Below are 288358 nucleotides of genomic sequence, written 5' to 3' on the forward strand. Positions count from 1 at the left end.
AGCACTTTCTCAGATATCTTCTCTCCAGTTTTTATCTGAAGATATTTCCTTTTTCACCATAAGCCTGAATGTGCTCCAGAATGTCCCTTCACGGGTCTGTCCATGACAGAGTTTCCAAACTGCTTAATATAAGGAAAGTTTAATCTATGTGATATCAGTAAACATATCTATCACAAAGCAGTTTCACACAAAGCTTTCCAGGTTTTCTCTGAGGATATTTCCTTTTTCACCATAGTCCTGAAAGTGCTCCCGAATATTCCTTCATAGATTCATCCATGACAGAGTTTCCAAGCTGCATAATGTACAGAAAACTTTATCTATGTCAGATGAATACACATAACACAGAGCAGTTTCACAGAAAGCTTCTTTCCAGTTTTTGTCTGAGGCTATTTCCCTTTTCACATTGGCGTCAATATGCTCCCAGATATCCCTTGGTACCTTTTTCTCCAAAAGTGTTTCCCCGATGCTGTATGAGAAGAGAGATATAACACTGAGAGTGGAATGCGCACGTCACATTGCGGTTCCTCCAAAGCTTTTCTCCTGTTTCTATCTGAACATATTTCCTTTTTCACAGTAACCCTCAAAGAGATCCTGAATATCCCTTTGCATGCTAAATATAAACAGTATGAGAAAACTGTTCAATGGAAAGAGAAGCTTAACTGAGCGAGAGGATTTCACACAACACATTGTAGTTTCACAGAAAGCTTCCTTCTGGTTTTTATCTGAGGATATTTCTTTTTCCATATTCTAAAGAGTGTTCCCAACTGTCCTTCCTCAGATTCCACAGAAGCAGTGATTTCAAGGTGTTCAATCCAAAGAATGGTTTAATTCTATGAGTAGAATAAACAGATCACAAAGCAGTTGCTCAGAAAGCTTCTCTGTAGTTTTTATCTGAAGATATTTCCCTTTTCACCATAGGCCTGAATGTGCCCCCGAATGTTCCTTCACGGATCCGTCCATGACGGAGTTTCCAGGCTACGTAATGTAAAGAAGGCTTTATCTATGTGAGATGAATAAACATAGCAAAAAACACGTTCACAGAAAGCTTCTTCCAGTTTTTATCTAAAGATATTTCTTTTTTCACCATATTCCTGAATGTGCTCCTGAATATTCTTTCACGGATCCGTCCATGACGGAGTTTTCAAACTGTGTAATGTAAAGAAAGTTTTATCTATGTGAGATGAATAAACATATCTATCACGAAGCAGTTTCACAGAAAGCTTCTTTCCAGTTTTGGTCTGAGGATATTTCCTTTTTCACCATAGCCGTCCATATACTCCTGAATGTCCCTTGATTGCTTTTCTCCAAAGGGATTCCCCAATCCCCTATGAGAAGAAAGGTATAACTCTCTGAGTGGAATGCACACATCACAAAACAGCTCTGTGGAAAGCTTCTCTCCAGTTTCTATCTAAAGATATTCCCGTTTTCACCAAAAGCCTCAAAGTTATCCAGAATATCCCTTCGCAGACAAAAACAGTGTTATAATGCTGCTCAATGAAATCAGAAGCTGAACTGTGTGAGTGGAATTCACACCACACAGAGCAGTTTCATAGAAAGCTTCCTTCTGGATTTTATCTGAGGATATTTCTGATGCAGCATATTCTAAAGAGCGTTCCCGAATGTCCTTTCTCAGGTTCCACAGTGCAGTGACTTCAAACTGTTCTATCCATAGAATGATTTAACTCTATGAGATGAATGCACACATCACAATGAAGATGCTCAGAAAATTTCTCTACAGTTTTCAAGGAAGACATTTCCTTGCTCACCACAGGCCTCTGGGCGCCAATTAATATCGCTTCACAGATTCCTCAACACAGTTTTCAAACTAGACAATGTAGACTAAGCTTTAAATCTATGAAATGAATGCACATATCAGTGAGCAGATTCTTGGAACGTTTCTTTCTGGGTTTTATTTTAGGATGTTTTCCTTTTAGACATACTCTTCAATGTGCTCCAAAATATCACTCTTGCGGGTTTACAGGAACAGTGTTCAAACATTGCCTTATGAGAAAAGAGGTATAACTCCCTGAGTGGAATGCACACATCACAAAGCAGTTTCTCAGAAAGCTTCTCTCCAGTTATTATCTGAAGATATTTCCATTTTCAACATATACCTGAATGTGCTCCTGAAAGTCCCTTCGTGGATCCGTCCATGACAGAGTTTCCAAGCTGCAAAAAGTAAAGAAAGCTTTATCTATGTGAGATGAATAAACATAGCAAAAGGAAAATTCACGGAAAGCTTCTTTCCAGTGTTTATCCAAAGATATTTCCTTTTTCACCATAGTCCTGAATGTGCTCCCGAAAGTCTCTTCGCTGATCCATCCATGAAAGAGTTTCCAAGCTGTGTAATGTAAAGAAAGCTTTACTTATGTGAGATGAATAAACATATCACAAAGCAGTTTCACAGAAAGCCTCTTTCCAGTTTTTCTCTGAGGCTATTTCTCTTTTCACCAAAGGTGTCAATATGCTCTCAAATATCTCTTGGTCACTTTTTCTCAAAGAGGGTTTCCCCAATGCTGGATGAGAAGAGAGGTATAACACTGTGACTGGAATGCACACATCACAAAACAGTTTCTCAGAAAGCTCCTCTCCCATTTTTATCTGAAGGTATTTCCTTTTTCACCATAGACCTGAATCTGCTCTCAAAAGTCCCTTCGTGGATCCGTTCATGAAGGAGTTTCCAAACTGCATAATAAAAGGAAAGTTTTATCTATGTGAGATGAATAAACATAGCAAAAAGCAGATTCACAGAAAGCTTCTCTCCAGTTTTCATCTGAAGATGTTTCGTTTTTCCATACAGTACTGAAAGTGCTCCCCAATGTCCTTTCGCGGATTCGTCCATGACAGAGTTTCCAAACTGCATATTATAAAGAAAGCTTTATCTATGTGCAATCAATACACATATCTCAGAACAGTTTCACAGAAAGGGTTTCCTGATGCTGTTTGAGAAGAGAAGTATAACACCGTGAGTGGAATGCACAAGTCACAAAGCAGTTCCTCGGAAAGCTTCTCTCCAGTTTCTATCTGAACAAATTTCCATTTTCACCATAAGCTTCAAAGCGCTCCCAAATATCCCTTCGCATGTTAAACATAAACAGTGTTAGAAAACTGCTCAAGGAAAAGAGAAGCTTAACTGAGCATGAAGAATTCACACGACGCATAGCAATTTTACAGAAAGCTTCCTTTTGGTTTTTTCTGAGGATATTTCTTTCTCCATATTCCAAAGAACATTTCCAAATTTCCTTCCTCAGATTACACAGAAACAGTGAATTCAAACAGCTCAATCGAAAGAATGGTTTAACTCTCTGAGGTGAATACACACATCACAAAGCAGTTGCTCAGAATGCTTCTCTCCAGTTTTCATCAGAAGACATTTCCTTACTCAACACAGGCCTCCGGGAACCACTTAATAGCAATTCACAGATTCCTCTAAGACAAATTTCCAAACTGGGCAATGTAGAGTAAGCTTTACCTCTGTGAAATGAATCCACATATCAGAGAACAGTTTCTTGGAACACTTCTTTTTGGGTTTTATTTGAGGATATTTCACTTTTCCTCACAATCTTCAATGCGATCCGAAATATCACTTTTTCGGTTTTACAGGACCAGTGTTCAAACACTGCCTTATGATAAAAGAAGTATAACTTCCTGAGTGGAATGCACACATCACAAAGCAGTATCTCAGAAAGCTTCTCTCCATTTATTATCTGAAGATATTTTGTTTTTCACCATAGGCCTGAATGTGTTCCCGAATGTCCCTTAGCAGATACTTCCATGACTGACTATCCAAACTGCATAATATAAAGAAAGTTTTATCTATGTTATATGAATAAACATATCTATCACAAAGCAGTTTCACAGAAAGCTTCTTTCCAGTTTTTGTCTGAGGTTATTTCCTTTTTCACCATAGCTGTCCCTATATTCCCGAGTGTCCCGTGTTAGCTTTTTCTCCAAAAAGGATTCCCCAATCCTCTATGAGAAGAAAAGTATAATTCTGTGAGTGGAATGCACACGTCACAAAGCAGCTCGTCAAAAAGCTTCTCTCCAGTTTCTATATGAAGATATTTCAGTTTTCACCATGAGTCTCAAAGCGCTCCTGAATATCCCTTAGCAGATTAAACTAAAACAGTATTAAAATACTACTCAATTAAAAGAGAAGTTTAATTGTGTAAGTGGAATTAATACGACACTGAGCAGTTTCACAGAACGCTTCCTTCTGGTTTTTATCTGAGGTTATTTCATTCTCAGCCTATTCTTAAGTGCGTTCCCAAATGTCCTATATCAGGTTCCATAGAAACAGTGAATTCAAACTGCTCAATCCAAAGAATGGTTTAACTCTATGAGATGAATACACACATCAGAATGCAGTTGCTCAGAAAGCTTCTCTCCAGTTTTCAATGGAAGACGTTTCTTTGCTCACCAAAGGCCTCCGGGAACCACTTACTATCCCTTCACATATTCCTGAAAGACAGATTTTCAAAACTGGGCAATGTATAGCAAGCTTTAACTCTGTGAAACGAGTGCACATATCACAGAGCACTTTCTTGGAAGGCTTCTTTCTGGGTTTTATTTGATTATATTTCACTTTTCTACATAGTCTTCAAGGCGGTCCGAAATATGAATTTTTCAGTTTTACAGGAAGAGTGTTCAAACACTGCCTTATGAGAAAAGAGGTGTAACTCCCTGAGTGGAATGCACACATCACAAAGCAGTTTCTCAGAAAGCTTCTCTCCAGTTTTTATCTGAAAATATTTCCTTTTTCACCATAGGCCTGAATGTGATCCCAAATAACCCTTCACGGATCCGTCCATGACGGAGTTTGGAAGCTGTGTAATGTAAAGAAAGCTTTATCTATGTGCGATGAATAAACATAGCGAAAAGCAGATTCACAGAAAGTTCTTTCCAGTTTTTATCTGAATATTTCCTTTTTCACCATAGTCCTGAATGTGCTCCAGAATGTCCCTTAACGGATCTGTCCATGACAGAGATTCCAAGCTGCAAAATGGAAACAGAATTTTATCCATGTGAGATGAATACACATATCACAGCGCAGTTTCACAGAAAGCTTCATTCCAGTTTTTTTCTGAAGCTATTTGCCTTTTCACATTTAGCGTCAATATGCTCCCGAATATCACTTGGTACTTTTTTCTCCAAAAGGGTTTCCCCGATTCTGTATGATAAGAGAGATATAACACTGTATGTATAATGCATACATCACAAAGAAGTTCCTCGGAAATCTTCTCTCCAGTTTCTTTCTGATAATATTTCCTTTTTCACCATAAACCTCAAAGCACTCCCGAATATCCCTTCACACGCTGAACATAAACAGGGATAAAAAACTGCTCAAAGAAAAGAGAGGCTTAACTGAGCAAGAGGAATTAAGAGGGCACAGAGCAGTTTCACGGAAAGCTTCCTTCTGGTTTTTATCTGAGCATATTTCTTTCTCCATATTCTAAAGAGCGTTCACAAATGTCCTTCCTCAGATTCTGCAGAAGCACTGATTTCAAACTGCTCAATCCAAAGAATGGTTTAACTCTATGAGATGAATACACACATCACAAAGCAGTTGCTCAGAAAGCTTCTCTCCAGTTTTCATCAGAAGACGTTTCCTTGCTCACCACAGGCCTCCGGGCGCCACTTAATATCCCTCTGGAGATTTCTCAAAGACAGAGTTTCCAAACTGGACAACGTAGAATAAGCATTAATGCTGTGAAATGAATGCACATATCAGAGAGCAGTTTCTTGGAATGCTTCTTTCTGGGTTTTATTTGAGGATAGTTCACTTTTTGCCACAGTCTTCCATGCGCTCCAAAATATCCCTTTTTCGGTTTTCGGGGAACAGTGTTCAAACACTGCCTCATGAGAAAAGAGGTATAAATCTCTGAGTGGAATGTACACATCACAAAGCTGTTTCTCATAATGCTTCTCTCCAATTTTTTCCGAAGATATTTCCATTTTCACCGTAGTCCTGAATGTCCTCCCGAATGTCCCTTCGTGGATCCATCCATGACAGTGTTTCCAAGTTGCGTAATGTAAGTGGTGACTGGAGGTTTGAATATGCTCCCGAATATGCCTTGCAGACTAAGAAAAAATAGTGTTAGAATACTGCTCAATGAAAAGAGAAGCTTAACAGTGCGAGTGGAATTCACGTGACACAGAGCAGTTTCACAGGAAGCTTCCTTCTGGATTTTATCTGGGGGTATTTTGTTTTCAGCATATTCTAAAAAGTGTTGCCAAATGTCCTTCCTCAGTTTCCACAGAAACAGTGATTTCAAACTGCTCAATCCAAACAGTGGTTTAAGTCCAGGAGATGAGTACACAATCACAAAGCAGTTGCTCAGAAAGTTTCTCTCCAGTTTTCATAGGAAGACATTTCCTTGCTCACCACAAGCCTCCGTAGGCCACTTAATTATCCCTTCTCTGATTCCTCAAAGACAGAGTTTCCAAACTCGGCAACATTGAGAAAGCTTTAACTCTGTTAAACGAATGCACATATCAGAGAGCAGTTTCTTGGAACACTGCTTTCTGGCTTTTATTTGAGGATACTTCACTTTTCACCATACCCTTCAATGTGATCTGAAATGTCAGTTTTTTGGTTTTACATTAATGATGTTCAAACACCGCGTTATGAGAAAAGAGTTATAACTCCCTGAGTGAAATTAACGCATCACAAAACAATTTCTCGAAAAGCTTCTCTCCAGTTTTTATTTGAAGATATTTTCTTTTTCACCATACTCCTAAATGTGCTCCCTAATGTCCCTTCGTGGAACCATCCATGACAGACTCTCCAAGCTGTGTAATGTAAAGAAAGCTTTATTTATGTGAGATGTATACACATAGCACAGAGCAGTTTCACAGAAAGCTTCTTTGCAGTTTTTGTCTGTGACTATTTCCCTTTTCACCATAAGCGTCAATATGCACCCGGACATCCCTTGGTACCTTTTTCTCCAAAAGGGTTTCCCCGATGTTCTACGAGAAGAGAAGTATGACACTGTGAGTGGAATGCACATGTCACAAAGCAGTTGCTCGGAAAGCTTCTCTCCAGTTTCTATCTGAACATATTTCCTTTTGCACCGTAAGTCTCAAAGCATTCTCGAATATCCCTTCACACACTAAGCACAAATAGTATTAGAAAACTGCTCAATGAAAAGAGAAGCTTAATTGAGTGAGAGGAATTCACACGACACAGAGCAGTTTCACAGAAAGCTTCCTTCTGGTTTTTATCTGAGGATATTTCTTTCTGCATATTCTAAAGAGCATTCCCAAATGTCCTTCCTCCGATTACACAGAAGAACTGATTTCAAACAGCTCAATCCAAAGAATGGTTTAACTCTATGAGATGAATACCCACATCACAAAGCAGTTTCTCAGAAAGCTTCTCTCCGGTTTTTATCTGAAGATATTTTCTTTTTCACCATAGATCTGAATGTGCTTCCGAAGGTCCCTTCGCGGATCCGTCCATGACGGAGTTTCCAAAGTGCATAATATAAGAAAAGTTTTATCTATGTGAGATGAATACACATATATCAGAACAGTTTCACAGAAAGGGTTTCCCCGATGCTCTATGAGAAGAGAGGTATAACACTGTGAGTGCAATGTACACATCACAAAGCAGTTCTCGGAAAGCTTCTCTCCAGTTTCTATCGGAACATATTTCCTTTTTCACCATAAGCCTCAAACCGCTCCTGAATATCGAGTGGCATGTTAGACATAAACAGTGCTAGAGAACTGCTCAATGAAAAGAGAAGCTTAACTGAGGGAGAGGAATTCACAAGACACATAGCAGTATCACAGAAAGCTTCCTTCTGCTTTTTGTCTGAGAATATTTCTTTCCCCATGTTCTAAAGAGCGTTCCCAAATGTCCTTCTTCAGATTCCACAGAAACAGAGATTTCAACCTGCTTAACCGAAGGAATGGTTTACCTCTATGAGATGAATACACACATTACAAAGCAGTTGCTCAGAAAGCTTCTCTTTCGTTTTTCACCATTGGACTGAACGTGCTCCCAAAATATCCTTTCACGGATCCGTCCATGACCGTGATTCCAAGCTGCGTAATGTAAAGAAATTTTTTTCTATGTGAGATGAATACACATATTACAGAGCAGTTTCACAGAAAGATTCTTTACAGTTTTTTTCTGAGGCTGATTCCCTTTTCACCATAGGCATCAATATGCTCCTGAATATACCTTGGTACCTGTTTCTCCAAAAGAGTTTCCCCATGCTGTATGAGAAAGGAAGTATAACACTGTGATTGGAAAGCACACATCACTAACTTCTTCCTCGGAAAGCTTCTCTCCAGTTTCTATCTGAACATACTGCCTTTTTCACCAACAACCTCAATGCAATCTCAATAATTCCTTCGCATGCTAAACGTTAACAGTGTTAGAAAATTGCTCAATGAAAAGAGAAGTTTAACTGAGCGAGAAGAATTCACATGATGCATAGCAGTTTCACTGAAAGGTTCCTTCTGGTTTTTATCTGAGGGTATTTCTTTCTCCATATTCTAAAGAGCGTTCCCAAATGTCCTCTCTCAGGTTCCACAGAAACAGTGATTTCAAACTGCTTAATCTAAAGAATGATTTAACTCTATGAGATGAATACACAAATCACAAAGCAGTTACTCAGAAAGCTTCTCTCCAGTTTTCAACGGAAGACATTTCCTTGCTCACTGCCTGCCTCCAGGTGACACTTAATGTCCTTCACAGATTCCTCAAAGATAGAGTTTCCCAACTAGGCAATAGAGAGTAAGCTTTAATTCTGTGGAATGAATGCACATATCAGAGAGCACTTTCTTGGAACGCTTCTTTCTGGGTTTTATGTGAGGATATTTCACTTTTCCCCATAGTCATCAATGCTCTCTGAAATATCACTTTTTCAGTTACAGGAACATTGTTCAAACACTGCCTTATGAGAAAAGAGGTATAACTCTCTGATTGGAATGCACACATCACAAAGTCTTTCTCAGAAAGCTTCTCTCCGGTTCTTATCTGAAGATATTTCCTTTTTCACCATAGTCCAGAATGTCATCCCAAATGTACTTTCATGAATGCGTCCATGACGGAGTTTCTAACCTGCCTAATGGAAAGAAAGCTTTAACAATGTGAGATGAATAAACGTAGCAAAAAGCAGATTCACAGAAAATTTCTTTCCAGTTTTCATCTGAAGATCTTTCCTTTTTCACCATAGTCCTGAATGCGCTACAAAATGTCCTTTTGGGGATCCGTCCATGAAAGAATTTTCAAGCTGCGTAATGTATGGAAGGCTTTATCTATGTGAGATGAATAAACATATGTATCACAAAGAAGTTTCACAGAAAACTTCTTTCCAATTTTTGTCTGAGGATATTTCCTTTTTCAACATAGCCATCCATATACTCCCGAATGTCCCTTGGTAGCTTTTTCTCCAAAAGGGACTCCCCAGTCCTCTATGAGAAGAAAGGTATAATTCTGTGAGTGGAATGCACACGTCACAAAGCAGCTCCTCGGAAAGTTTCTCTCCAGTTTCTATCTGAACATATTTCCGTTTTCACCACAAGGCACAAAGCGCTCCCGAATATCCATTCACAGATTAAACACAGTGTTAGAATACTGCTCAATGAAAAGAGAAGCTTAACTGTGGGAGTGGAATTCACAAGACACAGAGCAGTTTCACAGAAAACTTCCTTCTTTATTTTAACTGAGGGTATTCGTTTTTAAGCATATTGTAAAGAGCGTTCCCAAATGTCCTTTCACAGGTTCCACAGAAACAGTGATATCAAACTACTCAATCCAAAGAATGATTTGACTCTATGAGATGAATAAACACATCACAAAGCAGTTAGTTAGAAAGGTTTTCTCCAGTTTTCATCGGAAGATATTTCCTTGCTCACCACAGGCCTCCAGGCACCACTTAATATCCCTTCACCGATTCCACCAAGACAGAGTTTCCAAACTAGGCAAAGTAGAGTAAGCTTTAACTCTGTGAAAGAAATGCACATATCAGAGACCAGTTTCTTGGAACGCTTCTTTCTCGGTTTTATTTGAGGATATTTCACTTTTCGCCATAGTCTTCAATGCGCTCTGAAATATCACATTTTCGGATTTACAGGAGCAGTGTTCAAACACTGCCTTATGAGAAAAGAGGTATAACTCCCTGAGTGAAATGCACACATCACAAAGCAGAGTCTCAGACAGTTTCTCTCCAGTTTTTATCTGAAGGGATTTCCTTTTTCACCATAGGCATGAAAGTGCTCCCGAATGTCCCTTTGCAGATCCGTCCATGATGGAGTTTCCAAGTTATGTAATGTAAAGAAAGTTTTATCTATGTGGGTTGAATAAACATATCTATCACAAAGCAGTTTCACAGAAACCTTCTTTCCAGTTTTTGTCTGAGGATATTTCCTTTTTCACCATAGCCGTCCATATACGCCCGAATGTCCCTTGGTAGCGTTTTCTCCAAAAAGGATTCCCCAATCCTCTATGAGAAGAAAGATATAACTCTGTGAGTGGAATGCACACATCACAAAGCGGCTCATCGGAAAGCTTCTCTCCAGTTTCTATGTGAAGATAATTTCGTTTTTACCATAAACCTCAAAGCACTCCTGAATCTCCCTTTGCAGACTAAACAAAAAGAGTGATACAATACTGCTCTGTCCATGAAAGAGTTTCCAAACTACGTAATTTTAAGAAAGCTTTATCGATGTGAGACAAATAAACATAGCACAGAGCAGTTTCACAGAAAGCTTCTTTCCATTTTTTGTCTGTGGCTATTTCCCTTTTTACCATAGGCATCAATATGCTCCTGAATATCCCTTGGTATCTCTTTCTCCAAAAGGGTTTCCCCGATGCTGTATTAGAAGAGAGGTATAACACTGTGAGTGGAATGCACACGTCACAAAGCAGGTTCTCAGAGAGCTTCTCTCCAGTTTCTTTCTGAACATATTTACTTTTCCACCGTAAGCCTCAAAGTGTTCCCGAATATCCCTTTGCACGCTAAACATAAGCAGTGTTAGAAAACTGTTCAATGAAAGAGAAGCTTAACCGAGTGAGAGAAATTCACACAAGACATAGCAGTTTCACAGAAAGCTTCCTTCTCGTTTTCATCTGAGGATATTTCTTTCTCCATATTCTAATGAGCGTTCCCAAACGTCCTTTCTCAGGTTCCACAGAAACAGTGATTTCAAACTGCTCAATAGAAAGAATGATTTAACTCTATGAGATGAATACACACATCACAAAGCAGTTGCTCAGAAAGCTTCTCTCCAATTTTCATCGGACTACATGCCACTGCTCAACAAGGGCCTCTGGGTGCCACAAAATATCCCTCAGCGGATTCCTCAAAGACAGAGATTCCGAACTGGGCAATGTAGAGAAAGCTTTAACTCTGTGAAATGAATGCACATGTCAAAGAGCAGTTTCTTGGAACGCATCTTTCTGGGTTTTATTGTGGAGAGTTCACTTTTCGTCATAGTCTTCAATGCGCTCCGAAATATAACGTTTTTGGTTTTACAGGAACAGTGTTCAAACACTGCATTATGAGAAAAGAGGTATACCTCCCTGAGTGGAATGCACACATCACAAAGTAGATTCACAGAAAGCTTCCTTCCCGTTTTTATCTGAAGACACTTCTTTTTTATGATAGTCCAGAATGTGCTACGAATGTCCCTTCGCGGATCTGTCTCTGACAGAGTTTCCAAGCTGCGTAATGTAAAGAAAGCTTTATCTATGTGAGATGAATACACATATCACAGAGCAGTTTCACAGAAAGCTTCTCTCCAGTTTTTGTCTGGGGCAATTTCCCTTTTCAACACAGGCGTCAATACGCTCCAGAATATACCTTCGTACATTTTCTACAAAACGATTTTCCCGATGCTGTATGAGAAAAGAGGTATAACACTGTGAGTGGAATGCAAACATCCAAAGCAGTTCCTCAGAAAGCTTCTCTCAAATTTCTATCTGAACATAATTCCTTTTTCACTGTAAACCTCAAAGTGCTCCTGAATATCCCTTCATAGGCTAATCATAACCAGTGTTAGAAAACTGTTCAATGAAAAGAGAAGCTTAAGTGAGTGAGAGGAATTCACACGACACATAGTAGTTTCACAGAACACTTCCTTCTCTTTTTTCTCTGAGGATATTTTTTTCTCCACATTCTAAAGAGCCTTCCAAAATGTAATTCCTCAGATTCCACAGAAACAGTGATTTTAAACTGCTCAATCCAAAGAATGGTTTAACTCTATGAGATGAATATACACATTACAAAGCACTTGCTCAGAAAGCTTCTTTCCAGTTTTCATTGGAAGGTATTTCGTTGCTCATCACAGGCCTCCAGGCACCACTTAATATCCCTTCGCAGATTCCTCAAAGACAGGATTTCCAAACTGCACAATGTAGAGTAAGCTTTAACTCTGTGAAATGAATGCACATATCAGAGAGTAGTTTCTTGGAACCCTTCTTTCTACGTTTTATTTGAGGATATTTCACTTTTTGCCATAGTCTTCAATGCGCTCTGAAATACAACTTTTTCGGTTTTACAGGAACAGTGTTCCAACACTGCCTTATGAGAAAAGAGGTATAACTGCCTCAGTGGAATGCACGCACCACAAAGCAGTTTCTCAGAAAGCTTCTTTCTGATTTTTATCTAAATATATTTCCTTTTTCACCATATTCCTGAATGTGCTCCCATATGTCCTTTCACGGATCCGTCCATGACGGAGTCTCCAGGCTGTATAATGTAAAGAAACCTTTATCTACGTGAATAAACATAGCTAAAAGCAGATTCACAGAAAGATTCTTTCCAGGTTTTATCTGAAGATATTTCCTTTTTCACCAAAGTCGCGAATCTACTCGTGAAAGTCCTTCCGCGGATCCGTCCATGAAAGAGTTTCCAAGCTGTGTAATGTAAAGAAAGCTTTCACTATGTGAGATGGATACAGATATCACAGAGCAGTTTCACAGAAAGCTTCTTTCGAGTTTTTGCCTGAGGTTTTTTACCTATTCACCATAGGCATCAATATGCTCCCTAATATCCTTTGGTACCTTTTCCTCCAAAAGGGATTCACCACTGCTGTATGAGAAGAGAGGTATAACATTCTGAGCAGAATGCACACGTCACAAAGCAGTTCCTTGGAAAGCTTCTCTCCAGTTTCGATCTGAACATATTTCTTTTTCACCGTAAGCCTCAAAGCGCTCCCGAATATCCCTTGGCATGCTAAACCTAAACAGTGTTAGAAAACTGCTCAATGAAAAGAGAAGCTTAATTGAGGTAGAGGAATTCACACGACACATAGCAATTTCACAGAAAGCTTCCTTCCGGTTTTTATCTGAAGATATTTCTTCCTCCATATTTTAAAGAGCGTTCCCAAACGTCGTTCCTCAGATTCCACAGAAACAGTGATTTCAAACTGCTCAATCCAAAGAATGATTTAACTCTATAACATGAAAACACACGTCACAAAGCAGTTGTTCAGAAAGCTTCTCTCCAGTTTTCAACAGAAGACATTTCCTTGCTCACCACAGGCCACTTAATATTCCTTCGTAGATTCCTCAAAGACAGAGTTTCCAAACTTGGCAATGTAGAAATAAGCTTTATCCCTGTGAAATGAATGCACATAACAGAGAGCAGTTTCTTGGAACATTTCTTTCTGGGTTTTATTGGAGGATATTTCACTTTCACCATAGTCTTCAATGCGCTCCGAAATATCACTTTTTCAGTTTTACAGGAACAGTGTTCAAATATTGCTTTGTGAGAAAAGAGGTATAACTCCCTGAGTGGAATGCACACATCACAAAGCAGTTTCTCAGAAAGCTTCTCTCCAGTTTTTTATCTGAAGATATTTCATTTTTCACAATAGGCCTGAATGTGCTTCTGAATATCCCTACATGGATCCATCCATGACAGTTTTTCCAAGCTGTGTAATGTAAAGAAAGCTTTATCTATGTGAGATGAATAAACATAGCAAAATGTAGATTCACAGAAAGCTTCTTTCCAGTTTTTATCGGAAGATATTTCCTTCTTCACCACAATCCTGAATTTGCTCCCAAATGTCCCTTCGCGGTTCCATCCGTAACAGAATTTCCAAGCTGCATAATGTAAAGAAAGCTTCATCTGTGTGAGATGAACACACATGTCACAGATCAGTTTCACAGAAAGCTTCTTTCTGGTTTTTTCTGAGGCTATTTCCTTTTTCACCATAGGCGTCCACATGCTCCTGAACATCCCTTGGTACCGTTTTCTCCAAAAGTGTTTCTCCGATGTTGTATGAGAAGAGAGGTATAACACTGTGAGTTGAATGCACTCATCACAAAGCAGTCCCTTGGTAAGCTTCTCCGAAGTTTCTATTTCAACATATTTCCTTTTTCACCATAAGACTCAAAGTGCTGCTGAATATCCCTTCGCTGGCTAAACATAAACAGTATTAGAAAACTGCCCCATGAAAAGAGAAACTTAACGGAGCAAGTGGAATTCACATGACACAGAGCAGTTTCACAGAAAGCTACTTTCTGGTTTTTATCTGAGGGTATTCCTTTTTCAGCGTATTCTAAAAGGGTACCCAAATGTCCTTTCTCAGGTTCCACAGAAACACTGATTTCAAACTGCTCAATCCAAGGAATGATTTAACTCTGTGAGACGAATACACACATCACAAAGCAGTTGCTCAGAAAGTTTCTCTCTGATTTTTATCTGAAAATATTTCCCTTTTCACCATAGGCCTGAATGTGCTCCCTAATGTCCCTTCACGGATCCATCCGTGACGGAGTTCAAAAACTACGTATTATAAAGAAAGTTTGATCTATGTGAGATTAATAAAAATAGCAAAAAGCAGACTCACAGAAAGCTTATTTCCAGTTTTTAATCTGAAGATATTTCCTTTTTCACCATATGCTCCCGAATATCCCTTCACGGAACCCTCCATGACAGATTTTCCAACCTGCATAATGTAAAGAGAGTTTTATCTATGTGAAATGAATACAAATATCACAGAACAGTTTCACAGAAAGGGTCTCCCTGATGCAGTATGAGAAGAGAGGTATAACACTGTGAGTGGAATGCACACGTCACAAAGCAGCTCCTCGGAAAGCTTCTCTCCCATTTCTATCTGAATATATTTCCTTTTTCTCCATAATCCTCAAAGCTCTCCCGAATATCCCTTCGTACACTAAGCACAAACAGTGCTAGAAAACTGCTTAATGAAAAGAGAAGCTTAACTGAGCGAGAGGAATTAACACGACACAGAGCAGTTTCACAGAAAGCTTCCTTGTGGTTTTTGTCTGAGGATATTTCTTTCTCCATATTCTAAAGAGCATTCCCAAATGTCCTTTCTCAGGTTCCACAGAAACAGTGATTGCAAACAGCTCAATCCAAATAATTATTCAACGGTATGAGATGAATACACACTTCAGAAAGCAGTTCCTCAGAAAACTTCTCTCCAGTTTTCAACAGAAGACATTTCATTGCTCACCCCAGGCCTCTGGGTGCCACTTAATATCCCTTTACATATTCCTCAAAGACAGAGTTTCCTAACTGGGCAATGTAGAGCAAACTGTAACTCTGTAAAATTAATGTACTTATCAGGAGAAGTTTCTTGGAACGCTTCTTTCTGGGTTTTATGTTAGGATAGTTTACTTCTCGCCATAGTCTTCATTGCGATCTGAAATATCACATTTTCAGTTTTATAGGAACAGTGTTCAAAGACTGCCTTATTAGAAAAAAGGTATAACTCCTTGAGTGAAATGCACACATCACAAAAGCAGTTTCTCAGAAAGTTTCTCTCCAGTTTTTATCTGAAGATATTTCCATTTTCTCCATAGTCCTGAATGTGCTCCCAAATATCCCTTCGTGAATGTGTCCCTGACAGATTTTCCAAGATGTGTAATGTAAAGAAAGGTTTATCTACGTGAGATGAATACACATAGCACAGAGCAGTTTCACAGAAAGCTTCTTTCCAGTTTTTTTGGAGGGTATTTCCCTTTTCACCATACTCGTCAATATGCTCCTGGATATCCCTTGGTACCTCTTTTCCAAAAGGGTTTCTCTGATGCTGTATGAGAAGAGAGGTATAACACTGTGAGTGGAATGCACACGTCACAAAGCAGTTCCTCGGAAAGCTTCCCTCCAGTTTCTATCTGAACATATATCCTTTTTCACTGTAAGCCTCAAATTGCTCCCGAATATCCCTTCTCATGCTAAACATAAACAGTGTTAGAAAACTGTTCAATGAAAATAGAAGCTTAACTGAGTGAGAAGAATTCACATGACACATAGTAGTTTCACAGAAAGCTTCCTTCTGATTTTTATCTGAGGACATTTCTTTCTGCATATTCAAAAGAGAGTTCCCAAATGTCCTTCCTCAGATTCCACAGAAGCAGTGATTCCAAACTGTTCATTCCAAAGAGTAGTTTAACTCTGAGATGAATACACACATCACAAAGCAGTTTCTCAGAAAACATCCCTCCAGTTTTTATCTGAAAATATTTCCATTTTCACCATAGTCCTGAATTTGCTCCCGAATGTCCATTCGCGGATCCATCCTTGACAGAGTTTCCAAGCTGCGTAATGTAAAGAAAGCTTTATCTATGTGAGATGAATACACATATCACAGAGCAGTTTCAAAGAAAGATTCTTTCCAGTTTTTGTCACAGGCTATTTCCCTTTTCACCATAGACGTCAAGATGTTCCCGGATATCTCTTGGTACCTTTTTCTCCAAAAGGGTTTGCCCGATGCTCTATGAGAAGAGAGGTATAGCACTGTGAGTGGAATGCACATGACACAAAGCAGTTCCTTGGAAATCTCTCCAGTTTCTATCTGAACATATTTAATTTCTCTCCATGAGCCTCAAATCGCTCCCGAATATCCCTTCGCACACTAAACATAAAGAGTGTTAGAAAATCGCTCAATTGCAAAAGAAGCTTAACTGAGTGAGAGGAATTCACACGACGCATAGTAGTTTCACAGAAAGCTTCCTTCTGATTTTTATCTGAGGATATTTCTTTCTCCATATTCAAAAGAGTGTTCCCAAATGTCCTTCCTCAGATTTCACAGAAGCAGTGATTTCAAACTGCTCAATCCAAAGAATAGTTTAAATCTGTGAGATGAATACACACATCACAAAGCAGTTGCTAAGAAAGCTTCTTTCCAGTTTTCAACGGATAACGTTTCCTTCCTCTCCACAGGCCTCTGGACGCTGCTTAATATCCTTTCGTAGATTCCTCAAAGACAGAGTTTCCAAACTGGTCAATGTAGAGTAAGTTTTATCTCTGTGAAATGAATACACATATCAGAGAGCAGTTTGTTGGAACGCTTCTTTCTGGGTTTTATTTGAGGATAGTTCACTTTTCACCATAGTCTTCACTGCGCTCTGAAATATCACTGATTCGATTTTACAGGAACAGTGCTCAAACACTGCCTTATGAGAAAAGAAATATAACTTCCTGAGTGGAATGCTCACATCACAAAGCAGTTTCTCAGAAAGCTTCCCTCCAGTTTTTATCTGAAGACATTTCCATTTTCATCATAGTCCTGAATTTGCTCCCGAATGTCCCTTCGCGGATACGTCCATGACAGAGTTTCCAAGCTGCATAATGTAAAGAACGCTTTATCTATGTGAGATGAATACATATATCACAAAGCAGTTTCACAGAAAGATTCTTTCCAGTTTTTGTCAGAGGCTATTTCCCTTTTCACCATAGACATCAAGATGCTCCCAGATATCCCTTCGTACTTTTTTCTCCTGAAGGGTTTGCCCGATTATGTATGAGAAGAGAGGTATAGCACTGTGAGTGGAATGCACATGACACAAAGCAGTTCCTGGGGAAGTTTCTCTCCAGTTTCTCTCTGAACATATTTAATTTCTCACTGTGAGCCTCAAAGCGCTCCTGAATATCGCTTTGCACACTAAACATAAACAGTGTTAGAAAACCGTGCAATTGCAAAAGAAGCTTAACTGAGTGAGAGGAATTCACACGACACATAGCAGTTTCACAGAAAGCTTCCTTCTGGTTTTTATCTGAGGATATTTCTTTCTCCATATTCTTAAGAGTGTTCCCAAATGTCCTTAATCAAATTCCTCAGAAACAGTGATTTCAAACTGCTCAATCCAAAGAATGCTTTAACTCTATGAGATGAATACACACATCACAAAGCAGGTGCTCAGAAAGCTTATCTCCAGTTTTCATCGGAAGACATTTCCTTGTTCATCGGAGGCCTCCAGGCACCACTTAATATCCCTTCTCAGATTCATCAAAGACAGAGTTTCCAAATTCGGCAATTTAGAGTAAACTTTAACACCAGATATTTCACTTTTCACCATAGTCCTCATTGCGCACCAAAATATCACTCTTTCGTTTTTACAGGAACAGTGTTCAAACACTGCCTTATGAGAAAAGATGTATAACACCCTGAGTAAAATGCACACATCACAAAGCAGTTTCTCAGAAAGCTTCTTTAAACCTTCTGTCTTAGGATATTTCCTTTTTTATCATTGCCGTCCATATACTCACGATTGTCCATTGGTCACTTTTTCTCCAAAAGGGATTTCACAATCCTTTATGAGACGAAAGGTATAACTCTATGAGTGGAATGCACATGTCACAAAACAGGTTCTCGGAAAGCTTCTCTCCAGTTTCTATCTGAAGATATTTCCGTTTTCACCATAAGCCTCAAAGCCCTCCAAATATCCCTTCGCAGACTAAACAGTGTTAGAATACTGCTCAATGAAAAGTGAAGCTGAACTGTACGAGTGGAATTCATGCGACACAGAGCCGTTTCACAGAAAGCTTCCTTCTGGTTTTTATCTGAGGGTATTTTTTTTGTAGCATATTCTAAAGAGCACTCCCAAATGTCCTTTCTCAAGTTAAACAGAAACAGTGATTTCAAACTGCTCAATCCAAAGAATGGTTTAACTCTATGAGATGAATACACACGTAACAAACCAGTTTCTCAGTAAGCATCTCTCCAGTTTTCAATGGAAGACATTTCCTTGCTCACCACAGGCCTCCGGGTGCCACTTAATATCCCTTCGCAGATACCTCAAAGACAGAGTTTCCAAACTGGGCAATGTAGAGTAAGCTTTACCTCTGTGAACTGAATGCACATATCAGAAAGCAGTTTATTGAAATGCTTCTTTATGGGTTTCATTTGACGAGAGTTCACTTTTTGAAACAGTCTTCAATGCACTCCGAAATATCGTATTTTTGGTTTTACAGGAACAGTGTTCAAACACTGCCTTATGAGAAAAGAGGTATAACACCCTGAGTGGAATGCACACATCACAAAGCAGTTCCTCAGAAAGCTTCTCTCCAGTTTTTATTTGAAGATATTTCCTTTTTCGCCAGAGTCCTGAGTGTGCTCCCGAATGTCCCACCGCAGATCCGTCCATGATAGAGTTTCCAAGATGCGTAATGTAAGAAAGCTTTATCTATGTGAAATCAATGAACTAGCAAAAAAAGATTCACAGAAAGTTTCTTTCTAGTTTTTATCTGAAGATATTTCCTTTTTCACCATAGTCCTGAATGTGCTCCCGAATGTCCCTTCATGGATCCATTCATGACGAAGTTTCCAAACTCCATAATATAAGGAAACTTTTATCTTTGTGACATGAATTCACATATCACAGAGCAGTTTCACAGAAAGCTTCTTTCCAGTTTTTGTCTGAGGCTATTTCCCTTTTCACCATAGTCCTGAATGTGCACTCAAATATCCCTTGGCACCATTTTCTCCAAAAGGATTTCCCTGATGCTGTATGAGAAGAAAGGTACAACACTGTGAGTGGAATGCACACATCACAAAGCAGTTCCTCGGAAAGCTTCTCTCCAGTTTTTATCTGAACATATTTCCTTTTCACTGCAAGCCTCAAAGCGCTCCCAAATATCCCTTCACACGCTAAATATGAACAGTGTTAGAAAACTGTTCAATGAAAAGAGAAGTTTAACTGAGTGAGAGAAATTCACACGACACATAGCAGTTTCACGCAAAGCTTCCATCTGGTTTTTATCTGAGGATATTTCTTTCTCCATATTCTAAAAAGCGTTCCAAATTGTCCTTCCTCAGGTTCCACAGAAGCAGTGATTTGAAACTGCTCAATCCAAAGTGTGGTTTAACTCTATGAGATGAATACACACATTACAAAGCAGTTGTTCAGAAAGTTTCTCTCCAGTTTTCCCCAGAAGACATTTCCTTGTTCACCACAGGCATCAAGGCGCCACTTCATATCCCTTCGCAGATTACTCAAACAGAAAGTATCTAAACTGGGCAACGTAAAGTAACTTTTATCTCTGTGAAATGAATACACATACCAGAGAGCAGTTTCTTGGAACGCTTCTTTCTGGGTTTTATTTGAGGATAGTTCACTTCTCGCCATAGTCTTCAATGCACACCAAAATATCACTTTTTTGGTTTTAGAGGAACCAGTGTTCAAACACTGCCCTATTAGAAAAGAAGTATAACTCCCTGAGTGAAATGCACACATCACCAAGCAGTTTATCAGAAACCTTCTCTTCAGTTTTTATCTGAAGAGATTTACTTTTTCACAAGAGGCCTGAGTGTGCTCCCGAAAGTCCCTTCGCGGATCCGTCCATGATAGAGTTTCTGAAAGGCATAATATTAAGAAAGTTTTCTCTATGTGAGATGAATAAACATATCTATCAAAAAGCTGTTTCACAGAATACTTCTTTCCTGTTTTTTTCTGGGGATATTTCCTTTTTCACCATAGCCGTCCATATACTCCCGAATGTCCCTTGGTAGCTTTATCTCCAAAAGGGATTCCTCGATCCCCTATGAGAAGTAATGTATAACTCTGTGAGTGGAATGCACACCTCACAAAGCAGCTCCTTGTAAAGCTTCTCCCCAGTTTCTATCTGAAGATATTTCCGTTTTCACCATAAGCCTCAAAGCTCTCCCGAATATCCCTTTGCAGACTAAACAAAAACAGTTTTAGAATACTGCTCAATGAAAAGAGAAGCTTAACTGTGCAACTGGAATTCACATGACACAGGGCATTTTCATAGAAAGATTCCTTCGGGTTTTTATCTGAGGGTATTTCTTTTCCAGCACATTCAAGGGAGTGTTCCCAAAAGTCCTTTCTCAGGTTCCACAGAAACAGTGATTTCAAACTGCTCAATCCAAAGAATGATTTAACTCTATGAGATGAATACACACATCACAAAACAGTTCTTCAGAAAGCTTCTCTCCAGTTTTCATCGGAAGACATTTCCTTGCTCAATACAGGCCTCCGGGCACCACTTAATACCCCTTTGTAAATCCCTCAAAGACAGAGTTTCCAAACTGGGCAAAGTAGTGTAAGCTTCAACTCTGTGAAATTAATGCCCATGTCAGAGAGCAGTTTCTTGAAACACTTCTTTTGGGATTTTATTTGAGGATATTTCACTTTTCGTCATAGTCTTCAATGTGCTCCAAAATATCACTTTTTCGGTTTTACAGGAACAGTGTTCAAACATTGTCTAATGAGAAAAGAGGTATAATTCCCTGAGTAGAATGCACACATCACAAAGCAGTTTCTCCGAAAGCTTCTCTCCAGTGTTTATTTGAAGATATTCCCTTTTTCACCATAGGCCTGAATGTGATCCCGAATATCCCTTCGTGGATTCGTCCATGATGGAATTTCCATCCTGCATAATGTAAAGAAAGCTTTATCTATGTGAGATGAATAAACATACCAAAAAGGAGATTCACAGAAAGCTTCTTTCCAGTTTTTATCTGAAGATATTTCCTTTTTCACCATAGGCGTCAATATGCCCCCGAATATCCCTGTGTACGATTTTCTCCCCCCAAATGCTGTTTGAGAAGAGAGGTATAACACTGTGAATGGAATGCACAAGTCACAAAGTAGATCCTCGTAAAGCTTCTCTCCAGTTTCTATAAGAAGATATTTCCTTTTTCACCATAAGCCTCAAAGTGCTCCCCAATATCCTTTCACATGTTAAACATAAATGGTGTTATAAAACTGCTCAATGAAAAGAGAAGCTTAGCTGAGTGAGAGAAATTCACACGACACATAGCAGTTTCACAGAAAGTGTCCTTCTTGTTTTTATCTGAGGACATTTGTTTCTCCATATTCTAAAGAGCGTTCCCAAATGTCCTTCCTCAGATTCCACAGATACAGTGATTTCAAACTGCTCAATCCAAAGAATGGTTTAACTCTATGAGATGAATACAGATATCTCAAAGCAGTTGCTCAGAAAGCTTCTCTCCAGTTTTCATCGGAAGTCATTTCCTTGCTCAACACAGGCCTCTGTGCGCCACTTAATATCCCTTCGCAGTTTTCTCAAAGACAGAGTTTCCAAACTGGGAAATATAGAGTAAACTTTAACTCTATGAAATGAAAGCACATATCAGAAAGCAGTTTCTTGGAATGCTTCTTTCTGGGTCTTATGTGAGGATATTTCACTTTTCGTCAAACTCTTCAATGCGCTCCAAAATATCACTTTTTCGGTTTTACAGGAACAGTGTTCAAACTCTGCCTTATGAGAAAAGAGGTATAAATCCATGAGTGGAACGCACACATCACAAAGCAGTTTCTCAGAAAGCTTCTCTCCAGTTTTTATCTGAAGAGATTTTATTTTTCACCATAGTCCTGAATGTGCTCCCGAATGTCCCTTTGCGGATCCTTCCATGACAGAATTTCCAAGCTGCGTAATGTAAATCAAGCTTTATCTTCATGAGATGAATAAACATAGCAAAAAGCAAATTCACAGAAAGCTTCTTTCCAGTTTTTATCTGAAGATATTTTCTTTTACACATGAATATACATATCAATCACATAGCAGTTTCACAGGAAGATTTTTTCCACTTTTTGTCTGAGGATATTTGCTTTGTCACCATAGTCGTCCAAATGGTGAATGTCCCTTGGTAGCTTTTTCTCGAGAAGTGATTCCCCAATCCTCTATGAGAAGAAAGGTATAACTCTGTGAGTAGAATGCACACGTCACAAAACAACTCCTCAGAATGCTTCTCTCTAGTTTCTATCTAAAGATATTTCTGTTTTCACAGTATGCCACAAAGCGCTCCCAAATATCCCTTCGCAGACTAAACAAAAACAGTTTAGAATACTTGTCAATGAAAAGGGAAGCTTAATTGTGCAAGTGGAATTCACACGACACAGAGCAGTTTCACAGAAAGCTTCCTTCTGGTTTTTATCTGATTGTATTCCTTGTTCAACATATTCTAAAGCGTGTTCCCCAATGTCCTTTCTCAGTTTCCACAGAAACAGTGATTTCAAACTGCTCAATCCAAAGAATGATTTAACTCTATGAGATGAATACACACATCACAAAGCAGTTGCTCAGAAAGCTTCTCTCCGGTTTTTATCTGAAGATATTTCCTATTTCACCAGCATCCTGAATGTGATCCTGAATGTCCCAAATGGATCTGTCCAGGACAGAGTTTCCAAGATGCATAATATAAAGAAAGCTTTATCTATGTGAGATGAATAAACATAGCAAAAAACAGATTAACAGAAAGCATCTTTAAAGTTTTCATCTGAAGATGTTTCCTTTTTCACCATAGTCCAGAATGTGCTCCTGAAGGTCCGTTCGCGGATCCATCTGTGACAGAGTTTCTAAGCTGTGTAATGTAAAGAAAGCTTTATCTATGTGAGTTGAATACACATAGCAGAGAGCAGTGACATTGAATACTTCTTTCCAGTTTTTGTCTGAGTCTATGTCCCTTTTCATCACAGGCATCAATACGTTCCTGGATATCCCTTGGTACCTTTTCCTCAAAAAGGGTTTCCCCGATGCTGTATGAGAAGAGATGGATAACACTGTGAGTGGAATACACAAGTCACAAAGTAGCTCCTCGGAAAGCTACTCACCAGTTTCTATCTGAACATATTTCCTTTTTCACCGTACACCTCAAAGCACTCCCCAATATCCCTTCACACGCCAAACATAAATGGTGTTATAAAACTGCTCAATGAAAAGAGAAGCTTAACTGAGTGACAGGCATTCACATGACACATAGCAGTTTCACAGAAAGCTTCCTTCTGGTTTTTATCTGATGATATTTCTTTCTCCATATTCTAAAGAGAGTTCCCAAATGTCCTTCCTCAGATTCCACAGAAACAGTTATTTCAAACTGCTCCAACAAAAGAATGGTTTAACTCTATGAGATGAATACACACATCTCAAAGCAGTTGCTCAGAAAAGTTCTCTTCAGTTTTCATCAGAAGACATTTCCTTACTCACCAAAGGCCTCTCAGCACCACTTAATATTGCTTCAGAGATTCCTCAAAGACAGAGTTTCCAAACTGGGCAATACAAGAAAAGAGGTATAAATCCCTGAGAGGAATGCACACATCACAAAGCAGTCTCTCAGAAAGCTTCTCGCCAGTTTTTATCTGAAGAGAATTTCTTTTTTACCATACTCCCAAATGTGCTCCCAAATGTCCCTTTGCGGATCCTTCAATGACAGAATTTCCAAGCTGTGTAATGTAAATCAAGCTTTATCTTCATGAGATGAATAAACATAGCAAAAAGCAGATTCACAGAAAGCTTCTCTCCAGTTTTTATCTGAAGATATTTCCTTTTTCACCACAGTCCTGAATGTGCTCCCGAATATCCCTTCACGGATCCCTCCATGACAGAGTTTCCAAGCTGCGTAATGTAAAGAAAGCTTAATCTATATGAGATGAATACACATATCACAGAACAGTTTCACAGAAAGGGTTTCCCCGATGCTGTCTGAGAAGGGAGTTATAACACTGTGAGTGCAATGCACATGTCACAAAGCAGTTCCTCAGAAAACTTCTCTCCAGTTTTTATCTAAACATATGTCCTTTTTCACCCTAAGCCTTAAAGTGCTCCCGAATATCCCTTCGCATGTTAACATCAACAATGTTAGAAAACTGCTCAACAAAAGAGAAGCTCAACTGAGCGAGAGGAATTCATATGACACATAGCAGTTTCACAGAAAGCTTCCTTCCGGTTTCTATCTTGGGATATTTCTTTCTCCATATTCTAAAGAGTGTTCCCAAATGTCCTTCCTCAGATACCACAGAAAGAGTGATTTCTAATTGTTCAATCCAAAGACTAATTTAACTCTGTGAGATGAATACCCACGTCACAAAGAAGTTGCTCCGATTGCTTCTCTCCAGTTTTCAATGGAAGACATTTAATTGCTTACCACAGTCCTCCGGGCATAACTTAATATTCCTTTGCAGATTTCTCAAAGACAGAGTTTCCAAACTGGGCAAGGTAGATTAAGCTTTAACTCTGTGAAATGAATGCACACATCAGAGAGCAGTTTCTTTAAACGCCTCCCTCTGGGTTTTATTTGAGGATATTTCACTTTTCGCCATAGACTTCAATGCTCCCAAAAAGCACTTTTTCAGTTTTACAGGAAGAGTGTTCACACACTGCCTTATGAGAAAAGAGGTATAATTCACTGAGTGGAATGCACACATCACAAAGCAGTTTCTCAGAAAGTTTCTCTCCAGTTTTTATCTGAAGATATTTCGTTTTTCACCATAGGCCTGAATGTGCTCCCGAATGTCCCTTTGCGGATTCGTCCATGACGGAGTGTCCAAAATGAATAATATAAAGAAAGTTCTATCTATATGAGATCAATAAACATATCTATCACAAAGCAGTTTCACAGAAAGCTTCTTTCCAGTTTTTGTTTGAGGATATTTAGTTTTTCACCATAGCCGTCCATATACTCCTGAATGTCCCTTGGTAGCTTTTTCTCCAAAAGGGAATCCCCAATCCTCTATGAGAAGAAAGGTATAACTCCGTGAATGAAATGCACACGTCACAAAGCAGCTCCTCGGAAAGCTTCTCTCCAGTTTCTCTCTGAAGATATTTCCGTTTTAACCACTAGCCTCAACGTACTCCCAAATATCCCTACACAGACTAAACAAACACACGTTGGAATACTGCTCAATGAAAAGAGAACCTGAACTGTGCGAGTGGAATTCACATGACATAGAGAAGTTTCACAGAAAGCTTCCTTCTGGTTTTTATCTGAGGGTATTTCTTTTTGAGCATATTCTCAGTGCATTCCCAAATGACCTTTCTCAGATTCTACAGAAACAGTGATTTCAGACTGCTCAATCCAAAGAATGTCTTAACACTATAAGGTGAATACACACATTGCAAAACAGTTGCTCAGAAAGATTCTCTCCAGTTTTCATCGGAAGACATTTCCTTGCTCACCACAGGCCTCTGGGCGCCACTTAATGTCCTTTCACAGATTCCTCAAAGACAGAGTTTCCAAGCTTGGCAATGTAGAAATAAGCTTTAACTCTGTGCAATGAATGCACATAACAGGTAGCAGTTTCTTGGAACATTTCTTTCTGGGTTTTATTTGAGGATATTTCACTTTTTGCCATAGTCTTCAAAGTGCTCTGAAATATCATTTTTTCGGTTTTACAGGAGCGCTGTTCAAACACTGCCTTATGAGAAAAGAGGTATATCTCCGTGAGTGGAATGCACACATCACAAAGTAGTTTCTCAGAAAGTTTCTCTCCAATTTTTATCTGAAGATATTTCCTTTTTCACCATAGTCCTGAATGTGCTTCCAAATGTCCTTACGTGGATCCATCCATGACAGTTTTTCCAAGCTGTGTAATGTAAAGAAAGCTTTATCTTCATGAGATGAATAAACATAGCAAAAAGCAGATTCACAGAAAGCTTCTTTACAGTTTATCGGAAGGTATTTCCTTTTTCATGACAGTCTTGAATGTGCTCCCAAATGTCCCTTCACGGATCCCTCCATGACAGAGTTTCCAAGCTGCGTAATGTAAGGAAAGCTTCATCTATGTGAGATGAACACACATGTCACAGATCAGTTTCACAGAAAGCTTCTTTCCCGTTTTTGTCTGAGGCTATTTCCCTTTTCACCATAGACATCAATATGCTCCCGAACATCCCTTGGTACCTTTTTCTCCAAAAGTGTTTCCCCAATGTGGTATGAGAAGAGAGGTATAACACTGTGAGTTGAATGCACATGTCACAAAGCACTTTCACGGAAAACTTTTCTCCAGTTTCTATTTCAATATATTTTCTTTTTCACCATAAGCCTCAAAGCACTCCCGAATATCCCTTCACATGCTAAACATAAACAGTGTTAGATAACTGCTCAATGAAAACAGAAGGTTAACTGAGTGAGAGGAATTCACAAGACACATAACAGTTTCACAGAAAGCTTCCTTCTGCTTTTTATCTGAGGATATTTCTTTCTCTGTATTCTAAAGAGCATTCCCAAATGTCCTGCCTCAGATTGCACAGAAATATTGATTTCAAATTGCTTAATCCAAAGAATGATTTAACTCTATGAGAGGAAGACACATGCCACAAAGCTGTTGTTCAGAAAGCTTCTCTCCAGTGTTCAACGGAAGACATTTCCTTGCTCACCACAGGCCTCCGGGCGCCACTTAATATACCTTCGCAGATTCCTCAAAGACAGTGTTTCTAAGCTGGGCAATGTAGAGTTAGCTTTAAATCTGTGAAATGAATGCATATATCAGAGAGAAGTTTCTTGGAATGCTTCTTTCTGGGTTTCATTTGAGGATAGTTCACTTTTTGCCGTAGTCTTCATTGCGCTCCGAAATATCACTTTTTTTTTTTTACAAAAAGAGTGTTCAAACACTGACTTATGAGAAAAGAGGTATAACTCCCTGAGTGGAATGCACACATCACAAAGCAGTTTCTCAGAAAGCTTCTCTCCAGTTTTATCTGAAGACATTTACTTTTTCACCATAGACCTGAATGTGACCCGAATGTCCCTTTGTGGATCCGTCCATGACGGAATTTACAGGCTGTATAATGTAAAGAAAGCTTTATCTATGTGAGATGAATACACATATCTCAGAGTAGTTTCACAGAAAGCTTCTTTCCAGTTTTTGTCTGAGGCTATTTTCCTTTTCAGCATATGCGTCAATATACTACCAAATATCCCTTGATACCTTTCTCTCCAAAAGGGTTTCCCTGATGCTGTATGACAAGAGAGGTATAACCAAAGCAGTTCCTCAGAAAGCTTCTCTCCAGTTTCTTTCTGAACATATTTCCTTTTTCACTGTAAGCCTCAAAGTGTTCCCGAATATCCCTTCACACGCTAAACATAAACAGTGTTAGAAAACTGCTCAATGAAAAGTGAAGCTTAACTGAGTGAGAGGAATTCACACGACACAAGCAGTTTCACAGAAAGCTTCCTTCTGATTTTTATCTGAGGATATTTCTTTCTCCATATTCTAAAGGGCGTTCCCAAATGTCCTTCCTAAGATTCCACAGAAAAAGTGATTTCAAACTGCTCAATAAAGAATGGTTTAACGCTATGAGATGAATACACTCATCACAAAGCAATTTCTCAGAAAGCTTCTCTCCAGTTTTTATCTGTAGATATTTAATTTTTCACCATAGGTCTGAAGGTGCTCCCGAATGTCCCTTCACGGATCCATCCAAGACGCAGTTTCCAAACTGCGTAATATAAGAAAAGCTTTATTTATGTGAGATGAATAAACATAGCAAAAACTAGATTCACAGAAAGCTTCTTTCCAGTTTTTATCTGAAGATATTTCCTTTTTCACCACAGTCCTGAATGTGCTCGCGAATATCACTTCACGGATCCGTCCATAACAGAGTTTCCAAGTTGTGTAATGTAAACAAAGTTTTATCTATGTGAGATGAATACACATATCAAAGAACAGTTTCACAGGAAGGGTTTCCCCAATGCTGTATTAGAAGAGAGGTATTACACTGTGAGTGGAATGCACACGTCGCAAAGCAGTTCCTCGAAAAGCTTCTCTCCAGTTTCTATCTGAACATATTCACTTTTTCACCGTAAGTCTCAAAGCGCTCCCGAATATCCCTTCGTATGCTAAATATAAACAGTGTTAGAAAACTGTTCAAGGAAAAGAGAAGCTTAACAGAGCGAGACGAATTCACAAGACACAGCAATTTCACAGAAAGCTTCTTTCTGGTTTTTATCTGAGGATATTTCTTTCTCCATATTCTCAAGAGCATTCCCAAGTGTACTTCCTCAGATACCACAGAAACAGTAGTTTCAAACTGCTTAATTCAAATAATGGTTTAACTCTGTGAGATAAGTACATGCATCACAAAGCAGTTGCTCAGGAAGCTTCTCTCCAGTTTTCATCAGAAGACATTTCCTTGCTCAATACAGGCCACCGGGTGCCACTACATATCTCTTCACAGATTCGTCAAAGACAAAGTTTCCAAACAAGGAAACACAGAGAAAGCTTTAACTCTGTGAAATGAATGCACATATCAGACAGCAGTTTCTTGGAAATCTTCTTTCTGGGTTTTATTTAAGGATCATAGTCCTCAACAAGCTCCAAAATATCACCTTTTTGATTTTGCAGGAACAGTGTTCAAACACTGCCTGATGAGAAAAGAGGTATAACTCCCTGAGTGGAATGCACACATCACAAAGCAGTTTCTCAGAAAGCTTCTCTCCTGTTTTTCTCTGTAGATATTTCCTTTTTCACCACTGGCCTGAATGTACTCCTGAATGTCCCTTCGCAGATCGATCCATGATAGAGTTTCCAAAATGCGTAATACAAAGAAAGATTTGTCTATGTGAGATGAAAGAATATATCTATCACAAAGCCATTTCAAAGAAATCTTCTTTCCAGTTTTTGTCTGAGGATATTTCCTTTTTCAACATTGCCGTCCACATACTCCCGAATGTCCCTTGGTAGCTTTTTCACCAAAAGGGATTACCCAATCCTCTATGAGAAGAAAGGTATAACTCTGTTAGTGGAATGCACATGTTCCAAAGCATTTCCTAGGGACCTTCTCTAAAGTTCTATCTGAACACATTTCATTTTTCATGGTAAGGCTCAAAGTGCTCCCGATGTCCCGTCACACGCTAAATACAAACAGTGTTAGAAAACTGCTCCATGAAAACAGAAGCTTAAGTGAGTGAAAGCAATTCACACGACTCATAGCAGTTTCACAGAAAGCTTTCTTCTGGTTTTTATCTGAGGATATTTCTTCCTCCATATTCTAAAAAGCATTCCCAAATGTCCTTCCTCAGATTCCTCAGAAACAGTGATTTCAATTTGTTGAATCCAAAGAATGATTTAATTCTATGAGATGAATACACACGTCATAAAGCAGTTGCTCAGAAAGCTTCTCTTCAGTTTTCAATGGAAGACATTTCCTTGCTCACCACAGGCCTCCAGGCACCACTTAATATCCCTTCGCAGATTCCTCAAAGACAGTTTCCAAACTGGGCAATGTAGAGTAAGTTTTAACTCTGTGAAATGAATCGATATATCAGAGAGTGTTTCTTGGAACGCTTCTTTCTGGGTTTTATGTGAAGATAGTCCTTTTTTTGCCGTAGTCCTCAAAGCACTCCGAAATATCACTTTTTCGGTTTTACAGGAACCGTGTTCAAACACTGCCTCATGGGAAAGGAGGTGTAACTCCCTCAGTGGAATGCACACATAACAAAGCAGTTTCTCAGAAAGCTTTTCTCCAGTTTTTATCTGAAGATATTTCCATTTTCGCCATAGTCCTGAATGTGCTCCTGAAGGTCCCTTCGCGAATCCGTCCATGACAAAGTTTCCAAGCTGTGTAATATAAAGAAAGCTTTATCTATGTGAGATGAATAAACATAGTGAAAAGCAGATTCACAGAAAGCTTCTTTCCAGTTTTCGTTTGAAGATGTTTCCTTTTTCACCATAGTCCTGACTGTGCTACAGAATGTCACTTCGCAGTTGCGTCCATGGCAGAGTTTCCAACATGTGTAATGTAAAAAAGCTTTATTTATGTAAAATGAATTCACATAGCACAGAGCAGTTTCATGGAAAGTTTCTTTCCAGTTTTTGTCTGAGGCTATTTGCCTTTTCACCATAGGCGTCAATATGCTCCCGGATATCCCTTGGTACCCTTTTCTTCAAAAGGTTTTCCCCGATGCTGTATGAGAAGAGAGGTGTAACACTGTGAGTGGAATGCACACATCACAAAGCAGTTCGTCAGAAAGCTTCTCTCCAGTTTCTATCTAAACATATTTCCTTTTTCACCGTAAGCCTCAAAGCTCTCCCGAATATCCCTTCGTACGCTAAACATAAACAGTGCTAGAAAACAGCTCAATGAAAAGAGAAGCTTAACTGAGCGAGAGGTTTTCACACGAAACATAGCAGTTTCACAGAAAGATTCTTTCTGGTTTTTATTTGAGAATATTTTTTTCTCCATATTCTAAAGAGCGTTCTCAAATGTCCTTCCTCAGATTCCACAGAAACAGTGATTCCAAACTGCTCAATCCAAGGAATGATTTAACTCTATGAGATGAATACACACATCACAAAGCTGTTGCTCAGAAAGCTTCTCTCCAATTTTCAGTGGAAGACATTTCCTTGCTCACCACAGGCTTCTGGGGTCCTCTTAATATCCCTTCGCAGATTCTTCAAAGACAGAGTTTCCAAACTGGGCAATGTGGAGTAAGCTTTACCTCTGTGAAATGAATGCACATATCAGAGAGCACTTTCTTGGAACGCTTCTTTCTGGGCTTTTTTTCAGGATAGTTCACTTTTCGCCTTAGTCTTCAATGCACTCCGAAATATAACTTTTTTGGTTTTAAAGGAACAGTGTTCAAACACTGCCTTATGAGAAAAGAAGTATTACTCCCTGAGTGGAATGCACACATCACAAAGCAGTTTCTCAGAAAGCTTCTCTCCAGTTCTTATCTGAAGATATTTCCATTTTCACCATAGTCCTGAATGTGCTCCTGAATGTCCCTTTGCGGATCCGTCCATGACAGAGTTTCCAAGCCTCATAATGTAAAGAAAGCTTTATCTATGTGAGATGAATACACATATCACAGAGCAGTTTCTCAGAAAGCTTCTTTACAGTTTTTATCTGTGTCTATTTCCATTTTCACCATAGCCGTCAATATGCCCCCGAATATCTCTTGGTACCTGTTTCTCCAAAAGGGATTCCCCAATCCTCTATGAGAATAAAGGTATAATTCTGTGAGTGGATTGCACACATCACAAAGCAACTCCTCGGAAAGCTTCTCTCCAGTTTCTATCTGAACATATTTCCTTTGTCACCATAAGCCTTAAAGTGCTCCCGAACATCCCTTCTCACGCTAAATATAAACAGTGTTAGAAAACTGCTCAACGAAAAGAGAACATTAAATGTGCGAGTGGAATTCACATGACACAGAGCAGTTTCACAGAAAGCCTCCTTCTGGTTTATATCTGAGTTTATTCCTTTTTTAGCATATTCTAAAACTAAAGAAGAGTTTGCTTTAACTCTGTGAAGTGAATGCACATATTAGAGAACAGTTTCTTGGAACGTTTGTTTGTGGGTTTTATTTGAGTGTATTTCACTTTTTGCCATAGTCTTCAATGCGCTCCGTAATATCACTTTTTCAGTTTTACAGGAGCAGTGTTCAAAAACTGCCTTATGAAAAACGTGGTATAACTCCCTGAGTGGAATGCACACATCACAAAGCAGTTTCTCAGAAAGCTTCTCTCCAGTTTTTATCTGAAAATATTTCCATTTTCAACATCAGCCTGAATGTGCTCCCAATTTTCCCTTCGCGGATCCATCCATGACAGAGTTTCCAAGCTGCATAATGTAAAGAAAGCTTCATCTATTTGAGATGAATAAACATAGCAAAAAGCAGATTCTCAGAAAGGTCCTTTCCAGTTTTTATCTGAAGATATTTCCTTTTTCACCATAGTCCTGAGTGTGCTCCCGAATGACCCCTCATGGATTCGTCCATGACAGAGATTCCAAGTTGTGTAGTGTAAGAAAGTTTTATCCATGTGAGATGAATAAACATATCTATCACAAAGCAGTTTCACAGAAAGCTTCTTTCCAGTTTCTGTCTGAGGATATTTCCTTTTTCACCATTGCTGTCCACATGCTTATGAATGTCCCTTGGAAGCTTTTTCTCGAAAAGGGATTCCCTGATCCTCTATGAGAAGAAAGGTACAATTCTGTGGTGGAATGCACATGTCACAAAGCAGCTCCTCGGGAAGCTTCTCTCCAGTTTCTATCTGAAGACATTTCCGTTTTCACCATCAGCCTCAAAGTGCTAATGAGTATCCCCTCGCAGAATAAACAAAAAAATAGTGTTAGAATACTGCTCAATGTAAAGGGAAGCTGAACTGTGCGAGTGGGATTCACACAACACAAAGCAATTTCACAGAAAGCTTCCTTCTGGTTTTTATCTGAGGATATTTCTTTCACAATATTCTATAGAGTGTTCCAAAATGTCCTTCCTGAAGGTCCACATAAACGGTGATTTCAAACTGCTCAATCCAAGGAATGATTTAACTCTATCAGATGAATACAAACATCACAAATCAGTTGTTCAAAAAGCTTCTCTCCAGTTTTCAACGGAAGACATTTCCTTGCTCACCACAGGTCTGAGGGCACACTTAATATCCCTTCGCAGATTCCTCAAAGACAAAGTTTCCATACTGGACTACGTAGAGTAAGCTTTAACTTTGTGAAATAAATGCACGTATCAGAGTGCAGTTTCTTGGAATGCTTCTTTCTGGGTTTTATTTGAGGATATTTCAATTTTGCATAGTCTTCAATGTGCTCCGAAATATCACTTTTTTGGTTTTATAGAAACAGTGTCCAAACACTGCCTTATCAGAAAAGAGGTACAACTCCCAGAGTGGAATGTACACATCACAAAGCAGTTTCTAAGAAAGCTTTTCTCTGGTTTTAATCTGAAGATATTTATATTTTCACCATAGTCCTGAATCTGCTCCCGAACATCCTTTAGCAGATCCATACATGGCAGAGATTTCAAGCAGCGTAATATAAAGGAAGCTTTATCTATGTGAGATAAATAAACATAGCAAAAAGCAGATTCACAGAAAGCATCTTTTCAGTTTTTATCTGAAGACGTTTCCTTTTTCATCATAGTCCTGAAACTGCTCCAGAATGTCACTTCCATATCCGTCCATGAACGAGTTTCCAAGCTGCGTAGTGTAAAGAAAGCTTTATCTATGTGAGATGAACACACATATCACAGAGTAGTTTCACGGAAAAATTCTTTCCAGTTGTTTTCTGAGGCTATTTCCCTTTTCAACACAGGCATCAATATGCCCTCGAATATGCCTTGGTACCTTTCTCTCCAAATGGGTTTCCCCGATGCTGTGTGAGAAGAGAGGTATAACCCTGTGAGTGGAATGCACACGTCACAAAGCAGTTCCTCAGAAATCTTTCCTCCAGTTTCTATCTGAACATATTTCCTTTTTCACCATAAGTCTCAAAGCGCTCCCAAATATCCCTTCAAACGCTACACATAAACAGTGTTAGAAAACTGCTCAGTGAAAGAGAAGCTTAACTGAGCAAGAGGAATTCACAAGACACATAGCAGTTTCACATAAAGTTTCCTTCTGGTTTTTATCTGTGGATATTTCTTTCTCCATATTCTAAAGAGCGTTCCCAAATGTCCTTCCTCAGATTCTACAGAAACAGTGATTTCAAACTGCTCACTCCAAAGAACAGTTTAACTCTATGAGATGAAGACACACGTCACAAAGCAGTTGCTCAGAAATCTCTCCAGTTTTCATTGGAAGACCTTTCGTTGCTCATGACAGGCCTCCGGGCGCCACTAAATATCCCTTCGCAGATTCCTCAAAGACAGAGTTTCCAACCTGTGCAATGTAGAGTAAGCTTTAACTCCGTGAAATGAATACATATATCAGAGAGCAGTTTCTTGGAACGCTTCCTACTGGGTTTTATCAGAGGATATTTCACTTTTCGCCATAATCTTCAATGCTTTTCAAAATAATCACTTTTTTGGTTTTACAGAAACAGTGTTCAAACACTGCCTTATGAGAAAAGAGGGATAATTCCCTGAGTGGAATGCACACATCACAAAGCAGTTTCTCAGAAAGCTTCTCTCCAGTTTTTATCTGAACATATTTCCTTTTTCACCATATGCCTGAATGCATTTTCGAATATCCCATCACAGATCCATCCATGACATAGTTTCCAAACTGCATAATATAAAGAAAGTTTATCTATGTGAGATGAATAAACATAGCAAAAATCAGATTCACTGAAAGCTTCTTTCCAGTTGTTATCTGAAGATATTTCCTTTTTCACCATAGTCCTGAATGTGCTCCCTAAGGTACCTTCGCAGATCTGTCCATGACAGAGTTTCCAAGCTGCGTAACGTAAAGAAAGATTTATCTAAGTGAGATGAATACACATATTACAGAGCAGTTTCCCAGAAATCTTCCTTTCCGTGTGTGTCTGAGGCTATTTCCCTTTTCACCATAGGTGTCAATATGCTCCCGACTATTGCTTGGTAGCTTCTTCTCCAAAGGGGATTGCCCAATCCTCTATGAGAAGAAAGGTATAACTCTGTGAGTGGAATTCACACGTCACAAAGCAACTCCTTGAAAGATGCTCTTCAGTTTCTATCTGAAGATATTTCCGTTTTCACCATAAGCCTCGAAGCACTTCTGAATATCTATTCGCAGACTAAACAAAAACAGTCTTACAATACTGCTCAATAAAAAGAGAGGCTAAACTGTATGACTGCAATTCAAACGACACAGAGCAGTTTCACAGAAAGCTTCCTTCTGGTTTTGATCTGAGGGTATTTCTTTTTCAGCATGTTCTAAAGATAGTTGCAAAATGTCCTTTCTCAGGTTCCACAGAAACAGTGATTTCAAACTGCTCAATCCAAAGAGTGGTTTAATTCTATGAGATGAATACAGACAACATAAAGCAGTTGCTCAGAAAGGTGCTCTCCAGTTTTCAACGGAGACATTTCCTTGCTCACCAGAGACCTCTGGGAGCCATTAATATCCCTTCGCAGATGCCTCAAAGACAGAGTTTCCAAACAGGGTACTGTAGAGTAAGTTTTAATTCAGTGAAGTGAATGCACATATAAGAGAGAAGTTTCTTGGAATGCTTCTTTCTGGGTTTTATTTGAGGATATTTCACTTTTCACCATCATTTTCAATGCGCTCTGAAATACCACTTTTTCGGTTTTACAGGAACAGTGTTCAAACACTGCCATATGAGAAAGGAGGTATGACTCCTTGAGTGGAATGCACACATCACAAAGCAGTTTCTCAGAATGCTTCTCTCCGGTTTCTATCTGAAGATATTTCCTTTTACACCATAGGCCTGAATGTGCCGACTAATGTCCCTTCACGAATCCGTCCATGATGGATTCCAAGCTGCGTAATGTAAAGAAAGCTTTATCTATGTGAGATGAATAAACATAGCAAAAAGCAGATTCACAGAAAGATTCTTTCCAATTTTTATCTGAAGATATTTCCCTTTTCACCATAGTCCTGAATGTGCTCCCGAATGTCTCTTTGCGGATCTCTCCATGACAGAGTTTCCAAGCTGTGTAATATAAAGAAAGCTTTATCTATGTGAGATGAATACACATAGCACAGAGCAGTTTCACAGAAATTTATTTCCAGTTTTTGCCTCTGGATATTTCCCTTTTCACCATAGCTTCTTTCCAGTTTTTGTCTGAGGATTTCTTTTACAACATATTGTAAAGAACATTCCAAAGTATCCTTTCTCAGGTTCCACAGAAACAGTGATTTCAAACTGGGCAATCCAAGGATGATTTAACTCTATGACATGAATACGCACATCACCAGATGCTCAGAAAGCTTCTCTCCAGTTTTCAACGGAAGACATTTCCTTGTTCACCACAGGTCTCCGGGCTCCTTATCTCCCTTTTCACTATAGACCTGAATGTGCTCCCGAATGTCCCTTCGCAGATCCGTCCATGATGGAGTTTGCAAACTGCATAATATAAAGAAAGTTTTATCTGTGTGAGATGAATAAATATATCTATCACAAAGCATTTTCACAGAAAGCTTCTTTCCAGTTTTTGTCTGACATATTTCCTTTTTCACCATAGCCGTTCTTACACTCCCATATGTCCCTTGGTAGTTTTTCTTCCCAAGGGATTTCCCAATATTCTATGAAAAGAGAGTTATAGCAATGTGAGTGGAATGCACACGTCACAAAGCATTTCCTCGGAAAGCTTCTCTCCAGTTTCTACCTGAAGACATTTCCGTTTTTACCATAAGCCTCAAAGCGCTCCCGAATATCCCTTCACAGACTAAACACAGTGTTAGAATACTGCTCAATGAAAGGAGAAGCTGAACTGTGGGAGTGGAATTCACACGACACTGAGCAGTTTCAGAGAAACTTTCTTTCTGTTTATTGTCTGAAGGTACTTTTTTATAGCATATCTAAAGAGCGTTCCCAAATGTCCTTTCTCAGTTTCCACAGAAACAGTGATTTCAAACTGCTCAATACAAAGAATGATTTAACTCTATATGATGAAAACACACAACACAAAGCAGTTGCTCAGAAAGCTTGTCTACAGTTTCCATCGGAATAGGATTCGTTGCTCACCACAGACCTCAGGGCATCACTTAATATCGCTTCGCAGATTTCTCAAAGACAGAGTGTCCAAACTGGGCAAAGTAGAGTAAGCTTTAAGTTTGTGAAATGAATGCACATAATGGAGAACAGTTTCTTGGAACGCTTCTTTCTGGGTTTTATTTGAAGATATTTCACTTTTCACCATAGCCTTCAAAGTGCTCAGAAATATTACGTTTTCGGTTTTACAGGAACTGTGTTCAAACACTGTCTTATGAGAAAAGAGGTATAACACCCTGAGTGGAATGCACACATCACAAAACAGTTTCTCAGAAAGCTTCTCTCCAGTTTTTATCTCAAGATATTTCTTTATCAGTATAGGCCTGAATGTGCTCTCAAATGTCCCTTCGCACATCCATCCATGACAGAGTTTTCAAACCGCATAATATAAAGAAAGTTTTATCTATGTTAGATGAAAAAACATATCTATCACAAAGCAGTTTCACAGAAAGTTTCTTTCCAGTTTTTATCTGACGATATTTCCTTTTTCACCATTGTCCTGAAAGTGCTCCTGAATGTCCCTTTTCGGATCCGTCCATGACAGAGTTTCCAAGCTGTGTAATGTAAAGAAAGCTTTATCTACGTGAGATGAATAAATATAGCAAAAAGCAGATTCACAGAAAGCTTCTTTTCAGTTTTTATCTGAAAATATTTTCTTTTTCACCATAGTCCTGAATGTGCTCCCGAATGTTCCTTCGCGGATTCCTCCAAGACAGAGTTTCCAAGCTGCGTAATGTAAAGAAAGCTTTATCTATGTGAAATGAATACACATATCACAGAGTAGTTTCACAGAAAGCTTCTTTCCATTTTTTGTCTGAGGCTATTTCCCTTTTCACAATAAGTGTCAATATGCTCCCGAGTATCCCTTGTACCTTTTTCACAAAAAGAGTTTCCCTGATGCTGTATGAGAAGAGAGGTATAACACTGTGAGTGGAATGCACAAGTCACAAAGCAGCTCCTCGGAAAGCATCTCTACAGTTTCTATCTCAACATATTTCATTTTACACCATAAGCCTCAAAGTGCTCCAGAATATCCCTTCACATGCTAAACATAAACAGAGTTAGAAAACTACTCAATGAAATAAGAAAGTAGACTGACTGAGAGGAATTCACAGGACACGTAGCAGTTTCACAGAAAGCTTCTTTCTGGTTTTTTTTTATTATTATTATAATTTAAGTTCTAGGGTACATGTGCATAACGTGCAGGTTTCTTACATATATATACTTGTGCCATGTTGGCGTGCTGCACCCATCAACTCGTCATTTACCACAAGTATAACTCCCAATGAAATCTCTCCCCCTCCCCTCTCCCCGTCATAGGCCCCGGTGTGTGATGTTCCCCTTCCCGAGTCCAACAGATCTCATTGTTCAGTTCCCACCTATGAGTGAGAACATGCGGTGTTTGGTTTTCTGTTCTTGCGATAGTTTGCTGAGAATGATGGGTTCCAGCTGCATCTATGCCCCTACAAAGGACACAAACTCATTTTTTTTTATGGCTGCATAGTATTCCATGGTGTATATGTGCCACATTTTCTTAATCCAGTCTGTCACTGATGGACATTTGGGTTGATTTCAAGTCTTTGCTATTGTGAATAGTGCCGCAATAAACATACGTGTGCATGTGTCTTTACAGCAGCATGATTTATAATCCTTTGGGTATATACCCAGTAATAGGATGGCTGGGTCATATGGTACTTCGAGTTCTAGATCCTTGAGGAATCGCCATACTGTTTTCCATAATGGTTGAACTAGTTTACAATCCCACCAACAGTGTAAAAGTGTTCCTATTTCTCCACATCCTCTCCAGCACCTGTTGTTTCCTGACTTTTAATGATTGCCATTCTAACTGGTGTGAGATGGTATCTCATTGTGGTTTTGATTTGCATTTCTCTGATGGCCAGTGATGATGAGCATTTTTTCATGTGTCTGTTGGCTGTATGAATGTCTTCTTTTGAGAAATGTCTGTTCATATCCTTTGCCCACTTTGTGATGGGGTTGTTTGTTTTTTTCTTGTAAATTTGTTTGAGTTCTTTGTAGGTTCTGGATATTAGCCCTTTGTCAGATGAGTAGATTGCAAAAATTTTCTCCCATTCTGTAGGTTGCCTGTTCACTCTGCTGGTAGTTTCTTTTGCTGTGCAGAAGCTCTTTAGTTTAATGAGATCCCATTTGTCAATTTTGGCTTTTGTTGCCGTTGCTTTTGGTGTTTTAGACATGAAGTCTTTGCCCATGCCTATGTCCTGAATGGTATTACCTAGATTTTCTTCTAGGGTTTTTATGGTATTAGGTCTAACATTTAAGTCTCTAATCCATCTTGAATTAATTTTTGTATAAGGAGTAAGGAAAGGATCCAGTTTCAGCTTTCTACTTATGGCTAGCCAATTTTCCCAGCACCATTTATTAAATAGGGAATCCTTTCCCCATTTCTTGTTTCTCTCAGGTTTGTCAAAGATCAGATAGCTGTAGATGTGTGGTATTATTTCTGAGGACTCTGTTCTGTTCCATTGGTCTATATCTCTGTTTTGGTACCAGTACCATGCTGTTTTGGTTACTGTAGCCTTGTAGTATTGTTTGAAGTCAGGTAGCGTGATGCCTCCAGCTTTGTTCTTTTGACTTAGGATTGTCTTGGAGATGCGGGCTCTTTATTTGTTCCATATGAACTTTAAAGCAGTTTTTTCCAATTCTGTGAAGAAACTCATTGGTAGCTTGATGGGGATGGCGTTGAATCTATAAATTACCTTGGGGAGTATGGCCATTTTCACGATATTGATTCTTCCTATCCATGAGCATGGTAGGTTCTTCCATTTGTTTGTGTCCTCTTTTATTTCACTGAGCAGTGGCTTGTAGTTCTCCTTGAAGAGGTCCTTTACATCCCTTGTAAGTTGGATTCCTAGGTATTTTATTCTCTTTGAAGCAATTGTGAATGGAAGTTCATTCCTGATTTGGCTCTCTGTTTGTCTGTTACTGGTGTATAAGAATGCTTGTGATTTTTGCACCTTAATTTTGTATCCTGAGACTTTGCTGAAGTTGCTTATCAGCTTAAGGAGAATTTGGCCTGAGACAATGGGGTTTTCTAAATATACAATCATGTCATCTGCAAACGGGGACAATTTGACTTCTTCTTTTCCTAACTGAATACCCTTGATTTCTTTCTCTTGCCTGATTGCCCTAGCCAGAACTTCCAACAATGTGTTGAATAGGAGTGGTGAGAGAGGGCATCCCTGTCTTGTGCCAGCTTTCAAAGGGAATTTTTCCAGTTTTTGCCCATTCAGTATGATATTGGCTGTGGGTTTGTCATAAATAGCTCTTATTATTTTGAGATACATTCCATCAACACCGAATTTATTGAGAGTTTTTAGCATGAAAGGCTGTTGAATTTTGTCAAAAGCCTTTTCTGCATCTATTGAGATAATCATGTGGTTTTTGTCTTGGTTCTGTTTATATGCTGGATTATGTTTATTGATTTGCGAATGTTGAACCAGCCTTGCATCCCAGGGATGAAGCCCACTTGATCATGGTGGATAAGCTTTTGGATGTGCTGCTGGATCCGGTTTGCCAGTATTTTATTGAGGATTTTTGCATCGATGTTCATCAGGGATATTGATCTAAAATTCTCTTTTTTTGTTGTGTCTCTGCCAGGCTTTGGTATCAGGATGATGTTGGCCTCATAAAATGAGTTAGGGAGGATTCCCTCTTTTTCTACTGTTTGGAATAGTTTCAGAAGGAATGGTACCAGCTCCTCCTTGGACCTCTGGTAGAATTCAGTTGTGAATTCATCAGGTCTTGGACTTTTTTTGGTTGGTAGGCTATTAATTATTGTCTCAATTTCAGAGCCTGCTATTGATCTATTCTGAATTCCACTTCTTCCTGGTTTAGTCTTGAGAGAGTGTAAGTGTTCTGGAAATTATCCATATCTTCTAGATTTTCTAGTTTATTTGCATAGAGGTGTTTATAGTATTCTCTGATGGTAGTTTGTATTTCTGTGGGGTCGGTGGTGATATCCCCTTTTTCATTTTCTGTTGCATCTATTTGATTCTTCTCTCTTTTCTTCCCTATTAGTCTTGCTAGTGGTCTCTCAATTGTGTTGATCCTTTCAAAAAACCAACTCCTGGATTCATTGATTTTTTGGAGGGTTTTTTGTGTCTCTATCTCCTTCAGTTCTGCTCTGATCTTAGTTATTTCTTGCCTTCTGCTAGCTTTCGAATGTGTTTGCTCTTGCTTCTCTAGTTCTTTTAATTGTGATGTTAGAGTGTCAATTTTAGATCTTTCCAGCTTTCTCTTGCGGGCATTTAGTGCTATAAGTTTCCCTCTACACACTGCTTTAAATGTGTCCCAGAGATTCTGGTATGTTGTATCTTTGTTCTCATTGGTTTCAAAGAACATCTTTATTTCTGCCTTCATTTCGTTATGTACCCAGTAGTCATTCAGGAGCATATTGTTCAGTTTCCATGTAGTTGAGCGGTTTTGATTGAGTTTCTTAATCCTGAGTTCTAGTTTGATTGCACTGTGGTCTGAGAGACAGTTTGTTAAATTTCTGTTCTTGTACATTTGCTGAGGAGTGTTTTACTTCCAATTATGTGGTCGATTTTGGAATAAGTGTGATGTGGTGCTGAGTAAAATGTATATTCTATTGATTTGTGGTGGAGAGTTCTGTAGATGTCTGTTAGGTCTGCTTGCTGCAGAGATGAGTTCAATTCCTGTATATCCTTGTTAACTTTCTGTCTCGTTGATCTCTCTAATGTTGACAGTGGGGTGTTGAAGTCTCCCATTATTATTGTATGGGAGTCTAAGTCTCTTTGTAAGTCTCTAAGGACTTGCTTTATGAATCTGGGTGCTCTTGTATTGGGTGCATATATATTTAGGATAGTTAGCTCTTCCTGTTGAATTGATCCCTTTACCATTATGTAATGGCCTTCTTTGTCTCTTTTGATCTTTGATGGTTTAAAGTCTGTTTTATCCGAGACTAGTATTGCACCCCTGCTTTTTTTGTTCTCCATTTTCTTGGTAGATCTTCCTCCATCCCTTTATTTTGAGCCTATGTATGTCTCTGCATGTGAGATGGGTCTCCTGAATACAGCAGACTGATGGGTCTTGACTCTATCCAGCTTGTCAGTCTGTGTCTTTTAATTGGAGCATTTAGTCCATTTACATTTAAGGTTAATAATGTTATGTGTGAACTTGATGCTGCCATTATGATACCAACTGGTTATTTTGCTCGTTAGTTGACGCAGTTTCTTCCTAGCCCTGATGGTCTTTACATTTTGGCATGTTTTTGCAATGACTGGTACCGCTTGTTCCTTTCCATGTTTAGCGCTTCCTTCTGGGTCTTTTGTAAGGCAGGCCTGGTGGTGACAAAATCTCTAAGCATTTACTTATCTGTAAAGGATTTTATTTCTCCCTCACTTATGAAACTTAGTTTGGATGGATATGAAATTCTAGGTTTAAAATTCTTTTCTTTAAGAATGTTGAATATTGGCCCCACTCTCTTCTGGCTTGGAGAGTTTCTGCCGAGAGATCTGCTGTTAGTCTGATGGGCTTCCCTTTGTGGGTAACCCGACCTTTCTCTCTGGCTGCCCTTAACATTTTTTCCTTCATTTCACCTTTGGAGAATCTGGCAATTATGTGTCTTGGAGTTGCTCTTCTCGAGGAGTATCTTTGTGGTGTTCTCTGTATTTCCTGAATTTGAATGTTGGCCTGCCCTACTAGGTTGGGGAACTTCTCCTGGATGATATCCTGAAGAGTGTTTTCCAACTTGGTTCCATTTTGGCCCTCACTTTCAGGCACCCCGATCAGACGTAGATTTGGTCTTTTTAAATAATCCCATACTTCTTGCAGGCTTTGTTCATTTCTTTTTCTTCTTTTTTCTTTAGATTGCTCTTCTCGCTTCATTTCATGTATTTGATCCTCAATGGTTGATACTCTTTCCTCCAGTTGATCGAGTGGGTTACTGAAGCTTGTGCATTTGTCACATGTTTCTCGTGTCATGGTTTTCATCTCTGTCAGTTCGTTTACGGCCTTCTCTGCATTAATTATTCCAGTTATCAATTCTTCCACTCTTTTTTCAAGATTTTTAGTTTCTTTGTGCTGGGTACGTAATTCCTCCTTTAGCTCTGAGAAGTTTGATGGACTGCAGCCTTCTTCTCTCATCTCGTCAAAGTCGTTCTCTGTCCAGCTTTGATCTGTTGCTGGCGATGAGCTGCGTTCCTTTGTAGGGGGCGATGTGCTCTTATTTTTTTAATTTCCAGCTTTTCTGCCCTGCTTTTTCCCCATCTTTGTAGTTTTATCTGCCTCTGGTCTTTGATGATGGTGACGTACTGTTGGGTTTTTGGTGTGGGTGTCCTTCCTGTTTGTTAGTTTTACTTCTAACAATCAGGACCCTCAGCTGTAGGTCTGTTGGAGATTGCTTGAGGTCCACTCCAGACCCTGTTTGCCTGGGTATCAGCAGCAGAGGCTGCAGAAGATAGAATATTTCTGAACAGCGAGTGTGCCTGTCTGATTCTTGCTTTGGAAGCTTCCTCTCAGGGGTGTACTCCAGCGTGTGAGGTGTGGGGTGTTGGTCTGCCCCTAGTGGTGGATGTCTCCCAGTTAGACTACTCAGGGGTCAGGGACCCACTTGAGCAGGCAGTCTGTCCATTCTCAGATCTCAACCTCCATGTTGGGAGATCCACTGCTCTCTTCAAAGCTGTCAGACAGAGTCGTTTGCGTCTGCAGAGGTTTCAGCTGCCTTTTTTTGTTGATGTTGTTGCTGTTGTTTAGCTGTGCCCTGTCCCCAGAGGTGGAGTCTACAGAGACAGGCAGGACTCTTTGAGCTGCTGTGAGCTCCACCCAGTTCGAGCTTCCCAGTGGCTATGTTTATCTACTTAAGCCTCAGCAATGGCAGGCGCCCCTTCCCCTGCCTCGCTGCTGCCTTGCTGGGAGATCACAGACTGTTGTGCTAGCAATGAGGAAGGTTCTGAGGTCGTGAGACCCTCCCGGCCATGTGTGGGATATAATGTCCTGGTGTGCCCGTTTTCTAAGATCCTTGGTAGAGCACAGTATTGGGGTGAGAGTTACCCGATTTTCCAGGTGTTGTGTGTCTCAGTTCCCCTGGCTAGGAAAAGCAATTCCCTTCCTCCTTGCACTTCCCAGGTGAGGCGTTGCCTCGCCCTGCTTCAGCTCTCACTGGTCGGGCTGCAGCAGCTGATCAGCACCAACTGTCCTGCACTCCCTAGTGATATGAACCCAGTACCTCAGTTGAAAATGCAGAAATCACCTGTCTTCTGTGTCGCTTGCGCTGGGATTTGGAGACTGGAGCTGTTCCTGTTCGGCCATCTTGCTCCGCCCAGTATTATTTGACTTCTCTTTCTGGATTTATCTGAGGATATTACTTTCTCCATATTCTAAAAAGTGTTCCCAAATGTACTTCCTCAGATTCCACAGAAACAGTCATTTCAAACTGCTCAATCCAAAGAATGATTTAACTCTATGAGATGAATACACACGTCACAAAGCAGTTGCTCAGAAAGCTTCTCTCCAGTTTTCAACGGAAGACGTTTTCTTGTTCAACACAGGCCTCCAGGCACGACTTAATATCCTTTCGCATATTCCTCAGAGACAGAGTTTCCCAAATGGACAATGTAGAATAAGCTTTAACTCTGTGAAATGAATGCAAGTATCACAGAGCAGTTTCTTGGAATGCGCTTTTCTGTGTTTTATTTGAGGACATTTCACTTTTTGCTATAGGGTCAATGCTCTGCAAAATATCACCTTTTCAGTTTTACAGGAACAAAGTTCATACCCTGCTTTATGAGAAAAGAGGTATAATTCACTGAGTGGAATGCACACGTCACAAAACAATTTCTCAGAAAGCTTCTCTCCAGTTTTTATCTGAAGATATTTCCTTTTTCACCACAGTCCTGAATGTGCTTCCGAATGTCCCTTCGCAGATCCATCCATGACAGAGTTTCCAAACTGCGTAATATAAAGAAAGTTTTACCTATGTGAGATGAATAAACATAGGAAAAAGCAGATTCACAGAAAGCTTCCTTCCATGTGTTATCTGAAGATTTTTCCTTTTTCACCATAGGCTTGATTGTGTTCCCGAATGTCCCTTAGCGGATCCATCCATGATGGAGTTTCCAAACTGCATAATATAAGGAAAGTTGTATCTATATGAGATGAGTGAACATATCTATCACAAAACAGCTTCACAGAAATCTTCTTTCCAGTTTCTGTCTGAGGATATTTCCTTTATCACCATATCCGTACATATGTTCCCAAATGTACCTTCGTACCTTTTTCTCCAAAAGTGATTCACCAATCCTCTATGTGAAGAAAGGTATAACTCTGTGAGTGGAATGCATACGTCACATGCAGCTCCACAGAAAGCTTCTCTCCAGTTTCTATCTGAAGATATTTCCGTTTTCACCATAAGCCTCAAAGTGCTCCCGAATATCCCTTTGCAGGCTAAACACAGTGTTAGATTACTGCTCAATGAAAAGAGAAGCTTAAGTGTGTGAGTGGAATTCACACAACACGGAGCAGTTTCACAGAAAACTTTTTCTGGTTTTTATTAGAGAATGTTTCTTTTTCAGCATATTCTAAGGAGCATTCCCAAATGTTCTGTCTTAGGTTTCACAGAAACAGTTATTTCAAACTGCTCAATACAAGAATGATTTAACTCTCTAAGATGAATACGCATGTCACAAAGCAGTTGCTCAGAGAGCTTCTCTCCAGTTTTCAACAGAAGACGTTTCCTTGCTCACCACAGGCCTATGGGTGGCACGAAATATCCCTTCACAAAATCCTCAAAGACAGGTTTTCCATACTGGTCAATGTGGAGTAAGCTTTAACTCTGCGAAATGAATGCACATATCAGAGAGCAGTTTCTTGGAATGCTTCTTTCCTGGTTTTATTTGAGGATATTTCACCTTTTGCCATAGTCTTCAATGCACTCCGAAATAGCACTTTTTGGGTTTTAAAGGAACAGTGCTCAAACACTGCCTATGAGAAAAGAGGTATAACTCCCTGAATGAAATGCACACATCACAAAGCAGTTTCTCAGAAAGATTCTCTCCAGTTTTTATCTGAAGATATTTCCATTTTCAATATAGTCCTGAATGTGCACCCGACAGTACCTTTGCGGATCCGTCCATGATGGAGTTTCCAAATTGTGTAATATAAACAGTTATATCTATGTGAGCTGAATAAACATATCTATCACAAAGCAGTTTCACAGAAAGCTTCTTTCCAGTTTTTGTCTGAGGATATTTCCTTTTTCACCATAGCCATCCTTATAGTCCTGAATGTTCCTTGGTAGCTTTTTCGCCAAAAGGGATTCCCCAATACTCTATGAGGAGAAAGGTATAACTCTGTGAGTGGAATGCACACGTCACAACGCATTTCCTCAGAAAGTTTCTCTCAGTTTCTATCTGAACATATTTCCTTTTTCACCATAAGCCTCAAAGCACTCCCGAATATCCCTTCGAACGTTAAACATAAACAGTGTTAGAAAACTGCTCCATGAAAAGAGAAGCTTAACTGAGGTATAGTAATTCACACGACACTGAGCAGTTTCACAGAAAGCTTCCTTCTGGTTTTTATCTGAGGATATTTCTTTCTCCATATTCTAAAAAGTGTTCCCAAATGTACTTCCTCAGATTCCACAGAAACAGTGATTTCAACTCGCTCAATCCAAAGAATGGTTTAACTCTATGAGATGAATATGCACATCACAAAGCAGTTGCTCAGAAAGCTTCTCTCCAGTTTTCATCGGAAGACATGTCATAGCTCACCACGCCTCCAGGTGCCAGTAAATATCCCTTCGCAGATACCTCAAAGACAGAGTTTCCAAACTGAGCAATATAGAGTAAGCTTTAACTGTGTGAAATGAATGCATATATCAGAGAACAGTTTTCTGGAACGCTTCTTTCTGGGTTTTATTTGAGGATAATTCACTTTTAGCCGTAGTCTTCAATGCACAGCAAAATACCACCTTTTCGGTTTTACAGGAACAGTGTTCAAACACCACCTTTTGAGAAAAGAGGTATAACTCTCTGAGTGGAATGCACACATCACAAAGCAGTTTCTCAGAAAGCTACTTTCCATTTATTGTCTGAGGATATTTCCTTTTTTAGCATAGCCGTCCATATACTCCGAATATACTCCCTTCGCAGATTCCTCAAAGACAGAGTTTCCAAACTGGGCAATGTAAAGTAAGCTTTAACTCTGTGAATTGAACAGACATATCAGAAAACAGTTTCTTGGAATGCATCTTTCTGGGTTTTTTTAGGGGATAGTTAACTTTTCACCACAGTCTTCAATGCGCTCCGAAATATCACATTTTCGGTTTTACAAGAACAATGTTCAAACACTGCCTTATATGAAAAGAGATATAACTCCCGGAGTGGAATGCACACATCACAAAACAGTTTCTCAGAAAGATTCTCTCCAATTTTTATCTGAAGATAGTTCCTTTTTCACCATAGTCCTGAATGTGTTCCTGAATGTCCCTTCACAGATCCGTCCATGACAGAGTTTCCAAGCTGTGCAATGTAAAGAAAGCTTTATCTATGTGAGATGAATAAACATAGCAAAAAACAGATTCCCAGAAAGCTTCTTTCCAGTGCTTATCAGAAGATATTTCCTTTAATACCACAGTCCGGAATGTGCTCCCTAATGTCCCTTTGCGGATCCGTCCATGACAGAGTTTCCAAGCTGCGTAATACAAAGAACACTTTACCTATGTGAGATGAATATACATATAACAGAGCAGTTTCACAGAAAGATTCTTTCCAATTTTTATCTAAGTCTATTTCCCTTTTCACCATAGGCGTCAATATGCTCCCTAATATACCTTGGTAAATTTCTCTCCAAAAGGGTTTCTCCGATGCTGTTTGAGAAGAGAGGTATAACACAGTGAGCGGAATGCACAAGTCACAAAGCATTTCCTCGGAAAGCTTCTCTCCAGTTTCTATATGAACATATTTCCTTTTTCACCGTAAACCTCAAAGCACTCCCCAGTATCCCTTCACACGCTAAACATAAACATTGTTAGAAAACTAGTCAATGAAAAGAGAAGCTTAACTGAGTGAGAGAAATTCACATGAAACATAGCAGTTTCACAGAAAGCTTCCTTCTGGTTTTTATTTGAGGATATTTCTTTCTTTGTATTCTAAAGAGCATTCCCAAATGTCCTTCCTCAGATTCCACAGAAACAGTGATTCCAAACTGCTCAATTCAAAGAATGGTTTAACTCTATGAGATGAATACACACATCCAAAGCAGTTGTTCAGAAAGCTTCTCTCCAGTTTTCATTGGAGGACCATTCCTTGCTCACCACAGGCCTCCGAACGCCACCTAATATCCCTTCGCAGATTCCTCAAAGACAGAGTTTCCAAACTGGGCAATGTAGAAATAAGCTTTAACTCTCTGAAATGAATGCACATACAGAGAGCAGCTTCCAGGAACGCGTCTTTTTGGGTTTCATTTGAGGATATTTCACTTTTCGCCATAGTCTTTAATACACTTCTTAATATCACTTTTTCGAATTTACAGGAACAGTGTACAAACACTGCCTCATGAGAAAAGAGGTATAACTCACTGAGTGGAATGCACACATCACAAAGCAGTTTCTCAGAAAGCTTCTCTCCAGTCTTTGTCTGAAGATATTTCCTTTTTCACCATACGCCTGAAGGTGCTCCTGAGAGTCCCTTCACGGATCCGTCCGTGACGGAGTTTCTAAGCTACGTAATGCAAAGAGAACTTTATCTATGTGAGATGAATAAACATAGCAAAAAGCAGATTCACAGAAAGCTTCTTTGCAGTTTTTATCTGAAAATATTTCCTTATTTACCATAATCCTGAATGTGCACCCGAATGTCCCTTCGCGGACCCGTCCATGACAGAGTTTCCAAGCTGCGTAATGTGAAGAAAGCTTTATCTATGAGGAATGAATACACATATCACAGAGCAGTTTCACCAAAAGCTTCCTTCCAGTTTTTGTCTGAGGCTATTTCCCTTTTCACAATAAGTGTCAACATGCTCCCGAGTATTCCTTGTACTCTTTAACTGAAAGGGTTTCCCCGATGCTGTATGAGAAGAGAGGTATAACACTGTGAGTGGAATGCACACGTCACAAAGCAGCTCCTCGGAAAGCTTCTCTCCAGTTTCTATCTCAACATATTTCCTTTTTCACTATAAGCATCATAGTGCTCTGGATTATCTGTTCGAACGCAAAACATAAACAGAGTTAGAAAACTGCTCAAAGAAATCAGAAGCTTTACTGACCGAGAGGAATTCACAGGACACATAGCAGTTTCATAGAAAGCTTCTTTCTGGTTTTTATCTGATGATACTACTTTCTCCATATTCTGAAGAGCGTTCCCAAATGTCCTTTCTCAGATTCCACAGAAACAGTCATTTCAAACTGCTCAATCCAAAGAATGATTTAACTCTATGAGATGAATACACACGTCACAAACCACTTGCTCAGAAACCTTCTCTCAAGTTTTCAACGGAATACATTTCCTTGCTCACCACAGGTCTTCGGGGGCGACTTAATATCCTATCGCATATTCCTCAAAGACAGAGTTTCCCAACTGGACAATGTAGAATAAGCTTTAACTCTGTGAAATGAATTCACGTATCACAGAGCAGTTTCTTGGAACGCTTCTTTCTGTGTTTTATTTGAGGACATTTCACTTTTCGATACAGTTTCAATGCGCTGCAAAATAACACTTTTTCGGTTTTACCAGAACAGTGTTCAAACACTGCCTTATGAGAAAAGAGGTATAACTCCCTGAGTGAAATGCACACATCACAAAGCAGTTTCTCAGAAAGCTTCTCTGAGGTTTTCTTTTTTTTTTTTTTTTTTTTCACTTTATTTATTTATTTATTTATTTTTAATTTATTTATTATTATTATACTTTAAGTTGTAGGGTACATGTGCATAACGTGCAGGTTTGTTACATATGTATACTTGTGCCATGTTGGTGTCCTTCACCCATCAACTCGTCATTTACATCAGGTATAACTCCCAATGCAATCGCTCCCCCCTCCCCCCTCCCCATGATAGGCCCCTGTGTGTGATGTTCCCCTTCCTGAGTCCAAATGATCTCATTCTTCAGTTCCCACCTATGAGTGAGAACATGCGGTGTTTGGTTTTCTGTTCTTGTGATAGTTTGCTAAGAATGATGGTTTCCAGCTGCATCCATGTCCCTACAAAGGACACAAACTCATCCTTTTTGATGGCTGCATAATATTCCATGGTGTATATGTGCCACATTTTCTTAATCCAATCTGTCACTGATGGACATTTGGGTTGATTCCAAGTCTTTGCTATTGTGAATAGTGCCGCAATAAACATACGTGTGCATGTGTCTTTATAGCAGCATAATTTATAATCCTTTGGGTATATACCCAGTAATGGGATGGCTGGGTCATATGGTACATCTAGTTCTAGATCCTTGAGGAATCGCCATACTGTTTTCCATAATGGTTGAACTAGTTTACAATCCCACCAACAGTGTAAAAGTGTTCCTATTTCTCCACATCCTCTCCAGCACTTGTTGTTTCCTGACTTTTTAATGATCGCCATTCTAACTGGTGTGAGATGGTATCTCATTGTGGTTTTGATTTGCATTTCTCTGATGGCCAGTGATGATGAGCATTTTTTCATGTGTCTGTTGGCTGTATGAATGTCTTCTTTTGAGAAATGTCTGTTCATATCCTTTGCCCACTTTGTGATGGGGTTGTTTGTTTTTTTCTTGTAAATTTGTTTGAGTTCTTTGTAGGTTCTGGATATTAGCCCTTTGTCAGATGAGTAGATTGCAAAAATTTTCTCCCATTCTGTAGGTTGCCTGTTCACTCTGCTGGTAGTTTCTTTTGCTGTGCAGAAGCTCTTTAGTTTAATGAGATCCCATTTGTCAATTTTGGCTTTTGTTGCCGTTGCTTTTGGTGTTTTAGACATGAAGTCTTTGCCCATGCCTATGTCCTGAATGGTACTACCTAGGTTTTCCTTTAGGATTTTTATGGTATTAGGTCTAACATTTAAGTCTCTAATCCATCTTGAATTAATTTTCGTATAAGGAGTAAGGAAAGGATCCAGTTTCAGCTTTCTACTTATGGCTAGCCAATTTTCCCAGCACCATTTATTAAATAGGGAATCCTTTCCCCATTTCTTGTTTCTCTCAGGTTTGTCAAAGATCAGATAGCTGTAGATGTGTGGTATTATTTCTGAGGACTCTGTTCTGTTCCATTGGTCTATATCTCTGTTTTGGTACCAGTACCATGCTGTTTTGGTTACTGCAGCCTTGTAGTATAGTTTGAAGTCAGGTAGCGTGATGCCTCCAGCTTTGTTCTTTTGACTTAGGATTGTCTTGGAGATGCGGGCTCTTTTTTGGTTCCATATGAACTTTAAAGCAGTTTTTTCCAATTCTGTGAAGAAACTCATTGGTGGCTTGATGGGGGTGGCAGTGAATCTATAAATTACCTTGGGCAGTATGGCCATTTTCACGATATTGATTCTTCCTATCCATGAGCATGGTAGGTTCTTCCATTTGTTTGTGTCCTCTTTTATTTCACTGAGCAGTGGTTTGTAGTTCTCCTTGAAGAGGTCCTTTACATCCCTTGTAAGTTGGATTCCTAGGTATTTTATTCTCTTTGAAGCAATTGTGAATGGAAGTTCATTCCTGATTTGGCTCTCTGTTTGTCTGTTACTGATGTAAAAGAATGCTTGTGATTTTTGCACATTAATTTTGTATCCTGAGACTTTGCTGAAGTTGCTTATCAGCTTAAGGAGATTTGGGGCTGAGACAATGGGGTTTTCTAAATAGACAATCATGTCATCTGCAAACAGGGACAATTTGACTTCTTCTTTTCCTAACTGAATACCCTTGATTTCTTTCTCTTGCCTAATTGCCCTAGCCAGAACTTCCAGCACTATGTTGAATAGGAGTGGTGAGAGAGGGCATCCCTGTCTTGTGCCAGTTTTCAAAGGGAATTTATCCAGTTTTTGCCCATTCAGTATGATATTGGCTGTGGGTTTGTCATAAATAGCTCTTATTATTTTGAGGTACCTTCCATCAATACCGAATTTATTGAGCGTTTTTAGCATGAAGGGCTGTTGAATTTTGTCAAAAGCCTTTTCTGCATCAATTGAGATAATCATGTGGTTCTTGTCTTTGGTTCTGTTTATATGCTGGATTATGTTTATTGATTTGCGAATGTTGAACCAGCCTTGCATCCCTGGGATGAAGCCCACTTGATCATGGTGGATAAGCTTTTGGATGTGTTGCTGAATCCGGTTTGCCAGTATTTTATTGAGGATTTTTGCATCGATGTTCATCAGGGATATTGATCTAAAATTCTCTTTTTTTGTTGTGTCTCTGCCAGGCTTTGGTATCAGGATGATGTTGGCCTCATAAAATGAGTTAGGGAGGATTCCCTCTTTTTCTATTGATTGGAATAGTTTCAGAAGGAATGGTACCAACCCCTCCTTGGACCTCTGGTAGAATTCAGCTGTGAATCCATCTGGTCCTGGACATTTTTTGGTTGGTAGGCTATTAATTATTGCCTCAATTTCAGAGCCTACTATTGGTCTATTCAGGGATTCAACTTCTTCCTGGTTTACTCTTGGAAGAGTGTAAGTGTCCAGGAAATTATCCATTTCTTCTAGATTTTCCAGTTTATTTGCGTAGAGGTGTTTATAGTACTCTCTGATGGTAGTTTGTTTTTCTGTGGGGTCGGTGGTGATATCCCCTTTATCATTTTTAATTGCGTCGATTTGATTCTTCTCTCTTTTCTTCTTTATTAGTCTTGCTAGTGGTCTGTCAATTTTGATGATCTTTTCAAAAAACCAACTCCTGGATTCATTGATTTTTTGGAGAGTTTTTTGTGTCTCTATCTCCTTCAGTTCTGCTCTGATCTTAGTTATTTCTTGCCTTCTGCTAGCTTTCGAATGTGTTTGCTCTTGCTTCTCTAGTTCTTTTAATTGCGATGTTAGAGTGTCCATTTTAGATCTTTCCTACTTTCTCTTGTGGGCATTTAGTGCTATAAATTTCCCTCTACACACTGCTTTAAATGTGTCCCAGAGATTCTGGTATGTTGTATCTTTGTTCTCATTGGTTTCAAAGAACATCTTTATTTCTGCCTTCATTTTGTTATGTACCCAGTAGTCATTCAGGAGCAGGCTGTTCCGTTTCCATGTAGTTGAGCGGTTTTGATTGAGTTTCTTAGTCCTGAGTTCTAGTTTGATTGCACTGTGGTCTGAGAGACAGTTTGTTATAATTTCTGTTCTTGTACATTTGCTGAGGAGTGCTTTACTTCCAATTACGTGGTCGATTTTGGAGTAAGTACGATGTGGTGCTGAGAAGAATGTATATTCTGTTGATTTGGGGTGGAGAGTTCTATAGATGTCTATTAGGTCTGCTTGCTGCAGAGATGAGTTCAATTCCTGGATATCCTTGTTAACTTTCTGTCTCGTTGATCTGTCTAATGTTGACAGTGGAGTGTTGAAGTCTCCCATTATTATTGTATGGGAGTCTAAGTCTCTTTGTTAGTCTCTGAGGACTTGCTTTATAAATCTGGGTGCTCCTGTATTGGGTGCATATATATTTAGGATAGTTAGCTCTTCCTGTTGAATTGATCCCTTTACCATTATGTAATGGCCTTCTTTGTCTCTTTTGATCTTTGATGGTTTAAAGTCTGTTTTATCAGAGACTAGTATTGCAACCCCCACTTTTTTTTGTTCTCCATTTGCTTGGTAAATCTTCCTCCATCCCTTTATTTTGAGCCTATGTATGTCTCTGCATGTGAGATGGGTCTCCTGAATACAGCAGACTGATGGGTCTTGACTCTTGATCCAGTTTGCCAGTCTGTGTCTTTTAATTGGAGCATTTAGTCCATTTACATTTAAGGTTAAGATTGTTATGTGTGAACTTGATCCTGCCATTATGATATTAACTGGTTATTTTGCTCGTTAGTTGATGCAGTTTCTTCCTAGCCTTGATGGTCTTTACATTTTGGCATGTTTTTGCAATGGCTGGTACCAGTTGTTCCTTTCCATGTTTAGTGCTTCCTTCAGGGTCTCTTGTAAGGCAGGCCTAGTGGTGACAAAATCTCTAAGCATTTGCTTATCTGTAAAGGATTTTATTTCTCCTTCACTTATGAAACTTAGTTTGGCTGGATATGAAATTCTGGGTTTAAAATTCTTTTCTTTAAGAATGTTGAATATTGGCCCCCACTCTCTTCTGGCTTGGAGAGTTTCTGCCGAGAGATCTGCTGTTTAGTCTGATGGGCTTCCCTTTGTGGGTAACCCGACCTTTCTCTCTGGCTGCCCTTAACATTTTTTCCTTCATTTCAACTTTGGTGAATCTGGCAATTATGTGTCTTGGAGTTGCTCTTCTCGAGGAGTATCTTTGTGGCATTCTCTGTATTTCCTGGATTTGAATGTTGGCCTGCCCTACTAGGTTGGGGAAGTTCTCCTGGATGATATCCTGAATAGTGTTTTCCAACTTGGTTCCATTTTCCCCTTCACTTTCAGGCACCCCAATCAGACGTAGATTTGGTCTTTTTACATAATCCCATACTTCTTGCAGGCTTTGTTCATTTCTTTTTCTTCTTTGTTCTTTTGGTTTCTCTTCTCGCTTCATTTCATTCATTTGATCCTCAATCGCAGATACTCTTTCTTCCACTTGATCGAGTGGGTTACTGAAGCTTGTGCATTTGTCACGTATTTCTCGTGTCATGGTTTTCATCTCTTTCATTTCGTTTATGACCTTCTCTGCATTAATTACTCTAGCCATCAATTCTTCCACTTTTTTTTCAAGATTTTTAGTTTCTTTGTGCTGGGTACGTAATTCCTCCTTTAGCTCTGAGAAATTTGATGGACTGAAGCCTTCTTCTCTCATCTCGTCAAAGTCATTCTCCGTCCAGCTTTGATCCGTTGCTGGCGATGAGCTGCGCTCCTTTGCCGGGGGAGATGCGCTCTTATTTTTTGAATTTCCAGCTTTTCTGCCCTGCTTTTTCCCCATCTTTGTGGTTTTATCTGCCTCTGGTCTTTGATGATGGTGATGTACTGATGGGGTTTTGGTGTAGGTGTCCTTCCTGTTTGATAGTTTTCCTTCTAACAGTCAGAACCCTCAGCTGTAGGTCTGTTGGAGATTGCTTGAGGTCCACTCCAGACCCTGTTTGCCTGGGTATCAGCAGCAGAGGCTGCAGAAGATAGAATATTTCTGAACAGCGAGTGTACCTGTCTGATTCTTGCTTTGGAGGCTTCCTCTCAGGGGTGTACTCCACCCTGTGAGGTGTGGGGTGTCAGACTGCCCCTAGTGGGGGATGTCTCCCAGTTAGGCTACTCAGGGGTCAGGGACCCACTTGAGCAGGGAGTCTGTCCCTTCTCAGATCTCATCCTCCGTGTTGGGAGATCCACTGCTCTCTTCAAAGCTGTCAGACAGAGTCGTTTGCGTCTGCAGAGGTTTCGGCTGTGTTTGTTATTGCCCTGTCCCCAGAGGTGGAGTCTACAGAGACAGGCAGGTTTCCTTGAGCTGCTGTGAGCTCCACTCAGTTCGAGCTTCCCAGCAGCTTTGTTTACCTACTTAAGCCTCAGCAATGGCGGGCACCCCTCCCCCAGCCTCGCTGCTGCCTTGCCGGTAGATCACAGACTGCTGTGCTAGCAATGAGGGAGGCTCCGTGGGTGTGGGACCCTCCCGGCCAGGTGTGGGATATGATCTCCTGGTGTGCCTGTTTTCTTAAAGCGCAGTATTGGGGTGGGAGTTACCCGATTTTCCAGGTGTTGTATGTCTCAGTTCCCCTGGCTAGGAAAAGGGATTCCCTTCCCCCTTGTGCTTCCCAGGTGAGGCAATGCCTCGCCCTGCTTCAGCTCTCGCTGGTCAGGCTGCAGCAGCTGACCAGCACCGATCGTCCGGCACTCCCCAGTGAGATGAACCCAGTACCTCAGTTGAAAATGCAGAAATCACCGGTCTCCTGTGTTGCTCGCGCTGGGAGTTGGAGACTGGAGCTGTTCCTATTCGGCCATCTTGCTCCGCCCCCGTTCTCTGAGGTTTTCACCTGAAGATATTTATTTTCCACCACAGTAATGAAGGTGTTTCCGAATGTCCCTTCATGGATCCGTCCATGATGGAGATCTCAAACTGCGTAATATAAAGAAAGTTTTATTTATGTGAGATGAATAAACAAATCTATCACAAAGCCGTTTTACAGAAAGCTTCTTTCCACTTTTTGTCCGAGGATATTTCCTTTTTCACCATAGCCGTCCATATACACCTTAATGTTCCTTGGTAGCTTTTTCTCCAAAAGGGGTTCCCTAATCCTCTATGAGAAGAAAGGTTTAACTCTGTGAGTGGAATGCACACGTCACAAAGCAGCTCCTTGGAAAGCTTCTCTCCAGTTTCTGTCTGAAGTTATTTCCGTTTTCACCATAAACTTCAAAGTGCTTCCGAATATTCCTTGGCAGACTAAACAAAAACAGTGATAGAATACTGTTCAATGAAAGGAGAAGCTTAATTGTGCGAGTGGAATTCACATGACACAGAGCAGTTTCACAGAAACCTTCCTTCTGGTTTTCATCTGAAGATATTTCCTTCTACATAATCTAAAGAGCATTTCAAAATGTCCTTCCCTAGATTTCACAGAAACAGTGATTTCAAACTGCTCAATCCAAAGAATGGTTTAACTCTATGAGATGAACACACACATCACAAAGCAGTTGCTCAGAAAGCTTCTCTCCAGTTTTCAACAGAAGACATTTCCTTCCTCATCACAAATCTCCGGGTGTCAATTAATATCCCTTCACAGATTCCTGAAAGACAGAGTTTCCAAACTGGGCAATCAAGACTAAGCTTTAACACTGTGAAATGAATGCACATATCAGAGAACAGTTTCTTGGGACCCTTCTTTCTTCGTTTTATTTGAGGATATTTCACTTTTTGCCATAGTCTTCAACGCACTCCGAAATATCACTTTTTCGGTTTCACAGGAACTGTGTTCAAACATTGCCTTATGAGAAAAGAGGTACAACTCCCTAAGTGGAATGCACACATCACAAAGTAGTTTCTCAGAAACCTTCTTTCTAGTTTTTATCTGAAGATATTTCCATTTTCACCATCGTTTTGAAGGTGCTCCCGAATGTCCCTTCGCGGATCCGTTCATGGCAGTGTTTACAAGCTGCATAATGTAAAGAAAGCTTTATCTATGTGAGATGAATAAAATAGCAAAAAGCAGATTCACAGAAAGCTCCTTTCCAGTTTTTATCTGAAGATATTTCCTTTTTCACCATAGTCCTAGTGTGCTCCCGAATGGCCTTTTGCGACACCGTCCATGACAGAGATCCCAAGCTGCGTAGTGTAAAGAAATTTTTATCCATGTGAGATGAATAAATATATCTATCACAAAACAGAGTCACAGGAAGCTTCTTTCCAGTTTTAGTATGAGGATATTTCCCTTTTCACTGTAGGCATCAATATGACCCCGAATATCCCTTGATAACTTTTTCTCCAAAAGAATTTCCCCAATACTGTATGAAAAGGGAGGTATAACAATGTGAGGGGAATGCACACGTCATGAAACAGATCCTCGGAAAGCTTCTCTCCAGTTTCCTTCTGAGCATATTTCCTTTTTCACCATAAGCCTCAAAGCGCTCCCGAATATCCCTTCGCATGCTGAACTTCAACAGTGATAGAAAACAGCTCAATGAAAAGAGAAGCTTAACTGAGCAAGAGGAATTCACACGACACAGAGCAGTTTCACAGAAAGCTTCCTTCTGCTTTTTATCTGAGGATTTTTATTTCTGCATATTCTAAAGAGCGTTCCCAAATGTCCTTCCTCAGATTCCACAGAAACACTGAATTCAAACTGCTCAATCCAAAGAATGGTTTAACTTTGTGAGATGAATACACACATCACAAAGCAGTTGCTCAGAAAGCTTTTCTCCAGTTTTCATCGGAAGACATTTCCTAGCTCACCACAGGCCTCCAGGCGCCAGTTAATATCCCTTTGCAGAATGCTCAAAGACAGAGTTTCCAAACTGGGCAACGTAGAGTAAGCTTTAACTCTGTGAAATTACTGCACATATCAGAAAGCAGTTTCTTGGAATGCTTCTTTCCGGGTTTTATTTGAGGATATTTCACTTTTCGCCAGAGTCTTTAATGCCCTCAGAAATATCACTTTTTCAGTTTTACGGGAACAGTGTTCAAACACTGTCTTATGAGAAAAGAAATATCCCTTCACACGTTAATATAAACAGTGTTAGCATACTGCACAATGAAAAGAGAAGCTAAACTGAGTGAGAGAAATTCACATGACACATAGCAGTTTCTAAGAAAGAGTGCTTCTTGTTTTTATCGGAGGATATTTCTTTCCCCATATTCTAAAGAGTGTTCCCAAATATCCTTCCTCAGATTCCACAGAAACAGTGATTTCAAACTGCTCAATCCAAACAATGGATTAACTCTATGAGATGAACACATACATCACAAAGCAGTTGCTCAGAAAGCTTCTCTCCAGTTTTCATCAAGACAGAGTTTCCAAAGTGAGCAAGATAGAGTAAGCCTTAACTCTGTGCAATGAATGCACATATCAGAGAGCAGTTTCTTGGAACAGTTCTTTCTGAATTTTATTTGAGGATATTTCACTTGTCGCCATAGTCTTCAATGCGCTCAGAATTATCACTTTTTCGGTTTTACAGGAAAAGTGTTCAAACATTGCCATACGAGAAAAGAGGTATAACATCCTAAGTGGAATGCACACATCACAAAGCAGTTTCTCAGAAAGTTTCTCTCCAGTTTATATCTGAAGATATTTCATTTTTCACCACAGTCCTGAATGTGCTGCCGAATGTCCATTCACGGATCCGTCCATGACAGAGTTTCCAAACTGCATAATATAAAGAAAGTTTTATCTATGTTAGATGAATAAACATATCTATCACAAAGCAGTTTCACAGAAAACTTCTTTCCAGTTTTTGTCTGAGGATATTTCCTTTTTCACCATAACCGTCCATATACTCCCGAATGCCTCTTGGTAGCTTTTCCTCCAAAAGGGATTCCCCAATCCTCTATGAGAAGAAAGGTATAACTCTGTGAGTGGAATGCACATGTCACAAAGCAGCTCCTCAGAAAGCTTCTCTCCAGTTTCTATCTGAACATATTTCCTTTTTCACTGTAAGCATCAACGTGCTCCCGAATATCCCTTCCCACTCCAAACATAAAGAGTGGGTATTCTTTGAGGATATTTCTCATTTCACCATAGTCTTCAAGGCACTCCAAAATATCACTTTTTCCATTTTACAGGAACAGTATTCAACCACTGCCTTATAAGAAAGAGGCATAACTCCCTGAATGGAATGCACACATCACAAAGCCGATTCTCAGAAAGCGTCTCTCCAGTTTTTATCTGAAGATGTTTCCCCATAGTCTTCAATGTGCTCTGAAATATCACTTTTTTGGTTTTACAGGAACAGTATTCAAACACTGCATCATGGGAAAAGAGGTATGACTCCCTGAAGATATTTCTTTTTTCACCATAGGCCTGAATGTGATTCTGAATATCCCTTCGTGGAACGATCCATGACAGAGTTTCCAAGCTGCGTAATGTAAAAAAAGCTTTATCTATGTGAGATGAATAAATACAGCAAAAAACAGATTCAGAGAAAGCTTCTTTCCAGTGTTTATCTGAACATATTTCCTTTTTCACCATAGTCCTGAATGTGCTCCCAAATGTCCCTTCGTGGATCCATCCATAACAGAGCTTCCAAGCTGCGTCATGTAAAGGAAGCTTTATCTCTGTGAGATGAATACACATATCACAGAGCAGTTTCACAGAAAGCTTCTTTAAACTTTTTATGTGAGTCTATTTCCCTTTTCACCATAGGCGTCAATTTTCTCCTGAATATCCCTTGGTACCTTTTTCACCAAAAGTGCTTCTCCGATGCCGTATGAGAATAGAGGTATAACAATGAGAATAGAATGCACATGTCACAACAATTCCTCGGAAAGCTTTTCTCCAGTTTCTATCTGATCATATTTCCTTTTTCTCCGTAAGCCTTACAGCGCTCCCGAATATCCCTTCGCATGCTAAACACAGTGTTAGAAAACTGCTCAATGAAAAGAGAAGCTTAATTGAGTGAGAGGAATTCACAGGGCACATAGCAGTTTCACAGAGAGCTTCGTTCTGGTGTTTATCTGAGGACATTTCATTCTCCATGTTCTAAAGACCATTCCCAAATGTCCTTCCTCAGATTGCACAGAAACAGTGATTTGAAACTGCTCAATCCAAAGAACAGTTTAACTCTATGAGATGAAGACACGTATCACAAAGCAGTTGCTCAGAAAGCTTCTCTCCAGTTTTCAAAGGAAGACATTTCTTTGCTCACCACAGGCCTCTGGGTGCCACTTAATATCCCTTCACAGATTCTTCAAAGATAGAGTTTCCAAACTGGAACACATAGAATAAGCTTTAACTCTGTGAAATGAATGCACAATCTGAGAGCAATATCTTTGGACCGCTTCTTTCTGGGTTTTATTGAGGATATTTCACTTTTTTTTTTTTTTTTTTTTTTTTTTTTTTGAGACGGAGTCTCGCTGTGTCTCCCAGGCTGGAGTGCAGTGGCGCGATCTCGGCTCACTGCAAGCTCCGCTTCCCGGGTTCACGCCATTCTCCCGCCTCAGCCTCCCAAGTAGCTGAGACTACAGGCGCCCGCCACCACGCCCGGCTAGTTTTTTGTATTTTTAGTAGAGACGGGGTTTCACCATGTTAGCCAGGATAGTCTCGATCTCCTGACCTCGTGATCCACCCGCCTCGGCCTCCCAAAGTGCTGGGATTACAGGCTTGAGCCACCGCGCCTGGCCATATTTCACTTTTCACCATAGTCTTCAATGCACTCCGAAATATCCCTTGTTCAGTTTTACAGGAACAGTGTTCAAACACTGCCTTATGAGAAAAGTGGTATAACTCCCTGAGTGGAATGCACACACCACAAAGCAGTTTCTCAGAAAGCTTCTGTCCAGTTTTTATGAGACGACATTTCCTTTTTCTCCATAGGCCTGAATGTGCTCCTGAATGTCCCTTCGCAGATACTTCCTTGACAGAGTTTGCAAGCTGCGTAATGTAAAGAAAGCTTTATCTATGTGAGATGAATACATATATCACAAAGTAGTTTCACAGAAAGCTTCTTTCCAGTTTTTGTCTGAGGCTATTTCCGTTTTCAAGATAGGTTTCAGTTTTTCCTGCATATCCCGTGGTACCTTTTTCTCCAAAAGCGTTTCCCCAATGCTGTATTAGAAGAGAGGTATAACAATGTGAGTGAAATGCACATGTCACAAAGCAGTTAGTTCCTCGGAAACCTTCTCTCCAGTTTCCATCCGAACATATATCCTTTTTCACCGTAAACCTCAAAGCAATCCCGAATATCCCTTCGCACACTAAACTTAAACAGTGTTAGAAAACTGCTCAATGAAAAGAGAAGCTTTACTGAGTGAGAGGAATTCACCAACACATAGCAGATTCACAGAAAGCTTCCTTCTGGTTTTTATCTGAGAATATTTCTTTCTGAATATTCTAAAGAGCACTCCAAAAGGTCCTTCCTCAGATTCCACAGAAACAGTGATTTCAAACTGCTCAATCCAAAAATGGTTTAACACTATGAGATAAATACACACATCACAAAGCAGTTGCTCAGAAAGCTTCTCTCCAGTTTTCATCGGAAGACATTTCCTTGCTCACCTCAGGACTGAGGGAGCCACTAAACATCCCTTCACAGATTCCTCAAAGACAGAGTTTCCAAATTGGGCAACATAGAGTAAGCTTTATCTCTGTGAAATGAATGCATATATCACAGAGCAGTTTCTTGGAACGCTTCTTTCTGGGTTTTATTTGAGGATATTTCACTTTTCTCCATAGTGCTCAATTTGCTCCAAAATATCACTTTTTCGATTTTACAGGAAGAGTGTTCAAACACTGCCTTATGAGGAAAGAGGTGGTGAGTAGAATGCACACATCACAAAGCAGTTTCTCAGAAAGCTTCTCTCCAGTTTTTATCTGAAGAGATTTCCTTTTTCACCATAGGCTTGAATGTGCTCTCAAATGTCACTTTACGGATCCGTCCATGATGGAATTTCCAAGCTGTGTATTGGAAAGAAATCTTTATATATTTGAGATGAATAAACATAGCAAAAAGCAAATTCACAGAAAGCTTCTTCACAGTTTTCATGTGAAGATGTTTCCTTTTTCACCATAGTCCTGAAGGTGATCCCGAATGTCCCTTCGCAGATCTATCCATGACAGAGTTTCCAAGCAGCGTAATGTAAAGAAAGCTTTATCTGTGTGAGATGAATACACATAGCACAGAGCAGTTTCACAGAAAGCTTCTTTGCCGTTGTTGTCTGAGGCTAATTCCCTTTTCACCATAGGCGTCAATATGCTCTCGGATATCCCTTGGTAGCTTTTTCTCCAAAAGGGTTTTCCCGATGATGTCTGAGAAGAGAGGTATAATACTGTGAGTGGAATGGACACGTCACAAAGCAGTTCCTCAGAAAGCTTCTCACCGGTTTCTATCTGAACATATATCCTTTTTCACCATAAGTCTCATGATCCTCCTGAATATACCTTCGCACGCTAAACATAAACAGTGTTAGAAAACTGCTCAATGAAAAGAGAAGCTTTACAGAGTGAGAGGAATTCACTCGACACATAGCAGATTCACAGAAAGCTTCCTTCTGGTTTTTATCTGAGGATATTTCTTCCTCCATATTCTAAAGAGCACTCCCAAAGGTCCTTCCTCAGATTCCACAGAAGGAGTGATTTCAAACTGCACAATCCAAAGTGTAGTTTAACTCTATGAGATGAATACACACATCACAAAGCAGTTGCTCAGAAAGCTTCTCTCCAGTTTTCATCGGAAGTCATTTCCTTGCTCAACACAGGCCTCTGGGCGCCACTTAGTATCCCTTCTCAGATTCCTCAGAGACACAGTTTCCAACAACGTAGAGTAAGCTTTAACTCTGTGAAATGAATGCACATATGAGAGACCAGTTTCATCGAGCGCTTCTTTCTGGGTTTTATTTGAGGATATTTCACTTTTCACCAGAGTATTCAATGCGCTCTGAAATATCACTTTTTCGATTTTACAGGAACAGTGTTCAAACACTGTCTTATGAGAAAAGAGGTATAACCGCCTGAGTGGAATGCACACATCAGAAAGCAGTTTCTAAGAAAGCTTCTCTGCAGTTTTTATGTGAAGACATTTCCATTTTCACCATAGTCCTCAATGTGCTCCTGAATGTCCCTTCATGGATCCATCCATGACAGAGTTTTCAAGATGTGTAATATAAGGAAAGCTGTATCAATGTGAGATGAATAAACGTAATGAGAAGCAGATTCACAGAAAGCTTCTTTCCAGTTTTCATCTGAAGATATTTCCTTTTTCACCATAGTCCTGAATGTGCTCCCAAATGTCCCTATGCGGATCCGTCCATGATAGAGTTTCCAAGCTGCGTAACGTAAAGAAAACTTTACCTATGTGAGATGAATACACATATCACAGAGAAGTTTCACAGAAAGCTTCTTTCCAGTTTTGGTCTGAGGATATTTCCTTTTTCATCATTGCCGTCTGTATACTCCCGAATGTCGCTTGGTAGCTTTTTCTCCAATAGGGATTCCGCAATCTTCTATGAGAAGAAAGGTATAACTCTGTGAGTAGAATGCACACGTCACAAAGCAGCTCCTAGGATATCTTCTCACAAGTTTAAATCTGAAGATATTTCCGTTGCCACCATAAGCCTCACAGTGCTCCTGAATATCCCTTGCAGACTAAACAAAAACTGTGTTATAATACTGCTCAACGAAAAGAGAAGTTGAACCGTAAGAGTGCAATTCACATGACACAGACTAGTTTCACAGAAAGCTTCTTTCCACTTTTTATCTGAGGATTTATTTTACAGCATATTCTAAAGAGTGTTCCAAAATGTCCTTTCTCAGGTTCCACAGAAACAGTGATTTCACACTGCTCAATCCAAAGAATGATTTAACACTATCATATGAATACACACATCACAAAGCAGTTTCTCAGAAAGCTTCTCTCCAGTTTTCAACGGAAGGCATTTCCTTGCTCACCACAGGACTCTGGGCACCACTTAATATCCCTTCGCAGATTACTCAAAGACAGAGTTTCCAAACTTGGCAAGGTAGAGTAAGCTTTAACTCTGTGAAGTGAATGCACAAATCAGAGAGTAGGTTCTTGGAACGCTTCTTTCTGGGTTTTCTTTGAGAATATTTCACTTTTCTCCACAGTCTTCAATGCTCTCTGAAATATCACTTTTTCAGTTTTACAGGAACAGTGTTCAAACATTGCCTTATGAGAAAAGAGGTATAACTTCCTGAGTGGAATGCACACATCACAGAGCAGTTTCTCAGAAAGCATCTCTACAGTTTTTATCTCAAGATATTTCCTTTTTCACCATAGGCCTGAATGTGATCCCACTTATCTCTTCGCGGATCCTGCCATGACGGAGTTTCCATGCAGCGTAAAGTAAAGAAAGCTTTATCTATGTCAGATGAATAAACATATCAAAAAGCAGATACACAGAATGCTTCTTTCCAGTTTTTATCTGAAGATATTTCCTTTTTCACCATACTCCTGAATGTGTTCCCAAATGTCCCTTCCTGGATCCGTCCATGACGGAGTTTCCAAGCTATGTAATGTAAAGAAAGCTTTATCTATGTGACATGAATAAACATATACAAGAACAGTTTCACAGAAAGCTTCTTTCCACTTTTTGTATGAGGCTATTTCAATTTTCACCATAGGCGTCAATATGCCCCCAAATATCCCTTGTTACCTTTTCTCCAAAAGGGTTTCCCCAATGCTGTATGAGAAAAGAGGTATAACACTGTGAGTGGAATGCACACGTCACAAAGCAGTTCCTCGGAAAGCTTCTCTCCAGTTTCTATCTGAACATATTTTCTATTTCACCATAAGCCTCAAAGTGTTCCCCAATATCTCTTCACAGGATAAACAAAAACAGTGTTAGAATACTGCTCAATGAAAAGAGAAGCTGAACTGTGCGAGTGGCATTCACACGACACAGAACAGTTTCACAGAATATTTCCTTCTGGTTTTTATCTGAGGGTATTTCTTTTTCAGCATATTCTAAAGCTCATTCCCAAATGCCTTTCTCAGGTTCCACAGAAAGAGTGCTTTCAAACTGCTCAATAAAAAGAATGATCAAACTCTATGAGATGAATACACACATCACAAAGCAGTTGCTCAGAGAGCTTCTCTCCAGTTTTTATCTGAAGATATTTCCTTTTTCACCATAGACCTGAAAGTGCTCCTGAATATCCCCTGGCGGATCCATCCATGATGGAGTTTCCAAGCTGGGCAATGCAAAGAAAGTTTTATCTATGTGAAATGAATAAACATAGCAAAAAACAGATTCACAGAAACCTTCTTTCCAGTGTTTATCTGAATGTATTTCCTTTTTCACCATAGTCCTGAATGTGCTCCCGAAAGTCCCTTCGCGGATTCGTACATGACAGAGTTTCCAAGCTGTGTAATATAAAGAATACTTTACCTATGTCAGATGAATACACATATCACACAGCAGTTTCACAGAAAGCGTCCTTCCGGGTTTTGTGTGAGTCTATTTCCCATTTCACCATAGGCGTCAATATGCTCCCGAATATCACTTGGTACCTTTTTCTCCAAAAGAGTTTCCCCGATGCTGTATGAGAAAAGAGGTATAACCTGTGAGTGGAATGCGCACGTCACAAAGCAGTTCCTCAGAAGGCTTCTCTCCAGTTTCCATCTGAACATATTTCCTTTTTCACCATAAGCCTCAAAGCACTCCCAAATATCCCTTCGCACGCTAAACATAAACAGTGTTAGAAACTGTCATTGAAAACAGAAGCTTAACTGAGTGAGAGGAATTCACACGACACATAGCAGTTTCACAGAATGCTTCCTTCTGGTTCTTATCTGAGGATAAGATTCTTTCTCCATATTCTAAAGAGCGTTCCCAAATGTCCTTTCTCAGATTCCACAGAACCAGTGATTTCAAACTGCTCAATCCAAAGAATGCATTAACTCTATGAGATGAATACACACATCACAAAGCTGTTTCTCAGAAAGCTTCTCTCCAGTTTTTATCTGAAGATATGTCCTTTTTCACCATAGGCCTGAATGTGGTTCTGAATGTCCCTTCGAGGATCCATCCATGACGGAGTTTTCAAACTGCATAATATAAGAAACGTTTTATCTATGGGAGATGAATAAACATAGCAAAAAGCAGATTAACAGAAAGCTTCTTTCCAGTTTTTATCTGAAGGTATTTCCTTTTTCACCATAGTCCTGAATGTGTTCCCGGATATCCCCTCACAAATCCGTCCATGGCAGAGTTTCCAAGTTGTCTAATGTAAAGAAAGAAATTTATCTATGTGAAATAAACACACATATCACAGAACAGTTTCACAGAAAGGGTTTCCCCGATGCTGTATGAGAAAAGAGGTATAACACTGTGAATGGAATGCACACGTCACAAAGCAGTTCCTCGGAAAGCATCTCTCCAGTTTCTCTCTGAAAATATTTCCTTTTTACGGTAAGCCTCAAAGCACTCCCGAATATCCCTTCGTACGCTGAACATAAACAGTGTTCGAAAACTCTCAATGAAAAGAGAAGCCAATCTAAGCACGAGGAATTCACAAGACACATAGCAGTCTCACAGACAGCTTCCTTCTGGTTTTTACCTGAAGATATTTCTCCCTCCATATTCTAAAGATGGTTCCCAAATGTACCTCCTCAGATTCCACAGAAGCAGTGATTTCAAACTGCTCGATCCCAATAATGGTTTAACTCTATGAGATAAATACACACATCACAAAGCAGTTGCTCATAAACCTTCTGTCCAGTTTTCATCGGAAGACCTTTCCTTGCTCACCACAGGCCTCCAGCGCCACTTAATATCCCTTCACAGAATCCTCAAAGACAGAGTTTCCAAACTCGGCAATGTTGTATAAGCATTAACGCTGTGAAATGAATGCACATATCCGAGAGCAGTTTCTTGCAACGCTTCTTCTTGGGTTTTATTTCAGGATATTTCACTTTTCGCCACAGTCTTCAATGCGCTCTGAAATATCACTTTTTCAGTTTTACAGGAACAGTGTTCAAACATTGTCTAATGAGAAAAGAGGTATAACATCCTGAGTGGAATGCACACACCACAGAGCAGTTTCTCAGAAAGCTTCTCTCCAGTTTTTATATGAAGATATTTCCTGTTTCACCAAAATCTTCAATGCCATCCCGAATATTCCTTTGCAGATCCGTCCATGATGGAGTTTCCAAGCTGCGTAATGTAAAGAAAGCTTTATCTATGTGAGATGAATAAACATAGCAAAAATCAGATTCACAGAAAGTTTCTTTCCAGTTTTTATCTGAAGATATTTCCTTTTTCCCCCATAGTCCTGAATGTGCTCCCGAATGTCTCTTCACGGATCTGTCCATGACAGAGTTTCCAAGCTGCGTAATGTAAAGAAAGCTTTATCTCTGTGAGATGAGTAGATATATCACAGAGCAGTTGCACAGAAAGCTTCTTTCCAGTTTTTGTCTGAGGCCATTTTCCTTTTCACCTTAGGCATCAATATGTCCCTGAATGTCCCTTGGTACCTTTTTCTCCAAGAGGATTTCCCTGATGCTGTATGATAAGAGAGGTATAAACCTGTGAGTGGAATGCACACGTCACAAAGCAGTTCATTGGAAAGTTTCTCTCCAGTTTCTATCTGAACATATTTCCTTTTTCAACGTAAGCCTCAAAGCCCTCCTGAATATCCCTCTCGCTCGAAACATAAACAGTGTTAGAAAATTGCTCAATGAAAAGAGAAGCTTAGCCGAGTGAGACGAATTCACATGACACATATGAAGCTTCACAGAAAGCTTCCTTCTCGTTTTTATCTGAGGATATTTCTTTCTACATATTCAAAAGAGCATTCCCAAATGTCCTTCCTCAGAATCCACAGAAGCAGTGATTTCAAACTGCACAATCCAAAGTGTAGTTTAACTCTATGAGATGAATACACACATCACAAAGCAGTTGCTCAGAAAACTTCTCTCCAGTTTTCAATGGAAGACGTTTCCTTCCTTACCACAAGCCACAGGACGCCACTTAATATTCCTTCACAGATTCCTCAAACGCAGAGTTTCCAAGCTGGGTAACGTAGAGTAATGTTTACTTCTGTGAAATGAATGCACATATCCCAGAGCAGTTTCTTGGAACGCTTCTTTCTCGGTTTTATTTGAGGATACTTCGCGTTTCGCCATAGTCTTCAACACGCTTCAAAATATCACTTTTTCTTTTTCACAGTTAGTGTACAAACACTGTCTTATGAGAAAAGAGGTATAAATACCTGAGTGGAATGCACACATCACAAAGCAGTTTCTCAGAAAACTTGTCTCCAATTTTTATCTGAAGATATTTCCTTTTTCACCATAGGCCTGAATGTACTACCGAATGTCCATTCGCGGATTCGTCCATGATTGATTTTCCAAACTGCGTAATATGAAGAAAGATTTTCTATGTGAGATCAATAAACGTAACTATCACAAAGCATTTTCACAGAAAGCTTCTATTCAGTTTTTGACTGAGGATATTTCCTTTTTCACCATAGTCGTTCATATACTCCCTAATGTCCCTTGGTAGTTTTTTCTCCAAAAACGATTCCCCAATCCTCTATGAGAAGAAAAGTATAACTCTGTGAGTGGAATGCACACGTCACAAACAGCTCCTCGGAAAACTTCTCTCCGGCATCCATCTGAAGATATTTTCGATTTTACCCTAAGCCTCAAAGCGCTCTCAAATATCCCTTCACACGCTAAATATAAACAGTGTTAGAAAACTGCTCAATGAAAAGAGAAGCTTAACTGAGTGAGAGGAATTCACGCAACACATAGCAGTTTCACAGAAAGCTTCCTTCTAGTTTTCATTTGAGGATATTTCTTTCTCTATGTTCTAAAGAGGGTTCCCAAATGTCCTTCCTCAGATTCCAACGAAAGAGTGATTTCAAACTGATCAATCCAAGGAATGGTTTAACTCTATGAGGTGAATACACACATCACAAAGCAGTTGCTCAGAAAGCTTCTGTCCAGTTTTTACGTCAAGATATTTAATTTTTCACAATAGGCCCGAAGGTGCTCCAGAATGTCACCTCGTGGATCCATCCATGCGAGCTTCCAGACTGTATATTGTAAAGAAAGTTTTATCTAAGTGAGATTAATAAACATATCTATTACAAAACAGTTTCACAAAAAGCTTCTTTCCAGTTTTTGTCTGAGGATATTTCCTTTTTCACCCTAGCCATCTATTACCTGCCGAATGTCCCTTGATAATTTTTTCTCCAAAATTGATTCCCCAATCCTCTATGAGAAGAAAGGTATAACTCTGGGAGTGGAATGCACATGTCACAAAGCAGCTTCTTGGATAACTTCTCCCCAGTTTCTATCTTCAATATTTCCGTTTTCACCATAAGCCTCATAGTGCTCCCAAATATCCTTTCTCAGACTAAGCAAAACAGTGTTAGAATACTACTCAACAAAAAGAGAATCTTAACTTTGCATTTGGAATTCACTTGACACAGAGCAGTTTCACAGAAAGCTTCCTTCAGGTTTCTATCTGAGGGTATTCCTTTTTCAGCATATTCTAAAAAGCGTTCCCAAATGTCCTTTCTCAGGTTCCATAGTAACAGTGATTTCAAACTGCTCAATCCAATGAATGATTTAACTCTATAATAATAACACACACATCACAAAGAAGTTTCTCAGAAAGCTTCTCTCCAGTTTTCAATGGAAGACATTTCCTTGCCCACCACAGGCCTCCAGACACCACTTAATATCCCTTTGCAGATTCCTCAAAGATAGAGTTTCCAAACTGGGCAATGTAGAGTAAGCTTTAACTCTTTGAAATGAATGCACATATCAGAGAGCAGTTTCTTGGAACGCTTCTTTCTGGGTTTTATTTGAGGATATTTCACTTTTCGCCATAGTCTTCAATGTGCTCTGAAATATCACTTTTTCAGTTTTACACTAATAGTGTTCAAACACTGCTTTATGAGAAAAGAGGTATAACTCGCTGACTGGAATGCACACATCACAAACCAGTTTCTCAGAAAGCTTCTCTCCCGTTTTTATCTGAAGATACTTCCTTTTTCACCAAAATCCTGAATGCCATCCCGAATATTCCTTCGCGGATCCGTCCATGATAGAGTTTCCAAGCTGTGTAATGTAAAGATAGCTTCATCTATGTGAAATGAATAAATATAGCAAAAAGCAGATTCACAGAAAACTCCTTTCCAGAGTTTATCTGAAGATATTTCCTTTTTCACCATAGTACTGAATGTGCTCATGAATGTCCCGTCGCGTATCCGTCCGTGACAGACTATCTAAGCTGCATAATGTAAAGAAAGCTTTATCTATGTGAGATGAATATACATATCACAGAGCAGTTTCACAGAAAGCTTCCTTACAGTTTTTGTATGAGATTATTTCCCTTTTCACCATAGGCATCAATATGCTCCCGAATAGCGCTTGGTACCTTTTTCTCCAAAAGGGGTTTCCCCAATGTTGTATGAGAAGAGAGGTATAACATTGTGAGTGGAATACACACGTCACAAAGCAGTTCGTCGGAAAGCTTCTCTCCAGTTTCTATCTGAACATATTTCCTTTTTCACCATAAGCCTCAAGACACTCCCGAATATCCCTTTGCATGCTAAATATAAACAGTGTTAGAAAACTGCTCATTGAAAAGTGAAGCTTAGCTGAGCGAGAGGAATTCACATGACACATAGCAGTTTCACAGAAAGCTTCCTTGTGGTTTTTATCTGAGGATATTTCTTTCTCCATATTCTATAGAGCATTCCCAAATGTCTTTCCTCAGATTCCACAGAAACAGTGATTTCAAACTGCTCAATCCAAAGAATGATTTAACTCTATGAGATGAATACACACATCACTAAGCAGTTGCTCAGAAAGCTTCTCTCCAGGTTTCATCGGAAGACATTTCCTTGCTCACCACAGGCCTCTGGGGGCCAGTTAATATCCCTTCGCAGATTCCTCAAAGACAGGTTTTCCAAACTGGGCGATGTACAGTAAGCTTTAACTCTGTAAATAGAGTGCACATATCAGAGAACAGTTTCTTGGAATGCTTCTTTCTGGGTTTTATTTGACGATATTTCACTTTTCACCATAGTCTTCAATGCGCTCCGAAATATCACTTTTTCCGTTTTAGAGGAACAGTGTTCAAACACTACCTTAATGAGAAAAGAGGTATAACTCCCTGAGTGGAATGCATACATCACAAAGCAGTTTCTCAGAAAGCTACTCTCCAGTTTTTATCTGAAGGCATTTCCATTTTCATCATACGCCTGAATGTGCTCCCGAATGTCCCATTCATAATGGAGTTTCCAAAATGCGTAATATAAAGAAAGTTTCATCTATGTGAGATCAATAAACATATCTATCACAAAGCAGTTTCACAAAAAGCTTCTTTCCAGTTTTTGTCTAAGGATATTTCCTTTTTCACCATAACCATCCATATAATCCAGGTTGTCCTTTGGTAGCTTTTTCTACAAAGGGATTCCTCAATCCTCTGTGAGAAGAAAGGTGTTACTCTGTGAGTGGAATGCCCACGTCACTAAGCAGCTGCTCAAAAAGCTTCTTTCCAGTTTCTATCTGAAGATATTTCCATTTTCACCATAAGCCTCATATCGCTCCCGAATATACCTTCACAGACTAAGCAAAAACAGTGTTAGAATACTGCTCAATGAAAAGGGAATCTTAACTTTGTGAGTGGAATTCACTCGACACAGAGCAGTTTCAGAGAAAGCTTCCTTCAGGTTTCTATCTGAGAGTATTTCTTTTTCAGCATATTCTAAAGAGAGTTCCCAAATGTCCTTTCTCAGGTTCCACAGAAACAGTGATTTCAAACTTCTCAATCCAAAGAATGGTTTAACTCTATGAGATGAATACACACATCACAAAGCAGTTACTCAGAAAGCTTCTCTCCAGTTTTCAACGGAAGACATTTCCTTGCTCACCACAGGCCTTCGGGCGCCACTAAATATCCCTTTGCAGATTCCTCAAAGACAGAGGTTCCAAACTGGGCAATGTAGAGTAAGCTTTAACTCTGTGAAATGAATGCACGTATCAGAGAGCAGTTTCTTGGAAAGCTTCTTTCTGGGTTTTATTTGACGATATTTCACTTTCCCCATAGTCTTCAATGTGCTCCGAAATATCACTTTTTCGGTTTTATGCGAACAGTGTTCAAACACTGCCTTATGAGAAAAGACGTATAACTCCCTGACTGGAATGCACACATCACAAAGCAGTTTCTCAGAAAGCTTCTCTCCACTTTTTATCTGAATATATTTCCTTTTTCACCAAAATCCTGAATGTCATCCCGAATACCCCTTCATGGATCTGCCTATGACGGAGTTTCCAAGCTGCATAATGCAAAGAAAGGTTTATCTATGTGAAATGAATACACATACCAAAAAGCAGACTCACAGAAAGCTTCTTTCCAGTTTTTATCTGCAAATATTTCCTTTTTCACCATAGTCCTAATGTGCTCCCAAATGTCCCTTCGCGAATCTGTCCGTGACAGACTTTCCAAGCTGCATAATGTAAGAAAGCCTTACCTATGTGAGATGAATACACATATCAAAGAGCAGTTTCACAGAAAGCTTCCTTCCAGTTTTTGCCTGAGGTTATTTCCCTTTTCACCATAGGTGACAGTATGCTCCCGAATATCCCTTGGTACCTTTTTCTCCAAAAGAGTTTCCCCGATGCTGTATGAGAAGAGAGGTATAACACTGTGAGTGGAATGCACACGTCACAAAGCAGTTCCTCGGAAAGCTTCTCTCCAGTTTCTATTTGAACATATTTCCTTTTTCATCATAAGCCTCAAGACACTCCTGAATATCCCTTCGCACGCTAAGCACAAACAGTGTTAGAAAACTGTTCAATGAAAACAGAAGCTTAACTGAGCGAGAGGAATTCACACAACACGTAGCAGTTTCACAGAAAGCTTCCTTCTCCGTTTTTATTAGAGGATATTTCTTTCTCCATATTTTAAAGGGCGTTCCCAAATGTCCTTCTTCAGATTCCACAGAAACACTGATTTCAAACCGCTGAAATGAAACAATGGTTTAATTCTATGAGATAAATCCACAGATCACAAAGCAGTTGCTAAGCAAGTTTCTCTCCAGTTTTCATCGGAAGATGATTCCTTGCTCACCACAGGCCTCAGGGCGCCACTTAATATCCCTTCGCAAATTCCTCAAAGACAGTTTCCAAACTGGGCAATGTAGTGTAAGCTTTAACTTTGTGAAATGAATGCACATAACAGAGAGCAGTTTCTTGGAATGCTTCTTTCTGGGTTTTATTTGAGGATAATTCACTTTTCACCATAGTCTTCAGTGCGCTCCGAAATATCACTTTTTCAGTGTTATGGAAAAAGTGTTCAAACACTGCCTTATGAGAAAAGAGGTATAACTCCCTGAGTGGAATGCACACATCACAAAGCAGTTTCTCAGAAAGCTTCTCTTCGGTTTTTATCTGAAGATATTTCTTTTTTCACCATAGGCCTGAAGGTGTTCCGAAGGTCCTTTGTGAATCCATCCATGACAGAGTTTTCAAGCTGTATTATATTTTAAAAAAGCCTTATCTATGTTAGGTGAATAAGCATAGCAAAAAGCAGATTCACAGAAAGCTTCTTTCCAGTTTTTATCTGAAGAGAATTTTTTTTTCACCATAGTCTAGAGTGTGCTTCTGAATGTCCCTTCGTGGATCCATCGGTGACACAGTTTCCAGGCTGCATAATATAAAGAAAGCTTTATCTATGAGAGATGAATATTCATAACATAGAGCAGTTTCACAGAAAGCTTCTTTCCAGTTTTTGTCTGAGGCTATTTCTTTTGTCACCAAAGGTGTCAATATGCTCCCGCATATCCACTGGTACTTTTTCTCCTAAAGGGTTTCCCCGATGTTGTATGAGAAGAGAGGTATAACACTATGAGTGGAATGCACACTTCACAAAGGAGTTCCTCGGAAAGCTTCTCCCTAGTTTCTGTCTGAACATGTTTCCTTTTCCACCGTAAGCCTCAAAGCGCTGCCAAATATCCCTTCGCACGCTCAACATAAACAGTGTTAGAAAACTGCTCAATGAAAAGAGAAGCTTAAGTGAGCGAGAGGAAATCACATGACACATAGCATTTTCACAGAAAGCTTCCTTCTGGTTTTTATCTGAGGATATTTCTTTTTCCATGTTCTAAAGAGCGTTCCCAAATGTCCTCCCTCAGATTCCACAGAAACAGTGATTTCAAACTGCTCAATCCAAAAATGGTTTAACTCTATGAGATGAATACACACATCACAAAACACTTGCTCAGAAAGCTTCTCTCTACAGTTTTCATAGGAAGACATTTCCTTCCTCAACACAGGCCTCCGGGCGCCACTTAATATAGCTTCACAGATTCCTCAAAGACAGAGTTTCCAAACTGGGCAACGTACAGTAAGCTTTCACTCGGTGAATTTAGTCCACATATCTGAGAGCAGCTTCTTGGAAAATTTCTTTCTGGGTTTTATTTGAGGATATTTCACTTTTCGCTATAGTCTTCAATGTGCTCTGAAATATGACATTTTCGGTTTTACAGGAACAGTATTCAAACACTATCTTATGAGAAAAGCGGTATAACTCCCTGAATGGAACACACACATCACAAAGCAGATTCTCAGAAAGCTTCTCTCCAGTTTTCACGTGAAGATATTTCCTTTTTCACCATAGACCTGAAGTTCCCAAGCTGTATAATGTAAAGGAAGCTTTACCTATGTGAGATGAATACACATATCTCAGAGCAGTTTCACAGAAAGCTTCTTTCCAGTTTTTTTCTAGGGCTATTTCCCTTTTCTCAATAGGTGTCAATATGCTCCCGAATAGCCCTTGGTACCTTTTTCTCTAAAAGTGTTTCTCCGATGCTGTATGAGAAGAGAGCTACAACACTGTGAGTGGAATGCACATGTCACAAAGCAGTTCCTCGGAAAGCTTCTCTCCAATTTCTATCTGAACATATTTCCTTTTTCACCATAAGCCTCAAAGCGCTCCCAAATATCCCTTCACACGCTAAACATAAACAGTGTTAGAAAACTGCTCAATGAAGACAGAAGCTTAGCTGAGCGAGATGAATTCACACGATACAAAGCAGTTTCACAGAAAGCTTCCTTCTGGATTTTATCTGAGGATATTTCTTTCTCCATATTCTAAAGAGCGTTCCCAAATGTCCTCCCTCAGATTCCACAGAAACAGTGATTTCAAACCACTCAATCCAAAGAATGATTTAACTCTATGAGATGAATACACACGTCACAAAGCAGTTGCTCAGAAAGCTTCTCTCCAGTTTTTAAAGGAAGACATTTCCTTCCTCAACACAGGCCTACAGGCGCCACTTAATATCCCTTCACATATTACTCAAAGACAGAGTTTGCAAATTGGGCAATGTAGAGTTAGCTTTAATTCTCTGAAATGAATGCACGTATCAGAGAGAAGTTTCTTAGAACACTTCTTTCTGTGTTTTATTTGAGGATATTTCACTTTTTGCCATAGTTTTCAAAGTGCTTCGAAATACAATTTCTTTGGTTTTACAGTAACAGCGTACAAGCACTGCCTTATGAGGAAACAGGTATAACTCCCTGAGTGGAATGCACACATCACAAAGCAGTTTCTCACAAAGATTCTCTCCAGTTTTTATCTGAAGATATTTCATTTTTCACAATAAGCCTTAATGTGCTGCCGAATGTCCCTTTGCTGATCTGACCATGATGGAGTTCCCAAACTGCGTATTATAAAGAAAGTTTTGTCTATGTGAGATGAATAAACATACCTATCACAAAGCAGTTTCACAGAAAGCTTCTTTCCTGATTTTGTCTGAGGATATTCCCTTTTTCACCATAGCTGTCCATATAGTCCCAAATGTCCTTTGGTAGCTTTTTCTCCAAAAGGGATTCCCCAATCCTCTATGAGAAGAAAGGTATAAATCTGTGAGTGGAATGCACACGTCACAAAGCAGCTCCTCGGAAAGCTTCTCTCCAGTTTCTATCTGAAGATATTTCCTTTTTAAACACAGACCTCAAAGCTCTCCCAAATATCCCTTTGCAGACTTAACAAAAGCAGTGTTAGAATACTGCTCAATGAAAAGAGAAGATTAACTGTGTGAGTGGAATTCATATGATATAGAGCAGTTTCACAGAAAGCTACCTTCTGATTTTTATCTGAGGGTCTTTCTTTTTCAACATATTCTAAAGAGCGTTTCCAATTGTCCTTTCTCAGGTTCCACAGAAACAGTGATTTCAAACTGCTCAATCCAAAGAATGATTTAACTCTATGAGATGAATACACACATCACAGACAGTTGCTCAGAAAGCTTCTCTCATGATTTCAACGGAAGACATTTCCTTACTCAACACAGGCCTATGTTCACTACTTAATATCCCTTCACAGATTCCTCAAAGACAGAGTTTCAGAAATGGGCAATGTAGAGTAAACTTTAACACTCTGAAATGAAAGCACATGTCAGAGAGCAGTTTCTTGGATCGCTTCTTTCTGGATTTGATTTGAAGATACTTGACATTTCACCATAGTTTTCAATGCACTCCAAAATATCACTTTTTGGGATTTACAGAAACAGTGTTGAAATACTGCCTTATGAGAAAAGAGGTATAACTGCCTGAGTGGAATGCACACAAAACAAAACATTTTCCCAGAAAGCTTCTCTTCAGTTTTTATCTGAGAATATTTCCTTTTTCACCAGAGTCCTGAAAGTGCTCCTGAATGTCCCTTCATGGATCCGTCCATGACAGAGTTTCCAAATTGCATAATATAAAGAAAGTTTTATCTATGTGAGATGAATAAACATATCTATCATAAAACAGTTTCACAAAAAGCTTCTTTCCAGTTTTTGTCTGAGGACATTTCCTTTAACACTATAGCAATCCACATACTACCGAATTCCCTTGGTAGCTTTTTCTTCAAAAGGTATTCCCCAATCCTCTATGCAAAGAAATTTATAACTCTGTCAGTGGAATGCACATGTCCCAAAGCAGTTCCTCGAAAAGCATCTCTCCAGTTTCTATCTGAAGATATTTCCATTTTCACCATAAGCCTCAAAGCACTCCCGAATATCCCTTCATAAGCTAAACATAAACAGTGTTAGAAAACTGCTCAATGAAAAGAGAAGCTTAACAGTGCGACAGGAATTTACACGACACAAAACAGTTTCACAGAAAGCTTCCTTCTGGCTTTTATCTGAGGATATTTCTTTCTTCATATTCTAAAGAGCGTTCCCAAATGTCCTTCCTTAGTTTGCACAGAAACAGTGATTTCAAACCACTCAATCCAAAGAATGATTTAACTCTATGAGATGAATACACTCGTCACAAAGCAGTTGCTCAGAAAGCTTCTCTCCAGTTTTCAACGGAAGATATTTCCTTGCTCACCACAGGCTACCAGGCGCCACATAATATCCCTTTGCAGATTCCTCAAAGACGGAGTTTCCAAACTGGGAAATGTAGAGTAAGCTTTAACTCTGTGAAGTGAATGCACATACGAGAGAGCAGTTTCCTGGAATGCTTCTTTCTGGGCTATTTTTGAGGATAGTTCACTCTTCGCCATGGTCTCCAATATGCTCCAAAATATCACATTTTCGGTTTTACAGGAACAGTGTTCAAACATTGCCTTATGAGAAAAGAGGTATTACTCCCTGAGTGGAATGCACACATCGTGAAACAGTTTTTCTGAAAGCTTCTCTCCAGTTTTTATCTGGAGATATTTCCATTTTCACCGTAGTCCTGAATGTGCTCCTGAATGTCGCTTAATGGAACCATCCATGACAGAGTTTCAAAGCTGCGTAAAGAAAGCTTTATCTATGTGAGATGAATAATCATAGCACAGAGAAGTTTCACAGAAAGTTTCTTTCCAGTTTTTGTTGGAGGGTATTTTCCTTTTTACCATAGGCGTCAATATGCTCCCGGATGTTCCTTGGTAACATTTTCTCAATAACTGATTCCCGATGCTGTATGAAAAGAGAGGTATAACACTGTGAGTGAAATGCACATGTCACAAAGCAGTTCCTCGAAAAGTTTCTCTCCAGTTTCTATCTGAACATATTTCCTTTTTCACCATAAGACTCAAAGCGCTCCCGAATATCCCTTCACACGCTAAACATAAACAGTGTTAGAAAACTACTCAATGAAAAACGAAGTTTAATTGAGTGAGAGGAATTCACATGACACATAGCGGTTTCACAGAAAGCTTCCTTCTGCATTTTATCTGAGGATATTTCCTTCTCCATATTCTAAAGAACGTTCCAAAATGTCCTTCCTCAGATTCCACAGAAACGGTGATTTCAAACTGCTCAATCCAAAGAATGGTTTAACTCTATGAGACGAACACACACATCACAAAGCAGTTGCTCAGAAAGCTTCTCTCCAGTTTTCATCGGAAGACATTTCCTTACTCACCACAGGCCTCCAGGCGCCACTTAATATTCCTTCTCAGATTCCTCAAAGACAGAGTTTCCAAACTGGGAAATGTAGAGTAAGCTTTAACACTGTAAAATGAATGCACATATAAGAGAGCAGTTTCTTGGTATGCTTCTTTCTGGGTTTTATTTGAGGATAGTTTACTTTTCGCCATAGTCTTCAATGTGCTCCGAAATATCACTTTTTCAGTTTTACAGAAACAATGTTCAAACACTGCCTTATGACAAAAGAGGTATAACTCCTTGAGTGGAATGCACATATAACAAAGCAGTTTCTCAAAAAGATTCTCTCCAGTTTTTATCTCAAGAGATTTCCATTTTCACCATAGTCCTGTATGTGTTCCCTAATGTCCCTTCAAGGATCCGTCCATGACAGAGATTCCGAGCTGCATAATATAAAGAATGCTTTATATATGTGAGATGAATATACATATCACAGAACAGTTTCACAGCAAGGGTTTCCCTGATGCTGTATGAGAAGAGAGGTATAACACTGTGAGTGGAATGCACACGTTGCAGTTTCTCAGAAAGTTTCTTTCCACTTATTGTCTGAGTATATTTCGTTTTCTACCATAGCCGCCCATATACTCCCGAATGTCTGTTGGTAGCTTTTATTCCAAAATGGATTCCCGAATCCTCTATGAGAAGAAAAGGATAACTCTGTGAGTGGAATGCACACGTCACAAAGCAGGTCCTCAGAAAACTTCTCTCCAATTTCTATCTGAAGATATTTCCGTTTTCACCATAAGCCTCAAAGCACTCCCAAATATCCCTTCAAAGACTAACCACAGATTTAGAACACTGCTCAATGAAAAGAGAAGCTGAACTGTGTGAGAGGAATTCACACGACACAGAGAAGTTTCACAGAAAGCTTTCTTCCGGTTATCTGAGGGTATGTCTTTTTCGGCATATTCTAAAAAGCGTTACCAAATGTCTTTTCTCAGGTTCCACAGAAACATAATTTCAAACTGCTCAATTCAAAGAATGGTTTAACTCTATGAGATGAATACACACATCACAAAGCAGTTTCCCAGAAAGCATCTCTCCAGTTTTCAATGGAAGACATTTCCTTGATCACCACAGGCCTCCAGGCGCCACTTAATATCCCTTCGCAGATTCCTCGAAGACAGAGTTTCCAAACTGGGCAATGTAGAGTAAGCTTTAACTCTTTGAAGTGAATGCACATATCAGAGAGCAGTTTCTTGGAACGCAAATTTATGGGTTTTATTTGAAGATAGTTCACTTTTTGCCAGTCTTCAATGTGCTCTGAATATGACATTTTCGGTTGTTTTTTTTTTTTTTTTAATTATTATTATACTTTAAGTTCTAGGGTACATGTGCATAACGTGCAGGTTTGTTACATATGTATACTTGTGCCATGTTAGTGTGCTGCACCCATCAACTCGTCAGCACCCATCAACTCATCATTTATATCAGGTATAACTCCCAATGCAATCCCTCCTCCCTCCCCCCTCCCCATGATAGGCCCTGGTGTGTGATGTTCCCCTTCCCGAGTCCAAGTGATCTCATTGTTCAGTTCCCACCTATGAGTGAGAACATGCGGTGTTTGGTTTTCTGTTCTTGCGATAGTTTGCTGAGAATGATGGGTTCCAGCTGCATCCATGTCCCTACAAAGGACACAAACTCATCTTTTTTTATGGCTGCATAGTATTCTGTGGTGTATATGTGCCACATTTTCTTAATCCAGTCTGTCACTGATGGACATTTGGGTTGATTCCAAGTCTTTGCTATTGTGAATAGTGCCGCAGTAAACATACGTTTACATGTGTCTTTATAGTAGCTTGATTTATAATCCTTTGGGTATATATACCCAGTAATGGGATGGCTGGGTCATATGGTACTTCGAGTTCTAGATCCTTGAGGAATCGCCATACTGTTTTCCATAATGGTTGAAAGAGTTTACAATCCCACCAACAGTGTAAAAGTGTTCCTATTTCTCCACATCCTCTCCAGCACCTGTTGTTTCCTGTCTTTTTAATGACTGCCATTCTACCTGGTGTGAGATGGTATCTCATTGTGGTTTTGATTTGCATTTCTCTGATGGCCAGTGATGATGAGCATTTTTTCATGTGTCTGTTGGCTGTATGAATGTCTTCTTTTGAGAAATGTCTGTTCATATCCTTTGCCCACTTTGTGATGGGGTTGTTTGATTTTTTCTTGCAAATTTGTTCGAGTTCTTTGTAGGTTCTGGATATTAGTCCTTCGTCAGATGAGTAGATTGCAAAAATTTTCTTCCATTCTATAGATTGCCTGTTCACTCTGCTGGTAGTTTCTTTTGCTGTGCAGAAGCTCTTTAGTTTAATTAGATCCCATTTGTCAATTTCGGCTTTTGTTGCCGTTGCTTTTGGTGTTTTAGACATGAAGTCTTTGCCCATGCCTATGTCCTGAATAGTATTACCTAGGTTTTCTTCTAGGGTTTTTATGGTATTAGGTCTAACATTTAAGTATCTAATCCATCTTGAATTAATTTTCGTATAAGGAGTAAGGAAAGGATCCAGTTTCAGCTTTCTACTTATGGCTAGCCAATTTTCCCAGCACCATTTATTAAACAGAGAATTCTTTCCCCATTTCTTGTTTTTGTCAGGTTTGTCAAAAATCAGATGGCTGTAGATGTGTGGTGTTATTTCTGAGGACTCTGTTCTGTTCCATTGGTCTATATTTCTGTTTTGGTACCAGTACCATGCTGTTTAAATCTATAAATTACCTTGGGCACTATGACCATTTTCACGATATTGATTCTTCCTATCCATGAGCATGGTATGTTCTTCCATTTGTTTATGTCCTCTTTTATTTCACTGAGCAGTGGTTTGTAGTTCTCCTTGAAGAGGTCCTTTACATCCCTTGTAAGTTGGATTCCTAGGTATTTTATTCTCTTTGAAGCAATTGTGAATGGAAATTCGTTCATGATTTGGCTCTCTGTCTGTTACTGGTGTATAAGAATGCTTGTGATTTTTGCACATTAATTTTGTATCCTGAGACTTTGCAGAAGTTCCATATCGGCTTAAGGAGATGTTGGGCTGAGACAATGGGGTTTTCTAAATATACAATCATGTCATCTGCAAACAGGGACAATTTGACTTCTTCTTTTCCTAACCGAATACTATTGATTTCTTTCTCTTGCCTGATTGCCCTACCCAGAACTTCCAACACTGTGTTGAATAGGAGTGGTGAGAGAGGGCATCCCTGCCTTGTGCCAGCTTTCAAAGGGAATTTTTCCAGTTTTTGCCCATTCAGTATGTTATTGGCTGTGGGTTTGTCATAAATAGCTCTTATTATTTTGAGATACGTTCCATCAATACCGAATTTATTGAGTGTTTTTAGCATGAAGGGCTGTTGAATTTTGTCAAAGGCCTTTTCTGCATCTATTGAGATAATCATGTGGTTTTTGTCTTTGGTTCTGTTTATATGCTGGATTACGTTTTTTGATTTGCGTATGTTGAACCAGCCTTGCATCCCAGGGATGAAGCCCACTTGATCATGGTGGATAAGCTTTTGGATGTGCTGCTGAATTCGTTTTGCCAGTATTTTATAGAGGATTTTTGCATCAATGTTCATCAGGGATACTGGACTAAAGTTCTCTTTTTTTGTTGTGTCTCTGCCAGGCTTTGGTATCAGGATGATGTTGGCCTCATAAAATGAGTTAGGGAGGATTCCCTCTTTTTCTATTGATTGGAATATTTCAGAAGGAATGGTATCAGCTCCTCCTTGTACCTCTGGTAGAATTCAGCTGTGAATCCATCAGGTCCTGGACTTTTCTTGGTTGGTAGGCTATTAATTATTGCCTCAATTTCAGAGCCTGCTATTGGTCCATTCTGAATTCCACTTCTACCTGGTTTAGTCTTGGGAGAGTGTAAGTGTCCAGGAAATTATCCATTTCTTCTAGATTTCCTAGTTTGTGTGCATAGACGTGTTTATAGTATTCTCTGATGGTAGTTTGTATTTCTGTGCGGTCAGTGGTGATATCCCCTTTATCATTTTTTATTGCATCTATTTGATTCTTCTCTCTTTTCTTCTTTATTAGTCTTGCTAGTGGTCTATCCATTTTGTTGATCTTTTCAAAAAACCAACTACTGGATTCCTTGATTTTTTGGAGGATTTTTTGTGTCTCTATCTCCTTCAGTTCTGCTCTGATCTTAGTTATTTCTTGCCTTCTGCTAGCTTTGGAATGTGTTTGCTCTTGCTTCTCTAGTTCTTTTAATTGTGATGTTAGAGTGTCAATTTTAGATCTTTCCAGCTTTCTCTTGTGGGCATTTAGTGCTATAAATTTCCTTCTACACACTGCTTTAAATGTGTCCCAGAGATTCTGGTATATTGTATCTTCATTCTCATTGGTTTCAAAGAACACCTTTATTTCTGCCTTCATTTCATTATGTACCCAGTAGTCATTCAGGAGCAGGTTATTCAGTTTCCATGTAGTTGAGCAGTTTTGATTGAGTTTCTTAATCCTGAGTTCTAGTTTGATTGCACTGTGGTCTGAGAGACTGTTTGTTATAATTTCTGTTTTTGTACATTTGCTGAGGAGTGCTTTACTTCCAATTATGTGGTCAATTTTGGAATAAGTGTGATGTGGTACTGAGTAAAATGTATATTCTGTTGATTTGTGGTGGAGAGTTCTGTAGATGTCTGTTAGGTCTGCTTGCTGCAGAGATGAGTTCAATTCCTGTATATCCTTGTTAACTTTCTGTCTCATTGATCTGTCTAATATTGACAGAGGGGTGTTGAAGTCTCCCATCATTATTGTGTGGGAGTCTAAGTCTCTTTGTAAGTCTCTAAGGACTTGCTTTATGAATCTGGGTTCTCCTGTATTGGGTGCATATATATTTAGGATAGTTAGCTCTTCCTGTTGAATTGATCCCTTTACCATTATGTAATGGCTTTCTTTGTCTCTTTTGATCTTTGATGGTTTAAAGTCTGTTTTATCAGAGACTAGTATTGCAACCCCTGCTTTTTTTTGTTCTCCATTTGCTTGGTAGATCTTCCTCCATCCCTTTACGTTGAGCCTAAGTATGTCTCTGCATGTGAGATGGGTCTCCTGAATACAGCAGACTGATGGGTCTTGACTCTTTATCCAGTTTGCTAGTCTGTGTCTTTTAATTGGAGCATTTAGTCCATTTACATTTAAGGTTAATATTCTTATGTGTGAACTTGATCCTGCCATTATGATATTAACTGGTTATTTTGCTCGTTACTTGATGCAGTTTCTTCCTAGCCTCGATGGTCTTTACATTTTGGCATGTTTTGCAATGGCTGGTACTGGTTGTTCCTTTCCATGTTTAGTGCTTCCTTCAGGGTCTTTTGTAAGGCAGGCCTAGTGGCAACAAAATCTCTAAGCATTTGCTTATCTGTAAAGGATTTTATTTCCCATTCACTTATGAAACTTAGTTTGGATGGATATGAAATTCTGGGTTTAAAATTCTTTTCTTTAAGAATGTTAAATATTGACCCCCACTCTCTTCTGGCTTGTAGAGTTTCTGCTGAGAGATCTGCTGTTAGTCTGATGGGCTTCCCTTTGTGGGTAACCCGACCTTTCTCTCTGGCTGCCCTTAACATTTTTTCCTTCATTTCAACTTTGGTGAATCTGGCAATTATGTGTCTTGGAGTTGCTCTTCTCGAGGAGTATCTTTGTGGCATTCTCTGTATTTCCTGGTTTTGAATGTTGGCCTGTCCTACTAGGTTGGGGAAATTCTCCTGGATGATATCCTGAAGAGTGTTTTCCAACTTGGTTCCATTTTCCCCTTCACTTTCAGGCACCCCAATCAGATGTAGATTTGGTCTTTTTAAATAATCCCATACTTCTTGCAGGCTTTGTTCATTTCTTTTTCTTCTTTGTTCTTTTGGTTTCTCTTCTCGCTTCATTTCATTCATTTGATCCTCAATCGCTGATACTCTTTCTTCCAGTTGATCCAGTCAGTTACTGAAGCTTGGTCATTTGTCACGTATTTCTCGTGTCATGGTTTTCATGTCTGTCATTTCGTTTATGACCTTCTCTGCATTAATTACTCTAGCTATCAATTCTTTCACTCTTTTTTCAAGATTTTTAGTTTCTTTGTGCTGGGTACGTAATTCCTCCTTTAGCTCTGAGAAGTTGGATGGACTGAAGCCTTCTTCTCTCATCTCTTCAAAGTCATTCTCCGTCCAGCTTTGATCCATTGCTGGCGATGAGCTGTGCTCCTTTGCAGGGGGAGATGCACTCTTATTTTTTGAATTTCCGGCTTTTCTGCCCCGCTTTTTCCCCATCTTTGTGGTTTTATCTGCCTCTGGTCTTTAATGATGGTGACATACTGATGGGGTTTTGGTGTAGGTGTCCTTCCTGTTTGATAGTTTTCCTTCTAACAGTCAGGACCCTCAGCTGTAGGTCTGTTGGAGATTGCTTGAGGTCCACTCCAGACCCTGTTTTCCTTGATATCAGCAGCAGAGGCTGCAGAAGATAAAATATTGCTGAACAGCGAGTGTACCTGTCTGATTCTTACTTTGGAAGCTTCCTCTCAGGGGTGTACTCCACCCCGTGAGGTGTGGGGTGTCAGACTGCCCCTAGTCGGGGATGTCTCCCAGTTAAGCTACTCAGGGGTCAGGGACCCACTTGAGCAGCTAGTCTGTCCGTTCTCAGATCTCAACCTCTGTGTTGGGAGATCCACTGCTCTCTTCAAAGCTGTCAGACAGAGTCGTTTGCGTCTGCAGAGGTTCTGCTGCTTTTGTTGTTGCTGTTGTTTAGCTGTGCCCTGTCCCCAGAGGTGGAGTCTACAGAGACAGGCAGGTTTCTCTGAGCTGCTGTGAGCTCCACCCAGTTCGAGCTTCCCAGCCGATTTGTTTACCTACTTAAGCCTCAGCAATGGCGGGCGCCCCTCCCCCAGCCTCGCTGCTGCCTTGCGGTTAGATCCTAGACTGCTGTGCTAGCAATGAGGGGGGCTCTGTGGGCGTAGGACCCTCCCAGCCAGGTGTGGGATATAATCTCCTGGTGTGCCTGTTTGCTTAAAGCGCAGTATTGGGGTGGGAGTTACCCGATTTTCCAGGTGTTGTGTGTCTCAGTTCCCCTGGCTAGGAAAAGGGATTCCCTTCCCCCTTGAGCTTCCCAGGTGAGGCGATGCCTCACCCTGCTTCAGCTCTCGCTGGTCGGGCTGCAGCAACTGACCAGCACCGATTGTCTGGCACTCCCTAGTGAGATGAACCCAGTACCTCAGTTGAAAATGCAGAAATCACCATTCTTCTGTGTCACTCGCGCTGGGATTTGGAGACTGGAGCTGTTCCTATTCGGCCATCTTGCCCTGCCTCCCGCTAAATATTAATAGTGTTAGAAAACTGCTCAATGAAAAGAGAAGCTTAACTGGGCAAAAGAAATTCACATGACACATAGCAGTTTCACACAAAGATTACATCTGGTTTTTATTGGAGGATATTCCTTTCTACATATTCTAAAGAGCGTTCCAAATTATCCTTCCTCCGATTCCACAGAAGCAGTGATTTGAAATTGCTCATTCCAAAGAGTGGTTTAACTCTGCGAGATGAATACACACATTACAAAGCAGTTGCTCAGAATGCTTCTCTCCAGTTTTCCCCGCAAGACATTTCCTTGCTCACCACAGGCTTCCAGGCGCCACTTCATATCCCTTTGCAGATTACTCAAAGACAAAGTATCCAAACTGACCAACGTAGAGTAACCTTTATCTCTTTGAATTGAATGCACATATCAGAGAGCAGTTTCTTGGAATGCTTCTTTCTGGTTTTTTTGGGGGTTTTTTGTTTTTGTTTTTTTGAGGATATTTCACTTATCGCCATAGTCTTCAACGTGCTCTGAAATATCACTTCTTCGAATTTATAGGAACCAGTGTTCAAACACTGCCTTATGAGAAAAGAAGTATAACTCTGTAAGTGGAATGCACACATCACAAAGCAGTTTCTCAGAAAGCTTTTCTCCAGTTTTTATCTCAAGAGATTTCCTTTTTCACCATAGGCCACAATGTGCTCCCGAATGTCCCTTTGCAGATCCGTCCATGATGGAGTTTCCGAACGGCATAATATTAAGAAAATTTTCTCTATGTGAGATGAATAAACACATCTATCACAAAGCAGTTTCACAGAAAGCTTCTTTCCAGTTTTTGTCTGAGGATATATCCTTTTTCACCATAGCCGTTCATATACTCCTGAATGTCCCTTGTTATCTTTTTCTCCAAAAGGGATTCCTCAATCCTCTATGAGAAGAAATGTATAACTCTGTGAGTGGAATGCACATGTCACAAAGCAGCTCCTCGGAAAGCTTCTTTCCAGTTTCTATCTGAAGATATTTCCGTTTTCACCATAAGCCTCAAAGCTCTCCCAAATATCCCTTAGCAGACTAAACAAAAAGAATATTAGAATACTGCTCAATGAAAAGAGAAGCTTAACTGTTTGAGTGGAATTCACACGACACAGGTCAACTTCACAGAAAGCTTCCTTCTGGTTTTTATCTGAGGGTATTTCTTTTTCAGCACATTCAAGAGAGCGTTCCCAAATGTCCTTTCTCAGGTTCCACAGAAACAGTGATTTCAAACTACTCAATCTAAAGATTGATTTAACTCTATGAGATGAATACACACATCACAAAGCAGTTCCTCAGAAATTCTCTCTCCAGTTTTCAATGGAAGACATTTCCTTGCTCAACACAGGCCTCAGGGCGCCAGTTAATATGCCTTCACAGATTCCTCAAAGACACAGTTTCCAAACTGGGCAATGTAGAGTAAGCTTTAATTCTGTGAAATGAATGCCCGTGTCAGAGAGCAGTTTCTTGGAACACTTCTTTTTGGGTTTTATTTGAGGATATTTCACTTTTCACCATAGTCTACAATGCGTTCCAAAATATCACTTTTTCGGTTTTACAGGAACAGTGTTCAAACACTGCCTTATGAGAAAAGAGGCACAATTCCCTGAGTCAATGCTCACATCACAAAGCAGTTTCTCCAAAACCTTCTCTACAGTTTTCATTTGAAGATATTCCCTTTTTCACCATAGACCTGAATATGATCCCGAATATCCTTTTGCGGATCCTTCCATGATGGAGTTTCCATGCCGTGTAATGTAAAGAAAGCTTTATCTATGTGAGATGAATAAACATAGCATAATGCAGATTCACAGAAAGCTTCTTTACAGTTTTTATCTGAGGATATTTCCTTTTTCACAATAGTCCTGAATGTGCTCCCAAATGTCCCTTCGTGGATCCGTCCAACGCAGAGTTTCCAAGCTGTGTAATGTAAAGAAAGCTTTACCTATGCGAGATGAATAAACATAGCAAAAAGCAGATTCACAGAGAGCTTCTGTCCAGTTTTTATCTGACGATATTTCCATTTTCACCATAAGCGTCAATATGCCCCCGAATATCCCTTGGTACCATTTTCTCCCCCTCGATGCTGTTTGAGAAGAGAGGTATAACACTGTGAGTAGAATGCCCAAGTCACAAAAGTGGTTCCTCGGAAAGCTTCTCTCCAGTTTCTATCTGAAGATATTTCCTTTTTCACTGTAAGCCTCAAAGCGCTCACCAATATGCCTTCACACGCTAAACAGAAATGGTGTTATAAAACTGCTCAATGAAAAGAGAAGCTTAACTGAGTGAGAGAAATTCACACAACACATAGCAATTTCACAGAAAGCGTGCTTCTTGTTTTTATCAGAGGATACTTCTTTCTCCATATTCTAAAGAGTTCTCCCAAATGTTCTTCCTCAGATTCCACACAAACAGTGATTTCAAACTGCTCAATCCAAACAATGGATTAACTCTATGAGATGAATACACACATCACAAAGCAGTTGCTCAGAAAGCTTCTCTCCAGTTTTCATCAAGACAGAGTTTCCGAGTTTGTTGGGGGGCGGAGCAAGATGGCCGAATAGGAGCAGCTCCAGTCTCCAACTCCCAGTGCGAGCGACACAGAAGACCGGTGATTTCTGCATTTTCAACTGAGGTACTGGGTTCATCTCACTGGGGAGTGCCGGACGATCGGAGCTGGTCAGCTGCTGCAGCCCGACCAGCGAGAGCTGAAGCAGGGCGAGGCATTGCCTCACCTGGGAAGCGCAAGGGGGAAGGGAGTCCCTTTTCCTAGCCAGGGGAACTGAGACACACAACACCTGGAAAATCGGGTAAATCCCACCCCAATACTGCGCTTTAGGAAACAGGCACACCAGGAGATCATATCCCACACCTGGCCGGGAGGGTCCCACACCCACGGAGCCTCCCTGGTTGCTAGCGCAGCAGTCTGTGATCTAGCGGCAAGGCAGCAGCGAGGCTGGGGGAGGGGCGCCCGCCATTGCTGAGGCTTAAGTAGGTAAACAAAGCTGCTGGGAAGCTCGAACTGGGTGGAGCTCACAGCAGCTCAAGGAAACCTGCCTGTCTCTGTAGACTCCACCTCTGGGGACAGGGCACAGTAAACTAAGACACACAGACACCTCTGCACAGACGCAAACGACTCTGTCTGACAGCTTTGAAGAGAGCAGTGGATCTCCCAACACGGAGGTTGAGATCTGAGAAGGGACAGACTCCCTGCTCAAGTGGGTCCCTGACCCCTGAGTAGCCTAACTGGGAGACATCCCCCACTAGGGGCAGTCTGACACCCCACACCTCACAGGGAGGAGTACACCCCTGAGAGGAAGCTTCCAAAGCAAGAATCAGACAGGTACACTCGCTGTTCAGAAATATTCTATCTTCTGCAGCCTCTGCTGCTGATACCCAGGCAAACAGGGTCTGGAGTGGACCTCAAGCAATCTCCAACAGACCTACAGCTGGGTCCTGACTGTTAGAAGGAAAACTATCAAACAGGAAGGACACCTACACCAAAACCCCATCAGTACATCACCATCATCAAAGACCAGAGGCAGATAAAACCACAAAGATGGGGAAAAAGCAGGGCAGAAAAGCTGGAAATTCAAAAAATAAGAGCGCATCTCCCCCGGCAAAGGAGCGCAGCTCATCGCCAGCAACGGATCAAAGCTGGACGGAGAATGACTTTGACGAGATGAGAGAAGAAGGCTTCAGTCCATCAAATTTCTCAGAGCTAAAGGAGGAATTACGTACCCAGCGCAAAGAAACTAAAAATCTTGAAAAAAAAGTGGAAGAATTGATGGCTAGAGTAATTAATGCAGAGAAGGTCCTAAACGAAATGAAAGAGATGAAAACCATGACACGAGAAATACGTGACAAATGCACAAGCTTCAGTAACCGACTCGATCAACTGGAAGAAAGAGTATCAGCGATTGAGGATCAAATGAATGAAATGAAGCGAGAAGAGAAACCAAAAGAAAAAAGAAGAAAAAGAAATGAACAAAGCCTGCAAGAAGTATGGGATTATGTGTAAAAAGACCAAATCTACATCTGATTGGGGTGCCTGAAAGTGAGGGGGAAAATGGAACCAAGTTGGAAAACACTCTTCAGGATATCATCCAGGAGAACTTCCCCAACCTAGTAGGGCAGGCCAACATTCAAATCCAGGAAATACAGAGAACGCCACAAAGATACTCCTCGAGAAGAGCAACTCCAAGACACATAATTGCCAGATTCACCAAAGTTGAAATGAAGGAAAAAATCTTAAGGGCAGCCAGAGAGAAAGGTCGGGTTACCCACAAAGGGAAGCCCATCAGACTAACAGCAGATCTCTCCGCAGAAACTCTACAAGCCAGAAGAGAGTGGGGGCCAATATTCAACATTCTTAAAGAAAAGAATTTTAAACCCAGAATTTCATATCCAGCCAAACTAAGTTTCATAAGTGAAGGAGAAATAAAAATCCTTTACAGATAAGCAAATGCTTAGAGATTTTGTCACCACTAGGCCTGCCTTACAAGAGACCCTGAAGGAAGCACTAAACATGGAAAGGAACAACCGGTACCAGCCATTGCAAAAACATGCCAAAATGTAAAGACCATTGAGGCTAGGAAGAAACTGCATCAACTAATGAGCAAAATAACCAGTTAATATCATAATGGCAGGATCAAGTTCACACATAACAATATTAACCTTAAATGTAAATGGACTAAATGCTCCAATTAAAAGACACAGACTGGCAAACTGGATAAAGAGTCAAGACCCATCAGTCTGCTGTATTCAGGAGACCCATCTCACACGCAGAGACATACATAGGCTCAAAATAAAGGGATGGAGGAAGATTTACCAAGCAAATGGAGAACAAAAAAAAGCAGGGGTTGCAATACTAGTCTCTGATAAAACAGACTTTAAACCATCAAAGATCAAAAGAGACAAAGAAGGCCATTACATAATGGTAAAGGGATCAATTCAACAGGAAGAGCTAACTATCCTAAATATATATGCACCCAATACAGGAGCACCGAGATTCATAAAGCAAGTCCTTAGAGACTTACAAAGAGACTTAGACTCCCATACAATAATAATGGGAGACTTCAACACTCCACTGTCAACATTAGACAGATCAACGAGACAGAAAGTTAACAAGGATATCCAGGAATTGAACTCATCTCTGCAGCAAGCAGACCTAATAGACATCTATAGAACTCTCCACCCCAAATCAACAGAATATACATTCTTCTCAGCACCACATCATACTTACTCCAAAATTGATCACGTAATTGGAAGTAAAGCACTCCTGAGCAAATGTACAAGAACAGAAATTATAACAAACTGTCTCTCAGACCACAGTGCAATCAAACTAGAACTCAGGACTAAGAAACTCACTCAAAACCGCTCAACTACATGGAAACTGAACAACCTGCTCCTGAATGACTACTGGGTACATAACGAAATGAAGGCAGAAATAAAGATGTTCTTTGAAACCAATGAGAACAAAGATACAACATACCAGAATCTCTGGGACACATTTAAAGCAGTGTGTAGAGGGAAATTTATAGCACTAAATGCCCACAAGAGAAAGCAGGAAAGATGTAAAATTGACACTCTAACATCGCAATTAAAAGAACTAGAGAAGCAAGAGCAAACACATTCGAAAGCTAGCAGAAGGCAAGAAATAACTAAGATCAGAGCAGAACTGAAGGAGATAGAGATACAAAAAACCCTCCAAAAAATCAATGAATCCAGGAGTTGGTTTTTTGAAAAGATCAACAAAATTGACAGACCACTAGCCAGACTAATAAAGAAGAAAAGAGAGAAGAATCAAATCGACGCAATTAAAAATGATAAAGGGGATATCACCACCGACCCCACAGAAATACAAACTACCATCAGAGAATACTATAAACACCTCTACGCAAATAAACTGGAAAATCTAGAAGAAATGGATAATTTCCTGGACACTTACACTCTTCCAAGACTAAACCAGGAAGAAGTTGAATCCCTGAATAGACCAATAGCAGGCTCTGAAATTGAGGCAACAATTAATAGCCTACCAACCAAAAAAAGTCCAGGACCAGATGGATTCACAGCTGAATTCTACCAGAGGTACAAGGAGGAGTTGGTACCATTCCTTCTGAAACTATTCCAATCAATAGAAAAAGAGGGAATCCTCCCTAACTCATTTTATGAGGCCAACATCATCCTGATACCAAAGCCTGGCAGAGACACAACAAAAAAAGAGAATTTTAGACCAATATCCCTGATGAACATCGATGCAAAAATCCTCAATAAAATACTGGCAAACCGGATTCAGCAACACATCAAAAAGCTTATCCACCATGATCAAGTGGGCTTCATCCCTGGGATGCAAGGCTGGTTCAACATTCGCAAATCAATAAACATAATCCAGCATATAAACAGAACCAAAGACAAGAACCACATGATTATCTCAATTGATGCAGAAAAGGCTTTTGACAAGATTCAACAGCCCTTCATGCTAAAAACGCTCAATAAATTCGGTATTGATGGAACGTACCTCAAAATAATAAGAGCTATTTATGACAAACCCACAGCCAATATCATACTGAATGGGCAAAAACTGGAAAAATTCCCTTTGAAAACTGGCACAAGACAGGGATGCCCTCTCTCACCACTCCTATTCAACATAGTGTTGGAAGTTCTGGCTAGGGCAATCAGGCAAGAGAAAGAAATCAAGGGTATTCAGTTAGGAAAAGAAGAAGTCAAATTGTCCCTGTTTGCAGATGACATGATTGTATATTTAGAAAACCCCATCGTCTCAGCCCAAAATCTCCTTAAGCTGATAAGCAACTTCAGCAAAGTCTCAGGATACAAAATTAATGTGCAAAAATCACAAGCATTCTTATACACCAGTAACAGACAAACAGAGAGCAAAATCAGGAATGAACTTCCATTCACAATTGCTTCAAAGAGAATCAAATACCTAGGAATCCAACTTACAAGGGATGTAAAGGACCTCTTCAAGGAGAACTACAAACCACTGCTCAGTGAAATAAAAGAGGACACAAACAAATGGAAGAACATACCATGCTCATGGATAGGAAGAATCAATATCGTGAAAATGGCCATACTGCCCAAGGTAATTTATAGATTCAATGCCATCCCCATCAAGCTACCAATGAGTTTCTTCACAGAATTGGAAAAAACTGCTTTAAAGTTCATATGGAACCAAAAAAGAGCCCGCATCTCCAAGACAATCCTAAGTCAAAAGAACAAAGCTGGAGGCATCACGCTACCTGACTTCAAACTATACTACAAGGCTACAGTAACCAAAACTGCATGGTACTGGTACCAAAACAGAGATATAGACCAATGGAACAGAACAGAGTCCTCAGAAATAATACCACACATCTACAGCCATTTGATCTTTGACAAACCTGAGAGAAACAAGAAATGGGGAAAGGATTCCCTATTTAATAAATGGTGCTGGGAAAATTGGCTAGCCATAAGTAGAAAGCTGAAACTGGATCCTTTCCTTACTCCTTATACGAAAATTAATTCAAGATGGATTAGAGACTTAAATGTTAGACCTAATACCATAAAAATCCTAGAGGAAAACCTAGGTAGTACCATTCAGGACATAGGCATGGGCAAAGATTTCATGTCTAAAACACCAAAAGCAACGGCAGCAAAAGCCAAAATTGACAAATGGGATCTCATTAAACTAAAGAGCTTCTGCACAGCAAAAGACACTACCATCAGAGTGAACAGGCAACCTACAGAATGGGAAAAAATTTTTGCAATCTACTCATCTGACAAAGGGCTAATATCCAGAACCTACAAAGAACTCAAACAAATTTACAAGAAAAAAACAAACAACCCCATCAAAAAGTGGGCAAAGGACATGAACAGACATTTCTCAAAAGAAGACATTCATACAGCCAACAGACACATGAAAAAATGCTCATCATCACTGGCCATCAGAGAAATGCAAATCAAAACCACAATGAGATACCATCTCACACCAGTTAGAATGGCAATCATTCAAAAGTCAGGAACAACAGGTGCTGGAGAGGATGTGGAGAAATAGGAACACTTTTACACTGTTGGTGGGATTGTAAACTAGTTCAACCATTATGGAAAACAGTATGGCGATTCTTCAAGGATCTAGAACTAGATGTACCATATGACCCAGCCATCCCATTACTGGGTATATACCCAAAGGATTATAAATTATGCTGCTATAAAGACACATGCACACGTATGTTTATTGCGGCACTATTCACAATAGCAAAGACTTGGAATCAACCCAAATGTCCATCAGTGACAGATTGGATTAAGAAAATGTGGCACATATACACCATGGAATACTATGCAGCCATAAAAAAGGATGAGTTTGAGTCCTTTGTAGGGACTTGGATGCAGCTGGAATCCATCATTCTTAGCAAACTATCACAAGAACAGAAAACCAAACACCGCATGTTCTCACTCATAGGTGGGAACTGAACAATGAGATCACTCGGACTCAGGAAGGGGAACATCACACACTGGGGCCTATCATGGGGAGGGGGGAGGGGGGAGGGATTGCATTGGGAGTTATACCTGATGTAAATGACGAGTTGATGGGTGCAGCACAGCAACATGGCACAAGTATACATATGTAACAAACCTGCACGTTATGCACATGTACCCTACAACTTAAAGTATAATAATAATAAATAAATTAAAAAAAAAAAAAAAAAAAAAAAAAGACAGAGTTTCCAAAGTGGGCAATGTAGAGTATGCTTTAATTCTGTGAAATGAATGCACATTTCAAGAGCAGTTTCTTGCTACGCTTCTTTCTGGGTTTTATCTGAGGATATTTCACGTTTTGCCATAGTCTTCACTACACTCGGAAATATCACTTTTTTGGTTTTGCAGTAACAGTGTTCAAACACTTCCTTATTAGAAAAGAGGTATAACTCCCTGAGTGGAATGCACACATCACAAAGCAGTTTCCCAGAAACCTTCTCTCCAGTTTTTATCTGAAGAGAATTATTTTTCACCATAGGCCTGAAAATGCTCCCGAATGTCCCTTCCAGGATCCTTCTATGACAGAATTTCCAAACTGTGTAATATAAAGAAAGTTTTATCTATGTGAGATGAATAAACATATCTATCAAAAAGCGGTTTCGGCCGGGCGCAGTGGCTCAAGCCTGTAATCCCAGCACTTTGGGAGGCCGAGACAGGCAGATCACGAGGTCAAGAGATCGAGACCATCCTGGCTAACACAATGAAACCCCGTCTCCACTAAAAATACAAAAAAATTAGCTGGGCGTGGTGGCGGCGCCTGTAGTCCCAGCTACTCGGGAGGCTGAGGCAGGAGAATGGCGGGAACCCGGGAGGCGGAGCTTGCAGTGAGCCGAGATCGCGCCACTGCACTCCAGCCTGGGTGACAGAGCGAGACTCCGCCTCAAAAAAAAAAAAAAAAAAAAAGCGGTTTCACAGAAAGCTTCTTTCCAGTTTTTGTCTGAGGATATTTCTTTTTTCACCATAGCCGTCCATGTACTCTCGAATGTCCCTAGGGAGCTTTTTCTTCAAGAGGGATTTCCCAATCCTCTATGAAAAGAAAGGTATAACTCTGTGAGTGGAATGCACACGTCACAAAGCAACTCCTCGGAAAGCTTCTCTCCAGTTTCTATCTGAAGATATTTCAGCTTTCACCATATGTCTCAAAGCGCTCCCGAATATCCCTTCACACACTAAACAAAAACAGTGTTAGAATAGTACTCCATGAAAAGAGAAGCTTAACTGTGTGAGTTGAATTCACACGACACAGAGCAGTTTCACACAAAGCTTCCTTCTGGTATTTATCTGAGGATATTTCTTATTCAGCATATTTTAAAGAGCATTCCCAAATGTCCTTTCTCAGGTTGCACAGAAACAGTGATTTCAAACCACTCAATCCAAAGAATGATTTATCTCTGTGAGATGAATACACACATCACAAAGCACTTGCTCAGAAAACTTCTCCCCAGTTTTCAACGGAAGACATTTCCTTGCTCACCACAGGCCTCCGGGAGCCACTTAATATCCCTTCACAGATTCCTCACAGACAGAGTTTCCAAATTCGGCAACGTAAAGTAAGCTTTTACTCTGTGAAATGAAAGCACATATCAGAGAGCAGTTTCTTGGATGCTTCTTTGGGGTTCTATTTGAGGATATTTCACTTTTTGCCATAGTCTTCAATGCACTCTGAAATATCACTTTTTCGGGTTTACAGGACCAGTGTTCAAACACTGCCTTATGAGAAAAGACGTATAACTCCCTGAGTGGAAAGCACACATCACAAAGCAGTTTCTCAGAAAGCTTCTCTCCAGTTTTTATCTCAAGATATTTCAATTTTCACCATAGGCCTGAATGTGCTCCCTAATGTAACTTCACAGATCCGTCCATGATGGAGTTTCCAAACTGCGTAATATAAAGAAAGTTTTATCTATGTGAGATGAATAAACATATCTATCACAAAGCAGTTTCACAGAAAGCTTCTTTCCAGTTTTTGTCTGAGGATATTTCCTTTTTCGCCATTGCTGTCCATATGGTGAATGTCCCTTGATAGCTTTTTCTTGAAAAGTGATTCCCCAATTCTCTATGATAAGAAAGGTGTAACTCTGTGTGGAGAATGCACACGTCCCAAATCAACTCCTTGGAAAGCATCTCTCAAAATTCTATGTGAAGACATTTCCGTTTTCACCAGAAGCCTCAAAGCGCTCCCGAATATCCCTTCACAGACTACACAAAAACACTGTTAGAATACTGCTGAATGAAAAGAGAAGCTTAACTGTGCGAGTGGAATTCACGCGACACACAGCAGTTTCACAGAAAGCTTCCTTCTGGTTTTTATCTGAGGGTATTTCTTTTTCAGCATATTCTAAGGAGACTTCCCAAATATCCTTTCTCACGTTCCACAGAAACAGTGATTTCAAACTGTTCAATCCAAAGAATGATGTAACTCTATGAGATGAATACACACATCACAAAGCAGTTGCTCAGAAATCTTCTCTTCAGTTTTCATCGGAAGACATTTCCTTGCTCATCACAGGTCTCCAGGGGCCACTTAATGTCCCTTCGCAGATTCCTCAAAGACAGAGTTTCCAAACTGGGAAACTTAGAGTAAGCTTTAACTCTATGAAGTGAATGCACGTATCAGAGAGCAGTTTCTTGGAATGCTTCTTTCTAGGTTTTATTTGAGGATATTTCACTTTTCGCCATACTCTTCAATGCGCTCTGAAATATTCCTTTTTTGGTTTTACAGGAAAAGTGTTCAAACACTGCCTTATGAGAAAAGAGGTAAAACTGCCTGAGTGAAATGCACACACCACAAAGCAGTTTCTCAGAAAGCTTCTCTCCAGTTTTTATCAGAACAGATTTCCTTTTTTACCATAGGCCTGAATGTGATCCTGAATGTCCCTTCGCGGATCCTCCATGACGGAGTTTCCCAACAGCGTAATATAAAGAAAGTTTTATCTATGTGAGATGAATATCCACAGCAAAATCAGATTCACAGAAAGATTCTCTCCAGTTTCTATCTGAAGATATTTCCTTTTTCGCCATAGGCCTGAATGTGCTCCTGAATGTCCCTTCACTGATCCTTCCTAGACAGAGTTGGCAAGCTGTGTAATGTAAAGAAAGCTTTATCTATGTGAGATGAATATACATATCATAGAGTAGTTTCACAGAAAGCTTCTTTCCAGTTTTTGTATGAGGCTATTTCTGTTTTCAAGATAGGTGTCAATATTGTCCAGAATATCCCTTGGTATCTTTTTCTCCAAAAGGGTTTCCCCAATGCTGTATGAGAAGAGAGGTATAACACTGTGAGTGGAATGCACATGTCCCAAAGCAGTTCCTTGGAAAGCTTCTCTCCAGTTTCAATATGAACATATTTCCTTTTTCACCATAAACCTCAAAGCAATCCAGAATATCCCTTTGCACACTAAACATAAACAGTGTTAGAAAACCGCTCAATGAAAAGAGAAACTTAACTGAGTGAGAGGAATTCACACAACACATAGTAGTTTCACAGATAGCTTCCTTCTCGTTTTTATCTAAGGATGTTTCTTTCTCCATATTCTAAAGAGTGTTCCCAAATGTCCTTTCTCAGATTCCACAGAAGCAGTGATTTCAAACTGCTCAATACAAAGAATGGTTTAACCCTATGAGATGAATACACACATCACAAATCAATTGCTCAGAAAGCTTCTCTCCAGTTTTCATAGGAAGACATTTCCTTGCTCACCACAAGCCTGAGGGCACCACTTAATGTCCCTTCGCAGATTCCTCAAAGACAGAGTTTCCAAACTGGGAAAGTTAGAGTAGGCTTTATCTCTGTTAAATGAATGCACATATCAGAGAGCAGTTTCTTGGAACACTTCTTTCTGGGTTTTATTTGAGGATATTTCACTTTTCGCCATAGTGTTCAATGCGCTGTGAAATATCACTTTTTTGGTTTTACAGGAACAGTGTTCAAACACTGCCTTATGAGAAACAAGGTATAACTCCCTGAGTGGAATGCACACATCACAAAGCAGTTTCTCAGAAATCTTCTCTCCAGTTTTTATCTGATGATATTTTCTTTTTAACCGTAGGACTGAATGTGATCCCGAATATCAGTTCGCGGATCTGTCCATGACAGAGTTTACAAGCTGCGCAATGTAAAGAAAGCTTTATCTATGTGAGATGAATAAACACAGCAAAAAACAGATTCACAGAAAGCTTCTTTCCAGTTTTTATCTGAAAATATTTCCTTTTTCATCATAGTCCTGAATGTGTTCCCGAATGTCCCTTCACGGATCCATCCATGACAGAGTTTTCAAGCTGCATAATGTAAAGGAAGCTTTATCTATGTGAGATGAATACACATATCACAGAGCAGTTTCACAGAAAGCTTCTTTGCAGTTTTTGTCTGAGACCATTTCCCTTTACACCATAGGCATCAATATACTCCCGAATATAACTTGGTACCTTTTTCTCCAAAAGGGTTTCCCCTATGCTGAATGAGAAGAGACCTATAACACTGAGTAGAATGCACACATACCAAAACAGTTCATCGGAAAGCTTCTCTCCAGTTTCTATCTGAACATATTTCCTTTTTCACTGTAAGCTTCAAAGCACTCCAGAATATTTCATCACACGCTAAACATGAACAGGGTTAGAAAACTACTAAATGAAAAGAGAGGCTTCACTGAGTGAGAGGAATTAAGATGACACAGAGCAGTTTCACAGAAAGCTTCATTCTAGTTTTTACCTGAGGATATTTCTTTCCCAATATTCTAAAGAGCATTCCCAAATATCCTTCCTCAGATTCCACAGAAACAGTGATTTCAAACTGCTCAATCAAAAGAATGGTTAAACTCTGTCAGATGAATACACACATCACAAAGCAGTTGCTCAGAAAGCTTCTCTCCAGTTTTCATCGGAAGACATTTCCTTGCTCACCGCAGGCCTCCGAGCGCGACATAATATCCCTTCGCAGATTAATCAATGACACAGTTTCCAAACTGGGCAATGTATAGTGAGCTTTAACACGGTGAAATGAATGAACATATCAGAGAGCAGTTTCTTGGATTGCTTCTTTGTGGGTTTTATTTGAGGATATTTCACTTTTCGCCATAGTGTTCATGCACTCTGAAATATTACTATATCGGTTTTACAGGAACAGTGTTCAGACACTCCCTTATGAGAAAAGAGGTATAACTCCCTGAGTGGAAAGCACATATCACAAAGCAATTTCTCAGTAACCTTCTCTTCAGTTTCTATCTGAAGATATTTCCTTTTTCACCATAGGCCTGAATGTGCTCCCGAATGTCCCTTTGCGGATCTTTCCATGACAGAGTTTCCAAACTACATAATATAAAGAAAGCTTTATCTATGCGAGATGAATAAACATATCTATCACAAAGTAGTTTCACAGAAAGCTTCTTTCCAGTTTTTGTCTGAGAATATTTCCATTTTCAACATAGACGTCCATATACCCGGAATTTTCCATGGTAGCTTTTTCTCAAAAGGGATTTCCCAATCCTCTATGAGAAAAGAAGTATAACTCTGTGAGTAGAATACACACATCACAAAGCAACTCATCGGAAAGCATCCCTTCAGTTTCTATCTGAAGATATTTCTATTTCCACCATAATCCTGAAAGCACTCCCGAATATCCCTTCACAGACTAAACAAAAACACAGTTAGAATACTGATCAATGAAAAGAGAAGCTTAACTGTGCAAGTGGAATTCACACGACACAGGGCAGTTTCACAGAAAGCTTCCTTTTGGTTTTTATCTGAGGGTATTTCTTTTTCAGCATATTCTGAAGGGCCTTCCCAAATGTCCTTCCTCATGTTCCACAGAAACACTGATTTTAAACTGCTCAATCCAAAGAGTGGTTTAACTCAGTGAGATGAATACACACATCACAAAGCAGTTGCTCAGAAAGCTTCTCTCCAGTTTTCAACTGAAGACATTTCCTTGCTCACCACAGGCCTCCAGGCGCCACTTAATATCCCTTTGCAGATTTTTCAAAGACAGAGTTTCCCAACTGGGCAATGTAAAGTAAGCTTTAACTCTGTGAAATGAATGCACATATAAGAAAGCAGTTCCCTGGAACTCTTCTTTCTGGATTTTATTTGAGGATATTTCATTTTTCGCCATAGTCTTCAAAGCACTCCGAAATATCACTTTTTCAGTTTTACAGGAACAGTGTTCAAACACTGCCTTATGAGAAAAGAGGTATAACTCCCGTATGAGAAAAGAGGTATAACTCCCTGCCTGGAATGCACACATCACAAAGCAGTTTCTCAGAAAGTTTCTCTCCAGTTTTTAACTGAAGAGATTTCCTTTTCACCATAGGCTTGAATGTGCTCTCGAATGTCCCTTCGCGGATCCGTCCATGACAGAGTTTCCAAACTGTGTTATATAAGGAAAGTTTTATCTATGTGAGACGAGTAAACATAGCCAAAAGCAGATTCACAGAAAGCTTCTCTCCAGTTTCTATCTGAAGATATTTCCTTTTCCACCATAGAACTGAATGTGCTCCCAAATGTCCCTTCACGGATCCTTCCTTGACGGAGTTTCCAAGCTGCGTAATGTAAAGAGAGCTTTATCTATGTTAAATGAATACACATATCACAGAGCAGTTTCACAGAAAGCTTCTTTCCAGTTTTTGTCTGTGGCTATTTCCATTTCCAAGATAGGCATCAATATTCCTCTGAATATCCCTTGGTACCTTATTCTCCAAAAGGGTTTCCCTGACGCTGTATGAGAACAGAGGTATAACACTTTGAGTGGAATGCAAATATGACAAAGCAGTTCCTCGGAAAGCTTCTCTCCAGGTTCTATCTGAACATATTTCCTTTTTCACCATAAGACTCAAAGCAATTCCGAATATCCCTTTGCATGCTAAACATAAACAGTGTTAGTAAACTGCTCAATGAAAAGAGAATCTTGACTGAGTGAGAGGAATTCACACGACACACAGGAGTTTCACAGAAAGCTTCCTTCTGGATTTTATCTGATGATATTTCTTTCTCCATATTCTAGGAGCGTTCCCAAATGTCCTTCCTCAGATTCCACAGAAGCAGTGATTTCAAACTGCTCAATCGAAGACATGGTTTCACACTATGAGATAAATACACATATCACAAAGCAGTTGCTCAGAAAGCTTCTCTCCAGTTTTTATTGGAAGACATATCCTTGCTCACCACGGGACTGAGGGAGCCACTTAATATCCCTTGGCAGATTCCACAAAGACACAGTTTCCAAACTGGGCAATGTAGAGTAAGCTTTATCTCTGTGAAATGAATGCACATATCACAGAGCAGTTTCTTGAAACCCTTCTTCTGGGTTTTATTTGAGGATATTTCACTTTTTGCCATAGTGTTCAATGCACTCTGAAATATCACTTTTTCGATTTTACAGGAATAGTGTTGAAACACTGCCTTATGAGAAAAGAGGTAAAATTCACTGAGAGGAATGCACACATCACAAAGCAGTTTCTCAGAAAGTGTCTCTCCAGTTATTATCTAAAGATATTTCCTTTTTCACCATAAGCCTGAATGTGATCCCGAATGTCCCTTCACGGATCCATCCATGAAGGAGTTTACAAGCTGCGTAACATAAAGAAAGCTTTATCTATGTGAGTGAATAAACTTAGCAAAAATCAGATTCACAGAAAGCTCCTTACCGGTTTTTATCTGAAGAGATTTTCTTTTTTGCCATAGGCCTGTATGTGCTACCAAATGACCCTTCGCAGATTAGTCCATGATGGAGTTTCCAAACTGCATAATATACAGAAAGTTTTATATATGTGAGATGAATAAACATATCTTTCAGAAAGCAGTTTCACAGAAAGCTTCTATCCAGTTTTTTCTGAGGATATTTCCTTTTTCACCATAGCCATCCATATAGTCCCAATGGTCCCTTGGTAGCTTTTTCTGCAAAAGGGATTCCCCAGTCCTCTATGAGAAGAAAGGTATAGCTCTGTGAGTGGAATGCACACGTCACTAAGCAGCTCTTCAGAAAGCTTCTCTCCAGTTTCTATCTGAAGACATTTGCGTTTTCACCATAAGCCTCAAAGCGCTCCTCAATATCCCTTCGCAGACTAAACATAAGCAGTGTTAGAAAACTGCTCAATGAAAAGAGAAGCTTAACTGAGTGAGGGGAATTCACACGACACATAGCAGGCTCGCAGGAAGCTTCCTTCTGTTTTTTGCTGAGGATATTTCTTTCTCCATATTCTAAAGAGCATTCCCAAATGTTCTTCCTCAGATTCCAGAGAAACAGTGATTTCAAACTGCTCAATCCAAAGAATGGTTTAACTCTATGAGATGAATACACACATCACAGGCTGTTGCTCAGAAAGCTTCCCTCCGATTTTAAACGGAAGACATTTCCTTACTCACCATAGGCCTCCGTTCGCTACTTAATATCCCTTCCCAGATTCCTCAAAGACAGAGATTCCAAACTGGGCAATGTAGTGTAAGCTTTAACCCTTTCAAATAAATGCACATGTCAGAGATCAGTTTGTTGGAAAGCTTCTTTCTGGATTCTAATTGAGGATATTTCACTTTTCACCATAGTCTTCAATGCGCTCCGAAATATCACATTTTCGGTTTTACAAGAACAGTATTCAAACACTGCCTTATGAGAAAAGAGGTATAACTCCCTTAGTGGAATGCACACATCACAAACCAGTTTCTCAGAAAGCTTCTCTCCAGTTTTTATCTGAAGATATTTCCTTTTTCACCATAGTCCTGAATGTGCTCCTGAATGTCCCTTCCTGGATCTGTCCATGACAGAGTTTCCAAGCTGCGTTATGTAAAGAAAGCTTTATCTACTTGAGATGAATAAACATAGCAAAAACCAGATTCATAGAAAGCTTCTTTTCAGTTTTTATCTGAAGATATTTTCTTTTTCACCATAGTCGTGAATGTGCTCCCGAATGTCTCTTCCCGGATCCAACCATGACAGTGTTTCCAAGCTGTGTAATGTAATGAAAGCTTTATCTATGTGAAATGAATACACATACCACACAGTAGCTTCACAGAAAGCTTTCTTCCTGTTTTTGTCTGAGGCTATTTCGCTTTCACCATAGTCCTGAATGTGCTCCCGAATATCACTTGGTACCTTTTTCTCCAAAAGTGTTTCCCCGAAGCTGTATGAGAAGAGAGGTGTAACACTGTGAGTGGAATGCCCAGGTCACAAGGCAGTTCATCCAAAAGCTTCTCTCCAGTTTCTATCTGAACACATTTCCTTTTTCACCATAAGCCACAAAGGGCTCCTGAATATCCCTTCACATGCTAAACATAAACAGTGTTAGAAAACTGCTCAATGAAAAGAGAGGCTTAACTGAGCCAGAGGAATTCACACGACACATAGCAGTTTCACAGAAAGCTTCATTCTAGTTTTTATCTGAGGATATTTCATTCTCCATATCCTAAAGAGCGTTCCCAAACATCCTTCCTCAGATTCCACAGAGACAGTGATTTCAAACTGCTCAATCCAAAGAATGGTTTAACTCTATGAGATGAATAAACACATCACAAAGCAGTTGCTCAGAAAGCTTCTCTCCAGTTTTCATCGCAAGACATTTCTTTGCTCACCACAGGCCTCGGCTTGCCACTTAATATATCTTCACAGTACCTTAAAGAGAGATTTTCCAAACTGGGCTATGTAGACTAAGCTTTATCTCTATAAAATGAATGCACATATCAGAGAGCAGTTTCTTGGAACGCTTCTTTGTGGGTTTTATTTGAGGATATTTCACTTTTCGCCATAGTCTTCAATGTGCTGCAAAATATCAGTTTTTCGGTTTTACAAGAACAGTGTTCAAACACTGCCTTATGAGAAAAGAGGTTTATCTGCCTCAATGGAATGCACGCATCACAAAGCAGTTTCTCAGAAAGCTTCCCTTCATTTTTTATCTGAAGATGTTTCCCTTTTTACTTTAGGCCTGAATGTGATCCCGAATATCCCTTCGCGGATCCGTCCATGGCAGAGTTTCCAAGCTGTGTAATGAGAAGAAAGCTTTACCTACGAGAGATAAAAAAAACATAACCAAAAGCAGATTCACAGAAAGCTTCTTTCCAGTTTTTATCTAAAGATATTTCCTTTTTCGTCATAGTCCTGAATGTGCTCCCTAATGTACTTTCACGGATCCATCCATGACAGAGTTTCCAAGCTGCATAATGTAAAGAAAGCTTTATCTATGTGAGATGAATACACATATTACAGAGCAGTTTCACAGAAATCTTCTTTCCAGTTTTTGTCTAAGGCTATTTTCCTTTTAACCGTAGGTGTCAATATGCTCCTGAATATTGCATAGTAGCTTCTTCTTCAAGGGAGATTGCTCAGTCCTCTATAAGAAAAGTATGACTCTGTGAGTGGAATGCACACGTCACAGAGCAACTCCTCAGAAAGCTTCTCTTCAGTTTCTATCTGAAGATATTTCCGTTTTCACCATAAGCCTCAGAGCGCTCCCAAATATCCCTTCGCAGACTAAACAAAAACGGGTTTACAATAATGCTCAATGAGAAGAGAGGCTTAACTGTGCGAGTGGAATTCACACGACCCAGAGCAGTTTCACAGAAAGTTTCCATCTGATTTTCATCTGATGATATTTCTTTTTCAGCATATTCTAAACAGCATTCCCAAATGTCCGTTCTCAGGTTCCACAGAAACAGTGATTTCAAACTGCTCAATACAAAGAATAATTTAACTCTATGAGATGAATACAGACAAAACAAAGCAGTTGCTCAGAAAGCTTCTCTCCAGTTTTCAATGGAAGACATTTCCTTGCTCACCACAGGCCTCCGGGGGCCACTTAATATCCCTTCGCAGATTCCTCAAAGACAGAGTTTCCAAACTGGTAATGTAGAGTAAACTTTAACTCAGTGAAATGAATGCGCATATCAGAGAGAAGTTTCTTGGAATGCTTCTTTGTGGGTTTTATTTGAGGATATTTCACTTTTCGCCATAGTCATCAAAGAGCTCCAAAATATCACTTTTTTGGTATTACAGGAACAGTGTTCAAACACTTCCATATGAGAAAAGAAGTATAACTCTCTGAGTGGAATGCACACATCACAAAGCAGTTTCTCAGAAAGCTTCTCTCCAGGTTTTATCTGAAGATATCTCCTTTTTCACCATACGCCTGAATGTGCTCCCGAATGTCCCTTCGTGAATCCATCCATGATGGAGTTTCCAAACTGCATAATATAAACAAAGTTTTATCTATGTGAGATGGGTAAACATATCTATCACAAAGCAGTTTCACAGAAATCTTCTTTCCAGTTTTTGTATGCGGATATTTCCTTTTTCACCATAGCCGTCCATATACTCCCGAATGTCCCTTGGTAGCTTTTTCTCCAAAACAGGTTCCCGAATCCTCTATGATAAGAAAGGTGTAACCCTCTGAGTGGAATGCAAATGTCACAAAGCAGCTCCTCGAAAGCTTCTCTCCAGTTTCCATCTGAAGATGTTTTCGTTTTCACCATTAGCCTCAAAATGCTCCCGAATATCCCTTCACAGACTAAACACTGTGTTAGAATACTGCTCAAAGAAAAGAGAAAGTGAACTGTGCGAGTGGAATTCAAACGACACAGAGCAGTTTCACAGAAAGATTCCTTCTGGTTTTCATCTGAGGATATTTCTTTCTCCATATTCTAAAGAGCGTCCCCAAATGTCCTTCCTCAGATTCCACAGAAACAGTGATTTCAAATTACTCAGTCCAAGAATAATATAACTCTATGAGATGAATACACACATCACAAAGCAGTTGCTCAGAAAGCTTCTCTCCAGTTTTCAACGGAAGACATATCCTTGCTCAACACAGGCCTCCGAAGCCACTTAATATCCCTTCGCAGATTCCTCAAAGACAGAGTTTCCAAACTGGGAAATGTAGAGTAAGCTTTAATTCTGTGAAATGAATGCACATATCAGAGAGCAGTTTCTTGGAACGCTTCTTTCTGGGTTTTATTTGAGGATATTTCACTTTTCGCCATAGTCTTCAAAGCGCTCCAAAAAGTCACATTTTCGGTTTTGCAGGAACAATGTTCAAACGTTTCCTTATGAGAAAAGTGATATAACTCCCTGAGTGAAGTGCACACATCACAAAGGAGTTTCTCAGAAAGATTCTCTCGGTTTTTATCTGAAGATATTTCCTTTTTCACCATAGGCCTTGATGTGATTCTGAATGTCCCTAAGCAGTTCAGTCCATGACGGAGTTTCCAAGCGGCATAATGTAAAGAAAGTTTTACCTACGTGAGATGAATAAACATAGCAAAAAGAAGATTCACAGAAAGCTTCTTTCCAGTTTTTATCTGAAGATATTTCCTTTTTCACCATAGTCCTGAATGTGCTCCTGAATGTCCCTTCACAGATCCGTCCATGACAGAGTTTCCAATCTGCATAATGTAAAGAAAGCTTTATCTATGTGAGATGAATACACACAGCACAGAGTAGTTTCACAGAAAGCTTCTTTCCAGTTTTTGTCTGAGGCTATTTCCCTTTTCATCATAGGCATTAATGTGATCCCAAATATCCCTTGGTACATTTTTCTCCAAAAGGATTTCCCCAATGCTGTATTAGAAGAGAGGTATAATGCTATGAGTGGAAAGCACACATAACAAACCAGTTCCTCGGAAAGCTTCTCTCCAGTTTCTATCTGAACAGATTTCCTTTTTCACCGTAAGCCTCAAAGCACTCCCGAAAATCCCTTCGTAGGCTAAACATAAACAGTGTTAGAAAACTGTTCAATGAAAAGTGAAGCTTAACAGCGAGAGGAATTCACGTGACACAAAGCAGTTTCACAGAAACCTTCCTTATGGTTTTTATCTGAGAATATTTCTTTCTCCATGTTCTAAAGAGCATTCAAAAATATCCTTCCTCAGATTCCACAGAAACAGTGATTTCAAACAGCTCAATCCAAAAAGTGGTTTAACTCTATGTGATGAATATACACATCACAAAGCAGTTGCTGAGAAAGCTTCTCTCCAGTTTTCATCGGAAGACATTTCCTTGCTTGCCACAGACCTCCGGACGCCACTTAATATCCCTTCGCAGATTCCTCAAAGACAGAGTTTCCAAACTGGGCAACGTAGAATAAGCTTTAACTCTGTGAAATGAATGGACATATCAGAGAAAATTTCTTGGAACGCTTCTCTGGGTTTTATTTGAGGATAGTTCATATTTCGCCATAGTCTTCAATGCGCTCGGAAATACCACTTTTTTGGTTTTACAGGAACAGTGCTCAAACACTGCCTTATGAGTAAAGAGGTATAACTCCCTGAGTGGAATGCACACATCACAAAGCAGTTTCTCAGAAAGCTACTCTCCAGTTTTTATCTGAAGATATTTCCTTTTTCACCATAGTCCTGAATGTGCTCCCGAATGTCACCTCGCGGATCCATCCAGGACGGAGTTTCCAAGTTGTATAATGTAAAGAAAGCTTTATCTATGTGAGATGAATAAATATATCTATCACAAAGCAGTTTCACAGAAAGCTTCTTTCCAGTTTTTGTCTGAGGATATTTCCTTTTTCACTACAGCCGTCCATATACTCCCGAATGTCCCTTGGTACCTTTTTCTCAAAAGGCATTCCCCAATCCTCTATGAGAAGAAAGGTATGACTCTGTGAGTAGAATGCACACGTTACAAAGCAGCTCCTTGGAAAGCTTCTCTGCAGTTTCTATCTGAAGATATTTCGGTTTTCGCCATAAGCCACAAAGTGCTTCTGAATATCCCTTCTCAGACTAAACAAAAATAGTGTGAGAATACTGCTCAATGAAAAGAGAAGCTGAACTGTGTGACTGGAATTCACAAGACACAGAGCAGTTTCACAGAAAGCTTCCTTCTGGTTTTTATCTGAGGGTGTTTCTTTTTCAGCATATTCTAAAGAGTGTTCCCGAATGTCCTTTCCCAGGTTCCACAGAAATGCTGATTTTAATCTGCTCAATCCAAAGAGTGGTTTAACTCTATGAGATGAATACACACATCACAAAGCAGTTGCTCAGAAAGCTTCTCTCCAGATTTCATCGGAAGACATTTCCTTGCTCACCACAGGCCTCTGTGCACCACTTAACATCCCTTTGCAGATTCCTCAAAGACAGAGTTTCCAAACTGGGCAACGTAGAGTAAGCTTTAACTCTGTGAAATGAATGCACGTGTCAGAGAGCAGTTTCTTGGAACACTTCTTTCTGGGTTTCATTTGAGGATATTTTGCTTTTCGACATAGTCTTCAACGTGCTCTGAAATATCACTTTCTCGGTTACAGGAACACTGTTCAAACACAGTCTTATGAGAAAAGAGGTATAATTCACTGAGTGGAATGCACACATCATGAAGCAGTTTCTCAGAAAGCTTCTCTCCAGTTTTTATCTGAAGATATTTCCTTTTTCACCATAGGCCTGATTGTGCTCCAGAATGTCCCTTTGCGGATCCATCCATGACGGAGTTTCCAAACTGCCTAATATAAAGAAAGTTTTATGTATATGAGATGAATATACATTGCAAAAAGCAGATTCACAGAAAGCTTCTTTCCAGTTTTTATCTGAATATATTTCCTTTTTCAGCGTAGTCCTGAATGTGCTCCCGAATATCCCTTCGCGGATCCGTCCATGACAGTTTTTCCAAGCTACGTAACATAAAGAGAGCTTTATCTATGTGAAATGAATACACATGTCACAGAACAGTTTCACCAAAAGTGTTTCCCCGATGCTGTATGAGAAGAGAGGTATAACACTGTGAGTGGAATGCACACGTCACAAAGCAGCTCCTCGGAAATCTTCTCTCCAGTTTCTATCTGAACGTATTTCCTTTTTCAATGTTAACCTCAAAGTGCTCCCGAATATCCTTTCACACCCTAAACATAAACAGTGTTAGAACACTGCTCAATGAAAAGAGAAGCTTAACTGAGCGAGAGGAATTCACACGACACAGAGCAGTTTAACAGAAAACTTCCTTATGGTTTTTATCTAAGGGTATTTCTTTCTCTATATTCTAAAGAGCGTTCCCAAATGTCCATCCTCAGATTCCATAGAAACATTGATTTCAAACTTCTCAAGATAAAGAATGGTTTAACTCTATGAGATGAATACACACATCACAAAGCAGTTGCTCAGAAAGCTTTTCTCCAGTTTTCATCGGAAGACATATCGTTGCTCACCACAGACCTCCGCGCACCACTTAATGTCTCTTCACAGATTCCTCAAAGACAGAGTTTAAAAAACCGGACAATGTAGAGTACGCTTTAACTCTGTGAAATGAATACACGTGTAAGAGAGCAGTTTCTTGGAATGCTTCTTTCTGGGTTTTATTTGAGGATATTTCACTTTTCGCCATAGTCATCAATGCTCTCCGAAATATCACCTTTTCGGTTTTTCAGAAACAGTGTTAAAACACTGCCTTATGAGAAAAGAGGTTTAATTCCCTGAGTGGATTGCACACAGCACAAAGTAGTTTCTCAGAAAGCTTCTCTCCACTTTTTATCTGAATATATTTCGTTTTTCACCATAGGCCTGAATGTCATCCCAAATATCCCATTGTGGATCCGTCTATGACGGAGTTTCCAAGCTGCCTAATGTAAAGAAAGCTTTATCTATGTGAGATGAATAAACGTAGGAAAAAGCAGATTCACAGAATGCTTCCTTCCAATTTTTATCTGATGATGTTTCCTTTTTCACCATAGTCCTGCAGGTGATCCCGAATGTCCCTTCGCAGATCCGTGCATGACAGAGCTTCCAAGCTGCGTAAGGAAAAGGAAGATTTATCTATGTGAAATAAATACAAATATTACAGAGCAGTTTCACAGAAAGATTCTTTCCAGTTTTTGTCTGAGGCTATTTCCCTTTTCGCCATAGGCATCAATATGCTCCCAGATATCTGTTGGTACCTTTTTCTCCAAAAGGGCTTCCCTGATGCTATATGAGAAGAGAGGTATAACATTGTGAGTGGAAAGCACACGTCACAAAGCAGTTCCTGGGAAAGCTTCTCTCCAATTTCTATCTGAATATATTTCCTTTTTCAAAATAAGCCTCAAAGTGCTCCCGAATATCCCTTCCAACCGTAAACATAAACAGTGATAGAGAATTGCTCAATGAAAAGAGAAGCTTAACTGAATGACAGGAATTCACACGACACATAGCAGTTTCACAGAAAGCTTCCTTCTGGTTTTTATCTGAGGGTATTTCTTTTTCAGCATATTCTATAGAGAATTCCCAAAGATCCTTTCTCAGGTTCCACAGAAACAGTGATTTCAAACTGCTCACACCAAAGAATGATTTAACTCTATGAGATGAATACACACATCACAAAGCAGTTGCTCAGAAAGCTTCTCTCCATTATTCCACAGAATACATTTCTTTGCTCACCACAGGCTCCGGGTGCCACTTAATATGCCTTCACAGATTCCTCAAAGGCAGAGTTTCCAAACTGGGCGATGTAGAGTTAGCTTTAACTCTGTGCAGTGATTGCATATGTCAGAGGGCAGTTTCTTGGAACACTTCTTTCTGGGTTTGATTTGAGGATATTTACCTTTTCGCCCTAGTCTTCAATGCACTCCGAAATATCACTTTTTCTGTTTTCCAGGAACAGTGTTCAAACACTGCCTTATGAGAAAAGAGGTAAAACTCCCTGAGTGGAATGCACACATCACAAAACAGTTTCTCAGAAAGCTTCTGTTTTAATCTTCGGTTTTAATCTGAAGATATTTCCTTTTTCACCATAATCCTGAATGTGATCCCGAATGTCCCTTTGCGGAACCGTCCATGACAGAGTTTACAAGCTACATAATGTTAAGACAGCTTTATCTATGTGAGATGAATACACATAGCAAAAAGCATGTTCACAGAAAGCTTCTTTCCAGTTTTTATCGGAAGATATTTCCTTTTTCACCATAGTCCTCAATGTGCTCCCGAATGTCCCTTCGCAGATCCGTCCATGACACAGTTTCCAAGCTGCGTAATGTAAAGAAAGCTTTATCTATGTGAGATGAATACACATAGTACAGAGCAGTTTCACAGAAAGCTTCTTTCCAGTTTCTGTCTGATTCTATTTCCCTTTTCACTATAGGCGTCAATATTCTCCTGAATATCCTTTGGTACCTTTTTCTCCAAAAGGGTTTCCCCTATGCTGTATGAGAAGAGAGGCGAATACTGTGAGTGGAATGCACACGTCACAACAGTTCCTCAGAAAGCTTCTCTCCAGAGTCTATTTGATCATATTTCCTTTTTCACTGTAAGCCTCACAGCGCTCTCGAATATCCTTTCCCACAATAAACATAAACAGTGTTAGAAAACTGCTCAATGAAAAGAGAAGCTTAACTGAGTGAGAGGAATTCACACGACACATACCAGTTTCACAGAAAGCTTCCTTTTGGTTTTTTAACGAGGATATTACTTTCTCAATATTCTAAAGAGCGTTCCAAAATGTCCTTTCTCAAATTCCACAGAAACAGTGATTTCAAACTGCTCAATCCAAAGAATAGTTTAACTCTATGACATGAACACACACACATCACAAAGCACTTGTTCAGAAAACTTCTCTGCAGTTTTCATTGGAAGACTTTTCCTTGCTCACCACATGCCTCCGGGTGCCACCAAATATCCTTTCATGGATTCCTCAGAGTTTCCAAACTGGACCATGTACACAAAGCTTTATCTCTGTGAATGAATGCACATATAAGAGAGCAGCTTCTTGGAATGCTTCTTTCTGGGTTTTATTTGAGGATATTTCACTTTTCGCCATAGTCTTCAATGCGCTCTGAAATATCACTTTTTCGGTTTTACAGGAACAGTGTTCAAACACTGCCTTACGAGAAAAGAGGTATAACTCCCTAAGTGGAATGCACAGAACACAAAGGAGTTTCTCAGAAAGCTTCTCTCCTGTTTTTATCTGAAGAAATTTCCATTTTCACCATAGGCTTGAACGTGCTCTCGAATGTCCCTTCATGGATCCGTCCATGACAGAGTTTCCAAGCTGTGTAATGTAAAGAAAGCTTTATCTATGTGAGATGAATACACATATCACACAGCAATTTCACAGCAAGCTTCTTTCTAGTTTTTGTCTGAGGTTATTTCCCTTTTCACCATAAGCGTCAATATGCTCCCGAATATCCCTTGGTACCTTATTCTCCATAAGGGTTTCCCCATGCTGTATGAGAAGAGAGGTATAACACCGTGAGTGGAATGCACACGTCACAAAGTAGCTCCACGGAAAGCTTCTTTCCAGTCTCTATCTGAAGATATTTCCATTCTCACCATATGCCTCAAAGCACTCCCGAAAAACCGTTCACAGACTAAACAAAAACAGTGTTAGAATACTGCTTAATGAAAGGAGAAGCTTAACTGTGCGAGTGGAATTCACACGACACAGAGCAGTTTCACAGAAACTCCTTTTGGTTTTTATCTGAGAATATTTCTTTCTCCATATTCTAAAGAGCGTTCCCAAATGTCCTTCCTCAGATTCCACAAAAACAGTGATTTCAAACTGCTCAATCCAAAGAATGGTTTAACTCTATGAGATGAATACACACATCGCAAAGCACTTGCTCAGAGAGCTTCTCTTCAGTTTTCATCGGAAGACATTTCCTTGCTCACCATAGGCCTCTGTGGGCCACCAAATATCCCTTCACAGATTCCTCAGAGTTTCCAAACTGGGCAACGTAGAGAAAGCTTTATCTCTGTGAGATGAATGCACATATCAGAGAGCAGTTTCTTGGAACGCTTCTTTCTGGGTTTTATTTGAGGATATTTCACTTTTCATCATAGTCTTCCATGCGCTCCGAAATATCACTTTTTCGGTTTTACAGGAACAGTGTTCAAACACTGCCTTATGAGAAAAGAGGTATAACTCCCTAAGTGGAATGCACACATCACAAAGCAGTTTCTCAGAGCTTCTCTCCAGTTTTTATCTGAAGATATTTCCTTTTTCTCCGTAGCCGTCCATATATTCTCGAATGTCCCTTCGTAACTTTTTTCCCAAAAGGGATTCCCCAGTCTTCTATGAGAAGAAAGGTATAACTCTGTGAGTGGAATGCACATATCACACAGCAGCTCCTTGGAAAGCTTCTCTCCAGGTTCTATCTGAACATATTTCCGTTTTCACCGTAAGCCTCAAAGCGCTCCCAAATATCCCTATGCAGACTAAACAAAAATCGTGTTAGAATACTCCTCAATGAAAAGAAAAGCTTAACTGTGTGAGTAGAATTCACATGATACAGAGTAGTTTCGTAGGAAGTTTCCTTCTGGTTTTTATCTAAGGTCATCTTTTTTCAGCATATTCTAAAGAGCGTTCCCAAATGTCCTTTCTCAGGTTCCACAGAAACAGTGATTTCAAACTGCTCAATCCAAAGAATGATTTAACTCTATGAGATGAATACACACATCACAACACAGTTGCTCAGAAAGCTTCTCTCCAGTTTTCAACGGAAGACATTTCCTTGCTTATCACAGGCCTCCGGGTGCCACCAAATATCCTTTCATGGATTCCTCAAAGACAGAGTTTCCAAACTGGACAATGTAGAGAAAGTTTTATCTCTGTGAGGTGAATGCACATATCAGAGAGCAGTTTCTTGGAATGCTTCTTTCTGGGTTTTATTTGAGGATATTTCACTTTTTGCCATAGTCGTCAAGGCGCTCCGAAATACCACTTTTTCGGTTTTACAGGAACAGTGTTCAAACACTGCCTTATGAGAAAAGAGGAATATCTCCCTGACTGGAATGCACACATCACAAACCAGTTTCTCAGAAAGCTTCTCTCCACTTTTTATCTGAAAATACTTACTTTTTCACCATAGCCGTCAATATGCTCCCGAATATCCCTTGGTACCTTTTTCTATAAAAGGGTTTCCCCGATGCTGTATGAGAAGAGAGGTATAACACTGTGAGTGGAATGCATATGTCACAAAGCAGCTCCTCGGAAAGCTTCTCTCCAGTTTCTATCTGAACATGTTTCCTTTTTCACCGTAAGCCTCAAAGCGACCCGAATATCCCTTCGCACACTAAATATAAACAGGGTTAGAAAACTGCTTAATGAAAAGAGAAGCTTAACTGTGTGAGTGGATTTCACACTATACACAGCAGTTTCACAGAAAACTTCCTTCTTGTTTTTATCTAAGGATATTACTTTATCCATATTCTAAAGAGCGTTCCCAAATGTCCTTCCTCAGATTCCACAGAAACAGTGATTTCGAACTGCTCAATCAAAAGAATAGTTTAACTCTATGAGATGAATATACACATCACAAAGCAGTTGCTCAGAAAACTTCTCTCCAGTTTTCATCGGAAGACATTTTCTCACTCACCACAGGCCTCCGGGCGCCACCAAATATCCCTTCAAAGATTCCTCAAAGACATGGTTTCTAAACTGGGCAATGTAGAGAAAGCTTTGTCTCTGTGAAATGAATGCACATACCACAGAGCAGTTTCTTGGAACGCTTCTTTCTGAGTTTTATTTGAGGATATTTCACTTTTCACCATAGTCTTCCATGCGCTCCGAAATATCACTTTGTTGCTTTTACAGGAACTGTGTTCAAACACTACTTTATGAGAAAAGAGGTATGACTCCCTGAGTGCAATGCACATATCACAAAGCAATTTCTCAGAAAGCTTCTCTCCAGTTTTTATCTGAAGATATTTTCTTTTTCACCATAGTCCTGAATGTGCTGCTGAATGTCCCTTCGCGGATCCATCCACGACAGAGTTTCCAAGCTGTGTAATGTAAAAAAGCTCTATCTATGTGAGACGAATACACATATCACAAAGCAGTTTCACAGAAACTTCTTGCCAGATTTTGTCTGAGGATATTTCCTTTTTCACCAAAGCTGTCCCTATACTCCCGAATGTCCCTTGGTAGTTTTTTCTCCAAAAGGGATTCCCCACTCCTCTATGAGAACAAAGGTCTAATTCTGTTAGTGGAATGCACACGTCACAAAACATCTCCTCGGAAAGCTTCTCTCCAGTCTCTATCTGAAGATATTTCCATTTTCACCATAAGCCTCAAAGCGCTCGAAAATATCCCTTCGCAGACTAAACAAAAGCAGTATTAGAATACTGCTCAATGAAAAGAGAAGCTTAACTGTGCGAGTGGAATTCACACAGCACAGAGCAGTTTCACAGAAAGATTCCTTCTGGTTTTTATCTGAGGGTATTTCTTTTTCAGCATATTCTAAGGAGCGTTCCCAAATGTCCTTTCTCAACTTCCACAGAAACAGTGATTTCAAACTGCTCAATCCAAAGAATGATTTAACTCTATAAGATGAATACACACATCACAAACCAGTTGCTCAGAAAGCTTCTCTCCAGTTTTCATCGGAAGACATTTCCTTTATCACCGTAGCCGTCAATATACTCTCAAATGTCTCTTGGTAGCTTTTTCTCCAAAAGGGCTTCCCCAATCCTCTATGAGAAGAAAAGTAAAATTCTGTAAGTGGAATGTACACGTCACAAAGCAGCTCCTCGGAAAGCTTCTCTCCAGTTTCTATCTGAAGATAGTTCCGTTTTCACCATAAGCCTCAAAGTGCTCCCTAATATCTCTATGCAGACTAAACAAAAACAGTGTTAGAATACTGCTCAATGAAAAGAGAAACTTAACTGTGCAAGTGGAATTCACACGACACAGAGCAGTTTCACAGAAAGCTTCCTTTTGGTTTTTATCTGAAGATATTACTTTCTCCATATTCTAAAAAGCATTCCAAAATGTCCTTTCTCAGATTCCACAGAAACAGTGATTTCAAACTGCTCAATCCAAAGAATAGTTTAACTCTATGACATGAATATACACATCACAAAGCACTTGTTCAGAAAACTTCTCTCCAGTTTTCATCGGAAGATTTTTCCTTGCTCACCACAGGCCTCCGGGCGTCACCAAATTCCTCAGTTTCCAAACTGGGCCACGTACACAAAGCTTTATCTCTGTGAGATGAATGCACATATCAGAGAGCAGTTTCTTGGAACGCTTCTTTCTGGGTTTTATTTAAGGATATTTCACTTTTCACCATAGTCTTCAATACGCTCTGAAATATAACTTTTTCAGTTTTACAGGAACAGTGTTCAACACTGCCTTACAAGAAAAGAGGTATAACTTCCTGAGTGGAATGCACAGAACACAAAGGAGTTTCCCAGAAAGTTTCTCTCCATTTTTTATATGAAGTTATTTCCTTTTTCACCATAGGCTTGAATGTGTTCCTGAATGTCCCTTCGCAGATCCGTCCATGACATTCCAAGCTGTGTCATATAAAGAAAGCTTTATCTATGTGAGGTGAATACACATATCACAAAGCAGTTTCACGGAAAGCTTCTTTCCAGCTTTTGCCTGAGGCTATTTCCTTTGTCCATAGAGTCTTCATAATGATCCAAACTATCACTTCTCAGATTCCACAAAAACAGTGCTAGCAAACGGCTCCATGAAATACAGGTGTAACTTGTGAGATGAATTCACACATCACAAGGAAGTTTCTCAGAAAGCTTCTTTCTAGTTTTTATCTGAAGAGATTTCCTTTCTCAACATAGGTTTCAATGCGATCCAAAATATCGCTTCACAAATTCCCCAAAAACAGTGGTAACAGACTGTTTTATGAAGAGAAATTTGTAACTCTGTGAGATGAATTCACACGTCACAAAGAAGTTTCTAGGAAAGCTTCTTTCTAGTTTTTATCTGAGGAGATTTCCTTTCTTAACATAGATTTCAATGCAATCCAAAATATCGCTTCACAAATTCCCCAAAACAGTGGTAACAGACTGCTCCATGAAACAAAAGTGCCACTCTGTGAGAAGAATTCGCACATCAAAAAGCAGTTTCTCAGAAATATTCTTTCTGCTTTTTATCTGAGGATATTTCCTTTTTCACCGTAGGCCTCAAAGCGCTCCCAAATATCACTTTGCAGATTCCACAAAAACAGTGTTAGCAAACTGCGTCATGAAGAGAAATGTGTAACCCTGTGAGATGAATTCACAGGTCACAAAAAAGTTTCTCAGAAAGTTTTTAGTTTCTTTCTAGTTTTTATTTGATGATACTTCCTTTGTCAGTGTAGGCTTCAATACGATCCAAAATATCCCCTCTCAGATTCCCCAAAAACAGTGGTAGCAGACTGCCCCATGAAGTGAAATTTTACCTCTGTGAGATGAATTCACACATCATAAAGCAGTTTCTCAGAAAGTTTCTTTCTAGTTTTTATCTGAGGATATTTCCTTTTTCACCATAGGCCTCAATGCATTCCCAAACATCACTTTACGAATTCCACGAACACTGTGTTAGCAAATTGCTTCATGAAGAGAAAGGTTTATCTCTGTGAGATGAATTCACACATTACAAAGTAGTTTCTCAGAAAGCTTCTTTCTAGTTTTTATCTGAGGATATTTCCTTTTTCACCGTAGGCCTCAATGCGCTCCCAAATACAACTTGGCCGATTCCACGAAAACAGTGTTAGCAAACTGCTTCATGGAGAGAAAGGTGTAGCTCTGTGAGATGAATTCACATATGACAAAGCAATTTCTCAGAAAGCTTCTTTCTAGCTTTTATCTGAGGATATTTCCTTTGTCACCATCAGCTTCATGGCGCTGAGAAATATCCCATTGCAGATTTCAAGAAAACAGTGTTAGCAAGCTGATCAATGAAAAGAAATGTGTAACTCTGTGAGTTGCATTCACACATCACAATACAATTTCTCAGACCGCTTCTTTCCAGTTTTTATCTGAGAGTATTTCCTTTTTCACTGTAGACCTCAATGCACTCCCAAATATCACTATGCAGATTCCACGAAAACAGTGTTAGCAAACTGCTTCATTGAGAGAAAGGTGTAACTCTGTGAGATGAATTCACACGTCACAAAGAAGTTTTCAGAAAGCTTCTTTCTATTTTTTTCTGAGGATATTTCCTTTGTCCATAGAGTCTTCTTAGCGATCCAAATTATCATTTCTCAGATTCCACAAAAGCAGTGGTAACAGACTGCACCATGTAGTGAAATTTTAACTTGGTGAGATGAATTCACACATCACACAACAATTTCTCAGAAATCTTCTTTCTAGTGTTTATCTGAGAATATACTAGAAAGCTTCTTTCTAGTTTTTATCTGAGAATATTTCCTTTGTCACTGTAAGCTTCATGTCGCTGAGAAATATCCCATTGCAGATTTCAAGAAAACAGTGTTAGCAAGCTGATCAATGAAAGGAAATGTGTAACTCTGTGACTTGCATTCACACATCACAATGCAGTTTTTCAGACCGCTTATTCCATTTTTTATCTGAGAATATTTCCTTTTTCACTGTAGACCTCAATGTGCTCCCAAATATCACTATGCGGATTCCACAAAAACAGTGTTAGCAAACTGCTTCATTGAGAGAAAGGTGTAACTCTGTGAGATGAATTCACACACCACAAAGCGATTTCTGAGAAGGCTTCTCTACAGGTTTTATCTGAGGATATTTCATTTTTCACCATAGACCTCAATGCACTCACAAATATCGCTATGCAGATTCATGAAAAAAAATGTTAGCAAACTGCTTATTGAAGACAAAGGTGTAACTCTGTGAGATGAATTCGCACACCACAAAGCAGCTTCTGAGAAGGCTTCTCTCCAGGTTTTATCTGAGGATATTTCATTTTTCACCGTGGGATTCAATGATATCCAAAATATCACTTCTGAGATTCCACAGAAAAACTGCTAGCAAACTCCTCCATGAAAGAGTGGTGTAATTCTGTGAGATGAATTCACACATCATAAAACAGTTTCTCAGAAAGCTTCTTTCTGGTTTTTGTCTGAGGATATTTCCTTTCTCTGTAGAGTCTTCATAGTGATCCAAAATACCAGTTCTCAGATTCCACAGAAACAGTGCTAGCAAACGGCTCCATGAAATACAGGTGTAACTCTGTGAGATGAATCCACACATCACAAAACAGTTTCTCAGAAAGCTTCATTCTGGTTTTTATCTGAGGATATTTCCTTTGGCCGTATAGTCTTCAAAGCGATCTGAAATATCAGTTCTCAGATTCCACAAAAACAGGGCTATCAAACAGCTCCACGATAGACAAGTGTATCTCTGTGAGTTGAATCCACACATCACAAAGCAGTTTCTCAGAAAGCTTCTTTCCTTTTTCATCTGAGTTTATTTCTGGTCTCAAAGCGCCCCTGTGTGTCTCATTGCAGATTCTGCAAAAACACTGTTAGCAAGCTTCTCAATGAAAACAATGCTGTAACTCTGTGAGCTGAATTCACCTAAAAGAAAGCAGTTTCTCAGAAGGTTTCTCTGCAGTTTTTATCTGAGGATATTTCCTTTTCCACCCTGGGAATCAACGATATCCAAAATATCACTTCTGAGATTCCACAGAATCAGTGCTAGCAAACTCATCCATGAAAGAGTGGTGTCACTGTGAAAAGAATTCACACATCAAAAACCAGTTTCTCAGAAAGCTTCATTCTGGTTTTATCAGAGGATATGTCCTTTGTTCATAGAGTCTTCATAGTGATCCAAATTATCACTACTCATATTCCACAAAAACAGTGCTAGCAAACGGCTCCTTGAAACACAGGTATAACTCTAAGAGGTGCATTGTCACATCACAAAGCAGTTTCTCAGAACGTTTCTTACTCATTTTTATTTGAAGATACTTCCTTCGTCAGCGTAGGCTTCAATGCGATCCAAAATATCCCTTTCAGATTCCCCAAAACAATGGTAAGAGACTGCTCCATGAAACGAAAGTGTAACTCTGTGAGATGAATTCACACATCACAAAGAAGTTTCTCAGAAAGCTTCTTTCTCATTTTTATCTGAGGAGATTTCCTTTGTCACCATAAGCTTCATTGCGCTAAGAAATATCCCATTGCAGATTTCAAGAAAACAGTGTTAGCAAACCGATCAATGAAAAGAAAGGTGTAACTCTCTGAGTTGCAGTCACACATCACAATGCAGTTTCTCAGAGCGCTTCTTTCTTGTTTTTATTTGAAGATACTTCCTTTGTCAGCATAGGCTTCAATGCGATCCAAAATATCCCTTTCAGATTCCCCAAAAACAATGGTAAGAGACTGCTCCATGCAACGAAAGTCTAACTCTGTGAGATGAATTCAGATATCAGAAAGCAGTTTCAAAGAAAGCGTCTTTATAGTTTTCATCTGAGGATATTTCCTTTTTCACCAGAGCCCTCAATGCGCTCCCAAATATCGCTTTGCAGATCCCATGAAAATAGTGTTAGCAAACCGCCTCATGAAGAGAAATGTGTAACTCTGTGGGATGAATTCACACATCACAAAGAAGTTTCTCAGAAAGCTTCTTTCTAGTTTTTATCTGAGGATATTTCTTTTTTCACTGTAGGCCTCAATGCATTCCCAAATATCACTTTACGGATTCCACGAAAACTGTGTTAGCAAACTGCCTCATTGAGAGAAAGGTGTAACTCTGTGAGATGAATTCACACGTCACAAAGAAGTTTCTCACAAAGCTTCTTTCTAGTTTTTATCTGAGGATATTTCCCTTGTCAATATAGGTTTCAATGTGATCCAAAATATTGCTTTACAAATTCCCCAGAAAAAGTGGCAACAGACTTCTCCATGAAATGAAAGTGTAACTCTGTGAGAAGAATTCGCACATCAAAAAGCAGTTTCTCAGAAAACTGCTTTCTGGTTGTTATCTGAGGATATTTCCTTTTTCACCATAGCCCTCAATGCGATCCCAAATATCACTTTGCAGATTCCATGAAAACATGTTCGCAAACTGCTTCATTGAGAGAAAGGTGTAACTCTGTGAGATGAATTCACACAACGCAAAGAAGTTTCTCGCAAAGATTCTTTCTAGTTTTTATCTGAGGAGATTTCCTTTGTCAACATAGGTTTCAATGCAATCCAAAATATCGAGTCACAAATTCCCCAAAAACAGTGATAACAGAGTGCTCCATGAAGTGAAATATTAACTCTGTGAGATGAATTGACACATCATAAAGCAGTTTCTTAGAAAGTTTCTTTCTTGTTTTTATTTGAGGATATTTCCTTTGTCAGCATAGGCTTCAATGTGATCCAGAATATTCCTTCTCAGATTCCCCAAAAACAGTGCTAACAGACTGCTCCATGAAATGAAAGTGTAACTCTGTGGGATGAATTCAGATATCATAAAACAGTTTCTCAGAAAGCATCTTTCTAGTTTTTATCTGAGGATATTTCCTTTTTCACCATAGGCCTCGAAGCACTCACAAATATCACTTTGCAGATTCCATGAAAACAGTGTTAGCAAACTGCCTCATGAAGAGAAATGTGTAACTCTGTGAGATGAATTCACACATTGCAAAGAATTTTCTCAGAAAGCTTCTTTCTCGTTTTTATTTGAGGATATTTCCTTTGTCAGCATAGGCTTCAATGCAATCCAAAATATCCATTCTCAGATTCCCCTAAAACAGTGGTAACAGACTGCTCCATGAAGTGAAATTTTAACTCTGTGAGATGAATTCACACGTCACAAAGAAGTTTCTCAGAAAGCTTCTTTCTAGTTTTTATCCGAGGATATTTCCTTTTTAACCATAGGCCTCAATGCATTCCCAAATATCACTTTATGGATTCCACGAAAACTGTGTTAGCAAACTGCCTAATTGAGAGAAAGCTGTAACTCTGTGAGATGAATTCACACGTCACAAAGAAGTTTCTCAGAAAGCTTCTTTCTAGTTTTTATCTGAGGATATTTCCTTTGTCAACATAGGTTTCAATGCGATCCAAAATATCGCTTCACAAGTTCCCCAGAAACAAGGAAAGTGTAACTCTGTGAGAAGAATTCGCACATCAAAAAGCAGTTTCTCAGAAAGCTTCTTTCTGGTTTTTATCTGAGGATATTTCCTTTTTCACCGTAGGGCTCAAAGCGTTCCCAAATATCACTTCGCAGATTCCACGAGAACAGTGTTAGCAAACTGCTTCATGAAGAGAAATGTGTAACTCTGTGAGATGAACTCACACGTCACAAAGAAGTTTCTCAGAAAGCTTCTTTCTCGTTTTTATCTGAGGATATTTCCTTTGTTAACCTATGCTTCAATGCGATCCAAAATATCCCTTCTCAGATTCCCCAAAACAGTGGTAGCAGACTGCCCCCATGAAGTGAAATTTTACCTCTGGGAGATGAATTCAGACATTATCAAGCAGTTTCTCAGAAAGCGTCATTCTAGTTTTTATCTGAGGATATTTCCTTTTTCACCATAGCCCTCAATGCGATCCCAAATATCACTTTGCAGATTCCATGAAAACATGTTAGCAAACTGCTTCATTGAGAGAAAGGGGTAACTCTGTGAGATGAATTCACATGTCACAAAGAAGTTTCTCAGAAAGCTTCTTTCTCTTTTTTATCTGAGGAAATTTCCTTTGTCAACATAGGTTTCAATGCGATCCAAAATATTGTGCCACAAATTCCCCAAGAAGGGTGGTAACAGACTGCTCCATGAAGTGAAATTTTAACTCTGTCAGATGAATTCACACAACATAAAGCAGTTTCTCAGAAAACTTCTTTCTAGCTTTTATCCGAGGATATTTCCTTTTTCACCATAGGCCTCAATGCGTTCCCAAATATCACTTTGCAGATTCCATGAAAACTGTTAGCAAACTACTTCACTGAGAGAAACTTGTAACTCTGTGAAATGAATTCACACGTCACAAAGTTTCTCAGAAAGCTTCTTTCTAATTTTTATCTGAGGATATTTCCTTCGTCAGCGTAGGCTTCAATGCAATCCAAAGTATCCTTTCTCAGATTCCCCAAAAACAGTGGTAGCAGACTTCCCCATGAAGTGAAATTTTAACTCTGTGAGTCGAATTCACACGTCATAAAGCAGTTTCTCAGAAAGCTTCTTTCCAGTTTTTATCTGAGGATATTTCCTTTTTCACCATAGGCCACAATGCGTTCCCAAATATCACTTTACAGATTCCACGAAAACAGTGTTAGCAAGCTGCTTCATTGAGAGAAAGGTGTAATTCTGTGAGATGAATTCACAGGTCACAAAGCAGTTTCTCAGAAAGCTTCTTTCTAGTTTTTATCTGAGGATATTTCCTTTGTCAACCTAGGTTTCAATGCGATCCAAAATATTGCTTCACAAATTCCCCAAAACAGTGGTAACAGACTGCTCCATGAAACGAAAGTGTAACTCTGTGAGAAGAATTCGCACATTAAAAAGCAGTTTCTCAGAAAGCTTCTTTCTGCTTTTTATCTGAGGATGTTTCCTTTTTCACCATTGGCCTCAAAACGTTCCCAAACATCACTTTGCAGATTCCACGAAAACAGTGTAGCAAACTGCTTCATGAAGAGAAATGTGTAACTCTGTGAGATGAATTCACACATCACAAGGAAGTTTCTCAGAAAGCTTCTTTCTCATTTTTATCTGAGGATATTTCCTTTGTCAGCATACGCATCAATGTAATCCAAAATATCCCTTCTCAGATTCCCCAAAAACAGTGGTAGCAGACTGCCCCATGAAGTGAAATTTTACCTCTGTGAGATGAATTCACACATCATAAAGCAGTTTCTCAGAAAGCTTCTTTCTAGTTTTTATCTGAGAGTATTTCCTTTTTCACCAGAGGCCTCAAAGGAAATATCTTCAGATAGAAACTGGAGAGGAGCTTTCAGAGGAGCTGCTTTGTGACATGTGCATTCCACTTACAGAGTTATACCTTTCTTCTCATAGAGGACTGGGGAATCTGTTTAGGAGAAAAAGCTACCAAGGGACATTGGGGAGTATATGGACGGCTTTGGTGAAAAAGGAAATATCCTCAGACAAAAACTGGAAAGAAGCTTTCTGTGAAACTACTTTGTGATAGATATGTTTATTCATCTCACATAGATAAAACTGTCTTTATATTACGCAGTTTGGAAACTCCGTCATGGACGGATCCACTAAAGGACTTTAGGGAGCACATTCAGGCCTATGGTGAAAAAGGAAATATCTTCAGATAAAAACTGGAGAGAAGCTGTCTGAGCAACTGCTTTGTGATGTGTGTATTCATCTCATACAGTTAAATCATTCTTTGGATTGAGCAGTTTAAAATCACTCTTTCTGTGGAACCTGAGAAAGGACATTTCGGAACGTTCTTTAGAATTTGCTGAAAAAGAAATACCCTCAGATAAAAACCAGAAGGAAGTTTTCTGTGAAACTTCTCTGTGTCGTGTGATTTCCACTTGCACAGTTAAGCCTCTCTTCTCATTGAGCAGTATTCTAACACTGTTTTTGTTTAGTCTGTGAAGGGATATTCGGAGCGCTTTGAGGCTTATGGTGAAAATGGAAATATCTTCAGATAGAAACTAGAGAAGCTTTCCAAGCAGCTGCTTTGTGACGTGTGCATTCCACTCACAGAGTTATACCTTTCTTCTCATACAGTACTGGGGAATCCCTTTTGGAGAAAAAGCTACCACGGGATATTCACCATATGGATGGCTATGATGGAAAAAGAAATATCCTCAGACAAATACTGGAAAGAAGCTTTCTCTGAAACTGCCTTGTGATATATATGTTTATTCTCTCACATAGATAAAATTTTCTTTATATTACACAGTTTGGAATCTCCATCATGGACGGATCCGGGAAGGGACATTCGGGAGCACATTTAGGCCTATGGTGAAAAAGGAAATATCTTCAGATAGAAACTAGAGAGAAGCTTTCTGAGAAACTGCTTTGTGATGTGTCCATTCCACTCGGGGAGTTATACCTCTTTTCTCATAAGGCAGTGTTTGAACACTGTTCCTGTAAAACCGAAAAAGTGGTATTTCGGAGAGCATTGAACACTATGGTGAAAAGTGAAATATCCTCAATAAAACAAAGAAAGAAGCGTTCCAAGAAACTGCTCTTTGATATGTGCATTCATTTCACAGAGTTAAACCTTACTTTACGTGGCCCAGTTTGGAAACTCTGTCTTTGAGGAATCTGCGAAGGAATATTAACTTTCGACCAGGGGCCTGTGGTGACCAAGGAAATGTCTTCCGATGAAAACTGGAGAGAAGCTTTCTCAGCAACTGCTTTGTGATGTGTGTTTTCATCTCATAGAGTTAAACCATTCTTTGGATTGAGCAGTTTGAAATCAGTGTTTCTGTGGAATCTGAGGAAGGACATTTGGGAACACTCTTTAGAATATGGAGAAAGAAATATCCTCAGATAAAAACCAGAACAAAGCTTTCTGTGAAACTGCTATGTGTCGTGTGAATTCCTCTCGCTCAGTTAAGCTTCTCTTCATTGAGCAGTTTTCTAACACTGTTTATGTTTAGCATGCGAAGGGATATTCAGAAGTGCTTTGAGGCTTAGGGGGGAAAAGGAAATATGTTCAGATAGAAACTGGAGAGAAGCTTTTGGAGGAAATGCTTTGGGACATGTGCATTCCACTAACAGGGTTATACCTCTCTTCTCATACAGCATGGGGGAAACCCTTTTGGAGAAAAGTTACCAAGGGATATTCGGGGGAATATTGATGCCCATGGTGAAAAGGGAAATAGCCTGAGACAAAAACTGTAAGGAAGCTTTCTGTGAAACTGCTCTGTGCTATGTGTATTCATCACACATAGATAAAGCTTTCTTCACATTACGCAACTTGGAAACTCCTTCATGGACGGATCCCCAAAGGGATATTCGGGAGCACATTCAGGACTATGGGGAAAAAGGAAATATCTTCAGATAAAAACAGGAAAGAAGCTTTCTGTGAATCTGCTTTTGCTATGTTTATTCATCTCACATAGATGAAACTTTCTTTATATTATGCAATTTGGAAACTCCGTCATGGACGGATCCATGAAGTTACATTCGGGAGCACATTCAAGCCTATGGTGAAAAAGGAAATATCTTTGGATGAAAACTGGAGAGAAGCTTTCTGAGAAACTGCTTTGTGATGTGTGAATTCCAATCAGGGAGTTAGAACTCTTTTCTCATAAGGCAGTGTTTGAACACTGTTCCTGTAAAACCGAAAAAGTGATACTTTGGAGAGCATTGATGACTATGGCAAAAAGTGAAATATCCTCAAATAAAACAAAAAAGAAGCGTTCCAAGAAACTGCTCTCTGATACGTGCATTCATTTCACAGAGATAAAGCATACTCTACATTGCCAGTTTGGAAACTCTGTCTTTGAGGAATCTGCGAAGGGATATTAAGTCATGCCCCGGAGGCTTGTGGTAGCAACGAAATGTCTTTTGATGAAAACTGGAGAGAAGCTTTCTGAGCAACTGCTTTGTGATGTGTGTATTCATCTCATAGAGTTAAATCATTCTTTGTATTGAACAGTTTGAAATCACTGTTTCTGTGGAACCTGAAAAAGGACATTTGGGAATGCTGTTTACAATATGCTGAAAAAGGAATACCCTCAGATAAAACCAGAAGGAAGCTCTGTGAAACTACTATGTGTCATGTGAATTCCTCTTGCTCAGTTAAGCTTCTCATTTCATTGAGCAGTTTTCTAACACTGTTTATGTTTAGCGTGCGAAGGGATATTCAGGAGCGCTTTGAGGCTTACAGTGAAAAAGGAAATATGTTCAGATAGAAACTGGAGAAAAGCTTTCCGAGGAACTGCTTTGTGACATGTGCATTCCACTCACAGTGTTACACTTCTCTTCTCATACAGCATCAGGGAAATAATTTTGGAGAAAAAGGTACCAAGGTATATCCAGGAGCATATTGACGCCTATGGTGAAAAGGGAAGTAGACTCAGACAAAAACTGGAAAGAAGCTTTCTGTGAAAATGCTCTGTGCTATGAGTATTCATCTCACATAGATAAAGCTTTCTTTACATTACGGAGCTTGGAACTCTGTCATGGACGGATCCGCAAAGGGACATCCGGGAGCACATTCAGGACTAGGGTAAAAAAGGAAATATCTTCAGATAAAAACTGGAAAGAAGCTTTCTGTGAATCTACTTTTTGCTATGTTCATTCATCTCACGTAGATAAAGCTTTCTTTACATTACACAGCTTTGAAACTCTGTCATGGACGGATCTGCGAAGGGACATTCGGGAGCACTTTCAGGACTGTGGTGAAAAAGGAAATATCTTCAGATAAAACTGGGAAAGAAGCTTTCTGTGAATCTGCTTTTTGCTATGTGTACTCATCTCACGTAGATAAACCTTTCTTTACATTAGGCAGCTTGGAAACTCCACCATGGACAGATCCGCGAAGGGACTTTCAGGAACACATTCAGGACTACGGTGAAAAAGGAAATATCCTCAGATAAAAACCGGAGAGAAGTTTTCTGAGAAACTGCTTTGTGATCTGTGCATTCCACTCAGAGAGTTATAACATCTTTTCTCATAAGGCAGTGTTTCAACACTGTTCCTGTGAAACCAAAAAATTAATATTTCGGTGCACATTGAAGACTGTGTCGAAAAGTGAACTATCCTCAAATAAAACCCAGAAAGAAGCGTTCCAAGAAACTGATCTCTGATATGTGCATTCATTTCACAGAGTTAAAACTTACTCTACATTGCCCAGTTTGGAAACTCTGTCTTTGAGGAATCTGTGAAGGGATATTAAATGGCACCCGGAGGCCTGTGGTGAGCAAAGAAATGTCTTCCATTGAAAACTGGAGAGAAGCTTTCTGAGCAACTGCTTTGTGACGTGTGTACTCATCTCATAGAGTTAAATCATTCTTTGGATTGAGCAGTTTGAAATCACCTTTTCTGTGGAACCTGAGAAAGGACATTTGGGAACGCTCTTTAGAATATGGTGAAAGAGAAATATCCTCAGATAAAAACCAGAAGGAAGCTTTCTGTGAAACTGCTCTGGGTCGTGTGAATTCCACAAGCACAGTTAAGCTTCTCTTTTCATTGAGCAGTATTCTAACACTGTGTTTAGTCTGCGAAGAGATATTCAGGAGCGCTTTGAGGCTTATGGTGAAAACGGAAATATCTTCAGAGAGAAACTGGAGAGAAGCTTTCCGAGGAGCTGCTTTTTGACGTGTACATTCCACTCACAGAGTTATGCCTTTCTTCTCATAGCAGATTGGGGAAAACCTTTTAGAGTAAAAGCTACCAAGGGACATTCGGCAGTATATGGACTGCTATGGTGAAAAAGGAAATATCCTGAGATACAAATGGGAAAGAAGATTTCTGTGGAACTGCTTTGTGATAGACATATTTACTCATCACACATAGATAAAACTTTGTATATATTACACGGTTTAGAAACTCCATCACGGACGAATCCACAAAGGGACATTCAGGATCACATTCAGGCTTATGGTGAAAAAGGAAATATCTTCAGATTAGAACTGGAGAGAAGCTTTCTGAGAAACTGCTTTGTGATCTGTGCATTCCACTCAGGGAGTTATACTTCTTTTCTTATAAGGCCGTGTTTGAACACCATTCCTTAAAACTGAAAAAGTGGTATTTCAGAGCGCATTGAAGTCTATGGTGAAAAGTGAAATATCCTCAAATAAAACCCAGAAAGAAGCGTTCCAAGAAACTGCTCTCTGATATCTGCATTCATTTCACAGAGTTAAAGCTTACTCTACATTGCCCAGTTGGGAAACTCTGTCTTTGAGGAATCTGCGAAAGTATATTAAGTGACGCCCAGAGGCCTGTGGTGAGCAAGGAAATGTCTTCCGATGAAAACTAGAGAGAAGATTTCTGAGCAACTGCTTTGTGATGCGTGTATTCATCTCATAGGGTTAAACCATTCTTTAGATTGAGCAGTTTGAAATCAGTGTTTCTGTGGAATCTGAGGAAAGACATTTGGGAATGCTCTTTAGAATATGGAGAAAGAAATACCCTAAGATAGAAACCAGAAGGAAGCTTTCTGTGAACCTGCTCTGTGTCGTGTGAATTCCTCTCGCTCAATTAAGCTTCTCTTTTCATTGAGCAGTTTTCTAACACTGTTGGTGTTTAGCGTGCGAAGTGATATTCGGGAGCGCCTTGAGGCATACAGTGAAAAAGGAAATGTGTTCAGATAGAAACTGGACAGAAGCTTTCCGAGAAACTGCTTTGTGAAGTATGCATTCCACTCACAGTGTTATACCTCTCTTCTCATACAGCATGGGGAAACCCTTTTGGAGAAAAAGGTACCAAGGTATATTCAGGAGCATACTGAGGCCTATGGTGAATAGGGAAATAGCCTCAGACAAAAACTAGAAAGAAGCTTTCTGTGAAACTGCTCTGTGTTATGTGTATTCATCTCACATAGATAAAGCTTTCTTTACATTACGTAGCTTGAAAACTCTGTCATTGAGGGATCCGCAAAGGGACATTGGGGAGCACATTCGGGACTACGGTGAAAAAGGAAATATCCTCAGATAAAAACCGGAGAGAAGCTTTCTGAGAAACTGCTTTGTGATGTGTGCATTCCACTCAGGGAATTATACCTCTTTTCTCATAAGGCAGTGTTTGAACACTGTTCCTGTAAAACAGAAAAAGTGATATTTTGGAGCACATTGAAAACTATGGCAAAAAGTGAAATATCCTCAAATAAAAGCCAGAAAGAAGCATTCCAAGAAACTGCTCTCTGATATGTCCATTCACTTGACAGAGTTAAAGCTTACTGTACATTGCCCACTTTGGAAACTGTGTCTTTGAGGAATCTGGGAAGGGACATTAAGAGGTGCCCAGAGGCCTGTGGTTAGACAAGAAATGTCTTCCGTTAAAAACAGGAGAGAAGCTTTCTGAGCAACTGCTTTGTGACATGTGTATTCATCTCATAGAGTTAAATCATTCTTTGGATTGAGCAGCTTGAAATCACTGTTCCTGTGGAACCTGAGAAAGGACATTTGGGAACACTCTTTAGAATATGCTGAAAGAGAAATACCCTCAGATAAAAACCAGAAGGAAGCTTTCTGTGAAATGGCTCTGTGTCGTGTGAATTCCACTTGCATGGTTAAGCTTCTCTTTTCATTCAGCAGTATGCTCACACTGTTTTTGTGTAGTCTCCGAAGGGATATTCCGGAGCGCTTTGAGGCTTATGGTGAAAATGGAAATATGTTCAGATAGAAACTGGAGAGAAGCTTTCCGAGGAGCTGCTTTGTGACGTGTGCATTCTATTCACAGAGTTATACCTTTCTTCTCATAGAGGATTGGGGAATCCCTTTTGGAGAAAAAGATACCAAGGGACATTCGGGAGTATATGGATGGTTATGGTGAAAAACGAAATATCCTCAGACAAAAATTGGAAAGAAGCTTTCTGTGAAACTGCTTTGTGATAGATATGTTTATTCAACTCACATAGATAAAACTTTCTTTATATTACGCAGTTTAGAAACTCCGTCATGGACGGATTTGCGAAGGGACATTCGGGAGCACATTCAGGCCTATGGTGAAAAAGGAAATCTCTTCAGATAAAACCTGGAGAGAAGCTTTCTGAGAAACTGCTTTGTGATGTGTGCATTCCACTCAGGGAGTTGTATCTTTTTTCTCGTAAGGCAGTGTTTGAACATAGTTGCTGTAAAACCGAAAAAGTGATATTATGGGGCGCATTGAAGACTATGGCGAAAAGTGAAATATCCTCAAATAAAACAAAGAAAGAAGCGTTCCAAGAAACTGCTCTCTGATATGTGCATTCATTTCACAGAGTTAAGCTTTCTCTACATTGCCCAGTTGGGAAACTCTGTCTTTGAGGAATGTGCAAAGGAACATTAAGTGGCACCCAGAGGCCTGTGGTGAGCAAGGAAACGTCTTCCGATGAAAACTGGAGAGAAACTTTCTGAGCAACTGTTTTGTGATGTGTGTATTCATCTCATAGAGTTAAACCACTTTTTGGATTGAGTAGTTTGAAATCACTGTTTTTGGATTGAGCAGTTTGTGACATGTGTTTTCATCTCATAGAGTTAAACCATTCTTTGGATTGAGCAGTTGGAATCTGAGGAAGGACATTTGGGTACACTCTTTAGAATATGGAGAAAGAAATATCCCCAGATAAAAACCATAAGGAAGCTTTCTGTTAAACTGCTATTTGTCATGTGAATTCCTCTCGCTCAGTTAAGCTTCTCTTTTCATTGAGCAATTTTCTAACACTGTTTATGTTTAGCGTGTGAAGGGATATTCGGGAGCACTTTGAGGCTTACTGTGAAAAAGGAAATATGTTCAGATAGAAACTGGAGAAAAGTTTTCTGAGGAACGGCTTTGTGACATGTGCATTCCACTCACAGTGTTATACCTCTCTTCTCATACATCATCGGGGAAACCCTTTTGGAGAAAAAGGTACCAAGGTGTATACGGGAGCATATTGACGCCTATGGTGAAAACTGAAATAGCCTCAGACAAAAACTGGAAGGAAGCTTTCTGTGAAACTGCTCTGTGCTATGTGTATTCACCACACATAGATGAAGCTTTATTTACATTACGCAGCTTGGAATCTCTGTCATGGACGGATCTGTGAAGGGACATTTGGGAGCACATTCAGGACTATGGTGAAAAAGGAAGTATCTTCAGATAAAAACTGGAAAGAAGCTTTCTGTGAATCTGCTTTTCCCTACGTTTGTTCATCTCACATAGATAAAGCTTTCTTTACATTAAGCAGCTGGGAAACTCCGTCATGGACGGATCTGCCAAGGGACATTCGGGAGTACATTCAGGACTATAGTGAAAAGGGAAATGTCTTCAGATAAAAACTGGAGAGAAGCTTTCTGAGAAACTGCTTTGTGATGTGTGCATTCCACTCAGGGAGTTATACTTCTTTTCTCATAAGGCAGTGTTTGAACACTGTTCCTGGAAAACAGAAAAAGTGATATTTCGGATCGCATTGAAGACTATAGCAATAAGGGAAATATCCTCAAATAAAACCCAGAAAGAAGCGTTCCAAGAAACTGCTCTCTGATATCTGCATTCATTTCACAGAGTTAAAGCTTACTCTACATTGCCCAGTTGGGAAACTCTGTCTTTGAGGAATCTGCGAAGGGATATTAAGTGGCGCCCGGAGGCCTGTGGTGAGCAAGGAAATGTCTTCTGATGAAAACTAGAGAGAAGCTTTCTGAGCAACTGCTTTGTGATGTGTGTTTTCATCTCATACAGTTAAACCATTCTTTGGATTCCCTTTCTGTGGAATCTGAGGAAGGACGTTTGGGAATGCTGTTTAGAATATGGAGAAAGAAATATCCTCTGATATGAACCAGAAGGAATCTTTCTATGAAACTGCTCTGTGTCATGTGAATTCCTCTCGCTCAGGTAAGCTTCTCTTTTCATTGAGCAGTTTTCTAACACTGTTTATGTTTAGCGTGCGAAGGGATATTTGGGAGCACTTTGAGGCTTACTGTGAAAAAGGAAATATGTTCAGATAGAAACTGGAGAGAAGCTTCCCGAGAAACTGCTTTGTGACATATGCATCCCACTCACAGTGTTATACCTCTCTTCTCATACGGTATCGGGGAAACCCTTTTGGAGAAAAAGGTACCAAGGGATATTCGGGAGCATATTGATGCCTATGGTGAAAATTGAAATAGCCTCAGGCAAAAACTGGAAAGAAGCTTCGGGAGTATACGGATGGCTACAGTGAAAAAGGAAATATCTTCAGGTAGAAACTGGAGAGAAGATTTCTGAGGAGCTGCTTTGTGACATGTTCATTCCACTCACAGAGTTATTACTTTCTTCTCATAAAGCTTTGGAGAAATCCTTTTGAAGAAATGCTACCAAGGGATGTTCAGGAGCATATTGACGCCTATGGAGTTCTGGAGGCTGGAAGTTTAAGATCAAGGTGTCAGCAGGGTTGGTTTACCTGAGGCCTCTTTCTTTGTCTTGCAGATGGCACTGTCTCACTGTGTCTTCACATGGCCTTTACTCTGTGCATCCACATCCCTTGTTTCTGTCTGTTTTTATAAGGACAGTAGTCATATTGGGTTTGTGTCCCACTCTTCTGACTTTACTTCTTGAAAGTCCGTGTCTCCAAACATAGTCCCTGTGGGAGATAGGGCTACAACATGTGAATTCTTGGTAGATGGAATTCAGTGCATAATAAAAATATAAAATATTTAATGTGTATCAGTTATCTTTGGCAGAAAAACAAACTACTGCAAATCTCAGAAACTTTAAACAACCACCATTTATTTTTCTTAGCATTCATTCTGTAAGTAATTTGTACTGGACTCAGTGGGTGGCTTATCTTGTCTCATGGGGCTGACTCAGGTATCTGAAGCCAGTTTGCAGGCCAGCTGGAGCAGGTCGGTCCAGGATAATCTTAGCTGGGGCAGTGCCCTTCTGTTCCCTGGGGTCTCTCGTCTTCCAGGAGGCTAATTTGGGCTTGATCACATTGCAGCTGAACAGGTTCCAAAGGGAAGTGAGAAGCACTCAAAGCTTCTTCCAGGAGTCTAGGCTTGGAGCAGACACAGGGTCACTTCCACCAAATTGCATTTGTCAAAGCAAGTCACAAGTCCACCAAGATTCAAAAAATGAAGAAACAGCCCCCACCCCTTAATAGCGGAAACAGCAGTCACATTGCAAAGGAGATATGGACATAGAGAAAATCTTTCATCATGTTTGTGAACAACCTACCTAAAATCGATGTATTTAATAGTAATTTTGCCAAAATCCAAATTAGAATTTTATTTGAGTAGGACAAAGTGATTCTAAAATGTATCTTTAATTAAAATTAAAATATTTATAAAATTTTAAGAGTTAAGGAGTAATGCTAATTAGGTATTTAAATGTATGAAACAATTATTAAAATGATGTAGTATAAGACTAAACAGACAGCTATTAGAAGAGGACATATCCTTCTTGTGGTGGCGGCTGGACCGAGGGTGGAGGGCCCTGCGCCTGCGCGGACCTGGAGTCCTGCTCTACCGCAGCCGCTGGGAGGCCAGCGGTTGCAGTTGGGACCTGTCGGGCCCCTCCCTCCTCCGGTGCCCCGCACCAGGTCCTTCCCCACGGAGACGCGCCGGCTGACCGCGGGCGAGTGCAGCCAGTGACCCGGCAAGAGGCGGCGCCACTCCCAAGAAGTCTCAGACGGCCGGGTCCGAAAACGACTATTTTTTTTAAGTTCTTAGTTATTGGAAATGCAGAACTGGCAAATCTTGCTTATTTCGTCAGTTTATTGGAAAAAAAAAATCAAAATGATTCAAATCATACAATAGGAGTGGAATTTGGTTCAAAGGTAATAAATGTTTGTGGTAAATATGTAAAGTTACAAATACGGGATACAGCACGACAAGAACGATTCAAGTCTGTGAAGAGAAGTTATTACCCAGGGGCGACCGGGGCTCTCCTCGTCTATAATATCAGCAGCCGAGAAACCTACAATGCACTTACTAATTGGTTAACAGATGCCCGAATGCTAGCGAGTCACAACATTGTGATCATCCTTTGTGGAAACAAGAAGGACCTGGATGCAGATCGTGAAGTTACCTTCTTAGAAGCCTCCCGATTTGCTCAAGAAAATTAGCTGATGTTTTTGGAAACAAGTGCACTAACAGGGGAGAATGTAGAAGAGGCTTTTGTACAGTGTGCAAGAAAAAATACTTAACAAAATTGAATCAGATGAGCTGGACCCAGAAAGAATGGGCTCAGGTGTTCAGTACAGAGATGCTGTATTGAGACAGCTGAGATCACTGCGGTGCACACAGGCCCCAAAAGCTCAGGAGTGTGGTTGTTAGGAGCCATGGGACAGCACACAGGTGTTCATACAGTGGCATTTGGGACACAATTGTTGGAACCTTAAGAATCTGAGGTTTTTTACCACTCTCCTTTTCTACACTGTATGGAAGTAGATCTTTATGGGGAAAAGAGAATTTGGGGTGTTCTGCCAGCTAGTCAAAGTGGCACAGCAAATCATATAAATCCAATTAAATGGACAACACTATTAGATGTGCATGTAAAAATTTTCTGTTTCATATTTTCCCTTTCCCTTTCAGTTTAAAACATGCTATAAACATGCTATGTACTGTATGTCCTGGAGCCCAGTGCGGCTCCACAGCATGGAATCTGATGTATGATATGATAGAATGTGGCACTAAATGCAGTTTCAGATTTAATTTTTTTTAATCGTATGAACTAAAATTGTCAATTGTGAGGGGTGCTTTTCTCATCATATCGGTTATATTGCACAATTGGTTATATTTATGACTTGATAGTCAAAGACTCTGGCATTAATAGCCAGTGTGTTTCTTACTTAATTCTGTTTACTACATTCTACGTGGTGTTTATGTGATCCACACTTGAAATACTAGATAAGTAGTCATTCACTAACATATCAAAATAAAATGAAAAGTTGAGGTTTTCCATTAACTTTATACTGTCCAGCTCTGTTGATTTTAAAGCCTCATCATCCAGGTCAGTTCAGGAAGTATATCTGGAGTACCTGCTCCATTTTAAGCTATGAGACTAGCACTAAGGATTCTGATACCTTTACCCAAACCTACTGGGCTACTAATACTTCTCTCAGCCGTTGATAAAATACACTAGACCATGTAAGCTGGGGCCACTCATCCATTGCGAGTTTACTAGTCTGTCTGGTCCCCCTGCTAGAAAACACATCGTTTATACTCTGCTTTTTCTGGGATTCAATATAATGGCATCACTGCCTGTTTTTCACATCTTTTGTTTCCTGGGTTTTTTGGGTTTTTTGTTTTGTTTTGTTTTTTGAGACAGAGTCTCACTCTGTCACCCAGGCTGAAGTGCAGTGGCTTGATCTCGGCTCACTGCAAGCTCTGCCTCCCAGATTCACTCCCTTGTCCTGCCTCAGCCTCCAGAGTAGCTGGGACTACAGGCGCCCGCCACCATGCCTGGCTAATTTTCTGTATTTTTAGTAGAGACCAGGTTTCTCCATGTTAGCCAAGATGGTCTTGATCTCCTGACCTTGTGAGAACATGCAGTATTTGTTTTTCTGTGTCTGTGTTAATTGGCTTAGGATGATGGCCTCTAGTTGCATCCATATTGTTACAAATGACATGACTTCATTATTTCTTTTGGCTGCGTATGGTATTCCATGGTGTGTATGTACCACATATTCTTTATCCAGTCCACAACTGATGTAACCTAAGTTGATATTCTAAAATTCATATGGAACCAAAAAAAAGCCCAAATAGCCAAAGCAATCCTAAGCAAAAAGAACAAAGCTGGAGGTATCAGTATCATATTACCTGGCTTCAAACTATATCAAAAGAGCGTGGTGCTGGTAAAAACAAAACAAAACAACATAGCCCAGTGGAACAGAGAACCAAGAAATGAAGCTGCACACCTACAACCATCTGGTCCTTGACAAAGTCAACAAAAACAAGCAATGGGGAAAGGACAACTTATTCAATAAATGTTGCTGAGATGGCTGGCTAGCCATATGCAGAAGAATGAAACTAGACCCCTGCCATTCACTATATTCAAAAATTAACTCCAGATGAATTTAAGATTTAAATGTAAGATCTCAAACTATAAGAATCCTAGAAGAAAACCTAGGAAACATCATTCTGGACATTGGCCTTGGGAAAGAATTTAAGAGTAAGTCCTCTAAAGCAATTGCAATGAAAATGTATATTGACAAATGGGACCTGGTTAAACTGAAGAGCATCTGCACAGCAAAAGAAACTATCAATGGAGCAAACAGACAACATACAGAATGGGAGAAAATATTCACACACTATGCATCCAACAGAGGTCTAATATCCAGAATCTATAAAGAACTTCATTCAACAAGCAAAAAAAAACAAATAAGCCCATTAAAAAGTGGACAAAAGACAGAAGCAGGCAGTTTTCAAAAGAAGACATACAAGCAGCCAAAAAACACATGAAAAAATGCTCAACATCACTGATCAAAGAAATGCAAATCAAAACCACAATGAAATACCATCTCACACCAATCAGACTACCTACTATGCAAAAGCCAAGAAATAATAGATGCTGGTGAGGCTGGGGAGAAAAGGGAACACTTACACACTGTTGGTGGGAATGCAAAGTGGTTCAGCCACTGTGGAAAACAGTTTGGAGATGTCTCAAAGAACTTGATACAGGACTACCATCTGATATAGCAATCCTATTCGTAGGTATATATCCAAAAGGAAATGAATCATTTTACTGAAAAAACCCATGAAATGTTCATTGCTTTGGTATAAAGAAAATAATTTGTATCTTCAGAAGCTGGATTCCAAATACATTTGGAAAGTAAAATACATAAAAATAACAAATAACCAAGGTTAATAAATAAGGCAAGAGAATAAACACAAAAACTGATATATTTAACTACCTAAAAATGAAACAATAGATGTATGTACAAAAAAAATCAAAATTAAATTGTTATACCCAGACCGTTTGTTCCCCAAAGAAGACCACCAGAGTCCAGAGTCAAAGCCAAGCAGCAAGGATCTTTACTACAAGTTCGAACTTGGTCCCTCCATTCCACAGCATACAAGAGGGCCTCGAACAATGTGAGTGCTTGCTTTTTATAGCCCTATGTAAACAGGATATGTAAAGTTACAGGGGAACAAGATAATTCTCTCGGTTACAACATTACAATTGGTTAATATTATACATTTAGCATTTTTTATTGGTTCCCACTGCGTCCTTATCGGAGATTTCCCAGGTGATGTTTTCCTGAAGTTTGAAAGAAATATGGAGGAATGTGTTTGTGCTGGGCTCGTGCTGGGCTCAGGGAGTTGGGAGATATATGGGGGGATGTGCCTCCTTTCATTCCCCCCTTCTTTTCAGGTAACTCTAGAGCCAATCTTGGGTCTTATAAGTCTGACTCTGTTTCAGCGTTTACAGGTTGGTATTGGGCTCTGAGGACCATGAGCTGAACGGTGTCAAACCTTTCTCTGACAAACTGCAAAATTCTGTTAACAATACAAGATCCTACGGTTAGCAGAAATAGTAGACTTAGCAGGGGTCCAAGGAAGGGGGCTAACAGAGAAAACATAGAGGAATTCCACCATTGGTCTGCAGCTGAAGCAAACTGCCGTGTTTTTACTTCAGTGCTTAACTTGCGTAACTGTTGGACCCGGTCTTCTACAAGCCCTGATTCATTTATGTAGAAACAACAGTCCTCTTTCAGAAACATACATGTACCACCTTTTTCAGCAGTGAGTAGGTCTAGGGCCCTCCGGTTCTGCAAGGTTACCTGGGCTAGGGACGTGAGCTGCCGCTGAAGGGAGGCAAGGGACTCAGCTGACTCCTCCATAGCAACGGCAAATTGTTGGTACAACTTGTTGCTTTCTATAAGGGTGTGACCTAGGGCTCCCCCCACCATCCCGGCCGCAATGAGGGATGCGGTGAGGGAGATTCCTGCAATGAGGGGGAGAAATATGGCTCGTGCAGGTCTCGGTCTAGGGACTGGGTGAATAGCAGTACTAGTCCAGTTACCGGTGTACCCTAGGAACTCGCCAGCAGTTAGTAGAGTCAACCAGGGAACTAATGTGACAGGAAGACACAGTAGGTTGGTAACAGAGGGACTAGATAGGTCCTTAGATAATGTCCCATTACACCAGAAGAATATGCCCGGCGGAGCCCTTAGGGTGATATTAGGGGGCACTGCAGTGATGCTGCAGAGGCTTGAATTGGTTCCTGAGAAACAGTAGGGAAACTTCTCCTGACTGGGGTTTAGGTATAGGGGCACGTTTAGGATAGGGGCATATGAGAGGTTTCAGAGGTTGTTAGCTTGGGCAGAGGTAGAGGATCCCCATGGCAGATGGACAGCGGTTAGCGGTGGATGCCCTAGGGTGGCACACAGAAAGCAGCCAGACAGGCTGTGAAGTCCTGTAAGGTTAGCAAGCTCTAGTCCTTCTTGTAATAATTTTAACCAGGAGAAAGGACGTAAGTCTTGTGTTAGTCTGCTTTCCTGTCGTTGGATATTCCCGTGGACCAGGGGCAGTACTTGCACTAGGCCTCGCCACAGATAGAGGTGACTGCTAGGCCATGTGGAGGAGGGGGAGTAGTATACAGGCCCATGTTGAGGCATAGTCCAGCGGGAGTTCCAGGGGTCTCTAACTATCCATGTATATGAAAAGTCTCCATCCCGTCTACGATGGAAGGGCCACTTAGGGTCCAACTGTTCTTCCTCTCCCCAATAACGGGACCTATGGATGTTACAATAGTTATAAGGACAGCCGGCATTTTGGTGCCACCAATAGTGTTTACAATTGTATTTAGTCTGATAAAACTCAAAACGTATTATTGGTGTCACTGGTTTGGCTATTTGAAAGCTAGTAAAATTTAGTAAGATTGGGCTATTGCACCCTGAGGAGGGGCAATCAGCACTGGTCAATAATTTCCCGGGCTTATGAGGTTGTCCAGGGTAGGTTCGGTTTTCATAAAGCCAGAATCTCCAGACAAAGGGATTAGATGCTGGTTTGGTGTTTTCCCCAGTGGCCACTAGGGCGGCTAACGTTAGGGCTAGACTACCTAACTGCATGTTTGCAGTGAGCTATGTTGCCGGCGCAAGGGGTTGTTCTTAGCTCTGTCCACAGTCCACGTGGCCGGTGCTTCAGCTGCTGCCGTGATTGGTCCCAGAAGGTCGGAGGTTGGGTCCACTGGCTTGACCTGGGTGTAGTGGATCCATGACGCAATGCCTTCTACCTTTAGGGTGGTGGGTGTGGTCAGGAGTACCTGGAGTGGTCCCTTCCACCTGGGTTCTAGGGTCTCTTGTCGGTGTCGCTTAACCAGGACCCAGTCTCCCGGCTGGTACGGATGGGGTGTCGGTGGGGGACCAGTCTCATATAGTTCCTTCAGCTTGGGCCAGATTTCTTGATGAATTTTCTGCAAGGCTTGTAGGGAAAATAAGAATTCAGAGACATTTTCTGTTTCAGACTCAAGCAGATCATCTTTTAAGCTGGGAACCAGGGGTGGAGGTCTGCCATACATGATTTCATAAGGGGTAAGGTCCAGTCTGTAAGGGGTATTACAGGCCCGGAACAGAGCGTAGGGGAGAAGGACCACCCAATTAGCGCCAGTCTCCATAGTCAATTTAGTTAAGGTCTCTTTTAAGGTCTGATTCATCCTCTCTACCTGTCCTGAACTCTGGGGCCTGTAAGCGCAATGTAGTTTCCAATTTGCCCCAAGGATGGAAGCCAAATCCTGACTTACCTTAGCGACAAAGGCAGGCCCATTATCTGACCCTATCTGGACGGGGAAGCCATACCTGGGAAGGATATCTTCCAGAATTTTCTTTGCTACAACCTGAGCAGTTTCTCTTTTGGTTGGGAATGCTTCAGTCCACCCTGAAAAAGTATCTACAAAGACAAGTAAGTACCAATACCCATACTTTCCTGGCTTTATTTCAGTAAAATCTACTTCCCAGTAGATACTGGGCCTGGTTCCCCTGAGCCTTGTTCCTGCTGCAGTCTGGGATTGGGGGTAGGCGTTGTTAAGCTGGCAGACTTTGCAACTTGCCACGATGCTGCTGGCCTTCTTGGCTGTATGTCTGAATTTGAGCTTAGAGCATCTGATCAGGTCTATCATCTGCCGAGCACCCAGGTGGGTGGTTCGGTGAATGTGTTCTAATACTTGTTGTCCTAATTTTTCTTGTAGGATGGTTTGGTCATTAGTATTAGTCCACCACCCATTCTGGATCTTTTTCAGGGGAAGTTTGTCAATCCACTGGAGATCTTGTTCTGAATAATCAGGGAAATATGGCAAGTCCCAGGGGCCCAGGTCAGGGAGCTGGAGTGCAAGGAGTTGCCTGGGAGCCTTTGCCACATTTCTTGCAGTTTGGTCTGCCAGAAAGTTGCCTTGAGCAGTTGGAGTGGTTGGTTTCTGATGCCCTGGGCAATGCACAATGGCTAACTTTTCTGGCTTCCATAGCGCTGTTAACAGGGCTAGGATCTCTTGCTTGTTTTTTATCTCTTTTCCTTCAGCCATTAGTAACCCTCGCTCCCTGTAAATGGCCCCATGTATGTGCGCCGTAGCAAAAGCATATCGGCTGTCTGTATATACTGTCAGCTTCTTCCCTGCCCCTAAGGTAAGAGCTTGGGTGAGCGCTATCAGTTCGGCCTTCTGGGCCGATGTCCCCGGGGGCAGGGGTTCTGCCCAGATTACCTCAGTCTCTGAAGTCACTGCCGCTCCAGCGTACCTCTGGCCTTGATGCATGACGCTGCTCCCATCAGTGAACCAGACGAGGTCAGCATCAGGGAGTGGGCGGTCCTGCAGGTCCTCTCGAACTCCGTGCACCTGAGCTAGTATCTCGGTGCAATCATGGAGTGGCGCGTCCAGGTCCGGGTTGGGCAGCAGCAAGGCAGGGTTTAAGGTCGTTGGGGGCAGGAAGGTTATCCTGATAGGATTTAGTAGTAGTCGTTGGTAGTGGGTGAGCCGGGCGTTACTTATCCATCGATTAGGTGGCTGTTTGAGTACACCTTCGATGGCATGTGGGATAACGACCCGCAATTCTTAACCCATGACGAGTTTATCAGCATCTTGTACCATCAGAGCCGTGGCCGCAATCATTCGGAGACAAGGGGGCCACCCGGCAGCCACTGGGTCTAACTTCTTTGACAGGTAGGCAACCGGCCTCCGCCAGGGGCCTACGTTCTGAGTTTTACCACCTTGGTGACACCCTTACTCTCGTCCACGTATAAGTGGAAGGGCTTGGTGACATCAGGTAGTCCCAGTGCAGGCACAGAGAGTAGGGCGGTTTTGATCTGTTGGAAAGCCGACTCAGCTTCGTCTGTCCAATTAAATGGCTGCTGTCCCCGTGTTGCCTGATACAAGGGTTTAGCCAGTTCTGCGAACCCAGGTATCCATAGTCTACAAAATCCCGCCGACCCCAGGAATTCCCTCACTTGTCGGGTGGATTGTGGCCTGGGGATCTGCAGAACAGTCTGCTTCCGGGCGTCTGTTAACCAGCGCTGCCCTCCTTTTAGCAGGTACCCCAGATATGTTACTTCTGGCTTACAGATTTGAGCTTTCTTTGCCGAGGCTCGGTAGCCTAGATTTCCCAGAGCTTGTAGGAGACTTTTGGTCCCTTGAATACAAGCTTCTTGGGTCTCAGCAGCAATCAGGAGGTCATCAACATACTGTAGTAAAGTTATTTCAGGGTGTTTACGTTGGTACTCACCCAGGTCTTCATGGAGGGCCTCATCGAACAGGGTAGGAGAGTTTTTGAATCCCTGCGGCAGCCTGGTCCATGTCAGTTGGCCACTTATGCCCCTTCCAGGGTCATTCCACTTGAAGACGAAGAGCTTTTGGCTCTGAGGGGCTAAAGGCAAACTGAAGAAAGCATCTTTCAAATCTAAAACAGTGTACCATTGATGTTTAGGGTTTAGGGTACTCAGGAGGGTATACGGGTTAGGCACAGTTGGGTGTATGTCCACAACCCTCTTATTGATTTCTCTTAAGTCTTGTACAGGTCTGTATTCTCCACTATTAGGTTTTCGTACCAGCAACAATGGAGTATTCCAGGGCGAGTGACATGGGCGCAGGACCCCTTGGTCAAGGAGCCGGTGGATATGCAGGGCAATTCCTTTCTTGGCCTCTAGGGGCATCGGGTATTGGTGTACCCGCATGGGGTCTGTCCCAGGCTTAAGTTCAACAAACAAGGCAGGATGGTGTTTTGCTAGTCCTAAGCCCCCTGTTTCCGCCCAAGCTTCTGGATATTGCTGGAGCCAGGTTGCTATGTCCTGGTCAGGGGCCGCTCGCTCCTGGTGGAGCCGGTACTCATCTTCTAGGGTTATAGTCAGGACGGACACGGGCCGATTGTGGGAGTTGGTCACGACGGGCCCCTCAGGGAGGAAATGGATCTGTGCTCCCATTTCAGTCAGCAGGTCTCTCCCTAATAGGGGACAGGGGCTCTCAGGGATGACCAGGAAAGAATGGGTTACATTCCTGGCTCTGAGGTTTACTGTCCTTTGTGTCGTCCATGGGTATTTCTTAATTCCTGTGGCCCCTGTACCCACGAGGACTTGGAGGATAATTTTCCATTAGTTTTAACTAGGACTGAGTGCTGTGCTCCCGTATCGACCAAGAACTGGACTGGAGACCCCTCCACTTGCAAAGTTACCCTAGGTTCGGGGAGGGGGTCCAAACCCCATCTTCTCTAGTCTTCGTCTTGAGTGACTAGTACGGGTGTTGACCTAGGGGGTCCCTGTCCTCGTTGTTTCTTTTTGGGGCAGTCTCTTACCCAGTGGCCAGCTTCCTTACAGTAGGCACATTGGTCTTTGCTCAGATTATCATGCCTGGGAGGCCGCCTAGGTTGGGTGATCTCTGGCTGTAGATGCTCTTTCTGTACTACTGCTGCCAGGACCTTGGTCATTTTTTCAGTGGCCTTTATTTGCTTTTCCTCTGGAGTATCTCTGTTATTATAAACCCGCTGGGCTATCTGAAGGAGGTCCTGAATCCGCTTTCCCTCTAAGTCTTCTAATTTCTGGAGTTTCCTTTTAATGTCTGGGGCTGCCTGATTTATGAAAGACATTACAACAGCTGCCTGACTTCCTGGAGCCTCTGGGTCTATGGGGGTGTACTGTCTAAAAGCTTCCATTAATCTTTCTAAGTAGGTAGCTGGGCTCTCTGTCTTTCCCTGCAGAACAGAGTATACTTTAGCCAAATTAGTGGGCTTGCGAGCAGCTGCCCGGAGACCCGCCATTAGAGTCTGGCAATAAAGGCGTAGCCATCCCCTACCTTCTGCCATGTTGTAGTCCCACGCCAGCCTGGTCAGAGGAAAAGTCGCATTTATGAGGTCGGGGTTGACAGTCGGTTGACCGTCGTCCCCCCGGGACCAGCTTTCTAGCTTCTATCTGTATTCTCTCTTGCTCCTCCGTTGTGAACAAGATTCGGAGGAGCTGCTGACAATCATCCCAAGTGGGCTGGTGGGTGAACATGACACTATCCAGTAAAGCCATTAAATCTTTGGGGTTGTCTGAAAACCGAGCACTCTGGGTCTTCCAGTTATACAGATCACTGGTAGAGAATGGCCAGTACTGGAGCCTGGGGATTCCCGTGTCATCTAGGGGTCCTATTTCCCGAAGGGGTAGAGCCACTGTGGAGTCAGGCAGCTGGGAGGGGCTAGCCCATAAGTGCACCCTCGCGTCTGCCCCGCCGGCCCTTCAGAGTTGCTTTCACTCTCAGCGGGTCCGTGTGTGCTGACCGCCTCCCGTCCACCTGCTCCCTCCCGCGGCTCAGCCCGGGGGGTGGGGGCCTGTGGCCCGGAGGGGTACAGAGGGGGTTCTGTGAACAGTGGGTCCCCGCTATCAGGTAAAACAGGATGGGGGGCAATCAGCTGCTTGGATTTAAGCGGCCAAGCAACCAGTGCCTTACAAGGTTCAGGGGCTAATTGGAAAGGTGACAGCCAAGGAGGCGGGTTCTCAACTAGGTCCTGCCATATGAGGATATATGGGATTTGATCCAAGTGGCCCGCACGCCCAGGTAGGAAAATCTTGGACTTTACTTTAGTGATGACAGCAAGTCGGAACATCCCTTCGGGTGGCCACCCCACATCAAAGGCAGGCCATTCAGAGCGGCACAGGGTAATTAGCTTTCCCTTCCTGATCTCTATACTAAGATCATGGCCCCTCGCTCTTACTTCCTTGAAATTACTTGTAAGGAGAGATAGAGGAGTGCTCTGGGTATTACCCATCCTGTAATAATTTGTAGTCTCTTCCTGTAAAGGAAGGTGGGTTAGAATCCCTGTAAAGGAAATCTGACTTATTAATGATATCTAGTTGCAAGTGTGCTCCGGCAGCCCGGGTCAGAAACAGCTGCTGCCCAGATCGCAAACGCGCTCCGGCAGCCCAGATCGCGAGTGCGCCCTGGCAGCCCGGGTCAGAAACAGCTGCTGCCCAGATCGCAAACGTGCTCCGGCAGCTCAGATCGCAAGCACACTCCGGTAGCCTGGGTCAGAGTCAGCTGCTCGGATCGCAACCGCGCTCCGGCAGCACAGATCGCAAGCGTGCTCCGGTAGCCCGGGTCAGAGTCAGCTGCTGCCCAGATCGCAAACGCGCTCCGGCAGCTCAGATCGTGAGCGCGCTCCAGTAACCCGGGTCAGAAACAGCTGCTGCCCAGATCGCAAACGCACTCTGGCAGCTCAGATCGCAAGCGCGCTCCGGAAGTCCGGGTCAGAGTCAGCTGCTCGGATAAAAATCTGGATCAGAAGAGAGCCAGGGGACGTCTCCCACCGGTCTCCGCTGGCCGTCCTATAGCACGTCCGCCAGGATTGCGCCAGCTTCAGTTTCAGACCTCGAGAGTCACAGATTCAGGTTCAGAACAACACAGGCAGACAAACGGAGACGAGCCGGCTCACCTATCAGTAGATCGATCCTAGTAGATCCATTGACCTGGGGTCTGGTGGGCTTGGGGAATCCCGGATGAGCCCCCAGATGTTATACCCAGACCGTTTGTTCCCCAAAGAAGACCACCAGAGTCCAGAGTCAAAGCCAAGCGGCAAGGATCTTTACTACAAGTTCGAACTTGGTCCCTCCATTCCACAGCATACAAGAGGGCCTCGAACAATGCGAGTGCTTGCTTTTTATAGCCCGATGTAAACAGGATATGTAAAGTTACAGGGGAACAAGGTAATTCTCTCAGTTACAGCATTCCAATTGGTTAATATTATACATTTAGCATTTTTTATTGGTTCCCGCTGCGTCCTTATCGGAGATTTCCCAGGTGATGTTTTCCTGAAGTTTGAAAGAAATATGGAGGAATGTGTTTGTGCTGGGCTCGTGCTGGGCTCAGGGAGTTGGGAGATACGTGGGGGATGGGTTTGTGCTGGGCTCGTGCTGGGCTCAGGGAGTTGGGAGATATATGGGGGAATGTGCCTCATTCCTTTCAAAATGAAACAACAGGAAATATTTGTGCTATATAAAGCAATCATGCAATCAGTTAGAAAAATTGTTATGGACTTGGCAAGTTGATGAAGCACATGAAAAAATTCCACATACTATTAACAAGCACATGGGAAAATTTTAATTACAATAATAGTCTAACATAAAATTATATAAATATTCCAAAGAAAGGGTAATACATTGCTGGTGAATATCTGACAAACTAGTGTCAATGATTGCTGGGCAGAAAAAAAAAGATGTTTCAATTCTGTTGGAAAACAATTATCAACATGCATCAATATCCCTTGACCTAGCATCTTTTTGCCTAGTTTTGATTAACCTGAAATTTGACTTAATTTTGCTTTCAAAATAAATTATAAGAAAATTACCCAAAAATGGCTCACTCTTGTAAACCTAGCCCTTTGGGAGACTAAGGCTGGTGGATCATCTGATGTCAGGAGTTTGAGACCAGCCTGACCAACATGGAGAAACCCTGTCTCTACTAAAACTACACAGTTAGCAGGCTGTGGTGGCACATGCCTGTAATCCCAGCTACTTGGGAGGCTGAGGCAGACGAATCGCTTGAACCTGGGAGATGGAGGTTGCCGTGAGCCTAGATCGCACCACTGCACTACATGCAGCTTGGGCAGCAAGAGCAAAACTCCATCTCCAAAAAAAAAAAAAAAAAAAAAAAAAAAGGAAGAAAACGTAAATTACCCAAAAATATGGGGAAATTTTTATGTATAGTAATGCTCATAATGACAAAAAATTTAAAACTATGTAAATGGTCACAGATATTAGAGAATAGGAAATGAATGAGAACAGTATAGAGTATTATGTTGTCACTAGGCATGATGTTGACAAGGCACCTTCTATAGTATGAGAAAATTCCATCACCAAAGTCTAATCGTTGCATGGGGACATCGGATTCTCTTTCTTCCCTTTCTGTTTCTGCCCGTCTGTTTCCCACATTGTCTAACATGATTCTGGGGGACTTCTAGAACAAGAACATACTTAGTTGTGAGGAGGAAGGAAGCCAGCGCCCGTGTGTATTCTTGTGTGTGTCAGCATATTCCCGAGGCCAGGCAGCCTGGCGGTGGGAGGACCTATGAGCACATTCAGTGTCAGCGGCAGAGTGAGCTGTGATGAGTGTTTCTTCTCAGGTACTTCACTGAAGCTAATATATTTTGAGATAGTTCTTTGAATCACGGCATTGTTCTGAGACCGGCACTGGAATTCCACCTCGGGCTCTCGCTCATCACCACAAGTGCTTTGGGTCTGGCTGTGATGTGTGAGGCTGTGTAAGGGCCTGTGGTGGCGGATCCAGCCGTCATTCTTTCCCATACACCTTTGATCCGCTGAAGGGAGACTACAAAGCTCATAGCCAAGGTATCCAGGCAGGGAGAGTTTCAGAAGGTGGCGCGGGAGGTGGGATGGGTCCCGGGCCACTTTGCTGTGCTGGGTGGGTAGCAGCTAATTGGGCCTGTTAGGATCAGCAACTAGCTTGGGGCTATTCAGAACTACTGATAGGGCCACCTGTATCACTGAACCAGGTCTTTATTGAACAATAATGGTGCAGCCAGCCAGGGAGCAGTCCCTGCAACCCTCAGCAGGTCGAGCCACCTGGCCTGCCGAGCTCTCCGTGGATGGGACCACGGCGCCCTCCCGCGGGGAAGCGCAGTGTCACCCGCTTGCTCAGGTCGGCACTCAGCAGGACCTCCCTCAGAGAAACTTTATTTCCCTTAGTCCCCATTATCAAGTTGTTTCTTCAACTAAAAATTACAAATTGAAAAACTAAGGGTTATATTTTGCTTTCAAACAGTGAAAGGAATATTTTAAATCTTCACTTCCGAAATGAGCTACCAGTGTTGTTTTGAAGGTTAATAAGAGTGGAGTTTGGAAAATAAAACTTAGAAAATTCATCTCTGGGAAGTCTAAAAATTTTTCTCGTGCTTTTCATAGTTGAGAAGAAAGTGTGTGCATTTCTGTGTCAGATCCTTAGCCTTTTTCTTTCTTTTTATTTATTTATTTATTTCTGAGACATAGTTTCCCTCTTATCACCCAGGCTGGAATGCAATGAGGAGATCTGGGCTTACTGCAACATCCACCTCCCACGTTCAAGTGACTCTCCTGCCTCAGCCTCCCAAGTAGCTGGGATTACAGGCATGGCCCACCGATCCTGGCTAATTTTTGTATTTTTATTCAACACAGGGTTTCACCATATTGGCGTCAGCCTGGTCTCGAACTCCTGACCTCAAGTGATCCACTGGCCTTGGCCTCCCAGATTGCTGGGATTACAGGCCTGAGCCACCACACCCTGCCCAAGCTTTATCTTTAATACTTACACAGACATGTAATTTCCTACGTGGGTTCATTATTACTTTTTGCTCACTGTTCTTGTCACATCTCTACTCTTTTTTGCATCTTACTACCTTAGAACCACCATGAAATTAGAGCGAAGTCTCACTGCTAAAGGAGCAGAAACAGTATTCTATACTTTTGTTACCTATTGGTAACATATTGGTTAAATAATATAGGCTTTTTTTTTAAGTAGAAAATACAGATAATCAATGTGAATGTTAAAAATACGTAATCCTAACACCCGGAGACACTACTTCATTGTGCTTATCTTAAGAAGTGAATTGATAATAGGAATATAAATGTTGGAGGACTGTTATCTAAAAACAGGAAAAATTATCAACTAATATAAAAGAAGAGATTCTTATAATTCTAATTGTAGTCAGTGAGACCTGTCTCTGTATAAAACATTTTCTAATGTTTACAGATTAAGTCCTTCTTAGTAAAAGAAAAAGTAGAAGGAGAACGATGTGGAAGGCAAAAACCTCCCTTAAAACATAGCCATGCATTTCAGAGTTAATACAGTAATTACAATAAATTCAAGTTTCTGCCTATTTTGTTTTGATAGCAACAAAATAATAAATGTTCTCTAACATTCCATTTCTAACAGTGTGGGCAAATGCAGAACACTAAAAAAAAATTATTCTTGAAGATCATAATTTTGTCATCAGCACATGCCCTCAGTTACACAGTGTAACTCATTTTATAATATGTCTACTTCCCTGGAGGTCAGGTATGAAGAAATCTCAACATTCCAGAACATATTCTCTGAAACGAAAAACAAAAGTTGTTAAATGACAACTATCGGCCAAAAAGTCAATTTGCGTTACTTGATAAGAGAAATAGTGCCAGTCTTAGACCATTACCTAGATGATCATGAGTAGAAAGAGAGAAGATTCCAGCAGAAATAGAAGAACATTCATCCTAATCTATTCTAAGTCATCAAAACAACAGTTCACGGTAATTAACACAAGGGCAGTCCTACGAGCTTCACTGGCCCACCTAGAAATTACAGTAATATTCATAATGACACCCTGGAGTCAGCAGGCAAAATATGTCTGAAATACTCTAGTCAAAAAAAGTAACAGAACCTATGATGTAATTTGAAGATGTTCATAAATGCATTAAAATGGCATTTTTGACACAAAAGATAAACTTACATGGGTGGCCTCCACAGTTACCTAAAGATGCAGGACAAAGGTAATTCTGCAATAGTGGAACTATTTTAATTAACTCAGTTAACAAGTTCTTGACTACCTCCTATGTGGCACTAGGTGCCAGGCACTGGGATACAGCAGCAAATAAAACAGATGAAAATGCCTGGCCACAAGAAACTTATATTTCAGTGGAATGTACAAAATAATAAGGGAGGTGGTCTATTTATTTTTCCTTTTTTTGTGAAAACTCAGAGGTCTTTAAATCAGTGATTTTACTGTCACCTGATAGACGTAAAATAAGCACAAATGGAAGCATTCTTTTTTTTTTCTTTTTTTTTTTGAGATGGAGTCTCGCTCTGTCGCCCAGGCTGGAGTGCAGTGGCCGGATCTCAGCTCACTGCAAGCTCCGCCTCCCAGGTTTACGCCATTCTCCTGCCTCAGCCTCCCGAGTAGCTGGGACTACAGGCACCTGCCACCTCGCCTGGCTAGTTTTTTGTATTTTTTTTTAGTAGAGACAGGGTTTCACCGTGTTAGCCAGGATGGTCTCGATCTCCTGACCTCGTGATCCGCCCGTCTTGACCTCGCTTTAAAATCAAATTTTGACCAGTCTCTTTTAAAATAAAATGCTAGAGGCAGTAAACAAATACTTTCTCAATCAAAAATTCAGAACTCAGGTGGGCGATTCCAAGATGGCTGAATAGGAACAGCTCCAGTCTACAGCTCCCAGCATGAGCCAAGCAAAAGACGGGTGATTTCTGCATTTCTGACTGAGGTACCAGGTTCATCTCACTGGGGATTGTGGGACAGTGGGTGCAGCACACCGAGCATGAGCCAAAGCAGGGCAAGGCATCACCTCACCCAGGAGGCACAAGGGGTCAGGGAATTCCCTTTCCTAGCCAAGGGAAGCTGTGACAGAGGGCACCTGGAAAATCGGGTCGCTCCCACCCTAATACTGCATTTTCCAATGATCTTAGCAAAGGGCACACCAGGAGATTATATCCAGCTCATGGCTCAGAAAGTCCCAGGCCCAGGGAGCCTCACTCATTGCTAGCACAGCAGTCTGAGATCAAACTGCAAGGCAGCAGCCAGGCTGGGGTAGGGGCACCCTCCGTTGCTGGGGCTTGAATAGGTAAACACAGTTGCAGGGAAGCTGGAACTAGGTGGAGCCCAGGGCAGCTCAAGGAGGCCTGCCTGCCTCTATAGACTCCACCTCTGAGGGCAGGGCATAGCCAAACAAAAGGCAGCAGAAACCTCTGCAGACTTAAATGTCCCCGTCTGACAGCTTTGAAGAGAGTAGTGGTTCTCCCAGCACGGAGTTTCAGATCTGAGAATGGACAGACTGCCTCCTCAAGTGAGTCCATGACCCCCGAGTAGCCTAACTGGGAGGCACCCTCCAGTAGGAGCAGACTGACACATCACACGGCCGAGTATCCCTCTGAGATGAAACTTCCAGAGGAACGATCAGGCAGCAACATTTCCTGTTCAGCAATATTTGCTGTTCTGCAGCATCCACTGCTGATACCCAGGCAAACAGGATCTGGAGGGAACCTCCAGCAAACTCCAACAGACCTGCAGTTGAGAGTCATGACTGCTAGAAGGCAAACTAACAAACAGAAAGGACATCCATACCAAAACCCCATCTGTACGTCACCATCATCAAAGACCAAAGGTAGATAAAACCACAAAGATGGGGGAAAAACAGAGCAGAAAAAGTTGAAAACTCTAAAAATCAGAGCACCTCTCCCCTCCAAAGGAGCACAGCTCCTCGCCAGCAATGGAACAAAGCTGGATGGAGAATGACTTTGATGAGCTGAGAGAAGAAGGCTTCAGACGATCAAACTTCTCCAAGCTAAAGGAGGAAGTTCGAACCCATCACAAAGAAGCTAAAAACCTTGAAAAAAAAATAGACAAATGACTAACTAAAATAACCAGTGTAGAGAAGTCCTTAAATGACCTGATGGAGCTGAAAACCATGGCACAAGAACTACATGATGAATGCACAAGGTTCAGTAGCCAATTCAGTCAACTAGAAGAAAGGGTATCAGTGATTGAAGATCAAATGAATGAAATGAAGCAAGAAGAGAAGTTTAGAGAAAAAAGTGTAAAAAGAAATGAACAAACTCTCCAAGAAATATGGGACTATGTGAAAAGACCAAATCTACATCTGATTGATGTGCCTGAAAGTGACGGGGATAATGGAACCAAGTTGGAAAACACTCTGCAGGATATCATCCAGGAGAACTTCCCCAACCTAGCAAGGCAGGTCAACATTCAAATTCAGGAAAAACAGAGAACACCACAAAGATACTCCTCAAGAAGTTCAACTCCAAGGTACATAATTGTCAGATTCACCAAAGTTGAAATGAAGGAAAAAAATGTTAAAGGCAGCCAGAGAGAAGGATCAGGTTACCCACAAAGGAAGCCCATTAGACTAACAGTGGATATCTCTGCAAAAACTCTGCAAGCCAGAAGAGAGTGGGGGCCAATATTCAGCATTATTAAAGAAAAGAATTTTCAACTCAGAATTTCATATCCAGCCAAACTAACTTTCATAAGTGAAGGAGAAATAAAATCCTTTACAGACAAGCAAATGCTTAGAGATTTTGTCACCACCAGGCCTGCCCTACAAGAGCTCCTGATGGAAACACTAAACATGGAAAACAACAACCGGTACCAGCCACTGCAAAAACATGCCAAATTGTAAAGTCCATCCATGCTAGGAAGAAACTGCATCAATGAACCAGCAAAATAACCAGCTAACATCATAATGACAGGATCAAATTCACACATAACAATATTAACCTTAAATGTAAACGGGCTAAATGCTCCAATTTAAAGATACACACTGGCAAACTGGATAAAGAGTCAAGACCCATCAGTATGCTATATTCAGGAGACCCATCTCACATGCAGAGACACACATAGGCTCAAAATAAAGGGATGGAGGAAGATCTACCAAGCAAATGGAAAACAAAAAAAGGTAGGGGTTGCAATCCTAGTCTCTGATAAAACAGACTTTAAACCAACAAAGATCAAAAGAGACAAAGAAGGCCATTACATAATGGTAAAGGGATCAATTCAACAAGAAGAGCTAACTATCTGAAATATACATGCACCCAATACAGGAGCACCCAGATTCATAAAGCAAGTCCTTAGAGACTTACAAAGAGACTTAGACTGCCACACAAAAATAATGGGAGACTTTAACACCACACTGTCAACATTAGACAGATCAATGAGACAGAAAGTTAACAAGGATATCCAGGAATTGAACTCAGCTCTGCACCAAGCAACGTAATAGACATCTACAGAACTCTCCACCCCAAATCAACAGAATATACATTCTTCTCAGCACCACGTCGCACTTATTCCAAAATTGACCACATAGTTGGAAGTAAAGCATTCCTCAGCAAATGTAAAAGAATAGAAATTATAACAAACTGTCTCTCAGAACACAGTGCAATCAAACTAGAACTCAGGATTAAGACACTCCCTCAAAACCACTCAACTACATGGAAATGGAACAACCTGCTTCTGAATGACGACTGGGTACATAACGAAATGAAGGCAGAAATAAAGATGTTCTTTGAAACCAATGAAAACAAAGATACAACATACCAGAATCTCTGGGACACATTTAAAGCAGTGTGTAGAGGGAAATTTATAGCACTAAATGCCCAGAAGAGAAAGCAGGAAAGATCTAAAACTGACACCCTAACATCACAATTAAAAGAACTAGAGAAGTAAGAGCAAACACATTCAAAAGCTAGCAGAAGGCAAGAAATAACTAAGAACAGAGCAGAAATGAAGGAGATAGAGACACAAAAAACCCTTCAAAAAATCAAGGAATCCAGGAGCTGGTTTTTTGAAAAGATCTACAAAATAGCTAGACCACTAGCAAGATTAATACAGAAGAAAAGAGAGAAGAATCAAATAGACACAATAAAAAAAAATGATAAAGGGGATATCACCGCCGATCCCACAGAAATACAAACTACCATCACAGAATACCATAAACACCCCTAACCAAATAAACTAGAAAATCTAGAAGAAATGGATAAATTCCTGGACACATACACCCTCCCAAGGCTAAACCAGGAAGAAGTTGAATCTCTGAATAGACCAATAACAGGCTCTGAAATTGAGGCAATAATTAATAGCTTACCAACCAAAAAAAGTCCAGGACCAGACGGATTCACAGCCAAATTCTATCAGAAGTACAAGGAGGAGCTGGTACCATTCCTTCTGAAATTATTCCAATCAATAGAAAAAGAGAGAATCCTCCCTAACTCATTTTATGAGGCCAGCATCATCCTAGTACCAAAGCCTGGCAGAGACACAACAAAAAAAGAGAATTTTAGACCCATATCCCTGATGAACATCAATGAAAAAATCCTCAATAAAATACTGGCAAACCGAATCCAGCAGCACATCAAAAAGCTTATCCACCATGATCAAGTGGGCTTCATCCCTGGGATGCAAGGCTGCTTCAACATATGCAAATCAATAAGCATAATCCAGCATATAAACAGAACCAAAGACAAAAACCACATGATTAGTACAATAGATGCAGAAAAGGCCTTTGACGAAATTCAACAGCCCTTCATGCTAAAAACTCTCATTAAATTTGGTATTGATGGAACGTATCTCAAAATAATAAGAGCTATTTATGACAAACCCACAGCCAATACCATACTGAATCGGCAAAAATGGGAAGCATTCCCTTTGAAAACTGGCAGAAGACAGGGATGCCCTCTCTTACCAGTCCTATTCAACATAGTGTTGGAATTTCTGGCCAGGGCAACCAGGCAGGAGAAAGAAATAAAGCATATTCAAATAGGAAAAGAGAAAGTCAAATGGTCCCTATTTATAGATGACATGATTGTATATTTAGAAAACCCCATTGTCTCAGCCCAAAATCTCCTTAGGCTGATAAGCAACTTCAGCAAAGTCTCAGGATACAAAATCAATGTGCAAAAATCACAAGTATTCTTATACACCAATAACAGACAAACAGCCAAATCATGAGTGAACTCCCATTCACAATTGCTTCAAAGAGAATAAAATACCTAGGAATCCAACTTACAAGGGATGTGAAGGACCTCTTCAAGGAGAACTACAAACCACTGCTCAGTGAAATAAAAGAGGACACAAACAAATGGAAGGACATTCCATGCTCATGGATAGGAAGAATCAATATTATGAAAATGGCCATACTGCCCAAGGTAATTTATAGATTTAATGCCATCCCCATCAAGTTACCAATGACTTTCTTCACAGAAGTGGAAAAAACTACTTTAAAGCTCATATGGAACCAAAAAAGAGCCCACATTGCCAAGTCAATCCTAAGCCAAAAGAACAAAGCTGGAGGCATCATGCTACCTGACTTCAAAATATACTACAAGCCTACAGTACTGGTACTAAAACAGAGATATAGACCAATGGAACAGAACAGAGCCCTCAGAAATAATACCGTGTATCTACAACCATCTGAAATTTGACAAACCTGACAAAAACAAGAAATGGTGAAAGGATTCCCTATTTAATAAATGGTGCTGGGAAAACTGGCTAGCCATCAGTAGAAAGCGGAAACTGGATCCCTTCCTTACACCTTATATAAAAATTAATTTAAGATGGATTAAAGACTTAAATGTTAGACTTAAAACCATAAAAATCCTAGAAGAAAACCTAGGCAATACTATTCAGGACACAGGCATGGGCAAGGACTTCATGTCTAAAACACCAAAAGCAATGGCAACAAAAGCTAAAATTTACAAATGGGATCTCATTAAACTAAAGAGCTTCTGCACAGCAAAAGAAACTACCATCAGAGTGAACAGGCAACCTACAGAATGGGAGAAAATTTTTGCAATCTACTCATCTGACAAAGGGCTAATATCCAGAATCTACACAGAATTCAAACAAATTTACAAGAAAAAAAACAAACAACCCATCAAAAAGTGGGCAAAGGATATGAACAGACACTTCTCAAAAGAAGACATTCATCCAGCCAACAGACACATGAAAAAATGCTCATCATCACTAGCCATCAGAGAAATGCTAATCAAAACCACAATGAGATACCATCTCACATCAGTTAGAATGGCGATCATTAAAAAGTCTGGAAACAACAGGTGCTGGAGAGGATGTGGAGAAATAGGAATGCTTTTACACTGTTGGTGGGACTGTAAACTAGTTCAACCATGTGGAAGACTGTGTGCAATTCCTCAAGGATCTAGAAATACCATTTGACCCAGCGATCCCATTACTGGATATGTACTCAAAGGATTATAAATCACACATGCACACTTATGTTTACTGCGGGACTATTCACAATAGCAAAGACTTGGAACCAACCCAAATGTCCATCAATGATAGACTGGATTAAGAAAATGTGGCACATATACACCATGGAATACTATGCAGCCATAAAAAAGGGTGAGTTCATGTCCTTTGTAGGGACATGGATGAAGCTGGAAACCATCATTCTCAGCAAACTATCATAAGGACAAAAAACCAAACACAGCATGTTCTCACTCATAGGTGGGAATTGAACAATGAGAACACTTGGACACAGGAAGGGGAACATCACAAACCGGGCCTGTTGTGGGGTTGGGGGAGGGGAAAGGGATAGCATTAGGAAATATACCTAATGTAAATGACGAGTTAAGGGATGCAGGCACCAACATGGCACATGTACCATGTGCACATGTACCCTAGAACTTAAAGTAAAATAAAAATTAAAAGTAAAAAAAAATCAGGCCGGGCACGGTGGCTCAAGCCTGTAATCCCAGCACTTTGGTAGGCCGAGACGGGTGGATCACGAGGTCAGGAGATCGAGACCATCCTTGCTAACACAGTGAAACCCCGTTTCTAATAAAAAAAAAAAAAAAAAAATACAAAAAACTAGCCGGGCGTGGTGGTGGGTGCCTGTAGTCCCAGCTACTTGGGAGGATGAGGCAGGAGAATGGCGTAAACCCGGGAGGCAGAGCTTGCAGTGAGCTGAGATCCAGCCACTGCACTCCAGCCTGGGTGACAGAGCGAGACTCCATCTCAAAAAAAAAAAAAATTCAGAACTCTTCATCAAAAATTCAGAACATAAAAAAATTCAAAAACTAGGGATTTTTCTCTAAGTTTAGAAATTAAGGTCCTTTTTTTTTTTGAAAAAGCACATATAGCATTGTACTGGACTGGTGAGATTATTGGTATTTTTCTCGTCTACTTTCCAATTTTTCTGTAACACTATGCATATTCAAAAATGAAGAAAAAGAATGGACTTTTAAAGAATACTTGTTCACTCACCAGGTCACTACCAAGATAGTTAACTTGTAACTTCTACTTAAAGAAATGAGTTCCATGTTATGAAAAGTAAAAGAGAAAATGGCAGACATGACCACATAAAGACATGTAAATGACCTATATACTTGATGCTTATGTTTGTTACTGTTTCCCTGGACTTAACAGACAAAGCTCACAAGGAATTTTGAAACTCACGATTTTATCACTGCATTATCCTCGAACACTATTAACTGTATTTAAATACACGTTTTTATCTTCATTACATTTTCTTTCTCATTTTCTAGAATATAACTGATTTTTTAACTAGGGCCAGGGTGACAGTCTAGGGGGGATTTCAGTCGTACAGATATATACACGAAAGTTTGGGTATTTTTACTTCAACAGAAAAGAAGAGAAACATTATTTGGAAAATTTATGTGTATAGAAAATTCAAATTCTCAAACTCTGTCTCTTGCTCTGTCTCTTCTTTCTTCCTTTTTTTTTTTTTTTTTAGCAGCATAATTGTGTCTTTTCAGACAATTGCTGAAACTACTAAATATCTAGCAATTATAACTTTGCCAAGAAGGAATTCGAGGCTATGTAAAACATCAAGATTTCGGGGAAAACGAATAAAAATTTTAAAAAGAGAAAAGTAAATTTAAAAGTGAGCACAGATATAGTCACTATGTGCCTGAGTCCGTTCAGGCCGCCATAACACACCACCATAAACTGAGTGGCTTCTAAGCAGAAATGTGTTTCTCGCTGTCGCCCTGCGCAGCGGGCTCCTAGGTGGCAGAGCCGAGGGCAGGAGAGCAGCGGCTTCGGAGGCCGCGGGCCAGGGTGGAACTGCGCTGAGCTCGGGAGCCCTGGCTGGAGGCCGCGTGGCGCTGCGGGTCCGGGACCTAGCGGGAGGCCTGTCCTGAGGGGACGCAGCGCTAGTCGAGCTGTTCCGCCGCTGCCGCTGAGCTTCCCGGCCGCCACCGGGCTCGGACGTCCCAGTAGAAAGACGGTTCCCGCCCTGAAGAAGCTGGTGGGGTCGGAGCAGGCCCCGGACGGGGGCAAGAACATCCCTTGCCTGCTGCAGGCCTGGAGCTGAGGCCACGGAAGCGCTTCGCCGAGGCATGAAGACGTGAAGACAGCGATCCGGGAGACAGGGCCAGCCGCCCCACCGCACTGAGGCATGGTCCGCAGGGCAAGCATTTGGTAGAGGTGGACATCCCCATGCAGGGATTCAGACCACAGCATCTACGGGAACCACCCGACCACTGAAGATGTCGTGGAAGTTGAAGTCTCGGAGGTAGTGGAGGGTGGAAAATGCAAACAGCCAGACCGGGGCTTGCAGGTGGAGAACAACCCAAGGAGACGGAGTTCGAAATGGGCCTGGATGCAAGCTCCTGGACGTGCCCAAGAACTGCCACCGACTGGCCAGATGATCCCCATCACCAAGCAGTGCGCCTTCAAGTGCATTCTCCCGGGCTTCGGAAAGTGCTGCCCACGCACGGGTGAGTCCTGGGGACTGCCGGACAGGAGTCCCTGGGAGTCATCCTGCCTGAGGCCGCTCCTCCTGTTCCCCTCCGCTGAGTCTTCCAGGAGGAACAGCTTGGGCCTAAAGCACCTTCACGAATTTTTCAATATTCCATTTTTGCAGCTTCAGAGGGAGAAAAAGCAGTTGGAGGTGGACTCCATGCTGGAGGAGCCGTGGCGCAGCAGGAGACTGCGGACCAGAAGCATTGCACTTTCCTCCACATGGAGGCTCCCAGCCGCAGCTCAGCGTCCCCACTGGCCGCCAACAGGCAAAGCCGGTCCTTGGGCTCCCAGGAGCCAGTGATGCTTCTGATCGCAGTGTCCACCCGGAGCTCCAGACCCCCTCACCCCGCCCGCCCCACAGAAGCCCCTTAACGCCCCATCAGCCTGTCCCCCGTCCGCCACCGTCTTCTGCGTCCTCAACATCCCACAGTCGGAGACCCTGCCCGCGCCCACATGCCGCTGGGGCCCGCCTGGTCACCCCGCCCCACCGCACAGCATCACCTCCAGGTTGTCTTGGACATCACGCAGCCAATGCGGCCCCTCCACGTCCAGAGTTGGCCCCAAATGCAGAAGCCTCAGCAAAAGTCCAGAATGTGGAGAACTTGGTTCCCTGCACTCACCTGGACTCCATCTTCCTGGAAGAAACAGCCACCCACCCACTTCCCAGGGACACGAAGAGAGTGGGAGCCAAGGCCTCAGCAGAACAGCCACAGTCTGGGGAGGCCCTGGGCAAAAGCCACACACCCAGAAACCCTGGCAGGTCTCCAGGACGACATGGGCCTGAGAGTCCAGCACCAAGGGAAGCCTCTGGCACCCTCGGGCCCCAACCCCAATCAAAACATCACTCTTTCCAGGGAGAAGGAACAGGGTAAGTGGCAGGTTCCCCAAAAGGCGCTGTCCAGGCTACCCAGCAGTGCGCAGAGCCAGAGACCACATGTCCTCCACAAAGGCCTGGAGGCCGAGGAGCGGGCAGCTCCCACGAGGGCTGCACCTGGGCTCCCAGGCACTCTCAGAAGCGGGGCAGGCCCAGACCCCTGCCGAGGGCTCCTCTCTCAGACACTAGGAGGGAAGAAGGAGCAGGCATCGCTATCAGTGACCCTGAGGGGCGCATCGCTGCTAAATGCTGTCCTTCTTCATGAAAGACCCCGACTTTGAGAGGGAAGCGTGGGACACACAGCGAAGCACTGCACACACAGCAGAAGGTAGATGTTTCCCATGCCAGACAACATCTCTGATGTGATAGGAGGAGGAGGGCCCTGCCCAGCAGCCCCCGCAACTCAGCCCTACGTCCGGGCCTTCAGACCAAAGCTGCTCAGACCTCAGGGCTGGGGCTGGAGGAGGTGGACCCCAAGGAGAGCAGCAAGGAAGATAAGGAAGGCAAATTCCCTCCAAGGACCAGGCCAAGGAAAAAGCAAAGAGGAAGGAAAAGCTGTGAAAAAGAAGAGCAAATGCAAGAGCAAGGACAAGGAGGAGGGCAAGGAAAAGCAGAGGAGGAGGAGGGGAAGGAGGAGAAAGAGGGGGAGGAGGAGAGAGAGGAGAAGAAGGAAGAGGAAAGGGGGAGGAGAAGGGGAAGGAGGAGGAGGGACAGGGGTAGGAGGAGGAGGGGGAAGGAGGAAGGGAGAGGAGGAAGGGGAGGAGGAGGGACAGAGGAAGGAGGAGGAGGAGGGAAGGAGGAGGGGGAGGAGGGAAGGAGGAGGAGGGAGGCGGAGGCCAAGGAGGAAATGAGGATGAGGAGGAGGAGAGGAGGAGGGCAAGGAGAAGAAGGAGGAGCAAGAGGAGGAGGACGAGGCAGAGGAGGAGGGTCAGGAGGATCCGAGGGGGAGGAGGAGGCAGCCTCTGTGCAGCAGGGAGAGGAAGGCAGCCAAGATCAGGGGCCCTTGCTAGGGAACCAATCCCCAGGCAGCTGCCACACCGGGGGGGGGATGACTAAGGGAGGTCTAGATCTGTGACGGTAGCTGGCCACTCTAGGGGAGGGAGGGAGAAGCTTGCCTGTCGCTGACCAGGGAGGCTTCTGCCACTGAGTCCACCCTTGCCTTTGCTGGCAGTCCTACTGGCTGCTCTGTTTGCCCTTTGCTGCTGTATGTGCCAGGCCTCCAGGCTGGGCATAAGCCTGCTGTGCAGGGAGGGATGGGCTAGCTGGGCCTTAGGTAGACAACCTGATCCTCTCGGCAGAGCTGCCAGTCCCCAGTATTTCTCAGGGGTGTGACTGAGGCCGAGGTCTGTTTACAAAGGCCAGGAGACCCGGCAGGGGCCGCCTGGTTGCGCTGTTGTGCACAGCCCTGGAGCCTGTTTGCCCTCTACCCAACGTATAGAGGCCACCCAGCATATAGAGGCTCTGCTTCCAACTGTGAACCCTGAACACAGAGGTGCAGACCTGCAGGGGAGGCAGCAGCATCTGTCCTGCAGGATGGCCCAGGCCCCCACTAGGCAAGGTTGGTGAGAGGCTGCAGGGCCACTGCTGGGAGAGAGGTGCTTCCCAGGGAGGGTTTTCCCACAGTGGCCCAAGCTGCACCTCTGCTCAAGTGAGCACCTCAGCTCAGGTGAGAGCCCAGGCAGGAGCTGGGAGGCGCTACTCCTCAGACACTCCACCCACACCATGAAGCTCTTTAAAAACAAGTGAAGAAAAGAAAGTATTTCTGAGCAGTTCTACAGGCTGGGAAGTCCAAGATCAATGGAAATTGCTATGAGGATTTAGTAATTTTTGATAAGCTGGGTGTACTTTTTTGTATATTTTCTACAGATTTTGAAGTTTTCAGAAGGATAGGGTCACCAGGGTCTTTTATTCTAATTATTCTAATTCATTACAGTTACATCTTTCAGAATTATTTTAACACTTTATCTTATAATTGGTATATATAAGAAAAATGAGAGTACATTGGCGTGTTAATGTACTTCTGAGAAACTCTGGACGAAATTGTCACAATGCACCCCACATTTTTAACCTGTTTCAAGCAGTATAGCTGTGTGTGTGCATTTAAATGCAGCACTTAATGTTCAGGTTTTTTTTAACACAGAGGGGAATGGAGATAACATTTTACAACCACCCAGTGTCCTTTCCATTCCCTGCACAGTGTCTTACTTGTTCTGCCTGTCACAATGAGGAACTAGGGTAAGGAGACAGAACAGTCATGGGCTTAGGAGCTGCAGAAAAAGAAGAAAAATCCTTTATCAAACACAACAATGTCACCAAAACACATGACATCTTTTCTGTGTTAGTTGCTAATTAGTGATTGCCTAGAAGACATCCAAAGCATGTAGCATATGTATTTTGAATTCTTTACTGATAAACATAATATTAACTGTAATAGAAAAAAAACCCTCCTTCCGTTTTTGGACGTGACAAATGAGTTAAAGAAACAGACAAGTTAAAGAATATCATGGCTTTACCCTTCTCATGCTGGAAGCAGTTTTTTTAAAATAATGAATCGCCTCTCTGCATATTTGTTGAATTTTCATTTATATTATATATCCAATTTATATGCCCTATTAAGTTCTATTTATCAAATTAAGTTCAGAGTTCCAATTCAATAAAAATAATATTTTGTTTAAAATAAGCTAAATATATTTTCTAAAGTTAGTCATTGAAGGAGGTGTCAGAGAGGGGAGATAAAATGATTTGAGCCATGGGTGGGCATAAGGGAAACCCAAAGTTTTTCAAGTAAGAACCCAGGGAGTTGAAGCCATGAATCACCCAAGAACAGAGTGATGGAGGCTATTAGCCTATTGAGATCAGAGGCTTTACTCAAGCTGCATTTTTTTTTTCTCCTAAGGAAGAGCATAGTAATTGATTACTCACAACCTTAACTTCAATTTGGCCAGAAAATGACGAGTGAACCACTCAGGCATTGCTTCTTTCCACCATGCAATTTCGAAGATGTCTAGATATTTTTAATACATATTTATAGGAATTAAACTTTAAAAAAAAAGGTCAAAATTTGCCTGATTTCTAATTCAACATTTGTCTGACAACTATTTAAAGCACAAATAAAAATACCCTGAAAAGAATTGTTTTTTGATTAACCTTTGTTTTTCTCCAAGGCGATATCCATGGTAATATGATTAGGGTCTGTGTCCCTGCCCAAATCTCATGTTGAATTGTAATCCCCAGTGTTGGAGGAGGGTCGTGGTGGGATCAACGGGGCACATTTCCCCCCTTGCTGTTCTCACAATAATGAGTTCTCACAATATCTTCTAGTTGTTTAAAAGTGTGTATCCCCTCCTTCTTCTCTCTCTTTCTTCTGATCCCACCATGTAAGATGTGTTTGCTTCTCCTTCACTTTCCACAGTGAATGTAAGTTTCCTGAGGGCTCCCCAGTCATGCTTCCTGTACAGACTGCAGAACTGTGAGTCAAGTAAACCTTTTTTCTTTATAAATTACCCAGTCTTAGGTAGCTCTTTTAGCAATATAAGAACAGAAAAATACAGAAAATTGGTACCAGAGAAGTGGAATATTACTATAGAGATACCTGGTCGAGAGCTTGGGCTCTGCCGTGAGCTCCGGGGGCGCTGCGCGGCCTGGCGGCTTCTCCCGGAGCGAGCCCGCTTCCCAAGGCAGCCCGCTGTCGCCTGCCCGCAGCTGCGCAACGTCCCTGGCCGAGAGAGCAACTGCGGCAGCCATGGCTCACCGCTGCTTACTGCCGGCCGTGGGGCCGGGGCGGCTGCTGCCCTGCCCCCAGGCCTAGAGCAGCATTTTGTGCCTGGTGGCGTGGGCCCTGGCTAGCAGCCCTGCCTTCGGACAACTCAAGCGAGGGCCAGCAGAAATTCTCTTGTGACAGATGTAATTGCTGCTTATCAAAGATTCTGTTCTCGACCCCCAAAAAGATTTGAAAAATACTTTCCTAATGGGGGTGGGGGGGAAGCTAGCGAACCTAAAGAAGTTATGGGAGAGAAAAAAGAATCAAAGCCAGCTGCTACCACACACTCTTCTGGAGGAGGAGGTGGTGGCAGTGGAAAACGAAGTGGCAAGAAAGATGATTCTCACCGGTGGTCCAGGCTTAAGAAGGGTGACTTTCCACGGGACGACAAGGATTTCAGGATGTTCTTCCTCTGGACTGCTCTATTCTGGGGTAGAGTCATGTTTCACTTCCTGCTCAAGAGATACGGGAGAGAAATCACTTGGAAGGACTTTGTCAATAACTTTCTTTCAAAAGGAATAGTAGACAGACTGAAAGTTGTCAACAAGCATTTTGTTCGAGTGACCTTTACACCAGGAAAAACTCCTGTTGATGGGCAACACATTTAGTTTAATATTGGCAATGTGGACACCTTTGAACGGAATCTGGAAAGGTTACAGCAGGAATTGGGCATAGAAGGAGAAATTTTTCTTGTTTCCTTTTTTTGTTTGTTTGGGGTTTTTTTTGTTTGTTTTTTTGAGATGGTGCTTCACTTTGCTCTTTTCGCCCAGGCTGGATTACAATGGCACAATCTTAGTTCACAGCAACCTCTGCCTCCCGGGTTCAGGCAGGTCTCCTGCCTCAGCCTCTAGAATAACTGGGATTACAGGCGTACATCACCGCGCCCAGCTAATTTTTGTATTTTTAATAGAGACGGGGTTTCACCATATTGGCCAGGCTGGTCTCAAACTTCTGACTTCAGGAGATCTGCCCGCCTTGGTCCTCAAAGTGCTGGGATTACAGGCGTGAGCCACCACACCTGGCCAAAATCAGTTGTTAATTAATTTTTAAACATACACCTGGCAGGGGTCCCAGGAGTAGGGGGACCATTATGGCATGCTTTGAAATTTTAGGGTCCTGTTCTGCTTATTAATATTTCAAAAGCAAAAAGAGAACAAACAAAAAACTCTACCTTGCCTATGAGAAAATGTTTGGGGTTTGTACTGGTGTTTTGTTTTACATGTGCTTAATACAGAATTTTTTTTTACTTGGTGGGGAGGCTGTGACCTAATCGACTGGTTGTGACCAATTTTTCCCTAGATGCATAAAATTTTTCTTAAGACTGGCAGGCCAGTAGGGGTCACCTTGCCTGCCCATGTACCAGTTAAGTAATTCTTACAGAAGAGACTTTTTCTTCCAAGACACACCCCTCATGGAACATTGGTGACTGCCCTAATAGCTATTTTATTTTATTTTATTTTATTTTATTTTATTTTATTTTATTTTATTTTAGACAGAGTCTTGCTCTGTCGCCCAGGTTAGAGTGCAATGGCGCGATCTCGGCTCACTAAAACCTCCGCCTACTGAGTTCAAGAGATTCTCCTGCCTCCGCCTCCCAAGTAGCTGTGATTACAGGTGTGCACCACCATGCCCAGCTAATTTTTGTATTGTTAGTAGAGACAGGGTTTCGCCTTATTGGCCAGGTTTGTGTCAAAATTCTGACCTCAGGTGACCTGTCTCGGCCTCCCAAAGTACTGGGATTACAGGCGTGAGCCACAGCACCTAGCCAATTGCTTCTAATATTTAAATTTTTTACAGTTATTTTCATATGTCCTATATTTTTGTAACATATGGCTCAAACCATGGTAAGTTTTCATGTCACCTTTATGCACCTTTCCTAAAAACTGTTGGAAAGATAGACTACTTTAAGACTTGAATAGTTTAGGTAGCATCAGTTTACCAATTAGTTCATTAGTAGAATTTCTCTCTGGATCATATGAACTTGGTGCTTTTGCGTATGTGAGGGACTCTGATAAACGTTTGTTTCTTTTATAAATATTGTACAATTTAGAACTTCTATCTCTCTGGGGTAAATGTTGATAAAATATGTATTTATAGAATATATAACATCTACATTTGCATAATTTACATTGAATTGCCCAAATTTGTTTCCATTTGTTTTTCCTATCAGTATTGGATTTCAAGTTGCTGTCTGCACTGTAACCTGCTGACACATCCTTCTCAAGTTCTTGGCATGATCTCATTTCTCTGTTCATAATCAAATAATAGTTTGGCTCAGGAATCTGAGGATTAACAGAAAATTGGGTTTTCCATAGCGGACCATCTCAGGAAAGCACAGACTCCAGTAAGATGCTCTGCTGCCAGCCCCTCAGTCTGGACTCAGCCCTTCCTGCTCCCTCTTTGGGTGCCCCTTCCTGCTGCCTCCAGGAATTGTGGAAAGCAAGAGCCTCTGCCAAACACTCTTATCTCTCTGGAGATGCCCACTAGAAAATTGTACTTGTTTCTGGTCATTGGTAACTGGGACAAAGTTTCTTTAAAATAGCTTTAGCTCCCCAAGTGTGCACTGTCATTGTTGCCACAGGTGAAATGCTCATTGAAGTGCTGAGAAATGGTGAGGTCACAGGACACATAGATATGAGAGCTGGCTGCCTCCCTCCACACACTCATCTGCTGGCTGTCCTGAGCATAACCCTGCACCCATTGTCCCAGCAGCTAGGGAAAAATCAGGTGAGTATTTTCTATTTCAGTCTAGAAGGCATAGCCTGCACCAGAAGGAAGTGTACTGGGAGATGGAGCAAGGACTTTTGTCTGGGAAACAGTATTCTTCTGGGCTAGAAACTAAGTCAGTGCCAATGCAATGCAGGGAAAGGGAAATAATCACTGAGTCATGGGCTGGACTCATGGAGAAGGAATGGAGGTCAAGACCATAAACCAGCCCCTAACTGCTTCTCATTTAATGTAATCCTCACTGTTCATCATTGTTGGTTTCAATAAAGTCATGAAATCTTTTCTGTTTGTTTGAGACAGGGTCTCTTTCTGTTGCTCAGGCCAGAGTACAATTGTGGTTCACTGCAGCCTTGACTCAAATGATCTCCCACCTCAGCCCTCTGAGTAACTGGGACCACAGGCATGTGCCACCACACTCAGCAAATTTTTTAAAAAATTTTGTAGAGACGGGCTCTCCCTATGTTGCTCAGGCTGGTCTCCTGGCCTCAAGCAATCCTCTTGCCTCAACTTCCAAAACTGTTGGGGTTACAGGCATGAGTCATCACACCTAGCCTATTTTTAAGTTCTCTAATATAATTTGGAAATTAATTTGCCAGCTGCTCTGTCTTATCTACATGAACATTTATTTTTTATTTTTATTTTTTTTTTGAGACGGAGTCTTGCTCTGTCACCCAGGCTGGAGTGCAGTGGCGCGATCTGGGCTCACTGCAAGCTCCGCCTCCCGGGTTCACGCCATTCTCCTGCCTCAGCCTCCCAAGTAGCTGGGACTACAGGCGCCCGCCACCTCGCCCGGCTAGTTTTTTGTATTTTTTTTTTTTTTTTTTTTAGTAGAGACGGGGTTTCACCGTGTTAGCCAGGATGGTCTCGATCTCCTGACCTCGTGATCCGCCCATCTCAGCCTCCCAAAGTGCTGGGATTACAGACTTGAGCCACCGTGCCCGGCCTACATGAACATTTCTAAGATTTGTAGACTTGTTTCCATGACACCTCCATGCCTGTGATCATGTATAAGATGTAGCTGATTGAATTACTTTATTATGTTCAGAAATAGGAAATACAGTGTTTTCACCAACTCTGTGCATAGAATATACCAAATGGAGACCATAACTTGTGTCGTGACAGAAAAAAAAATCTGTTGTCTCTTTATTATGGTGAGATTGTTTTCCTTCATGAAGTCAGCAAAGAAAGGTAACTGATCTTAGGTTTTTGTGTTAGAAAAAAAAGTTACACTCTTTAGCAGTTTTCAGAATTCCATTGTTTTGTCATCTTTCCTCTGGTTTAAAAATGTTTTCATGCCATTCCCAGGCTCAGTGCTCATCTTAGTACTATTTTGAGTCAATGTACAATCTTTACCTCTAGTTTTTCTTTTGCATAATGGACTTGTGTTTTAATATAGTAAACCAGTCTGACACTGAAATACTGTATTTGATATTTTTGCATTCACGAATACTCATTTTCTTTCTACACTCATGGTAATTTAGTTACTCCTCTGCAGTGTTTTCACTCCCACTCGTTTTCCTGCTCCCTTGCTTAGCACACGCTCATTCTATTGTGAGCTCCTTCTTGGTTAACATGGAAAGAATCTCCTCTTTTAATTCCATTTGTGCATTCAATAAATTCCATTTGGTTTCTATAATTGTTCTTCTAAGGTTATACTAAAATCAGCCCATCTATATTTTACTTAGATCTCTAATCACTGTAATGCTTGCCTAGAAAACAAGCAATGTTGTTTTCAATCACAATTGAAAAGAAAAACAAGACTCACAACCATTCTTTAAAAGACTCATGAGATACAAAATATTTTTTTAAGTATGTGGATTGTTTTAAAAAATAAATGTATCTGGGCTGGGCGCAGTGGCTCATGCCTGTAATCCCAGCACTTTGGGAGGCCGTGGAGGGCAGATCACCTGAGGTCGGGAGTTTGTGACCAGCCTGGCCAACATGGTGAAACCCTGTCTCTATTAAACATACAAAAATTAGCCAGGTGAGGTGGCGGGCGCCTGTAATCCCAGCTACTTGGGACGCTAAGGTGGGAGAATCACTTGAACCTGGGAGGCAGAGGTTGCAGTGAGCCGAGATCGTACCACTGCACTCTACTCCATCTCAGAATAAATAAATAAATAAATATGTCTGCTGCTAAGCCAGCATAGTACACTAGCAACTTCTGACACTGCCTCTTACAAGGAAGTGACTTTGGGAGTGTCATTCAGCTTTCCTGTGCCCGAGATTGCCTCACCTGTCAAATGGGAACAGTAAAGCACTTCAGAGAATTGTTGTAACAGTTATACATAAAACACTGTTATAACACTCTTATGCTAGGAATGTGTATCTATATATACATATATATATATATATATATATATATATATTTTTTTTTTTTTTTTTTTTTTTTTTTTTTGAGACGGAGTTTCGCTCTGTCGCCCAGGCTAGAGTGCAGTGGCCGGATCTCAGCTCACTGCAAGCTCCGCCTCCTGGGTTTACACCATTCTCCTGCCTCAGCCTCCTGAGCAGCTGGGACTACAGGCGCCCGTGACCTCGCCCGGCTAGTTTTTTGTATTTTTTAGTAGAGATGGGGTTTCACTGTGGTAGCCAGGATGGTCTCGATCTCCTGACCTCGTGATCCGCCCGTCTCGGCCTCCCAAAGTGCTGGGATTACAGGCTTGAGCCACCACGCCCGGCCTACATATATATTTTTATAGCAAAACTCTCAGAAAAAGGGAAATTGATGGTTTGAAAACTATGGTCCACAAGAGTGGATTTCAGTTGCCATGGTACAACAGGCCTCCTGTTTTCACACAGGATCCTCTCACTCTGAATAGGATGATAAGTCATTGAAAAATGGCAAATGGCCACCAGGGATGTGACAATAGGAGTGATCTTATTATCTCAAGCCACAGTAGGATTCCTGGGCAATTGCTTTCTTCTTTATCATTATAGTTTCCTTTATTTCACCAGATGCATGTTAAAGTCCACAGATCTGATTCTCCAGCACCTGACTGTAGCCAACTCGTTGGTCATTCTCTCTAAAGGAGTCCCACAAGCAACGGCCACTTTGGGGCTGAAACATTTCCTCAGTGACATTGGGTGCAAATTTGTTTTGTTTTCACAGAGTGGGCGGGGTGTGTGCATGGGCACCACCTGCCTCCTGAGTATCTTCCAGGCCATCACGATCGGCCCCACAAAGTCCAGGTGGGCAGAGCTGAAACTACAAGCTCCCAGATACACTGGGGCCTTCACCCTCCTGTGCTGGGCACTGAACATGCTGGTAAATATCGTTTTTCTTAGGAGTATGACTGACAAGTGGAGTAACAAAAATAACACATGGAAAAGAGATTTGGGATATTGTTGTGCAGTAGGTAATAACAGAATTACAGGATTAGTACATATAATGTTGTCATGATCCTACGATGTTTTGTGTTTGGGCCTCACCACCTGGGCCAGCAGCTCCATGGTCTTTATTCTGCACAGGCACAGGCAGTGGGTTCAACACCTTCACAGGACTAACCTCCCCCCCAGGTCCGCCCCTGAGTTCAGAGTGACCCAAAGCATTCTTGTTCTAGTGAGCACTTTTACATCATTCTGTACCCTCTCCTCTGCCTTCACACCATTATTGGCTAAGTACCCTAATCCCAGCTGGTAGCTGATGAACACGTCTGCACTGACCACTGCCTGTTTCCCCACAGTCAGCCCCTTTGTCCTCATGGGCAATGCCCAGGGCATTCAGGTTCAGCTCTGCCTGCTGTGGAAGGACTAGACAATCTCCTAAGCTAGTCGGATAGCTCTAGTTTATGTGGGCTGTCTTGATTGTTTCTATACTGTGCAGTCATTTACTCTCCCTGTGCCAAGGTTGAAGCACCACTGTGAGCAGTCACATGACAGAGAGTGTGATCTGGAAACAGAGCCTCTGCCTTCGTAGGATTGTCATGGGGTGAGAATGGCAGGTGTAGACTAAATGTTTTGAAAATGATTTTATTAATTTTTTTTTATGAGATTGTTTCACTCTTGTCACCCAGGCTGGAGTTCAGTGGTGCCATCTCAATTCACTGCAACCTCCACCTCCCAGGTTCAAGCGATTCTGCTACCTCAGCCTCCCAAGTAGCTGGGATTACAAGCACCTGCCGCCACGCCCGGCTAATTTTTTGTATTTTTAGTACAGATGGGGTTTCACCATGTTGGCCAGGCTGGTCACGAACTCCTGACCTCAGGTGATCCACCTGCCTCAGTTTCCCAAAGTGCTGATATAACTTTCATTTATTAAACATTTTAGTGAAGAAGTTTAGAGGTTAAAAACTATTTTCTCTTTTTTAAATGGGCCTCTAATAACTTGGAGACAATGGAAAGCTTATGTGAGTATGTAATGTAAAACCGATTAATTAAAAATATCTGAAATTAACTGGACACAGAAATATAAGAAGAGTTTAATAAGATGGAAAAGACTGAGTAATTACTTATCAAGAAAGTGAAAAGGAAGAGCAGGAACACCACAGCAAGTGACCTGGAATGAAACATGAGGGAAAACAGTGTATCAGATACTGCGAGACATCAAAGACCAGTTTTGTCATTTTACCTTAAATCCTGAAAAGAAAGTTAATCATTTGAGATATGTGATTTTTTTGTGGGAAGAGAGTAGTATATTTTTCAAATATTTTCAGGTAAAAGTAAACAGAATGGCCTGGGTGGGGCAAAGTGAGCACAAGAATCTTTTTTTTTTTTTTTTTTTTGAGATGGAGTCTCACTTTGTTTCCCAGGCTGGAGTGCAATGGCGTGATCTCAGCTCACTACAACCTCTGCCTCCTGGGTTCAAGCGATTCTCCTGCCTCAGCCTCCCGACTAGCTGGGATTACAGGCGCCCACCACCAAACTCAGCTAATTTTCATATGTTTTAGTAAAGACAGGGTTTCACCATGTTGGCCAGGCGGGTCTCAAACTCCTGACCTCAGGTGATCCGCCTACCTCAGCCTCCCAAAAAGCTGAGATTACAGGCCTGAGTCACCGCGCCCAGTCAAGAATCTTATCAAGAAGTTTCAATTAGAATTTGATTCACAGTTAATAAATATGAGAATTGTGGCTGGGCATGGTGGCTCATGTCTGTAAGCCCAGTACTTTGGGAGGCCAAGGTAGGTGGATCACCTGAGGTCAGGAGTTGCAGACCAGCCTGACCAACATGGTGAAACCCCGTCTGTACTAAAAATTACAAAAATTAGCCAGGTGTGGTGGTGCATGCCTGTAATCCCAGCTACTTGGGAGGCTGAGGTGGGAGGATCGGTTGAACCAGGAGTCAAGGGGCTGCAGTGAGCCGAGATTGTGCCATTGCACTCCAGCATGGGTGACAGAACGAGACTCGATCTCAAAAAAAAAAAAAAAAAAAAAAGAGGGAGAGTATCATAGAGAAAACCAACTGGTTTTTGGAACACTTTGAAGGTAGAATATTCTGTATGCTTATCTCTCAAGCGATAATCTCAATTAGCCTGCTCCAAAAAAGAAGTGGGATGAACCACACATTCTGAACTTTGGGAAGGAATCTATGGTGGAACCGTCCACCGTCCATGGAGGAACTGAAGACAAGGTATATGGGAAAAATGCCCATGGCTTCATTTTTTAGGGAAGATAATTGCTGGTTTGAAATAATAAGGAGGAACTTTTGACAGAATCATAAGATAAAATGTACAATTCTTTGACCACAGTGAAAAATTTCAACAGACCCTTTGTGATTATATTGGTGCTAACACAGATAACATTTATTGATGATTCAAAAATTTCAACAATACGACACACATGCTTGTCCTAATTGACATATGTTGAACCTGAGCTTTATATCACATTTTTCAGCACAACGAAACCATTGAAATATTTTGCTCTCAAAGAAAGTTTTTTTTGTTGTTTTATTTTTGTTTTTGAGACAGAGTCTCCCACTGTCGCCCAGGCTGGAGTGCAGTGGCACGATCTCTGCTCACAGCAAGCTCCACCTCCCGGATTAACACCATTCTCCTGCCTCAACCTCCTGAGTAGCTGAGTAACTACAGGCTCCCGCCACCATGCCCAGCTAATTTTTTTGTATTTTTAGTAGAGACAAAGTGTCATTGTAGCCAGGATGGTCTCGATCTCCTGACCTTGTGATCCACCCACCTCGGCCTCCCAAAGTGCTGGGATTACAGGCGTGAGCCACTGTGCCTGGCCTCAAAGAAAGTTTTAACAAACATAAAATATTTTAATCAAAGAGATTAGCTTTGTTACCCATAATGCAATAATATTTTTAAATAATATATTAAAGAATTTTAAATTTTAAAGATTAAAACTAGGCAATATTCCTAATAAATATTATTTTTTGGACTGATGGACAATATAACTCCTCCAAATCCAAGTTGTGCACTCTATTTGATTGAAGAGTTTTAGGCAAAATAAGATAACTGCAAATTCAGTTAATAGAATAGAGGATGCCGACAATATGTGTGCTAGATGTCAGTCTCTGGAACTTATATATAGAAGCATAGGCTAAATGCCATAATGTGTAACAATAAATCATAAGGTAGATAATAAAATATGGAACAATTATTACATAGAATATAACAAAAATGAATAAAATTATGATAAAATACACAGACCTAGTGCAATGTTGAGGAAAAGATGAAGAGACTAACTTAAATATTAATAAACACAATTGAAACAATTGGTAGTTTTTAAACCCCTAGAGACTAATATAAACAACCTTATGGTAATAAATTAGAAAACAGAGAAAAATGATTTCTATATAATATATTCTCCATTCTATGGCTGCACTGATCACTGCCTATTTTCCCACAGTCAGCCCCTTTGTCCTCACGGGCCATTCCCAGGGCATCCAGGCTTAAGTCTGCCTGCTGTGAAAGGACTAGACAATCTCCTAAGCTAGTCAGATAGCTCTAGCTTATGTGGGCTGCCTTGACTGCTTCTATGCGGTGCAGTTATTTACTCTCCCCACGCCGAGGTTGAAGCACCACTGTGAGCAGTCACATGACAGAGAGCCTCTGCCCTCCTAGGAGGTGTCAACTCAACTCAACTGGGAATAATTAGAAACTAAAACAAAATTTTTTTTTTTTAATATTTGGAAGCATTCACCAAAAATGGTCATTGTTTTCAATGACACTTTTTCCCATATTTTTCAAGTTTAGGTATTCATCTTTCAAATTTATTTCATTAATCATGAAAAAAAAGAAAAGCCATGGAAACATTGTGTGTGCTATTAAATCCACTATACCCAAACTTTTAAAATAGGCCAGGAAGAATTATGGATTTTGACATAAAATTACTAGCTAAGTATACAAAATGATGACAGATGGTTTATTTCAGAAATAGAGTATGCTAATAAGAAAATCAAATCTATCATCCAGTACATTGCAAATAAATGAGACAACTCCATTCACTGAGGAAATCATTTTATACCCTTGTAAATGTCTTTTATATGTAAATTAACTTACGACGAATATTCTGAGGACATTTCAATTATTAGTGATGACACATCAGGATAAAGAAAGAAATGATACAAGAGGGCAATGAGCACAGAAGACATTCTTAACACCAACTTCACCCCTGTTAGCATGGGTATAGTTTAGAAGACAGATAAGTGTGGGTGAAAACGTGGGGAAACTAGAACCCCATGCAATGCTGGGGGGTGGTGAAATGAGGCAGCCATCTTGGAAAACATTCTGGAAGTTTCTCCCAAGGTTAACATAGGGCTATCATATGGCCTGGCAATTCCACTCCTGAAGATATACCCAACAGAAATGAAAACATATGCCCACACAAAGACTTCATATGCTTTTCATATGAGGGTTATTAATTATAGCCAAATAGTGGAAACCACCCAAATATCCATCAGTGGAAGACTAGATACACAGCTGAGGCATATTCATACAATGGATATGTACTCAGCCGTACAAAGGAAAGAAACACTGATATGTGCCTCTACATATCAGTGACGGTTATTGAAAACAACACGATCAATGACAAAAATGCCCAGAACAGGCAAATCCACAGGAACAGAAAGTGGGTTAGTGGTTGCCAGGGCCTTAGGGAGTGAGGAGGAGCAAAGGAAGTGAGCGCTTAATGGGTGTGGGGTTTCTTTTGGGGGTGTCATACTGTTCTGGAACTATGTAGTGATGATTGTAAAAATCTTGTGAACACAACAAAAAGCACTGAGTTGTAAATTCTTTTTTTTTTTTTTTTTTGAGACGGAGTCTTGCTCTGTCGCCCAGGCTGGAGTACAGTGGCTCGATCTCAGCTCACTGTAAGCTCCACCTCCCGGGTTCACGACATTCTCCCACCTCAGCCTCCCAAGTAGCTGGGACTACAGGCGCCCACCACCTCGCCCGGCTAATTTTTTGTATTTTTTTAGTAGATGGGGTTTCACCGTGTTAGCCAGAACGGTCTCGATCTCCTGACCTCGTGATCTGCCCGTCTCGGCCTCCCAAAGTGCTGGGATTACACTGAGTTGTAAATTCTAACATGATTAATATATTAAATGTTATATAAATTTTATCTTAATAAAAAGAATTAAATAAACTCCAAACCATTGCATCAAAAGTGGAAATAGCTTTTCATCTATAAATGTGGCAAAAAACTCATCAACATGAAATTAACAGAATGGAAAATTGAAATGAGAAAAGTAGAGTCAACAAATTCCCATTGATGTTTTGCAGTCACTCAGGAGAGCCAAGAAAAGACACACCCAGGCTTTAGTTATGCATTTGATGCAATTTTCTGTCATAGAAATTTATCTAGTCCTAGTAGTTGAATCGATTGGGCATATTGATGTGACCTTAAAAATGCTTACAATATATCTTTTTTAAAAAATTAAGTCTGGCATTCATAAAGATGTTATAACACATGTTAAAATATTTTATTTAACTTATAAGAGATTAGCAGATACGATAACCAGTAGAAAAAAAGAATCCAACAAACAGCTAGAGGAATATTAACCAGGAGTATTTAAATGAGTATGTAAATGGGAAGAAAGCTCATTTCCTTACTATGTGAGAGGAGAGAAAATTGACCCTGGACTGGACAAGGCATTGTGCGTGTCTATCAGTGACCTATAACTTACAAAGGGTTGCAAAAATACTCACATCGAGTGCAGGCTAGAGTCAGATAACCTGGTGTGGTATCTTCTAAACAGGGTAAAGTTTTCCACTGAAAAACACATTTTTTTCTTTTTCCTTTTTTCTTTTTTTTTTTTTTTTTTTTTTGAGATAGAGTCTCACTCTGTCACCCAGGCTAGAGGGCAATGGTGCAATCTCAGCTCACTGCAACCTCTACCTGCTGGGCTCAAGCAATCCTCCCACCTCAGCCTCCCAAGTAACTGTGACCATAAGCGATGCCACCGCACCCAGCTAATTTTTTGTATTTTTGCTAGAGATGGGTTTTTGTCATGTTCCCCAGGCTGGTCTCAAACTCCTGAGCTCAAGTGATCCACCTGCCTCAGCCTCCCGAAGCATTGGGATTACAGGCATGAGCCACCACCACCAGCCAGAGCGCATTTCTTTCTATAATAAATAGTCAAATGAAAAGTTAGGTTTGGTCACTAGGGCAACAAGGTCCTAACACGGGCACTTCTAGGCCAAGTGTACACCAATGGCATCCCAGTGAGGGGCTGGCCCACAGGAACACAGCAGTGGAACTGAGCACTGGCATCTTGAATGGCCCAGGCCAGGGGCAGGATCAAGCTGGGCCAATCGGAGCAAAGCTCCCTGTCTTCATCCTTTTTGTGTTGCTGTCACACAACCTAAGAATGGATAATCTATAAAGAAAAGAGGTTTATTTAGCTCAGGGTTCTGCAGGCTGTGAACTGTAAGAGGCATGGGGCTGGCATCTGCTCCGCTTCTAGAGAGGGCCTCATGCTGCCTCCACTCATGGTGGAGAGTGGGAGGGGAGTGGGTGTGTGCAAAGAGATCACATGGCAAGAGGGGAATCAAGAGAGAAACCAAGAGAGCCAGACTCTTTCTAACAACGTGCCCTTGCAGAAAATAATGAGAGTGAGAACTCACCCCCGGAAGAGGGCATTCTTTATAAGGGTCCACACCCATGACCTAAAATCCCCCACTAAGCTCCATCTCCCAACCCTGCCACATTGGCATCAAATTTCACATGAGATTTTTGATTTTTGTTTTTCTGACAGGGAGTCTCGCTCTGTCGCCCAGGCTGGAATGCAGTGGCGCGATCTTGGCTCACTGCAACCTCCACCTCGAGGGTTCAAGCGATTCTCCTGCCTCACCCTCCCAAGTAGCTGGGACTACAGGTGTGCAACACAACCCCGGGCTAATTTTTGTATTTTTAGTAGAGACGGGGTTTTGCCATGTTGTCCAGGGTGGTGTCACACTCCTGACCTCAAGTGATCCCCCCACCTCAGTCTCCGAAAGTGCTGCGATTATAGGTGTGAGCCACTGCACCCAGCTCAACATGAATTTTGTTGGGGACAAATCACATCCAAGCTACACCATTCACTAAACCTCGTGTCTAGAAAAAGGAGACTTTTAGAGCTCCTATAGGCTTAGGAAGCTGCCTGGCACCCTCAGCAGGAGCAGAGCTGCCATTCCCCCGAACCCTGTGGACCCCTCCTGTGGGAGATCCACTGTGGCCAGTGGCTTGGCCCATGAGCACCTGATTTCCTCACTGCCACTGTTGAGGATCTGATGGCTGATACCCTGGTGGGTAATGAAGCCCACAACAGCCACAAAAGGTGCAACTATATTGTAAGATAATATAAAGTGTATATATAAAAATTATACATAATAGGCATTATAGAGTGTAGGCACATATATATATAAATATTCTGGCCAAAGACATGTATTCAAGTGGTTACTAGTTATTAAATATTCATGATCAGACTTATTTATAAATACATTTTATTACAAACACAATTACCCATCTCAGATGAAACACCTAATCTGTCTAATGATTACACACTTTACAGAGCTTCATAGAGTTATCAGTGGCTGAATAAATGCTTTTCGAGGTAAAATATATTCCACATAAAGTCTTATCCAAGAGATAGACTCAAAACCCTTGTAAGTCTTTTTTCTTTTTTTTTTTTTTTTTTTTTTTTTTTTTTTTGAGATGGAGTTTCAATCTTTCGCCCAGGCGGAAGTGAAGTGGTACAATCTCCGCTCACTGCAACCTCCAGCCCCCAGGTTCAAATGATTCTCCTGCCTCAGCCGCCTGAGTAACTGGGATTACAGGCACCCACCACCACATCTGGCTAATTTTTGTATTTTTAGTAGAGACAGGGTTTCACCACGTTGGCCAGGCTGGTCTCGAACTCCTTATCTCAGGTGATCCACCTGCCTCGGCCTCCCAAAGTGCTGGAATTACAAGTGTGAGCCACCATGCCCGGCCTGAACCCATGTAAGCCTTGCAAGCACTTTCATGGACTGCATTAAGATAAAAATGGGTGTCTCCCTCCTTCCCAGTGAAGTAAAAAAAAAAGTTAAAAATGGGTGTCCCATCAAATGCAACAATCTTAACCTCATACTCATGAGTAGCAACATTTGAGGTTTTCTCCTGTTCATCAAAAGCTCAAACGACACGCTCTGCTACCTGTGGCCTTTTCATAAAGAGCTGGCAAGAGGCTGCCTAACTCACCTGAAGTACAATCAGATGTACTGTCTTTGAGACATCAGTTTACCACTTACCAGCCATGCAATCCTATCTATTTATGTATTCCATCTAAGTGGCAGTTTCCTCATATAAAATAAGGATAATGAGTTCCTCCATTGTTGAGTTAGCCCAAAGAATAAGTCACTTGGAGCCTGTAACCTGCTGTTAGCACAGGGCTTGGCACAGTGTGCCTTGAGTAAACAGTGCATCTGTCTGCTGTATACTCCAGATACTCACGTGTGCCTCCCAAAGATGCACCTGGGCTGGGTCCTCATGTAATTCCTGGATTATTGCGTCCCAGGCTACGAAACCACACCCTACTGAGCTTTGTAGAGCACCAATCAGAGCAGGAGGACGGAGCTGGGAGAGTGAAGTGCAATCCACGCTGGTTTCCTCTCTTCCCCACTGCCTGGTGACCCATACACTCCACCTCTTCCCACCATCAGTCAAGGCAGCAGGACCTGGCTTGGTTTTGCCTGCTTTGCAAAGACAACCTAAGAATGAGATAAATACTACTGGGATTGTGCTTAGAATTCATTGAATTTGTGCTTCTATAATACAAAAGCCTTCATTGTCACATAATGTTCATTAATACCCATACTTAGAGAACTTTCACTGGTCATATGTCACCCAAACAAATTTTGGATTTACTATAGAAAGCCATGAAGCACCCTAAGCATTAGCTCAGTAAGCACAGACCATGGTGATTCACACCTGTCTGAGTCAGGGGCTGACATAAGATTGCACCATCCCCTGTGCAGGGATGTGGGGGCACAAGGGGCCAGAAGGGGCTGGGGTGGGGAGAGGGTTTCAGTTGTGGGATTTTTCTCTAAGGGTTGTGCTGCCTTCTCCCCTGTGGGCATCCCAGCTTTTGGAGAGCACCCAGGATCTGGAACTTACTCCTTTCTGCCTGTTTGCCACCACTCTAGACCCTACAGTCCTCTGCATTTCCACCTACCCTGCACCTAGAGCTCCCTGCGCACCCCAGGGGACCACAAAGGATGGTTAACTGGGCACCTGTCTCCAAAGAGTTACTCTCCTCTCTCAAATACCCGTTCATACTTGGCTTAATCTTTCAAGATACATTTTATGACCTATATCAGCAGTATATTCACTTTATTGTAAGTAGGAATTAGGAATATAAATGCAAAAAAAAAAAAGTCACATTTTCTCTTCCCATTCTACAGAATAGAATTTTTTTGCTCCATTACATAGGAGCTCGCACTTCCCTGCCTCCCTGTGAGATGCCATGCACCTGTTGCAGCTGCCAGCAGTTGTTGCCCCATGACCATTCCCCTGCTCTACCCCTTACCCCAACACACTCCCTCTTCCCTTCCCAAAGGAACCCAGTCTTGTGCAGGGGGTTGCCTTCCTCCACACAGCCACAGGCTCGGACACTTCCCTGTCCCTGCTGGTCTTGGGACAAGCAAGGCGCTTCTAGCGGATGGGACAGGAGGGGAGGCTGCTGAGAGGCTTCTGGGAAGCATTTCCTGTTGAAGGGGATTATGGCACACCCTTCGTGGGAGGAGAGGGGATGCCTGATGTCCAGCACCTGGGCCAGCGGCAGCTGCCTCCACTAGCTGACAGCAAGCTCGGGCTGGGTCTTGCCTCCTGCGGGATTTAGAGAAGCTCCCCTGTAGGCCAGCTGACTCCAGAGTTCCTTCCTTACAGCTCAAGACACCCAAGTTGATGTAACCCACAGTTTGAGAAACACTTCTAGAAAATTCACCTGGAGAGGCCCAGCTCAGCTTTCCCTGCTGAACTTTGGGATGACACAGCTGGGACCATCCACAGTGACTCACTGCAAGAAAAGGGTGGCAGGAGGAGGAATAACGACTGTCCCCACACAGCCTCATGAACATTTCATGGGCACCCCGGACACATGCTCATCTTACCAGCACTTAAATATTTATTTTAAAAATCCACATCACTTTGCTTTAAAAATGTTTATTTAGCGCCTGCAATGTACAAGGCACTGTGTTTGGCGCCATGAGGAATACAGAAACCAACAAGGCATGATTCTTGCCTTAGGAAGCTCACAGTCTAGCGTGGGAAATTAGAAATTGCACATGCACACAGGTAACTGTCACACCAGGCAGGAAGCACTAAATGCTGAGATTGATACCAACATTACAAGAACCCAGAGGAAGAAAACACTATTTGGGGATGAGAATGAGATTAGAGAAGGTCCCTTAGAAGTAGGGGGTTTAAACATGACAGATCAAATGTAGATAGGAAAAAATTCAGAGGAAAATGTAATCAGGGAAGGCTCTAATTGAAACCAGAAGCAGGAGGTACTTCTGTGATATGATGGAGGCAGAAGAAGCCCGCTGGGTTGGATTCAGAGGGGAGGGGAGGGGAGGGGCAGGAGGGAGTAGAGTGGGAGGGGAGGCTGGAAAGATGCATGGGGATCAAGACGGGAAGGTGAGTATGTGAGTATGTGTGCCAGGCAATGGCGTTTCTGTTTCAATGGAGGTTTCTCAAAGAGAGGTGATCTGGCTGGAGAAAGCTTAATCTGGTGGCAGTGGCTTTAAGAATGGGGGAACAAGGCAAGGAGGCCGGTTTGAAAATGATAACAAGGGTCTGGACTCGAGTGATGCGGCAGTGACCATGAGAACAGAGCAGTTGCAGGTGGAAGATGGAGACAGAACTGGGGAGATCCGGTGGAGGTGAGGCAGGCAGAAAGATGATGGCAGGTTTGTACCTAGAGACGCATGATCCATTCACAAAGCCAGGGAAACCTAAACAGGAAACACTCTGAATTTGAGGACAGGAGGGTAGGGCTGAGTCTGAGACATGGCTGGCCTCCAGGTGGAGGGCTCAAGCAGGCAGGTACAAGCTGGATGAGAATTCAGGGCAGAGGGCAGAGCTGGAAACAGACCAAAAGCTGCCATGCAGTGGCGAGGCTGGAAGCAGTGGCACAGGCCGAGGGCTGTCTTGCCGGAGAAGGGTGGGTACAGCACAACCCTGTGGCCACGTTTTCCTCACATAGGAAATTCCCACAGAACACTGAGAACGGGGACGATGCCTCCCATGAACAGTGCCGTGTGTCTCTGCGTCCCCGATTTCACACCTAAGAAACAATGTCTTCAGCTGTGTGATAACAAGTAGGAACACTGCCTCCATTATGGAGGGTCATCTCTCCAATGAGAGTTTTTAAATTTTTCATTATTATTTATTTTGAAGAGTTTTCTGTAATGAAACTGTTTCTTCTGAAGATTTCAGAAAAGCTTTCGATGTCTGTCACCTCACCATGTCTAAGAGGTGGAAGGGAACTGAAAGTCATCTTCCCGCTCATTTCACAAGTGAGGAAGCCAAGGCCCAGGCGGGCCAAGGGTCTTGCCCAGCATCTCACCCAGCAGGGATGGCTCAGCTGGACCCATGAGCAAGGACAGTGCCTGCCCTCCCCAAGTCACTCCCCTGGGCAGTGGCTGCCATCCAGATGCACAGAGAGATGGGGAGGAAGGAAGATGACAGACAGACAGACAGATACATAGGCAAGAGGGAATGGGAATAACACATAGATATTTTAACTTTTCAAGAGAGGAAAAGGAAAAAATGGCTTGTGATAGACATTTTTTGGACCCACCAAAGCCTTGCATATCTGAAAAGAAAATTACTTTGGCTTTCTGGAAACACTACACTGCATTTAATCAAAAAATAGACTAAATTATGACACATCACATCCAGTAAGCTTCATAGCAGCCGCAGTAGGAGTGACGGCATTTCATGTTGGTGTCCGCATAAGCGTGGAAAGGAAGTTTGCAGGGAAATAAGGTCAGCAAGAACCAGACCTCAGATTGTTTCACCCAACACAGAAGAAAAACACCCATGGCAATTCCCTTTTGGAAAGTTAAAGCTGATCTCCTTGGAATGAAGTTCCAAATACATCCATTTCCACAGAAAATGGAGGAAAAAAGACAATTACATTTCAAATCTGTAAGTCACAAATAGACAGGCAGAGTTCTGGCGAGCCGTGTCACAGTTAACCAGTTTGAGGACATCAGCGTCTTCCCCCAGAGTCTGTAAACACACAGCTAGTCAATTTCCTAATGAATGCTTCCCTTTAACGAAGGCCGCTTCAGTCCACCCTGCAGGCCTGCTAGAGTCTTCCAGCAGCACATCTCAGTGGCAACCATCAGATTTTCCAAAAAATCTTCTTTCTATAGAGGATGTAGGCAATGAGCACCCAGAGGGCAGTGGCAACGAGGTTCTGAGTCAGATGCTCCTTGTGGGACTGGTTGTCTTTCAGCTTCCACTGAAAGGGGAAGTAGTTCTCAAACACCTCGTGGCCGACGTACACCAGAATAGAATTCATTCCTTAAGGAGAGAGACATACAGAAGATCATGTTTCTCACAGATGAGTCATATCTGACCGTCTATTTAATTCTTGAAACCAGTTCAATGAAAAAACAAAAAGTGTGCACTTCCATTGCTGGCTACTGCCAAAAATAAGTAATGCATATCTTAGGTATTTAAGTATAAACCATATAAAAAATTATTGAAAGGCCTGGTGCAGTGGCTCACGCCTATAATCCCAGCACTTTGGGAGGCCAAAGTGGGTAGATCGCTTAAGGCCAGGAGTTCGAGACCAGCCTGGCCAACATGGTGAAACCCCGTCTCTACTAAAAATACAAAATTGGCTGGGTGTGGTGGGGTGCACCTGTAATCCCAGCTTCTTGGGAGGCTGAGGCACAAGAATCACTTGAACCTGGGAGGCGGAGGTTGCAGTGAGCCTAAATCACACCACTGCACTCCAGCCTGGGCAACAGAGCAAGACTCTGTCTCAAAAAAATAAAAAGGATATTAGAAAATATTCATTTTATAACAGCGTAATTCTTGAATACTAAATCTCAAAGGAAAGCTAAAATTGTTATAACTTATATTTTCTAGGCAGAAAATCTGCCTAGAAATGTAACTATTCCTCGAATCAAACAGCTGAAATGAGGCATTGAAATGATCTGGTGTGTTTCTAAGTCCTTGGGTGGAACTGCATCCAAATCATTCCATTTATCCCTTGATATCACCTCTTGGTATTTCTTCTAATGCACAATCTCTACGGTAGTGGATTTATATTAAGAAAGCAAGCATAGTCCCATTATTAAGAACCAGAAACTGGATAATGTGCCCCGAATCATTTCTGCTCCTCCACAATTTGGTATAGCCTGAAGAAACGGGTGGAGTCACAAACTGTCATACAAGGACTCCACAACCTACATGGGTGAAAATGGGGTGGACTGCTTCAGAGCAGGCCAGTGACACCTGGTGTGACCTGGGACAATGTGGCCCCTGCTGCTTCCTCCCTCAGCCTGGCTTTTGGACACCTGCCACTAGGGCAGTGGCTCAAGACCCCAGCACCGAGGATGCTCCAGCGGTCCCTGGGCCCGCCCCCCTGGTCACCACCCCAGCTATGTTTGGGGTTGGAGGTGACTTACCTGGATAAAAGAATGGGGTTCCTGTCCACAGCCCCTTCACATCCACAACCGGGTACAGGACCAACAGGATGAAGAAGGCAAAAGAACTGAGCGTGGTGACATACGAAAGGGACCTGGGAGGGGTGGAGGAGGCGTTTCAGTGCTTGTGCAGAACGAATCCAATTTCAACATGAACAATCATCCATAAAATCATGCTTTTTCCATACATACCAGAGGTTTTTGTTTACTGGAATAAAGCCTTCATTTTCAGAAACTTTCGTCAGAACAACAGAAATGAGCCCCTATAATGGGGAAGAGAAGGATGTTAACATTTTATATTATTATCTCAGAAAACATTTGCTTTCAACATCAATATATATTAGTTATTTAATCACGTAGAAAAGGCTGAAATTTTTCTCTTTTAACTGGAAACACATTTTTTAAATGTATGAACTAAAAAATATTCTCCCAAAATCTCATCACCATTCTACTGAGTTGAAGAGGGTAAGCTTACTGATTAAATGACAGTGACTCCAGAGAAGAGGCATGACTGCAGTCAGGATGAAATACACAGACAGTCAACCTTGCAACTCTCTTTCTGTAATCTGGAAGTTGATGTCTGCAACCTGGTCTGATTTGCCCAGTCTCTCTGATACACCACTCCACATAGAGCCCATGCTTCACATTTCTTCAGGCATTCCTGGCTGTCTGATGGCAAACACTGTCTTATTGATAAAGACATTTTCCTAAGAAAATAAATCTGTACATTTAGGTGGAAAGATTTGTTCCTCTCTGCTATTCAAGTGAAGAAAATGGTACCTGCTGCCATGTGGTGACAATGGCTATCTCAGTGTTGCTGAACATTTTATTCCTTTTAAATATACATGTGAAGGAAAGGAATTTCAGTGAGGAACGCTGCTTACTTACAAGAATACAACACCAAGCAGTGAATCGAATCAGGATGTCTTTGGTCTGAGCCTTGTAATACAATAGTATTTTTCCTGCCTGGAGGAGATAACACAGTGTGACCAAAAGAATCGCCAAAGGGATATTTTTATTTCATATTCATCCACTGTCTTAACTACGCGACAAAGAGATTCACTTGCTGGGCATGCTACTAGGTGCTGGAATTACAGGGAGGGGGGAAACATCACCCCTGCCTTTGACTAGTGGAGGCTGAAGGAGGACCAGAGATGAACACCCTCTCTGGGAAGGAGGAGACATCAGAGAGGAGGAGGCATCAGAGAGGAGCCACAGAGGTGAGGCCAGAGCACCAGAGGGTCCCGGTAGGAAGAGGCTCCTGGGCAGAATGGGGCAGCAGGCACAGAGCTCGGGGGAAGCGTGAGAGCCACACCACATCTCCAGTGCTGCAGGGAATGCAGAAGCCCAGGGTATAGGGAAAGGAGGAGAAGAGGCGCCTGGGCAGGCTCCGTGGCTCTCACTTCCAGGCAGGGCCCAAGGAGAATTCTCCACAAAGGTGACAAGGGTCCCCTTAGACAGGCCTGTTCGGTGACCCAGTCTGAGCAGCACTAGGAAGAGGGACCGGAACAGGGTGGAACCAGAGGCAGGGTGGGGGAGGCAGGGAAACATTTAAAAACAGTGAAATATGGACTTTACATACAATCCTTCTGAAATTAGGAATTCATTTTTGAAAATATCAAAGGTTAAGAAGCTTTAAAAATAATTTATAGTAATAGCTAATATTAATCAATGTTTTTATGTGCCAGTTCTTGGAACTTTACATGAATTAACTTATTCAATCCTTGCAACACCTTTCTGAAGTAGGTGCTGTTGAAGCACAGAGTGGGTCAGCCACACGCCCAAGGTCACCCAGCTGGGAAGTGGCAGAGCTGGACACAAACCCAGGTAGTGTGGCTCCAGGTCTGCACTCCTAGCCACCCCAGTGGACTGACCACTCCAGGGACACAGATCTACCTAGAAAGCATATGTAGGGATTACATGGATGTATGGAAAAGCACAATATCAACCAGAAAGTGCTACAGAGATAAAGGCAGTATTTCTAAATACAAAATTATTTCATCACCAAAATGTACAGCTGGCCCTTGGACAACACAGGTTTGAACTGTGTAGGTCTGCTTATACGCGGATTCTCTTCCACCTCTGCTACCCCTGAGACAGCAAGACTGACCCCTCCTCCTCCACCCCTCCTCCTCCTCCACCCCTCCTCTTCCTCCTCCTCCACTCCCTCCTCTTCCTCCTCCTCCACCCCTCCTCCTCCTCTTCCTCCACTCCCTCCTCCTCCTCTTCCTACACCCCCTCATCCTCCTCCACACCCTCCTCCTCTTCCTCCTCCTCCACACCCTCCTCCTCTTCATCCACACCCTCCTCTTCCTCCTCTTCCTATACCCCCTTATCCTCCTCCTCCACACCCTCCTCCTCTTCCTCCTCATCCACACCCTCATCCTCCTCCTCCTCCTCCACTCCCTCCTCCTCCTTCTCTTCCTCCTTCTCCTACTTAACATGATGATGAAGATGCAGACCTTCATGATGATCCACTCCCACTTAGTGAATAGGACATAGATTTTCTCTTCCTTATGGCTTTAATAACATTTTCTTTTCTTGAGCTTACTTTATTATAAAAATATAGTACACAATATTTTTATAAAATATGTGTGAATCAACTGTTGATGTTATTGGTAAGGCTTTGGGTCAATAGCAGGCTATTAGTGTTTAAGTTTTGGGGGAGTCAAAAGTCCTCTGTGGATTTTCCACTGCATGGGGGGACAGTGTCCCCATGCCCCGAGGTGTTCCAGGGTCACCTGTGTAGGCTTCAGATCTGCACTACCCAACAGCCAAACCACTAGCCACAAGTGACCATCTAAATTTAAAATTACATCAAGTAAAATTTAAAATTCAGTTCTTCAGTCACACTCACCACATCTCAAATGCTCAACAGCAACCCTGGCTAGGGACTGCCCCACTAGATAGCAAGGAGAAGAAATATTTTTATCCCCACAGAAAGTTCTGCCGGCAATGCTTTCCAAAAGTCTTTTCCCCTCCCGGTTAGCTCCCCTCAAACAGTAGTTTCAAACACCAACAAGGAGAACTTTGGGGACTTGAAATCTAGACTGCTCAGAACTTTAACAAAAGGCAAGTGAGACAAACCAAGAATAATCTGTATTGACTTTGGTATAAATTCTCATGCTCTGAAGCCATGACAGTGTGCTGTGGTTTGAATGTCTGTCCCTCCAAATTTCCTATGTTGAAACCTAATCACCAAGGTGACAGTATGAGAAGGTGTGGCCTCGGGAGGTAACTGCAGCGTGAGGGCTCCACCCTCATGAATGGCCTAGAAAAGGGCTTGAGGCAGTAAGTCCCGTCTCCGCCCTTTTACCAGCAGGTGGGGACACCCTGTGAGGACATGGTATTTGTCCCCTCTGAACGACATGCCCCAATCAAGTTGCCACCTTGGGAGGAGAGACCAGACCCTCACCAGACAAATGAACCTGCAATGTTACTGTTCTTTATGAATTACCCAGTCTCGGGTATTTTGTTAGGTCAGGACACACAGACTAATACAAGGGTACATGAAAGAATTGTGACAAATGACACAGTGACTTCCCAATGTTACCAACACCCACATATTCTGCATACTCCATCAGGAAAACCCTTTTTTATTTTTTGAGACAGGGTCTCACTCTGTTGCCCTGGCAGGAATGCAGTGGTGCAATCAAGGCTCGCTGCAGTCTCAACCTCCTGGGCTCAAGCCATACTCCTACCTCAGCTCCCAAGTAGCTGGGACTACAGGCGTGTGCCGTCATGCCTGGCTAATATTTTTAATTTTTTGTAGAGACAGGGTCTCACTACGTTGCCCAGGCTGGTCTCAAACTCCTGGACTCAAGTGATCCTCCTGCCTTGGCTTCCCAAAGTGTTGGAGTTATAGGCATGAGCCACTGCAGTTTGGCAAGAGAAACATTTTATCCAGAAACTGCCATGCTAAGATAAGTCACATAAATAAGATTTTTGGGGGGAATATAAGAATCATATCTAATTACTTGAATGTGCTGAATTTCAGTAACTTTTGTTTCTGCACAATCTGTCAAAGATAACAGGCCGGGCGCGGTGGCTCAAGCCTGTAATCCCAGCACTTTGGGAGGCCGAGGCGGGCGGATCACAAGGTCAGGAGATCGAGACCACAGTGAAACCCCGTCTCTACAAAAAATACAAAAAATTAGCCGGGCGCGGTGGCGGGCGCCTGTAGTCCCAGCTACTCAGGAGGCTGAGGCAGGAGAATGGCGGGAACCCGGGAGGCGGAGCTTGCAGTGAGCCGAGATCGCGCCACTGCACTCCAGCCTGGGCAACAGCGTGAGACTCCGTCTCAAAAAAAAAAAAAAAAAAAAAAAAAAAAAAAAAAAAAAAAAAAAAAAAAAAAAAAAAAAGATAACAAAATATATTAGACCCATAGCACAGGACAGAATATGCTTCCAATTATTTTAATGAAATGGTTTTTAAATGAGTGAATAAAACATCATAAACTGTCAGAAAAAGTAACCTAATGAAATGAACAAATACCTGAACTCCTAAAAAGGCCATCACGATGGAGTTGATGGTGCCCAGGATGCCCTCAGGGTCATAGGCCACCTCGGTGTGGTAAAGCACCTTAACAAACAGAAGCAGAAGGCAGCACTCATTCACTGACCCAAAAACACACACAAATAGCTCCTAGACCAAATACAAACCTGAATACACTCCAGTACACCATGGTTTTCTGTTTTTACTGCAGAAATTCATTGCTAACTTATAGGTATAACAGGCACAATGCTTCTGGCTAAGAAAGTGTGCGGTGTGGACACTCAGCAGGGAACAGAGATGCCCAGGGACAAGCCATGGTCCAGCAGCCACCGTGATTGCAGCAGGGGCAGCAAACAGCACTGGCCCCAGGCCTTGTGACATGACGCCTCCCTGACCAGCTTCAAATGCAATGCACGTACCTTCCTAATTTCCAGATTTATTCTTTTTAGTCAACCCTACTGTAGCATCAACAGCTTCCTATCTTCTTTTAAGGCAAATAACATTTTTAAATATGTTTCTTTCTTATTATAAAATAAATGTTACTGCAGAAATTGTAGAAATCTGGAAATGAACAGTGTAATAGGTGCTGTCATGCACCCCCAGAGCCCTCCAACCCTTTCAGCACGGAAGCCTTCATTCCTCAAGCTGCTGGAAGTATTCATGACCACAGCTCTCAGCCAGGGGCCTCTTCTGGATCTGCCCTTGACTGAAGACAGCTGCCTCTCCAGGGATCAGCCTTTTGCAGGGGGCCTTCCGCACCATCCGGGGGTAGGAAGGGCCCAATCCCTCGCCTCAATTCAGAACAACTCTGCAGCTCCTCCCTGGTGCCCCTGGGTCCTTTGTTGGGGCTGCAGTGCAAGTCAACTTCTCCCTCTGCGCAGTCCTGCCTCCTTCATTCCCCTGCAAGGACTGCCTGATCAACTTCCTGCATGTGACCCTCTGTCTCAGGGTCTGCTGCCAGGAAATCTGACCTGAGACGTACAGAAAAGCACTGTGCTATGATCATTTACACAATGCATTCTCACTTTTTTTTTTCCTTAGAGAGACGGGGTCTCACTATTGCACAGGCTGGTCTCGGACTCCTGGGCTCAAGCAATCCTCTCTCCTCGGCCTCCCGAGTAGCTGGGAATGCAGGTGTGAGCCACTGTGCCCAGCTCCACATTCTCACTTTAAAATCCAAAATAATTGTACACACTGCCATACAGTGAACCCTAAAGTCATTAAGTTATCAGACTTTTCAAATAAACATCAGTTCTCAGTGCATTTTCTTAAATGGGCATGGTTTAAAGTTGGCTGGCTTGTTCTACTTTCCTTCACTTCTGAAAGCCTGAGCTCCCAGTTCTAAGCGAACTCACAGTAGAAGATGGGTGCTGGTAAAGGTGATCGTCTCCCAGCAGCAGGCGGTCGATGTAGCCCGCAGCTCCTCCAGTGCAATTGGGATACTTGCCAAAATCTCCAATGCCCCCAGGACCAAGATAACCACTAGGAAGGCAAAACCATGTAAATGACAAGACCTCAGAAGGGCAAACAGAGGGATGAGAATGAAAAAAACCTCAGGCTGGGCATAGTGGCTCACGCCTGTAATCCCATCACTTTGGGAGGCCAAGGCGGGTGGATCACCTGAGGTTAGGAGTTCAAGATCAGCCTGGCCAACATGGTGAAACCCTGTCTCTACTAAAATACAAAAATTAGCCGGGCATGGTGGTGTGCACCTGCAATCCCAGCTACTTGGGAGGCTAATGCAGGAGAATTGCTTGAAGCTGGGAGGTGGAGGTTGCAGTGAGCCGAGTTCATGCCACTGCGCTCCAGCCTGGGCAACAGAGCGAGACTCCATCTCCCAAAAAAAAAAAAAAAACCCGACCATGGTGTATATTGGCTATGTATGCAGCCCAATTCAGAGAGCCCCAACATGCGCCAGCTAAAACGTCCCTCTGGCTCATGCACACTCACTAATAAACTGCTCCCACACTGTGAAGGTGGGAGGCCCGATTTCTATTCAAGCTGACCCTCACACCACCCACAGGGAAATCACTCCGGACACGTGCCAATCTCCTCTCCCCATGCAAAGCAGGCCTCAAAGGAGAAGGAAGAGGGAAAGAGAATTCCTCTGACTTGAGACTTGTGAAAGCCCAGAACCTCTGACTGGGCAGAACAGGACATGCACAAGGGATGACTCCCAGGGGTTCGCTTACGTAGGGCACCCAGGGACTGGCAGGAGGAATGTCAAGCCCAGCCACAGGCCTTCCAGTGCCAGGATGAGCAGCCACTGAGGCCAGCTGGATGTGATGTCTCGAAGAGAAAGGCAGCTCCTCTCCTGAGTGGGGGCAGAAAAATAAAACATGCATGTAGTAAATGCAAATAGAAGGGGACTAAGCATGTCTTTGGGAAATTCCCAGTGACTCTTTTCTTGGCCATTTTGGCAGTAATACAAAAACTTACTGATTATGCGTTACGTTCTCCAGATGTTCCCTCTCCATGAAATCTCACAGCAAAATACCCATTCAAAAGAAATCAGCAGGCAATTCTATTCCTACACCCAAGAGAACTGAAAACATGTTCACACAAAAACTTGTACACATACACACAGGAACATTGTTCACAACAGCAAAAAAGGGGAAACAAGTCAAATGTCCACCAACTGATAAATGGGTGAGCAAAATGTGGTGTATCCCTAAAGCAGAATCTAATTCAGCAATTTTGGAAAGAAGTGCTGACACATGCAACATGGATGAACCTCAAAAAACATGCAAAATGGAAGCAGTCAGACACAAAAGGCCACATGTTATATGACTTTGTGTATAGGGACTGTCTTAGAGCAGGTACATGTGTAGAGACAGAAAGTAGGTTGGGGTTGCCTGGGGCCGGGTGAGTTGTGACGTGGGGAGTGACTGGCGGTGAGTGCAGGGTTCTTCATGGGGTAAAGAAAACCTTCCAGAATTACAGACTGGTGACAGCTGCACAACTCTGAATAGAGCAAATATCATCATATTGTACACTTTCAACATGGGATTTTTATGGTACATGAATTATACATCAATATATCTGTGATTTAAAAATTAAAAATAAAATTTGTAAGAAAGAAAATGAAATTCAAACTTTTGGATCTGTGTGGTTGAAAGAAGAAAGGGTGCAGCCCACCTGTTCTTAGTGTCCCACTGAACCCCTCACCCTATGGTGATGTCCTGGGATGTGCCTCTGTGGACCCTCAGGTCCCACAGAAGGGCGGAAAATGGCAGCTTTGATATCCATGGCAGACCAAGCTCCGTGCCCACTCATGCATATCTCGCCTCTCCTTCACCTTAAGGACACAGCCAGAGGACACATTAATGACAAGGGCAGAGGGGGAAAGAGCAACAATGACTAAAACGCCCCGCAAAGTAGATAATGAACATTACAGGAAGCACCCAGAGAACATGGGATTCAGTGATGAACTTGCTAGTTACATATCCTGAAAGAAGCTAGAAGACAACACAGTTTTATTAACTGATTGTTGAATAGGACCCCAAATGGAAGATTTCAAACATTTCCATCAGAATTTTTGTCACTAATGGTGGGTGGGGGAAAGAAGTAACTGTCACCTGGGTAAACTCCACCTAGCAATTTATAGTAAGAGAGGAAGTAATCACAAATGAGATGGGACTCTGACACACTTCTGATAAAGAAGCAATGCAAATAGCCAAGCACACAATACCATCACTCTCCCATGCCCTACCTGGGGATCATCCTCAAAATTGAATTTTACAGCATTTGAATAGATACCAAAACGTTACATGAATTTTACATATATATATGTTATGCTACAATGAAATTGAAAAAATCACAGGAATGTCCCATGAGACTGAACCAGCAAACTGGATACCGGTGGTATTATTTAATACCATCAACAATGGGGACAGGTGGCCAGGCACGGTGGCTCACGCCTGTAATCCCAGCACTTTGGGAGGCTGAGGCAGGCAGATCACGAGGTCAGGAGATCGAGACCATCCTGGCTAACACGGTGAAATCCCATCTCTACTAAAAAATACAAGAAATTAGCCAGGCGTGGTGGCGGGCGCATGTAGACCCAGCTACTCGGGAGGCTGAGGCAGGAGAATGGCGTGAATCTGGGAGGTGCTTGCAGTGAGCCGAGATTGTGCCACTGCTCTCCAGCCTAGGGGACAGAGTGAGATTCTGTCTCAAAAAAAAAAAAAAAAGAATGGGGCCAGGCATGGTGACTCACACCTGTAGTCCCAGCATTTTGGGAGGCTGAAGCAGGTAAATCGCTTGAGCCCAAGAGTTCAAGACTAGCCTGGGCAACACATTGAAACGTCGTTTCTACAATAAATACAATCATTAGCTGGGCATGGTAGTGCATGCCTATAGTCCCAGCTACTCAGGAGGCTGAGGCAGGAGAATCGCTTGAGCCTGGGAGGTCGAGGCAACAGTGAGTTGAGATCATGCCCCTGTACTCCAGCCTGGGTGACAGAGTGAGACCCTGTTTCCAAGAAGTAAATAAAAAATAATGCATTTGAAACTAGCAGAAAGGACTGTGCATGTTCCTGACCCAAAGAAATGATAACTGAGGTGAAGAATTTGATCATTATACATTGTATGATACACAGGTATCAAAATATTACTCTGAGCCTCATAAATCTGTACAATTATTATGTATCAACTAAAAATAAGAGGAAAAAAGAATGCATGTGATTACTGTCTGCTGACAAATTTGTTAAGAGGCTAGATCTCATGTCATGTGTATTTTACAATTAAAAAATTGATATAAAGATTAAATAAAATAATGAAAGTGAAAATCAGAATGTATTTGATTAGCAGATGTACAGTATTGCACGCAGAAATTTTAGAAGTTCTAAAAACCATATCCCCCTTTGTTCTCCCTTTTTTAAAAAAAAACACTGTTTTAGCTGGGCATGGTGGCTCACACCTGTAATCCCAGCAATTTGGGAGGCCGAGGCAGGAAGATCACCTGAGTCCAGGAGTTTGAAGCCAGTCTGGGCAACATGGTGAGACCTTGTCTCTACAAAAAAAAAGACTAAATTAGCCAGGCATGGTGGTGCGCTCCTGTAGTCCCAGCTAATTAGGAGACTGAGGAGGGAGGATCGCTTGAGCCTGGAATGCTGAGGCTTCAGTGAGCCAAGATCACACCACTGCACTCCAGGCTGGGCAACACAGCAAGACCCTGTATCAACAACAAGAACACAGTTTCTGGCCAGGCATGGTGGCTCACACCTGTAATCCTCGTGCTTTGGGTGGCCAAGGCAGGAGGATCACTTCAAGCCAGGAGTTAGAGACCAGTCTGGACAACATAGTGTGACCGTATCACTACACAATACATTTATTTAATTTTAAAAAAGTTTTTCTTAATTAAAACATGGTTTCTCACCGAGGCACAATGTTCAGGCACAGGTTTAGCAAAGAGGAGCTCCAACACAGCAACCACAAAGTATGTCACTCCCAAGCGCTGCAGCACACCAGGAATGCGCACCTTGTCCCAAGACACTGTGGAAGACACAAGTTAGGTCGAGTGTTAGCCAAGACTTCTTGTCTCATCCCAGAACAACATTATTTGTTTCCTAAAAGGGAAGACATACCTATATTGCATCTAAGTAAGTCTTTTTTAAGCTCTTGGACATGGAAATACATATGGTCAAGAGACATGGGCTCAGCCCAGCTTCCAAAAACAGGCCAATCTCTCTTAATACAGGGAGGGTCAGTCAGGGACATGGCTCAAACTCAAAACAGGAAGCTGCCCTGGTGGCAGACTAGGATAAGAACCAAAGCGTCTTACTCAGGTGTGGTGGTAAAGCCAGGCTTGCGCCTGACCCTGGTTCTTTCCTATTAGGAATTTGCAATCAACCTGCACGTCCGCCAGGACCTTGCAGGCCCAACACAAGCCACTCTCCTTGCCCTACCTGCTACCCAGCTGTATCACCACAAGAACGCCACTGACTAACACTCCCTGCCCTACCTGCTACCCGACCATATGACCAGAAGAACAGACCTGATAACAAACCCTAAAATGAATCCTACTGGACACAGTGGTTCCCTTTTTGGAGTTCCACCAAGTCCACATTCATATGAAACACCATCTGGAAGTGACCTCCACCTCTTGCCAGTGCCTATAAAAGTATGTATTGCCTGAGGGCTCCATTTGGCCATTGTCTAGACGCTTGTGTCCTCTTCTGCTAATGACAGTGCAAGGCCCTTGAGGACAGTGACTAGTGCCCTCCCGACTCTGATACTTGTTGAAAGCAGAGGGTTCACATGCCTTCCCTCAGCTCTGCTGTCCCTGCGCACCACTAAACTAATGACAAAGATATCACTCCTTCCAGAAACCCAGCTGCCATACAAGTGCCAGTGAAGGTGGATTTGTGAACTGCCGCACACTATTGAAAGCTGATGAAATCATATTAGCAGGAGGCAAAGTTGGAGACCAAGGCAGCCTGGTCTGGTCCCTGCTAGCCTCTCACTACACTCAGATGATCCAGAGAAAACCTTCAATCGCTCTTGGCCTCAGACTTTTCCTTTGTACAAGAGAAGAGTGTGAGTAGTCTCAGAGGCTCCTCCCAAGTCTAAAATTCAAAAATAATAATAATAACGCTCACAGTTAGACAACCATCGTATATACTTTCCTAATAATTACCCTATTTGCAGGCACCTGAGATGGAGGAATTGCATTTCTCTCAAATTACAACATATAGTTTCCATATTTCAACCTGAATATATATAACAGAGGGAAAAAGTACTTACATGGACCAAGGCAATAATTGGGATTCACAATGATAATTCCTATGCAGATTAACAGGAAACTCCTCCATGCAATCTTCCCCAGCAATCTGAATTTTGAACATCCCCGTTGCAGTATAGAAGTCATTGATAGAAAAATGGAAGATCCCATAATAAATACAAACCTAAAAAGAATCCAGTTATTAATAGGTGGCCATTTCCAATTTTTTTTGTCTATATATCAGTAACATTTTATAATATGCTACAAAAGAGAAGCAACCATAATTTGTTTAAAGTAGATAATTACTGAAATAATACTGAGCTAACAGTAGAGGAAGAGCTCAGAATATAGCCCCATGGGGCTGGAAGGTTTTTGACAGTGCACTTTCAAGTCCTGTCTTAGGAGAACATTTCTTTAATAGTAAATGGAATTTCCAAGGACAACCCTCCCATTTCGTTATCAAAAAGAAATGATGATTCGATGCCACAATAATGTCTCCAAGTAACTAGACATTCACTAGCACACCCTGAAAGCCCTTGAAAAACAAACAGACATTTCAATCATTTCTATACACACTTCTGCGCCTGAAAGAAAAATGAAAGCTTACTTTTTTCTCTCCATTTAGTCTGAGTCATACACATTTTTCCTTTCTTTTCTTTGACCAAACTAAATTATATTTTAAAAAAAAAAAAGTTAGAATACTGATTTTTCTAATTGCTTGGCAACAGATCACAGAGATGAAAATTTGTTCTTGCTGCATTCCTTGGTGTCTCTGGGAAAAACTGAAAGCCTTTCCTCCAAGATCTGGAATATGACAAAGATGCCTGCTTTTCACCACTGTTATTCAACATGGCACTGGAAGTCCTAGCTAGAACAATCAGACAAAAGAAACAAAGGGCATCCAAGTTGGAAAGGAGGAAGTCAAAGTATCCTTGTTTGCAGATAACATGATCTTATATTTGGAAAAACCTAGATTCCACCAGAAAACTATTAGAACTGATCAACAAATTCAGTAAAGTTGCAGGATACAAAATCAACATACAAAACTCAGTAGTATTTCTATATGCCAACAGAAAACAACCTGAAAAAGAAATCAAGAAAGTAATTCCATTTCCAATAGCCACAAATAAAATAAAGTGCCTCAAAATTAACTTAACCAAAGAAGAGAAGGATTTCTACAATGAAAACTATAAACCACTGATGAAAGAAATTGAAGAGGGCACCAAAAAATGGAAAGAAATTCCATGTTCATAAATTAGAAAAATTAATATTGTTAAAATGTTCACACTACCTAAAGCAATCTACAGATTCAATGCGATCCCTATCAAAATATCAGTAACATTCTTCACTGAAATAGAAAAAAATAATGCTGAAATTTATATGGAACCACAAAAGACCCAGTGTAGTCAAAGTTATCCTGAGCAAGAAGAACAAAACTGGAGGAATCACATTACCTGACTTTAAATTATACCACAGAGCTATAGAAACAGAAACAGCATGGTAGTGGCATAAAATTAGACACATAGATAGTGGGACAGAACAGATAACTCAGAGCTAAATCCATATATCTAGTGAACTCATTTTCGACAAAAGTGCCAAGAATACACATTGGAGAAAGGACAGTCTCTTCAAAAAAATGATGCTGGAAAACTGGATATTCATATGCAGAAGAATGAACCTAGACCCCTATTGCTCAGCATATTAAAAAAAAAATCATATCAAAATGGATTAAAGACTTAAACTTGAGACCTCAAACTATGAAACTAAGAGAAAACATTTGGGAAACACTCCAGGACACTGGACTAAGCAAAGACTTCTTGATTAACACTCCACACAAGCACAAGTAACCAAAGCAAAAATGGACAAATGGGATCGTATCAAGTAAAAAGCTTCCGCACAGAAAAGAAGACAATCAACAAAGTGAAGAGACAACCCATGGAATGGGAGAAAATATTTGCAAACAAGCGATTAACAGCCAGAACATATAAGGAGCTCAAACAACTCTACAGGAAAAAAAGTATAATAATCCAATTAAAAATGGATTAAAAGGCCGGGCTCGGTGGCTTACACTTGTAATCTTAGCACTTTGGGAGGCCAAGGTGGGCAGATTACCTGAGGTCAGGAGTTCAAGACCAGCCTGACCAACATGGTGAAACTTTGTCTCTATTAAAAGTACACAAAAAAAGCCAGGTGTGGTGGTGCGCACCTGTAATCCCAGCTACTCGGGAGGCTAGGGCAGGAGAATCTCTGGAACCCAGGAGGCGGAGGTTGCGATGAGCCAACATCACGCCACTGCACTCCTACCTGGGCTACAGAGCAAGACTTAGTCTCAAAAAAAAAAAAAAAAAAAAAAAAAAGACAAAAGATCTGAACAGACATTTCTCAAAAGAAGACATACAAATGGCAAACAGGAATATGAAATGGTGCTCAACATCATTGATCATCAGAGAAATGCAAGTCAAAGTTACAATGAGATATCATCTTACCCCACTTAAAATGGCTTTTATCCAAAAGACAGCAATAACCAATGCTAGGATATGGGGAAAAGGGAACCCTTGTACACTGTTGGTGGGAATGTAAGTTAGTACAATCACCATGGACAATAGGTTAGAGGTTCCTCAAAAACTAAAAATAGAGGTACCGTATGATCCAGCAATCCCACTGCTGGGAATATATGGAAAAGAAACGAAATCAGTATATTGAAGAGATACTCCCATCGTTATTGCAGCACTATTCACAATAGCCAAGATCTGGAAGCAAACTAAGCATCCATCAACAGACACTTAGAAAAAAAATGTGGTGCATATACACAATGGAGTACTATTCAGCCATAAAAAAGAATGAGATCCTGTCATTTGCAACAGCATGTATGGAACTGGAGGACACTATGTTAAGTGAAATAAGCCATGTGAAGACAAACTTCACATGTTCCACTTATTTTTGGAGCTAAAAATTAAAAAAACTGAACTCAGGGTGATAGACAGTAGAAGGATGGATACCAGAAGGGAAGGGTAGTGGGGAGGGAAGGAGGGGGGATGGTTAATGAGTACAAAAATACAGCGGGATGGAATGAATAAGATCAAGTATTTCATAGCACAACAGGGTGACTACAGTCAACAATAATTTACTGTACATTTAAAAATACCTAAAAAATTATAATTGGATTGTTTATAACACAAAATGGTAAATGCCTGAGGAGGTGGATACCCCATTTACCCTGATGTGATTATTATGTATTGTATGCCTGCATCAAAATATCTCATGTATACCATAGTATATACTTTGTATACCCACAAAAATTTAAAATTTGAAATAAAAAATAACAATAATAAGGCTGATACTACCTGCTAATGAGGGAGCAATGTCACTCAATACATCATAGCAAAGATACAAATTCCACATTGCATAGGCAACGTCCCTTCACAAGAGTAAGAAGCCATGAATGATCAGAGACAGAATTGAATTACTCAGCTGTTATTTTAAATTTTAGTTTATGACTATCATTGCCCACCTACAAATGTATTAGCATTCACTGAAATCAATATGCTGTAATTCTTTAGGAAATAGGATTTTATAATTATTTTCGGGATTAATGGAACTGAACTATATGTTCAGAATTTATAATTTCCTACAAGATTTCAGGATCTGGTATATCATATCTACACTAACAAAATATTCCCTACAAAATCACTTTTTTTTTTGAGATGAAGTCTCACTCTGTCACCCAGGCTGGAGTGCAGTGGCGCAATCTCTGCTCACCACAACCTCCGCCTCCTGGGTTCAAGCGATTCTCCTGCCTCAGCCTCCCGAGGAGCTGGGATTACAGGCGCGTGCCACTGCACCCAGCTAATTTTTTGTATTTTTAGTAGAGACAGAGTTTTACCATGTTGGCCAGGCTGGTCTTGAACTCCTGACCTCAGGTAATCCGCTCGCCTCGGCCTCCCAAAGTGCTAGGATTACAGGCGTGAGCCACTGCGCCTGGCCCAAAATCACTCTTTTATACACACATGTGTAGGCACTGTGTCAAGTATAAGAACTATCCAGTAACAGGACTTTTGGAAGGATTCCTAACCACATAACACATGCCCGCCTCAGAGAAAGGCTCCAGCATCATCTGTAAAACAGGAGATTGGAGTCAATCTGTGGAAGAGAAGAGGGCAGACTGCCAACTCACCACGGGAACACGAGGTCAGCCACCGTCAGCCCTGCAGAACAAGTACAAAGCATAAGCAAAAGGACTCTAGAATACAAATACCTCCTAAATCTAGTGTGGACTTCATTACACACTGGTATAGAAAACAAACTCAGGGCCAGGCGCGGTGGCTCATGCCTGTAATCCCAACACTTTGCGGGGCCAAGGCGGGCATATCACCTGAGGTCAGGAGTTCAAGACTAGCCTGGCCAACATGGTCAAACCCCATCTCTACTAAAAATACAAAAATTAGCCGAGCGTGGTGGCAGGTGGCTGTAATTCCAGCTACTTGGGAGGCTGAGACAGGAGAATCACTTGAACATGGGAGGAAGAGGTTGCAATAAGCCAAGATCATGCCATTGCACTCCAGCCTGGGTGACAAGAGTAAAACTCCATCTCAAACAAAAAAGAAAAGAGAAAGAAAGAAAGTAAACTCATAGGTCAGGTGTGGTGTGGCTCACACCTGTAATCCCAGCACTTTGCGAGGCTGAGGTGGGAGGATCACTTGAGCCCAGGAGTCTGAGAGCAGCCTGGGCGACAGAAAGAGACACCATCTCTACTAAAAATTGTTTTAAAAAACTAGCCACGTATGGTGGCACACAGCTGTAGTCCCAGCTACTCAGGAGGCTGAGGTGGTAGGATTGCTTGAGCCCAGGAGGTTGAGGCTGTGGTCGGCTGTTATCACACCACTGCAAACTAGCCTGGGCTACAAAGCAAGACTCTGCCTTAAAAAAAAGAAACTAAACTCACAAACTCTTCCTTGAGACTCTGCAACCAAGCACTGGGCCTGGCTAGGACACTTCCTATGAACATAACTAGACACAGGAGAACCAAACTAGAAATATGTAGACAAGTTTGTTATCTTTAAGAAGCACTAATCCATTCTTTTTTTTTTTTTTTTTTTTTTGAGAGACGGAGTCTTGCTCTGCGGCCCAGGCTGGAGTGCAGTGGTGCGATCTCAGCTCACTGCAAGCTCCGCCTCCTGGGTTCACGCCATTCTCCTGCCTCAGCCTCCTGAGTAGCTGGGACTACAGGCGCCTGCCACCACACTGGGCTAATTTTTTGTATTTTTAGTAGAGACGGGGTTTCACCGTGTTAGCCAGGATGGTCTCGATCTCCTGACCTTGTGATCCGCCCTCCTCGGCCTTCCAAAGTGCTGGGATTACAGGTGTGAGCCACTGCACCCAGCTGCACTAAACCATTCTTAAAGCAACTACCAAGCCAGACTTACAGCTATTATTCACCACCACTCAGACCAATCCTAGTTCAACACCATCTCAAAAAGGACCATAAGTCCTAGAAGACAGAGCCCCCAAGAGCATTGTGGCTGTAATAAAAGGCATATCTAGAATATGACCATGATCATTTACAACCAAATCCATAACATATTCTGCAGAGTCCCTCAGTCCCACAGCAGAAACTTCTAGAATCTGTTATTACAGTGAAGCTTTACAGATCCACAGCACACAAAAGGAAGAACAAAACTAAAGGGCTCACAGAATCATCATCTACAGGTCACCCTAGAGAGCAGGAGTTCAGTGGCTCAGAAGAGGCTGCTGGGGCTCATTTCTGGAGTTTCTGGGGAGAATGCTGAGTGATTCTCCTGCCCTGAAGCTCTGTGAAGGATGTATGTAAGCAACATTACTTTTAGGAAATATCTTACCATTCCAGCTTGCGTGTTTGAAGTACCAATATTTTCCTCCTCCATAATTGACAAAGACCATGAGTATGAGAGCAATCCTAGAAGAAGCCAACAAAGAGAAGCCTTTCAGGGTTTGCTATGTGAAAAGGAAGGGCTGAACTGAAGACACATTTATACTCACAAGGTGCAATCATGCAACAATGCAATTCTACTGAGCATTTTGTTACACAAGATGAGACATCAAGGCCAAAAAGCGATTATTTTCTAATCATTGCAATTAGGACCATGCACTACAGTTCTTCATTGCCAACATTGCCAACATGATGTCTCAACCAAAGTTTATACTGCTGTCTTAAACTATGTAACCTGAAAACATAGCAAAATATTTCCAATAACTCAATTTTGAGCTAATTATTTAGATGTCTCAGGTTAAAGAACTCTAGTAGGAGGCACACAGCCAGCTGAGTCAGCGAGCTCAGAATTCCAATCTTGGATCCTTTTCTGTCATTAGCCATAAGACCCTGGGCAACGTTCTCATCAGTAAACTGAGTGTGCTCATCTGTAAAAGAAAGTGCCCTAACCACATGTTAATTTTAAGGAGAATGACTTATTTTACAGCAGCTAACCAGTGCCCAGCATATTTTAGACACTTAATAAATGTTAGTTCCTGTCTATCTGTGACCATCTTATCTCCAAAAGTAGCAATGGAAATCTGAAAGACAGAGTAATAGATCCCGGATGTGCTACTATTTGAGGCTAACTGTGCAGAATGCTGAGGGTGCTGACCTTAGGTGTCAACAGGCTAATTTGGGAGACTCTGTAACCCAAGCGCCCGCAATCAAACCCTGGCTTTCCTATTTGATACCTGAGTGACCGTGGGCAAGTTGCTTCACTCGGCAGCACAATTTCTTTTCCTTTTAATGTGAATTGGGCATATTAAAAGTATATATCTCATAGGATTACTAAGATATTAAATAAATTAAGGCGACTTAGAACAGTGACTGGAACATTATGAGAACTCCAAAATTGTTAGCAAGTTTCATTATGATCATATTGTTCTTACTACCTGCTTCCAATCTACCTGCCAGGGCACTCAGGGCTCTGGTGCGACTGGGGCAAAGTTATAGGGTTGTCACTAGAGTTCAGAAGGCTTCAGTATGTAGAAATAAAAGAGCTGATACCTGTATATTTATTCTTAGCTATATAGTTTTTAAACTTTATTTTCAGATTTCAGTCCTGGCCTTTGTTCTTCTCCCAGGGCTATGGGTTTGCTAGCATGAGGGCCTGATACTTGAGTCGCTCTGCTAGCAGCACAGGATCAGCCCTCCCTCTGCCACATGCTGGTGTTTCCTCACTAGACTAGTGCATCTTCTGAGCCATCAAGCTACTGACTGGACATGGGGTACAGTCTGTAGCCCCAAGTAACAGCCACTTGCCCAAATAAAAATGCGCTTCACTCAGCAGACCGCATATCCAAGTGGACACTGGCTCTAGCCTCATCTACTACTCCTCTGTCAACACAGACACTGAGGATCATGATGGTCTTCCAGACTAGAGAGGCTACAGACTTTACTTTTACATCCAAGAAATCCTTCCTAGCCTAGAAAGTAAAAGATATGTAAAAGTCCTTAAAAGCTAAAAGTGTGTATAGGTGTAATTATGTAGTCCTGTGACTACCTGCACCCACTGTGCTATAGGGATGCCCACATACCCTCTGAAGGTGTCCACGCTGCGGAGGCGGGGCGGCGGGACAGACAGATGCCACACTGCTGGCTGGACATCACCATCTAGAGGGTCTGTCCTGCTGGGAGATCCCAGCTCCTTCAGAAAAAAAGAGAGAAAGATGACAATTCATAATGCTAAGGAGTAAATTTCGTCATTTTTTTATTTATTTTTTGTTTTGTTTTGTTTTGTTTTGTTTTTTTGAGACAGAGTCTCACTTTGTCGCCCAGCCTGGAGTGCAATGGCATGATCTTGGCTTACTGCAACCTCCACCTCCCGGGGTCAAGCGATTCTCCTGCCTCAGCCTCCTGCGTGGCTGGAATTACAGGCATGCACCACCACGTGCAGCTAATTTTTGTATTTTTAGTAGAGATGGGGTTTCATCATGTTGGTCAGGCTGGTCTCAAACTCCTGACCTCATGATCTGCCCACCTCAGCATCCCAAAGTGCTGGGATTACAGGCATGAGCCACCACAACCGGCATCATTTTTTTATTTCTTTAGGAAAGAATGTGATATAGTAGAAATCTAAAAATAGTGTAGAAAGCTAAAAAATAGTTTTTCTGCAGGCGCAGTGGCTCATACCTGTGATTTCAGCACTTTGGGAGGCAGAGGAGGGCAAATCCCTTGAGCCCAAGAGTTTGAGACCAGCCTGGGCAATATGGTGAAACCCTGTCTCTACAAAAAAATACAAAAATTAGCCAGGTGTGGTGGCACGCACCTGTAGTCCCAGCTACTTGGGAGGCTGAGGTGGGAAGAGCCCAGGAGGTTGAGGCTGCAGTGAGCTGAGACCATGGCACTGCACTCCAGCCTGGGCAATAGAGTAAAATCTGGTCTCAAAAAATAAAAAAGTTTTTCTAAACAATACTTGGATTTCCTTTTGTAAAGATCCCATCTAGAGGTCTGGTTTTCTACTTTATCAGCTTTTCCTGCCTTTTACTGAGTTTGCCAGTGGCCACGTTGATAAATGGTACCAAAAAAACTAGTCCATAAGTGCATCTAGCACAAGCACAGAAGCCAACATCTCCATATATGAGCCTGAATTTATTAACAAAAATTTAATGACATATTTAAATCATCAGAGGAGGCCATCAGCATTCATAGATTTAATATTGTTGTCTCTTATTTCTTTGTTTTAACCTTGACACTCTCTACTTAACTAGATTGATTCAAAAATGCTGCCTGCAGAGTGAAAAATGTCTCTACCTTGGGTATCCAGATAGAGCAGAATGTTCCAGCGTCACTGAAGCAAGAGAAGGGATGGAGCCCTTCCCAGCAGCTGAAGAGAGGGCTGCTCTCTATTAGGAATAGAGGACCTATAACCTGGCCTTCCTCAATGTAAATATAAAACTGGACAATAATGATTAAATAGGAAACTATAAATTCCAAGTTCAGAAAACCACCTGGGCAACACACTATGCATCTCATAACTTACAGAATTGATGAGGCGATCAGTTTCTCGAGAACTTATGGCTTTAGAAATCCAACTGTTAAAGTCATCCAAACTGAAAATAAATTAAAGGGTCAATTATTTTATTTTCATTGGCAGAATTTTTTAAATGATCAGATATTATATTGAAATAAAATTAAAGTTCATATTCTATATTACTAATTAAACATTCTAAACATTTTTTAACAATATAAAAATAGAAATCACAGTTTTCAGCAGCTCTACTTATAAAAGCTCAACCCTGACAGCAGTTTCCTCATCAATAAAACAGGAATGACGACAGAGCTCTCATTAAAGACTTGAGAAGGTAAATGAGGTAACTGTTTCCCATGGCTGGGATTCTCACTAATAATACTATTAAAATTAAAATAGCAAAAAGTTGGAAACAATCAAATTTACTCAAAACAAGGATGACTAAACACAGACTATGACAGCTGTGTGATAGGATGTGATAGAGCCATGAAAGTAAAAGAATGTGGGCTCTGCCCACACAAAGAAACATGAAGATGAAGATATAAACTATTAGGCCAGGCATGGTGGCTCATGCCTATAATCCCAGCATTTTGAGGGGCCGAGGTGGGTGGATCACTTGAGGTCAGGAGTTCGAGACCAGCCTGGCCAACATGGTGAAACCGTGTCTCTACTAAAAATACGAAAATTAGCCAGGCGTGGTGGTACACGCCTGGATTCCCAGCTACTCAGGAGGCTGAGGCAGGAGAATCGCTTGAACCCAGGAGGTGGAGGGAGGTTGAAGTGAGCCAAGATCACATCACTGGACTCCAGCCAGTGAGACTCTGTCTCAAAAAAAAAAAAAAGATAAACTATTAAATACAAAAAGCAAAAACCTATTCAAATAGTTAATGTACTGGGTTCTTTTTTAATATGGTTGCTTTAATTCAAAAAGAAATCCAGGCCGGGCGCGGTGGCTCATGCCTGTAATCCCAGCACTTTGGGAGGCCGAGATGGGCAGATCACGAGGTCAGGAGATCAAGACCATCCTGGCTAACAGGGTGAAACCCCATCTCTACTAAAAATACAAAAAAATTAGCCAGGCGTGGTGGCAGGCACATGTAGTCCCAGCTACTTGGGAGGCTGAGTTAGGAGAATGGCAGGAACCCGGGAGGCAGAGCGTGGAGTGAGCCAAGATGGCACCACTGCACTCCAGCCTGGGCGACACAGAGAGACTCTGTCTCCACAAAAAAAAAAAAAAAAAAAAAAAAAGAAATCCAGATGACATTAAATTTTTTCACATGACTAACAAAAGATAAATATATTAACTGGTTTTTCTTAAAAATGAGATTTCTACCTGCAAAAAAATCGTTTGAAAAGTATACCCTATCCTGGCATAAACAAATTATTCAGGGCATAGGATTTTTTCCCCTTTTATTTTTTGGTCATGAACAGTTCAGCATATACAGAAGCAGAGAAACCAGTATAGGCATAGCTCGAGACACTGCAGGCTTGGTCCCAGACCACCACAATAAGCCCAATATCACAATACAGTGATTCACACAAATTTTCTGTGACCCAGTGTACATAAAAGCTATATATTACACTATATTCTAGTCTATTAAGTGTGCAATACCATTATGCACAAAAAGACAGTTTACACACCTTAATTTAAAAATGTATTTCTAATAAAAAGTTAATGATTATTTGAGCCTTCAGCAAGTCCTAATCTTTTTGCTGGTAGAGGATCTGGCCTCCATGTTGATGGCTGCTGAGTGGTCAGGGTGGTGGCTGCCAAAGGTTGAGGTGGCTGTGGCAATTTCCGCAATCAAGACAATACAGTTTGCCACATTAACTTTTCCTTTCACAGATTTCTCTGTAGCATGCAATGCTGTTTGACAGAATTTTACCCACAGTTAGACCTTCTTTCAAAATTAGAGTCAATTCTCTCAAACTCTGCCTCTGCTCTATCAACTACATTTACGTGATATTCTAAATCCTTTCTTGTTATCTCAACAATGTTCACAACATGGTTACCAGGAATAGATCCCATCTTGAGAAACCACTTCCTCTGCTCATCTGTAAGAAGCAACTCCTCATCTGTCAAGTATTGTCATAAGATTGCAGCAATTCAGTCACATCTTCAGGCTTCACTTCTAATTCTAGTTTTCTTTATTTCTACCACAGCTGCAGTTATTTCCTCCACTGAAGTCTTAAACCCCCGAGTCATCCATGAAGGCTGGAATCAACTTCCTCCAAACTCCTGCTAATGTTGATAATTTTACTTCCTCCCATGAATCACAAATTTCTTAATGGCATCTACAATGGTGAATCCTTTCCAGAAGGTTTTCAATGGACTTTGCCCAGATTCATTGGAGGAATCACTATCTATGGCAGCTATATAGCTTTATAAAACCTATTTTTTAAATAGTAAGACTTGAAAATCAAAATTACTCCTTGATCCATGGGCTGCAGAATGGATATTGTGTTAGCAGGCATGAAAACAACATTCATCTGCCTGTACATTTCCATTGGACTTGCTGCATTGTCAATGACCAATAATATTTTGAAAGAAATATTTTTTTCTGATAAGTAGGTCTCGACAGTGGGCTTAAAATAGTCAGTAAGCCATGCTGTAAACAGACGTGCTGTCATCCAGGCTTTGCTGTTCCATTTATTAAGCACAGGCAGAGGAGACTTAGCATAATTCTTGTGCCCTAGGATTTCCAGAAGGGGTAAATGAGCATTGGCTTCAACTTAAAGTCACCAGTTGCATTAGCTCCTAACAAGAGAGTCAGCCTATCTTGTGAAGCTCTGAATTCTCCCTCCTGGCTTTTAAAAGTCCTAGATGGCATCCTCTTCCAATAGAAGGCTGTTTGATCTGCATTGAAACTGTGTTGTTAGTGTAGCCACTTTCATCAATGATCTCAGCTGGATCTTCTGGATAACTTCCTGCAGCTTCTCCATCAGCACTTGCTGCTTCACCTTGCATTTTTATGTTATGAAGACGGCTTCCTTCCTTAAACCTCCTGCACCAACCTCTGCTAGTTTACAACTTTTCTTCGGCAGATTCCTCACTTCTCTTAGTCTCCACAGAACTGAAAAGAGTGAGAGCCTTGCTCTCGATCAGGCTTTGGCTTAAGGGAATAGTTTGATCCTCTATCGAGACCACTCAAACTTTCTCCGTATCAGCAGTAAGGCTGTTTCATTTTCCTTTTTTTTCTATTTATTTATTTATTTGATACAGAGTCTAGCTCCTTTGCCCAGGCTAGAGTACAGTGGAGCAATCTCAGCTCACTGCAACCTCCAACTCCCAGGTTGAAGCGATTCTCTGGCCTCAGCCTCCAGAGAAGCTGGGACTACAGGCGCACACCATCATGCCCAGCTAACTTTTGTATTTTTAGTAGAGATGGGATTTTGCCATGTTGGCCAGGCTGATCTCAAACTCCTGACTTCAAGCAATCGTCTGGTCTCAGCCTCCCAATATGCTGGGATTACAGGTCTGAGCCACTAAGCCCAGCCTGTTTCACTTTCTTATCATTTGTGTGTTCCCTGGAGTAGCACATTTAATTTTCTTCAATAACTCTCACAACTTGGCTGTTTGGTACAAGAGGCCCAGCTTTCAGCCTGTCATGGCCCTCCATATGCCTTCCTCACTAAGCTTAATCATTTCTAGCTTTTGATTTAAAATAAGACACGCAACTCTCTTTTACTCAAACACTTAGAAGCCATTGTAGGGTAACTAATTCGCCTAATTTCAATACTGTTGTATCTGAAAGAATAGAGAAGCCCAAAGAAAGGGAGAGAAATGGGGGAACAGTCAGTGCGTGGAGCAGTCAGAATACACACAACACTTACCAATTAAGTTCACCATCTTATATAGGTGGGGTTGATGGCATCCCAAAACTATTACAGTAGGAACATCAAAGATCATTGATCACAGATTACCATAACAGATATAATATTAATGAAAAAGTTTGAAATATTATAATGATTACCAAAATGTAATGCAAAGACAAGAAGTGAGCACATGCTGTTGGAAAAATGGTGCCAACAGAGTTACTCAACGCAAGCCTGGGCAACACAGTGAGAACCTCATTTCTACTAAAAAAAAAAAAAAAATAATAGTGGTGGTACATGCCTCTAGTCCCAGCTACTTGGGAGGCTGAGGTGGGAGGATTGCTTGCACCTGGGAGGTCAATAAGGTCAATAAGTGTTGAGTATGTTCTGACTGTTTCCCCATCTCCCTCCCTCTCTTTGGGCCTCTCTATTCGTTCAGATACAACAATATTGAAATTAGGCCAATTAATTACCCTACAATGGCTTCTAAGTGAGTAAAAGAAAGAGTTGCACGTCTCTCACTTTTTTATTTTTTGACATGGAGTCTCACTCTGTCACCCAGGCTGGAGCACAGTGGCGCAATCTCAGCTCACTGCAAACCTCCACTTCCTGGGTTCAAGCAATTCTCATGCCTCAGCCTCCCGAGTACCTAGGATTACAGGCGTGCGCCACCACACCCAGCTAATTTTTCTATTTTTAGTAGAAATGGGATTTCACCATGTTGGCCAGGCTGGTCTCGAACTCCTGAGCTCAAGCGATCCGACAGCCTTGGCCACTCAAAGTGCTGGGATTACAGGAATGAGAAACCATGCCCGGCTGCATGTCTCTCACTTTAAATCAAAAGGGCTGCAGTGTGGGAGGTCAAGGCTGCAGTGAGCTGTGATGGCACCACTGCCCTCCAACTTGGGAGACAGAATGAGACCATGTCTCAGAAAAAAAAAAAGGAATTGCTGGATGCAGGGTTGCCACGAACCTTTAATTTGTAAAACATGCAACATCTGTGAAGTGCAATAAAGCAAAGCACAGTAACAAAGGGTTTGCCTGAATAATGGACCTCCATCATCCAGCTTCCACAAGTACCTACACATGGCCAGTCTTACTTCATCTGTCCTCTCACCCACTGTCCCTCATTCCTGCCTTAGATTGTTTTTCAGAAAATCCTAGACATCATATAATTTCAGGCATAAACACTTTAGTATGTATCTCTAACAGATATGGACTATTTTTATTTCTAAACATAACCACAATACCCTTATCACATTTTTAAATGTCAGCAGTAATTCCTTAATATCGTCAGTTCAGTTTCCCTGTCTCATACATGTTTTTACAGTTCAGTGGTCCGATTCAGTATCCAAACATAATCCATACATCCAAGGCATACATTTGCAATTACTCTTTTTCCCTCACAACTCAACTCTCATTTCTAGTTTATTCAACATGGATAACATCACCATCACATGCAAAATGTTAAAACAGACACATCTAAAGAAGTGTGGCCAGGCATGGTGGCTCATTAACTATAATCCCAGCACTTCAGGAGGCTGAGACAGGTGGATCAGGAGGTCAGGAGTTCAAGACCAGCTTGGCCAAGATGCTGAAAACTCATCTCTACTAAAAATACAAACAAAAAGATTAGCTGGGCGTGGTGGCACACGCCTGTAATCCCAGCTATTCGGGAGGCTAAGGCAGAGAATTTCTTGAAACACAGAGGCAGAGGTTGCAGTGAGCAGAGATCGCGCCACTGCACTCCAGCCTGGGCAACAGTGAGACTCCATCTCAAAAAATAATAATAATAAAAAAAATAAAGAAGGGTGAAAGGGAAAAGTTAACAGTTTTAAAAATAAAACAAAAAAACATAATTTTCTTGTTCATGCCTGTTGCCTAAGTGAAAAGGAGGGAGGCTCTTTATTCTCTTGACTTTTTCTGGTTGTTTTTTGGCTCACAGTCATCTGAACCTCCCTGGTTGTGTTGGAAAACCAGGGGGTGAGGAATAAGGGACTCCTGCTTTATCAAGAAGAGTATTCTGCCCGCAGGCTGGAAGGGCAGCATCATGTGCTGAGTAGTTTCAGTTCCACATGGGGCAAGGTGGAATTTCTTCCCTTTGAAAATGCTTGATCTCAGCTATCAATTACTTTTTTTTCTTGAGACTCCCCAGCTGGAGTGCAGTGGCGCAATCTCAGATCACTGCAACCTCCGCCTCCCAGGTTCAAGCAATTTTTGTACCTCAGCCTCCCGAGTAGCTGGGACTACAGGCACCCGTCACCACACTTAGCTACTTTTTGTATTTTTAGTAGAGATGGGGTTTTATCATGTTGACCAGGCTGGTCTCAAACTCCTGGCCTCAAGTGATCCACCTTCCTTGGCCTCTCAAAGTGCTAGGATTACAGGCATGAGCCACCGCTCCCGGCCTAGCTATCAATTACTTCAAAAAGTCATGTAACATGACCAGGTGTGGTGACTCATGCCTATAATCCCTGTACTCTGGGGGTCAGAGACAGATGTAACACTTGAGTCCAGGAGTTCAGGACCAGCCTGGGCAACATAGCAAGACCCCATCTCCACTAAAAATACAAAAAAAAAAAACAAAACAAAAACAAAAACCATTATCTGGGCATAGTGATGCATGCCTGTAGTCCCCATTACTTAGGAGGCTAAGGTGGGAGAAGCACCTGAGCCCAGGGAGTCGAGGCTGCAGTGAGCCATAATGGCACCACTGCACTCCAGCCTGGATGACAAGAGTGAGGCTGTCTCAAAAAAAAAAAAAAAAAAATCCATAATAGATCCATTCATGTGAAAAGCATCCTGATACACTGAAATAGCATTCGCATTTTATCAAAAGGTTGATGAGATAATACCTTAACTCAAAGAAATGAAACTCCACTGCTAGAATCTTCCTCTATCCCTAAAAAACAGGTTACACACTGGCTTCTGGGCAACAAGTGGTTCTTTTACCCTATACACAGTCGGGGTCCTCATACATAGAATTATACTATTTCTAAGATGTACAAAGCTACAGTATCACAGTACAGAAATTCCCCAAAGCTTCAGGGTTTCCCACGAGTCGACTTAGAGGTTAGGTTTTCATTCTTCTAATTCTAAAATCTTGTGGTTCTTCTTGACACCGTAACAAGATAAGCATGAGAAAATTCACTCATATTCTTTTTAAAACATGAAAAAAACTTTCCTTTGGAAGTTAACTAAAATCCATTTTACTTTCTTTTTCTAGTCTACTAATTCACTCTTACCAGAATCACTGTTCACCATGCAGAGCAGGACCAGTCCCTTCTCCATGTTGGCTAACAAACTAACCAAGGGACAGGGAGTCCATGCGAGGTCCAGAGGAACAGCCACCAGGCACACATCTGTGCCACCAGATGCCTGGGCTGGCAGAGGTTGGGCAACTGGACTAGAAGGCGCCTCAGCGCCAGAGAAGGGGAGGGGAGTCCAGTGCGGCAACCTCCTCCTAAAATTGTCACGAGCCACTTCTGCTCGCTAAAAAGCCAGATGCTTTAGGAAATAATGATTTCTCAAGCATTTTCTTCCTCTTCACCCATGTGGGAGGACAGAAGGCAAAAATCCATAATCACCTTTATTATCACTTCCCTAAAGTCAGAGACTACGTCTTAGTCTACATGAGTCCCTGAAGCCTAGCACTGGTTGAACATAGGGGACACAGAAATGTTCATATCATCAAAGAATGATGGGCGCTTGAAGGTGACAGCTGCGCCTTCTGAATGTGTTATTTCTATGCTCTGCCTTTCCAGTGGCATCCTCCCCAAATATCTTACCTCAACAAGAGCCTCAGAAAGGATATCACAATGATGACAGCAAGACCAATAAGGAATGCAATGCTCACAGCTAGAAAAGAGAAGAAAACACATTAGCCCCCAAAAAGGTCATCATGAACATCAAAGACATCACATCATTATATTTAATCTATAAAGGAAAACCAATGAGGGAAGCCTATATTCTCATGCTGAATTTCCTATAAATAATTGAGAATGCTCACCGTGAAGGGAGTGATAACTGTCATTACAAAAAGTATCCAACATAAACAAAAGCACAAAGAATGGTACCATCAACCTATATATAACCCATCACCCAGATCCTAGAATTGTCAAGATATTGTCCCTGTTGCTTCATCTATAACTACCCACCCACCCCCTTGTCCTGCTTTTTCTGGCTAAAGTATTTCTTTAAGAATCCAAGACATCATGTTATTTCATCCCTACATACTTCAGAATGTGTCTCTAAAGCCCTTGTAAAGACAGCCTGACACTGTACGCCTTCTGACACAAGGCACTGAGAAGGACCCAGGCTCGCTTTTGCCGTATTCCACTAAAAAATGCAAAACCTCCACTTATTCATGAGAAAACACCAAACATCAAGCAAATCCAAATCAAGGACAATTGACAAAATAACCAGACATTACCCTTCAAACCATCAAGGTCATGAAAGACAAAGAAAGACTGAGGAACTGTCCTAGACTAGAGGAGACGAAGGAGATCTGAAAGCTAAATGCAGTGTGGGATCCTACATCAAATTCAGCACTGGAGAAGGATATTGAAAAGAACATTTAGAGAAATTAAAATAATCCCGATCAGTACTGTATCAATATTAAGTTCAATGTTAAGAACAATGTTAAGTTCCTGGTTTCGGTAATTGTATGTGGGATAATTATGCTGTGATTTTACAGTTCAGGGGAAGCTAGGTGAGGGATATTTGGGAACTCTTTTTGCAACACTTCTACAAATCTAAAACTATTTCAAAACTAAAAATATCTTTGAAAAGGGCCTTTTGTTATATAACCACAATGTCATATGAAATTAACAATAACTTCCTGGCCAACACTGAAAGTGCACCTGCTGCAGTTGCCCCATAACTGGTGGATGTGCTTAGCTGGTAAAAATTCCTCTTCACCTTGTGGTTTCATCCACTCATATGGTATATGCCTGAATCACTTACTTCATTAGGGGTTGCAATATATCCTGCCCTTTTGCTGTATTTATTACCTGGAATTCTTCTCCACAGAATTTTCCCTCAACAGGGACTATTTTGTTACCCTGAATTACAGTTAAAAATGGGCAAAATAAATGCTTAAATCTCTCCTTTCAACTGAGTTTTAAATCACCCTAGTTAACATCAGATGCTCTGGTTACCTATAAAGACAAAGCATTGTTTTTGTTTTGTTTGGGAAGGCAGGCCTTGCTCATTTTAGTTTCATATGACCTCATGGTTTTTATACATTATTTTTCTTCAATTACATATATTACTCTTCTTAATGCTTAAATTGTCCTACATTGGCCCTTTCATATTGGTCCCTGCATTCTTCTGATATAACCTCACAGTCTTTAATAGCTTCCCTGTGAACAGTACTTGTTCATGCCACAGGGATTTGTCACTGCCTTTTGAAAGGCAGCACATACATTGTTACCTAATGGGGAGCGCCGAATGGCAGATTTTCTTCATCGGGGTTATTAGACAATGAACGGTCCCTCCTTAACCTAAGAGGACCTCTGGACTGTCAGCGGAAGACATACAGGAAACACTATACCCTTGCTCCTAAAACAAGGAGAGATATTTGACAGTCGATTACCCTATTTCTAGTTTCTTTCCACTGCATTAACTTTTTTGGCTTATTAATGCTTCATAATTAAACTAAAAACTATGAGAATATATTGATATATTATATAATTTTTTTTTTGAGACAAGGTCTGGCTCTATCACCCAGGCTGGAGTGCAGTGGTAAAATCTTCACTCATTGCAACCTCCACCTCCCAGGATCAAGTCATCCTCCCACCTCAGCCTCCCAAATAGCTGGAACTACAGGCATGCACCACCAGGCCCAGCTAATTTTTGTATTTTCTATAGAGATGGGTTTCACCACGTCACCCAGGCTTGCCTCAAACTTGTGAGCTTGAGTGAGCTGCCTGCCTTGGCCCCCAAAGTGCTGGGATTACAAGCATGAGCCACCATGCCAGGCCAATAAATAATTTTTAATGTCACATAATTTTATTATTATATACAAATAATACAATAAACATATTATAAATATACCATATCTAAGTGGGATAAATAACCTATAATTTACGTGGATTTTTTGCGGGGGAGAGATGCTCATCAATGATCTAAGATTTAGGTTTTCAATTACAGAAAGTGTCACGGACTGCTTTGCTTTACAAACAGTACTCAAAAACTGAAACCTCTGAAAATGCAAATGTGAAAATCAGCAGAGAACATATACGTACGAAGGTTACTATCAACTGGATCCTCGTTCACAGCCAGGTCACAGGCAATTTCACTAACTCCATTATGGATATTCTTTACCAAGAGAGAATAGTTTCCAAATTCTCCAAATCTGTATTCCAGTCTACAAAGATTAGGTAAAATTAACACAAATGGTTAAATTAGAAAATAAGAAGTTGGATTTTGCTAATGTCATGAAGGCAGAATAATACATGTTCCTGGGTAGAGACCAGAAAAGATAAAGAAAAATATTGTAAAGAGAAAAAAAGCTAAATCCAAAATAGAAAAAGAAAAAATTCAGACTTCACTTAGATCACAACAAAGTAGGCACAAACCTACAAACTTCTTTCTCTTCCAAGGTGTCGTTCAGCTGCAGGATAGCTCCGTGCTGGGTGCTGACAGAGGCGGCTGCAACGCTAGGCTTCCCGGCTTTTGGACTCTGAGGAACGTTTACCAGCACCTGAAACAAGCACTGTAAATAAAAGCACAACAGGTCAACTGCCAGGGGTTTTTCAACATCTGTTGATTGTTGGAGGACACAAATATCCAACTGGAGATCCTGGCATGACTTTTCCTTCATACATGTAAAACAAACCTCTAAATTTCAATACTTTAAATTTATCTATTATTTTGTATTAAAACAATGACTGGGCTGGGTGCCGTGGCTCATGTCTGTAACCCCAGCACTTTGGGGAGGCCGAAGCAGGTGGATCAGGAGGTCAAGGAAATCAAGACCACCCTGGCCAACATAGTGAAACTCCGTCTCTACTAAAAAATACAAAAATTAGCTGGACGTGGTGGCACATGCCTGTAATCCCAGCTACTCGGGAGGCTGAGGCAGGAGAATTGCTTGAACCAGGGAGTTGGAGGTTGCAGTGAGCCGAGATCGTACTACTGCACTCCAGTATGGCAACAGAGCAAGACTCCGTCTCAAAAAAAAAAAAAAATCACTGTGTCACTATGGAATTGTACAATCTTCACAGGTAAACTTCACAAATGAATAAGTAGAGCATACATTAAGTCTTGCATTCTGTTGTTTTATTTAATATTAAGTTTCCATGATTTTATCTAATTTGCATATTTGTAACTTAATATATGTATTATAGTCCATCAAATACTTTTGAGTATTTAGGCTGGCTTCAAAGCCTTTTAAATCTATTTATTGTTTTTGCTATATAAATTATGTGTTTTAAAAGACCTACATATCAGGTTCTTTTTACTTTTTTGTTTTGTTTTGTTTTTGTTTTGAGATGGGGTCTCACTCTGTCACCCAGGTTGGAGTGCAGTGGCATGATCTCAGCTCACTGCAACCTTCACCTCCCAGGCTCAAGCAATTCTGCCACCTCAGCCTCCCAAGAAGCTGGGACCACAGGCATGCATCACTACGCCCAGCTAATTTTTTGTACTTTTTGGTGGAGATGGGGGTTTTGCCATGTTGCCCAGGCTCATCTCAAACTCCTGAACTCAGGCAATGCACCTGCCTCAGCCTCCCAAAGTGCTGGGATTACAGGCATGAGCCACCACGCCTGGCCAAAGTTCTTATTCTTTTCAATTATTTCTCTAAGGTAAATTTCTAAGGGTAAGATTACTGGATAAAAAATAGTCATTTTAGGCCGGGTACAGTGGCTCACGCCTGTAATCCCAGCACTTTGGGAGGCCGATGCGGGTGGATCACAAGGTGAGGAGATCAAGACCACAGTGAAACCCCGTCTCTACTAAAAATACAAAAAAATTAGCTGGGCGTGGTGGCGGGTGCCTGTAGTCCCAGCTACTCAGGAGGCTGAGGCAGGAGAATGGCGCAAACCTGGGAGGCAGAGCTTGCAGTGAGCCAAGATTGCGCCACTGCACTCCAGCCTGGGCGACAGAGCGAGACTCCGTACTCCGTCTCAAAAAAAAAAAAAAAATTGTCATTTTAATAGGTTCGTTACAAATGACCAAATATTAGTTAAATAAATCTAATTAAAGCAATATATTTATTTCTCACCAGCTTTACTAGGATTTTAGAATCATTTTTTGTTCAGTTACTATTTATATCACAGCATTAAGATTATATTTTAAAATGATCATAAATTAAATAATTCAGTAATTTTGTTATTTTGTTTCCTATGGTGTGAACCATTGTTTACATACTAAGTTCCCTTGACATAATCTTAGAAATATGTCCTCATATACTATAATATTAACTTTTAAACCTCTCAAATATTTCTCCATTCTAGTGCTTTCTGTCTCATCCTGCTATGTTTTCAATTATAAATTTTAAATTTTTAATATAGCCATACTAATCTGGCTTGTTATTTCTTCCATTGCTTCATTAATTCAAAAATGTATTCTGCTGACATAGAATAGCTGAATGGATTTAAAAAAAAAAAAAAAAGACCCAACCATATGCTGCCTACAAGAGACTCCCTTCAATTGTAAGAACACACAGACTCAAAGAAAAGGGGTGGAAAAAGGTATTCTATGCAAACGGAAACAAAAAAAGGGCAAGAGTAGCTGTACTAATACGAAAGACATAGACTTTAAGCCAAAAACTGTAAAAAGAGAAAAAGGAGGCCATTAAATAAAAGGCCATATTATAAAATGATCGATACAGCAGGAAGATGTAACGGTTATAAATATATATGCACCCAACATTGGAACAACTAAATATATAAAGCAATTATTAATAGACCTAAAGGGAGCAGACAAGTCTAAACAAATTTTAAAAATCAAAATCATATCAATTATCTTTCTGACCACAATGGAATAAAACTAAAAATCAGTAAGAGGAGGAACTTTGGAAACTGTACAAATCCATGAAAATTAAACAACATATTCCTGAATAACCAAGGGGTCAACGAAAAAATTTTTTAAATTAGCTGGGCATGGTGGTGGGCACCTATAATCCCAGTTGCTCGGGAGGCTGAGGCAGGAGAATCACTTGAATCCAGGGAGTGGAGGTTGCAGTGAGTTGAGATGACGCCACCTTTCTCCAGCCTGGGTGAAAGAGCAAGACTCCGTCTCAGAAAAGAAAAAATTTAAAAAGAAATTTAAAATTTTCTTGAGAAAATGTAAAAAGAAATTTAAAACTAAAAATGTTGCTTCCATATGAAAATGGAAACACAACATTCCAAAACCTATGAAATACAGCAAAACCAGTTCTAAGTAGGGAAGTTTATGGCAATAAATGCCTACATCAAAAAAGTAGATGGCCAGGCACAGTGGCTCACGCCTGTAACCCCAGCACTTTAGGAGGCCAAGGCTGGCAAATCACCTGAGGTCAGGAATTCGAGACCAGCCTGGCCAATGTGGTAAAACCCCGTCTCTACTAAAAATACAAAAGTAGCCAGGCATGGCGGTGGGTGTCTGTGATCCCAGCTACTCAGGAGGCTGAGGCAGGAGAATCACTTGAACCCAGAAGGCGGAGGCTGCAGTAAGCAGTAAGCGGAGATTGCGCCATTGCACTCCAGCCTGGGCAAAAAGAGCAAAACTCCATCTCCAAAAAAAAAAAAAAAAGGGTACACATTGAGGAAAGCACAGTCTCTTCAATAAATGGTGCTGGGAAACTGGATATTTACATGTAGAAGAAAGAAACTAGACCCCTATCTCTCATATCTTTCACAAACCAACTCAAAATGGATTAAAAGCTTAAATGTAAGACCTGCAACTATGAAACTACTATAAGTAAACATAGGGGAAACACTGCATGACATTGGTGCATAGGTAACAAAAGCAAATCTAGACAAATGGGATTAAAGTAAAAAAGCCTCTGCACAGTGAAAGAAGCAATCCACAGAATGAAGAAACAAGCTATAGAATGGGAGAAAATATTCACATACTACTCACCTGACAGAATATATAAGGAACTCAAATACCTCAATAGCAAAAAAAATCTCATTTTTTAAATGGACAATAAATCAAAGTAGGTATTTCTCAAAAGACATATATAACTATATATATATATATCAGGGGAAAAAAGGAAGATACAAAAATCCCAACAGGTACATGAAAAATGCACATCACTGATAATCAGGGAAATGTAAATCAAAACCACAATAAGATAGCACCTCAACTCAGTTATTTAGATTGGGTACAATCAAAAAGACAAAAAATAACACATGCTGGCAAGGATGTGGAGAAAGGGGTACTCTTACACACTGTTGCTGGGAATGTAAATTAGTACAGCCATTATGGGAAACAATGTGAAGGTTCCTAAAAATTAAAATAAAACTACCACATCATCCAACAATCTCACTACTGGGTATAGATCCAAAAGAAAGAAAATCAGTTTGTCAAAGGGATACTTGTACTCCCATGTTTACTACAGCACTATTCATAATAGCTAAGAAATGGAATCAACCTAACTATCCATCAACTGATGAATGGACAAAGAAATGTGCTATATATTCACAGAGGAATACTATTCAGCTATAAAAAAGAATAAAATCCTCTCATTTGCAGCAACATGGATAAGCCTAATGGACATTATGTTAAGTGAAATAAGCCAGACACAGAAAGACAAATACCACATGATCTCATTCGCATGTAAAAGCTAAAAATGTGACCTCACAGAAGTAGAAAGTAAATAGAGGTTAGTAGGGAAGAGGAGATGGGGAGGTTAGTCAACAGGTGTAAAGTCACAGTTAGAATGGGATCAGTTCTGGTGACATATGGCACAGTAGGGTGACTACAGTTAACAATAATGTAATGTACATTACAAAATAGATGAAGAGATGATTTTGAACCATCTCACCACAAAGAAATGACAAGTGTTTTGGTGATGGAAATGTTAACTACCCTAACTTGATATTACCCAACATGTACATTGGCTGGGCATGGTGGCTCACACCTGTAATCCTAGCACTCTGGGAGGATTGTAATCCTAGCACTCTGGGAGACAGGGGGATCACTTGAGCTCAGCAGTTCGAGATACTGTACCCCATAAATATGTACAATTATTGTGTCAATTAAAAAAATAAAACTTTTTAAAAATCTATTCTGCCTTTTAAAATTTTTTTCAGTTTGTGCATTTACGTTTTAACTTGAATCCTCTTGGAGTACTTGATACATGGTATACAGTAATTTTAAATACCTTTCCCCATGGTCTTAGTTATAATACTCTAGGTTCTTACACGAATTAGATTCTGCTTCTCACACTTACATTGGTCTGTTAGTCTTCATTTCTCTTTTTTGGCTACATAAACAATTATGGCCTCACAATATATGTTACCTAATACAGCAAGTCTCCACATTGCCCAATCTCCTTTTGGGCCATTTTTTTTTTCTTTTAAGCTAGTCAAGCATGGTTGTTGGGGGAGACAATGTCAAATCAGCTTAACAATAGCCCACAATACTTGGACCAATTTGGGCCATCTTTTGATCCTCTGACTCATTTACTTTTCCATATGAATTTTGAAATTATTTATATAGACTACATAACGGATTCTATTTACAAATTAACAACAATTGTGTTAAGTATATGAATTAACTTGGGAAACACTGTCATTTTTCCTGTTTAGTCTTGATATCAATGCTTATTGGCTATCTCTCCATTTAACCTGTATTTTTCTCATTAAAATGTATCATTTTCAGCCAGATCTGTGGTTCATGCCTGTAATTCTAGCACTTTGGGAGGCCAAGGCAGGAGAATCACTTGAGGCCAGGAGTTCCAAATCAGTTTGAGCAACACAGCAAGACCCTGTCTCCACAAAAGATTTTTAAATAAAAAATTAGCTAAGTGTCATGGTCCATGCCTATAGTCCTAGCTACTTGGGAGGCTGAAGCAGAAGGATTTCTTGAGCCCAGGAGTTTGAGAGTGCAGTGAGTCATGATCACACACCACTGCACTCCAACCTGGGCTACAGAGCAAGACTCTGCCTCAAAAACAAAAAATCATTTCTCAGCTTGTTCTTACTTCGATTCAGCTCTCAATTTCTAGCTTATGTATTTATTAATATTATTGCTTCTTTTCCTTTTTGTTTCGAAGATTACACTGTTTGCTTTCAAAAACCTTGAGATCCCTACTGAATAGCTTTGCATTTCCCCTTTTCTTTCTTGAGATAGACTCTCACTCTGTCACCCAGGCTGGAGTGCAGTGGCGTGCTCTCAGCTCACTACAACCTCCGCTTCCCAGGTTCAAGTGATTCTCCTGCCTCAGCCTCCGAGTAACTGGGACTACAAGCGCCCACCACCATGCCCAGCTAATTTCTGTATTTTTAGTAGAGACGGGGTTTCACCATGTTAGTCAGGCTGGTCTCAAACTCCTAACCTTCAAGTGATCTGCCCACCTGGGCCTCCCAAAGTGCTGGGATTACAGGTATGAACTACTGTGTCTAGCCTCCCCTTTTCTTTCCAATTAACATAAAGACCAACCTCCAAAGCTACAAGAAGGGGTGAATTGTAGCTCTGCCACCTAACAGCTAGGTAACCCAAAAAAAGTCACTGTATTTTTCTTAATTTCAGTATCTCCAGCAAATCCTCTCTCCTGCATAGAATCTCTCTATTGGAGTGTTGTAAGTTAAATGAGACAGACCTAAAACACTGAACAAGTCCTCAGGAAAACAGTAGCTGCGATTTCTATTACCATCATCTTTATTATTATGAACATTTACATGCGTTTTTTCATAGGAATTGCTTTGGCCTGATTTAAAGATTTTCTAAGAAATGCTCGTATTTATATTATAACCCTTATTAGTTTGTTTCTTTGTTGTGCAGAGGTATGAGGTAGAATATATATATAATCCCTGCTTTTTAAAATTTATTCAGTCTCTTTTGACTTAACATAGGATGAGTGTTTTGTGAAACAAATACATACAGGAATTTTTGAATTTGAATTTATCTACTTTTTTCATTTAATTTCTGCCACATATGTTACTTATGTCTATTGCCAGTAATACTGACACATGGAGAGGTCTCGCTCTGCTTCAGCTTATAGGTACTCAGTCACGAAACGCTCCCAGGGAGCTCAGGGGCAGGTTCCATTATTTTTCCAGCTTCACAGGGGAAGAGAAGCAGAGAGAAGGTAAGAACTCCCATACCCAAAGTAACACAAGTGACAGAGGTGGGATTTAAACCAGACACTCGGACTGCAGAATCCAAGCTCTTAACCACCTCACTCCTGACATTGTTCAGCTCAGTTCACCAGCTCTATGATGAAACCTTCAAATGTTTGCCCTGATAAGAGTATCTTATCATTTGTCTCTACTATGACTTTGCTTTGTATTATTAGCTGCTACCATTATTTCTGATGTACTTTGGGGACCCACATAAATTTATTTTTATTTAGGGTGTTCATATTTTAGTATTAGTATTTACTATTTATGCAAATGCTTAACTAGCCCCTTTTATTCTAACATCTACTTCATCAAAAAGTACAAGTTTTCATTGTATTCTTTATGAGTGCAATAATATATTTTAGTTTTTAATACTTTATTTACCAATGTATGTATGTGTAGCTCTTCTCTTTTCAAAAGCAATTTTAAATATTCACAATATCTTCTTTTTACGTATTTTCCACATTGTACAGTCTTGTTTCTTTTTTCTTTTTTCTTTTTTTTTTTTTTAAAGAGATGAGATCTTACTTTGTTGCCCAAGCTGGTCTCAAACTCCTACCTCAAGTGATCATCTCGTCTTGGCTTCCCAAAGTGCTGGGATTACAAGTGTGAACTACCTCACATGGCTCAGTCTTCTTTTTTTAGTAATATTTTAAAGATACAGAAACATTAACTGTTTACCATACTGAGAACATCTTACTTATAAAAACTAAATGCTGGCCAGGCACGGTGGCTCACATCGGTAATCCCAGCACTTTGGGAGGCCAAAGCAGGCGGATCACAAGGTCAGGAGTTCAGGACCAGCCTGGCCAAAACGGTGAAACCCTGTCTCTACTAAAAATACAAAATTATCAGGCGCGGTGATGGGTGCCTGTAATCCCAGCTACTCGGGGGGCTGAGGCAGGAGAATCACTTGAACCCAGGAGGTAGAGGTTGCCATGAGCCGAGATCGTTCCACTGCCCTCCAGCCTGGGCGACAAAGCAAGACTCCGTCTTAAAATAAATAAATAAATAAAATAAATGGTCTTTCTACTTTAAGGAAGTAAGATAAAGCAGGAAACAGAACAGGAAATTCTTCAACTCAGCTAGTAACTGACCTCTTGGGCATATCTTCACCTTAAATATCTTAAAGATATCCTTCCATCAGCCCCAGATTTTTATTATCTGGTATACTGAATATACAAAGTTATTATCATTTGCATCTTTTTACATGCTTGTGTTTCCTAAAACCTACATCTGCTTAAAATTTTTAAAATTATCATTAAAGTTCAAAATTTATGTTCAAAGTTTCTATCTAGACAAATTTTATTAGTCTCTGGTTAATCTTAAAAGGGTCATAAGTGTCTTTCCAGTTTCCAGGCTAAAATCTTTTTTACTATAATGGGATATTTTCTACTACTATGATTAAATACAAACCCTGTGTCACTTCTTTATACATTTTCCTGACATAATTATCTCCATTCTTTTAAATAAATTGGCAATTTTTTTCTTAAGTCTCATGCAGTTAATTCTTCTGTTTGTTTGTTTATTTATTTATTTATTTTAAGACAGAGTCTCACCCTGACACCCAGGCTGGAGTGCAGTGGCTCAATCTCAGCTCACTGCCACCTCTGCTTCCCGGGGTTAAACGATTCTCCTGCCTCAGCCTCCCAAGTAGCTGGGATTACAGGCACACACCACTGTGCCCAGCTAATGTTTGTATTTTTAGTAGAGATGGGGTTTCACCATGCTGGCCAGGCTGGTCTCAAACTCCTCACCTCATGATCTGCCCACCTAGGCCTCCCAAAGTGCTAGGATTATAAGAGTGAGCCACCGTGCATGGTCTGTTTTCCTGTTTTTTAATTCTTTTTTTTTTTTTTTTTTTGAGATGGAGTTTCACTCTTGTTGCCTAGGTTAGAGTGGGCACGATCTCGGCTCACTGCAACCTCCGCCCCCACCAGGTTCAAGTGATTCTCCAGCCTCAGCCTCCCAAGTAGCTGGGATTACAGGCACCTGTTACCATGCCCAGTTAATTTTTTGTATTTTTTAGTAGAGATGGGGTTTCATCATGTTGGCCAGGCTGGTCTTGAACTCCAGACCTCAGGTGATCCACCCTCCTTGGCCTCCCAAAGTGCTGGGATTACAGTGGTGCCCGGCCTCTTTTTTAATTCTTTAATTTGTCCATAGCATCATTGTTGTACTCCAGTGACCCTATTTGTTTTATTCTAATAATGGTCTTACTTGCCCTACACCTAACACCTTGACAACAGTCTTTTCCCTGCTCAACTTGTTTTTCTGTGGATTTTAGACCCTTATTGTCTTTAGAAGACATTTTGCCCATTCACTGAAGTATCTGATTCCTGTCACTTTTTAATTTCAGCTATTGTTGATTATTTTCAAGATTCTTTTAGGTTCTTCTTGTGGGCCAATAAATTTTTTCTTTGTCTTAAGCTACTTTTTCTTAATAGACTTTTGCTTGTTTCATATTACTTTACAGAGCTTTCAGTAGGTTTATTCAAATAGAGAAGGTATCACCTATTGCTCCATCATCTTTTCAGCTGGTGCCCACACTGGAGATTTTAAGTTTGTTTTTTAAAGCATTTACAGTAAACAGTCACCCAATATAAATTAAAATTCATCCTCTGATGGTAGGTATAATAAAGCTCTCAATTTGGCAATAAAATTTTTTTTTTTGAGACAGAGTTTTGCTTTTGTTGCCCAGGTTAGAGTGCAACGGTGCAATCTCAGCTCACTGCAACCTCCACCTCCCGGGTTCAAGTGATTCTCCTGCCTCAGCCTCCCACATAGCTGGTATTAGACCTCAGGTGATCCACCCGCCTCAGTCTCCCAAAGTGCTGGAATTACAGGCGTGAGCCACTGTGCCCAGTAAAAACATTTTATCATTTCAATTTTTATTTTAGATTTAGGGGCACATGTGCAGGTTTGTTACATGGGTAATTGCATGATACTAAAGTTTGGGACCTGAATGATCCTGTCTCCCAGGCAGTGAGCACAGTACCCAGTAGGTAGTTTTTCAGCCATATAGGTACTGCTCGGCTGTAGTACCCAAGTTTTTCAGTACTGCTTGGGTACTGCAGCTCAAATAGTCCCTAGTATCTCCTGTTCCCACCTTTATGTTCATGAGTACCCAATGCTTAGCTCCTCTTAGAAGTGAGAACATACAGTATTTAGCTTTCTGTTCCTGTGTTAATTCACTTAGGATATTGGCCTCCAACTGCATCCATGTTGCTACAAAGGACATGATTTCGTTCTTTTTTTATGGTTACATAGTAGAGTATTTTATTTTACATAAAAGAATAGCCTTGTCCTTAAAAGCAACAAGGTCTAGAATAGGAGTAAAACCTTCAGAGAAAACGCATTTGTTATCATCATGGAGGCAGGGCCTCGGAATAACTGCCACTCCCTCAACTTGCACCTTCCTGCTGGCTGCCCACTCTGCTGGCCCCTGGAGAATACCCTGGTGTCCCACTCCTTCCTTCTCTGGTCCAGCAAGAGGGTTTTGCACTAGAGGGGAGGAAAATAAAACATAGTCTATCAAGGTTGTTCATCCCTGAGAACTGCTTTTTTAAAGGATGGGTAGATGAAAAGATAAAAATGGATGCTGTGCATTCCTAGGCATCCTCCTCTGACTGTATTTCTTCTGATTCTTTATATAGCTTCTTTGTTTCCTTAGGTGCAAAACTGAAATTAACTTGTGAGGGGCTTTAGATATGAAAGCATTAAGGATCATATCAAACAAGCCCCAAAGCAAACAGAACTGAGTGTGAACTGATACATACGTGATAACAGCATTCAGATTTCCAGTAGACAGTCAAGTTGGCCCCAAGAAGTTCATTATGGATGAGTAGCAAAGCCTGATCCATCTTCAGCTCTACATGTCTTTTTTTGTCTAAGTCTGGTAAAAATTAGGAAAAGTTAAAAAAAAAAAAAAAAAAAAAAAAGAAGGTAACCGAAAGATGTGTTAGAGACAAAGTACATTCATGTGAACAGTTGCTTCCAGTAGTGCTTCTCAAAACCCTACACTCTGGGATTTCTGTGGTCTCCCACACATTACTTTGTGTATGTGCAGATATATGTGCGTGCATGCATGTGCACACACACGCAGGTCTCCTTTTGCACAGATGTCTCTACTACAAAAGAGGATTCAGTCAACACCACTCACATCTAGTGCATCAAAGGATCGTGTGAGGAACTTATATTCATCAAGTGCTAAGATGTGACATGTACTGAATTTAGTAGTTTCCCTACAGTAATGACAATCTCATGAGCTAGGTATTTCCCCCCGCCTTTACAGATGAATAAATTAAGCCTCTCAAGAATTACCTAACTGTCTGTGGTCACGGTTTTTCAATGAAATCACTGATATGAACCCAATTTGTATGACTCTAAAGTTCAAGCTTTCTCCCCTACCATGTTACTCAGCTGCGACTGTAGCCAGGCAGCTTGTTAGAAATGCAGAACTCACTTGAGTCAGACAGGTTAGCAAGGCCCAGGGGTGGGGTGCACGTGCCTCGAAAGTTTAAGAAGTGCTGCTTTCTATCACTTTGTTTCGGAGTTTGGAATCTCCTAATTTTCATGGCAGATCGGAGAGGGGTAAGGAGATAGTTTTAAGACAAGCCTCAGTCTGAAGGGCAGAGAAACTCACTGCTTCCTGGATTCACTCATCACACAGCTCACCAGTTCACTAGATGATGTTCTGAGGATGACAGAAAGATGACACACATTCTAAAATCATGTGTGCCAATTTGGTAGGAAAAATAGAGTGAACTGCTCTTGTCAAAAGTCAAAGCAAAGTGGTTCATTTCAACCAACTGGCCGTTTATATGATATTATATAAAAGAGAAGTTAATTTATCCTCTAAGTAAATTTACCCAAAAGAAAAAAATGGGGAACTACTTAATAACACAATGAGGAAGGTAAGAACTCGGTTCTCTATTTTGTAATGGGAAAGCTTCCTCTGGGCTCCCTAGTCACTCATTTGAATGGCAGAATCGGGAATTCTTCACATAGCCAGCTCAATCCCTCTTGCTCTGTCACCCAGGCTGGAGTGCAGTGGTGCGATCTCGGCTCACTGCAACCTCTACCACCCGGGTTCAAGCCATTCTTCTGCCTCAGCCTCCCGAGTAGCTGGGACTACAGACACGTACCACCAAACCCAGCTAATTTTTGTATTTTTAGTAGAGACGGGGTTTCACCATGTTGGCCAAGATGGTCTCGATCTCTTGACCTCGTGATCTGCCCACCTCAGCCTCCCAAAGTGCTGGGATTATAGGTGTGAGCCACTGTGTTGGGCCTCAATCCCTCATTTTTAAGTTTATCTTAATTTACCCTTATTTAGCTCTCAGTGAAGACAAGCCCTGCAGTATAAAACTCTTAATAATCCACTACAGTTTTTTGTTCTCTAGGCCAAAGAAAGCTTTCACAATCATTTTTTCTGTTCTTTGGTCTCCTGGAAAGCTTTCAATGGAAGCAAGGTTTGGGACCTGGAGTATGACATAGTGGGATAAATTCAATTTAAACTTGAATCTGAACCACAACCTGCCTCAGGTTCCTCACCAATAAATTAAGGGTCATAAGAGTATGTGCTTCATGAGACCGTTGGGAAAGCTAAACTTGACCACATACGAAACGGTTGGCACAGAAATAAAACAAGTGCTCAACACATGGATGTTATAGTGATCCAGGCCACATCCAACCAATGCAGAGGTCAACAGAGCCTCTTCAGGATCGGAACATCCAGTTTTTTTTTTTTTTTTTTTTTGAGACAGAGTCTTGCTCTGTCTCCCAGACTGGAGTGCAGTGGCCCACTGCAGCCTCAACCTCCTGGGCTCAAGCAATCTTCCCACGTCAGCCTCCCAAGTAGTTGGGACTACAGGAACATGCTAGCACATCCAGCTATTTTTTTTTTTTTTTTTTTTTTGTATTTTTTTGTAGACACAGGGTTTCACCATGTTACCTAGGCTGGTCTCAACCTCCTGGGCTCAAGTGATTCACCCACCTCGACCTCCCAAAAGTGTTAGAACTACAGGCGTGAGCCACCACACTGGGCCCAAGAGTAAAATCTTTAACCAAAAACAGGCTTTTGAATAGCTTCTGATATGCTTTACAACATTTCTCTCCAATTTAGGCGTGCTGATTTCTAACGACAACTGTGATGGTTGAGATCTCCCAGATAATACAAAGAACCACACTTACCAAAGAATCACCAGGCCCCAACAGCTCTGTGAAATAGCTCCTGGTGAGTCGGGCGTGGTGGCTCACGCCTGTAATCCCAGCACTTTGAGAGGCCCAGGCGGGCGGATCATGAGGTCAGGAGATCGAGACCATCCTGGCTAACACGGTGAAACGCCCTCTCTACTAAAAAAATACACACACACAAAAAAAAAAATTAGCCAGGCATGGTGGCAGGCGCCTGTAGTCCCAGCTACTCGGGAGGCTGAGGCAGGAGAATGGCATGAACCCGGGAGGCAGAGTTTGCAGTGAGCTGAGTTCACCCCACTGCACTCCAGCCTGGGGGACAGAGCGAGACTCTGTCTCAAAAAAAAAAAAAAGAAAGAAAAAAGAAAAAGAAATAGCTCCTGGTGTCTCCATTCTGGGATGAGGCATCTGAAGGTCACCTACTATCAGCCAGGATTTAAGCTGAGGTCAGTCTAACTGTGCACCTAACCGCTAACCAGTCTCCTGAGCCTCAACAGATCCCTCCCTATCAGCCCAGCCTGATTAGCCTTTTCCATGTTTTCCTCATTTGTTAGCCTGGTGGATAGAAAATGGCACGTCCTAATTATTTTAGTTTTGAACTTGTGATTAACTAGTTTGAACATGTTTTCCAAATGTTTACCATCAGTATGTGCCTTTCATATGAATTCTTGAATTATTTATTTAACCACTTTTATTTAATCCCTGACACCTTCTGAGGTATTTGCATAACTTTTCTACATTACAGACAAAAATATTAAATCTTTTGTCAATTTGTCATCATTGTTTTAAAAGTTTTCATTTCCCTTCTTCAGTTTTAATGGCTTCCATTTTCAAATTTCTAGTCACTCTCTGTAGACTTTTTCCTACACTTGATCATGGCCAATAGACGATGAAGCCATGAGCTTTTCCTTCGTAATTTCTCCACATACCATCATCCCGTCGTAGATGGAATAAGTACTGTGTGTACTCATGTTTCTCTAAGCCTCTGGTGGTGAGCGGAATAAGGTACTTGTTTTATACTTAGATTATCCACATGAATTTTAGGCTGAAAGCTCTTCATTGTCATTGTTACTAACTATGCTATTGGGAATGTGCAGAGGGGCTCAGTTTTCAGTGAATGTCAGAATTACCTCAGGAAGCTCTAAAAAAACAACAAAAGTTAACAATGCCCTGGCCCCATTCCAGACTAATTAAATCAGAATCTCTACCCAATCAGCATGATTTTTTAAATTTCCCACAAAAAACAACGAACCTCCCAAAGGGATTCGACTGTGCAGCCGAGGGTGAGGAACACAGCTAGGGAACCACAGCTAGAGACTGTCAGAGTAAAGCCAGCGGATTTTGACACCTTTTTTGTTTTACTTTGCATTATTTGAATGTGGTTATTTTAAAATAATAATAACAGTCTGTATCACTTACAGACATGACCAAAGGACCCAATTACTAAGCCATCAAATATGACCTCGAAACTGAGCTTGATGTTCAGCTTCAAGAAAAAGCTGTCACCTTCCCACACAGCAGCTGACCTAAGAAATTCCAGGGCAATACCCACAGAGCGTTACCGACAAAAGAACAATTAATTCCTTCTCTCTCCTCTGGTCTACATCGTCTTGGTGGGCAAATAACCAAATAAAGCCACCTTCCAATAGAGGGGGGATAAATGTGCTGCTTGTGTATTACACTTTTATTTCCTTTCCAAGTATTTAATTTCTGGTCTAGCTCTCTTCTCGTGAGTTATCTTAGCTGGGCATATTTTTAAAGACATAGTCTACTTTTTTTTTTTTTTTTTTTTTTTTTTTTTCAAGTAAATGCTGAATTTTCAAAAAGGAAGATGATGGATGACGTTTTTAGTAGGAAAGCTGTGCAGCCCAAACATGGGCTCCACGCGGCAGGAAAAGCCTTGCGGTCTCAACGCGGCTTCCCTTCACTACCAGTGATTACTATTTACAAATCACCTCTACCTAAAGTAAGTGCCCTTTGATAAGCTAATACTGGTGCTAAAATGCAAAGAGCGTTCAGCGGGATCAGTCCCTGACAATTGTGATCAGGCAGATTACATAACCTCCCCGGGGTCCTTGCAATTTTAAAGGAGGGGAGGGCAGGAGATCCAGGTTGGGTGAATCAAGGAGCACACAAAATGTAATCCGCTGAGCCGCTTTTCCAAAATTCACGACGCATTTCTCCTCCAGCTTCTGCCTGGGGAGGAGGGGTCGTTTGAACTCCATACACAGACACTAAAACTTCGTATTATGACCAAGATAAGGGCGCGAAAGGGGAAAGAAAAGCAGCTGATTCCCACCGTCCCAGGTGTGGACCCTTCTACCCAAAGGGGTTTGCGGTGCTTGCCCGACCCCTCTGGGAGGGGCGTGTGCGAAGGACCTCCTAAGGCCTGGGGCTCCCCGGTCCAGGGGTCTAGATGGAGGCCTGGAATCTGTATTTGTCATCGTAGCCAGTTGTGCAATCACAGGCTGAGCTGAGCGCCTCTTAAGCCAGAGCACTGGACAGGAGCCCGGGGCCCGGGGCCGGGGCCCCGGCAAAAGCGCCCAGCCCAGCCCCTCCCAGGCCGCGACCCCGACTCGGAGGCGGCGGCTTCCCAGTCACCCTGGAGGGAAAACGCGCCGAGGGGAGACGCGCGAAGGGCTCGCCCGGGACCAGGCTGCATGCAGGCCGCGCCCCCACCGCCTTCTCCGCGGTTCCTCACCCGCCGCACATCTACGCGGGTTCAACCCCAGCGCGGGGTAAAAGCGCGTCCCGGCCCCGGACTTCCCACCCGCTGAAGCCAATGGGTCGCACGGCTCCGGCGCCACGTCCTCGGGGGCTAGGCCCTCGGGGAAGTGACCCTGCTCTAAGTCCCTGCGAACAGTGGACTGGGTGCAGGGGGAGTCCGAGCCCCCCCCGCCCCGGTCCTTGGCTGGCCCGCCTCCTGGCTGCCAGTGTGGGGAGTTCCCAGCGTCCCGATCCGAGGCCTCTGTTTAGACCGAAGGCGCCGGGACGCAGGTTCTGCAGGGGTGGGCGCCGCCTGGGCGCCCAGGTGCCACTCCGCCGCGGCCCGAACCGCCCCCTCCCCCGCCTCCGCTGGGCCCGGCCGCAGCAGCCCGAAGTCCGGCCTCCGGTCTGGGGCGTGGGACCGCGAAGTCGCAGAAATAGCCTGGGCCGTGGGGGCGGTTCCGGCCCGGCCTAGCCCTCGGCGCCGCGCACGGAGGTAGGGGCGGCGCCGCGGGGAGGAGACGCCGCGCTCGGAGCCGGCCGGGCGGCGGTAGGAGGCGTGCACTCACCTCGAGGCGGCGCGGCCTGGGCATCGCGCTCCGAAGAGCCGCCGGGGGCCAGCAGCGCGGCGCTCAGCACTGACGCGGCCAGCAGCAGCACGACCAGCGCCCTGCCCGCACCGCTCATGCCCGCCGACCGCTCGGCCGCCCCTGCCTGCCCGCCGCGCCCCGCCCTGCGCTGCTCCGCCGCGGACGCCCGCGCGCCCGTCATGCCCCCTCCGCTGCCGTCACCGCCGCCTGAGTCACCGCGGGAGGCGGAGGCGCCCGGGAGCCGCGGGCGGGGGAACCCAGGGGCCGGGCCGGGCCGGGCCATGCTAGGCCCTGCCCTGGGGGAGCTGGCCAAGAAAGAAGCCAACGCTCTGCGCCCCTGCATTGGGACTGTTTGTCCTCGGGAGGAGAAACGGCCGGAAGAGAGGCCCCTGCAGGCTAGGAGCCTTCCTCCCCCGCCTCACCTTCCCCAGCCGCATTCTGCCAAACTCCCGCGCCAGCCAGCCACTCTCCGCACGGGTGTCAGAGCCTCGGTCCCTGTTTTGGAAAACGCCTCAGTAAGCAAGACTGCAGAGTCCCTGCCCCCAAGGCGTTTATTACCCAGAGGGAGAGGCACGACTTAGAAGCCACCAAGCGGCCCCATCTCTTGGAAGAGCCCCAGGCCAGGCTGACAAAGTGGAAGGGAGCAGGCCGAGGAGTCTGCACACCCGTTCCAGGCTGTATTCCGGGAGACGCTATCGCAGGTATAAGGGACGAGTACAGTAATACCTATAGCAGACGTGTTTGTAATTGCAAAACCTTGTCAAGCTGAATGTTCACCAGCGAGAAAACAAACTGCCCCACAGCAGGCGAAGTGCTCTACAGCTTCCCGCATCCACATGGATGAATCTCAAAACACAAGGCTGGGGAAAATGCAAATTGCAGAATGCCTTTGTAATAACTTATATAAAGCAAAACAACAATGTATGTTGTTTAGGGATATCCATATGTGTAAGGAAAATACAAAGGCACACATGAAAATGATGCGGGACGGTGGGGGTCCTTGTCACACGCCAGGAAAGATTAGGCTCTCAGACCATTTGAAGGGTAAGGCAGGGTTTTATTGGGTGTAAAGGAAGAAAAAGGGGAACAGGGACTCAGCAGAGCCAGAGTTCTAGTTGTAGGCTCCCCACCTCACAGATTAAATCCCAGATTCCACGGAGGAAGAGGGCCAGGCTCCTCCCAGCTGTAAACTGAGGAGCGAACTTCTGTGGCTCCGCCCCAGTGCAGTGCATAGACCAGTGGGAATTTTACCAGGGAACCCTTCCCATCTGGCTGTCTCATTCCCCCTTCTAAAGAAGTCCATCTAACTGCCATTAGAACAAGGATAGGGACGAAGAAGGATCTTAGCTGTTTCCTGCTGACAGGAGGCACTGTTTTGGGAAAATGGCAATCAGATCTCCCTCATAGGCCTATCTAAGGATCCCCGGCAGAAGGGTCCATGGTCCAAGGCTCCAGTTGCATGACCGTTTGATGTCCTGGAAGCAGGAAGAGACAAACTGGGTTATTAAAACACATATGGCCGGGCACGGTGGTTCACGCCTGTAATCCCAGCACTTTGGGAGGCCAAGGCAGGTGGATCACAAGGTCAAGAGATCGAGAGCATCCTGGCCAACATGGTGAAACCCTGTCACTATTAAAATACAAAAAATCAGCTGGGTGTGATGGCGGGTGCCTGTAGTCCCAGCTACTTAGGAGGCTGAGGCAGGAGAATCACTTGAACCCGGGAGGCAGAGGTTGCAGTAAGCCGACATTACACCACTGCACTCCAGCCTGGCAGGTCAGGAGTTCGAGACCAGCCTGGCCAACATGGTGAAACTCTGTCTCTACTAAAAATACAAAAATTAGCCAGCCCTGGTGGTGCCTACCTGTTCTCCCAGCTACTCAGAAGGTTGAGGCAGGAGAATCGTTTGAACCCGGGAGGCGGAGGTTGCAGTGAGCCAAGACCACATCACTGCACTCCAGCTTGGGTGACAGAGTGAGACCCTGTCTCAGGGAGGGGAGGGGAGGGACAAGGGGAGGGGAGGGACAAAGGAAGGGGAGGGGCGGGGAGAAACAAGGGGAGGGATAAGGACAGCTCAAAAATCCTGAGGCCTTTTACCAATTTGTACAGGGGGGCCAAAAGTCCGAATGGTAAACAGCTTTACTCTTTTGCTGGCATGTTGCATGTTGGGCTTCTGGGTTCCCTTCCCCTAAAACCAATCCTAAGCCAGCCACTTTAAGGTTTGGGAAATTAACTCTTTCCAGTTTGAAAAATGCATCTGAGGAGAGCGTCCCATAGTATGGAGACACAATTACCATTGTAATTGTGAACCAAGGAGAAAGGAAAAAAGAAGGCATTTTTTCAAAGGAATCCGAAGGGTTCAAGATGCATTTGAAAGTGGTGCAGACTGAAGATAAATGGCTACCCATATAGAAAGAGGGGAGCAGGCATCCCTGGTTCCCTTCTCTTCCTGGCAGATACCTGGGGTACGTGAGGGACAGAAGGAATAGCGTCCTATTCCATTCTTGCATCCCCAAGTCCTGGCAACCTTGGCAAGTGCTACCATGAGTGCCAAAGCGGCTTGCATCAGAAATCTTGGAATTCCTTAGACCTCACTTATGCTCAGGGGTTGGGGGGTTGCATGGACTCCTTCTCATAAGCCAAATGCTAAAGAAAAACTGTGGAACTGAGTCCTCCAACAAGGGAGAGAAAAGCATGTCTTGTGACACACCCAGATAACTGGTGGCTATAGTTATGCTTGCTAGGATTTGGGTGCATGGTGCTTGGCTTTGGTTAGCTCCCTTGGTCTTACTTTCCCAAAAGGAAACCTCTGGATGATGGGCACCCTATTTATTATCATCGCCTGGCAGAATTTGCAGGATAATTGCTTATAACTAGAATACTAATCCAGATTTTTTTACATTACGCATCCCTCTTGTTCTTTCTGAGCTGTAGCTGGAGATTGCTGGTTGGTTCACAAGCAGGGTTACCCTAAAAATGTAGGCAAAAACTTAAAAACAACTGAGTTTAGAATTGAATGATAAATGTATAAGTTTTGGAACATAATTTCTCTCCAGTCCTCATTGTTTAAAAAAAAAAAAGAAATTATGATAGGACTCAGTTATTTGCAAAATAGACTTCAGTCTTACACTTGGCCTGATTATTTACATAAAGTGCAGCAAGAATAATTATTTCTACAAAGGCCTTTTGAACTGGCTTTGATGGAACTCTGTTCCACAAGGAATCTCAGGTAAGATAAAGCCAAGCCCAGCCATGAGCTGGGCTAATCCTCTCCTCTTAAGGTCCCACAATACACCCTGGGTTGGGTGATCCTCTCCTCTTAAGGTCCCAAGATAAACTTGGAGCTCCGGGACCCATTAGAAAGTGACATTCTTTACTGACCACAGGTCAGGAACCCTATACAGGGACTGTGTAGACAAGAGTATTAGGCCAGTTTCCCCACTGGGCTTTTATTGGCTCTGCAAGTCGAGACTGACTCTTTAAACAGAAGCATAGCCTTCCAGTCAAAGCCTTGGGAAAATAACCAGTTTTTCCAATTGTGTCTTGTTACAAAAGATAAACGGATTCTTATCGCACCAATCCAAACAACTGTATTGCCATAAGTTAAGAATACTCACAGATAGTTTCCAGGTTCTAGAGGAACCAGGCCGGGCACGGTGGCTCATGGCTAATCCCAACACTTTGGGAGGCCAAGGCGGGCAGATCACTTGAGGTCAGGAGTTCGAGACCAGGCTGGACAACATAGTGAGACACCATCTCTACTAAAAATACAAAAAGTACCTGGGCATGGTGGCCCCCACCTGTAGTCCCAGCTACTCAGGAGGCTGCTGCAGGAGAATCGCTTGAGCCGGGGAGGCGGAGGTTGTAGTGAGCCAAGATCCCTTCACCGTAGTCCAGCCTGGGCAAAAGAGCAAGACTGTCCACAAAAAAAAAAGGAACCAGGCAAAGAGAAACAAGCATGCTCCAAATCTTGTTCACAGGAGTATACCTCACTCAATTATTAAAGACCATAAATAGTTTAAAATAAGTTTCCCTGACTCTGAAAAAAAAAACAAGGATCAGCAATATTGCCAGCAAGTCAAAAAGGTTGCCTCAGCTTTGAGTTCAGTCCATTTAGTTCTTGTTTTGCTTGATATTCGTGAACACTTCAGCTCTTTATGAGTCCTGTACATTTTCCTTTATTCCAACATGACAATCTCCAAAGTTATCAGAAACCTGTATTTGAGAGTACCTGCCAGAGTCCTATTGTTTATTATAAACCATCTTTTGAAAATGATTAAAACCAGACAACAATTGTCTGTGAATAGCAAAATGTCCAGGTTAGTTGCAGTTAGAAACACAATTGACAAAGAAGTTTGGCTATCTCTGTAGTTCACAATAACTTAACATAACAACCTTAATTATGGTTGATAGCATATACTTAATTAGAATTTTAGAAATCCCATACAATTTTGGAACATACATTAGCATTATTCACAAAAATATAACCTAAAGAAAACTAAACATCATTTTGGCAATCCCATGTACCTAAACATGTCAAATGATCCTATTTACCTATTTTTTTGATATTTCAGGAGCACTCCAAACCATCCAAAAAGCCAAACATCAGAAAAGACAATTTTGAAACTGAAGTTTGATTTTGGGAAGGCTGTTAAATATGTTCGAGGTTTAAAGCACTTGATGTTATGAAACACAATTCCAGATTACCCTAAATTATTTATTTTGCCAAAATGATGACTCAGAAATTTTAAAGAAGCAAAAACCTTTATAACTCTTTACAAAATTTGCCGAAGAGCAGATTAGTGCCTTAAGAATACCTTGTTGTGCTTTTATTTCAATGCTCAATTTACAGAAAAATCATATAATACCCTTTTGAAATTTAGTCAATATGTTCACATAGAGAACCCCTTTGCAAGATAAATTTCCACAATGCTTCCACCACTTGTTTGAACCTGCTACTTCATCCTATCTAATTTAAAACAATCCTTTAACCCTAGGCAAAAATTTACATTTCCATGCCTTCTTATAACCTTTTACAAAAAAACACATTTGGCTGGGCATGGTGGCTCACGCCTGTAATCCCAAGCACTTTGGGAGGCTGAGGCGGGTGGATCACAAGGTCAGGAGTTAGGGACCAGCCTGGCCAACATAGTGAAACCCCATCTCTACTAAAAATACAAAAATTAGCCAGACATGGTGGTGCATGCCTGTAATCCCAGCTACTTGGGAGGCTGAGGCAGGAAAACAGCTTGAACTCAGGAGGCAGAGGATTCAGTGAGCCGAGATCATGCCACTGCACTCTAGCCTGGGCGACAGAGCAAGACTCTGTCTCAAAAAAAAAAAAAAAAAAAAAAAAAAAAAATTTTTTTACTGTTCTTAACACACCTCACATATAAATCTATTTCCAGTAGTCTCAATTACATGTTAAAACAGTAACTCCTAGCAGTTTTTAATTTAAATGTAAAACTTGGTAAGTTGTTTTGTGTGCTAGATGCAGCCAAGGTTTGACTCCTAGCATAATTAAGGGCATGGTTAGTTCCATATGTTCCCAGGCCTTAATAATTATGAAGCCAGCAAGTCAAATAGTTCTCAAAACCCAAAAAGCAATTTATAACCTTAAACACTTAGCAGATCTTGCATCTGACCTGCATAATTTAGTCCGCCTATTTACATTTTGATGGCATCTGCTTTTTACCAATAATCTTTAAAGAAGCTGTTTTTATTTCTCAAAGACTAAAGTCACATAAACTGAAGGTACCACAGCTTTTATTTTCTCTTTAAAAAAAATAAGCGCTTGTCTTTCTTTAGGCCAGATTAATTAGAGCTCTTTTTACAGACATCATACACAACATATATATATTTGGTTACACAGACAGGCAGAAGAAACCCTAGTCACTGGGTGGGATCCTTTAAGAGACAGGGCTAGGAAAACATGCAGCTATCAAACCAGAAAGGAACTCATTCCCTAAGGCAGGATTGCTAAACAAAGCCTTACCAGGGAGTTACAGGCCATGCCCCCACATTGTAAAACAAGATGGAGGCCTGCAGTGAAGTTCCCTACAAACCACACAGACATGCAAAGCACACCAGTGTGCAGGCCAGTTGGAGTTTCTCTGGGGACCCCTTCCCACCTGGCTGTCTCAAAAAGATAAACACTATGGGCGGATCATGAGGTCAGGAGATCAAGACCATCCTAGCTAACCCGGTGAAACCCCATCTCTACTAAAAAATACGAAAAATTAGCCAGGCGAGGTGGGCGCCTGCAGTCCCAGCTACTCCGGAGGCTGAGGCAGGAGAATGGCGTAAACCCGGGAGGTGGAGCTTGCAGTGAGCTGAGATCAGGCCACTGCACTCCAGCCTGGGCAACCCAGCGAGACTTCGTCTCAATAAAAAAAAAAAAAAAAAAAAAGATAAACACTAAATTCCAGTAAGGGTTGAGAGCAGAAAGGGAGGAGAAGCTAAAGGTCTTCACTGACAGTGTTTCATTGCTTAAGTTGGGTGATAGGGTGCATCCTGTATTATTTTTTATACTTCTTTGAGTGTCTGAATTATTTGATAATTTTTTAAAGCTACAAGACAGTGTGATTAGTGCTATTAGGAGGCCAGTGCTAAGGTGGCATTTGACAGAAGCACCCAGGCTTTTGTCTGGGAAGGCTTCCAGGAGGACTGTCATTTAAGTTGAGCCCTGAGAGCTGTTCGCCAGGAGAAAGCAGGAAGAGTGTTCTCAGGAGAAGGAACAGCCTTTCCAACAGCCCAGAGAAAGTGTCACTTTGTGAAGGAACTGAAAGAAATCTGGGGTGACTAGAGCAGGGTTCTGTAAGGGGAGAGGGGAGACAGGAGGTGAACTAGACAGCAGAGTTGAGTATAGGCTTCTTCCTCAGTAGAAGCTGTTGGTGAGTTTGAAGGTGAATAACTCAGGAAAGTAATGGTCATGAGCTATCTCACAAACTCAAGTTCAGTCAAATTATTTTTCTCAAAGAAAGCCCCTATGCCAGAATGTCAGGACATTCAGGTACTCCCTCTTTCCTCTTTGCCCCCTGCCCTATGGCTCGAAATCCCAGGAGCTGAAGAATGCTGGCATTGGAGCGGTCTGGCCAGGCCATGGCCAACTAGTCGTCATCTGCCTAACACACAGCAGCGGCCCTCTCTGGCCTAGCCCTGGCTTAAACCACAGGAGTCACTGGGTGAATGTGCCCTTCTCTTTTTGCTTGGAGGACACCTTTTTGACACCCTCCCTGTCCAGGAGAGTCTGGAGTTCCTGTCTTAGGGCTGTGCATAGCTGTTCCTGTACCTGGAAGACCCTTCCTTACCCAGACACCTCATGGCTCCTCCCTCACTTCATTCAGCTCTCAGGCCAATTGCTGCCTCATTTAAGGAGGCCTTCCACAAAAACCCTATCTAAAGCTAAAACGTGCTGGAGCCTCAGATCTTGCTCTTCTTCATTACACTAATCTCTACCTGACATTACGTGCATTTGTCTGCCCCACTTGCACGACAATGTAAGCTCCATGAAGGCAAGGAGTTTGTCCTACAGGCAAGAACCTTCTCCTTTGACTGTAATACATTAACAAACAGCTCCAGAACCTCATGGCTTACCCCAACAACAATCCCTTTCTTGTTCGCACTGATGCCCAATGCTTCATCACAGCAGAAGCGGCAGTGGGAGGACAACGTAGCAAATCCTACACTGGCTCTTCAAGCACCTACCTAGAAGAGATGTCTATGACTTCCTTCACATTTCTCTGGCCAGATCAAGTCATATGGCCCCATGTGATCAACAGATTCATCACCTATTCAACTCTCAGCAACTAGAAAAAGAGGGAACTTCCTCAGTATGATAAAGGCATTTCCAAAAAACAGCTAACCTGACACTTGCAAAGACCGAATGCTTCCCCCTGTGGATCAAGAACAAGGCAAGGATACACAGTAAGGCAAAGAAATAAAAAGCAAACAAACTGGCTCTATTCAAAGATGGCCTGATTGTACATGTGGAATATCTCAAGTAATCTACCCCTCAAAAAGCTACTGGAAATCATGAGTTTGGCAAGGTCACAGAATTGAAAGTCAGTATACAAAAATCAATTGTATTTTTATTTTCTGGACATAAACAACTGGATGTTGACACTGAAAAAACTGGAATTTACAATTGAATTTTTTTTCTTTTACAATGGAATGGTTTTTTTTTGTTTTTTTTTTTTGTTTTTTTTGAGACAGAGTTTTCCTCTTGTTGCCCAGGTTGGAGTGCAATGGGACGATCTCAGCTCACTGCAACCTCTGCCTCCTGGGTTCAAACGATTCTCCTGCCTCAGACTCCCGAGTACCTGGGACTACAGGTGTGTGCCACTACACCCGGCTAATTTTTTTGTATTTTTAGTAGAGATGGGGTTTCACTATTTTGGCCAGCCTAGTCTCGAACTCCTGACCTCATGATCTGCCTGCCTCAGCCTCCCAAAGTGAGAATTTTTTTAATTTAACAAAACAGGTACAAGACCAGAACACCGAAAACTACAAAAAGTTAAACAAGACCTAAAAAGTTGGAGAGATATACTGTGTTCATAGATTGGAAGAATCATTACTGTTAAGATGCCAGTTCTCCCCAAATTGATCTATAAGTTCAATACAATCCCAGTCAAAATTCCAGGAGTTTTGTTGTTGTTGTTGTTGTTGTTAAAATTGACAAGTTGATTCTAAAAATGTATGTGGAAATACGAAGGACCTAAAATAGCCAAAACAGTTGTGAAAAATAACAAAGTTCCAGGTCTTACAACTACCTGATGTTAAGATTTACTAAAAAGGGATAGGTGCCGGGAGCGGTGGCTCACGCCTCTAATCTCAGCACTTTGGGAGGCTGAGGCAGGCAGATCACTAGGTCAGGAATTCGAGACCAGCCTGACCAACATGGTAAAACCCCATCTCTACTAAAAAATACAAAAATTAGCCGGGTGTGGTGGCACATGCCTGTAATCCCAGCTACTCAGGAGGCTGAGGCAGGAGAATCACTTGAACCCAGGAGGCAGAGGTTGCAGTGAGCCGAGATCACGCCACTACACTCCAGCCTAGGCGACACAGCAAGACTCCATCTCAAAAAAAAAGAGAGAGACAGGATAGAGAGCCTAGAAATAAACACACACACTGGTTTTTCACCAAGCTGACAAAGGAATTTAATGAAGGAAAGGATAATCTTGTCAATAAATAATGCTGGAAAAATTGGATATCCACATGGAAAGAAACCTTGATTCTAACCACTACTTGGGAGGCAGAGGTGGAAAGATCGCTTGAGCCTAGGAAGTTGAGGCTGCTGTGAGCTACTACACTCAATTGTGCCACTACACTCAAGCCTGGGCAATAGAGAGAGGCCCTCAAAAAAAAAAAAAAAAAAAAAAAAAAAAAAAAAACCCTACATGGAGACACTAATCACACCCTAAAACAGCTAAAATTAAATGGGCTGAAATAAATAACAAGTGTTGGCAAAGATATGGATCAAATAGAACTCATACATCACTAGTGGGAAAATAAAATGGTACAACTACTTTGGTAAACAGTTGGAAGTATATGATATTAAACATATACTGACATATGACCATCTGACCAATCAGGTATTTGCTCAAGACAAATGAAAACATGTCTACACAAAGACTTATATTTTAAGGTTAACAGCAGTTTTATTCATAATATCCCAAAACTGGAAACAATGCAACATCCATCAGCAGATAAATGAAGAGTGTGGTACAGACATACAATGGAATAACTATGCACCAATAGATATAACCTACTGATACATGCAACAACATAGATGAACCTCAAGAACATACACTGAACAAAAGCAGACAGACACAAAAAATATATACTACACTACACTACTATATTCTACAGTTTGAGTATTTGTGTCCCTCCAAAATTTATGTTGAAACTTAATCTCCAATGCAATAGTATTAAGAGATGGGGCCTTTGGAGGTGATTTAAGTCATGAGAGCTCTTCCCTGGTGAATGAGCTTAAGTCCTTTATGAGAGGGGCTGCACACAGCATTTGCTCTCACTTTTTTTTTTTTTTTTTTTTTTGCCTATCTGCCCCTTCTACCATGTGAGGACAGTGTTCAAAGCACCATCTTCAAAGAAGAAACTGGGCCCTCAGACACCAAACCTGCTAGTGCCTTGATCATAAACTTTTCAGCATCCAGAACTGTGACAAATAAATTCCTGTAATTTATATAAATTACCCAGTCTCAGGTATTTTGTTATAGCACCACAAATAGACTTAGACACTGTATGATTCCATTACTGGAAATCTAGAAAAGAAATTCTAATCTTTCCAAAAAGATAGGAAAGAGTCATTGCTTGGAGCCAGCAGAGAAGAAAGGATTGATTGGGATGGGACACATAGGAAATTGCCGGTGTGATAGAAATGCTTTGTCTCTTTATCTATGGGGATAGTGACACAAGTACATAAATGTATCAAAACTCATTGAAATATACACTTAAAACTGTTGCATTTTATTATATAAAATAATGAATCAATAAGTTGAGTTTTTAAAAACTCAGTATTTCTTCCTGGAGTCAAGAATGACTCTGAGGTTTCTGGCTTGGGAAATCAGATGCATGCTGTGCCACCTACAGATAAGGAAACACAGAAGCAGATTTTGAAGAGAGAAAAGTTATCTGGGAAATCTTGAGCTTGAGTTGTTCTTTAGAAAAATGTTCATTCGAATCTCTTCTCCATTTATTAATTGGACTGTTTGGTTTTTGTGTTGAATTACAGGAGTTCTACATGTACACTGGATATCAATTCCTTATTAGATATATGACCTGCAAATAAAATAAATGTAAAAGTCAGGAGAAATAGGAATTTGGGAAAAATGAGCACATATATGGCAAGTGAAGTCATGGCAGAGAATGAGATCATCCAGGTAATGTGTGTAAGGCTGAGAACAGAACCTTCAGGAGCACCAGGGATGGAGAGAGACTGAGAAGAAGCCAGTGACAGGAGGAAAACTAGGAGAGTATGATGTCACAGAAGCCACGGCTTGTATATTACAAGGAGGAAACAACAAAAGATTATCCACTCAACTAAGCTACCCAGTCCTTTGTAACCCAGTGATAGCAGTTTCAGGGCAGTGGTAGTAGCAAAGGTCCAACCAACTGCCTTGGTTAGAGGGGTCAAGGGAATATAAAGAAGTTTAGGCATTTCAACAAATACTGCTGGGATACTTGGACAGCCAAATGCAAAAGAATGATGTTTGACAGTGACTTTACATCATATACAAAAATTAAGTCAAGGATCTTAATGGCTCAAAGACCTTAATGTAATAGCAAAACCTATAAAATTCTTAGAAGAAAACATAGGGGTAAATCTTCACGACCTTGGATTTGGCAGTAGATTCTTAGATGCAACACCAAAAGCATGAGCAACCAAAGAAAAATGTAGATACATCTGACTTCATAAAAATTAAAAACTTTGTGTATTAAAAGACACTACCAAGAAAGTGAAGACAACCCACCTGGGAGAAAATATCTGCAAATCATATATCTGATAAGGGACTAGTATAAGGAATACAAAAAGAACTCCTACAACTCAACAACAAAAAAAAAACCCTGATTTTTTAAATGGACAAATTTAAAAATTGGCAAATAATCTAAATAGACATTTCTCCCAGGAAGATTATACAAATAGCCAATAAGCATATGAAAAGGTACAACATCATTAGTCATCAGGAAAGTGCACATCAAAACCACAGTGAGTCCTGTGGTCATGTACTGGAAGACTTAATAGTGGTAAGACGTCAATATTACCCAAAGCACTCTACAGATTCAATGTCGTATTTATCGGACTCCTAATGGCAGAATTCCAGAAATAGAAAAATCCATCTAAAATGCATATGGAATCACAAGGGACTCAACAGCCAAAATAATCTTGAAAAAGAAAAAGTTGGAGGTCTCACACTTCTGAATTTCAAAAAATACTACAAAACTATAGTAATCAAAAAACCGTGAGCCTGGCACTCAACTCCTCCACAACAAAGGACCAAAAAAGCAAGTAGGTAACCACGTGTCAGGTAGAACACCAAAGACAGAACACTATTCAACAGGGAAGTGACAGGGAACCTCTGAGGCACAAAAGGAGCAGTAAATAAAGCAGCCAGTGTGTCTTGGATTGGCTCAGAGACAGGAGAGACATCCCATTTCTGGGAAAAGAAAAGTCAAAGAACCGCAGTGGTCCACATTCCCAGCACAGATGCTGGCACCCACAGGGGATGCCGTCAGCCTTCACAGGCCCTGAGCCCAGTATACGGAGCTGCCTGGAATCCATGCAAATACATTGTTCCAGAAAGGGAATTCCATTGGATCCTACTCACACCCCAAGAAACATGCTGCTGTGGCACAGCACCATTTTAACAGCCTAGCCCCCACCAGATTATATCCTGCCTTGGGGTCCAATAAGCCCCTGCAGTCTACATCCCTGCGGCCCCCAAGAACATCTTCCCACATCCATCCAGAAGGTTGCAGTATCACAATCACCCAGCAGTGCAGCCAGGTCCCCAGTACTCTGACCCATGAAGTGTCTTATATCCCAGGGAACAGGCAGTGTAGCGCACACCAGGGAGGCTGTCCCCGGGAAAAAGGGAGCTGAAGCTCCCAGAACCTGGGAGCCATCTTCCCAACACCAATGCCACCAACAGAACCTTGCCCCTCTCAGCAGGGCAACAGCACGCCTGTGTGTACCTTCAGGAGGCCTGAGGACCAGTGTGTCCATATGTGCCATCCAAGAACCTAAAGACAGGCCTGCTCCACCCACCGTCACCAGTGTTCTCGGGTGCCATCTTTCCCTCATGCCACTACTGGTGCCTATATGCTCTCTACGGGGGCCTGAGCACTGGCCCACCCCATCCAACACCACTGGTGCCCATGCACACAATCCCAAGGCCTGAACAGGCCCGCCCCACCTACTACCACCAGTGCCTACCAAAGTGCATTACCTAAGGGGCTAGAAACTGGCCTATTCATCCTGCCACAGCTACTGCCAACAGCTGTGATTGCCACCTGAGGGTCCAGTGTTTAGCCCACTGCTGCTACTGCCACTGCCAGCACCCAAAATACTGCCTCGGGGCTTGAGGACCAGCCCACCTGGGCCCCCCAACTACCAGCACTTATGCCAGCTGGGGTCCTGAGGTCTAGCAGGCCCAGCCCATCGCCAACACAGCTAAAGCCTGCCCATGCCACCAAAAGGCCCAGGGACTGGCCCCTCTGGCATCCCTGTCCCCAGAAAAGCCTCACAACAGCCTCAACTAACAATGGCAGCTTAAGCCACTGAGGACTCACAGACACCAGTGACATTGGTTACAGCTGAAGAAATCATTGAGCCTATACAACTGTGCTCACCAAAATCAAAGCCAAAACATCCTAATCACAACCAAAACTACAGATACACCTACAAAAAAGTCTTTCCTTATGAAAGCCAATGCATAAAATTGGAAGAAGCAACTATTCCACCAGCTCAATAGATATCAACGTAAGGACACAAGAAACATGAAAAAGCAAGGAAACTTGATGCTGCCAAAGAGACACAATAATTCTCTAGTAACAGATTCAAAAGAAAAGGAAATCTATAAAAATGCCAGAAAAGGAATTCAAAATAATGATCTTAGGGAAAGTCAGCAAGTTGCAAGAAAACACAGATAATACAAAGAAATTAGGAAAACAATTCATGATCTGAATCAGACATTCAACAGAGACAGATAAAGAAAAATAACCAAACAAATCCTGGAACTGAAAAATTCAATGAATAAAATTTAAAAATGCAACTGAGAGCTTCAAAAATACACTAGATGAAGCAAAACAAAGATTTTCTGAACTTGAAGACAGGTCTTTTGAAATAACCCAGTCAGACCAAACAAATATTTAAATTCTGAGTGTTTCAGGAAAGAGAAGGGAAAAGGCATAGAAAACCTATTTAGCAAAATAATAGTCAAACATTTCTTAAGTCTTGCAAGAGATACAGACATCCAGATACAGGATGTTCAGTAATCCCAAAAAAGATTCAAACCAAAAAGGTCTTCTGCAAGGCACACTACAATCAAATTGTCAAGTCAAAGACAGAATTCTAAAAACAGCAAAAGGGAAGCATCAAGTCACTTATAAGACTTTCCTATTAAAAAAAAAAAACAAAAAAAAAACAAAAAAACAAAACCTTACAGGTCAGGGAAGAATGGAATAATATATATTACAGTGCTGAAATAAATTTTAAAAACTGCCAGCCAAGAATATTAAACTAAGTAAAGCTATCCTTCAAAATTGAAGGACAGATAAAGTCCTTCCCAGACAAGTAAAAACTGAGGGAAGGAGGACCCCAGGCCCTCAGAGGAGCCTCATAGTGCGGCATTATACAGAGCCTCTGAGGGAGCACCATCAAGTCACCTCTGGCATCCCAGGACAACTAGCAATTGCACCCAAGGCAGGAGGAGCAACAGGAGGGCTGCCAAGGTCCAGTTGGAGGCTCAGGTCATGGCCACCCAGGAAATGGAACATGGAGAAAAGGATCCAGAAACTAATGAGCACAGGGAAAGAAAACCTTTTGCAGAAACAGATGAGGAAGACATGGGGGTTGATGTAGAGAAGCTACAACTAATTGCAGCTGCCATTAAACAGGGTCTTGCTGCAAAAAGAAAAAGGCTTCAAAAGTATACAAAAGCTTGCATCAAAACCAAGAACATAACTGAATGATATTTTGAGAACATAAAAGGCAGAAACGTAATTATAGATATTCTATGCAGTTGCTGACTTTGCTTCAAGAATACAACACAGACATGTAGAAGACTGAGGAGAGAAGAAAAACTAAAATATTTCAAGAGCAACAAAAGAGGTGGCAACAAGTTAGCATTGTTAGGAGAGAGCAAATGAAAGAGATTAAGCTGCTATATGAGCAACTCATGAAGAGTATCATGAAAGAACTCTTTCAGTGAAGAAAGTCAAATTGCCAAGTTCCAAGATAAAATTGTGTCGGAGGCACTGCAGCAAGAGTTGGCACTTATTCATAACTTGAGCTACACTAAACCACATGACAGTGTTTTGATATTCCTGTATAAATCAGTATATTTCTTCTATCATTAGTCTGTTAAATGCCAGACCTCATTTCTGTGATCTGTTGAATGAATCCTAGTTTGGTGAGAAAGCAGCAATTGCACAGTTATATACACAGTCAGTTAAATTTTAACATTAATGATAATTTAGTTTAAAAAAAAAAACTAGCCGGGTGTGGTGGCTCACACCTGTAACCCCAGCACTTTGGGAGGCTGAGGTGGGCAGATCATGAGGTCCGAGGTGGGTGGATCATGAGATCAGGAGCTCGAGACCATCCTGGTGAACACAGTGAAACCCCGTCTATACTAAAGATACAAAAAATTAGCCATCCAAGCTGCATAGCAAGGGTCATATGTAATCCTGGGTCATGAACCTGTCACAGTTTGATTAGCTGCTTTTGTTCTGCCTCTGTATCTTTGCTTCGTGCCACTGTAAGCTTGTTTCAAGCTAGCCCAACCCCTTTTAGAAGTGGGTATAAAAGTCAAGTGCTGTCTTTGTTCTGGGCCCAGTTTTTGCATGTTAATCAGCTGGGTCTGAGTGCACTCGATAAAAATCCTCCTGTCTCACCCCCATGGTCTCTCTAGTCCTCCTTCATTCCCACAATAATACCACCCTGAACGTGCCCAATCTCATCTGATCTTCAAATAGACTGGATGGTATCTACCATCATGAAAACACACAAAGTCTTAAAACTCACTAGTAGAGCAGAAACACAAATGAGAAAAAGGAATCAAACATTATGAGTATTAAAAAAAAAACCCACCAAATTGTAAACAATACAAAAGAAGATAGGTGAAATGCCGTCTCTACTAAAAATACAAAAATTAGCTGGGTGTGGTGGTGGGCACCTGTAATCCCAGCTACTTGGGAGGCTCAGGTAGGAGAATCGCTTGAACTTGGGAGGTGGAGGCTGCAGTGAGCCGAGATCCCGCTACTGCACTCCAGCCTGAAGACAGAGCAAGACTCTGTCTCAAAATAAAAAAAGAAAAAAAAAAAAAGATAGGAAAAATATATATACAAGACAATCAGAAAACAATTAAAAGCACAGGATTAATTCCCACCTATCAATAAAAACCTTGAATGTAAATAATTTAAATTCTCCAATTAAAATACATAGACTGGCTGAATGGATTTTAAAAAAACAAGATTCAACTATATGTTACCCATAACAAACTCATTTCACATTTAAAAACACATATAGACTGAAAGTGAACAGACGGAAAAAAATATTCCATGCAAATTGAAAACAAAAATGTGCAGGAATAGCAATACTTATACAAAATAGACTAAGTCAGAAAACATAAAAAGGGACAAAGAAGATCATTACATAATGATAAAGGGATCAATTCAGCAAAAGGATGCGACAATTTTAAATGTATATGCACCCAATACCAAAGCACTCACATATATAAACAAACACTATTAGAGCTAAAGAGAGAGGCAGATCCTAAAACAAAAAAAAGCTGGGGATTTTAATGCCTCACTTTCAGTACTGGGCAGATCATCTAGACAGAAACATCAGACTTAATCTGCATTATAGGCCAAATGGACCTAACAGACATTTACAGAACCTTTCTTCCAACAGCTGAATATACATTCTTCTCATCAGCACATGGACCATTCTCCAGCACAGACCATGTTAGACCACAAAACAAGTCTCAATACATTTTTAAAAATCTAAATCATATCAAGTACCTTCTCAGACCACAATGGAAGAAAAGTAGAAATCAGTAACAAGAAACTTTGGAAACTACAAATCCATGGAAATCTAACAACTGGCCAGGTATAGTGGCTCACACCTGTAATCCCAACACTTTGGGAGGCCAAGGAAGTCAGGAGTTCGGGACCAGCCTGGCCAACATGGCAAAACCGTGTCTCTACTAAAAATACAAAAATTAGCCAGGCGTGGTGGTGTGCTTATAATCCCGGCTACTCAGGAAGCTGAAGTGGGAGAACTGCTTGAACCTGGGAGGCAGAGGCAGCAGTGAGCCGAGATCACACCACTGCATGCCAGCCTCAGCAACAGAGCGAGACCCCATCTCAAAAAAAAAAAAAAAAAAAAAAAAAAAAATCTAACAACCAATGTGGAACACATGCAAATGTACATGTGGATGTGGACAAAGAACCACATGGCTAAGCCATAAAAAAAAATAAATAAATAAAACACGAAACTCAGGCAAAAAACTCCACCATCAGAGCAGAATGCTATAACTTCCATTCAGCCCTTCAATCCCACCTTCATTGGCTGGACTGGTTTTCACAGCATCTCTCTTGCCTGAGACATCACAGCATCTCTAAGTGTATCCAAGACCTTCTGGTAGGTCTCCAGAACGTCCTGGGCAGTGGGTCTTTCTGAGGGAGTCTGGCTCTTGCATGCTTTGTGAATATCAAACAAATGGAATCGGACCATATCACTCCCTTCAATGTGCCCCAGAAGGAAACTGGAGATGTCTGGGATCTTCCAAATGTCAATTTTCTCGTCATATGAGGGCATGAGATTATCACGGAAAGGCATGTCCTCTCCGTAGGGCCACAGTTGCTCTGGAGCCACAAAATCCCCATGCAGCTCCCTGTGGCCGCACTTCACCAGTGTCCCAGAGGTGTGGTTCACCAGGGGTAAGGCATCCAAGTCATTTGCCAAAATGCTGAAGTTGCTTGTCAGCAGATACTGAGACAGTGTCTTGGGCAGGTCATTGGAGTCACACATGACCCGTGTGCCCATGGGGCTGTGGTGCAGGTAATTAATGATGCTGACATAGTCCATGGCCAGCTGCAGCCTGTGCTGCCACGTGTTCACATTTTGGTACTTTGAAAGGTTTAGTGTTTCTTCCAGGTTACTCAAGGAACCTAGAGGGTGATATTCAGTAAGAATAGTGTTGTCATCCTCACAATAGCCAAGCAGCGTGACAACATGTGCGCCTTGTAGAGATTTCAGCATCTGCAGTCCATGGAGGAAATCATCTTTCATCTCCAGGCTGGTAAGCCGTGAGAGAGCAACTTTGTGCTCCTTCCACTCAGACAGAAAGACCTGCAACAAAGCCACAGAGAACATCAGGCCTGAACTCTCACCTCATTTAGTGACCAAAGAACAACGAATATCTTTTAAGTGGCAGGTGTTCTGCAGAAGATACAGAAATTAACAAGGTGCAGACCCCATCGCAGAGTTGCTCTCCGTCTAGTGATGAAGATAGACTGAAGAGCAAACACAGCATTCAGCAAGGCAAGTGCCACATTAGTGTGTGGAACCTCAGGGCAGGAAGCGATTGCCTCTGGGCAGGACACTGACAGCTGCTGCAGAGGGTGCTGGAAGGCTTCTGGAAGCTGGTCTCATAGAAGGAGGGGGACTTCCAGATTCTATGTGGGGCAGGGGAGTGTTGGCTCAGGAGGAAAGACTCCATATAATTTCATCGCAGGGAGGAGTGGCAAAGTAGACTGCCAGTTCCAATGGACCACCACACAGTGGGTGGGGAAGAAGAGGAGGCAGGGGAGTGGACTGGAAAAGTGGGTAAGTGTGGAGACCCTGAAAAGCCTACATGAGGGCGTGAAGCCTTGCCCATCACATGTAACAATGTTACTCATTAATTTTAAAAGGTGGCACAATAAATCATAAATAGGAATATTTATATGTAAGGAAAACATTTTTACATGTTCTGTGGTTTGGTGTTACTTCAGCTGTAAAGGCAGGAGCTGAAATGCTACACAAACACGAGACCTTCTCATAGAGTCCACAGCAAACAGAAGAGCAAGTGCACATTTCTGCCTTGGATTTCCACCTTTCATTTGCTTGCAGGAAACACTGTAATTAAAGAAAGAACCTCTGATCTTTTGCTTAAATCCCAAGAGAAGGCAGAAGATTACAAAAGAGAAAGCAGGTTCAGGACTCAGGAGATTCCTGCCCCAGGCTCGTTCTGCAAGCAGTGTGTCATGTCATCATTCAAATAAAGGTTATGGTTTCCAAAGCAGTTTTGTTGCATTATTTATCAAGAGACTCTAACATCTAAATCTAAAATCTAAGGCAATAATCAGAAATAGGTAAGAAGTTCCAGGAATAAAAATCTGGCATTATTTATAAAAGCATAAACTGAAACTTATCAAAAGATGGGAGCAGTATGATCAACCTAGTAAGAACCCATCTCTACAAAACATTTTTTAGAAACTAGCAGGGCGTGGTGGCTCACACTTGTAATCCCAACACTTTGGGAGGTCAAGGCAGGTGGATCACCTGAGGTCAGGAGTTCAAGACCAGCCTGACCAACATGGAGAAACCCCATCTCTACTAAAAATACACAATTAGCCAGGCGTAGTGGTGCATGCCTGTAATCCCAGCGACCTGGGAGGCTGCAGCAGGAGAATCACTTGAATGCAGGAGGCAGAGGTTGCCGTGAGCCAGATCATGCCACTGTGCTCCAGCTTGGGCAACAAGAATGAAACTCTGTCTCAAAAAAAAAAAAAAAAGAAGAAATTAAGAAACTAGCAGGGTGTAATGGAGCGTATGCATAGCCCCGGCTACTCAGGGGAGGCGGAGGTAGGAGGATCATTCGAGTCAAGGTGTTTGATCACATCACTGCACAGCTGGGTGACATAGTGAAAACTTATCTCAAAAAAAAAAAAAAAAAACTATATATATATATAATGTGGTCACCAAAATGTATATATTTATAGAGTTATAACAGATAAAAGTAATGGTACGGCTGGGTGTGGTGGCTCACACCTATAATCCCAGCACTTTGGGAGGCCAAGGCAGGCAGATCACCTGAGGTCAAGAATTGGAGACCAGCCTAGCCAACATGGCGAAACTCCACCTCTACTAAAAATACAAAATTAGCCGGGCATGGTGCTGCACGCCTGTAATCCCAGCTACTCAGGAGGCTGAGGCAGAAGAGTAGCTTGGACCCAGGAGGTGGAGGTTGTGGAGAGCCAAGATTGCACCATTGCACTCCAGCCTGGGCGAACAACAGTGAAACTCCACCGTCTCAAAAAAAAAAAAAGCAATGTTACAAATGAGAAATATATAAAACCGTTTGTATAATACGTTTGTATAATATTGTTCCAACTGCATAAAATGAGACAAATTTAAATTACAGCACATGGAAATCCAAGGAAATATGCTAATGCCTTAGCTGTCTTTATGTGGTAAGATTCTGGGTGATTTTTTTTTCCTTCATATCTTTTGGTATTTTCCAAGATGAATATACATTACTTTTACAACTTAAATTTTTTAACTCAAAAATATATAAAATTTCAGAAAAATTGGCATTGGGAATTTAAAAAAAAAAAAGAAAAAGAAATATTATATAAAATGGAGGTGGACCCAAGGACCATGAAGATCTTTTCTGGATCTAAGAAGGGAGGTTCATTACGGAAAAACGCAGATAACTTTGATTGGCTCATAACATTCAAACGAGAACTCTTTCAAGACTCTCTAATCCTCAAATTTGAGAAATTTCACTAACGATAATAATTTCTATTAAAAAGTCATTTTTTGGCCAGACGTGGTGGCTCACACCTGTAATCCCAGCACTTTGGGAGGCCAAGGCAAGTGGATCACAAGGTCAGGAGATCGAGACCAGCCTGGCCACATGGTGAAACCCCATCTCTACTAAAAACACAAAAAAATCAGCTGGGCATGGTGGCACGCACCTGCAGTCCCAGCTACTCGGGAGGCTGAGGCAGGAGAATTGCTTGCACCCAGGAGGCAGAGGCTGCAGTGAGCCAAGATTGCGCCACTGCACTCCAGTCTGGTGACAGAGTGAGACTTCATCTCAAAAAAAAAAAAAAAAAAAAAGCTATTTTTCACTCTGGCTGCTACATGCACTAAAAATTTTCTAAATTTTAAGGACTGGATAAGGCCACATTCTAAAAGTTCACGGTTTTTTAAATTTTCATATTGAACACATGCTCTCCAAAGATTTGCATCCCACTGAATCTGATAATTGGCTCTAATACAAACAACTGAGGTTTTGTTCAGATCCATGGCTTCCTTACACCCACCAACACTGGCAATGGCTTTGGTTTTCTAGGTCCATTTTTCACCTAAAAACGATGCTGGCTTTTGGGAAGCTGCTGCTACACATTCAACAGTAAGTGGGGGGCCGGGTGCGGTGGCTCACGCTTGTAATTCCAGCACTTTGGGAGGCCAAGGTGGGTGGATCACGAGGTCAGGAGATCGAGACCATCCTGACTAACATGGTGAAACCCCGTCTCCACTAAAAATACAAAAATTAGCCGGGCGTGGTGGCGGGCACCTGTAGTCCCAGCCACTCGGGAGGCTGAGGCAGGAGAATGGCGTGAACCCGGGAGGAGGAGCTTGCAGTGAGCTGAGATTGCACCACTGCACTCCAGCCTGGGCAACAGAGCAAGACTCTGTCTCAAAAAAAAAAAAAAGCAGTAAGTGGGGGAGGCTCAGCCACAGGCCCCAGGACTCCAGAGCCCTCATTTATGTCTAATTCATTTTTGTTTCAGATACATGAAGATTATTAAATATTATTATGAAATACCATTAGTCTTTGAGATCACACACAAATATTTGAATCCTCCAATATAAAAAATTTGCTAGTCATGGACTGTTTAAGAATCATTTCTCACAACCTCTAATTTAGTTGCTTTTAATCACTTTCTCAAAGACTTTTATTTGGAAAGAATAGTTAATATACTTTACCTTTTTTATTATAAAATTAATCATGAACACTTTTCTTGGTAAAAACTCAAATACAGAGGATAGGGAGGATGTCTCCCTACCCCCAGTTTTACTTCCCAACCCAAAGGAAACCTGGTAACTGGCTGTTATCCTCCCGTAAGTTTTTCTATACCTTTATATGTATTAGTGTACACCTGTAAAACAGCATTTGCGTTTGCTGTTATACTAATGGTGTTATAATATACATACATTGCAGCTTAATTTTTTCATTTAACTGAGCCTCAGAAATCCTTTCCATATATACATGTAGATCTAGGCCATTCTTTTTAAAGCTGAGTAATGTTTCATAGTATAGGCATAATACCTATGCTAGTGTATTTCCAGTAAGGTTTTACAGATAATATTTCCTTTTTTCTTTAAAACTAAAGTATAATATAATAAAAATACAAAGAATTTGGAATAGATGCTGTCAAAATGGATTGGATTCCTTCTTAGATTATTATGTAGCTATAATTTTGCAGACTTTTAATAAGATCTTATATGATCTATTTCTAAAGACCTGGACATTTAAGTTAGTCCCTTTTCTAATGACAATGCTACAGTGTACAGCCTTATATTTACATGTCTATGCATATGTGCAAATATTTTATAAGCTAGGTAAGTAGACAGATTACCGAATGAGAATATCTATTGCTATCATTACCCTCCAAAGCCTGTGCTAGCATGTACTTTCACCAGCAGTGCATGAGAGAATCTTAGGAATACACCCTTAGTCATACCAGATATTACCACTGTGTAATTTGTGCCAATCAATGGATGAAAAATACCTTACTGTTCTAATTTGTATTTCCCTGATTACTAAGGAGGCTAGGCATCTGTCATGTTTTTAGGCATTTCTGTTTTTCTGCTGTCAAAAGTCTGTTTACTGTCCTTTATCCAATTTTCTATAGGTTGTCTGCCTTGTGCTTATTAAGATTACTGGGAGCTCTTTATATACACTTGACCCTTGAACAACAGGGGTTTGAAATGTGCAGTTCCACTTACATACAAATTTTCTTCTGCCTTTACCACCCCTTGGATACCAAGACCAACCTCTCCCTTTCCTCCTCTTCCTCCTCGGCCTACTCACTGTGAAAAACGCAAGGATAAAGACCTTCGTGATGGATGATGGATCCACTTCCACTTAATGAACAGTAAATGTATTTAATGAACAGTAAATGCATTTTTTCTTATGATTTTTCTTAATAACATTTCTCTTACTTTAAGAATACAGTATATAATATATAAAGTACAGTTAACCAACTATTTATGGTAGGCTTTTAGTTAAGTTTTTAAGGAATCAAACAGTATAAGTAGATTTCTTATTATGTGAAGGGTCAGTGCCCCTAATCTCCACATTGTTCAAGGGTCAAGATCCTTTATTATAAATGTAAAAGACAAGATCCAGAAAATAATTAGGCCAGACACAGTGGCTCACACCTGTAATCCTAGCACTTTGGGAGGCCGAGGCAGGAGGACTACTTGAGCCCAAAGTTCGAGACCAGCCTGGGCAACATAACAAGACCTCAACTCTTTAAAAAAATTTGTTTTAATTAGCCAGGCATGGTGGCACATGCCTGTGGTCCCAGTTACTCAAGAGGCTGAGGTGGGAGGATCGCTTGAGTTTAGGTTGCAATAAGCTATGATCACACCACTGCACTCCAGACTGGGCAAAAGAGAGAGAGACGGTCTCTAAAAAAGAAAAAGAAAATAATTAACTTAGTTAATGTGGTCTTACAATAATTTAACTGCTATGTAGTCAAATGTGTCTTCATTGTGTCAATAAACAAATCCCTACCACCATGAAATTTACATACTAGTGCAGGAAGCAAACAATGAATAAAATAAATAGGAAATGTATAAAGTATATTGGAAAGAGAATGCACTTTAGAGAAAAATTAAGCAGGGATGGTTTGCAATTTTAAACAGGGTTGAAGAGTTCTCACTGGGGTGGCCTTTGAGCAAGACCGTGAAGAAGGTAAGGAAAGGAGTCATGTGTTATTTGTGGAACTACAGCCCAGAGAGAAAACAGCAAGGGTGAAGGGCCCTGGGGTGGAAGCATGCCCACAGGCTTCCAAACAGCATGCTCTGACGCTGGAGTAGACCAGACAGGGACCATGGAGCAGGAGAGAGCTGGAGGGAGGGTGTAAGTCTCACAGGGCCTTGTTGTTGCAAGGGCTCTTTTACTCAGAATGAGACAGAGAGCACCAAAGGATTTTGAGCAGAGGAGTGACACTATTTGACTAATAATTTAGTAGTAGAGGCATTCTGAGTGCTGTGCTGAGAATAGACTGAAGAGGTAGGGAGCAAGTGTGGAGCAGAAAGACCATTTTTGGAGGCTAGTGAAACAATGTAAGTCCAGGCTCAGGGTGGCTTTGGGGGCTGGCTGGGTCCTGGTGCAAGCCTGAGGAGTGGTCAAATTCCAGGTCTCTTCTGAAAGTAGCAACAATGTAACTTGCTGATTAACTGAATGTGGATGAGAGAGAGGTCAGGATATTGCCCAGATAAGTGGCCTGAACAGCAGGACTGATGGAGTTAGGAAATTTATAAAAGGTGTGTAGGCTCTGAGGGAGATCTGGGACACGGTGAGTTTGAGAAGCCTCTGAGAAACCCCAGGTACATGTCGGGTAGGCAGCTGGATAGAAAAGTGCAGGGAAGTGGTCTCTGCACAGATAAAGCCAGAAGGCTGGATGAGGTCACCCGGGGGCAAGCACGGAAGACGAGAGGTCCAGGGTTAGAAGGGATGGAAGGGATGAAGAGGCAGAGCTGACAAGAGGCCGAGGAGTGGACACTATTCCTCCATGCTTTAATGGACTGTTCATGTAACATCTTTCCAGATGGTAAGCATTAAATATAGCCTCAAACATTAAGACATCACGAGGGATCCTCCCGAAGGTTACACAAAATGAGAGTTACAAAATAATGTAAGAGAAAGAATCAAATCCACTCTTCTACTGTATGAATTTTTAATGTACTATACAACAGGTCCTTCAATAAGTCATTTCATTATAACAATGAGAAAAAAAAAATTGACTCCTGGCTCTGCTATAACCTTTCTTCTTACTTTTCCTGTTGCCCCAAATCTACATTCTAGACTTCAAGCAGCTCCCCTGACACAGGAGTGCTGTGTCCTTGAGATGACTGAGAGAGTGCATAACTGTTTCTTTTAATGTAATCTTGGGTTTAAAAATCTCAAAGGGATCAATCTCCAACTGTATTCTCAGGGAATAAATTGGGGAGAGAGAAAGCAGCAAGAGGAGAAGCGAATTTCTGCTTTGTACTTCACCTCCTACTGAATATTTGAATTGAATGTACTGCTTTTATAATTTTTTTAAAAAAGAATAAAGAAAAAGGAAGCAATCAATCTGTCTTTCACAAACCAATTAGCGTAGCCATGGGGCAAACCTACCCATTGCTCTCAGTAGAAGACACAATGCTCCTGACAATTCCAAGCACAAACCAGATATTCACAGTCGAGGAACAGATTTCATTTCATCATTTCATTTCGTTTCACCACTTCATTTCATTTTTATCGTTTCATTTCATCATTTAATTTCATTTCATCATTTCTTTCATTTCATTTCATTTCGAGACAGGGTCTGCTCTGTCACCCAGGCTGGAGTACAAAGGGGCAAATCTTGGCTCACTTCAGCGTCCACCTCCCAGGCTCAAGCAATCTTCCCACCTCAGTCTCCCAAGTAGCTGGGTCTACAGGTGTGCACCACCACACTCATCTAATTTTTATTTTATTTATTTGCTTATTTATTTTAGAAAGGAGATCTCACTATATTGTCCAAGCTGGTCTCAAACTCCTGGCCTCAAGAAATCCTCCTGCCTCAGCCTCTCAGAGTGCTGGTATTACAGGCATGAGCCACCGAGCTGGCCTCCCAAGATTTTATGAGGATTTAACTTATGAGCCTTTGTGTTCAGGCCCTTAAAATATAAACTGGGTACAACCACATAATTTGGCTAGATTCCAAGGACACACCTTCTATGTCCTCAGTGGACTTACATACTTATAAAACAGATTAACAGAAAACAAGATAAAGGGAGCTGGAGGGAGGATGGGATGGAAGTCAGGAACATCAGGGAAAGTTTCTCAAAGAGAGAGAACCTGAGCTGAGACCTGAATGATGAGGTCTTGGCCAAGGCAAGATGAAGAGAATCTCAGGCAGAGAAAGGCACTACAAAGGCCCTAGGGTGAGAAAGGGCTTGGTTTGATCTGGGAACAAAAGAAACAGCAGGTGACCATAGGGCAGAAAGTGGGGCCTGGGGTTAAGGAGTAAAGTGGCACGACCTGGTTTGGGGAGAGAGAAAGCAGCAAGAGGAGAAGGGAATTTCTGCTTTGTACTTCACCTCCTACTGAATATTTGAATTGAATGTACTGCTTTTATAATTTAAAAAAAAAAAAGAAAAAAAAAAAGAAAAAGCAAGGAGTCAATCTGTCTTTCACAAACCAATTAGTGCAGCCATGGGGCAAAGCTACCCATTGCTCTCGGTAGAGGATACAATGCTCCTGACAATTCCAAAGATGACAGTGCATTTAAAAGATGACTGTGCATGGGCCAGGCGCAGTGGCTCACACCTGTAATCCCAGCACTTTGTGAGGCACAGGAGGGCGAATCACGAGGTCAGGAGATCGAGACCATCCTGTCCAACATGGTGAAACCCCGTCTCTACTAAAAATACAAAAATTAGCTGGGCATGGTGGCACAGGTGCCTGTAATCCCAGCTACTCGGGAGGCTGAAGGAGGAGAATCACTTGAACTAGGGAGTCGGAGGTTGCAGTAAGCCGAGATCACGCCACTACACTCCAGCCTGGCGACAGACCGAGGCTCCATCTCAAGGAAAGAAAAGAAAAAAAAAAAAAGATAACTGTGCATGGTGAACAGCAAAAGAAGCCGAGAGACCTGTGAAAGGTAAGAGATGAGGACTTACTGAAAATGGGCCAGTGGGCAGAGATTATCAAACACATGTGGGACACATTGTGAAAAAAGAATGGATGGAAATGCTCTTGACTTAACCAAAGGGGGAGTGGGGGACTCAAGGTGACTCCCACATTTCTGGCTTGAGCAACTGGGTGGAAAGTGATGCCATTTGCTGAGCCAGAGAAGGCTGGGAGAACAGGTTTCAGAGGGGAAAATATCACAAGTTCCACGCTGGACATGCAGAGACACTGAAGATACCTCCAAGTAGAGATGCCCACTAAGTAGTGGGATATACAAATCTGTGGCTTGGGGTAGAGGTACAGGCTGGGGATAGAAACTTGGGAGTCACCAATATATGAAATGTATTTACAATAACGGCACTAGATTCCATCACCTAGGAGCAGATCTAAAGAAGACTCAAGAAGAGGGTCCAGGAAGGAGCCTCGAGGAAGGTTTCTTGCATCAGCACTGTTGACATTCAGTCCAGATAACGGCTGAGGGGCCAGGGCCATCCTGTGGGTTACAGGATGTGTAGCAGCATCCCTGGCCTCTACCCACTGGATGCCAGTAGCAACCCCCACTCCCCAGTTGTGACAGCCACAGATGTCTCCACACATTGCTAAATGGCCCCCCGAGGAGCAAGATTGCTTCTGGTTGAGACCCAGTGATTTATAGTAAGATGAGGGACAGAAGTCAGCAAAGGAGAGTAATTAGGAACTGCCAGGGAGGGAGAAAGAAAACAAAAAGCACATGGTTCCCCAGAGAGCCAGGGCAGGGAGAGGAATCAACTGGATCAAGAGCTGCTGAAAAGATCAAAGAGGAGGAGGACTGAGAAATGTCCAACCAGGAGTGCTGATGGCCTTGATGAGGCCGATTCACTGGAGGGGTGGTGTCCGGAAGCCACACTGAGACAGGATAAAGGTGCAGCTGGGGGAGATGAGGTAGAGACAGAGTCAGAGCAGCTCTACTACAAAGGAGGCAGAGGAAGGGCCTTGCTACAGTGGACAAGGCAAGCCAGGGAACAGGATTTTCTTTTTTAAAGAGTATTTGTAACAGCAACAGGGATAGGTATTGAGAGGAAAAGACTGATGATGAGAGAGAGAAGGAATGAGCTGAATGTGTGAAGTTGTGAGAAATCAGGGATTAGTCAGGCGTGGAGCATACACCTGTACTCCCAGCTACACAGAAGGCTGAGGTGGGAGGATCCCTTGAGCCCAGGAGTTCAAGACTGCAGTGAGCTATGACAGCACCACTGCACTCCAGCCTGGGCAACAGAGTGAGACCTTGTCTATTTAAGAAAAAAAAAAAAAAAAAGAGAGACATGAAAAAGAAGTCAAGGATGACACCTGAGTTGGCAGGTTTGTAGACCTGGTGGTAGGAAGGTGAGGATGTTTCCTTTGGGTGGCTTCTGTTTTCCTAACTTATGAAACAAGATCATGAGCTAAGACAAGGCAGCATGGGGGTATTTGAGGAAATATCTGTCTCAGAGAAGAGGAATAAAAACTCACTAAGAGAACACAGTGAGACTACTGGGTGTGTGGGGTGCACATCTGAGGTCTGTACTGTGCATTCGAAAGCATGTGGCTGTGGGATTTCTCTCCTGCTCCCGTGTAGTGGCTCCAGTGCAGATGCAGAGTCAGGTTCAACCAGGCTTGGGGCTGCTTTGGCCAGGAATGATGGAGACAGGTGCAAGGAAGTTGTTCCAGGTTTTTGCAAACGAGTGATGAGATCAAAAGCCTGTGGAATCTCCGCTGGGTGAATGTAGGAGTGATGACAAGAGGGACTGTCAGAGATGGGATTGAGACGCTGGAAGTCGCCATGAGATTGAGCAATTGTTGGAGCAAGAGCGCTAGGAGAGGAGGTGGAGATCAGAGTGGGGTGTCGTGAACTTTGGATATAGAAATTCCAGCCAGGCGCGGTGGCTCATGCCTGTAATCCCAGCACTCTGGGAGGCCAAGGCTCCAGGTGGATCACGAGGTCAGGAGATCAACAGCATCCTGGCTAATATGGTGAAACCCCATCACTACTAAAAATTTTAAAAAAAAAAAAATTAGCTGGGCATGGTGGCAGGTACCTGTAGTCCCAGCTAATGGGGAGGCCAAGGCAGGAGAATGGCGTGAACCCGGGAGGCAGAGCTTCAGTGAGCCAAGATTGCGCCACTGCACTCCAGCTTGGGGTACAGAGCAAGACTCCGTCTCAAAAAAAAAAAAAAGAAAACAAAATAAGAAAAAAAGAGATTCCTATTGAAAAACCTATGCCTTTCAGCTTGCCAGAGTGAGGAGGGTGCCCCGATCAGAAATGGGTCACTTACAGGTCGGTTGTTCAAATGAGTGACTACATTCAGGATAATGGTCTCCTCTGTGCCAGAACCTGCACATGGGGACAAGGCTTCTAACCAACCAACGGTCTCCACTTAAGCGCTAAAAATATTTTGTCCCAATGGTTAAGTTTCAGCCAAATAAAAAATAAAAAATCAACATAACAGCATTTTAGTCACATTTCACTTTAATAAAACTACATTAATCTAATTTATTATAAACATTATTAAATCCCACAGTTGGATGGGCATGATTTGTCAAGGCTCCCTAAAATTAAATCTATCCTCAAGCTACAGTGATCTGCAACCGCCAAAGCTATTCAGGAACATATCCTTCAAGGTGAAAAGCAATCCTGACAAATTCCAAACACCTTCTGGGTGACTGCAGCAACCTGGATGCAAGGGAGTGGCCCTCAAGGTGATGTCTTTGAAGGAGACAGAAATTAACTGCAAGTCCTCCTCTTGACTCACATCCCTTCCTTGGTGACTTCTTTCACATACTCATGCTTTCTACAGCATCTAAACGATAACAAGCCCCAAAGTTCTCTTCTCCTTCCAGACCTTGTGCAAATGCAGACATGCACATTCAACGAACGGCCCAGGATCCACGCGTGCAACTATGTGTGCACCTTGGACACAGAATCCGCTCCTCTCTATCTTCCTCATCTCAGGTAGCGAGAATGTGGTTTTTCCTGGTGCCAGGCCAAGAACCTGTAGTCATCCTCTCTTTCTCTTACATTCCACATCCAATCTGTTAGGATATTGTACTGGAAATACCTTTTTTTCTTTCTTTTTTGAGACAGTCTCACTCTGTCACCCAGGCTGGAGTGCAGTGGTACGATCTTGGCTCACTGCAACCTCCGCCTCCTGGGTTCAAGCAAATCTCCTGCCTCAGCCTCCCGAGTAGCTGGGATTACAAGCACATGCCACCACATCCAGCTCATTTTTTTTTTTTTTCCAGTAGGGACAGGGTTTCATCTTGTTGGCCAGGCTGGTCTCAAACTCCTAGCCTCAAATGATGCACCCACCTCAGCCTCCCAAAGTGCGGGGATTACAGGCATGAACCACCGCACCCGGCCTGCAAATACCTTTAAAAGATATCCAAGATCCATTGACCTCTCACTGCCTCCACTGCTACCACCTGGTTCAGCCGTAACCAACCTTCCAGCCTTCACCCTACTTTTCAGCCTGCAGATAAGCAGCCAAGATAATCCCTTTAAAATGCAAATTCCTCTACTACAATTGTTCCAGTGGTTCTCTAAGGCCTTCGAGGCCCAGCATGATCTGGCTCCGACTTGAACCTTCTCTGATCTCATGTCATGACCTCTCTTTTTCTTGTCATGATCTCTGGTGACACTGGCTTCCTTCCTGGCCCACCAGGCACATTCCATCTTGGGGCCTCCATCATCCTCCTCCTGCTTACTGGAACATATTCCGAAGTACACTCTCATTATGAGCTCACATCATCCTGGCCAGAGGCCTTCTCTGTCCACCTAAAGAGACAAACCCACCACTCACTGTCCTTGCCCTGCTTTGTCTTATCAGCACATGTCACTAACATATTGTATCACATATTTGTTTCTTATTTTCCTTTGTGTTTGACTGCCTGAGTAAAAAGCACCTTTCATGAAGACAGCAGGGTCTCTGTTTCACAACTCCTGCCTCCACAGCACCTACAATGAGTGAAGAAAACTTTAAAAGAAACAGTACCTTGTTTTATGGTTTTACTTTCCATAAACTCTCTCCCTTCTCCTAAAGGGCTTCTTCCTTTAAGATGTCTCCTTTCCAGCCGGGCGTGGTGGCTCACACCTATAAACCCAGCACTTTGGGAGGCCGAGGCGGGTGGATCATGAGGTCAGGAGTTCGAGACTAGCCTGACCAACATGGTGAAAGTGAGTCTCTACTAAAAATACAAAAAATTAGCCAGACATGGTGGTGAGCACCTGTAATCCCAGCTACTTAGGAGGTTGAGGCAGGAGAACTGCTTGAACCCAGGAGGCAGAGGTTGCAGTGAGCCAAGATCGCACCACTGCACTCCAGCCTGGATGACACAGCAAGACTCTGTCTCAAAAAAAAAAGAAAAAGAAAAAGAAAAAAAAGATTATCTCCCTTCCATATTCATGGAGGAGATAGCCATGGTGTCCTAGTCTCCGAAAATACAAGCCAGCAATTTATCAAGCTGCAGCCTCATGGACATATTTTCCATTTCCCATGTACATATCTCCCCACCTTTTGCCAATGTCCGATGCATCCTCATAAGGAACTGTCTCTGTTCAACAATTCATAAGGGGTTCCTAGAGTCACCCTTTGTTATGTCAGTAAGCCTCAGTTACCATAAAACAGCGACCACACAAAATATAGCACATGCTGGTTGCCAATGAGACAAAGGCTCCTCGAGCTTCTATTTGAGAACTGAACTCACTCCTCTGGTGCTTTATCTTTTTCAAATAAAAACATTTTTAAAAATCAAACTTTTAAAAAAGGAGTCATCATGTAACTGACACCACAGAAATACAAAGGATCATTAGAGACTTATGAACAACTATACATCAACAAACTCAAAAACTCAGAGGAAATGGATAAATTCCTGGACACATACACATTACCCAGAAGAAACAGAAGGCCTGAAAAGACCAATCATGAGTAATGAGATTGAATCAGTAATAAAAGTCTCCCAACAAACAAAAGTGCAGGACTAGATGGCTTCACAGGTGAATTCCATTGAACTTTTAAGGAAGAATTGGTACCAATTATTGTCAAACTATTCCAAAATACTAAAGGAGAGAGAATTCTAAATTCATTCTACAAGGCCAGCACAACTCTGATACCAAAACAAGAAAAAGACACCAGAAAAAAAGAAACAACAGACTAATATTCCTCATGAATATATATGCAAAAATCCTCAGCAAAATACTAGTGAACTGAATCCAACAGCACATCAAAAAGAACATACACCATAATCAAGTAGGACTCACCTCAGGGATGCAAGGATGACTCAATGCACACAAATCAGTAATGTAACACATCAAGAGAATGAAGGACAAAAACCATACCAACATTTCAGTAGATGAAGAAAAAAGCATTTGATAAAATTCAACATCCCTTCATGATAAAAGACCCCAAACAAATTAGGTACAGAAGGAACGTACCTTAACCCAATAAAGGCCACATATGACAAACCCACAGCTAACATCATACTGAATGGGGAAAAGCTCCAGTTTTTCCTCTAACAAATGAACAAGGATGACAACTCTCACCACTCATATTCAACATAGCATTGGAAGTTCTAGCCAGAGCAATTAGGCAAGAGAAAGAAATAAAGGGCACCCAAATTGGTAAGGAGGAAGTCAAACTGTTCCTGTTTGCAGATGATACGATCTGATACAGAAAAAAAAAAAAAAAAAGACTCTACCAAAAAACTCTTAGAATTGAAAAAAGTAAATTCAGTAAGTTGCAGGATACAAAAATCAACATACAAGCTTTAAGGTCATAAACAGATTCTTTGACTTTTGAAAATTGTTCTATTTACCTACCTTGAAACCACCAGATTCTAGATAAGGCCTGGGGACATGTGAATTAGCCATGGTCCCTAGCTATGCAAAAACAAAGGTTATAAAGACTTTTTTTTTAAGACAGAGGCTCACTCTTGTCCCCTAGGCTGGAGTGCAACAGCGCGATCTCGACTCACTACAACCTCCACCTCCTGGCTTCAAGCAATTCTCCTGCCTCAGCCTCCCGAGTAGCTGGGACTATAGTATAGGCACGCACCACCACGCCAAGCTAATGTTTGTATTTCTAGTAGAGACGGGGTTTTACCATGTTGGCTGGTGTCTAACTCCTGACCTCAGGTGATCCATCTGCCTCGGCCTGCCAAAGTGCTGGGATAACAGGCATGAGCCACCATGCCCAGCCAAGAAATTTTATGTAAGAAAAGATCTTATATGTAAAATCTGGTCCTAAAGTAAAACTATTGTTTAAAAAAAGGGATGTTTAGGAAAGTCAGAAAGTCCAAGCATGGGCCGGGGGCCCACACCTGTAATCCCAGCACTTTGGGAGGCCAAGGCTGGTGGATCACGAGGTCAGGAGACCGAGACCATCTTAGTTAACACAGTGAAACCCCGTCTCTACTAAAAATACAAAAAATTAGCTGGGTGTGGTGGTGGGCGCCTGTAGTGCTAGCTACTCAGGAGGCTGAGGCAGGAGAATGGCGTGAAACTGGGAGGTGGAGCTTGCAGTGAGCCAAGATCGCACCACTGTACTCCAGCCTAAGTGACAGAGCAAGACTCCATCTCAAAAAGAGGAAGCAGAGAGGAAGGGAGGGGAGGAGAAGGGACGGGAGGGGAGGGGAGGGGAGGGGAGGGGAGGGGAGAAGTCCAAGCATGTTGTACATGGTCTCTGTAAGTCATGAACGTATTCATGAAAAGGCAATTTATGCAAGAAATGTTGTACAATTCAAAGGTTGTTAGGCCTCTTAAATGCTTCATAAAATGCCACTATGACTCTTACTGTACAACTTGCCTGCTTTATAGCTAGGTAAGAACTGAGACATGTGGAGTTAGCCACACCCCCTAGCTACACTGGAAAAAGTCAGACCTTATGGTGTCCTAGGCTCCACTCCTGGTACATAATTGAAATTGCTTACTCACCAGGCTTTTCACCAAAAGTAAAAGTTGCTGAGTTAACAGTGTAACATGTATTTGAGATTACTGAAGAAACAGTTCTACACGCAAGGCGTGTAAGGGAAGTAAAATGTACTTTTGGTAAAAGACTACGAGAAGGCATGGGAATGTGGATTTCTTGCCTAAGTTTAGAAGGTTAAAGGACTGTTTTAAATGAGATAGGAAAAATCTAAAGGTTTGAACAAGTTGTGAAAAGGTTATAAAAACGTAATTGTAAGAGATTCTGTGTGTGAACATATTGGCTAAAGTTTAAGTCACATTATTCAGTTTTTCCATAAATTGGACATTGGAATACAAGCACAACAGAGTTTTCTTAAAACAGTTTTGTTCTAAGAAAAAAACAAAATTGTAAAGGGTTATAAAAGGTTTATAAAAATCTTACCTTATGGCAAGCCAGGTGTGGTGGCTCACGCCTGTAATACCAACACTTTGGGAGGCCGAGGCAGGCAGATCAAGAGGTCAAGAGTTCGAGACCAGCCTGGCCAACGTAGTGAAACCCCGTCTCTACTAAAAATACAAAAATTTGCCAGGTGTGTTGGCACATGCCTGTAGCCCCAGCTACTTGGGAGGCTGAGGTAGGAGAATCACTTGAACCCAGGAGGCAGAGATTGCAGTGAGCCAAGACTGTGCCATTGCACTCCAGCCCGGCAACAGAGATAGACTCCGTCTTGGAAAAAAAAAAAAAAAAAAAAATCTTACCTTATGGTCAAACTAATTAAAACTAGACAGATTTATAAAATGTAACTAAAACTGGCTTTAACATTAAAAATACACTAATGGAAACATAAAATTTGGTTTTCTCTTTTAAAAAGAATTTTTATGTAATATTAAAAGATAATGAAAGGTTTTTATTTACCTTTTAAGTAAACTACAAAAGAAAAAACAGGGAGGGGAGAGAGAGGAGGCAATCAGCATCATGCTATCTTCATTGGGTCTTGTTTGGAAAGCTGAGTCTCCTCTCTATCAGAATAATGGCTTTTCGTTTGTAAAGTTTTTGAGTTACTTTGGCTAAATGAATGACTTATGGTAACCTAAGACTCCATTTTGTAATATCCAATGTTTTAAAAGTTTGGTATTTAACAAACCTTTCAAAATCAAGCTCTAAGTTAAAATTTTTTAAAAATTAAGTCCCCTAAAGGACAAAAGACATATTCAGCTTATTTAATTTATTAAAATCATGCAGGAAACACTGTCAAATAGAAAATGGTGTTTAATTTTCTTTGGGTTATATTAATATAAATTTGTGATATAAAGTTATATGCTGCAAAATCATATAAAATTCCTATAATTCTGATATGCCTCAGTATATGTCATCAGTAATAATTATAATTGTTGTGTTGAATTATTGTGTGTCACAGAGTTAACAAATTTCCTTGCAATTGTGTCTTGGTGGCTCCCCTAAAATGTTTTTCTCATCCACAGACAACTGCTGTTTTAATTTGGTCCTCTATAGAAGATGGTTTTATGATCAGCTGTTAAAACTCTGGTATGTGCTCTTGAATGCAAGTTTCTGATAACTTTGGAGATTATGACATTAGAATAAAGGAAAAAAACTTTTAGAACTCTCATGGAAAGCCGAAGTGTTCATAAATGTCAAACAGAAGTTAAATGCATGGACTAAACTAATAAAAGTCTGAAGTAACCTTTTTGTTTAAAATGCTGCTGATTAACTTCTTTTAAGCTATTTACAGCTTGTAGCAACTAAGTACACTCCTGTGAATAAAATTTGGAGCATATTTGTTTCTACCTGATTTCTCCAGAATTTAAAAACTATTTGTGAGTATTCTTAATTTATGGCAATATAGCTATTTGCATAAATACAATAAGAATCTGTTTTCCTTTGTAACAGGACACAATTGAAAAAACTGGTTATTTTACCAAGGGTTTGACTGGAATGGCATGCTTTCCTTTACGGAATCAAACTTGACTTGTAAAGCCAGTAAAAGCCCTTGGGAAAACTGGCCTCATACTTTGTCTATGCAGTCCCTGTACAGGGTTCCTGACCCATGGTAAGTATAGAATGTCACTTTCTGACAGGCCCAGGAGCCCCAAGTTATCTAGGGACATCAAGACGAGAGGAACTTACCCAACTCGTAAGTATTTGAAAGTACAAACCTATGGCTAGACTCAGCTTTAAAAAGTCTTATCTGAGATTCCTTATGGAACAGAGTTCCATCAAAGCCAATTTAAAAAGCCAATGTAAAAAATAATTATTCTAGCCAGGTGCGGAGGCTCATGCCTGTAATCCTGGCACTTTGAGAGGCCAAGGCAGGCGGACAGCCTGAGCTCAGGAGTTCAAGACCAGCCTCGGCAACACGGTGAAACCCCATCTTTACTAAAATACAAAACAAATCAGCTGGGCATGGCGACGTGCACCTGTAGTCCCAGCTACTCAGGAGGCTGACGCAGGAGAATTGCTTGAACCCGGGAGGCAGAGGTTGCAGTGAGCTACAATCACACCACTGCAATCCAGCCTGGGTGACAGAGCAAGACTCCCTCTCTACCAAAAAAAAAAAAAAAAAGGTATTCTTGCCACGTGCAATAGTTCATGCTTGTAATCCCAGCACTTTGGGAGACCAAGGCGGGCAGATCATGAGGTCAAGAGTTCAAGACCAGCCAGACCAACATGGTGAAACCCCATCTCTACTAAAAACACAAAAATTAGCCAGGTGTGGTGGCACACGCCTGTAATCCCAGCTACTCAGGAGGCTGAGGCAGGAAAACTGCTTGAACCCGGGAGGCAGAGGTTGCAGTGAGCCGAGATCACACCATTGCACTCCAGCCTGGGCGACAGAGTAAGGCTCCATCTCAAAAAAAAAAAATTATTCTTGATGCGCTTTATGAAGTCCCCAAACTAATGCTTTCAAATCTTTACTTTTAAAACTGGAAATTGCACTCCTTATCCTAAAACTTGTTACTTACCTTATAATAGACTGTCTGTTCAAATGCTCTACTAAAACTATAAAGATACTACTGCCTTTGTCATGAAAGTGTTGGAACCACAGCCCGGCCTGCATGAATATACTCAGACAGCTGCAAAGCAGTTCTACTCCTCTCACCTTACGGTCAACTCCGACCCCAACTATGCCTCCTGTCAGCATGAAGAAGCCAGAGCGATCGATGGCCTTTTCCCATCTTCACAGCGCACACCTTAAGAGTAAGATGCTATGAAACCCCAAAGGGAGGGATTGAAACCGCCTTTGTAAAATTATAACTGAGGGCCGGGCCCAGTGGCTCAAGCCTGTAACCCCAGCATTTCAGGAGGCCGAGGAGGGCAGATCACCTAAAGTCAAGAGTTTAACACCAGCCTAACCAACATGATGAAACTCCATCTTTACTAAAAATACAGGCATGGTGGCGGGCGCCTGTAATCCCAGCTACTCAGGAGGCTGAGGCACAAGAATCTCTTGAACCTGGGAGGTGGAGGTTGCAGTCAGTCAAGATCGTGCCACTGCACTCCAGCCTGGGTGACAGAGCAAGACTCAGTTAAAAAAAAAAAATGCAAAAATAAACTACTGGGATTATAACAAACCAAAAACCTTCCCAGCAAAGGAAACAAATAGAGTTAAGAGACAAACTACAGAATGGGAGAAAATAATTGTAAGCTATTCATCTGACAAGGGATCAATATCCAAGGAACTCAAACATCTCAACAGAAAAAAATAACAGTATGATCAAAAAATGGCAAATGATTTAAACAGACATTCTCAAAACAAGACATACAAATGGCCAATAAATTGCTGAAAAAATGATCAATGTTACTAATCATCAGGAAAATGCAAACCAAAATCACAATGAGATACCATCTCACCCCAGTTAGGATGGCCATTATCAGAAAGACAAAAAATAACAAATGCTGGTGAGGATGCAGGGAAACGGAAACTCTTATACACTGCTGGTGGGAATGTAAATTAGGACAGCCATATGGAAAACAGCATGGAGGTTCCTCAAAAAATTATAAACAGAACTACCATATGATCCAGCAATTTCACTACTGGATACATACCCAAAGGAAAGGAAATCAATATATCAAAGAGATATGTGCAGCCAGGCGAAGTGGCTCACGCCTATAATCCCAGCACTTTGGGAGGCCAAGGTGGGCGGATCACAAGGTCAGGAGTTCAAGACCAACCTGGCCAACATGGAGAAACCCTGTTTCTACTAAAAATACAAAATTAGCCAGGCATGGTGGCACATGCCTATAACTCCAGCTACTCAGGAGGCTGAGTCAGGAGATCTGCTTGAACCCAGAAGTAGAGGTTGCAGTGAGTCCAGATTGCGTCATTGCACTCCAGCCTGGGCAACAAGCATATGCAGAAGTTTTAAAAAGCTTACTCAAAGAAGTAAAAAGCAGAACAGGTTTCTAGAGGCTGGGAAAGGTAGAGCAAAGGTAAGGATAGGGAGAGATTTGTTAAAGGATACAAAATTACAGCTAGATAGGAGAAGCAAGTTATAGTGTTTCATAGCACCATAGGATGACTATAATTAACAATACACTTTCAAATAGCCAGAAAAGAAGATATTGAATGTTCCCAACCAAAAGAAGTGATACATGTTTGAGATGGCAGATATGCCCTGATCCAATCACTACACATTGTAAGTAGGTATGGAAACATCATTATGTACCCCATAAATATGGATAATTATTATGTGCCAATTAAAAATAAATTGTTACAAATCAGTGTAATACCATCATAGAGTTTGAAAAACAGGAAAAGAAATTGTCCATAATCCCCCTTTCACCCTAGCACAATTTCTATCATTTTCAATTTTTCTTTTTTTCCTTTGGAGACAGGGTCTTGCTCTGTCACCCAGGCTGGAATGCAGTGGCAAGATCATGGCTCACTGTAGCCTCAAACTCCTCGGGCTCAAGAGATTCTCCCACTTCAGCTTCCCAAGTAGCGCACGGCACTGTGCCAGGCTAATTTTTTTATTTTTGTAGAAACAAGGTTTTGCCATGTTGCCCAAGCTGGTCTGGAACTCCTGTGCTCAAGTGATCCGCCCACCTCCGCCTCCCAAAGTGAGGGGATTACATGTATGAGCCACCGCGCCTGGCCATTTTTTTATTTATCTACATATATACGTAATTTCACAGTTGAAAAGTCAATTACACAATTTTGTATATTTTTTTCTTCACTTATCATCATAAGGTTTTCTTCTTGTTGCCTCTTGGGGTTCCTAACTACACAACAGCTGCAGAATATTCTGTCAAGTGGATGGACCATCATTTAATGAACTATTCTAAAAGTATTGTTTCTAGTTTTCTATGCATTTGCCTTTTTTCCTGCCTTGGATTATAAAGTCCAATTGGGAGGCCAAGGCAGGCAGATCACTTAAGGTCAGGAGTACAAGACCAGCCTGGCCAACATGATGAAACCCCATCTCTACTAAAAATAAAAAAATTAGCCAGGCATGGTGGCATACGCCCATAGTCCCAGCTACTCGGGAGGCTGAGTCACGAGAATCGCTTGAACCCAGGAGGTGGAGGTTGCAGTGAGCTGAGATGGCACCACGGCACTCCAGCCTGGGTGACAGAGTGAGACTCTCAAAAATAAAAAAAATAATAATAATAAAGTGCCAGATATAAGCTTATTGAGCTTAACAATAAAAACGTAGAGCCAGCAGGGTTCCTAACACTGGATGCTACACTGCTTCCCGAAGGGCTGAAACCTATGCCTACTGTACACTATTCACAGTTGCCAAAGTACAGAATCAACCAAAGCAAATGCGGTGCACATACACAATGGAATACACTTTAGCAGTAACAAAGGATGAAATTCCGCAATTCGTGCCAGCATGGATGGAGCTGGAGGACACTGTGTTAAGCAAAATAACATGATGACAGCAATCAGAAATGAACCCGGACTCACTCTCTTCACGGCTCCTTCCCCGACACGCTTTAGCTGTCTCACTTCTGTTCTCAGCTCCTCACAGGACAGCCAAGGTGAGCAGTTTTTCATCTGTCCTATCCTGAAGTGACCATAGGGACAGTGTCTGGGGTCCACAATGGATTGTCGAGGAGCAATGAAGAAGTGGTCGAGGCAGAGGTAGAGCAGAGTATTCATCAGGGCCATGATCAGCAGCAGCCCAACGGCTGGTGGCACCTCTCGGGGGGAGAGGCCTCTCCTCTTGTTCTGGGGCTGCTTTTCCATGTTGACGGCCTCTGCAATTTCCTAAAATACACAATGAAACAAGAAGTCATGACAGTCAGCTTTCATTTCCAAGAATGCGTCCAGATTCCTCTTCTACTCAAGGGTCCTGTAAGTTACAGCGTTACCGTGGGGATTAAAGCAGGTATCGAACACCAGGCTTATCCCAAATGCCCAATGTTAGCTGTTCCCATAATCATTACTTTTTATTACAAACTAAAATACGGGTTCCTCTAGATTAGGTTAGGTGGGAGGTGTTTGTGTCTAACTCTGTACGACTCACAGTAGCATGCATTGAATAGATGCTCATGAATATTCAGTAAAATGAAAGCAAAATATATTAGTCAACTGGTGGGATGGGGACAGAGGGTACCAAAGGACAGCAGAAGGAGGCTGCTTAGGGTAGCAGGTGGAGGCTGGGAGGCTGACGGCCTCTCTCGAACCCAGCTAAGCAGCTGTCCTGTTCCCTGGGAGGTACTCAGAATCCCCTGAACAGTTTTAAGAAATAAAAGCTACTCTTCAGCAGTTATGAAAGGTAGATTTGGGGTGAAAGAGACTGAGGCTGGGGAGACCAGTTAAGAAGCCCTGGTTATGACTACGGACAGGAGCTGACAAGTACACGAGCTAGAATAACAGTGATGAGATTGGAGAGATGACCACTCAGAAGTCACACCAGTGATGAGGAACCACTGATAACATGTGGGCTCTACCGCTGGAGCTGTGCAAGGCCATGGTGGAGGGGCCTGGGTGCAGAGAGGCCTGAAGTAGGACTATGGGTGGCAGAGGTGATTTACAGAAGCAGAATGGAGCAGAATGGAAGCATATGGAGAGTTTAACAGTGGATGTGGCCATGCCATTGGGAGCCAGCTGAACAGCACTGGAATGCTGAAACACTGAGACAGAACTGAGTCAGAGACAGCTGCGACATGCAGGGTTACCTACCAAGCGCATCTCCTTCTCCAGCTCAGGTCTCCATCCAGGTACCTGGTCAGTCCATACTCTAGTTGGCGCCCAGGGACTGGTCTGGAAACACCCTGCTGCAAAGTACAAAACAGGAAGTATGTAAACAGAAACTGCAGCTATGTACCCAGACAAATCGCCATAGTCCAAACGGTCCAACTTTCCCAGGGCCCTCCTCCTGCTTCAAGTCCGGGTTTCCTCAAGTTCTCAAGTCCCAGGACAGAGCAGCACCATGGGGAAGCCCATCAGAGTCTCTCTGTACCAGTCTGCTCTCTTCGCCTCCATCACTGACTTGTGGTTGCTCATTCCCGTAACACGTCCTGAGCAGCTTCTATGTGCTCAGCCCTGCAGTGGGTGCTGGAGACACACACACAGTGAATTACACCAGCAAGGTTCCTATCCTGCTGGAGCTTAGGGGAAAGTCTAGTGGGGAAGACAGACAATAAACAAGTAAACAAATAGGTCTATCATCATCCTGTGATGGGGGTTCAAGGATAGAGAGTAACTGTGTAGGAACTCCCTGGAGGAAGCATCCCAGGAGACCTCTCTGAGGAGGTGACCTTCGCACTGCGACAAGAGGCCTGAGAGGAGCCAGCCATGAAAAATCCAGGATACTACCTCCTCCTTGAGAAAACAAAATCCACTCCCATTTCCAGAGCTGGGACAAGACACCAATGAAACCATTAACAGAAAACAGCATTTCTCCTAAGAACACACTAAGAACACACTGCAGCCATAAAGTGTCAAAAACCCCCTTTGGATGAAGACTCCTTTTTTACTATTTAGAAATTATGTTCTCTACAATCACAGACTACCAGAAATTTTGCAGTTTGAAGTACTTATCAATTGGAATAAAACATCCCACTCTTTCCTGGAGGATCAAAGTCACCCTGACACAGAGAAGCAACCTCAGTTTCCGAACAGGGCAGAGCTTCAGATAAGGAGTTTCTGGAGATAATCCTGTACATCTATGTTAATCTGGTAGTTTCTAAGGAAAGGGGACCACTTTGCAGTCCAGACTAGATCTTGGCCCCTTTACACTCAGTTCTACATGGCTTTGAGCCCATCAAAATACCACTTCATTTAAATTTGCCTAAACTTCACTCATCTCCAAAATTCTACGATTTTCTTCCTTTTTTTTTTTCTTTTAGAGATAGGGTCTGACTATGTCACTCAGGCTGGAATGCAGTGGTGCAATCATAGCTCAATGCAGCCTCAAACTCAAGCAATCCTCTCACCTCTGCCTCCTGAGTAGCTGGGACTACAGGTGTGCATCACCACATCCAGCTAATTTTTATATTTTTTTTTTTTTGTAGAGACTGGGTCTCATGATGTTGCCCAGGCTGGCCTTGAACTCCTGGCCTCAAGCAATCCTCCTGCATCAGTCTCCCAAACTGCTGGGATTACAGACATGAACCACTGCACCTGGCCTTTTAAATTTATTTTTATCCCCTCCACGGCTCTACTCACCCCCTGCATCAGTATTCCCTGGAACCTCAACACATTCCAGTACCCCACAGACGCAAGCACACAAACTCACACTGTTCTGGCGCTCCTGAGCATACTCCAGACCTCACACTGCTGACTCTCCCAGCAATGGCACACGTTTCAGTGCCTCTATGGCTCTAAACCCACAGTAGCTGCCTCTAGGACACCATAAATCATCTGGCTGCCCTTTCCTAGAGTATCCTCATGCTCAGGGACACAAGTACACCTCACACCTCCTTGACCCTCAGTGCACTGGGCCTCTGACGGTACCAAGACCCTTCCTATACCACCACCCCCTGCCCCACAGAGATCCACAATCCTCATCCCCGCCAGCACAGGCCGAGGTCTCCCACCGTCCTCCCTCCATCAGATCCCTCCATGAGGTCCCTCCAGCTCTGCTCCATTAGCATGCACCGGGCTCCAACTACCCAGACATGCACATGCACACACCCACCACAGACGACCCCCACAAGTGCACACACAGCACTAGAATCCTTCAACCACCTCCCCTCCATAAGCACCCCATTCTCTCCTACCCTGCAGGCCCCCACAGACACACACACAACGCTAACATCACACACACCCTCATCACCACACACGAGGCTTCAGAAGCCTATTAGCACACATCCTGGTACCTCTACCACCCTATCCCCCAAAAGCCCACACTGGACCTCTCTCCAGCCATAACCCCTATTAGCTTGCTTTGGAACTTCCTCAACACCCTACCCTGTGACATACCCGTGGGTCCCTCACCTGCTCTGCTGCCCACTTCCCTAAGCACACACTGGGCCATGAGCCTCCCCTGCCATAAGGCTCATCACACATGCTCCAAGTCCTGCTCAGCCCAGGCCCCCAATGGCAAAGCTCCAGTCTCCCCCCACTCCACCACCCATTCCCACATCCTCTGTACCTCTGACCCCCTATTAGCACTCATGCCACTTCCATCCCGAGCTCTCTGCACCGGGCCAGGTCAGAGAGGCCCCGAAGGACTCCTGCCCCACGCCCTCTCAGATGATTCTCTGTCCCTCTGATGGAGATATGCAAGTCCTGCCAGTGTGCAGCCTTGGTTATCGCAGTGAGTCAAAAAACATGACAGATGTGTCCCAAGTGGCCTTAGGCTAGCTGGAAGCTCACACTCTCCTTCTCCAAACATGTACCACCTCTTCCCCCACCTTCACTCTCAGCTGATCATCTAACGAGATCATCCTATTTTACCAGAAAAACAGAAGCAGAGAGCATTTCCACCAGTTCCCAAGCCCCACCCCAGGTTCCTGCACTCTCCTATTACTACAAACTGTCTGTTACCATGAAACTGGCCCTGAGCCCAGCTCAGGCAAACCCCACCCCCAGCTCTGTCCTCTCATTCTCTCCAACTCACTGCCACTTCACCCAAACTGACCATATCACAGTCAGCACAGGTGACCTCCACATAACTAAACATAACAGTCAAAGCACAGCCCCAGTCTTCCTTGACCTATCAATAACATTACCGTGATTGATAACTCCCTCCTTAAACGCCTTTTATAATTGGTTTCCAGGAAACTACACTGGCAGCTCCTCATCTCTGAGTCCACTTAGTGGGGTCGCCCAGAGCTCAGAGCTCAGGCCTCTGCCACACTCCCTGGGAGAGCTCACCCAGACTCAGGACTTTTCATCACTGCCTGCTGATGACTTCCAAAAGTAAAACTCCATTCCCAGCCTCTCCTCAGAACTCAAGGCTTGCTTCCTTGACATCTCCATGTGGATGTCTGATGAACAACTCAAAAGATTCAAAAAACAACTCAATTTAAAAAATGGGCAAAGGGTCAGGCATTGGTGGCTCACACTTGTAATCCCAGCACTTTGGGGAGGCCGAGGCGGGAGGATCACTTGATCCTAGGAGTTCCAGACCAGCCAGGGCAACATAGTAAGACCTGCTGTCTACAAAATCTAAATTTAAAAATTAGCCAGGCATGTTGGCATGCGCCTGTAGGCCCAACTACTCAGGAGGCTGAGGTGGGAGGATCATTTGAGTCCAGGAGACCAAGGCTGCAGTGAGCTGTGATCGTGCCACAGCACTCCAGCCTGGGTGACAGTGAGACCTTGTCTCAAAAAAATAAATAAATAAAATTTTTAAAATGGGCAAAGGACTTGAATAGACATTTCTCCAAAGAAGATACACTGATGGCCAACAGGCACATGAAAGATGCTCAGCTTCACCAATCATCAAGGTAAACGCAGATCAGAAGTGTGACAAGATGGCATTTTACACCCATGAGGATGGCTATAATACAAAAATCAGTAAAAACACAAGTGTATGGGGATGGGGAAAAACTGGAATCCTCAAAAATCACTGGTGAGAAAGTAAAATGCAGCCACTGTGGAAAGCAGTCTGGCCGCTCCTCAAAAGGTTAAGCACAGTCACCACATGACCCAGTAACTCCACTGCCCGGTGTGTACCCATGAAAACATGCACACTCACACACACACTTATACATGAATGTTCACGGAAGCATTATCCACAACAGCCAAACAGTGGGAACAAGCCAAGTGTCCACTGGCAGATGAATGGATACACAAAATGTGGTACGTTCATAAATGGAGTATTATTCAGCCATAAAAAATAAAGCACTAATTCATGCTGCAACATGGGTGAACTTTGGAAACATCATGCTCAGTGAAATAAGCCTGACAAAAAGGCCACATACCATATGATTCCATTTACATGAAATGTCCAGAAACAGTAAATTCAGACACAGAACGTAGATTTGTGGCTCCCAGAGGCTGGGGGGGGGGGGGGGTGGAATAGCTGCTGATGGGGATCGGGTCTCTTTTTAGCTAAAATGCTCTCGAATTAGACAGTGATGATGGTTGTACAAGCTTGTGAATATACTAAATATCACTGAATTGTACACTTTAAAATGTCAAATGTTATGGCTTGTGAATTATATTTTCGTTGAAGTCTCCCCTTAACATTTAAAAAGATAAAAGCATTCCCAGCTCTCAGGCTATGCAAAAACAAGCAGAAGCTGTGGTTGGCCAAGCCCTGCCTTAGGTGAAGGCATTCCTCCAGGTCTGCCAAAGGCCCAGGTAACCTCACCCATACCTGGGACACTAGCAGCCATCTGAACTCTGATGCTTTCTAAGTCTGCACTGCAGACTAGATCTCTCCTACGCTTCGCTCACTGGCCTATCAAGGTATGGGATGTCCACTGCAGAACTCCCCCGTCCCTACATGACCCTCCCCCAGGGTTCCCTCTGTGATGGGCTCATGACCCAACCACCCGCTCAAGTTACAGACCAGGCGTGTGTGACTTGATTCCTCCCTCCCCTAACCTCCAAACCAACCAATTACCACATGCATTCAATGCTCCCACCAAAACCTCTCTCACAGCTGCTAGCATCTCTCCTTCCTTGTTGCCCTTACCCTCCACTCCCCTCCGTGAGCCAGCAGCACCTCTCACCTGGGTTTCCGCAAGAGATTCCCAAGCAGACACCCAGTTTTTCCTCTCTTGCAGCCCATTCTCACGATTACACAGCAAACAGTATCGTTTTTCTGTTTCACACACAGAGAAAAATTTAAAAAAAATCATAAGCATTCATCCAGCTTTGTCAAGTTACATTGCATCATTTTTTCAGATCTTTTTTTAAAGAAATTAAATATTAAAAATAGAGTCGAAGCCCCTCTGGACTCCTCCCCATCCAATTCTACCCCCTCCCAAGAAGTGATCTCTATCTTCAAGTCGGTGGACATCAGAGATTCTCAAACTGTGGTCGCCAGACCTGTGGCATCATCGTCCAGGAACCTGGGAGAAATGCAAATTCTTGGGTCCACACTCCAAACCTACTAAATCAGAAATGAAAATCTGTGTTTTAATAAATCCTTTAGGTGATTTGGATGCATGCTAAAGTCTGAAAACCACTGGTGTATATAATTCCTATACATGCTATCTATGTATCTATCTATCTGTCTGTCTATCTAATCGATCATATCTATTTACCTACCTACTTACCTATCTACTTAAGACATGGAGTCTCACTATGTAGCCCAGGCTAGACTCAAGTGATCCTCCTGCCTCCACCTCCCAAGCAGCTGGGACTGACTACAGGGATGGGCTACCAAACTCCGCTTCCCATACATGCTTTTTATTTTCACAAGTATGTGCCCATAAATCATACATATGTTTTCAAGCTTTATACAAACAGTGATGGGCTGGTATTATCCTGTTGCAACTAACTTTTTTAAAAGCTCAACATTACATTTCTGAGATTTATCCAGGCAGAGGTACAAAACTCCAGTTCACTATTTTCAACTGGTTTGACTTTTCCACAATTAGTGAGACAAGCTGTGTACACATCTCCCCAGGCATACATGAAAGTTTCTCTGATACATGCAGGGAGCTATTTTTTTTTTTTTTTTTTTTTGAGACGGAGCCTCACTGTATCGCCAGGCTGGAGTGCTATGGCATTATCTCGGCTCACTGCAACCTCCAACTCCCTTGTTAAAAGGATTCTCCTGCCTCAGCCTCCTGAGTAGCTGGGATTACAGGCACCTCACCACGCCCAGCTACTAAAAATAGAGACGGAGTTTCACTATGTTGGCCAGATGGTCTTAATCTCCTGACCTCGTGACCCGCCCACCTCAGCTTCCCAAAGTGCTGGGATTACAGGCATGAGCCACCGTGTCCGTGTCCGGCCCATGCAGGGAGAGCTTCCTAAGTACTGATGTGATCCCACTTGGCTTAACATTCAACAGCCCCTGACTCGGCCCACAGGATCAAGTCCAAACTCTTAGGTGGCCTCCTGAAATCTAGCCCCTATCTGCTTCCCTAAACCCTCCCTGCACCCCACTCTCTGGCGCCTGAGCTTTCCTCAGTCCTCAAAGGCTCCCTTTCTGGGATACCCAGGCCCCGGCCTCCTCTAAATTCTAAGCACCAAGAGGCCTGCCTGTCTGTCCTGTTCACCAGTGCACCCCCGTGCCTGGCACACAGTGGGTACTCAGCAAAGACACACGACTGCCTGGTCACTCTGCGCCTCTCCCTCTTCATGGCCTCAGCCATGAAGGCTGCTTTCCCTCTCCTGTGTTCACCCCACCGCATCCGCTCTTCCTCTCCTCACAGCTCCCATTCTCTGAGGCCCCTCATCTGCCACCTCCTTCTTCAATCCAAGTTTCCCAGCTCAAACCCTGTGGTAAATCCTTTCAACCCTCCAACCCTCCTTACCCCTAACCTCCCACCAATCCTTCCTTGCCACTAGGGGTGGATTCAGATTTTATGGGGCCTGAAGCTTATATAAGTTGGGACGACGAGTGGTAATTCTTTAAGAATACACAGTTATGAATGTAAAAGTGCTGAGCCCCTTGCCAGAGTTTTGGAAGGTATTTGAGCAAGTGAAGAGACTAGAAGCTTCATCATAAACCCAGATCTGCTTATCATTCACCAGCCCCATGTAACTTGCCCTGTCCACTTCTTCATTTCCACTCAAAGGCTGCCAACATCAGCTACAAAACTCTGTGGGACTCTACAAATGCATATTTTCTAATCTGTGTTGGACCCTCCGCATTACTACGAAAACCTTTAATGCATTTCTTGCTGAATACAAATTTTATATGCCCCATTAACCTTTTATGTATCCCTAAGTCCTCACATTCACTTCTGAATCCTCTCTCAGCAAAAAGAAAAAACACCAAAACAAAATAAAAAAAAAAACTCAAAAATTCATTTGACTTTTATACAGTGTCAACTTCACACCAATTCTGTGAAGTGGATATAATTGTTGTTATTTCCATTTCACAGATAAGACAACTGAGTCAGAGGTGAAGTAATATGTCTAAGGTCACTATACACAGAGGAGCCAAGTTTTCTGGACTCAAGCCCATTTTTCCCCTAAATACCACAATGCTCAGGAGTTGAACTAAATCAAACCCAGTGTGGTCACCTAGGGACTGGTCTAGGGGACCCTGGGACTGCCTGTTTCTTAAAGAAGACTTCAGCCCACCTCAGCCCCGATTTGCTTTTTTGTTTCAGAGCATATTCTGGAGTAGGCCGCCCAGAGCATAGCATGAGGCTGTGTGGCTGAAGGAACTTTCGTGTCCAGAAATAAGCAAAAACCGCTGAAATTTACTGGTCCTGAAAACAGCCTGCACATTAAGGAATAAAGATGGTGGGGCAGGTTGGGCAGGAGAAATTCAGGCACGATTGATATACAAAGCATTTCTGACACTGATAGGCAGGCTTATTGATAGAGAAAAGCTTGGCTTAAAGAAAAAAGAAAAGGGACAAAACTAGTTTTTACCGACTTACAAGGTATTTTCGACAACTAGGGAAGACACAGAGTAGTGTCATCCAATGCAATTTACAGTAGAATTCCATTGTGCCAATAAAGCACAAGGTACATTAGAAGGATTATTTTAAATATTCTTAATGCTTATTTAGCCTTAGGGTCCTACAGTAAAGGCAAAGGGTGACAAAGACAAGATTATGCAACAAAAGAGCGAAATTTTGCTTTCTAAAAAAAGAGAAGAATATGATTACACTTAACACCTCCTGGCAACAATGATCTCGTGCAGAATAAACACCCAAAGGCAAAGAGCTGAGACAGAGTCCTAGGTCCTTTCTGGTTTTTTTGTTTTTCGTTTTTTGTTTCGGTTTGGTTTGGTTTTTGTTTTTTTTAAACAGAGACAGCCTCTGCCGGACCCAGTAGCTCACGCCTGTAATCCAAGCACTTTGGGAGGCCGAGGTGGGCGGATCACCTGAGGTCAGGCGTTCGAGACCAGCCTGACCAACATGGTGATACTCCGTCTATACTAAAAATACAAAAATTAGTTGGGCGTGGTGGCGGACGCCTTGTGATCCCAGGAGCCAAGACCGCGCCACTGCACTCCATTCTGGGCGACAGAGCGAGACTCCGTCTCAAATAATAATAATAATGATAATAAAGTAATAATAATAGAAACAGTCTCTCACTGTGTCCCCCAGGCTGGAGTGCAGTAGCGCGATTTCGGCTCACTGAAACCTCCGCCCCCGCCGGGTTCAAGCGATTCTCCCGCCTCAGCCTCCCGAGTAGTTGAGACTACAGGCGGCGCCACCGCGCCCGGCTAAATTTTTTTTTACAGAGACAAGAGTTCCGCCATGTTGCTCAGGCTGCTCTCGCCTGAGCTCACGCGATCCTCCCGCCTCCGCCTCCCAAAGCGCTGGGGTTACAGACTGGAGCCACCTCGCCTGGCCCTTCTCGGGTCCTTTAACTTCCCGCTACCGCGCAGGGCTGGACGCGGAGGCGGGGGCTGGGCGCGGTGGACCCGGCCGCCCAGGCCAAGCGCAGCCCCCCAGGGAGCCTCCGCACAGGCTGCCGGCGCTGCGGGCCGGGCCACGTACAGGCCCCTCGAGAAACCCAGCTACACGCCCCCTCACCGCTTCGCCCTCTCGCCCCTCGCCCCTCGCCCCAGGACCTACCTGCAGCCCAAGCTTCTGCGCCCCCTGCTATACCCCAGGACAGCACGCACTGGGCCTACTGCGCTTGCGCGTTCAGAAGCGCGTCCTGGGCGGGCGGGCGTGACGCTGCTGCCCCCTGGCGTCCTCCTCAGGCCGCGCACTGAAGCCAGAGCTAACGCTTCGGCGGTACCAGCGCGCACCTACCCAGTCTCCCTCTCTGGCTTCTGCTTCCCGAACTTGAGAGAACGATTTTGCATTGACCCACTATTGCTTCATCCTGGAGCCAGGCCCATGCAGAGCAGCTGTCAGATCTAGACGCACTGCCAGGCCTTCCAAAGCGTATTTCTCAGATCCGCGGCATCTGCAGGGACCTTGCTGGAAAGGCTGATTCCCCACTCCGGCCCAGACCCACCACTCGCGGACCCAGATGCCTGAAGTTGGACAATCACTCTGTAAAAGAAACTGTGGGGCTTAGCCCAGACACAGTAAAGCTGAGCTGCACACATCAAGTGCAGCAGACAAGACCTTGGCAAGCCTCCGCGGAGGGGCACGACTGGGCAAAGGCGGGGAAGTCCGTCGGGGCCGGCCGGGAGCCCCGCCGGGAGCCCAACACGCACTCGGGCACTCGCCCCGGGGAACCTAGAGGGAGGCTTGCAGCGTCGAAGTCAGGCTGGGGTCATGAAAAGTCTGGGTTGTGTACATTGGAAGCGTTAGCTGCTTCTACACTGACACACTGAGAAAGTCCAGAATTAAGAAACTAACATGGTGTGGGTTAAAAAAAAAACTGAGTCTGTACTAGCGATCCAAACAGTATTAAAATAACTACCAGAGGCCGGGCGCGGTGGCTCAAGCCTGTAATCCCAGCACTTTGGGAGGCCGAGACGGGTGGATCACGAGGTCAGGAGATCGAGACCATCCTGGTGAACATGGTGAAACCCCGTCTCTACTAAAAAATACAAAAAACTAGCCAGGCGAGGTGGCGGCGCCTGTAGTCCCAGCTACTCGGGAGGCTGAGGCAGGAGAATGGCGTAAACCCGGGAGGCGGAGCTTGCAGTGAGCTGAGATCCGGCCACTGCACTCCAGCCTGGGCGACAGAGCCAGACTCAGTCTCAAAAAAAAAAAAAAAAAAAAAAAAAAAAAAAAAAAAAAACTACCAGAAACGTTTGCCTGTCACATGGACAAATAGCAAAAGAATGGTAACACCTCTTGTCGTTACAATAGAGTCTGAAAGTTTCCTCACACGTACAAGTGAGTGTAAATTGGAATTCCTCCTACGGGACCTAGCAAATCCATTTCTAGGAATTTATCCTTCAGAAATAATATGTCTGCGGCAGGGGACCGTGGCTCACGCCTGTAATCCCAGTACTTTGGGAGGCCGAGATGGGCACATCACGAGGTCAGGAGATCGAGACCATCCTGGCTAATACGGTGAAACCCCGTCTCTACTAAAAATACAAAAAAGTAGCCGGGCGTGGTGGCGGGCGTGAGAATGGTGTGAACCCGGGAGGCGGAGCTTGCAGTGAGCCGAGATAGCGCCACTGCATTCCAGCCTGGGCGACGACTCAGTCTCAAGAAAAACAAGAAAAAGAAAAAGAAATAATACATCTGCAAGATGTATACACAAGAGATCTTGCTGAAGCATTGCTGGTAAAAGATATTTATACTAGAGAAAAAAACCTGAATGTATAACAATAGGGTTTTCTGAAAGAAATTATATTACACATAGCCATGAAAAATGCTGTCTAACGGGTGCACAGTTTCAGTGTGAGAAGATGGTAAAGTCCTGGAGATGGATGGGGTGATGGTTGCACAACAATGTGAATATACTTAATTCCACTGAACTGTACACTGAATTGTTACAATGGTAAATTTTATGTATCTTTTACTACAATTTTTAAAAAGTTATGCTGTAGATCTATATATATTGACAGGAAAGGATATTCATAATATATGGCCAAGAGAGTAAGCAATGTCATTTTTTAAAACATGTATTTATAATCATAAGTATTCATATATATTCCAATGGTTACCTCCAATAAGTAGAATTTGGGGCAATTTAAATTCTCCTTTCTTCCTTATATTTATTTTTAAATGTTTATGTAATAGGTATTTCTCCATATATATGTATATACATACATGAACCATGAGCCTGCTAGCAGTATTAGACATGTATTATGACATGTCTTAGAGGGAAGCCATTTAGAAAGATCATAAAACAAACCTATTAAATTAATAATAACTTTTAAAAAGAAAGTAGGCCAGGCGTAGTGGTTCACGCCTGTGATCCCAACACTTTGGGAGGCTGAGGCAGGTGGATCACTTGAGGTCAGGAGTTTGAGACCAGCCTGACCAACATGGTGAAATCCCATCTCTACTAAAGATACAAACATTACCCAGGTGCAGTGATGGGCACCTGTCATTCCAGCTACTCAGGAGGCTGAGGCAGGAGAATTGCTTGAACTGGGGAGGCAGAGGTTTCAGTGAGCCAAGATCACGCCATTGCACTCCAGCCTGGGCAACAGAGCAAGACTCCGTCTTGGAACCAAAAAAAAAAAAAAGAAAGAAAGAAAGAAAGTAAAAAGGAAAATGGGTGAGATATGAGAAACTGTGAACATGAGAACTTTGAAGGGAAAAATAATCAGGCATTGAAATTTTATTAGATGTAGAGAATTGAGGAAATAAACAAATAAAGTGTAGTCAGTTCAGCTATAACACTTTTTTTTTTTTTTTTTTTTTTTTTTTTTTTTTGAGACAGAGTCTCGCTCTGCCGCCCAGGCTGGAGTGCAGTGGCGTGATCTTGGCTCACTGCAAGCTCCGCCTCCCGGGTTCACGCCATTCTCCTGCCTCAGCCTCCCGAGTAGCTGGGACTACAGGCGCCCGCCACCTCGCCCGGCTAGTTTTTTTGTATTTTTTAGTAGAGACGGGGTTTCACTGTGTCAGCCAGGATGGTCTCGATCTCCTGACCTCGTGATCCGCCCGTCTCGGCCTCCCAAAGTGCTGGGATTACAGGCTTGAGCCACCGCGCCCGGCCATCTATAACACATTTTAAACACTAATTTCTTTCAGTAAGATTGATACATTAAGAAATAAGCATAACACAAATTTCCTGTTTGGTTAGTTGGTTTTGTTTTGTTTCATTTTGGTTTGTTTTGGTTTGGTTTGAGAAAGGGTCTCACTATGTTGTCCAGGTTGGTCTCAAATTCCTGGACTCAAGTGGTCCTCCTGCCTTAGCCTCCTGAAATGCTGGGACTACAGGTGTGAGATGCTGTGGCCAGCATTGCCCTGTTTTCAACACTGAAGTAGACACTACTTGGCAGATACCACTGAATTGCTATAAAGATAGGATGACGAGTTTTTTAGTTTTTTCATAAAATTGAACCTGCTGGCTGACAGAGTTGGCTGTTGGCATCAAGATAGAAACCAGCCAGCCAGGGTTGGGGGCGGGGTGACTCACGCCTGTAATCCCAGCACTTTGGGAAGTCTAGGCGGTCGGATCACCTGAGGTCAGGAGTTCAAGATCAGCCTGGCCAACATGGTGAAACTCTGTCTCTGCTAAAAATACAAAAAAATTAGCCAGGTGTGGTGGCAGGTGCCTGTAATCCCAGCTACTCGGGAGACTGAGGCAGGTGAATCACTTGAACCTGGGGAGTGGAGGTTGCAGTGAGATGAAATCGTGCCACTTCTCTGGAAAAAAGAGTTTCTGAAATGCCAGATGAGTTGGTCTCCCCTGTGCGAGACACCCATGGGGAGCCATGGGTGGCCTCTGAGGAGAAAAGTCTCCTTATTGCCTTCATCTCTTTATGCCCTGAGAGCATAACAGTTCAGCGGCCTGCCACAGGTTGCTGGGGGAAATAACACTCCTTTGAAGCAGTGGAGTATAATCAAACATCTTGGCTCCTCCTGAAACCCACTCCCACCCATTTCAGTCCCGATAAGTTAAAGATCTTAAGTAGTTTAGACACATCCAACGCTCCGGTCCCCTGGACCTGCCTTTTAAACTCTTATTCTGTCTCTTTCTAATTACTTTGTCTCCGCTGGACTCGGGGTACCCGCCGGGTGGTGTGGGGCTGGTTTCCCCAACAACTTCACTCTAGCCTGGGCAAAAGAGCAAACCTCTGTCTCAAACAAACAAACAAAAAGATAGAAACCAACCGGCAGCTCTCCTTGCTGAGTTCTTTGCCACATGGCCACCATTTTGTGCCTATGGGCTTTTTGGGTGTGCTGGGGAAAGGTGAAATTTTAACACTGATGAAAAATTAGAGGAATTAAATTCAAACAATTAAAAGTAAAAAGAACAGCAGAATTTGACACACCATCAAACTGGTTGTGTTACCCTTCTTCAAGCTGAACGTAGCCCAAAGCCTGGAACTGAGTGTCGGGGGCACATACAGAGACTCGGGAGAAACCCTCTGATTCTGGCTCGTGGAGCAAAAAAGGAAACTCCTAACTCAGAGGGAGTGAAGAAAATTCCCTGTTCTTTCTATTTCTTCATTTCTTTGCACTCCAGACCCCAGTCAAGCTCATGGCCAGAGCAAAAAGCTTCAGCAGCCAAAAGTCTGAGGGAGAGAGAGAGTCCTTTCCATTCAGTGGCACTGCAGCTCCAAGAGGACAGACACAAACTCGGTGTTTTGTTGTTTTTATTTGTTTCCCACCGCTGTGGCACAACTGTGGAAGTGGGCAGCTCCACCAAGCGAAACTGAAAGTGGGAAGTTTCAGGCCAGGGCACTGAAACCTGAGGGAACCTAAAAGCACCGAGAAGAGAGTGGAAGGTGAGAGCATTTGGCAAGCAACCTCAGAGAGCTGTTTTTGAACCCTTGGGCTCACCGCTGACCTGCGTATCATAGACTTAACCAGCACACCAAACACTCAGACAACTGTGCTCATGAACAGATTTTTGTTCAGGTACCAAACTACTGGAGGTTGCAGCCACGAGACAGATCCAAATAACCCCACAGAGGGTATGAACACAGAACTCACTTTGGAACATGGACCCCAGAAGAAGATTGCAACCTACAGACTGTCCCTAACTAGTTTATGTGCTTGCTTAAATTAAAATGTTGGCCAGGCGCGGTGGCTCACACCTGGAATCCCAGCACTTAGGGAGGGCAGATCACCTGAGGTTAGGAGTTTGAGACCAGCCTGGTAAACAAAACATGGTGGAACCCCGTCTCTACTTTAAAAAAAAAGAAGAAAAGACAATAGCCGGGCATGGTGGTGGATGCCTGTAATCCCAACTACCTGAGAGGCTGAAGCACAAGAATCACTTGAACCCAGGAGGCAGAGGTTTCAGCGAGCCAAGATCACACCACTGCACTCCAGCCTGAGTGACAGAGCAAGACTCCTTCTCAAACAAACAAACAAAAAAAGGCCGGGCGTGGTGGCTCACGCCTGTACAATCCCAGCACTTTCGGAGGCTGAGGCGGGCAGATCACGACCTCAGGAGATCGAGACCATCCTGGCTAACCCCGTCTCTACTAAAAATACAAAAAATTAACCAGGCGTGGGGTCGGGCGCCTGTAGTCCCAGCTGCTCCGGAAGCTGAAGCAGGAGAATGGCGCGAACCCGGGAGGCGGAGCTTGCAGGGAGCCGAGATAGCGCCGCTGCATTGCAGGCTGGGTGAAAGAGCGAGACACTGTCTCAAAAAAAAAAATAAGTAAATAAATAAATTAATAAATAATAAAAATACAAAAATATTAGCCGAGTATGGTGGCAAGCGCCTGTAGTCCCAGCTACTCAGGAGGTTGAGGCAGGAGAAGGAGGTTGAGGCAGGAGAATGGCGTGAACCTGGGAGGCGGAGCTTGCAGTGAGCCGAGATCACGCCACTGCACTCCAGCCTGGGCGACGGAGCGAGACTCCGTCTCGAAAAATAATGATAACAATAATTAAAATGCCAACATTCTCCATAGGATTTAAACAAGAATTAGAGCCTCATAATATTCAAAATGCTCTGGATACAAAATTGCTAGGCATACGAACCATCACAAAAATCTCAACTTGCATGGGAAAAGATAATCAACAGTCACCAACTATAAAATGACTGTTAGGATTATCAGAAAAAGACATTAGTTATTATGAAAATGCTCAAACAATTATAAACATTCTTGAAGCAAAAGAAAGTATAGGGCTGGGCACAATGGCTCGCGCCTGTAATCCCAAGACTTTGAGAGGCCGAGGCAGGCGAATCACTTGAGGTCAGGAGTTCGAGACCAGCCTGGCTAACATGGTGAAACCCTGTCTCTATTGAAAATACAAAAATTAGCCAGACATGGTGGCAGATGCACTCAGGAGGCTGAAGCAGGAGAATCGCTTGTACCTGGGAGGTGGAGATTGTGGTGAGCCGAGATCATGCACTCCAGCCTGGGCGACAGAGTAAGACTCTGTCTCAAACAAATAAAAAATAATAATTTAGAAAAGGAAGTATGACTAAAAAACTTGGAGAAAGTAAGGGGAACCAAATAAGCATTTAAAACAGAAAAATACAATAATCAAATTTTAAAACTCACTGGATAGATTCAATGGCAGAATGGAAATGACAGAGGAGTCAGTGAACCTGAAGACAGATTAATAGAAATTATCCAAACTGACCAACAGAGAGGAAGGAAAAATTAATAAAACTTCAGGCACCTGTGGGACATAACAAAAGATATAACATTTATGCCATCAGAATCCTAGAGCAGATGAGAAAGAAAGCACTAAAAAGTTTTTGAAGAAATAATGGCTGAAAACTTCCCAAGTTTGGGAAAGAAACACCAACCTACAGATTCAAAAAACTGAGCAAACCCAAACACAAATCCAAAGACATCCATGCCCAGACACATCAAAATCAAACTGCTGAAAAATAAAGACAAGGAAAAAAATTGAAAGCAACCAAAGAGAAATGCCACAAGCTCTAGGTGACCCACAATCCTAATGACAGTGAATTTATCCTCTGAGATCACGAAGACCAAAGTGGCACAACGTTTTTCAAGTGCTGAAAGAAAAGAATTGCAAGCCCAGAATTCCACATGCAGTGAAAACATCCTTCAGGAATAACCTTGAAATAAACTCAGAAGAAGGAAAACTAAGAGAATTTGTAGCCTGCAGACCTACTCTAACTGAACTGCTAAAAGAAAGTTCTTTGGTGGCTCAAGCCTGTAATCCCAGCACTTTGGGAGGCTGAGGCAGGCAGATCACCTGAGGTCAGGAGTTGGAGACCAGCCTGGCCAAACCCCATCTCTACTGAAAATACAAAAATTAGATGGGCGTGGTGGCACACGCCTGTAATCCCAGCTACTCGCGAGGCTGAGGCACGAAAATTGCTTGAACCTGGGAGGCAAAGATTGCAGTGATCCGAGATCATGCCACTGCACTCCAGCCTGGGCGAGAGTGAGACTCTGTCTCAAAAAAAGAGAAAGTTATTTAGACAGAATGTTAACAGCAATGAAAGAATAACAGAGAATACAAATAACTGGGTAAATACAATTCACTATCCTTCTTTTCTTGAGTTCTTTAAACTATGTTTGGTGGTTTAATACAAAAAGAATTATAAAATTATCTGATGGGGCTTTCAATGTAAGAAATGGTGAACGGTAAGGAGACATATGGTGGTAATGTTTCCATATGCCAACTGAAGTGACAAAATATTCTAAATAGGCTGTGAAAAGTTGAATATTTTGTAACCCCTGGAGTAACCACTAAAACAAAATAAAAACAACTAGAAATAACAGAAGATAATAGGAAAATCTCCAAACCCCTGGGAATTAATACCTTTTTTTTTTTTTTTTTTTTTTTGAGATGAAATTTCACTCTGTTGCCCAGGCTGGAGTACAGTGGTGCAATCTCGGCTCACTGCAACCTCTGCCTCCTGGGTTCAAGTGATTCCCCTGCCTCAGCCCCCCAAGTAGCTGGGATTATAGGTGCGCACCACCACGCCCAGCTAGTTTTTGTATATTTAGTAGAGATGGGGTTTTACTATGTTGGCCAGGCTGGTCTCAAACTCCTGACCTCAAGTGTTCCACCTGCCTCAGCCTCCTAAAGTGCTGGGATTACAGGCATGAGCCACCATGTCTGGCCTAAAATTGTCACTTGAAAGCTCACAGTTTTAGCCCGGCATGGTGGCTCATACCTGCAATCCCAGCACTTTGGGAGGCTGAGGCTGGTGGATTACCTGAGGTCTGGAGTTCGACACCAGCCTCGCAAACATGAGGAAACCCCGTCTCTACTAAAAATACAAAAAATTAGCTGGGCATGGTGGCAGACACCTATAATCCCAGCTACGCAGGAGGCTGAGGCAGGAGAATCACTTGAACCCGGGAGGTGGAGGCTGCGGTGAGCCGAGATCATGCCATTGTACTCCAGCCTGGGCAACAAGAGCGAAACTCCGTCTCAAAAAAAAAAAAAAAAAAAAAAACTAAAAGGAAAGCTCACATTTTATCATTGGCAACATTCAGTTGTTTTCTTTGAAGTGACAAACTCATTTCATTGGTTTTTTTTTTAAAGACAGTTTTTGAGACACTTTCTCACTCTGTCGCCCAGGCTGGAGTGCAGTGGTGTGATCTTGGATCACTGCAACCTCTGCCTCCCAGGTTCAAGCGATTCTCATGCCTCAGCCTCCTGAATAGCTATCACACCCAGCTAATTTTTATATTTTTAGTAAAGATGGGGTTTCACCATGTTGGCCAGGCGGATCTCCAACTCCTGATCTCAGGTGATTCCACTGCCTTGGCCTCCCAAAGTGCTGGAATTACAGGCATGAGCCACCGTGCCCAGCCTCATTTCATTCGTTTTTTTTTTGTTTTGTTTTGTTTTTTTAGAGTCTTGGTCTGTAGCCCAGGCTGGAGTGCAGTGGTGCGATCTCAGCTCA

At 42.0% G+C, this 288358-nt stretch overlaps 3 protein-coding genes and 2 pseudogenes across 11 annotated transcripts; 2 read left to right on the forward strand and 3 right to left on the reverse strand.

The window, feature by feature from the left end:
* Positions 1 to 6915: 6915 nt before the first annotated feature.
* On the forward strand, positions 6916 to 135291 carry LOC126960699 (ras-related protein Rab-4A-like; annotated as a pseudogene).
* Positions 135292 to 168818: 33527 nt separating this feature from the next.
* On the forward strand, positions 168819 to 169727 carry LOC126960700 (vomeronasal type-1 receptor 3-like). Its single transcript, XM_050800330.1, is given in 1 exon segment — positions 168819 to 169727. A coding segment is annotated over 1 exon segment (909 nt).
* A 9805-nt stretch (positions 169728 to 179532) lies between these two features.
* Positions 179533 to 180887, reverse strand: LOC126960701 (uncharacterized; annotated as a pseudogene). Its single transcript, XR_007728090.1, has 2 exons — positions 180854 to 180887; positions 179533 to 180584 (listed from the first exon to the last, which is right to left on the reverse strand). The product of XR_007728090.1 is annotated as an uncharacterized LOC126960701 (transcript).
* HGSNAT (heparan-alpha-glucosaminide N-acetyltransferase) lies at positions 179533 to 229949 on the reverse strand. 4 transcript variants are annotated; one of them, XM_050800390.1, is made up of 20 exons: positions 229817 to 229931; positions 226539 to 226700; positions 224123 to 224238; positions 213648 to 213784; positions 213315 to 213436; positions 210855 to 210924; positions 203263 to 203332; positions 201818 to 201927; positions 200128 to 200204; positions 198447 to 198477; positions 194296 to 194456; positions 192929 to 193044; positions 192470 to 192562; positions 189741 to 189862; positions 188904 to 189030; positions 187549 to 187635; positions 183943 to 184020; positions 183247 to 183317; positions 183037 to 183149; positions 179533 to 181921 (listed from the first exon to the last, which is right to left on the reverse strand). In XM_050800390.1, exons 3-20 carry the CDS (start codon positions 224204 to 224206, stop codon positions 181740 to 181742), a joined length of 1851 nt encoding a protein of 616 aa, XP_050656347.1. In that variant the 5' UTR covers positions 224207 to 224238; positions 226539 to 226700; positions 229817 to 229931; the 3' UTR covers positions 179533 to 181739. The 4 variants fall into 4 exon arrangements, with proteins under 4 accessions (XP_050656347.1, XP_050656348.1, XP_050656345.1 ...); XM_050800391.1 differs by lacking the exons at positions 192470 to 192562; positions 226539 to 226700 and adding an exon at positions 184458 to 184544 and having other exon boundaries at positions 229817 to 229934; XM_050800388.1 differs by lacking the exon at positions 226539 to 226700 and having other exon boundaries at positions 229817 to 229934.
* Positions 229950 to 230518: 569 nt separating this feature from the next.
* Positions 230519 to 279612, reverse strand: POMK (protein O-mannose kinase). 5 transcript variants are annotated; one of them, XR_007728101.1, is made up of 7 exons: positions 279538 to 279612; positions 275551 to 275642; positions 270602 to 270696; positions 269381 to 269683; positions 247147 to 247938; positions 233456 to 233736; positions 230519 to 231312 (listed from the first exon to the last, which is right to left on the reverse strand). XR_007728101.1 is itself a non-coding variant. In XM_050800425.1 (6 exons), the coding sequence occupies exons 3-5, from the start codon at positions 270608 to 270610 to the stop codon at positions 247168 to 247170; spliced, it is 1083 nt and encodes a 360-aa protein (XP_050656382.1). In that variant the 5' UTR covers positions 270611 to 270696; positions 275551 to 275642; positions 279538 to 279612; the 3' UTR covers positions 233265 to 233736; positions 247147 to 247167. The 5 variants fall into 5 exon arrangements, 4 of the variants coding, with proteins under 4 accessions (XP_050656382.1, XP_050656379.1, XP_050656381.1 ...); XM_050800425.1 differs by lacking the exon at positions 230519 to 231312 and having other exon boundaries at positions 233265 to 233736; XM_050800422.1 differs by lacking the exons at positions 230519 to 231312; positions 233456 to 233736 and adding an exon at positions 239261 to 240641.
* Between the last annotated feature and the right edge of the window lie 8746 nt (positions 279613 to 288358).

This window comes from Macaca thibetana, chromosome 8 (genome assembly GCF_024542745.1).
Source record: "Macaca thibetana thibetana isolate TM-01 chromosome 8, ASM2454274v1, whole genome shotgun sequence".
In the NCBI taxonomy this organism is placed as follows: Eukaryota; Metazoa; Chordata; class Mammalia; order Primates; family Cercopithecidae; genus Macaca; species Macaca thibetana.

Excerpts from the sequence above, each read along its gene's own strand:
- HGSNAT (XM_050800388.1), bottom strand. The coding sequence starts at position 229,934 with ATGAGCGGTGCGGGCAGGGCGCTGGTCGTGCTGCTGCTGGCCGCGTCA. Across the intron at positions 213,785-224,122 it reads AATCTGAATGCTGTTATCAC|TGCTTGTTTCAGGTGCTGGT; the intron begins GTATGTATCAGT and ends TTTTATTTACAG. Across the intron at positions 193,045-194,295 it reads CAATTATTGCCTTGGTCCAT|TGTCTTGGGACAAGGTGCGC; the intron begins GTAAGTACTTTT and ends TGTCTTCCACAG.
- POMK (XM_050800425.1), bottom strand. Across the intron at positions 247,939-269,380 it reads GGGAAGGAGCCGTGAAGAGA|GTCTTTCTGTCTGAGTGGAA; the intron begins GTGAGTCCGGGT and ends GCTTTGTTGCAG.